The sequence below is a fragment of the Eleutherodactylus coqui genome, chromosome 13 (genome assembly GCF_035609145.1).
Source record: "Eleutherodactylus coqui strain aEleCoq1 chromosome 13, aEleCoq1.hap1, whole genome shotgun sequence".
Lineage (NCBI taxonomy): Eukaryota > Metazoa > Chordata > Amphibia > Anura > Eleutherodactylidae > Eleutherodactylus > Eleutherodactylus coqui.
In genome coordinates, this window is record NC_089849.1 from 52,568,828 (window position 1) to 52,857,185 (window position 288,358).

General features: G+C 44.6%; 3 protein-coding genes across 3 annotated transcripts; all 3 read left to right on the top strand.

The window, feature by feature from the left end:
- Positions 1-20,702: 20,702 nt before the first annotated feature.
- Positions 20,703-80,703, top strand: PPP1R16B (protein phosphatase 1 regulatory subunit 16B). Its single transcript, XM_066586514.1, has 11 exons — positions 20,703-20,821; positions 31,453-31,767; positions 56,929-56,999; positions 58,802-58,947; positions 65,510-65,613; positions 65,761-65,885; positions 70,341-70,466; positions 71,911-71,986; positions 73,490-73,619; positions 77,286-77,436; positions 79,323-80,703. Exons 2-11 carry the CDS (start codon positions 31,512-31,514, stop codon positions 79,797-79,799), a joined length of 1,662 nt encoding a protein of 553 aa, XP_066442611.1. The 5' UTR covers positions 20,703-20,821; positions 31,453-31,511; the 3' UTR covers positions 79,800-80,703.
- A 12,792-nt stretch (positions 80,704-93,495) lies between these two features.
- On the top strand, positions 93,496-105,936 carry FAM83D (family with sequence similarity 83 member D). The gene is made up of 4 exons (XM_066588186.1): positions 93,496-93,975; positions 101,245-101,412; positions 101,491-101,615; positions 101,743-105,936. Exons 1-4 carry the CDS (start codon positions 93,526-93,528, stop codon positions 102,683-102,685), a joined length of 1,686 nt encoding a protein of 561 aa, XP_066444283.1. The 5' UTR covers positions 93,496-93,525; the 3' UTR covers positions 102,686-105,936.
- An 8,872-nt stretch (positions 105,937-114,808) lies between these two features.
- On the top strand, positions 114,809-155,715 carry DHX35 (DEAH-box helicase 35). Its single transcript, XM_066587842.1, has 22 exons — positions 114,809-115,004; positions 119,195-119,322; positions 119,411-119,503; positions 121,659-121,736; positions 123,343-123,447; positions 124,761-124,822; positions 126,559-126,628; positions 128,167-128,226; positions 128,574-128,686; positions 128,830-128,926; positions 130,406-130,564; positions 130,655-130,865; positions 137,433-137,557; positions 139,172-139,226; positions 141,241-141,336; positions 141,714-141,808; positions 143,487-143,564; positions 144,240-144,369; positions 144,574-144,655; positions 145,730-145,801; positions 147,925-148,036; positions 149,845-155,715. The coding sequence occupies exons 1-22, from the start codon at positions 114,809-114,811 to the stop codon at positions 149,887-149,889; spliced, it is 2,262 nt and encodes a 753-aa protein (XP_066443939.1). The 3' UTR covers positions 149,890-155,715.
- Positions 155,716-288,358: the final 132,643 nt, after the last annotated feature.

A 288,358-nucleotide genomic window follows, 5' to 3' on the forward strand; every position in this document is an offset into this window, starting at 1 on the left:
AAATGTGAATAAGATGTCAGGCTGAAGGTTGTGTGACAGATAGAAGAAAGTAGCTAGACCAGCTATAATGACCCTATTACAACATTACTTATTGTGGTGATGTATATTGGATTCTGTGTATTCACTGAGTGGGAATACTCAGAGGAACTATACGCCTGCAACCACATGCCTGGGCCATTGCATGAGGTGGAGCCTGTGAACTTGGAGCCCTCCATTATGGAGTCAGAAGTTGTTACGGCAATGAAACAACTAGCCAAAAATAAAGCACCAGGCATAGATAACATACCGGCAGAGCTATTGCTGCCAGTACCAGTGAAAACCATCATGGCACTGTGCCAGGAAGTATGGGCATCCACATAATGGCTATAGGACTGGAAAAGATCTGTCTTCATCCCTCTGCCAAAGAAAGGCGACTCCCCGGATTGCTCCAACTACAGAACAATAGCCCTCATTCTGTATGCAAGCAAGATCCTTCTCAAAATTATACAGGAAAGACTGAGATCAGTAGTCGAAGTGGCGCTCCCTGATGTGCAGGCAGGATTCCGGTGAGGAACGCGGCACCCGCAGCCATATTGAAAATCTAGACCATAGAAAAAGCTTGAGAATACCAAAAGAATATCTACATGTGCTTCATCGACTACATCAAGGCCTTTGACTGCGTTGACCATGACAAGCTATGGCACGCCCTACAAGAGCTGGGCGTATCGGCACATCTAGTCAAACTGATAAAATCAATTTATACCAATCGGGAAGCCACTGTGAGAACACAGTATGGGGACACAGATTGGTTTGGAATTGGCAAAGCCGTCCGACAGGGCTGCATTCTCTCACCCTTCTTGTTTAGCCTATATGTGGAATTGATCATGAGGAAAATGGAGCTAGACAAATTGGAGTGAAAATAGGTGGAAGAAACATCAACAATCTCCATTATGCGGATGACAGAACTCTGCTTACAGAAACAAAAGCAGGTCTGAAGCAGCTGATATGTAAGATTATAACTGAAAGGGAAAAAATGGGCCTCTACCTGAATTTAAAGAAGATATATCACTGGAGGACAAGATGACCAAACTCAGAGTCATGTATTTTGGCCATGTAATGCGAGCAGAGTCACTAGAAAAATCTATGGATAGATCAGTCGCAAAAGCAGACCTGACCACCAAAGGACTCGATGGCTGATACTGTCAGAGCTGATACTGGCATGGATATCACACAACTGAAAGAAGCAGTGCAAAACCTGAACATCACCAAAAACATGGAGGAAGCTAACCTTTAGGGTCACCGAGGGTCATGAACGTCTAAACAGCCAACAGCAACATTAGGTTCTAAGATGTTAGTCTGGTCTGTGCCCGGAACACCTCTTAAATGTCCATACTTCCAGGCTGTCTGATAACCTCAACCGCATAACCTGCCACTCAATAAATATAAAGCAGACTATTACGTTCCTTAGATACGGAAATGTACCATTCAGTGCAGGAACAGTTATCTGGAGGTATATGGATACTGTTTATATCCCTTTGTTTGTGTCATTACTTTCGTCTTTGTTCCCACCTACGGTACGTCATGGTTTCCTTCTATAACTCAAAGCATGATTCAGTTGGGGATCCGGTGCATGGAGAACACTATGGACACTATTGAACTCATTGACTTACAGCAGATTCCATTAGAAAAATAGAACTCCCCTTTGACAGCGCATCACTCCGTCTATAGTATTGCTACATGAAGAGGAACATGCGCCAAGAGACATCCATCCGCAACCTCTGATGAAAGCCACTGCGAATGCACCAGTTCCCTCTGTGATTACATGGATCCTGGACAGCCAGGAAACTATTTTGCATGTAGTGGCTTTCATCGGAGGTTGAAGCAAACTGAATGTTTGCCCCCAGATGAAAGCAAACTTGGCCAAGACTTTCTGTCTATATACACTACACGTATCATAAGAAATTGAGTGTGCTTATGTTATTGCTACAGGATAAGTGCAGGCAATTTGAAATTGAACGCCACAGGCCTGCAGGTTATTATCGGGACGCTTCTGTCGGTGAAATGAGCATCACTTATGATAACCTCCTATTAACATGTTGCTATTCATGCATGTAACCTTTGAAGTAGTTCCAAATAGGACATACCCTCTAAGAAAACAGCAATCAAATAGTGTAATTATCTACACCCACATACATCACTGTGTAATTCAACATACTGCCAATGTTAGGCTTGGTTCAGACTGCGTTTAGGTCTCTGTTGAGCCTTTCTGTCCCAGCATGCCATTTGAATATTCTAATGAAACCCTTAACAAAGCCATTGACTTTAATGAGGCAAACAGAGACTTAAAAGGTGGAAACTTTGCAGCTGTTGATTAAAGGGGTAATCCGGTCTATTTTAAATGATGACCTATCCTCTGGATGGCTCATCAGTAGTTGATGGACGGGGGTCCGCCACTCAGGGCCACCGTCCATCGGCTGATCCCCAATGGGCTGGGTGTCGTCATCAATAAGAGAAAGCTTTACTCCCATTGAAATCAGTGGGAGCGCCACGCTGCTTCTTGACCCTATCATGGCCAGAACCTCATGTCCTGTCCTGAGCAGGGAGTATAGGGGCAGCACAGTGCTTCCATTGATCTCAATGGGAGTGAAGCAGTCGCTGCCCCTGCTTTCTCTAACTATTGATGATTAGAAAATAGATTGGACAATGCCTTGATAAAAGAAAATATCTGAAAAGTTTATATATAAGGGAATGGAACTTACCTGGTGCTCAGCGGGGTCCCTATAGGGGGTACAGCCCGCTATCACCCCAGAGTTCAGGTGTGCCTTGTACTATTGTGGTGGTTCTTTCTTTTTGACTATTCATGAGGATGCCAAGCCTACTGGAGAATGCAGCGGTGGTGGGCCTTCGTCCATCAACTACTGATGACCTATCCAGGAAATAGGTCATCTATTAAGATAGACTGGAATACCCCCTTAAGATTATATTTGCAAAGTTGCTTAATTCATTATTTTAAATGCAAAGTAATAGTAGAAAAATTGCTAGCCAAGGCATCTATAGTCTTTAAAGAGAACCTGTTACCAGATTCATGCTGTACAAACTACAGGCAGCATGCACTTGTGGTAGGCATGTACGATGCAGTACTGCAGTATTTCAGAAACAATAAAAAAACAACATACTTTGAAAATCTATTCAGAATATGGCTAAGAGTCACAAGGTGGATCGCGTTGCATTCTCCCTGCCTGGATGGCCTATAGACTGACAGGTCTCTGTGTATAGAAAGACATCAGTAATTCTAGCCAATTTGGGTAGGAGGAGGCTGGCCTCGCCCCTGTGGCTCTAAGCCCCCTTCCAAGTTGGTTTGCAAAGTATGTTCATTCTATAACACCGCAGGCTTTCAGGATAAAGCTTGTCTGCGTACTCTGCATGTATCTGTCCCAAGTTCAAGCTACCCGTGGAACCTGGTGATAGGCTCTCTTTAAAGAGGATGTCCCACCATTAAATACCATTTTCATTGTACAGATCATAAAAATTAAAGGGAATTTGCCAGCTTCAATGTGCTGTGCAATCTATAGGAAGCATGTCATTAATTCAAGGGGTTACCTATTTAAGGGTTATCTAACTCTTTAATGCCACAGGGCATAAGTGTACGTCCTGGCTGCGGGGGGCTTAATGCAACAGGATGTCCACTTACGCCCTGTGGATAGCGCAATATCAGAAGAGATCCCACAAATCTGCCGCTTGTGCTCTCGTTCAGACGGCCCTGGCCCGGTGCATATAAGCTGAGCCCAGATTGACATCGGGTGGGGGAGACAGTATAGCTCCGCTAAACTACCTCCTGTTTTCCGCCCTCTCGCCAAGGGAAGGGGGCTGGACAGGACTGGAGGTAGTGTGCTAAGCTCCCGCCCTCTCTCTGCCCCTTGTTGGCTGTTTACAACTAGCTCCTGCCCCATCTCACCCTCTCCCATTGCAAACAGCAGGCAAGGGGCGGAGAGGAGGAGAGAAGGGGGATGGAGTTTAGCAGTCACACTGCTAAACTCTCTCCCACCTCCCTTCTCCGGTAGCTGTCATTGGCTCCCATAGGAGTCTATGAAGTGGTCGACGTATTCCGGCCAGGAAGATAGTTCCAGGACTATCTTTCCTGCCTTGCATAAAACCGCCCGGACGAAATCCGCTATCTTGGCCTGCTGGGCGTTTTTACATGGCGGAAAATCACCCGTCTGATATGCTGCAATGGAATCCAATGTATTAGATGGTAGCATATATAAGCCAGCAGTAAAAATGGCATCCGATATACGCTTGGGTGAATAAGTCCTTAGACAGTGTTATACACGACTGCTGACTAGTATTGAGCAAAGTGCACTAGTAGAACCCTGTTTTGGCTAGAGGTTTGCTAAAAGCTCTGTTCAGGTTCATGCCGAACCAAACTTTTAGCAAAGTTCATCCCAAAACAGGATTCTACTCGTTCCATTCACTCTACACTAGTTGTATACAAGAAGTAATCGCTGAGTAGTGCTTCTCTCCTCTCGCTCTCTATAGTCTCTCCATATGATGAATGGTGATTAGAGATGAGCGAACACCAAAATGTTCGGGTGTTCGTTATTCGGAACGAACTTCCCGCGATGCTCGAGGGTTCGTTTCGAACAACGAACCCCATTGAAGTCAATGGGCGACCAGAGCATTTTTGTATTTCGCCGATGCTCGCTAAGGTTTTCATGTGTGAAAATCTGGGCAATTCAAGAAAGTGATGGGAATGACACAGTGACGGATAGGGCAGGCGAGGGGCTACATGTTGGGCTGCATCTCAAGTTCACAGGTCCCACTATTAAGCCACAATAGCGGCAAGAGTGCCCCCCCCCCCCCCACTGTCAGCATAAAGATCGTCCTCCTCTGGCACAGCTGTAACAGCTGTAGCAGAGAAGAACGATGTTTGCCCATTGAATTCAATGGAGCGGCAATACAGCATGTTCCACTGAATGCAATGGGCTGCCCGCGATCGCAGGATGAATGGTCGGAAAGGGGTTAAATATATAACCCCTTTCCTGCAATTCATCCAGAAATGTGTTACACTAAAAATATATACCGGCGTATAAGGCGACGGGGCGTATAAGACGACCCCCCAACTGTCACCTTATACGCCGGCAATACAGTGGAGCAAAGAATAAAAAGCATTACTTACGTTTTTAGATGATCTGCGGCGCTCCTGCAGGCTGTCACTCCCTCCTGGTCCACGGCAGAGTATTGCTTTCTCTATGAAAGGCTTTAAATCCCTGCCTCCAGAAAGACATGTGCCTTCAGCCAATCACAGCCAATGACAATGATGTCATTGAATGGCTGTGATTGGCTGTGTTTCTGGAGGCGGGGATTTCAAGCCTTGAAATCCCCGCCTCCAGAAACACAGCCAATCACAGCCATTCAATGACATCATTGTCATTGGCTGTGATTGGCTGAAGGCACGTGTCTTTCTGGAGGCAGGGATTTAAAGTCTTTCGTGGAGAAAGCAATACTCTGCCGTGGACCAGGAGGGAGTGACAGCCTGCAGGAGCGCCGCAGATCATCTAAAAACGTAAGTAATGCTTTTTATTCTTTGCTCCACTGTATTACCGGCGTATAAGGTGACAGTTGGGGGGTCGTCTTATACGCCCCGTCGCCTTATACGCCGGTATATATTTTTAGTGTAACACATTTCTGGATGAATTGCAGGGAAGGGCTTATATATTTAACCCCTTCCCGACAATTCATCCCGCGCACGCCGGCAGCCCATTGCTTTCAGTGGAACCTGCTGTATTGCCGCTCCATTGAATTCAATGGGCAAACATCGTTCTTCTCTGCTACAGCTGTTACAGCTGTGCCAGAGAAGAAGGATTTGTCTTCTATATGTTCTCAATGGGGTCAGCGCTGCTGCCGCTGGCCCCATTGAGCGCATATAGAATGCATCCATAGCGAACCGCGGGAGGGGCAGACTTTCATATCAGGCGGACACCTGATCTCCCCAGCCACTCACAGCAGGGGGGTGGTATAGGGCTTAAACGTTGCAGGGGGAAGTTGTAATGCCTTCCCTGTCTTTATATTGGCCAAAAAAAAGCGCTAACGTCTCAGGGAAGAAAGTTTAAGTAACCCGGACACCGCATGGTGTTCGTTACGGATAACGAACATACCGAACACCCTAATATTCGCACGAATATCAAGCTCGGAAGAACACGTTCGCTCATCTCTAATGGTGATACATTTCCACACATTCAGAGATTGTTCATATATTTGCACATGATCAATTCCGACAACACCATTTTTGTCCTGCAGTGTAGATTCTTTTCTTTGCACTGGGAATTCTCATTATGAAAGCTGGTAATAATTCGGATCGATGTGTATAAATCAGTAGCGCTGATTGAATAATCTGTCATCTGAATATGCATCATGTCATAGCTAATTTGCAGACACCTTAATTATATAATGTGATTAAATCTATTGTGTGCCCAGTCTGTGGGCCGACTGCATGTATTCAACTTTATGTACGCAGCCCGACATACATCTCCATAAAGCTGCAGGCTTAAGGTCCATTTACACACACAGATGATCACTCAGTTTTGAGCGAACATTTTGCATTAGCTACTAATGGATTAATCGGCCCATTCGTAGCTAACTAGTTTCGTTTGCATGTATTTAGAGAACAGTGGGTGGTCTGTTCTCTAAATATATCATTATTGTTCTCCAGTGGGACAGCAGCTGAAAGAATGTTATCAGCGCTGCCAGCGTGAACTCAGCGTGTGGTCCGTCTTATCAGGGACGATGGATTTTAAGCTGAGCTGCACTCAGCGATGGATGAAAAGTGCATGTAAATGCACGATGGGCACACATTTACAGGCAACGATTATCAGTCAAAAGATGGCTTTTAAGAGAATTTTGAGCTATAATCATTGCGTATGCAACACCCCACAAGGGTGACTCTGGGCACCTGGTTAACATGAAGAGCTGGGAGGGATAAGTGCCGACGTGTCACGGTGGCACTTACCATGCTCTGGTCCCGGAGCACACGCTGCCAAGGCCAGTGTAGATCGCCGTCCGACACTACTTTGGCTGGGAGTGCCAATAAAGGGGATGTGGGGGTTGTAGTAGATATCACTTGTGACGCCACCGTTCCCGCACACCATTAATCAATGTGGCGGAATAATAACACAGAGACTTGTGTGTAGTACCTCGGGTCCTTAGGAACGGTTAAGGCTCGGTATAACTTTACTTGAATAAAACTTTGCAGAACAGGTAAATACAGGTATAATTCACTTGTGGCAGTTACAGGCTATAGCTCAGAGTTAGGAAGGATACACAGGAACAATACGTCCCTATAGTTCACGTTAGCTATATGTCACCAGTCCTGGAATTCGGTACACTCCGGAAGAGGAAAAGGGCAGGGGTCACTCCGCAAACACTCTGGCAGACAAAATTACTCAAGAAGACAGCTTAGCCTAAATACACCACGCACATCATCAGCGTGGGTGTCACAATTATGTACCTCTGTGCGGTGATCCTAATGACGGATGGCCACACAGTAAAAATGCCTGTGTTGTGAATAGGTACCCGTTTTGGTAACAAAGTAACATAGTATGTTAGGCTGAAAGAAGAAAATGTTCATCTAGTTCAGCCTATTTCCACCCTCTAGTTGATCCAGAGGAAGGCAAAAACCCCAAGAGGCAGAAGCCAATTATCCCATTTGGGGGAAATTCCTTCCCGACTCCAATCAGAATGATCCCTGGATCAGGCTTTGATAGCTCCTACCTGACTGTAAGACCCGGAACTACAAACCCGCTGGTTACCTAATGTCTATATCCTATAATATCCTTCGAGAAAGACGTCTAGCCCCCTCTTAAACTCCTCAATGGATTTTGCCATTACCACGTCCTCAGGCGTGGGGTAGTGCGCGCTCTTTGTGGAAGGGACTCACTGTTACATCCCATGCGACTCACATGCGGTATGGGCGTCTCTCCTTCTCCTCCATATTAAACACAAGGAAACCAGAGGTGTCTCCCCATGCCCCTGCGGGTTCTCCAACGGATCGGGGAAGAGGGAAGATCCTCAACTCCTGCAAAGGGAGCCTCTCCTTCTTCTCCATTTTCGACACAAGGAAGCTAAAGGTCCTTCCCTGCATCACTATGGGTCCTCCAACAGCATGGGCAGATGATCATCAACAACCTTTCTTGCTCTCAGACACTCCCATTTATCACTTCGCTTGTACCACACGACTTAGGCTGCCTGTCCACGGGCGATTTTTCACTGCAGTTACCCCCAGTGATAATCCAGCCTTGGGGAACAAAGTGAATGCTTTCAAGAGACTACTATGGAAAGCGCAGCCCCGCTGTTCACGAGCGGACAATCATAGCGATTCTCCGCTCGCGGGTTTTAAATCGTAGCATGCTGCGATTTGCCGTGATTCTGTGCGGTGAGCCTATCTGTCAGATAGGCTCAGCGCGGAGAGCGGTCAGCTCTCCCCTGCTCCCCGGCGGCAGTTCCTGCGGCGGAGATCTGCCGCCGGATATGGCTGCACCCGCGGACAGGAGCCCATAAGAGAAAAGATACATTCAGCAGCAGAGCTGACAAGCAATGATTTTATCCGTTAACCCTTCAGACACAGCAGCTGTGCAACACACATATGGAAAATGACATGACAGCTTAGCACAGTGCATCCACATAAGACAATACATGTATGACAATTATGGTGGGGACCAGGATTTTGTTCTGGGACACTACATGTGTAAAAGGGCCTTTGGGATCTCTCATAAGAGACCACATCCAATGACACCCACAAGAAGTGTCATTGCAGTGCAGTATATTACATGAGAATCACATATTCCTCAATGATGGTGCCGCCATTGATTAGGTGTCCATATAGAGGTTACCCTGAACCCTTCCTATTTTTTCTTAAGAATTTCCAGTTTTTGAAAGGCAATTTAAGGAAGGGGATATTCTTGTGCCACAGTTCATCTCCCCTTTTGTCCTACAGTAACTACTGCAGGGGAAATGCAGTATTACATGATGACTATTCAGATGAATGACCATCCATGTAATACAAGAACATCTCAAACTCCACCAGAACAGGAGCCGCTCATACAAGGCAACTTTTTAGAGTTTTTATCCCTGCTCATAGAGGGTATATGAAGAGTTGTTTTCTTGGGACAACCCCTTTAATGCACTTATATTGTGGATTACTTGCATTGAATTCTATTTCTAGGGTATGCAGCAGTTTAGCCAATGACTACAGTATATATTAGAGAATTAGTCGAGAGCATATCTGCCGCTCCTCAAATTTGACTAGACTTTTGTAGATTTGTTATGGCATATCACTAACTATTCCACTGTGCCAACTCCTTAAGCTTCTTCCCCAAATCCTCCCCTCCGGGAACAACACCAACTATTCTTCCCGACATTTCATTAAAGAGGGAACACCATTTCTCTGTTGACTTCAACTACCTCAGTAAGTGTCATCCAAGTTCTCTTTTGCACCACTCGATCTGAACCACTGGTGGAAATGATCCCTCCTCCTTGGTTCCCTTATCTAATCCCTATCACCTATTTCTGACTCTTCTCCCATTTTCTTACTCTGTAGCCTCTGTCTACAAGCCCCATCATGACTGTTTTTCCATTTATTGGTTTGATCCTATATAGGCCGGGATATCTTTTTCAACTCCAGAAGCTCTTGCTTTTCAACTCCAGAAGCTTCTGATGTCTACGTAATTCCATAATGTCACTTGTTGATTCTGCTTTACTTATAATGACCATTTAAGATTAAGCTGCAGGATAAACAACTTAATCCTAATAATGCTGTACCAGTTCTGCTTGTTAGTAGGGCAGTAAGGTTATATGAGACTAATGCCCAGCAATCACTTACAGTTCTACAGATTTGGTAACCAGATATGTCTTCGTCTCGGCAATGTCTTTTATTATATCTGTTGTTGAGAGCACTTTATTTGTTAGAGGGGTGGCTAAACTCCAATTTCTATAATTGAATTTCAAGATATAGTAAATGTATTATGCAAGTATCTCTAAGTAATATGAATAGTACCCCCTGTGAAGCATTCTACAACTGTAAGAAAAAGTAAGTGAACCCTTTGGAATTACCTGGATTTACGCATTATTGACATATAACACGTGGTCTGATAGTTATCTAAGTTACAGTAATAAACAAACACAATCTAAAAAAGCTAACAGCACACAAATTGTTCTACCGTTCATGTCTTTTATTGAGCACAAAGTAAGTGATCCATTGAACTTAATCTACAATATAATAATTTGTAGATCCCCATTTAGCAGCAATCATCTCCACAAAACGTTTCATGCGGCTGCAAATAATATTTATACAATATCAGGGTGAAGTCACACGAACGTATATCGGCTCGGTTTTTACGCCGAGCCGATATACGTTGTCCTCCTGTGCAGGGGGGGGGGTAGGATGGAAGAGCCAGGAGTAGGAACTGAGCTCCCGCCCCCTCTCTGCCTCCTCTCCGCCCCTCTGCACTATTTGCAATGGGAAGACGCGGGGCGGGGCTAAGTTCCGGGAATTAGCCCCGCCCCCGCCCCGCCTCTCCCTATTGCAAATAGTGCAGAGGGGCGGAGAGGAGGCAGAGAGGGGGACGGGAGGTCAGTTCCTGCTCCTGGCTCTTCCAGCCTCCCCCCTCTGCACACGAGGACAACGTATATCGGCTCGGCGTGAAAACCGAGCCGATATACGTTCGTGGGAATGCACCCTCAAGGAGATATTTTGGACTATTCTTCCTGCAAATGTGTTTCAGGTCATCAATATTTCTGGGATGCTTTGCATGCTCAGCCATCTTTATGGCACAACATCTCAATAGTGTTAAGCTGAGGACTCTGGTGTTCTACTTAACCCTGGCCATTTTTCTAGCCTCTTTCCAAAAGTAGCAAGAGAAGTAAAAAGTCACACATTTCAGTGCAAAAACGGTGTTTGCTATGAATTGTGACTTTTTCATCCCATTATATTAGCACAAAATCCTTGAGAAATTCACCATTGTGTATCCTTAGCAACTTGAGGCCTGATAACATTATGCAAGACATCATGCAGCTGTATGATATAAAACAGCTACATATACAGACAATTATTTTTTGTTAACAGTTATCTGATATGTATGGCCAGCCAGGATTACTTAGAATTAAAGGGGTTGAACCTCAATTGGTCATGGCTCAGATCCCCATTTTTACATAAGTGATCACTTATACAATATAGTACAATACGTCAGTAATGCAAAATACTGTATTTTGACAGGCATTTTATTAAACCCTGCCACAAGCACGGTTTAATAGAGAGACATTCATGGCAGCCTTGGAGGCCTTTACAAGAACCTAGTCTGCCATGACACCTGAACAACCACATGTAATCTCATTGTGGATAAGCCGTTCAAGACATTTAACTGCTGCTCAGAGTTCTCAAAGACAACTGACACCCACTAAGCATGTATTGGGCTTGGCTCCTGAGCCTGCTTCATACAATAACATGGGATATGCGCCATATATGTATGGAAAGGGGTTAAGTTGGCCGTATACAATAGGTAGCTGTTGGCTGAATGATCATTTGACGAACAACTATCCTTTCCAACCCAAACACTTGGATGCTCAGCACCACACAGCGCCATTTCTTGTACTGGCAGAGTTACAGTTTATAATTCTGATATCTTCCAACCTCTATAATCTGTTATATCAGGACACATTGACATAATTAGAAGAAATACTCGTATTAATTGTTATAACGAGGGAACTAAATTGCATATCTCCACACAGAGTAAGCAGAAGATCGTAACTGTCAACTTTTAAGAAGACACATCGAGGTGAAGCCTAAGGAAAGCCTATAAAGTTTTTAAGGCTTTATGCCCCACCTATTTATTTAGGACATACCTCTAACATACGGCATTTTGAATCAAAATGGTACATATCACCCATTTGTGCATATTCCAAAGTGAATACAGACCATACAAGAGTCCCCCTAAAGAAACACAGACACATAAAAAATGCAGATGGTTTGAAAACCCTTAGATAAAAAAAAGAGAAAGCACTAGACCACCTAAAACTACAGACTGCCCAAGATAGACCACCCCTTCCACAAAAAAAAAAAAAAAGAAACCCTAAATAAATCAGACTCCATACTAACTACACAAACATTGATATATTGATTGCTGGAATCAGTGGATGCATAAGGGCACACAAGGTGACCGGGCTCAGGATGCCACTTACAGGCCACCAGTAGAGAGGAGCGTCTGATCGTCTGACAAGCACACGCAGCTCCAACTGTTTAGTTGTTCGCCATCCAGAGACAGGTGGCGCTATCATTACAGTCCTGTGTCTGTCAGAACCATTTTCAGGTGCTTGTCTGAAGGATATTTGGTCTCATGGCACCCATTATATGTACTGCCCTTGACACCGTCAAGGTGTTGTGAATAATGATGAAAGCAAACTGCTACGGAGTGGAAATGCATTTTCTTCAGCAACAAATCTAGGTTTAGTTTGGGCACTGACAACGGCGGTGTTCATGTCTATAGCCCTAAGGATGAGCACCTCAAATCTGCCTTTGTTGTGGAGTGGCACACTGCCCCCACTGCTGGTGTGATGGTCTGGAGGGACCATCACATACGACAGTCGTTCCCCCTTAGTATGAGAGCTCAGCGATATGTTTAGGACATCCTGCAGCCACATGTGTTCCTCTCATGGCGGCTTCCAAGAGGCAGCATGGTAATGCTCAGCCGCACACACAAGGGGGTCACAGGAATGTCTTCACAACATTGTCACACTTCCATGGCTGCCCAGTCACCAGATTTCTCACCAATATGACATGTTTGGCACCATCTGGGACACCAACTACAACAGCCTACGAGTGTGCAAGATCTAGAGGCTCAGTTACAGCAAATGTGGAGCAATGTGTCACAAGATACTATAGAGAATTTGTATGTCTCCATGCCTGCCCGTATCACATCTTGTATCCAAGCTAGAGGCAGTACAACAGGGTACTAGAGCCTCCATGCCCTGTTGTATCACATCTTGTATCCCAGCTAGAAGTGATATAACATGGTACTAGAGCCTACATGCCACCCCATATCACATCCTGTATCCCAGCTAGAGGTGATACAACAGGGTACTAGAGCCTGCCTACAAGTGTTCATTTATTACTTTGCAGCATTTGTTTCACACCTGCCTAAAATTTCTGCACAATATTGCATATTTTGTGATTTTTGTGATAAAATGCAATGAATGAATGATAGATCTGTCTTTACTTATGTGACCTTTTTTAAACAGAGTATCAATAAAAGTTTAGCTTTAATAGGGCTCTTTTGTTTTTGTTGTGATAATTGTTTTGGCCCTCCATAAAGTATGTGAAAGGAAGCTGGGGGGCTGACACCCTTTTCCTCCAATGTCCACCACCAGTAGTTGGTCAATCTGAATCTATCTATCTATCTATCTATCTATCTATCTATCTATCTATCTATCTATCTATCTATCTATCTATCTATCTATCTATCTATCTATCTATCTATCTATCTATCTCATATCTATCTACCTAAATGTATATGATTGTCCCCTCTGGCCGCTGTCAGCGATCATTTCCTACTTGTTTTCTTCAGGTGGTCCTGGTGTCATTCTCCGGAAGAAACACCTTCATGGCCATCAAGATGATCAACAAAAAAAGGAGCAACGCAGATATCATAATGAGAGAGCAGCGGATACTCCTGAAGGCCCAAGACTGCCTCTTCATATGTCACCTGTATGCCGCACAGCAGTCTGACGACCGGGCCTACTTCATCACGGAGTATCTGTCCGGAGGAAGCCTGGTGGCAATCATCAGGATGTGCGGCTGCTTGGACATCAGCAATGTGAGGTGAGTAAAGGACCAATTAGGAGATGGGGAGGCGGGGGGGGGGGGGTGATACGGAGGGTAACATGACAGGAATATAGAAGAATGAAGGGCGTACAGGCTGCTATAAACAGCGCCTCCTCTCTTCTGGTGGTGACAGACATTTGATCGTGACTTGATGTCAGGGAACTGATTTCATGTCATTGATACTACACTCTTCTCTCCGTCAGATTCTACACAGCGGAGACTGCATGCGGCCTTCAGTTCCTGCACCGACGCAGCATAGTCCACCGATAAGCAGAACCTTCCTTTTCATGGTGGAGGTAATGTACCCAGCTTTCCCAGAGTTCTGAATCAAGACTGGTTTTGCTGCGGTACATGATACATCTCTTATATCACTGCATCACTGAACTGATTTGCATTTCTCTTTTCCCATTGCAGAGACATAAAGCCGGACAACATCATGCTGGACAGATCTGGACACATCCGGCTGATTGACCTGGGGTTGGCCCAAGACGGTGTCTAACAAGATAAGTGGAGTGACGGCACATTTCAGTTTATGGCCCCAGAGGTGCTTCTAGGAAAGGAATACGACGCAGCAGTCAACTGGTGGAGCCTGGGGATTGTCGTATCCTGGATGGCGGCAGGACAGTCCCCTTTCTACCACGGGCCCATCAGGAGAAAGGTCATCAAAGCCATCACCAGAAAGGAGCCAAAGTTTCCATCTTGGCTCGATGCTGACGTGAAGCATCTTCTGGAGAGACTGCTGCGTAAGACTCCTGAGAAGAGGCTGGGTGTATATAAGAACATCAGAGGTCACCCTTTCTTTACCACCATAGATTGGGAGGACCTGGAACTGAAGAGAGCCGTCCGCCATTCCAGAGAATTCTGGAGAACCGAGACCTGCAGTGGCCGGAGGATGGACCACCCTTTAACCCCATGGACGGATTCTCGTTCACTTCTCCAAGCTGGACCTGGTAAGATCTTCCTCCTCTAGTGATGATGTCCTTCAGTCTGACCTTTGTGTTCCTCATCATGGTTCCTCTGGTGTCAGACAGCACAGGAGGTCATATAATAATCCACATGTCACCATGTCAGGTCTGCAGTCTTCTCCCTCCTCAGCTTTATTGTTATTGCTCCTGTAATGACTTTGTCTCTGCTTCTTCCTAGGATGATGAGAAGAATCCAATGGTGAAGGAAGCCATATTTGGGGTCAAGAAGGATTTTTCCAACTTGGGGACAATTGGCTCATACCTCAAGGAGGTTTTTGCCTTCCTCTGAATCAACTTACAGCCTTAAATAGGCTTAGGTTTTATTTATAGGGAAGTAGCCACATAAATAACATAATATAAACATGAAAAATCTTTAGCTTTGTAGTATTTCTAGCGGACATCACACATACCAGGGAGGTGAGCTGCTGCGTTTGATCCTGGGACTTGTTCTAGTCACCGTATTTGGGGTCAGGAAGGAATTCTTCCCCCTTAAAACAGCATAGTTGGCTCTTTCCTCAAGGGGGTTTTCGCCTTCCTCTGGATCAACACAGTCTATAAATAGGTTTAGCTTGATACACTTTATAGTTCACACAAACAATCAATAAATACTAATAGCAGAATTATTTATTTAGATTTATGAAAACAATCATAATACATTTTACAGTCAGATAGGTCAGATGTCGGCTTTGATCCTGGGAGTTGTTCCGATTGTCATATTTGGGGTCAGGAAGGAAATTTTTTTCCCCTTGAGGAAGGTTGGCTCAAACCTCAAGGTTTTTTTTTTGCCTTCATCTGGATCAACTATGTCTCAAAATTTCTCATCATAAAATATATAATTTCCTACACCTATAAATAAGATGTTCTTTCTCCCACATTATATCTTTGTGTCCGTGTCTTTATTTGCTTTGGTTGCCTTGTAATGCCACTGGGATTGTGTGTCCAAGTGACGTACTGATGGGTGGGGGTCCAGGTCCAAAATGTTCCCTAATAGGTCTGAGGAGACTTATAAGGCCATGCCTACTCCTCTGGGAAATTTATGCAAATGGAAAGATTGAGCAATGCCTCTACAGCGCCATCTATTAGAAGGCAGCATCCCAGCAAGTCGGACATTGACTTGTAGGAATGCTGCTTTCTAACAGGTGGTGCTATAGAAGAATTAGTTCATCCTCCCATTTAGGATAAAGAGAAACAGGAGAGTTGAGTATGTGGGGCACTCAGGAGATCTCTCCTTTTATCTGAGAATCCCGGACATACTGGGAGAGTTGAGAAGTATTAAGAAGATGACGACTGAATTCAGAGAAGTTTTCATCAAATTGTTTGGTATGCGTAACAACAGCTTTGGAAGAAACTTATCAAGGAAGAGGAAACAGATAGTCCTAGGAAATAAGAAAAAGATTGGGGTATTTATAGAGAATCTGTCGGCTCGAACGTGTTGTCAAACTACAGGCATCAGGTTATAGAGCCGGAGGAGCTGAGCTGGTTGATATATAGTTGTATGGGGAAAGATTCAGTATATTTAACCTCTGCACTTTCTGACCTGAACAGTCTGATGGGCAGTCCTATCAGTGATTACCAGCTACCATTGTATATACAGTCATACACAGATAACTGTCAATCACTGATAGCTCCGCCCATTGGACTGTTCAGTTCAGAATGTGCAGAGGTATAAATGAATGAAATACAAGTTCTGCTGAATCTTTTCCCATAAAACTATACATCAATCTGCTCAGCTCCTCCTGCTCTATAACATGGTGCTGGCAGTTTGGACAACATTTTTGAGCCGACAGATTTCATTTACTAATAACACTAGATGAAGAATACTTTCTTCCAGCAATCAGTAAGTCAGAAAACAACCCATTTTCAAAGTAGCAACTTACCAAGTGATCAGCTGATCATTGGGAGCCAATGTCGCTAATCCCCATTGAGCAGCTGCTATTGCCGGAGGAAACCTGGGGTCTCCAACTGTTTCTAAACGGCAACTTCCATGATCCCTGTACCATGTTGTGGTTTCGAAACAGCAGGAGATTCACAAAATACCTATAAGCATGTTGAAAACACCCTCTGAAATTGTTTAAAAGGAATTATAAACCAAAGTAGGCTGTGACTAGAGATGAGTGAGCATACTCGCTAAGGCAAACTACTCGAGCGAGTAGTGCCTTATTCAGGTACCTACCCGTTCGTCTCTAAAGATTCGGCTTCTGGCGGGGAGCGGCAGGGGAGAGCGGGGAGGAATGGAGGGGAGATCTCTCTCTCACTCTCTCCCCCCCCCCCCCCCCGCACTACCCCCTGCTCACTCTTGTAACTCCCCGCCCCCCGCCGGCAGCCGAATCTTTAGAGACGAGCGGGCAGGTACTCACATAAGGCACTACTCGCTCGAGTAGTTTGCCTTAGCAAGTATGCTCGCTCATCTCTAGCTGTGAACATAAAGATGTTTTATCTATAGACAGGATGTAGCTAAAAGCTGATCAAGTTCTATTCACAGCCAAATGATCATGGGAAAAGCAGCAAAATAAAAATTCCCTTCAACACAATAACTTAAACCAATTTTCCTAAAGAAAATGCACCTTGATAAATCGGTTACAAAACCTACCTGTCTTTTACTTAGTGCCCTTTTACACTGATTGATTGTTATTCAGTTTATCTCTGGATGCGGAACTAAATAATAATCATGCAGTGCTAATGCTGCCAGTTAGAGAATGACAACCAATAATTCACTTATAATTTGTCATTCAGTTTAGGCAGGCATAAAAAGCAGACATTCGTCCCGTGTAAATAAGCAGTTGTTCTTCTATGAACGACTGCCTGTATTCTGTGAATGGAGGTGGGTGGTCGGAAGCGATCTCTGGCGTGCTTCATCTTTGATCACTGAACAATTATTCCTCCTGTGTGAAAGTAAAGGAGCGATAATCATTGGAACAACTATCAGGTGCTTAAAGGGGTTGTCCCGCGGCAGCAAGTGGGTCTATACACTTCTGTATGGCCATATTAATGCACTTTGTAATGTACATTGTGCATTAATTATGAGCCATACAGAAGTTATCAAAAGTTTTATACTTACCTGCTCCGTTGCTGGCGTCCTCGTCTCCATGGTGCCGACTAATTTTCGGCCTCCGATGGCCAAATTAGCCGTGCTTGCGCAGTCCGGGTCTTCTCCTGTCTTCAATGGGGCCGCTCGTGCAGAATGCCGACTCCGTGTAGCTCCGCCCCGTCACGTGCCGATTCCAGCCAATCAGGAGGCTGGAATCGGCAATGGACCGCACAGAAGAGCTGCGGTCCATGGAGGAAGAGGATCCCGGCGGCCATCTTCACCGGTAAGTATAGAAGTCACCGGAGCGCGGGGATTAAGGTAAGCGCTGAGCGGGTTTTTTTTTACGTCCCTGCATCGGGGTTGTCTCGCGCCGAACGGGGGGGGGAGTTGAAAAAAAAAAAAACCCGTTTCGGCGCGGGACAACCCCTTTAAGCACCCAATGATTGACCTGCATATAAGGACACTTACTTGCAGATTTTCGTATGGCTTTAAAGAGAGTAAAATAATATGGAAGGTTTAACAAGAATAATTTATTCAAATGAAGTTATATCAAGCATAGAGATGACTTATTGTCCTTCTTTTATAAATTATTCATATACAAACGATAAAGGTTACAACTTACATTGCATCATTATCTATATACAGCAGATAAAGATGGCAACTTACATCATATCATTATCTATATATATCAGTTACAACTTACATCACATCACTGGGAAGGCAGCATCATCTGACTTGTATAACTGCAGCTTGGAAGCCCACTTTCAAACAGCACCAACACAGATACATTTTCTCCAGGCAATTGGATGGACAGGTAGGGCATATTGCCACCTGTTGGAAGAACATCCGCATTAGCCCTTGAAATCAGAACTTATAGACTATACTAGCACAGATACCTTCATATTAATTTCTTAATCCTCGAGACTGAAACTACCAGCATACTGCCATGAGGCAGAACAAGTAACTCATAGCCACAGTTATGTCCTACTACACAACCAAAAATGCAGATTTTCCTCTTTACAAGTCAGTAGCCAGACCACACATGGAAGATTGTGTACAGTTTTGGGTACCAGTACTCAAGAAGGATATAGCAGAACTTGAGCGAGTTAAAATATGTATATTTAAAGTACTAATGGAATGGACAGACTACAATACCCAGAGAGGTTATCATAATTGGGGTTATTTAGTTTAGAAAAAAGATGGCTGAGGGGCGACCTAATAACTATGTATAAATATATCAGGAGACAATACAGACATCTCTCCCATCAGCTATTTATACCCAGGACTGTGACTGTAATAAGGGAGCGCCCTCTACATCTAGAGGAAAGACGGTTTCTACACAGACATAGAAGGGAGTTCTTTACTGTAAGAGCAGTGAGATTATGGAACTCACTGCCTGAGGACTTGGTGATAGCAAATTCGATAAAGCATTCAATTAAATGGTATAATCACTTATAACTTCAGAATGGTTGTTGATCCAGAGATTATTCCAATTGCCAGATTGGAATCGGGAAGGAATTTCTTTCCTTAAATGGGGAAAATTGGCTTCCACTTCATTGATATTTTTTGCCTTCCTCTGGATCAACATTGTGTGTGTGTGTGGTGGGGGAAGGAGGGTGTTAACAGGGTAAACCGGATAGACATATATATTCTTTGGCCTTACATACTATGTTACTATTCTGCACAGTAAGCAGACTTCTTCATTTTGGCTCTCTGCTCGGGAAAAAAAAGTTATTTCAAAGTTCACTCAAAGTTCATAAATGGCTGGCAGAGACAAAAATGGAGTCTAAATAATCATATTCACAATCTGCATAATCCTGACATCTACATATCAAACCAAGATGGGATGAATGTCCACAAAGAACCAATTCATACATATATTATATCACTAGAATGCTAAAATAGGGCAAATAAAGGTAACAGAAATACATGGATGGGAAGCTATCTCTAATCAACTTTGTTCTGGAAGACCGTGCCCAGAAGCAGGGTAATCGACCCGATAGAGGTGGTCCATCTCAGAAACCTAGGAGGCCCAATCTAGCCCTAGATGGGGGAAAAGGAAAAGATTTAATGCAAAAGGAAAGAGCAATGTGTATTCCCAATATTAATAACCACAGGTACTTAGTTCACAGGAGCCGCTGCCTCACCAAACTCCTCAGACAGGACAATAACCAGCACCCATGTACAGGTGGGCCTGAAATAAATACACTTCCAATATGGATGATTGACTGGCTAGGAGACACACCTCCCTGTCGTCCAATCAGTCCGCACACCACATGAGATGTTGTAGCAGGATTGTGAAGAAGGGCACCTTATAAACTGATCCAACTGAGGGATTTCTGACACATGACACCTCATCAACCTTCTGCAGTGACAGGCAGAAAGGACTCATCGGAGCTCAACTCCAAATGACAGAGTGCATGTGCCAAAGGTGAAGTCATGTCCGGGGCAGAAGTTGTGATGTCATCCTGATTGCGTCCGGCGCACCACAACACCAGCAAAAGGCTGATCTTGATGACCCCATGATGCAACACTGGTCAGCTAAAGAAACTGATCCAGACTGAATGTAACAAACATGAAACAAATCCAGAAATGAATGAGATCTATTGAAGAGATATGGCGTGAAATAATGTAAAGCGAAATGCTAATCTAAATCTACGCATGGCGCGATGCACGGCAGAAGACATGCAGCTGGTGGATGGAGTAGCACTAGGTTGGGCTGTAGGTGGAGTTGCATAATGAGAAGTCTCTGCACTCTCCCCCTCCTTCTCTCTGGGTTGTGAGGCTGCAGCAGACGCCTCCTCTCTTTACCCTGCAGAGCTAGTAGCACTGTGCCTATACTGCTCTGTGCAGTGCTGTCTGCATTAATCCCTCTGTGCCGTCACTTGGATCTCAATTCCTATTTGCATTGGTCCCCAAGTGCCGTCAGCCGTGCTTAATGTTTCCAGAGCCTTAACTGCTGCTCCCTGACTGCTGATACAGGTATGTATGGATATGAATGTGCTGCTTAACAGTATGTGAAGATGATCTGTACCAGTGAGTCTTTGTATATTATATCTGCATAGCCTAAATGTATATATATTATACTCTATCTACTAGATTTAATAGAGTGATCTTGTATTTTTTTTAATATATCGCACAATGAATATGTAAATCAAAGCAAATATCATAATCCTAGTATATGTTATGCCTTATTAGAGTGGAATATTAGGAATCACACATGTGTTCATATATATAGGAACACATAGCTCCCATTACTTTGCTGCAGGTGCCTTATCATCAATGGATATGTAATAGCTGTACATCATTCTATCGGTCTGCATATCATGTGTGAGTGAACACGTGTAGTGGTCATCCAATATAACTTTATATATATATATCTTAATAGTCAACATTTGCTGCATTTATAATACATGGTCAAATTGCTGTAGGGTGAAATTGGCTCTGTTATACATTGATTGTCCATAGATTTATTACCCATTCAGGAGCTCAGTATACAGAATGTGTTCACAGTAATGCCTAAACCCAAGGGGGCTTTCAATCACATTTCCTTATCACATACGATGGCTAAGGCCAGGTTACCTTTCAGTTGGTACTTGGTTTTCTTGGGAACCAAGGTTGAAGATAGGAGATCTGCTGTACGAGGCTTCCTATTTTTGGGTCTGTTTTCCCCCAAAATTCTGTGTCATTGGGCCATCGGTTGGGGAACCCAGCCTGGACTTTATTTGGGTAATCCTTACTTATCTTTTACCTATTTTCATAGCTATAAGCACTTTATAAAAATCGAGGGACGCAGCTGTTAAGCAGGTGCATAACTGCACCCAGGTGCTCGTCCATCTGATGTAACATTCATGTTCTACTCTTCTGGTCGTAAAATGTAGACTTTGCATTTTAAATGTTCTGTTTCTATAAATATAAATGTTCAGAAAAGAAGTTCTGAATTGTAAAATCCAAATTGAAGAAATACAAAGTTCAAGGAAGTATTCAAAGTTCATTACCACAAATAAATACTAGCAAGAAGCTTTGAGAACATTGGACTGGCCGTGGACATTTGAGAAAGTTAGAAGGAAGTACTTCCTGGAAAGTCTTTGTTTTACAGAAGACTAAAGGTACCTTTACACTGGGTGATTATTGGCCCATCTTTCTCTAGAAACAAGGAATTTGGGCTCTAATTGTCCCATGTACATGCGGCTATCAACAGGGCACTAAGTGAGAAATTGCTCACCTGTCAGAGTCAGCAGAACTAAAAACTAAGTGACTATCGGGCCGTGTAAACAGGAGCCACTACTTAATGTTTGAGCGAGTCCTGCTTACTGTGAATGGAGGCGAGTGGAGGTAACGATCCTGGCTGCTCCACCTCCAGTCACAGAACGACTATTCCGGTGGTCCATAGGTGCTTCTGAGTACTTTACGGGTCAGTCCACATCACAATTCAGGTTCCATCTAGGGGTTTTGTCCTGGCTTACTTCTGAAATTCTGAAAATGGGATCAGGACAGAACCCCTTGATGGAAGCTATCTTTGCATTGCCATTGGGTCTCAACTTTTGGCAATTGACCATTTATTTTAGGCACAGAATACACAAAGACCTGTTGAAATGGAGATTCACCAGGCTATTCTTTCTGGCACAGAATGTTGGAAGCAAACAGAAACCAGCCAAAATGATCCATTGGTCTCTGTTTCAGCAGCTTTCTACATTAGCAGGCATAGTTTCCATCCAGGGATTCAGTTCCAATCCCGTTTTTGAGTTTTCAGACATAAATCAAGATACATTTTCTGGACCAAGCCTGAAATATAATGTGAACAGGCTCTAAGATAGTCTTTCCCAAGTCCATAGTACCTGGTTAGGACTCCCCAGAAATTTTTTCCCAAGGAATATCAGCTTTACAGTAGCAATGGGGCAGTGGTAAGAGTTGCCCATGAGGAAAATATTTTTGTCCTGTATTCCTCCATGCCAAAAAGATGAGAAACTATTGATGTTAGATGTAAAATATAACATCAGGAACCTAGGGGGCCTGGGCTGTCCCTAGATGGAGAATAGGAAAGATGTAAAATGCAGATAGAAAGGGCAAAGTATAAGGTAGATGTGAATAAGCTCCACACAGAATATCCACAAGTACTTAGCAGACAGGAGTCCGCTGCCTCACCTCAAGCAGGACAATAACCGGCGCCCATGTAGAGGCGGGCCTGGAATACATACACTTCGATTATGGCTGATTGGTCAACCAGGGAAAACACCTCCCTGTCCGCCAATCAGTCCGTACAACACAGGAGATGTTGTGGCATGGTTGTGCAGTGGGGCATATTATATACTGAGCCCACTAAGGGATTTCTGACAGACAACACCCCAGGGCCCTCTGTAATGACAGAAAGAAGGCAGCACAAATGTCATGTTAGCCTTCCATACAGAAAAAAGCAGTCTATGGGCAGCTTAGGGTCACATAGGTTTGGGCTGATGTCGTGACATCATCTCAGTTCCACTTTGTCATTGCAGCTGGTGCGCCGCAAAAGATATATTAAGATTAAAATACTCATTGTCTTTAATAAACAAAATTAAAAAGTAAAGAGTTAGGTAATACTCTGGTCCCATCTGTGTTCTACCTTCTGTTCATAACTGAAGCCATGATGCTCTGCGAGATCCATCATACGACGAACACCAATGACACCAAACCCAGTTGACTTACAATGCCATCCACTGGGGTTCCATTGAGGTGTCCATGTGGCAAGAAGAGCACTGCTTCTTGCAGTATTCTTGTCATCAAATGTCAGAAAATTGATGACACAACCTCCAGCATCAGTGTGATCATAGCTTTATGAGAATACACACTGTGTGGGTAAGCTGGATGGTGAACATTTGTCATAGGAACACTTCTCCACAGCTGTTTACCAGTCAGAACTAGAAATGAGTAAGATAAATGAGATTTCATCATTTCCTTGACTCATTGACTCCTGGTCCCCATATGAAGTGTGTTTCTCTAGAATTTCCTCTTCCGTTTAGGTCTTTTCAATGGTGTCTTCATAACTTCATGTACATAACTGTCACTTCTAATGAATGGGTTCTTCTCATACAATGTCAAAGTAAGCTAGTCCTTGAAGTAGGCTAGTTTTCAGTTTGTCCAAGGTAGTCCACGATACTTGATCTGATCTATCTGGTTTTCTTTTACTCACTCGTGGTCATTTAAGGGCTCACCATACAAGTTCTTCAACTCCAAATACCTGTAGATGGGTAGGTTTTCCCTCATTTGGGACACAGACGTAATTTACTACCCTAACCCTATATTTCAATACAATACACAAATCAGATTGGTCTGTTGGAGCCCCTCCTGAGACTTAGTACCTGGACACATGTCTCCCCCCCCCCCCATCCCAATTGTGCTCTTGCACTAATTAAATACCATAAAACAGCGGATAATGGGTTTCTCTCTGCTTTCCCCAACATTCAGTCAGGTGGGAGGTAAGATGTGAAAGAGTTATCATTTCTTTCCCTGCTCTTAGTGTACCGGCAACAATGGAAAAGATAGAGCTACAGATTGTACGAAAACAAGGACATGGCTGGTACTCCCCCACACACCACCCACATGAAGGAATGTTGAGTAGGTGGAAGCAGCTTGCAGCTTCACCTGATGTGCAGTCTTATTAAGTGGGTGCAATGAGTGCTGCATTCAACTACTGAAGGACATTGTTTCCCAGCATCCGTAGTTCATCTAGTGCATCTCATAATTAACCACTTTATTTATTTTCTATTTTACTTTTTTTTCCTGCTTTTCCTTTTATGACTAAAATTGAATCTAAGGGCTTATTCACACGGGCGTAGGCGTATTTACGTTCGCAAATCTGGACGTTTTCCGGCGAACACGGCCAGAGCTATTCAGTGTATTCTCACCTGTTCTTACTTTTAGAATTATCTTTTTGGCCATCGTATATGAGTCGGCGCGTATTTCGGTCATGTATGTTCTATTTTTGACGCTTTTACGCCCGTGTGAACGAATACATTGGAAACCAATGCCTTTAATGGTGGCGCATATACGGTCGGGCGTAAAAATGCGCCATATCTGCGCTCGTGTGAATAAGCCCTAAAAGAGACATCAGAATCGACACATGCATTTCATTTATTAATGACTTTGGTTAAACTCTGCCTAGAAAATACTTGTTTTCTCCAGGTATACCTGAAAGATGACCTCCCCTGTTAAGTCCCCCACCGCTCTAGCACCCCGGTGGTCCCCATCAGTCTTTGTTTACTTTGCTGCAGCAATGATGTGTCCTACATATGCAATACAACCACGAGACCGCTGCAGCCAATCAGTAGCCCCAGCAGTCTTGTGTCATACATGCAAGCATGACCGCTTAGGCCATGATTGCTGGTGGGGAGCACTGGGGTGTCGGCGCTGTGGGGTGAGGGATTTAACAAGTGAGTAATGTTTAGTTTTTTTATTTTATCACCTAAATTAAGTTATGGTGGTGTTAGGGGACGTGACAGGGAGGCGGGTGAGGTATTTTTTATACTCACCTGCTCCTGTAATATCCCCCACTGAAGTCTAAACCCGGCACGAAAATCTGCCCGTTTTCAGGATCCTGTGCACACGCTCTCCCATAGACATTTTTCGTGCCGTGCACCAACTTCAGAGAGGGACAGTACTGGATTGCGGGAGTGTGTGAGTATAAAAAGTACATGCATCGGCTCCATGTCATGTCCCATACCAACACCATAACTTAGGTAATGCTGCTGTGGGAACACGACAGGTTGACTTCAAGGGCTACTTCAGACGAACGTATTTGCACATGTATTTGCATGTGTAATACGCAGAGAATAGAACTAGAGATGAGCGAGCACGCTCGTTTAAGGCTGATGCTCGAGAGAGCATCGGTCTTTTCAAGTAACTGCTTACTGTTCTGAGCACCATGCGGCGGGGGGGAGAGAGAGATTTCTCTCACTCTCCCCCTGCCCCCGCTCCCACCCGCCGCCATCCAGCATGGTGCTCGGACGAGTAAGCAGAAAAGACCGATGCCCGATCGAGTATCAGCCTTAAACGAGCGTGCTCGCTCATCTCTAAATAGACCCCATTAATCTCAAAGGGGTTTGTTCTCAATTCTCTTTTTTTTTGTGCGCATTTTGCGCCTAGAGAAAGAACAAGGCATGCTCTATTTTTGTGTGCATTTGTGCACCTCCCATAGAAGTCTATGGGAGGTGCACAAATACGCAATACACTGCGCAATTCAGTGAAAAAAACCCAACACATTTGGACCTCATTATTTGGCTAAATAGCCTTTTAGATGACTGCAGGGGGGTCCTGCATCCATGTGAACATGCCCTGCGTGCGCAAAAAGTACAGTAAATACGCAAGCAAATGTACCTAATTTACAGCACAAATATATTGCGCTGGAGCGTGTGCAATTGTGTATACGTCCATCTGCAGGAGCTCTAACTCCCATGCAACCTCTTTGATGGGATCTTGTCATCATCTTTGATCTCCATGAACTACGTGATAGGGCTCAACGGTGATGCAACAGAGGACACCCCGTTCCAGCTCTGCGTCCCCATGAATTTGTCATGCACACACCTCGTGGCTCTTTTCAGCTGCCCCTATGTGCGCACTTTCCCATTGAGATGCATTTCAACTCATTTCATCCACACGCTGTAGAAAAATTTTTTAAATGAGGCTCATTTTTTTCTAGGGGGACCTGTAAGTTTGAATCAGAACCATTTTTGGAAACGTACGACTTTTTGATAGTTTTTTAGACAATTTTTACTAGGAAACAGAGTGACCAAAAAAAGTGCAATTCTATCATGGCATATTTTTTTCTGAGTTGATCATGCAGAATTACCAATGTGATATTTAAAAAAATTGAACCTTTACGGATGTAGGGATATCAAACTTTAGATTTTTTTTTAAGATGCGGTGACTGGGAAAAAGGTTTTTTAACTTTTAATATTTTTTGCTTTTAGATTAAAAATACTTTATTTTATCTTACTGATCTTTACTTTTATTACTAGTCCCTATAGGGGATTTGAACCTATGATCGTTTGATTACTTATACAGTATAATGCAGGGGTATTTAAAGCATTAGCAGATCTGTCTGATCACAGATGTTGCAGGCAGGTGCTGGCTGTCAAAGACAGCTGATACCTGCGGTGTGTGAAGTGGGTCAGTTTCTGAACTCGCCACGTACACAGCATGTGCTGTGGACATAAATAGTCGTCTATGTGTCACAAAAGGGTAAATGTATATCAGTATTTCATTCGTTGGACTAAAGATGTGATTTTTGCAGTATTTATGTGTTAGCTAATGTAGGAGTCATTTCTTATCACTTTTATTCCCGTAATTAGTTTTTTTTAGAATTTTTAGGCTTATTGTTTGAAAAAGTACTAAAAAAAATAACTTTTTTACATTTTAGCTAATGATATAGTGTTACTCTCAAATAGACTTTTAATTAGCGTTCATCATTGTCCAATGTACATTTTGAGGTATTACATATCCAATATAGAGTAATTGGGTCTCAGCGATTAGAGGGGAGGGTGTTTGTTTTTTACTTTTTTTTTAATGCTGTGCCCCTTTGAAGGTCAGAGAAGGCCATTGGGGAGCTTAATTTTTTTTTTCTTCTTTTCCACTATAGCAGGTCTGCGGGGCAACCCGAGTTACAAGGGGAATCAGCTCTGTTATACTTACTAATGTCACTGTTAGGCCCCATTCACACGAGCGAAGCGCTTTCATGCTGGCCGCATCGTGGCTGAAAATTGCGTGAATGAAGAATAGCCGTGATCAAATCATGGCCAAAATTTGTGTTTGCTTATCCATTCACACAAGCGGCTTCGGCGTATATACACCGAAACGCAGAAAACCCTTGGTCGGCATAAATCCTCGGAATTACTTTTAATAGTTAAATAATGGCAGCTGTAATCTTTTCGTAGTTTTTGGGACGCTGCTAAACTCCCTCCCCCTCCCTTTTTTTTGCAGCTCCTATAGAAGTCTATGGGAGCCACCAGCGTATATCAGCCGAAAGATAGACCTATCTTTTCCAGCTGCATGTACAATTGGTCGCCAGTGTCCTATTATTCACAGAGCGATGTTTTTACGCAGCTAAAAACGCCACGTCAAAAGGAATACATAAATTAGCCACGTAAAAACGCCTGTGTGAATAAGGCCTCAGGGCTATCCTGGGTCTTCCAGCTACCGGCATCTTGGTGATAAAATGATAAATCATGTGACCACCAGCACCATGCACAGTGTTTATTGAGTGCTACCTATCTCAATAGGGGACATGATCGCTCGAACAGCCAGCTAAAACAAGCACCATAATGACCAACTATAGCACGGGCTTTAAGACTTGGACTCCCGCCAGTCCTTAACCAGTTGAGTTGCCCAGTTTTTCAATACAAGGAATCATAGAATGGTAGAGTTGGAAGGGACGTCCAGGGTCATCGGGTCCAACCCCCTGCTCAGTGCAGGATTCACTAAATCATCCCAGACAGATATTTGTCCAGCCTTTGTTTGAAGACTTCCATTGAAGGAGAACTCACCACCTCCCGTGGTAACCTGTTCCACTCATTGATCACCCTCACTGTCTAATATCTAATTTGTGTCTCCTCCCTTTCAGTTTCATCCCATTGCTTCTAGTCTTTCCTTGTGCAGATGAGAATAGGGCTGATCCCTCTGCACTGTGACAGCCCTTCAGATAGCTGTAGACAGCTATTAAGTCTCCTCTCAGCCTTCTTTTTTGCAAGCTAAACACTCTCAGACCCTCATAGGACACTGATGTTCCCACCTCCACTCTCGTTGCATGGCCCTCAAGCCAATTCCCTCTTAACAATGTAGTTTCTCAGTACATGGGAGTCTTGCAAAGGATCCAAAAGCAGAAGATAGGACCAACTACGGAAAGACCCTGTCTGTACAAGGACCCCATAGCAATTGTTTAAGCTGCCACTATGGTATGAATACCCTTGGCATAGAGCTTTTAACCTGGTCCAACCAACCATCCAATACTGCCTTGTAAGACTTGCCCAATCAAAATGGGGATTCAACTACAAAGAAGAAGGCAAACCTTTCCTAAGGAAATGCTTGGAATAGCCACTTTCTCCTTTTAAGGACAATTGATACAAGGGAGAACGGGTCTCCAAAATGTAGCGTGAAAGTAAATTGATGGAAATCTACTTGAATACCTATTTTACCCAAATGTTCGAAATAAAAAGATGAATGTATATGGGCACATATATGATTTTTCTGTCTATAGTCCCTTCAGTAATAGCTTGCATTGGCTGCTTATAATCTTCTGGATACGCAATCATTTAAAGAATAACTATATATCATGGAGAATAAATTTTAGGCAAACATTTTTGGCCAACTGGTCTCCAATCAGTTGGGAAGAATTCTTTAATTGGTGTAGATATCCATTTTATCTATACAAATACTCAGTATTGATCACATCAACAATGTTATCTGTACCTCTATGACAAGACGATAGGGATAAGCTATGGGAAGAAGTCGGATTTTGTAGCAGTCATCAGTATTTTTTCATTATGCAGGTTACAGAACCGTCACCAGAATACCCAGAAGAGAAGGCTTTGCTTTCAGACCAATAAACATCCCATATCCATCTTTATTCACGAAGGAACTAATATCGACCATTTTATTGCCACTGACACTTGATAAATAGCTTCTTCTACGATTGCTTTTTGTTCTTTATCGCTGGGAGTAGGATGTTAATTTTCTTTCTATGGATTCCTCCCTTAAGATGTGTACTTAAACTGGGAAGACCTTGGCAGCTCTTCGAGACACCTGGATTTGTAGGTAGTAAATTGCAGGCAAGAAAAGGAATCCTTTTACTATAATTGAAGGAACAGTATGTCCTAAGTGGTGGAATCAAGCCCACTGCTGGTCTGTTCTTCGTATCATGATATTACATATTCTGTGCATTTTCCATTGTCTTCTAATGGCTCATGTTCTGCGTTGATCTGTGTGTCACTTTGTCACTGCAGGAAGTCACAGCGTGGTCCAGTCTGTATCTGTCTTTCCTGCTCTGGTTTCAATTGATGCGTCTGTTTCTATTACCATACAGGATGTGTCACACAGCTGAATGATCAGAGATTAAACCCCTTGCTACAAATTAGGTCATGTTTCTGTATTGTATTCTATCAGTACTATTGAATGGCACATCATGTCCTACTGGGGTACATTGGGCCAACTGCATGTCGTTATTCTGATGTTTTGACCCCGAGCTATATAGAACAAGTGTATATGTAGACTTGTAGGCCCTGCTCTACATACACATTTTATCAAGGGTTAGGTTTGAGAAGTTATTTGCAAAATAACTCCCAACAATCAGGGTTGTGTTGTTGGAGTCATGGAGAAAAATCACTTTTGTGGTTGCAGATGAATGAAAAAAATCCAAAAATGTATACCTATGTGTGACAGGATGGATCCTTCATACAGCAAATCATAAATGTCCCTTTTTCATCATTCAAAAAGTTGTGAGTTACTCAATGTTTTAAGTAGGTCCTCAGTTTATGACTTGTGTACACTCATCATTAGCCTGTTTGGTGGGTCTTTCCATTCCCGAAAGGTAGCAAACCGGTTCAGCTTCATCAACACTGATGGATCGGTCTAGATCTTAAAGCCAGCATGCACACTAGTGAAAAGATGTCTAAACCTGACGATTTTGGTGGCCTGGACATCAATCACGAGTAAGAAGCCCTTCTGACTCTCCGCAACAGATGAGTTCAGGTGAAAGGAGGATCAGACACATTGAATTTCAATGCTTAGTCCTTTTGTTCTTTTTAGAGATAAGCCACTGCCAGAGCTATCTAACGGTGGCATTCTCCAATGTCCCCATGGAAAACACATGGGCACTTGGCCGAACCAAGTGTTCATATGTATGGAGGAGTTGGGAGACATAGCTGTTGGCCGAATGAGTCTTCGGCCAACAGCTATAGAAGGTGTACAGGTACCTTTAGGCCTCATGTCGACTAGCAAAACTGAATTGCGGATTCCGCATGAGGATTCCATGGGTGAAATTTTGCCCATAGGAATATCATTGGCCATCTGCAGTCACTTAAATTGAATTTTACACCCGCAAATGGCATTTTAATCGATTTGCGTTTTTCACGTGCGAAAAAAAAAAATGCAGCATGCTCCATTTTAAGGCAGATTCCGAGCGGGTCGGCTACATTGCTACGTATAGGTGGGGATATCCGCATGCAAGAAAAAATACCATTTAAAGCAAATCTGCGCTGAATCTGCTGCAGATTGTGCGGGGATTGTATTTTTCTAGTGGACATGAGGCCTTAGTGATTTATTTAGCCTTCTCCTTGAGATGGGTGGATGGTAGGTGCCCATTCAGGGCATATCATTCAAGGTACAATGAAATGCTGTAAAGCAAGTCCATACTGCTGTAACAATAGGACAGTATGCGGAGAGAGGTCTGTATAATATGAGATCGTCTTCTGGAGCGCAGATAAAAATGACAAACAGATAAATGTTGATAACATAAAACTTGAAAGTGATGATGTCCCAGTTTGGTCTTTAAGAATGTTTTGGCTTTGGGCACTTGAGTGTTTTCACTAGACAGAAGACGAGCAGACGCCTCAATGTCAAAGTCCTGAATACTCTTCTGTATTTAACAGATATGTCACTGTATCCACATCTTGTAAGAGAGCAGCTTCTGCTATCCTGACAATGAGATATGGCCACAAAGCCAATGGATCTATTGACAGAACTTCAGCTCTTGGAGAAAGCATCCACCTTAGAGAGACTACGTGCGGCAAAGAAACGAAGGGAGCAACAACTGAAGCGGTGGGCCCAGAATGAGCGGGAAGAAGAGAACCGGAGACGGCGTCAACACAAAGCTAGAAGGAAGACCCCCACCAGGAGCAAAAGAGTGTCTTTTCCCTCCCGTATCACGCTCCATGAGGCTTGTCTGAGGAATGACCCAGAAGAAGGTAAGGACAGATAGAAAAAAAAATCAAGGAGGATTTATGAGGCTTGTGTGTAGGAAAGTCTATATGGTTGACAGTTACTGATTGATCTGATTGATCTGGACCAGCAATTTGTTCTTGTGCCAATGATCTGTGTCACTATGGTAAGAAAACGATGACAAACAATCAACTAAGAATATCCCATGTTGCAAAATAGCTGTAGATGTATATTCATGGACTACAGTTCTGATAGATGGTATAGATTGGGGGTGTACACTGCTCAAAAATTTAGGGTACACTTTGCTCAAAAAAATTAAGGCAACACTTAACTTACACATTGGTTCACGATAAATGAAAGGCATGTGCTCAGTGTGAACCTGCTCTCATCTAGGAAGAGAATAGGGCACTAGTGGAGGACCTGCCAATTTTGGTGTTCTTTGGTGAATGCCAATTAAGCTGTAGAGTGCTGGGCTGTTAGCACAGGTCCCAATACAGAATGTCGTGCCCTCATGCCACCCTCATGGAGTCTGTTTCTGACAGTTTAGTCCGAATCACGCAGACCAGTAGCCCGATGGAGGTCATTTTGTAGGGCTCTGGCAGTTTTCATAATGTTTTTCCTCGTTCAGTGGAGTAGGTACCAGCCCTGATGCTGGGTTGATGCCTTTCTATGGCCCTGTCCAGCTCTTCTTGTATAACGGCTCAGTATCTGACCCATGCACAGGCGAATTGGCAATGTATTCTGCTGGGAAAATTCCAGGTGGGCCGGTGGCTGCTTTTTTAGAGGTCCGTTAACTGCTCCCCTTTTTATAGAGGAATGGACAGTGCTTTACATTATTCATGGGGGCACCCTCTGCCAGAGAGACAGTGGTGTGATTAGCATTGTGTTGCCCTTGGCTGTACAGATGTGAGTGACGTGTGCCCCACCCATTGGTATGCTGACTTACCTACTTGCGTGTTTGGTTCACCTACTGCTGTATTGCTTTTGTCCAGTCTACCAGGGCAATGCCTTGTTTAGTTGTACATTAGGCCCACCTACTGTAAAAGCAACGCTTTTTTGTATTGTCCCCACCTACCACAAATGTTGCTACAGCTAACATGTTGCAGATCCTGCCTACTTGCGTTGGCCCTGCCATTTGCCAGTTTAGACCCATCTAAAGCATGGGGCCACTTTTAGATTTTTTTTCTAGGGCTACAAGTTCCCAATCCACCCTGGCTCCATGCTCTTGAAACTATGCTGGGGGACACAACAAAACCTTCTTGTGATGATGTGTATGGATATCCCACCCTGGAGGAGCAGGACTACCTGATTGAGCTGCCGGTAGCGCCTCATGTACCAGTAATGACAAGGACACTAGCAAAACTACAGAAGAATCAGTCAGAAAGGATAATGAGAGAGGAATTGTCTGCATCCTCTTATTGGGGGTGTCTTACTGTTATCTCTCCAATGTGCCTATTGCCACTTTTATTTGCACCTGGGCAGGTGTAATAGATGCACAATCACTTCTTCTTCCTAACCGGACTGACTGATGTCGCTGAAGTTTAAGTGACTGTGATGCTTAACTGTTCCCTTCATTGTTCTGAGGAGCGTATATTTATGTCTATCGCGGGATCAAGGAATTTGTAAGATACTTCGGCTTCATTCTTCTAGCATTCAGGTCTCTGTCTGGCCTTCTTGTCCGGGCGTTCCATCTGATAGGCTAAAAACAGCGTGCAGACAGAACTCTGGACGCTCCATTGGTTGTTAGGCTCCCAGCTTTGGTGTCCCTTTTAGCAATTTCAGTTCATTTCTTGCATTTTAGGGCTGTTTCAGACGAACGCATTTCAAAATACGATGGCTCCTGTGCAACTTTTTTGCGCAGTGAACGAGTGTACTTTGCGCGCATGTCGGCACACAATACTGTGGGTATTTGTGCAGGCACCGCTAGTTCACATGGGCGGGGAAATCATTTAAATGGCCATTAAGCCCAACGAGGTGCCGGTATTTGCAGGTATGTGCTGTGTTTTGCACATACCCATGCATACATATGTGTGCATTTGCACACCTGCCATAGACCTCCATGAACGGTTTTGGTGTGCACAACATAGGGGACTGCGCAAAAAAAAGAAGTAAGAATGAACCCATTGAAATAAATGGGTTCTATTCTACGCATTTTGCGTGCAGAATTTTTCACATTCGTCTGAATAGTGCAGTCACTTAGAGGGTTGTGTTGGGATAGTAAGGCTGGGTTCACACTGGGTAGATTTGCCGCGGAAATTCCGTGCGGAATTTCGCTGCGGCAAATCCGCCTGTGGCCGCTAATCCTTGCATTAGCCAGCCATGTGGACGAGATTTGTCAAAAATCTCATCCACACGGGACGGCCAATCCGCTGCAGCAAAGCCGGCACTGTGGCGCGGATTCCCTAGCCGCAGCATGTATATTTATTTTCCATTGCGGTCGCACTGCTCTCTATGGAAGCAGCGGCCGCAATGGAAAAGCATGCAGCCAAGCAGCTCCAAAACCTAAGTGCCGCGGGCTTTGAAGCTGCGCTTTCCTGGTGGAAATCTCGCGTTTTTTCCGCTGCGGCAAAACCGCAAGATTCCCGGCGCGATTTCGCCCTGTGAGAATCCAATCTAATAGTTTTATGCAGATCTGCAATATATAAGAGCAGATAAGATGTTTGGCTCGGAGTGTTGCTTTAACCTTCTGTAGTCTACAGCAGATCACAACTATTACCGCAACAGCTGATTTGTGTGGGATTGAGAATTACAAGTGTTTAGAAATTAGTTCTGTTAGTCATAGAAATCAGATGCTTTAAAACGATTGCAATGTGTGGGATCGTGGGCGGATGCACTCAGAGTTGTTAGTAATAAGCACCAAGGATGAAAAAAAGCTGCATTTACCAATCCTGACAGCTAAAGCATGTTACATAATATCACTGCAAAAACATTATCTTATGCCGTTCTATATTCCAATGGGGTGCAGCATCTTACACAACATTAACCCAATTAATCAGATTAGTAAAGGCTAAGGTGACAATCCACATGTCATGGTTGTCAGCTGAACCCTCGGCCGGGCGCGCATGTTTATTTCAGTTGGGCGTAAGCATCAAGCATGATGAAATCCAACATCATCTATCTGCTGTTGGAACACCAAGGGGACACCTCCATACGCATTAGGTCGTCATTGGTCAACTTTTAGTTAATTTGTTGCCAGTTTCTAACTTAATGACGAATGTAGTAGGTAACCTGCATTGGACTGCCGTGAAGGTATCTCCTGACCTTGGTAAAAGGCTCCATGTAGTGCTGACGGACATCTTCATGTTGGACTTGATTATCGATTAGTTCCTATTTAGTTTATTTACTGATATGTGTGTATATGATGCCAATGCGTAAAAGCAAAGGAAATATTTTTTTTGTCAAGGAGTTCAATATTAATTTGAGCCACCCCCAAATTTGGCACTAGAGACCAGCCAATTAGGTAATATTGAAGTCACTTAAGGCAAAAAAAAAACCTCAGCAGATATCTCCAGAGATCATTTTCAGTAGGTGGCCATTTCAAACTCAACTCCAGATGATTCTTAAAGCAACCCTCTGGTCCTGGACAAACAAAGATTGCCGAACTGCTTCTCTATTTGATGCAGACTGTGCATTAGCATGCATTGGTAGTCTAAGACACCACATGCTGCTCTTAACTGGCCAGTGCTGCTCACATAGGCAACATCGGTCAATCAAAGCAAGTTTGGTTTCCTAGACTCATGATGCATACTAATGCACAGTGTACATCAGGTAGGCCGGCTTCACATGGACGGACTGGATTCCGCATGTGGGAGGCCCACAGCGGAGTCCGGCTGTGAGCCCGGCCGATGACCCTGCATACCTGTTGTTTCTGTATTGTGTATGACCGTGGTGACTCACCGTCGGTCATGTGCAGTACAGTTTTTTTCCCATTGTTTGTATTTCCCGCAACGACTTCAATGGAGGCCGTCCACGTGGAGTTCACAGAAAAATAAAGCATGCTGCGATTTTTCCTCTGCTTGTGGAATAAGCAATTTTTATCCGTGAGTGTAAACAAAAAAGAAAATTTACATGTTTTACAATGTCCTCCATATGATTCCAAATACGGATTTCACAATTGGAATCCGTCCTTGTGAAGCTGGCCATAGTCAGATAAATGGTTTGATTATCGGTATTAGTGTAGCTTGACACCACCAGCAGAATGGGTGGAGTCAAGATACATGCCCCCCAACCAACACCCCTACCAGGATTGGCTGCCCAAGAGAATGGGTGGCCATCATCTGCCATGGCGATAATGTTGGCTGTAGGCTCCACAGAAATCCCCCTTGGCCACTGGCCATTCTTCCCTTTGCAGCCTCCTGCACTGTTCCACTGCTCAAATAATTGAAGGCCGCGGAGAAGACACTGCCGGAGCATGGAGGGGTGAAGCCACAGCCGCGGACCCACTGACAGCAGAGCCCATGGAAGTGGCGCAACAGGAGCAGCGGGACACAGCGGCGGTGAGCGTCACCAGCAGAATGGCCAGCACAGGAGTCACACAGCATCGGTGGGGAGCGTGAGGAGCGGCATCGCCATAAGCCCCAGCAGAGGAGTGAGTGAGCTGAGCTCCATCGGGCAGTCACACAGCAGTGGGAGAAATCGGCGCAGAACATCTGCTGCGGCCCCGCCGCGAGCCCCAGTGGAGGAGTTAGTGACTGGAACTCCACCAAGCAGTGACACAGCGGTGTAAGGGTGACACCGGCGCCGTCTTCCGCTTTGCTGCAGAACGAGGGCAGCGCAGCGGCAGGGACACAAAGCAGCCTGGAGCTTCGGGGTAAGCAGGTGGGGAGTAGCGAGGGACACAGTACACTGGCAGCAGCGGTATTATTGAGCCACTCGGGAGCTGGGGGTGTGACAGGGGCGTTTCTCCTGTCAAACCCATAGCTTCCGGTGGCGTCAAGATACACTAATACCTTGACTATCTTTCTTTGTCCAGATTCAGAGAGTCTCCTTAAAGAAGTTGTCCATGTCTGAACTATCCTCAGGGTAGGTCATCAATAGTTGATCGGTGGGGGTCTGCTGAGCGATTAGTGGAATAATCGGTCCATATTGGGTTCACTAATTTGACCTCCAGAAGGTCGTCCATGCAGTCAAAGCATCTAAATTGCATGGGAATACAGCCACTCATCTGGAGAACACTGTGCTCCTCCCAAAAATTGGTCAAAATAGTGTACAGTAGTGTAGGGGTCAATAGTAGCACATTGGAAGATGGAAGAGGAAACATGGCGGAAGCAAGAGGGAGTAGCAGCAGTTCCACCACCACCAGCTACAGCACCTTGAGGGCTCAGTGTGGTCTTTGATATAAATTTATGCTCAATCATATGTGAGATAAAATTGCCAGTGTGCTAACTAATCAGTGGAATCTGCTATGGGGGTGCAGAAGTCAGGTGAAAGCCATACCTGGTTTATTTCTATAAACATCAGGCGATCCACATTGTCTGTGGACAGGCAGATGCGTCTATCAGTTATCACACCCCCAGTGGTGCTGAACACCCTTTCTGATAACACACTGGCAGCAGGGCAGGCATGCACCTTTAAAGCATGTTGTACAAGCTCCAGACACTCATCCAGCTTAAGCACCCAGAAGTCAAAGGGACCAACGCCATGTTTAAGTATATCCACGCGTGAGCTGGCATGCTCTTGGACCATCATGGATAAGTGCTGCCTTTGACTGCCACTACTACTCTGTGCTTTTGCTACAGGTTGCGACAGGCTGAAAAAACTATGCCACGCCTCCGTTATATACTCTGTCTTGTGCTGAACTGTAAAATGATCACTGGTTACGCTGTGCCTATGTTATATATGAATAGGTCACGTGATACAGACATCCAATGAAACGGCTGTCCATATGCAGGATGTGAACCATCAGCAAGGCACCCTGGATGCTGAATGGCTGCACACTGACCTCTGCAGCAGGCATTATGGGAAATTAAATGTTCCTGCAATATTCACTAAAAATCAGTTTGGACTAACTAGAACGATGTTATGGCCCAGCCAATGAAGATGAGCACCACTACCCACGATCAACTGTTTGCAGGGCCGCTGTCCATATGTATAGAGCCAGAAGTGTCTGCAACACTAACCCAGACCACTGCAAAGTGTATAGAGCTGTCTGCTTCTGGCTCAGTACACACTGACAGCGGCCCAGCGAACAGCTATTCAAGGGGGTCTGATGACCTGATGATAGATCATCAATAGTTCAGATGTGGACAACACCTTTAATGCTGACATTAATGACTTAAGGTCTGGAATTGAGGAAGTCATTAAAACAGTTTCCGAGATTTTTTTAATGTGGCCAGATAAGAGTACAAATTAAATTTAAAACATGGCAATCACCTTTTAAGTGTCCCGGCGCTCCAACAGACCTCTCCACTCCTAGCTGCTTCAGTCCCAGAAACTCTATAGCGATTATATCATTTTTACTGTTCAGGTAATGGCTGCAGCCAATCACTGGCCTTGTTGGTCAGCTGATTGGCTTCGGTGGCCAGGTGAATAATAATTGGCACGTGACTGCTGAAGGAGCTTCCAGGATTGGAGCAGCTGAGAATGGAGCAGTTGGAAACAAAGTGGCTGTCCTGAAGAGCTGGAACACTAAAAAAGCGAGTAGGGATTTTTTTTCTTTATTTTGTACCCTTATCTGCTCTCTACCCAGTCTTAAAGAATCTTGGACAACCCCTTTAATGACCTGCTCAATTCCAGACAAACAATACATTTTGCAAGTAGCTATATGGCCTTCTACTGTCCACTTCTTCAGAAGTCAACTGGGATGAATGTCTATTGATTGCCATGAGCATCCTTCTCATCTTGCCAGTACCAAATGAGGTTCCTAATCTATGAGAGTTGCTCGGGGGCAAATTAGGGCGGTGATACCCGTGCAATCAACCATTGGGCTCAACCACATTAAACTATTTCTTGACATCATGGACACCTAATGATAAAGGCACACAAATCCAGAAGACTGAACACTCAATTAAATGAGTCCTTCAAGTTGAGGACTCTTTACCATCTTGTGCCATAATGAGAGTCATATATAAGTCATGGTTAAAGGGGTTGTCTCGCGGCAGCAAGTGGGGTTATACACTTCTGTATGGCCATATTAATGCACTTTGCAATATACATCGTGCATTAAATATGAGCCATACAGAAGTTATACACTTACCTGCTCCGGTGCTGGCGTCCCCGTCTCCATGGTGCCGTCTAACGCTGTCTTCTCCTTCCATTTAGACACGCTTGCGCTGTGCGGTCTTCTGCTGTTTTCAATGGAGCCGCTCCGGCGTGCTCGCGCCGGAGAGCTGCTCTGCGCATGCGCAGAAGACCTCGGCGGCGCGAGCACGCTGGAGCGGCTCCATTGAACACAGAAGACCGCACAGCGCAAGCGCGTCTAAATGGAAGGAGAAGACAGCGTTAGACGGCACCATGGAGACGGGGACGCCAGCACCGGAGCAGGTAAGTGTATAACTTCTGTATGGCTCATATTTAATGCACGATGTATATTACAAAGTGCATTAATATGGCCATACAGAAGTGTGTAACCCCACTTGCTGCCGTGAGACAACCCCTTTAATGGGATGCAGCAGGATAAAGGTTCATAACATAACACCTGATATTATAATTACTAAGCTCTGCTGACGTATACATAACTTGTGTTGATCGTGAGATTTATGCAAGGTTGAATCATTAATTTCTGAATTAATAAGAAATTGATGGGGAGTAAACATAAAGGCATCAATTACAAGGTACAAAGGTGACTGGGTGGGTCAGTAAGAGTTAAAGAAGCACAAGAACGCATGAGGATTTCTGTACCAATAGACCTTAGTGAAGCATGTTATGCAGACTTGCTAAGAACCGGAGCAGGCGGGTTTGAGAGAGTTGAGTACCAGATCTTTGTTTGAGAACACATGGCTGAGATACAGTGTGAGCTTTCTGAGATTCGGGTTATGAAACCTCAGGGTATTTGGCCTTGTAAAAAACTGAAAAACTGTCAATTTTTGAAACAGCATTCTACAGTCACTCTGAGGAGCAATGCACAAATGTAATGGATGAAGTTAATGCTGGTGAAGTCAAGGGGTTCTACCTTCTTACTTAAATATGCTAGATGCTGTACATACGTTCATCTTGCTGCAACTGAAGGGCCAAACATCCCACAAGAGCAACTTGTTGGATTGAGATGTGTAACACTATTGCAGGGTAGCCTTAGTAATATCTTTGACCATAGACTATAAAAAGTGGTGTATTTCTATAAGGTATATAGAATCTTTATTGAAATACTCCCTAATAGGATCAAATTTATGTTTGTAATTACCCTAAATTGTCATTTCAGCATCATTCTTAAGATTTTTTATTTATTCCTATGCCATGACTTTATTTTTGTATGTATAGCCTTTTCCAATGGTTATGGCCAACGCCATTGTCCTACTGATGCCTGTGCATTCTTCTATGTGATCCTGAGTTCTGCAGAGCCTGCATATCTAGAGCATGTACACTTTGTACAGTGACTTCCAGCGTTGCTCAATACGGATCAATAAGACGTCTTCCAGACATATGGAATCGACTTGGAGTCGTCTTATTCTCTTGCACTTGGCTCTTCATTCAGTCTCAAATTTCTGGTTATTTCATTATCCTCAACTCTAGCATGTATTACAGTAGGACTTCCCTATGTGTTCCTCTTCAGCAAACATAGGAACCATATTGGATGAGGAGCTGGACTTCTCATCTTGAGAAAAGATAGTGTTCCAGTGTGCCAGCTGCCAGTATTTTCTATCATTGCAGAAGGTCCCTTAGATATCGTCAGTCTGAAATACCTCAGTGTTCCTTTCTTCTTTTCCCTGTTTCAATATCCCCTGTGGTGTGTATGGACTGATTCGCTCACAGGGAGGTGTTTTTCCTTTCTGGCAAATTAGCCAGAAGGGATATGTATTTATTCTGGTCCCGCCCTTACATGGGCGCCAGTTATTCATCTGTGTGCATGCATGCTGTATGGACCATTGCCTGTTTGTCTAGATCCAGTCTTATTCATGTTTGGTCCATGTCCAGTTTTGTATACCCACTTGTTAGGTTGTCGAACACCTATGTTCTCTCTTGTTTGTTCCCCTCATCCGATGGTGGTCGGATGCCTGAGCCATGCTTTGTCTGTCCCCACTGTCTTATGAGTTGTCAGACACCTGAACCATGTCCTGTCTGAGGTTTGGCAGTGATCTCTAGCAGTTGAGCACCTGTATAGGTGCAGTTGTGTGGGGTTGTATTCACCTGTGCCTAGCTCTGTTAGTATTTCCATCTGGTATATATTCTTCCCTATTCACCACTTAGGGATGGGCTAAGCCCCTCTAAGGTCAAAACATGAGGCCATCCTTATCTGAACGATCACCATGCTTTTAAGACGGGTCCGCCATGCCAAAAGGTAGATAGGATGTGTGTCCATTGGCTGTGTTTGGTATGGCCATTCGGCCCAATCCACTTGCATAAGGGAAAATCTGCAAGACCAGTCGGGCCTATATACAGACGTGGCACCATTTCTGGAAAAAGAGCCGACACTTTATTGTAGTCCTGGGCAATCTCCCTTAAAAGAGTGTCCTGTTCCCATTGGTCTTCACTTCCTGTTCACTCCGGGCAGTGATTAGTGCAGCAGTCAGATGGCCACATGTCTCGTTGTTGGGATTTTATCGCTGTTGCAGCCAGAAATGAAGAACGGTGGCAGACTGGACACGGGTGGAATAATTGCGGCGGGTGAACAGGCGAACAGGGCATGGCCTTTTTATGGTATTTCACCACTCTGACCCTCTTTGATATCTTTTTTCTGCCAGGACAATCCCTTTATTAGCTCCTGCCTTCTTTTTCATTTGATGCACAGTATCATGCTATGCTTCTTACAGGATGTGGTAATTGTGTATCCTGTTCTCACTGGCGATCACGTGGTAGGCAATTCTCAGACTCGCTCTCATTGTAAATAGAAATGTTAAGAGTTGAAATTTCCAACCCCCCCATCCCCTCAACCCTCCTTTACTGACTTTTATTTGGTGGTTAAGTTGCTTGCAGTTTAAAGTCATTTTACCTGTGATGGAAATCATCTCCGTGTGCGCTGACTTCTCTTTCAACTTGTGTTGGGTTTGTTTTATACACAGCAGCCAATGTAAGCAAGCAAAGCTGCGATGTAAAGCATGGGGAAGAGAAAAGCTGAGCCGCTGATGACAGAGGAGGTCTTTAGACAACCTTAGAACCTTTGCCGCTTAGGCCAGGTTCACACTAGCATTATGATTGTCCATTGTTCGGGTGTACAAGAGAAATCCAGAAGTGCCGGATCTGGCATATGCTGGACACGGCCGGTGATGCGGACGCCATTGCATATAAGATGGTTTTTGGTTTTTGCGCCATTGCTAGCGGGTTACAATAAAAAGAATCCCCGTTCCCTGAAAAATAGGTCCTGCCCTATCTTTTCTTAGTTGTAGAATAACTACGTGCGAGCAAGTTAGGGCTATCTTTTCTCGTGCGTAGCATTAAAAGCGAGAATCATGCGAGTCAAAACAAATTCCGTGAACAAGAGAACACTTCTGGACCTCATTAGGCTAAATAGCCTTGTAGATAAGGGTGGGAGGTGTTGTGCGCATGAACTGGCCCCGCGTGCGCAGAAGAGTACAATTCCATGCGCAGACACACGTGAAAATCAACCTTGTCTACTGTGCAAATACATTGCACTGAGGGAGGCATATTTGTGTACAAGCTTGTCTAAAGCCGCCCTAAGGCTGGGGTTACACGGGGCGGAATTCCATCGGAATTCTCGCGGAATGGCCGCACCAAAAAAAGTGAGAATTCCTCTGGAAAAGCGCAGCTTTAAAACCTGCGGCCTTTAGCCGTGGGTTTTGTAGTGGTTTCGCCAACGGCCATCTCTCTTCATAGAGAGGCTGCTGCGGAAATGAAAAAAGAAGGGACATGCTGCGTCTTTGTTTTCCATGCCGCATGTCCGTTTCCACATGGCTTGGTCGCAGCATGTGGATGAGATTTTTCAAAATCTAGTCCACTTTGCTGGCTAATCCCTGGATTAGGAGCAGCAGGTGGAATTGCCGCACGGAAATTCCGTGGCAATTCCACCCAGTGTGTACCCAGCCTTAGGCTGCCTTCAAACGAGCGTCTATGTGCAGCTATTTACCTGTGTAAATACGCCAGCCATCAGAAAGAATGCATTGGATTCTGCTGGCTCAGCGTATTTCCGCAGGTAAATAGCCGCGTATATACGCTCGTCTGAAGCCGCCCTTACTCAGGGGTAGGAATCTTGCTTTGTGCTGCACTCTGGTCTGTTTTATAGTTAGAACATATTGCTTTCTTTATAGTTTGCCCATTGTAGCTTACTTGTTGCACTCTGCAACTTGGTTGCTAGTTATTTATTGTGTACAGGGGCGTAACTATAGAGGATGCAGGGGATGCGGTTGCACCCGGGCCCAGGAGCCTTAGGGGGCCCATAAGACCTCTCCTCTCCATATAGGGAGCTCAGTGCTATGAATAAAGCATTATAGTTGGGGGCCCTGTTGCAGATTTTGCATTGGGGCCCAGAAGCTTCAAGTTACGCCTCTGATTGTGTAGTATTGCAGATTTGAACATTTGCACATTGCAGCCACTAGTTACTTATTGCAGGAGTGCACACACTTATACAACCAGGTCATTTACCGCATAGTATTGTAGGAATGAATACACATGCTGACACTATTTGCCTGCCAGCTATATATTGCACAGTATTTCTGGATTATTTACGTACATTTCCGCCATTAAGCTGTTAGGTTTTTTTTAAATTGTATTATTGTATACATCTACTTGTAGAACCAGGTTGTTAGTTGTCTATTGCATAGTATTGTTTGACTGTTTGCATACACTTCTTCTGACCTGGGATGTGACCTCCTGTGCACCCGCATTTCAGATGACTTTTCAGAATAAGCTTTCTTGTGTGTACATGAGGAATAACATTATTTATTGCTATTATATAACTTGTGTCCTGCAGTTATCACCAGTTTTCTCTTCAGCAGATTGTATCGGTGATTTTCAGTTTTGTTTGAGCTGCTTGGAGGAACCTGGCTACTTTGCTGTGTTCTATAGACTGTGCAGAGAAAACTACAGATTCTGTTCCATAACTGTCTGTATCACACACATAATTAACAGCATCATGGAGAACAGTGTACTACAGGACCGAGTGAGAAAAATAAAAAAAAATTGTGACAACACAGACATCCATGTATAGAATGCTCAAAGACAGGATGAATTCACCTGCCTCCTCTTTTATTTATAAGTCCAGCAAAATAAAGACTTTTTCTCAATAAATACCTGGGAGGAACAAAAGTGTAGCGGGATAATGGGCTGAGTTGTGTGACCATGGCCAAGAGAAGCAGAAGGCAATTAGGAAGAGGCCTGTACTTCAAAACGTGTCTTTATTTTGGACTTATAAATAAAAGAGAAGGCAGGATAATTCACCCAGTTTTTGAGCATTCTATACATGGATGTTTGCGCCATGTACCTTTTTTTTTCACACTCAATTCCTATAATGCAAACTACCCATAGTTTGGCACAACTTCCGTTAGCAGCAGCTTCTGTAATTCACTACTCTCAATCCATCGATGATATTGAAACACTACAATAGGAGGGGGCGAGATGGGGGCGGAGCTAAATCACGCCACTTAGCTCCGCCCCCGCCCCTCCCATTGCAAATAGTGGTGAGGGGTGGGGAAGGGGCGGGAGCTCAGTTCCTGCTCCTGGCTCTTCCATCATTCTCCCCCTGCAGACAAGGACACCATATATCGGCTCGGCGTGAAAACCGAGCCGATATACGGTCGTCTGAATCTCCAGAAAAATCTATTGCACTGTTTCTCTGTTTTTTCTCTACATCTTTTACAGCAGGACTAAACAATGTAGAGATGATTCTAGTACCTGTGTGACAGTAAATCCCTCATGATTTGTGCCAGCAGCCACAGTTGTATGAATCTGCCTCCCTCTCCTTTCCATAGACTTCTATGGGCAGCATGAGTCATCACCCTCCTCCACTGCTTGTTATCTATCTTGTTATCTCTGTTACTAGAGATGAACTTCACCTAGCCCCAATCTGCAGCTGGAAGTGTAATAGGCAGCATCACTCCCATTGAAGTCAACCGATGATGTTCAGATGATCAGCAGGGATCCTGAGCAAAAGTCCCCCGCCGATAAAATATTGATGACCTATCCTAGGATAGATCATAGTAGTAAATGCTCAGAATACCCCTTTAATATCTGAGGCTGCCAGTAGCCTGGATGCCACAGGCAAAGAACTTAGGAGTCACATGTCCCAATATATGTTTTTACCAGTTTCTCAAAAGTTGTGGCCTCCATTGAAATTAGAAAAACTCTAAGAAAAGGAGTTTCCATTTCTAGCTAACAGAGCGGCATGTGAGCTCTCATAAAGTGTTCATACAGAAGTGTTAGAAGTGCCCTCCCTTTGTGTCCTAACATGAAAAGGCATATAGGGTTACTCAGAATAACAATGCTATATTAATCAATAGGGAGAAGGAAAGCGGGTAGGAAAGAGCAGGCGAGAGTCTTCATGTACTTGTATGTAGTTGGGTGCCTGTAAAAAATGACAGCTGGACCCTATAAAGGAACTAGAATAAATGCTATTATTTAGGCAGCCTTGATTGCCAATACTCAGACAAGTGCCTTATCTGCATGGTCAGCACCTCCTGTCATCCCTACAGGTCTTGGAAGAGATGGATCACTGATGATGGAGTCCTGTGGAGGTTTAGACTTCAGCCAAAGGAGGGGGGGGGGGGGTAATTTTTGGCTGGATAGCAACCTTAATAGATTGTATATGCCTTTCCGAGAACTTGTGTAATTAACTGATACTATGATTAGCACACACATGTATTCTTTAAGTAGCAGCTATAATTGATGTATACCAATCCAAACCAATTCAAGGAACATTCCAATGCAAACTCTATACTGTGTTATGCCTAGTTCAGGGATTGAAGGGGCAGAACGTGACTCAAGGTTTTAAAAAGAGAATCCTTAAATCATGCAACGTTCCCTAAATTCCTGCTGTAGACATGCTACACTGTGCAGCTCTGCCTGGACTGTTGCTTTAAAGGGTTGTCCAGGTGTAATGAAAACAATAAAAGTAGCGGTGGTTCTTACCCCTCCCCCTGGCGATCCAACCCTGCAGTGCTGCAGAACTCACAGTTTTTTGTTTAGGAACGGCTACCACCTGATGGCTGCAGCCAATCAGAGGCCACAAAAGTCAGCCTCTGATTGGCTGCAGTAGTCAGGCATCATAGCTTCCAACATCTAAGCAGTGATGCCAGTAGTAGGGCATCTTAATTGGCTGCAGCTCTTAATTGGTAGCCGTTCCTAAACAATGACTGGGAGGACTGCAGTGCTGGATCACAGGGTGAAAGGACGGGTAAGTACCACTGGTTTTAGTGTTTTAACAGATTGGCATCCAGTTTTAACCCCTAGGTGATTCGTCCTACTTTAGACCTAAGCAAGCGATCATTTGGGGGGATTTTCATTTCCACTTTTCAAAAGTTATAAACATTTTTATTTTTCCGTTGGCATAGCCAAATGAGGGCATGTTTTGTGTGTGGCTAGCTGTAGTTATGAAGGTACAATTTTTTGGGTACATATAAGGTGTTGTATAACTTTTATAAAAATTTTTGGTGGACAGAAGAGAAAGACAACATTAATTCTGTCATTGTTTTTATTATTATTTTTTTAACAGCGTTGCTCATGCAGCATAATTGACATGATCCATTTTTTTTACAGGTTAGTACGATAATAATACCAAAATTATATAGTTTTTTTTTTTGTTTTTCCACTTTTGCACAATAAAGACCCTTTGTTTTTGTAAAACATATATATTTTTTCATTACTGCATAAATTTTTTATTTTTCCATCAACGGAGTTCTGTGAGGGTTTATTTTTCTTCATGATGAGCTGTAGTGTTTATTACTCCTACTTTGGTACTCCTACTTTGGGCTTTTTGATGTTTTTGGAGAAGCAAAATAAACAAAAAAACATTTTTGCTCCGTTATTTTAAGTAGCATTTGCCGTAAATATGTGTTCAATTTATCGTACAGATCATTACGGATGCAACAGTACCAAACATATTGCTTCCATTTTTTATTAACTGAAAGAGAAATGTGTGCCAAAAAGTTCGATTTATTTTTACAATTTTTTATGTCCCCATAGGGGACTTGAACTCATGATGCTATGATCACTCTGATACTACCGTACCTCTTTACTTCAATGTATTATCGCTTATCAATAATGATGAGCAATTCGTGGAATAATCAATTTATGTAGGTATCAGGCCGATTTCATGAAAATCATCAGGAATCAGGACAGTCGATTCTGACTCCCGTTAAAGTCAATGGGAGTAAAAATTGGGTTCACTAATCAGGCCCTCAATGTAGCCATAGCCACTCAATTTGCATGGTGATGCAGCTACACCTCTGGGGAACACTATGCTCCTCCAAAAAATGGTCAAAATAGTGTACTGTGGTGAAGGGGTCAATTGTATCACAAAGGTGTCACTGAAAACAAAACAAGGCCAACATAAGGTCTCCTAGATAAAAAAAAAACTGTGCCAAGGAAGACAGCAGAATTATTATACAAGATGAAACATGTCAGATTGGAAAAACTGGTCTTGATCACATAGGCTAAAACTGGATTGGGTGTCAGGTGGTTAAAGGGATTTTTGGTTGTGAAGCGAATTTTCAAAAATTCCATACATTAAAAGCATTGTCTGCAAGGTGAAAACAACACTCGAGCACGGACTTACTCCAAGGAACAGCTGTAGAACAACCAAAAATATTACTATGCAAAACAGCAGGTGTGCTGCTTGTTTTACACGCAATGTCATAAATTGTACAAGGAGAAATTCTGCAAGGTGAAAATAACACTAAAGTACAGGCCTCCTCCAGGGAACAGCTGTAGAAATATAGCTGTTTCTCGTGCATTAGAAAATTTTCGTTTTGTGAGGAGGAGGAAACATGGTGGAAGCAAGAAGAGAGCAATAACAGTTCCACCACCAGCAGCAGCAACAGCACCTTGAGGGCAGAGTGTGGTCCTCGTGGAATCATAAGAACTTTAGCTCTGTATTTCTACATTGACATATTTTTCTTTTGGGGGGAAGTAGGAAGAGGAAACATGGTAAAAGCAGGAGAAGGAGAGCAGCAGCACCACCAGCACCTTGAGGGCACAGTGTAGTCTTTGATATAAATCCATGCTCAGTCATATGTGACTAACTAGTGGAATCTGCCATAGGATACAGACATCAGTTGAAATCCATGCCTGTTTTTTTAAATAAACATCAGGGGATACTCATTGACTGTGAACAGGCAGATGCATGTCAGTTATCATATCCCCAGCTGTGCTGAACTGCCTGTCTGATAGCACATTGGCAGTGGGGTGGCAAGCACCTCCAAAGCATGTTGCGCAAGCTCTGGCCACATGTCCGGCTTAGACACCCAGAAGTTAAAGGGGTGAACATCATCTCTGAGTACATCCAGGAGGGAGCTGACATATTGTCAGCTGGCATACTGGGACTCCACTTGCCTTGATACCTCTGGTCCATCGTAGAGATCTGTTAATGGTCACTGACAGCCCCAAGATTTTCTGGGAAGAAGTCCAGGTGGGAGTCCAAGAAGTGAAGTTCTAAGGACATGCTGCATCCCATAGCTTGGTATGATTTCACAAGATCACTCACTAGATCACAATAGTTTTCTGATTTATGATTTCCAAGAAAAGAAGAGGAGACATTCTTGACGTTAACAAATAATGCAGGAGAAACCATAGAAGATGATGGGGGGAAGGCAAATCTATTAAATAGTTTTTTTCTCAAGTGTATTCACGAATGAAAAAGAAATGTCACATGAGATGCAGGGGATAAAACAACCCAGCCTGCCCCCCCCCCCCTGCTAAATATTACCTGCCTAATCCAGGAGGCAGTGCAGAGTCAGTTAAAAAGGATTATCATCAACAAACCCCCAGGGCCAGATGGAATATATAGTTCTAAGGGAACTAAGTGACGAGATAGATAGACCGCTATTTCTTATATTTGTACCACTGGATTGGCACATTGCCAGTGTGGTTCCAATATACTAAAAAGGGTCTAGAAGAGAGCCTGATAACTACAGACCGGTAAGTCTCACTTTAATAATTGAAAAAATATTCAAGGGGTTTCTGAGAGACAGCATCCTAGAATACCTCAAGAAAAACAACGGAATAACTCCTCACCAGCATGGGTTCATGAGCGGTCGATCATGTCAGACCAATCTGATCAGCTTCTACAATGAAGTAAGCTCTAGGCTGGACCTGGGAGAGTCTATTGATCTTGTATATCTTGATTTCTCTAAAGCATTTGACACCGTGCCACATAATAGGCTGATATATAAAATAAGACAATTCGGTCTGGGTGAAAACGTGTGTATTTGGGTAAAGAACTGGATCAGAGATAGAAAGCAGAGGGTGATAAAAAATGGACCGTTCTCTGAATGGACCACCGTTGCTAGTGGGGGGCTGCAGGGTTCAGTATTGGGCCCATTCTGTTCAATATATTTATCAATGACCTGATAGACGGACTGCACAGTAATATATCAATATTTGCAGACAATACAAAATTATACAAGATAATTAATACAATGGAGGACAATGTGCGGCTACAAACGGACCTGGATAAGCTGGGGGCTTGGGTAGAAAAATGGCAAATGAAGTTCAATATTGATAAATGTAAGGTTATGCACATAAGCAGGAGAAACAGATGTCACCAATATACACTAAATGGGGCACTGCTAGGGAAAATTGATATGATAAAAGACCTGGGCATACTACCTTGTTTCCTCGAAAATAAGACACTGTCTCATATTAAATGTTTGCCTCAAAAGAGGCATAGTGTCTTATTTTCAGGGGACGGCGCCTACTCACCTCGCAGGCGCCATCCCCATCCCTCTCGCTGCTCTCCAAGTGCTGCAGCATTCTTCCTTGTCATCTTCAGTGCTGAAAGAGGATTCTCTTACTGGTAACGTGGGTTGAATACCCCGGCTCCAGCAAGAGATTGCTGTGATTGGCTCAGGACCGTGGCCCCAAAAGAAGTTCATGAGGGGTCGATCATGTCAGACCAATTTGATCAGCTTCTACAATGAAGTAAGTTCTAGGCTGGACCTGGGAGAGTCTATTGATCTTGTATATTTGGATTTTTCAGATCAATGTCAGACCAATTTCAAGATCCCCCTCCCTCCCCCTCGGAGTATTGGGGAAACACGGTAGTTGACTATAGACTTAACTGGAGCAATCAATGCCAGTCAGTTGCTGCAAAAGCAAATAAAGTCTTGGGGTGCATTAAAAGAGGTATAGGGGCGAGGGATCAGAACATTATCCTTCCATTATATAAGGCACTAGTCAGGCCTCACATGGAATACTGCGTACAGCTCTGGACACCGGTGCTCAGGAAAGATGTTGCAGTGCTTGAGGGGGTCCAAAGAAGGGCAACTAAATTAATAAACAGAATGGAAGGATTGGAATACCCAGAGAGGCTATCAAAATTGGGATTATTCACCCTGGAAAAAAGACGGTTAAGAGGCGACCAAATAACTATGTATAAATACATTAGGGGACAATACAAGGATCTCTCCCATGATCTGTTTATACCCAGGACTGCGACTGTAACAAGAGGGCATCCTCTACGTCTAGAAGAAAGCAGGTTTCATTGCCAACACAGAAAAGGGTTCTTTACTGTAAGAGCAGTGAGACTGTGGAACTCTGCCTGAGGATGTGGTGATGGCAAAATCCATAGAGGAGTTTAAGATGGGACTAGATGTCTATCTAGAGTGCTATGATATTACAAGCTATAGACATTAAATAACCAGCGGGGTTGTTGTTCCAGGTCTTACATTCAACTAAGAACTATCAAATGTTGATCCGGGGATTAGTCAGACTGTCATTATGGGGTCGGGAAGGAATTTTTTCCCCCAGATGGGCTAAACTGGTTTCTGCCTCATTGGGGTTTTTTTGCCTTCCTCTGGATCAACAAGGAAGGGGTGGAAACAGGCGGAACTGGCCCTATAAAAATTCCCTTTTTCAGTTTCACATCACTAACATTTAGAAATGTAGATTTCAAATGCATAAATGCTGCAGAACTTCTATTAATTGCTTTTACAAATTGTTTCATCAAGCCTAGGTTTATATGCAGTGGAGGCAAATACAATGAAGCGTCACAAAACACCCTGACTGATGGAGAAACAATATATTTGAATTCGGGAGGCGAAATACTACTAGAATCAGTATTAAATATTCTTCTGAAAAAAAAAAAAATCCACCGGTGTTATCATAGCGATCGCAGGCGTCTGGGTGCCATGACAACCCATCTGCCCTCGATTACATGTGGAGAGCCAATGAAGTCACAGAGGGAGCGCCCTCCCTCTGTGAACCTTTTACATGCCGCAATCATCATTGATTTTTGGCATGTAAGGGGTTAACATCACCATCCATTGAACTGTGGTGTACTCCCATTCGCGAAACCCCTTCTCACTCAGGATGTAAATCTATGCCCTGGGGGAGAGATGTTGCAAATTTTCAGCATGGCTTTTAGGCTTTGCAAGGAAAAAGATGAATTCTACAGCGAGTATACAGCACTGCCACCCCATCCATATTCCATGACCGAAAAGGCAGCCTTTTATTTGATTTTTGATTTTTTTTTTGGCATATTCTCTGCAGATTTTCCGCTGTGGAAAGTCTACAGTAGATCCTTCTCAAGTGGTCGTATCCGTTTATTTAATTAGGGGGGGAGTTCTTCATAAGTCTGAGTTTTAGGCTTCAGTCCCATTTGGAGGCCCTTCACACTCTCCCATCTGTCTATTACCTACTTAAATGAAGGGCACCAGAGGACTAAAGAGCCTTTACAGATGTTGATCAGATCAAACAACTTTTGATCTTTCTATAACTCAGCGAGAAATCAGTTAATTAAGGACGCTAACCCACCTCTGATGTCACCCAACGGTTTTCATACCTGTTTTCTGATCAAAGCTGGAATAGGCACACAAAAGACGACCAATGCATCGTAAAGAGTATCGAGCTTATATATTAGTAATCATGATTGGTTTGCGTCCTCTCAGGACACTGAAATTTGGCATCTTGTCAAACACAAAGCAGGTCTACATCATGTTCCATGTTCTACCATATATCAACAGAATACATAGCTAGAAGCCATTGTTAAAGGTTCAGGTAAATGTAATAAACGAGTTGAAAAGCCTTTAATAATTGTTATGATGACTATTAGTTTACTACTAAGTGTGCTCGAGTGGAAAGCTTACGATTCTCTTTGATTGCTTGTGGGGTGAAAGGGTTAATTGGAACTCAGTTCTGTATTAACTTTTTTTGTTCAGAAAGTTTCACACTTTACTACTAAAACAATGTGATAGAACGGAAGTCAGGTCAAGTGAAATCCAAACTTTGCAAGTTTGGACTCTGTTTACCTCATTAAAGTCAATGGTTCCATTGTAGGTTACATTTTTGCATGTTCTAATGTAACTTCTTGTTGAAAGTTCAACAGAGACCTAAATGCAGTGGGAACGTACGCTAAAACGGTCAATAGGAATAAGTTCTGTTGTGTACATGTACTAGCATTATCCTGCTGAAAGGAGCCACTGCCATTAGGGAATATGTTGCCATGAAGGGGTATACTTGGTCTGTACAATGGTTAGGTAGATGGTACACATAAATGCCAAGACTCAGGGTTTCCCAGCAGAGCACTGCCCAGAGCATCATACTAACTCCACCAGCTTGTCTTCTCCCTATAGTGCATCTTGATCTCTTCTCTAGGTAAGTGATGCATACAAACTCATACACCAACTGATCTTCCCTGTGCTATTGCAGGCTATCTATAAGCAGAGAGATTGTGAGGGAACACTTAGATAACTTAACTAATTCAAGTCTCAAGGTCCAGATAAATTACATCCTAGGATACTAAAGGAAGCAGAGGAGGTAATTGTTGAACCACTCACCATAATCTTTAAAAATTCCTGGAGAACAGGGGAAGTCCCAGAAGATTGGAAAAGGGCAAATGTTGTCCCTATCTTCAAAAAAAGGGAAGAAGGTGGATCCAGGAAACTACAGGCCTGTGAGCCTGACTTCTATACCAGAAAAGATCTTTGAACATATTATTAAACAGCATGTATGCAAGTACTTGGATGGGAATGCAGTAATTAATTTGTAGCCGGTTCACCGGTTGTCCTTCTTCGGACCACTTCTGGTAGGTCCTAACCACTGAATACCAGGAACAATATACAGTAGCTCCAGAAAGTCATCAGATCCTTTCACTTTTTTTTACATTTTGTTATGTTGTGGCTTTGTGCAAAAGAAAAAATCTGTTTTTTCCTATCAATCTGCCCTCGATACCACATAGTGACAACAAAATGGTAGAAAGGTCATAACATAATAAAATATTAAAAAGTGAAAGGGTCTGAAGCCTTTCTGGACCCCAGTATATCCAACTTCTGATAGGTGTCATTGTCACAAGATCAGCGATATTGACTTCACCTGTTAGTGGTGTAAATGTTAGGGTGAGTTTCTATGTAGCGATCAAGATGTGACCAAAAGCTACTCATACATATAATTTTACTCCAAATCAGCTCAATTTTCAATTTGTTTGTTACTACCCCCACGCCCACACAGACATATACACGATTATGTAGATAAATATCCTACCAAAAGTAATTGGACACCTGAGCAAGAATCAAATGTAGTATTTATTTTCATATGATAATACTTAGTGGGGTCTTCTTTGACCCTAATGACATTAGATACTCTCCGTGACATACTTTCTGCCAATGGATGAAATACTTCAGCTGAAATTTCCCTCAATTCATCCTGCAAATGTCTGGCGAGTCCATCTCAAAAAAGATGGACAATGTTCATAATTCTTGACCCGACATTCCAGTTTGTCCCCAAGGTATTCATTAGGGTTCAGATCGGGACTCTATACATCCCAGTCCAATGGGTGGAACATCCATATCCTTAAACCAATGTAAACCAGAACTGGATTTGTGACAAGGCGCATTCTCTTGTTGGAAGTATGGCTGACCATTCCCAGAGTATTACCACATTGTCCGCAGCACCTTATTGTCAGGGTACACCTCCCTGTTCACGATTCTTGTCCCTACAACCAACGGACTGAGACCATGCCACGTAATACATCCCCAGATCATAACAGAACCTCTGCCGTACTTAACTGTTGGCACAACACACTTAGGCAAAAGGCGTTCCCTATCATCCTCCACCCCCAGGTATGTCCATCTGATTTGAAGATGGAGCCGTGTAATCTGTCACTCCATAGAACGTTCCTCCATTACTCAACTATCTGATGACAATACTCCTTTCACCATTGTAGACAGGCTGATACATTGCGCTTCGCGATGGGCGGCTGGTGTGCAGCGGCATAACCCGTTTATCCAATAGTGTGCAGTTCCCGTCAAAAACTATGGCTGACCCCTCCAAGGTGTGCATCCTATATAGCATGGTTTAGGACACGTGACACGTTAATAAGACACAAACAATCCATTCTTCTAATAGCGGGGTCTAAGTATTTTTGGTAGCACAGTGTTTTAGCTATTCTTCGGCTCATAGGCTGTGAGGTCCTTCGTGACCTTTCCTTGCCCTGCATGTAGCTGTGCTCTTCACAATCTATCACACAGTTAAATTGAATACAGTATTAAATAAAGCACGGATCGATCAATGGGTAACTGGTGACCTGGAATTAATTGATATCTCTGCAATGGAAATTGAAGTATATAAATACATGGTCTCTGGAGTGCACAAAGTGGCTTCCAGCAAATCGTGCTGTAGATCTTAGAATTAATGTTGCAGTGACATGTTTGTCCATTATATCCACCTTTAAATCCTCTTAAATGAGTCTGCAATTTGGTAAGATACAGAGACCTATATATGGATATCAGATGCAGGGTCAGGTTGGGGCTAAAAAGCAGCCCTAGTACATGAATTCCACCAGCCCACATACATTTTTACCCCCACCCATATCACAAAAAACAGCAATGCACAGCGCACGATATGCATAATTGTTGCGTCATGCTCCCATATGCCCCTATATATCATCAGTGTATCAGTGATATATATATATACTGCACTGATGTAAAGCCTGCCTGTAATATGCTTGTGCAAACAGCAAGATAGTCCCATGGCCACACCAAAGCAGCTCAGTGAATAAATCCAGAATCAAGTTCCTGATATACATCTGGCACCAGAGCCAAGCTGCAAACATAATTCCAGCATCAGAACCAAACTTCTGACATAAACCCGACAGCAGACCTAAGTGCCGGACATAAATATGGCACCAGGACCAAGCTCCAAGATAAATCTGACACAAGAACCAACCCCATGACATAAATATGGCAACAGGACCCACACCATAACATAAATACAGCACCAGAACCATGCTCAATACATGAATACAGCACCAGAACCAACCTCAGCCTATTAATACAGCAGCAGAACCAAGCTCATAACATAAATATAGTATCAGAACTGATTAATATGGCATCAGAACAAAGCAAATAAATATGGTAATGGAAATAGATAAGCACAGCTACAAATATGGTACTAAAACTAAGGTTTAGAAAGGTAAAATTCAGGCGTCGCAAACTTGTGGATTTGCTGTGTGGATTCCTCAGTGCAAATCTGCAGTAAATTACACTGCAATACATGTGGATAAGGTTTAGAAAATGCAATCCACAAGTAGTGGAAACACTTTCCACTGCAGCATATTTTCACTGTGGAAAATCTATATGTAGCACGCGCTACAGGTATGTCTATATGTAGGTTCAGCGCTGCAGATTGTTTCATAATACTAGCAATGTGGATCAGATTTCAAGAATTCTCATGCAGTGTGCGTTTTTCTATGAATGTGACTCCGTTGTTAGAACTGGTAGCTTTTAGTGCTGTGGTCCTAGGTTCAAGTCCTGTCAAGGATGACATCTGCATGGCCTTTGAAAACTCCATCCAGATATTACCCATAGTCAGATTTGAACTAACAACTCCAGCATTGCACCTTGTCTATCTGCTCCAGAGGAAGAGAAGAACAGGAAGCATCAATGCAAAGCGAACATAAAAACACCATCCAACTGTTGCTCTTGGGCAGATTTGAGCCTAGAACTACAGCATTGCAAGGCAGAAGTGCCAGCAACTGAGCCACCATACATGGTCTTTCTTCTCTAGATCAGGGGGAGAAGACAAGAGAAACACGAAGAGAACATACAGGGTCCATGCAGGTGTTTTCCCTGGACAAATTTGAACCTAGGGCTCGGCACGATAAAGAAACAGTGCTACTGGGACACCATGCTTGTTCTTTCTTCGTCTCCTACAGTGGAGAATGAGAAGAACAAGTCAAAAAAGGACAAGGGAGGAGAAAGGGAAGAAAGAGATGAAGGAGAATAAAAAAATCTTACTTTCCTCTCCTTCTGCTCCTCCAAGGAAGAAGCAGAAGTAAGAAAGAAGAAGCTTGATGATTCCGAGGCTAACACTGTTGCTTTGTAGCACTGAGGCTCTAGATTCATGCCTGATTATGGACATCTGCATTGAGTTTGTATGTTCTCTTTGCGTTTTATTATTTTTCTTCTCCATCTTCTCCTCCTCTGGAGAAAAGAACAAAAAGAAGTGCTGGTGCAATTGTTAACACTTCAACTTTGCAGTGCTGGCGTTGTAGGTTCAAATCAGTACGAGGGCAACATGTGGATGGGTTTTTACATTCTCCTTGTGTTTAATCTTGTTGTTCTTCCCTCCTCTAAAGCTGGGCTGGGGTCTGACCAGATGCTATAGTTGTAGATATCATTACAGTATAATGACCTGTTAAACCCAACATGGAGAGCAGGGGCTCCCTATCGGGTTCATTCTTCATTGTGCTGTCCTTCTGTTATTCCTCCTGAAACACACACCTGGGTGTTACTATTCCCCATGCTACTATGTAGCAATGTGGTTTATGTATCCAAAGGGGCGATGTGACACAGTTCTAAAATATTGCAATGCATTAAATAGTAGCAGAACCTATGACGGAGAAAGGGTGCAATATAGAAACATTGTATCGTGTAGTGCACTTTGATATATGAGCCTTCACATGCTTACATGCATATTATATTATCTTGCAGTCCTTTTACTACTGCAGTCCAACGTGGACCCCAACCTGAGCAATGAAGATGGCTTGACAGCTCTACATCAGGTATGAGTATATGTATATGAGGCTATGTTATAGTATTCCGCCAATACTCACAGACAATGATCTTAATCCTAGGCCATATTCATATGACCGATATTTTATGCAAATCTGGGATGAACAGAAAATCAACCCATTCATATGATTAGGTTCATTCACATGAGAGATTTTTCACTTGGACCAAAAGACTGAGTTTGAAAAATTGCTGCATGTCCTATTTTCAAGCGAGTCTTGCACGAGGATGGGACATGTGATATGTGGTGTCCCACACATCGCATCACACATGGATGGGGTGTCCGTATTCTTTGCAATGCGAGTTGTACCCGAGAATCTCTTGCTCTCGGCCGTATGACTACGGGCTGAAGAGTTTGTAATGCAGTTTTTTTAATGACCAGTACACCGGGCTTAAAATAACAAAATCAGCCGTAATTACCCATTCTCAGTCCCGGTGATTCAGCGCTGCAGCCATATGGTTGTCCCGATCTTTGTTGGACACCACGTGAGCGCTGTACCCAATCAGAGGCCGCAGCGTCAGGTGCCAGGAATTCAGACTAGTGACCGCGTGGCTGCAGTACCGGATTGGCGGGGCTGAGGACAGGTAAATACCACTGATATTGTTATTTTAAGCCCTATGCACCTGTCCTTAAAGTTGTATTGCAACCGGACAAACCCTTTAAATACATCTCAGTATGTAGCTTTCTAGCAATTATAGGGTTAATCCAAGCCTGTACCACTTTTTACAGTGGGAAAGAACTGAAACCCTCAGCACATTCCTCGCGCCCTACATGAATCTGACTATAGGGAGGGCATTGTGTGCCACCCACTGTTTGTCTGTCTGATCTTGTATAGTCTTAATACTTCTGCATCTTCAATCATCTACTCCCAGAGTCTGGGAAATAATGGGGCTTCTTTTATGAAGGTCCAAGATGGCAAGTTTCCTTGATCTTAAAAGATGGGGGTCACTGACCAAGACATGCCTCGTTCTCAAGATAATGTTCCTTGCGTTTTATATGGCGATGCATAATTCTATGTTTGATTGTACGTTAGTACCCTGTACAGGCAAGATAACTGTGTCTAGCTGGTTTTTCTGTCACCACCAGACTTGAATGCGGAGAACTACATGCATGTGCATGAATCTTGGAATTACCTAGGTTTCTGCATTGATTACTAATAAATGTGGTCTGAAGTACCAATTATAGACAAACACAATTAAACTAAACCAATAACACACACAGTTGTACTATTCATATATTTTATTGTGCACATTGAGTAATCCCTCACAGTGCCGATAGAAAAAAAATAAGTGAACCTCTGTTAATAACTCTTAAGACGTTTCAAGGCATTAAGGAGATTAGATTGAAAGTTTAGGTTTCACAGGCGCTTTGCTCATTAAATAAAGGCACACAAAGTCTGGTTACTGAAAATTTGATCTCAAGAATGTTCTGTTCTTCTCTAATATACTATTATTATTGTTTTATAACTTTCCATTTTTATGCATTTTACTGCCGTTTTTCTTTAAATAATGTTACACTGGGTGATATTCTGAGAATCTATAGTGCCTCCTATAGACACCAATTCATTTCATGTAAAGCGAAGGAGAAGTCATATTTAATTTTTTACTCACATCCTTTTTCTATCATCCTCTTATCCAGCGCCTCCAGCATTGTGCCTGTCACTGTGATGTTGTCCTGTCGATTACAGTATCCTGTGTCTTTGTCTGTCTGTCATTGTGTCAGGAAACCTGTTTTATCTCAAACCATTGTTACATACCATGTCACCTAGTCTGTCCTGTCACTCTGTCCCCTCAGTGCTGCATTGATAACTATGAAGATCTTCTCAAGTTGCTCTTATCACATGGTGCTAATGTTAATGTCACAGACAATGAGCTATGGACGCCTCTCCACGCTGCGGCAACCTGTGGTCACACCAACCTGGTGCGGATACTGATTCAGCAGTAAGTATGTTCGCTACAAATATTCTCTATTACTGCATTCTTCATACACTCAACCATTCTATACAGGATATATATATATATATATATATATATATATATATATATATATATATATTCAGGCAGGTTCTGGGACTTTGGACACCAGTAGGAGCAACTTCTGTAAAGCCCCATTTACACCCAATGACTATCGTTCACAATTTGCTCAGACGATGTCTTTTGAGTTATAATTGTTGAATGTAAATGCTACCATTGTTTGCTTTTCGTCTAAATGCTGATTTTTAGTTGAGTTTAAAATCCAGTGTTTGGCCGAAGAGCTGATAGCAGGGACCACACGCTGTGATTTTCCACGGGAGTGCTGATAACATTGTATTCTGCTCCTGTTCCCTGGCAGAACAAAGGGGTGTATGCAGATAACAAACTACCTGCTGTTCTTTGCATGCAGCTCAGGGAGGCTCATTTACATGCAAATGAAGATAATCAGCTGCTAATGGGCATTAGTGCCCATTAGCAGCTTAAGCAAAATGATTGCTCAAACTGACAATCATCCTATGTTTTGAACGGATTTTGAGCGATCATCTTTGCGTGTAAATGGGGCTTAAGACTAACAGTTCAAGTCCTGGGAAAAGGAATCTCATTAAAGTAACCCTCTGGTCTTGGACAAACAATGCAGACTATATATTAGTATGCATCATTAGTCTAAGACAGTACAAGCCTCTTTGATTGGTCAGTGCAGCCCACATGAACCGTGATGGCCAGTCAGAGCAGCATGCAGTGTCTTAGGCTATCAATGCATAGTAATGCATAGTATGCATCAGGTAGTCAGAAGTTTTGTGGCCATCTTTGTTTGTCCGGGACCTGTGAGTCACTTTAAGGTTGGTTTTGCACAAGTGTATTGTGAGTGCACTTTTATGCATATAATACGGATGAGTGTCCTGGACTGACTGCGGGTCTACTGATTGGAACTCACAGCATCATAGATTTCTATAAATCTGTGATTTTTGGTTCAGTAGATCCGTGGTTGCCTTAGGACACTTGTCCATATTATGGCACATAAATGCACCCATAACACCCAGGTGTGAAACTAGTATTCAGAGGTTTCCTGGGATTAGACAAAAAGGTCTTTTCCCAGAAACATTGCCAGTCTTGTTCACAGGTTGTGTTTGGTAGTGCAGCTCAGCCACACTTATCTTATAAAAGCTGCATTCAACAAAATATGCAAAGAAATATTCAAAAATATGTTTCTACTGTGTTTATTTCACAAATAGACATTCAAAAGGTTATATTTTTTTCTATTTCTTCTGATATGTCAAAGAGGCATATTAGAAGATAGCATTAAAACCCTTTCCAATCCACTGTCTGACGTCAGAAGACATTATGATTTAAGGCTGTACAGCTCCGATGTTGGAAGACATCCGTTGGGGTTCTCTTACTGTATGTTGCCAGCCTCTCTGCTGTCGGAGCCTATCCAACAAGTCACCTCATGCAGTACTGGCTTTAGCCAGCAGATAGCGCCGTTGTATAATGGCAGAAAAAGAGTAAGCCCCCTAGAAAAACCAGGATACAAATTGGATTGGAAAGGATTAATGGGAGGGGGGGGGGGGGGCTAGAAATCTACTCATTGAAGTCAACAGAAATCCTGACAACATAGCACAGAGATATGGAAGCCTGGGAGATAGGATCCAAAAAGTAACAGCACCCGGACAGTGCCATGGAGACATTTTTCTAGCAATCTAGGGGCTCCAAGTGCTTAGACCCCTAATTATACTATCTTAAAGGGGTTTTCCAGGCACAAATACTATTGATGACCTATTCTCAGGATAGATAATCAATAGTTTATTGGCTGCAACCCCAGCCGATTAACTATTGATGGACATCAATAGTATTTGTGGCTGGAAAACCCCTTTGAGACACACAGTTGGGTCCAGAAGTATTTGGACAGTAACAGAAGACTGTGAAAATGGGGATAATATGGTGAAAAATGTGTGTACTTTCTAATCATTTAATGCAATATTTTTGTTAAAGGAGGTGTCCAGTTGTTAACTATTGATGATGGCCTATCCTCAGGTCATCTATAGGAAATTGTCAGGTGTCTGTTGCCTGGGATTCCTGTCAGTCTGCTGTTCTCTTAATTTTTTGCAAAAAGCAGACAGCTCTGTTCTCACTGCACTGGTCAGGCTTTGTATTGCAGGCCAAGTTCCCATTTATTTCCATGGAAACTTTGCCTGTAATACCAAGCCTGGCCACAAAAGTGGAAACGGAGCACTCTGCTTCCTGCAAAAGTCAGCTCAATGCATGAGCACATTGGCTTGAGAACAGCAGATCAATGAGTTCCATGATGATGAACCCCTGCCAACGTACAATTGATGACCGATCCGGAGGATATGCCATCCATACTTTATGTCTGGACATCACCTTTAAGTTAAAGCTGAAAGTCTATACTTCTATCACAGCTTGATGGCTTTGTTTACCTCCATTGCAGAAATGTGAAACTCTGAAAATTATGTGACTGTCCAGATACTTCTGGGCTTAATTAGATCCAGCGCCATCCTTAGATTAGATATCACCCTGTGTGAAATTTATTTTTGGCATCCTCCCCCTTCCCCTCCAAATCGTAAGAAAAGAAGATATATATTGCACTGATGGGCAATCTGCCTGTATTCTGCTTGCACAAAAAGAAGCAAGATAGCAGCAAACCACACCAGAACAGCTCAGTGAATAAATACTGTACCAGAACCAAGCTCATGACATAAATACAGCACCAGAATCAAGCTCCCAATATAAACACAGCCTCAGATTCAAGCTCATAACATAAGTACAGTAGCAGAACTAAGTGATCGTGTTTCAGGAGCGCCGATAGGCTGACAGCTGTGCCTTGGATCATCAGAAGAGAGGAGACAGAGCAAGAAGGAGAATAATTCATGTAGCTCAACAAGACGCTGCCACACGGAGGAAGAAGATCATCCAGTTGGGTGACTCTTTGCGGGGCGATCACCCCTAGCCTAAATCCGCCTGGATATATATATGAGCTGCTGTCTGAACATTTTTAACAGTATATAGATAACATACAGCACAGACCCCGACAACTCAATGCATTCTGTACATCTCCAAAGCCTGGCATGTTAATAGGGAGGGAACAGGGAATATTCTTGGTTCGTCCTCTATATGTGGAATTTTCTTAATGTCATTAAAGAACAGCCGCCAGTCCAGCTTCTCATGGGAGATATCACACATACCACATACTTGGTCCACTTAGTCATTCTGCCACCTTCTGGTTACAAGCGGTAGTTGTTTTTACTCCGAGTAACTAATTAAAAGTAGTGAGGAGGTTTACCGCCCTATTAGCCTCAACAATTACTTACGTATTATGTTTCCATGGTTAATAATCTTCTGTAATAGACGGTAATAGCTTCAGGTTTCCTGCGGTAATGTTGATTTCTAAAAATAAGCCTACATATTTGTGTGCGTATATACCGATATATATCTCTGTATGCAGGTATTTCAAGGCAATATATATAAAATGCACACATATAGAGCATTCGTAAGGAAAGAAAACACTCTTGCCAAGTTCCAAAGTGCATACCCTCTTTAAAGTGGTGGTATTATCATACAGAACCCCTTTCAGATTCCGTTCCCCGGGTCCCACTCTTGGCACACCTGGAAATAACCAATTTTGCCAAGTAGAGCCGCGACGAGCCAAACCTTTCTCCTTCAGTGGCCACTGCAGGGAATATGTAGTATTACAATATGGCTATTCAGATACATGGCCATCTGGTAATACAAGAATGGGACAAAGTCCATAAAACGGGAGCCGCTCATGCAAAGCGACTTTTGATTACGGCCATGGAGGGAGGTCCTGAGTAGGGGACCGTACTCTATGACATTCATATGCACATTTAAATCCATTTTAACATCTTGGCACAAGCCCATTTTCTAACGGCCATAATAGGGAACCCAGGGGAAGTCTATATTGTACCTCTGTATGCTGTTGTGTCTATGGTGTCTAAATCCAAAAGTGTCCTTTCTATTCTGCTAGGTGTTAATCCGGGATCTACTTATGGTATATAGCTTATGTAAAAATCAGGCTGCACAATGTTTTTTAGAGTCACAGCTAGACTTTCCTTCTTCTGGAACAAAGATTAATTTTAGATATTAGAAAAAACTTTCTGACAGTGAGGGTGATCAATGAGTGGAACAGGTTACCATGGGAGGTGGTGAGTTCTCCTTCAATGGAAGTGTTCAAACAGAGGCTGGACAGATATCAGTATGGGATGATTTAGTGATCCTGTATTGAGCAGGGAGTTGGACCTGATGACCCTGGGGGTCCCATCCAACTCTAGCGGTCTATGAATAAATCACCTTAAATCTCATTATTTGGTATGTTTGTAAATGTCAGTGAAAACAAATTAAAGTAGAATTTGATTTCGGAATCCCAGTTCCATTTATAATTTGATGATGATGAGCTTAGATACACGAACGTGTTTTTCTCCCGTTATGCGGCAGTGATAATCAGGGTCGCATAATGGGAGAAAGCAAAACCATTGATTTCAATTGATTTCAGTGGTTTTGTTTTCACTATCGGGATTCTCGCCCGTTAACTGTAAGGGTGAGAAAAGATAGAACTTGCCTAGGATATTAACTATGTGCGGAAATGATAGGGCAGGACCTCTCATGCTGCTATTTTTCTCAAACTCCTGCGCTATGGCGCGGAGTTTGAAAAGCCCGAGAAGGGGAAAAAAAGTAATTCATGCGCAACTACGCTCTGCACCGATGAGCATAGTTGTGCATACGGCTGTCTGAAACCGCCCCAACATAGGACAAGCTGCATTTTTTTTTAACTCAGTCTATCTGTCCGAATAATAAAATGCTCATGTGCATAGATCCCTTGAAATCAATGTATTCTATCTCCGTGAGAGTTAGGTCTGGTTAGAAATTGGACCATACTTGCACAGAAAAAGCACCCATGTAAATAAGCCTTAACCCTGTCTCTAAGACTTACTCATATGGGTGATTTTTTAATGTATCATCCGATTTTTAATCAAAAATCCGGAAAAAAAACGCATAAAAATTACACAAAAAATTGGTCAATTTTTCACGAATCACACTCACCTATGTGAATAAGGCCATAGGTCAACTTGCTGCCCTCCAGCTGTTGTGACACTACCACTCCCAGGTGATGGCTGTCGGGTCATGCCAGGAGTTGCAGCTCTAGTCTACAACAGCTGGAGGGTTGCAAGCTGCATTGAACATTGCTTAAAACTGGTTCCCTGGGAGCACATATATAAAGCTAGAATAACTGAGCATTAGATATGTTCTTATGTCATAATTTAGTCACACAGTATGGGAGGAGCATCCATAGACATTGGACACATACATAGAGTTCTCTGCATAGATTGGGTGCAACCCTCCAACAAGACCTTAACTCATGTATTTCCACAGGTTGCATTGATCAAACATAGAATACCATTTAAACTGAGCTATTGTCACCTATGTACAGCATTTGCCCTACTGAAATCATATAAGTCTATAGAGATGTACATGTCATAGCTGAAGAGCTATGGCAGGACACCAAGTTCAGGGGATTGGTGCTGGCAGTGGTAAAGTTTATGGAGATGTACAAATGAGAGCTAAAAGGGTCTAGAAGTCTACCAAGTTCAGAATATAAATTAGAATAGGACCCACGCACAAGACTACATAGGCATTGTACATCTCACCTGCATCTCTCTATGTGGAATTGGGAGATGTAGTGACAATAAGGTACAAAAGAACACTGAGAGATTTTGCCCTGAAGCCTGTTGAACTATAAATGCAATGTCATGTATGCCTAGGCTTGTCAGTGCAACCAAAGATGGTGAATTCTGGAGAAAAGTTCCAGGACAAACTGGTTGAAGAGCTAACAGGATTCCAAATGTCCAACTACAGGACTGCTAAAGAAAAAAGGTCATGGTAATGGCGACAGACCGGCAACTCAAGCGGAGCACCTGCCCTGAAAAGGGCAACACCGCTGCAGGAGAGAAGCCAAGTCCAAAGTCAAAGAGGAATAAGCAACTCCAAATGCAGAACACCAAACGACAGATCACTAGAGAACAAAGCACAGAATATAGTAAATGGAGCACAGAACTACTAAGCAGCTGACCAGAACATTAAAAGTATAACGAACATCCTTAGCAAAAAGGAGCTGGTTTAAATACCCTCGCGGAGAAACTGACTGGGCTGATAGATAGCCCGGCCAGCCTAATGGTGCTGGACCCGAAGGGAGATGTTACGCTCACAATGTCCATAGCTAAATGGCACTGCGCATACGCCGACCAGTGCATTACATGGTCTGGAGATGACGTTATGAGGTCACCTCGGAACGGTGCCTGTAACCACGAAGTAATGGCACCGCCGACGCTGCTAGATGTAACTCTGGACTATCATACAGGATATGAATCGGGATCAATAGAAGATAAATAATAGAAACTTTTTATGTAGGGTAATTCTATTTCTAACCGGTGTTAGGAGAGGGACGTAAACTTCAGATCTTTAAGACGAATACTAAGTTCTGATTCTTTCCTATCTCCAGTGGTGCGGATCTTCTGGCGGTCAATGCTGACGGTAACATGGTATATGACCTGTGTGAGGATGAAGCTACACTGAACGTCATAGAAAACTGCATGACCTACAAGGGTGAGAAGTAAAAGTAACCTTCCGTCTCCTTCAGACTGTGAATCGCCTCTGAGTTAATCAATATGAGAACGTATCATTGGCGTCTGTGTTCCTCGGTGACCTCAGGGCGATTGTACCTAATCATCCGCTGTCCGCCTCTCTCTCTAGGCATCACGCAAGAAATGGTTAATGAGGCTCGGCAGGCCCCGGAGCGTCACATGCTGAATGATGTGGAAACGCTGGTAGCAACCGGACAGGACCTGAACAGAACAGACAGTCAAGGAGCCACTCTGGTGAGATATACTGTATAATGTGGTCATGTTACGCCACCCAATAAGGAGTATATTTTTACATATACTAGTAGCCCTAGCCACCCATCACACTCACCCGGGTGCAGCTGTAACCACAGCACCCCCTATGGCTGTAGCCCTGTTCTCTATAAGTCTGTAGTATTAACCTATCTACACTTTGCATGCCACTATATGGTGCTTCTAGGTACTACATTCTCCCAAAAAGCAATGTACTAATGGAAAATACTTCTGTAGCACGGCTCGGGATGGAGTATACTGCAATTTTGTTTTCCAACGGATTATATGAATCTTTCGGAAAAATCCTCTTTAGGTCTCTGTATAATATTGGAGGGACGTACAGGAGGGGCCCACAACAGGCTATTGGCTCTATTATGGATCCGGAGTTTTAATTCCGTAGTGTGCATGAGGTCTTATAAATAGGGCTATTCCAATAACGCAGCCATTAATGGGATACAGAATGCCCCATAGGTCCATCATCCGGACAAAGGAGCTTTTTATGACTGTCTATGGAGTGGCAGGTACAGGCTATTGAAAATCTGGTGCCTGCTCCTGTCCTGGAAGAGAAGCTGCTGGGAATTGTGGTTGACCCATTGTCTCCAATATAGTAACATAGTATGTTAGGCTCAGGGGCGTTAATTAAAGCTCCTGGGCCCCAATGCAAAATGTGTAGCAGGGCCCCTAATTATAATGTTTTATTAATAGTACTGGGCTACCTATATGGAGAAGAGAGGCCTTATGAGCCCCCTAAAGCTCCTGGGCCCGAGTGCAATTGCATCCCCTGCAGCCACTACAGTTACGCCCCTGGTTAGGCTGAATAAAGGCAATGTCCATCTATTCAGCCTGGTTCAACCCCCCACCCCCACCATGTTGGTCCAGAGAAAGGCAAAAAAAAAAACAACAAGCCAATTTAGCTCATTTGGAGGAGAAAAAAATCCTTTCTGACTCCATAATGGAGCCAGAGTAATTCCTGGATCAAGATTTGAGATCAACAACCCCGCTGGTCACCTAATATCCATATCCTGTAATATCATAGTGCTCTAGAAATGCATCTAGTCCCCTCTTAAACTCCTCTATGGATTTTGCCATCACCACATTCTCAGTTAGAGAGTTCCACAGTCTCACTGCTCTTACAGTAAAGAACCCACTTCTGTGTTGGTTATGAAACCTGCTTTCTTCTAGATGTAGCGGATGTCCTCTTGTTACCGTCGTAGTCCTGGGTATAAACAGATCATGGGAGAGATCCTTGTATTATCCCCTCATGTATTTATACATAGTTATTTGATCACCCCTTAGCCGTCTTTTCTCCAGGGTAAATAATCCCAATTTTGATAACCCCTCTGGGTATTCCAGTCCTCCCATTCCATTTATTAATTTAGTTGCCTTTCTTTGAACTCCCTCAAGCACTACAATGTCTTTCCTGAGCACCAGAGTCCAGAACTGTATACAGTATTCCAATAATCAGTGTATATTAAGGAACTGTCTCTTATGTAACCAAAGCTGACATATGACAGCAGGAATAGCGCAGACAATATTTCACAGAGTAGGCAGAGCAAAAAGTCTCCAAATTTAACTTGAGTAGCCCTGTCACAGTGGTGACTTGAATTAAAAAATATAATTTTTATTTTGAACTTTTTAAAAATGCACATATAGGGGCACAACACATAAAACAACAAAAACAAAAAAAGTAAGTGAGGGGCGTGGTAAATACCATCCAACCACACCGTCACTAAAGATGGGCATCCAATTGTGCTGTGTGTGTGGGTGTTTGTGTGATCTGGTCACCGGCGACCACGAAGTTTTTTTGTCCTGCTTAAGGGCGAGCACCCACTGGCGTTTGCGTTCTCCGCGGGAAAAAAACGCAGCGTTTTCGCCGCGTTTCTCGCGGTTTTTCCGCGCGTTTTTCGCGGCGTTTTTCGCGGCGTTTTCGCGGCGTTTTCCGTTAATTTCCATTGACATTCATGGGTGCATTAGGAGAAAAATAGGGACACATATGCAACTGACAGTTCCTATGTTAAAAACGCAAACGCAACGCAAAAAAAACGCCAGTGGACAGGAACACATGTTATCTCTATGCCTGTGCAGGAAAAACGCAAAACGCAAAACGCAAAACGCAGGTAAAAAAACGCCAGTGGGTGCTCGCCCTAAAGCCGGTAATGTATGAGGCAGGGGTATATTGGTACTTGGGGTTTGTAAGATTATCCCCAGTTGTTTTGGTCTTTTTTATTTATAAAGCCCACACACCATAGATGGATGCAATTTTTAGTGATTTGAACGTTCGTTTCTTCACAATTCTTTTTTGCCCCCCCCCCCCTTTTTTTCAAAGGAGGGTACAGGTACCTGACCAATTCCTAAATGGATAGTCGGAATTGGCCTTGGCCGTAGGGATCATCTCCCGAGGTTGCTAGATATGTATGATGCCAACCTCCAGAGAGAGTCTCCCGGTTAGTATAGGACGGCCTCGCCTCTATAGATAAGGGTCGTAGTGTAAATACTTGACCCAAGCGTATTCGAATTTCCCTTTTTAGTATGCTGATTCTCGTATTTAATTGCTCGAGACGCGTTTCACCACTTCAATTCTCGTGGATCATCAGGAGCATTATAAATCGGGATTGAGTAGAGACAGTATAGATGATATCATGAGGTCACCAATAGACCAATTGATAAAGAAACGAATATCTTAATTTTTGGAGGGCCTGTTCATGCAGCAGGTTTCTCAAAGGATCGGGTCTAGCCTGGGTAGAAAGTTCGATACTCAAATTTCTCTTATTGACAAAAGCAATAATTTGAGATTTGCCAGAGATAGCGTATCCTAATGACCCAAATCAGCCTTGAATGCGAATGTCTGGCGTGGGGTGTTCAGGACTGATACGGGAATGTTCAAGCTGCTACTACTCACAGAAACATACCATAGGGATCCAGTATTATGCTGTGAGTAAAGTAGTATTGGAGCAATCCGTCTCTGTCCAGAGATTGGATAGCCGGTTCGTCCTATGCAATATGCATACTGGGACGCTAAGCCGGTATCGCAAGGGTTTTTGTGCCTGTGCTTATTCAGGACACATATCCCCAGGTGAGGAAAAGGAGAGAAGCACTAGCCCGAGTTTCTTTTCCCAGAGTGTCAGAATTGACAGAAGAAAAGGATGAATACAAGATGAAAATAACAAAAGTTGGTGTCCATAGCCCAGATGGTAGGCTAGGGAATTCTTCTGTCAATTCTGACACTCTGGGAAAAGAAACTCGGGCGGGTTCTGTTAGATAAGCTCCTACACGTAACAGGCTAGTAAACCACTAGTCTGTTTATGTGATAGCCAAAGAAGCAGCAGATTGGTGAACGGGGTGTTCTCTATAGAGAAGCAGGGGGCTAGTGCTTCTCTCCTTTTCCTCACCTGGGGATACGAACGTTCAAATCACTAAAAATTGCATCCATCTATGGTGTGTGGGCTTTATAAATAAAAAAGACCAAAACAACTGGGGATAATCTTACAAACCCCAAGTACCAATATACCCCTGCCTCATACATTACCGGCTTTAAGCAGGACAAAAAAACTTCGTGGTCGCCGGTGACCAGATCACACAAACACCCACACACACAGCACAATTGGATGCCCATCTTTAGTGACGGTGTGGTTGGATGGTATTTACCACGCCCCTTACTTACTTTTTTTGTTTTTGTTGTTTTATGTGTTGTGCCCCTATATGTGCATTTTTAAAAAGTTCAAAATAAAAATTATATTTTTTAATTCAAGTCACCACTGTGACAGGAATAGCGCAGCATGCAATGCTAATTCTTGCCATCAAAACATCAGAACCCTCAGACCCTTTTGTGAATTATTGGGGGTCATCAGGTATTATTGGTATCCACTGAATGGTGGATCCTGGAGAACATGAAGGCTTCGGTTATAAATGGAAGCCCTGATACAGATGTGAACAGAGTCTTACACTTTATTCAGACGGCTGTATTTTTTATCTATTTATTTCACAGACCTCAGAAGGATCCATTATAGTCAATGAGAATATTACCCTGAGCGCTTGTCAGTGTGGGTAAAAACTGATAGATTGGTGGGGGTCCAGCCGATGGAACTTCCACCGACCCAATAACAGGGGTCCCGTCTTCCCCATCCTCCTCATTTTGGGTGGCTTTTTCCACCTGCAGTGACGTCAGTGAATGTTGCACACTCTCACCGAGCGTCCCGTTCCAGCACTGTGTCCCCACTCTGTCTGTATCCACATCTCTATCAGAGTTGCATGCACAGAAAGAGTCAAGCTATTATTGCGTGCGGACTTCATGGAGACACAGCGCTGGAACGGGAAGCCACATGAATGTGACACACAGCTCCCCAGACTTCCCGTTTGATCATCTTTGAGCCCCATAACACAGTTTATGGGGTTCAAACATGATGAGAAGTTCCCTTTAACCGAGGTTTTCTCTTCCTACAGCTCCATGTTGCAGCTTCCAGGGGTTTTGCAGAAGTGGCAGAAACACTGCTTGAAAATGGGGCTTGTGTAGATCTTACAGATCCCGACATGTGGGAACCACTTCATGCTGCTGCCTTTTGGGGACAGGTAAGGACTGTAAGACTATAACATATGTTAAAGGGGTTTGGGGTGGTACATCATCGCTGCAGGAAAGCGAAGACTAGTGGGGACTGCCAGAGCAGTGGGGGATTTAACAGGTCAGTATTAGATTTTATTTTATCATATTAATGTTATTGCCTACATTTTTAAAGATCCTCGGAGAACCCCTTAAAGGCACCTCCACACCTTTAATGACAGTTGGCCGAATATTCATTTGGCTGACAGATATTTTCCCAACTTCTCCATACGCCTGAACACTTGGTTCGGTCAAACGTTCATGGGTTTTCAGTAGGCAGAGGAGTGTAAGCTGCTGCCAGGCCGCTCCGGTGGTGGCTTATCTCCATGGGGAGCAAAAAGGATCAAACGATGAAATTCAGTATGCCTGATCCTTCTTTCCCATAACATTAACAGTCAGGGAAGAGTCAGGAGACCCCCATAGACATATGATAGTTGTCAATCCCACCAAAATAGTCAGGTTTGGATAACTTTTCCCTAATGTGCGTAGTGGTCTTAAATGGAACCTGTCACCACCTATGAGCACCATAAATTAAATTATGGTTCTCATAGGGCAGGTTCTGAGGAGTTCGGGGTTGAAGTTCAGCTGGTGCCAACTTACACGAGTGACTTTGCGGAAACAGTGAGCCAGGTGAGTATAAAAAATACACCTTGGACTCTTGGAACCTGGCCTGTGAGCACCATAACTTAGTTTATGGTGCTCATACAGTAGGTGGTGGTGACAGGTTCCCTCTAAGGGTTCAATTTATTGTCTTGAATATAAATGAAAGACTTCTTGAGACCCACTTGTCCCCTTCCCATTATTCCAAATCCATGCTGTAGTGTTAGTCTGGTGGTATTCATCATTATGTTCTAGAGGTCCTCCTCGGCCATGGTGAGTGACACATTCACATCTCCAAGGAGCGTAGTGTTAGACTAATCCCTGACAAAGGAGGTCGCTCTGCTCTGAAGTGTGCAAAACTTTCTCCAACTAGTTGTACAGCTGAACCTTGTGTAGTGTGTAGACATCGCAAAGCTGGTTTATTTCTCTATTGGGCCTTCCCTTATAACTTTACACCAGACTGAGTTCACCTTCTTCAGCATGCTATGTGCTTATATAGCATGCTATGTGCATGCACCTTCACATGAACCTAAATACCTACCATAACTTGCAACCATTCAATTTAAGCAGTATTGCCCTATAAAGACAGAAAATACTAATTCCCCACAACTGGCTCTGAATCTATCAGTATGGACGCTGTTGACTATAGTCTGGAACCCGGATATTTGTTCCCTCTGTTGAGAGATGGCAAAGGCATTTCTTAAAGAAGGCAATTCCCAACATGACATACTACTGTATATTTATGGAAATGTGACATTTTTCTTTAGCATTTTCGTCCTGTGTGATTGACCTAATTCCTTCCTAATTCCTTTGCAGATCTATGTGGCTGAGATTTTAGTGTCACATGGTGCCAGTTTGAGCAGTAAGACGTCCCTCGATGAAACTCCTCTCGGTGAGTTTAGACTTGTATACATCTTGTAATTAGAGATGAGCCAGCATACTCGCTAAGGACAATTACTCGAGAGAGCATTGTCCTTAGCGAGTACCTGCTCGCTTGGAAGAAAAGATTTGGTTGCCGGCGGCGGGCGGGGAGTGGCGGGGGAGAGTGGGGAGGAACGGAGGGGAGATCTCTCTCTCCCCCCGCTTCCCCCTGCTCACTCCCGCAACTCACCGCTCACCCGTGCCGGCACCTGAATCTTTTCTTCCGAGTGGGCAGGTACTCGCTAAGGACAATACTCGCTCGAGTAGTTGTCCTTAGCGAGTATGCTCGCTCATCTCTACTTATAATGTAATCCCTTTTGAGCACTTGATCCCTTTAGAAGTGCCTTTCCTCCTTTTAGTGGACAACTGGATTTATGGACATTCTTGTATCAATCACATACGAGGAGGAAGCCAACGAAGATGGAATTCATTTATTAAGAATAATCTACTTATTTGTACATTTTCAAACTTCAGTCTCCTTCGAAGGCCTGATCATGTAACTGTGTGTGTGCTGGCGTACCGCGCACCAATATCTCAGCACACAGCAAGAACGCAAGAGGGTCACAACCCCCTGATGCTAAAGGGCGTGCATATTCGCCCTCTAGCGGTATGGAGCAGGCCTGAGAGCCAAACCCACTCCATACATGGCAGGTATTGGCTGTCTTTGACAACTGATACCTGCCTGTAAACGCTCCGATCAGCGTTCACATCCATCATGGCCATTAACCCTTTAAATGCATCTAAGAATTCTGACAGCAGCATTTAAATGCCTCGATCAGAGTTCAGAAGTCGCAAATGACCCCCACCTCAATATGAAATTGCAAGGCTCTTTTTGGTTCTCATGGTAGCTGGGGACCTACTGTAGGTTCCCAGAGCTGCCGTGTATCTCTGCCTATTAAGATGGGCCTGTGGCATGTCCTAATAGTATGCCGGAAGAAATATTATATACTGCAGTACAGATGTATAGCAGTACATGGTATAAGCAACTAAACAATCACAAGTTCAAGTGCCCTACGGGGACAAAAAAAAATTGTAAAAAAAAAAACTTTTCCTATATTTATAATTAAGAAAATTAAAACAGAAATAAAAAAAACAAGGCATATTTGTCATCCTCCATAAAAGTCTGATCTATCAATATGTGTTATTTATCCTGCATGGGGAATGTCGTCAAAAAATTAATACACAACAACAGAATTGCACTTTGTTTGATCACCCTATCTCCAAGTAGTAAAAAGTGATCAAAAAGTGTCATGTACCCCAAAATGGTACCAATAGAAACCACAGATCATCCTGCAAGAAACAAGTCCTCATACAATCCCATTGATGGAAACATAAAAAAAAGTTTTAATCCTAGTTTCAGGATGACGTGTAGAGGACTAAACATGTCCACCATTTGTGAAGGATGAACGGTTTCTGTGGTTGTGTCCCTCTTGTATTGTGTCTTAACATCAATGTCTCTATAATTGGTCCCCAGATCTGTGTGAGGACGAGGACCTCCGCTCTTTGCTCCTGGAGCTGAAGCACAAACATGACCTCATAATGAAATCTCAGCAGAAGAACAAGTCTTCTCTAAGCCGCAGGAGCTCCAGCACTGGGAGTCACGGGTCAGTAAGATAGGGGTGCTCAGTTATTAAAATGACCCTTAACAAAGATGGCCGCACCAGCTTCTCTGGCTATCTGATGCACACTGTGTATTAGTATTCAGCATTAGTCTAAGACACTACACCTGCTTTGATTGACTATTGCTGCCCATATCAGAAGCATTGGTCAGTCAGATCAGCATGTAGTGTCTTAGACTACCGATGCACATAGAGAAGCGTGGTGGCCATCTTTGTGTCTCTAGGCCAGAAATGTGACTTTAAAAATTTAAAGCCTACTTAATAAATGGCTGATTTCTTACCACCCCAAATAAACTCCATAAATTCAACTCCCTCAATACCAGCCCTCTAACAGATATTCCCAAGGGCCCATTTACATAGCCTGATGATAGGGTAAACACTTGCACTTTCCACTGCTCATTCCTAATCAATGCCCCATCAAAACATGCCTAGCCAACAAATAAGAAAGTGCTTTATGATCGTTGACTGTATGTCACTGAATGATTGCACTAACGATCACTCAGGCACATATAGTTCTGCTGATTGCTCCATGTAAATGGAGTATAACCAAGTCTGATTAATTTGAAATATCGTCATTAGGCACTCGTTACCAGCAGAAAATCCTCCATTGTAAATAGGTTATTACTCTCGCCCACCCATCAGAGCCACTACCACCTAATATATTAATGTTAACACTAGATAGCCCATTCCAGTCATGACCACCCTATGCTCCATAGACAACAAAAGCCAAATATGTCTAGAGTGCCAACATGGCTGGTTCATGGTAGGTCTGGTCCAGGATCCCACTCCATATAGGTATGTCATGTGTGAGACGATACACTTGGCTTACATGTTATTTGGCACAAATGTATTTCAAAGGCCAAGAAAGTCTACCATGATGGACATCTGGCTTTAGCAGGTGTCCATCCTACTTGTGTGGATCCCGAAAAGCTGTTAGCAGATCATCAAGAATCTCTAGAGTATGGCTGGTTTAAAGTCGTAATTTTTGGGGCACTTTCATAACTTAGTAATGATAAAGAAATAAATATAGCTACCAATTAATATAAGACACGTCTTATTTTCGGGGAAACAAGGTAGAAAAAAAGTTGTATTCTGCAACTAGTATTCTAGATATTGCAGCACTAATTCATGTGAGAAGAATATGGATCGGTGGTACATCTTATGCATCCAAGTGCTTTTTCATATTAACAGAAACTACACGTTTTGAACAGATGCTTTATTCATGAAGCAATATCTGAAAGGTGAAGGTCAGGCAGACTCCCCACGGCTCTATTCAGTCTTTTTATCCTCCGTCTACAATATATAATTAGTCGAAATAGGTGCAAAACAAATTAAAAGCAACATCCTGTTATTATAGGATGCAGCTGGTTAACCGTGCTATTCAATAGCTTATCTACATGAAACAAGAACATAGACATATAATAAAGTAACACAATTATAAATGCTGCCTCACTCCAAGATCAAAAGTAGCTGCTCAAGGAAGCGTTATATAGTAGGAGCCCTAGGAAAGCAATGATAATATTATACTGCCAGATGATGGTCACTGCTGGATTGCACCTAGGATTTAGTCTATGGCCTCAATGCAATGCAATACAATATGGGCCTCAGGCATCGAAGCTGCCGGAAAGGAAAACTTTACTTTTTAGATAACTTGAGAAATGAGGTCTCTGTTGCATACCAATGGAAACATACTGTATATCTAGCCCTAGCTTTAAAGCAAGCCCCAAGTCCTGGACAAACATAGATGGTCACACTGCTTCTCTGACTACTTGATGCACACAGTGCATTAGTAGGCATCGGTAGTCTAGGACTGTCACCGCTTCAACAGCACCATGACTTCCTGATTACTGGCGTCAGTCTGGGGTGACATCACAGTGTCAGCGCTGGAGCATGGGATGCACCTGCCAGCGCATGTGCAGTTTAGCCTGGAAGCCGAGGGATTAACTTCTCCTTTCAGTTCCAGCTCTGATAGGCTGGCTGGGATGTCTTTCAGGTCAGTCAGCCTATCAGTTGCTCTATGAGGCTATTTGAACAGGCACCTTTCTGCAAAGGATGCTGGTTATATTTCTAGTATTCCTAGTCAGCGATGAGTGGTTCTGTGTTCAGTTTTCTGTATTCCATGTCTAGTTTTCTAGTGCTCTGTGGCTTAGTGTTCAGCACTCTCAGTCGCTTCTTCCTCTTGGATTTAAGACTTGGCTTTTCTCCTGCAGCTGGGTCACCCTTTTCAGGATGGGTGCTCCTTCTCAGTGATCAGTCTGGTTTAGACAGTTTAGGCGGTACCTTGTCACCTTTACCTCAGTCCATTCTAGTCTCCTACATTTGACTTTAGATTTCCTGTTATCTGACCATGTGTTTAGCTCCAGAAGTAATCATATTCAGTTGCATTGGTAAGTCTAAACATACATGACAAAGATACTACATGCTGCTCTAACTAGCCAGCACTGCTCATTGCTCATGTAGGTGGCACTGGTCAATCAAAGCAACATGTAGTATCTTAGACTAACGATGTATATTAATACATAATGTGCATCAGGTAGTCAGAAAAGTGGTGCAGCTATCTTTGTTTGTTCAGCGCCAGAGGGTCACTTTAACGATAACCTGTTATATCGTCTTATAAGCGGGATGGGCTGCAAATCTTTACAGACACATCCCCATTGTTTCCACTGATGTTTTTATTTTTTATTTAGACCCCCCATATACTCACAATGGCACTATTTCAAAACCTGATACTAGCTCATTGTCAAGTGGGCGGTCTCCAACTACCAATGAAAATGGCTGAAATGACACTTGATTGACACTGGGTGGTGGAGATTGCCTACTGATAAAGGTTTAGTATTGGGCTCTGAAAGTAAAGGGAGACATTCCAGGCCAATGGGGAAAGCAAAAATAGAACCATCAGAGGAATCAGCCAGAATGCAGCTGTAGTATCTTAACAGCGCTGGATAGGAGCAATGGGTGTAGTAGCCTTGCAGGTCACTGAAGAGTAGTCAGGATAGCCAGGAGTCGTTATCTTGAAACCTCAGGTCACTGTACAGATGGATAAGATGGGTATTGTAGTCAGGAAGAAAGCCAGAAGTCGGTATCAGGAAGTCTCAGTATGCAGTACAGAGGTCTGAGGCAGGTAATGTAGTCAGGAGGGAAGCCAGAAGTCGATATTGGGAAGTCTTGTTGCAATAGCAGGCAGAAGAGAAGTTGGATCAAATGCTGGGGAGCAGAATAATCATGAACTGAGGGAGTGGCAGGGCCAGGCCTTTATAGAAAGTGCAATCAAGGGCACAGGCAGGGTTAGGACTAGGAGGCCAGAGCTAGATAACCAGAATTAGGGAACAAGGCTGAGAGTTATGCAGGGGAACTGTCCACAGGCTGGATAGCTCAATAAGAGGGGCTACTGCTGGGAGTGCAGGAGGTTCCTGGTTCCAGTCCTGACAGCAGGTGTGAAGGTATGTAGCCCATGATCAGCTGCTATCAAGGAAGGGAAACCACAGACAGTCACATATTTCCATTGAAGTAACAGTTAAAGGGCAAATGTGGCATGAATATATGCTGACTATTCTAATGAAGGGGTGGTATCTAATCAATCAATCTATCTATCTACAAACAGTTACAATACACATTTGATTGTAGCTCTCTGACAGTCTTCTTATCTTCCAGGAAGGTGGTACGACGTGCCAGCTTGTCAGAGAGAACGAATATGTACCGGCGGGAGTACGAGAAGGAGGCAGTGGTGTGGCAGTGCCTCGCCTCTGCAGGAGATACTGAGGGGACGCAAGATGAGGAAGAAGGCAGTCCTGACATGCAAAGGGTAAGAACTGAGTTGAAGCAAACAATGGATGAAGGGAAAATTGAAAGTCTTAATAACTTCTTTTTTCCGAAGTGCCAAAGTAGGAGGAAAATTAGCATAACCGTGTACCATAAATATGATTAAATCTTAAAGCAGATAGATTGTAACTACTTCTATGTATCAAGGAAATGATAATCACCTGGACAGGAAATTGGTTGCTTGGTAGCAATTTGAACTCACACACTTGCAGAATATATGGTACTATGGAGGAGCATCAAGGAATAGGAAAACACATCAACAAAGCAAAGGTATTTAAAGGGGTTAACCAGAATTTCATGTTATTCCCTACCCACAGGATAGAGCATAGCTTGCTGATTGGTGGTGGTCTCACCACTAATACCCCCACAATCCCAAGAATAAGAGTCCCATGTTCCCTGTCCTCCTCATTGGGGCTTGTTGCTCCCCCCACAGTGAGGAGGAGATTGAATAGAGCACCAGTCATGCAAGCACACTTCCACTCCATTCATTTTCAATAGGATTGCTGGAGATAGGCGAGCGGCAAGCATGGAGGTGTTTCCCTCAGCCCCATTGAAATGAATGGAGAAAAAATCAAGGGGAAGGATGTGACTCTGCAGACAACTCTTGTTCATGTGCAAATATGCTCCATTGTGGCAAGCGTATTTATGCATACGTTCATCTGTTAAAGCCCTAAAACCATTCCCGAACTCCAAGAAGTACACCTCTATTGACCCAAAAACACAATCACAGTCAGCTTCAGTCTCCTCCAAGCCATATAAATAAGCCACAGAAGTTTTGGGATTCAGTTCTGTACAGCAATGAACCAAAACTGGAGCTTTTTGGGCCTATGCATCAGTGGTACATCTGGAGGAGGAAGAATGAAGAATACGCTGAAAAGAACATCCTGCCTGCAGTGAAGCATGGCGGCGGCCCGGTGATGGTCTGGGGCTGCTTTGCTTCCTCTGACATTGAAAATCTGCAGTGAATGGAGAGCAAGATGGATTCAATCAGGTATCAGGAAATCCTAAGAGGAAACATCAAGCCATCTGTGACAAAGCTGAGGCCTTCTAGCAGGACAATGATCCCAAGCATACATCAAGGTCCACCGAAACTTGTTTTCAGAAGTCTTGGAAGTTTCCAGAGTGGCCGTCAGAGCTCTCTGACTTAGACCCAACAGAAAATCTTTGATGGGTTGTGAAGAAGGCCGTTGCAGCATATAAACCCAAGAATATTAGTGAACTGGAGGCCACTGTACATGAGGAAGTCGGTAAGGTTCCTCAGCAATGTTGGTGTCTGGCTATGTATCACATTTCCAGCAAGTCATAACAGAAACGTATAATCTACTAAGTACTGAGGACACTTGTCATGAAGGGATTGACTAGTTCTGAGATTGCAGTAGTCATTAAAAGTGGCAATCTGTGTTGAATTTGGAGAAACCATTTGTTATATTACCGGCACTTGTGTTGAGTTCTTAAATTGCTCTTGGTTGATTGTTTTTTTGCTGATAGTTTGTAAATTTGGAAGATATACCTAATTTTCAATGGGGTGGAGTGTGAATAATTTTGATAGCGACTGTAATATACAGAGAAGTAGCTAGAGGAGAATATGTGGCAGCAGTGATCTTCATACCTTGCTGGCTGAGAAGGAGCAAATGCTCATCTACCACATTAGAAGACACCAGTATTATAGATGGAACAGTAAAGGGGGACCTGTTACCGATTTAGCATTGAAGCTCAAGAGCTTCACGTAACGCCTCTATGAATATATATGTTGGTCATTTTTGATACAAACTCAAGTGAGTTGGAACTCAGATGAATGATTGATGAGGAGACCCAAACCCTATGTTGAGAACATCAGTCTATAATTTTCTATATCTATCTTCTTTACAGAGGGATTCTGTGGATCTTAACTCAGTCCTGTCATCTCCAGAGACCTTTCCAGAACCTCCATACCGAAATGGGTACTGCTCCCCACTACCTCCTTTCTATTGTTCCCAAACCATTACCGATTCACCAGTCCCCACCCAACTAACCAACGGTAACAGCAACCACTCCTTGACCTCGTATTCACAAAGTCCTATATGGAGTGGGATCCTGGACCAGGCACCTCTTACCCTTTCGGAGCTAAAAAGACAGAGGATGGCAGCCAAGCAGGGGCGGTATCTAGCCAGGAGTACTAGCGAGTTGCTGGGATCTGGAAGCATAGATTACTCTAGTGACCCTGGGACTCCACCATGGTGCTCTAATGGGACCCCTGTATACTACACGCCAACCAGTGGAGACCCTCCAATTTTGCGGCTAAAGTCTCCAGTTGATGATGAAGGAGAAGAAGCGGGTAGGATGTTGCGTTGTTGTCGGCTGTCCTAACTGCAGATGTACAGTATTTGCAGAGTATTGTATCTGTGTTATACGCAGAGCATGGGTTTTGTGTATACATTCAGATCTGTGTAGAAATGTATGTAAAATATCTGAACTGTACATATGTTGAGTTACATGTATGTGTACACAGAATTATGAAGATCTGTATATAATGGGCATTATAAAATGTACATAGATTGGAGTCATACCTACCTGGATAGAAAGCAGGGAGTCTACAGACAGTCACATATGTAATAAAGGGATGACATAAACGTAAAGGGTTTTTCCAGACCCCAAATATTTTTGACACTTGTTCAGGGTGGTGGAAAAAACATAAAATCACCATACACACCTTACCCGGTCCCCTGCTGCAGCAGTGATGACATACCAACGCAAGATCAAGTGACCACTGCAGCTAATCACTGGCCACTAGATGAAGTGAGTCCATGATTGGCTGCAGCAGTCACATGTCCCCAGTGTTGGTGATGTCATCGCTGTAGCAGGAAGTAAAGAGCAGTGGGGAGCCAGACACAAGCAGAACGGAACCGCTTGTGGAGAGTATTACTTTTTAGTTTCTCCTCTGCCTGGAGCAAGTTTTTTTTAAAAAAAATAGGGGTTGGAGAATTCTTTAAGGGGTTATCCACGGTTAAAGGGGTTGCTGGGTGTTAAACAAATTGAAAAAAAAATACAGCTAAATCTGTTAAAATAATGAAAGCAGCAGAACTTATGTGTCCTCACCCCCGGAAATGCAGCACTACAGCCCCGCGGTCCTCCTGGTGTTTGTTTAGGAATGGCTACCATCTGACCGCTTGGGATCGCAGTGATCAGGTACCGTTCTCCTGGCATCATGACTCCCAGTATCTGAGTGGTAATGCCAAGAGAACGGCACCTGACGCTGTGGCCTCTGGTTCGTTGCCAGGGTCAGGTGGTAGCCGTTACAAAAGAAACACTGGGAGGACCACGGGGCTGCATCACTGGATCGCTAGAGATGAGGACGGGTGAGAATTGCTGGTTTTATTATTTTAACAGATTTGGATCTATCTGAAAAAAAAATTGGGCAGCATGCGGACAACCCTTAAAAAAACATAAGAGCATCTGGCATTGGTATAAAACAAAAAAGAAACAGGTGAGTACCTCTTCTTTTCCCAACAGTTTGTTGCTTACACTCCACTATCCTCCTGGTTTTTGTGCAGGAGTGGGCAACAAGTTACCGCTGCAGCCAGTAAGTGAACGCTGCAGCCAGTGAGTGGCCACAGCAGTCACATGCCCTGCCATTACCATCATGATTGAAGTCATGATGCCAAGAGTACAGCATGTGGCTGCTGCGGCCAGCCAGTGGCCACCGTGATCAAGAGCAGTACAAAAAGTCATTGCCGCTCACTTTTAGGCAGAGAGATGGGAGGGGACGGCCAGAGCCCCAGCACTGGATCACTCTGAGTACTGCTTTTACTTGGTTTTATACCAATGACAGTTTTTAATGGTTTTGTTTGATTTTTTTTTAACTCCGTATAAAAATCTTCCTTTTCTCCTTCTTTGTCGGGTTGTTGAAAATTTGGTTACTCTTTTGTTAGACCTATTTCTGCTATAGTTGTGTGACAACCAATATTTCCGCCAACACAACTTCCACAAGAGACCCCGACTGCTGTGACCCGCACTGATCACTAGAACAAAGTAACGGTGGTACTTGGAAAGAACTGCGCCATTTCGTCTCTTGCCGGCTGTGCTCAATATTTTCGAGAGGCTGTATAGACCGCCATTGACTGTAATGTCTATGGCTGTCCACCAGGAGGATAAGTACTGCTGCCAATTAGGTGTAGTGATAAGCGAAGATTACAGCAGTCGGACCACCACTAGATGGCATATTTAACAATATGCCATTGACGTCCATAATGAGAAAACCCTTGTAATGACTGACGAAATGTAAATGTGTACAAACTAAGGAATATTTATAGAGCTACATCATTCTGTACGAGCAACAAGCTGTATATAGAAATTGTATATAGAAAAGGATGTACGTATTCGAAGACAAATCTATTTGAGCAATGGTATATGCAGAACAGAATATTACGGATGGTAAACCTTCAAGATGGCAGCGCCAATGACTGCTTGATCCTGATGATCCTATGACTGAATGCCACAAAGTACTCCTGTATGGGTGCGATCGCACGTTGCAGATCTGCAGCAGATTTTACCCCTTAAGTTCAATTGAAAGGGTGAAATCTGCTGCAGATCTGCACCATAATCAGCGATGCGTGCACATACCCTAAATGTATCTCACCCGCAGAACAGCAGGGCGGTGATCATGAGCACTAGTGGCGTATGGGGAGTTGTAGCGCTGCAGCAGGTTGTTGGTGTGCTGCAGCGCTGTGTGGACTGCAGCATGTCTCAGGACGGTGTACCGGATGAACGCTCTCATACACTTTGTACTCCCAGAATAGAAACATTTTAAAATGAAATTTAATAAACCTGCATCGTTTCCTTTTGTAATAAAGCTGCTTTTACCAAGGACATTCGTGTGTCTTCTTGAAATAGGAATGAACACTTTAATTTATGTCATAGTGATTGCTGAGGTTAGAAGGATGAACCACTGCCGAATCGTGGCCAAAAATCGCATGAACGAGAGGCAGCTGCGACCAAGTCACGGTTGCATCTCACGTTTTAATGCCCATTCATATGCTCATACGAGGGGGTGCTGATAAGTCTTTGTCATTACCCAGAAGGGAACGTGATAGGAAGATGAAACTTTACATTTATTCCACATACTCTCCACTGATTCCAACACACTTCTTATATCGGTTTTCCATGTTCTGTAAGCCTTGCAAAAAGAAGGATTTCGGTGGTGCCTCAAACCAGTCATCCGTAGCAGCCATGGCATCAGAAATGGTGTGAAATTTGGTCCCCTTGAGGTGTTTCTTCAGGTTTGGAAACAGATGATAGTTGGAGGGAGCTAGATCTGGTGAATAAGGTGGGTGGTCAACCAGCTGGAAGCCTAGCTCCACCAGTTTTGCCGTGGTTGCTTGTGCAGTGTGAGCCGAGGCGTTGTCTTGCAGGAACAAGATTCCTTTGGACAGCTTGCCGCACCTTTTGGCCTTCAGAGCTGCCTTCAATTGGTCCCAAAGTTCAATGTGATACCTTGCACTGATGGTGGAACCATTGTGAAGGTAGTCCACTAGCAGCACGCCCTCCTTATTCCAGAACACAGACACCATCACCTTAGTGGCTGAACTTCTTTGGGCGAGGAGAACCACTGGGCCTCCACTCTGTTGGCTGCTCCTTGGTTTCAGGGTCATACAAATAAATCCAGGTCTCATCCATAGTGACCAGTGGATCCAGGAAGTTCTTATCAGTCTGGAAACGCTGACAAATGGACCGGGAAGTTTTCCCTCACATGCTTTTCTGATCTGTTGTCAAACATTTGGGGACCCACTTTGCAGATAGGTCCTTCATGTTCCAATGTCCATGGATAATGACACAAACACGTTCACCAGAAATCCCCATGATGTCGGCTATTCCTTCAGCTGAAATTCGCCAATTCTCCAGTATGGGGTTGTGCGCAGCATCGACGATCTCCAGAACAACAACCTCTCTCGGTCGTCCAGGACGTTCCTCATCGTTGGTGCTGAAGTGGCCCGTTTTAAATTTGGCAGCCCAGTTCTTAACTGTAGAATATGAAGGGCATTGGTCCCCCAATGTCTGCGACATATCACCATGAATATCCTTTGCGGGCTTTCCCTGCAGAAACAAGAATTTTATCACTCCTCTGCTCTCATTGGCTGCGAATATCACCTTAGACTCCGCCATTTCGTTTTCCCGCGTGCCTAGATCACTGTTGCCATAAGCTACAAACACAACATTTTGGAAACATATATTAGACACATTTCATGTGATGTAACATTTGTTACCATAGAAACAAAAAAAGAACACAAAGCTCAAAGACTTATCAGCAGCCCCTCGTATATATGCAGCAGCCCGAAATACTGTCAGACGGGGAGAGAGAGTTTAGCTCTGCTAAACTCCCTCCCCCTCTCCACCCCTTGCCAGCTGGGGTGCAAATCCGCATGTGTGAATTCGGCCTAAATGAGAATGAAGCATTTCTCAGCAGTCCCTCTAGGTGGAGCAGCTGAATAAGAAGATCTCTGCACAACATCTCTACAGCCAGCAGAGGGCAGCATCACTCGTAGTACAAATATGTTGTGCTGAATCACGTGCAATTTCGCATATGCACTAAGGTCAGATTCACTTGAGCGTAAGTATATTTGCTCGTATTTTTGCGAAATGGGCGTTGTCTATTTGTGCATGCATCAGAGTATGTTACTGTACGGTGTGCATGCACAAAAAAGCCTGCACCTATGTGAAATGAGCAATTAGTGTAATTAGTTCAATATGTGCTGTTTTCCTGCACAGGAAAATAGAACATATTGCCTATTTTTGGCGCAAACAAAATATGCTTACGTAAATGAAGCCACTGAAATCAAAGGGTTCTATTCATTACGTATTGCGCGATCAAATTTTTTGTGTGCAAATACGCATGTATGAATTCAGCCTGAATGAGAATGAAGCATTTCTCAACAGTCCCTCTAGGTGGAGCAGCTGAATAAGAAGATCTCTGCACAACATCTCTGCAGCCAGCAGAGGGCAGCATCACTCTACACGATCCAGGAAAAAGAGCTACAGGCTGTGCTATAGTATTCATCTGAGCAAAGTATCAGCATATATTCATATAAGTCGTAAATTACATTATTCTTGGCTTTATGCCAGAACATCCTTATAGAAATATAGCCATTATGGGACCAAAGTCTGGCAAGCTTGCCGTGCGCTGCACATTGGTGTCCTTATCTTTTCAATGACTTAAAAAGGGGTAGTCCCGCGAAACAAAGTTGGGGTATACACTTCTGTATGGCCATATTAATGCACTTTGTAATGTACATTGTGCATTAAATATGAGCCATACAGAAGTTATACACTTACCTGTTCCGTTGCTGGCGTCCCCGTCGCCATGGCTCCGTCTAATCTTCAGCGTCTAATCGCCCGATTAGACGCGCTTGCGCAGTCCGGTCTTCTCCCTTCTGAATGGGGCCGCTCGTGCCAGAGAGCGGCTCCTCGTAGCTCCGCCCCGTCACGTGTGCCGATTCCAGCCAATCAGGAGGCTGGAATCGGCAATGGACCGCACAGAAGACCTGCGGTCCACCGAGGGTGAAGATCCCGGCGGCCATCTTCACAAGGTAAGTAAGAAGTCACCGGAGCGCGGGGATTCGGGTAAGTACTACCCGTTTTTTTTTTTTTATCCCTGCATCGGGTTTGTCTCACGCCGAACGGGGGGGCTATTGAAAAAAAAAAAAAACGTTTCGGCGCGGGACAACCCCTTTAACCCTTGTGTGTCTTATAGATGCGCCTCCTTAAGAAGCCCCATCAAGAATTAGCTTTATATCAGCTTTGAGAATGAAACCTTTGTAATGCAATTGCTACACCTCTAGCTGACACATGCGTTAAAGGAGTATTTGGGGACATCTTCCCCTTGTACTACTGATGACCTATCCTATCAGGACAGGTCATCAGTAGTTAATTGGCGGGGGCTCACTGCTTGGGACCCCTAACAATCAACCGATCTCAGTCTCCCGCAGCCAAGAAGGATGTTGACAGCTCTGTACTCAATGCAGCTGGAAAGGTAATAGAAGACATAGCTGCCATTGATTTCAATGGGCGTTATGCCTTCTATAACACTTTTAGCTCAAACTGCAATGTGGACAGAGCTGTCAACATCTGGCTTGGATGCAATGAGTGCGGGAGACTAAGATCAGCTGATCGTTAGTGGTCCCGAGTGGTGGACTCCCACGATCAATTATTGATGACCTATCCTGATAGGATAGGCATCAGAAGTACAAGGGGTAAAAGTTCGAGATTATCCCTTTAGAGTGAACATGTCGCGACCCCTCGGCACCATAAACTGGTGCTGTTAGGGCATGTGACAGAGATCCGGGTAATATATTTTTTGATACCCCCAGACTCCGGCGACTCAGCGGTGTCCCAAGTCGGTGCACGGCACAAAATCTGACTCTGCAGAGTCCCGTGCATGTGCTCTCCTATACAAGTCTATGGCGTTTGAAAAGTTCCTACCTGACTCCAGCTCCGCCAGTTGGAAGATCCCCGGATCAACAACCCTTCTGGTATTGTGACGGGTTCCCTTTAAGCTCCAGCAATCCAGGACTCAAGCTAAAACAAGAAGTGAGAAAAGTCATAAAATCATGCTGAATAAGAAACCACACAATACACAAAGCCCTTTTCGGGCATTTTTACCATGGCTCCACATCCCCTGAAGGCAGCAGATGTGAGAACTTGTCAAAGACATTATTGGAACAAAATCACAGAAGCTTGTGGAATTCCCCTCAAGCGGTGTCAGATATGGTCTTACTGGAGAAAGTTGTGAAAACTACCGTAGGAGGAGGAGAAGTGTAATGTCACACAAGTACAGTATACAGTCATGCTTCCTGAGCAGAGGACGTGATTGCGGGGCGCGGCGCAACTTTAGTTCAGTTGAAGATACAGCAGCGGATATTATGATAATTTCCCCAAAAATGTTGAATAGATCACTGAGTAGGGGCAGCGATATAATGTGATGTATTCAGGGCCCTCTAAATACATCACATGATATGAGGCAGGAGCAGCGCTGCATATCAGGGTACAACATCTATGGCATAACCCCCCTCCATAGATACAATAGTTATCATACTAATGCTTACCTTGACTCATTTTAAGGTATTTGGATCCACAAGCCCCAATCACCAGAGTTGAAGCACGCCCCAGCACAAATTACATGGCTCCAACCTCCTACTAAATCCTTTGCCCAATTCACAGCAGGTCTGCTGACTAACGCATTAGCCTCTAGTGGTGTATACACCTGTCTGATGGAGGCCGGCCCCACTTACGATTGCATTGAGCAGAAATTACTGCTTAAACTGATCCAGGCTGCCTTAGGTCAGAAGCGCAACTCCACCACATCGCCCTCTTGGCTCCTGGTTGCAGTCCAGATATTTTTTAGCACTGCTGCTTTCTCCGATCAGGTTCCAGGCCGCAGACACCCCAGGTTGCTTTGTGCAGCACTTCTTCAAGCAATTTCTCTGTAGATCGTTGCACCTTTTCCAGCAGCAGCTTCCCAGCTCCAGCCACTGCATTCTGGCCTCTGGTCCCTCTGGCATCTACAGCAGCAGCTCCAGCACATCACACTGACAGATTGGTAGCAGTTACAAAGCCTAAATCCACATGAAAGTTTCCCTTTAACCCCTTTTAACGTAATGACCTTTCTGAAAGATCTCCACTATGGGGGGGTAGGATTAAAACCCACTGTATGACCTTTCAGTTACTCTATTGTTGGTGTACATTATATAGTACCGCCATACCACAACTGAATAGTGCTGCCATACATTGGTGTAATAAAAGCAACATATAGTGATTGCCATCATTCAGTGACCGAGTAATACCGCCATATCATGAAAGAATTGCATCATCATATACTGCTGCAAGGAACCACATGAATTGGAGGGGGGAGTAGAACAAGATAACTTCCCACCAACAGTGGGCAGGAGGCAGAGTGACATAAGCAGATGGAATTGCTATAATAAGTACGAGGTATTAGTTTGTGGATTGGCCAAGTAACTTAAGCCCACAAACCCACTTCAAGGGTCCTCGTTGTCTCGCTAGTCCCTACTCTAACGAAAGAACTACCCAAGGAATCCTGGCTGTAAGTAGGGCGATCGTCCTGATAAGGATGGCGATGGCCCTGTACTGGAACCTAAGGACCTAACTAGCCCAGAGATGGTAAACAATCCAAACAGCACAGGACACAGTTCACACTAACACAGCATGGAAATGCATGCACAACGGAACAGGACTGTTCACACCACATGTTTGGCAACCTTCTTAGACACACAGAACGTATGGCATCTCACACCCACAGAACAACAAGCATGAATGCAAACACAAGGGGGAATGAGGAACACCAGCTCTCTCCAGCCAGAAGGCTGATTTTTATATGGAACCACCAGTGGTGATTGGCTGGCTGGAGAACACCATACCCAACCAGCTCAATTATGCCACACCTGTGGAAATGTGCTCCTGGAAACCCACAGGTCCCAGAAGCACAACCTAACATGACACATTTGTAGCCCGCTAGTGCTTCTCCCTATTATCGAGGTACCCTTTGAAAGGATTGGGATAGATCTAGTAGGGCCCATAGTCAAGTCCGCAGCAGGAAATCAGTGTATCCTAATTGTACTGGATTATGCTACGCGTTATCCAGACGCTGTTCCTTTTAAAAAATACTACCATCAAAAGCATTGCACAGGAGTTGTCCCTTATGTTTTCCAGGACCGGGATTGCTAAAGAAATCCTTACTGACTAGGGGACAAAATTCATGTCCAAGATAATAAAAGAGTTGTGCCACCTCTTTAAAATCAAGCATATATGTACCTCTGTGTTTCACCCTGAGACAGATGGATTGGTGGAGAGGTTTAATAAGACTCTAAAACAGATGTTAAAAAAGGTGGTAGAAAAAGATGACTAGGACTGTCGATTACCTGATGTTTTTCATTAGGGAGGTGCCTCAGGCTTCTACAGAGTCCTCACACTTTGAATTAGTCTATGGTCATCACTCAAGTTGGCTACTAGACATAGCCAAGGAAACATGGGAAACTGAGTAGACTCCCTACAAATGTATAATTAAGCATTTGCAACCAATGCAGATCCGCATGGCTATGGTAATGCCTATTGGTAGAGAACACCTGCGGGCAGCAGAAGAGGCCCAGAGCAGGATGTATAATCAGTCTGCCAAGGTTAGAAATTTTTACGCTGGGGACCATGTCCTGACCTTGAAGGCCACAGTCAAAAGTAAATTTCTCACTAAGTGGCAAGGTGTCTATGAGGTTGTAGAGAAGGTCAGGGAGGTAAATTATAGAGTACACCAGCCAGAAAAAAGAAAGCTTGACCAGAATTACCATGTCAATTGAATTAAGCCCTGGAAAAATAGAGAATCTTTAGGGCCTTGGGGGCTAGAAAAGTAAAGCAGCAGCCACCCGTTCCCGTGGTCAGAATAGGCGGTAAGCTCCCAGTCCGCCAACAGCAAGAGGCTAAGGAATTTCTCCAGAGAAACAAAAGCAAGTTCTCTGACCTGCTAAGTCGCACCCATGTCATAAAGCATGACATTATAACCGTACCTGGGGTAAAGGTAAATCTTAAACCGTATAGGATACCGGAAGCACGTAGAGATGCAGTTGCTACTGAGATAAAAGACATGATGAAGCTAAGGGTGACAGAGGAGTCAAAAATTGAGTGGTCAAGTCCAACTGTATTGATTCCTAAACCTAATGGCACTTGGAGATTCTGTAATGACTTCAGAAAGTTAAACAAAATTTCCAAGTTTGATGCTTACCCCATGCCAACAAGAGTCGATGAGCTGATTGAGAGACTGGGTGGTGCCAGATACATTACCGCTCTTGATCTCATAAAAGAATATTGACAAATACCTTTAACTGATAGAGCAAAAGAGAAAAATGCTTTCTCCACCTCAGACAGATGCTTTCACTACAAAAACATGCCATTTGGCTTACACGGGACACCGGCTACCTTTCAAAGGCCCATTGTGGTTATTCAGCAGCACATCTGGATAATGTGATTATGTACAGCTCAGATTGGGAAAGTCACCTTGGAAAGGTACAGGCCATCGTGGATGCCATAAGGGATGTGGGCCTAACCATAAAAAACCCTGAGAAGTGCGCAGTAGGCTTGGAGGAAGCTAAGTACCTTGGCTATGTTATTGACAGAGGTGTAATCAAGCCTCAAGTTAATAAGGTGAAGGCCATACAGAAGTGGCCTAGACCAGTGATGGCGAACCTTTTAGAGACCAAGTGCCCAAATTGCAACCCCAAACGCACTTTTTTATCACAACATATGGTTTTACCTCTGTTGTTATAAAAAGGACAGGGCTGTTCCAAAACAGACAGGGAGGAACGCCCTGTGCTTGTTTCCTAGCTGGAGCACTGGGGTAGAATTGGTGCAGATTTTGACTGGAAATTAGCCGTGTACCCGCAGCTATACTGTGCGGCGCTCCCCCTCAGCTCCTCCGAAAGCCTCCCACTGTCAGCTCTCCCAGGCTTCTGGTTCTCAGCAGCCTGTAGTGCCCTCACCTGACCAGCGGTGCGCACCTGACCAGGCCGCTGGGAACCATAATCTGGGGAGCACGCGGGAAGCCTTCAGAAATCAGCTGCGGATACACGGCTGATTTCCAGTCAAAATCTGCACCAATGATACAGATTTTGACTGTTTTTTGGATGCGGAAATGCTGCGTAATTTGTCACTGAAATTTCCGCTGTAGACATTCCGCAGCATTTCTGCCATGTGTAAACATACCCTAAGTCAACTTGAGGTATGCTGCCACATGCAGAGTGGCCTCAGTAGTAATAGTGGCCCCTACAGTGGCCCAGTAGTAATAGTGACCCCCATAGTGGCCTCAGTAGTAATAGGGACCCCATAGTGGCCCCAGTAGTAATAATGTCCCCCATAGTCACCCCAGTAGTAATAGTGAACCCACAGTGGTCTCAGTAGTAATAGTGACCCCCACAGTGGCCCTAGTAGTAATAGTGACCCCCCACAGTGACCCCAGTAGTAATAATGTCCCCTACAGTGGCCTCAGTAGTAATAGTGACCCCTATATTAGCTCCAGTAGTAATAGCGTCCCCTTATATTGTTCCCAGTAGTAATAGTGACCCCCACAGTGGCCTCAACAGTAATAGTGATCCCGACAGTGGCCTCAGTGGTAATAGTGAACCCCAAAGTGACCCCTATATTAGCCCCAGTAGTCATAGTGTCCCCTTATATTGGTCCCAGTAGTAATAGTGACACCAACAGCTATACTATTACTACTGGGGATGATACAGGGGGCACTATTACTAATAGCACCCCTCCACCTTGTCCCCCCCAACACCAATATACTTACCTCCTCCCTTGTGGACTAAGTGCCTCGCCTGCTCTTATCGTCGCTGCTGCGGGATGCACACTCTGACGTAAGTGTGTGTGCCCGGACACCTCCTTCCTTCTCCACTCCTCCAGCAGAACCATGGAAGAGAGGTCAAGGCAGTATGATCCCAGATGCACACACTGACGTCAGAGTGTGCACTCGGGATCAGTTCTGCTAGCAGCACCACGCTGAGTGATTACTGGCCAGGGAGCCACGACACCCCAGCCGGTAATCACTATCGTGGTGAGCAGTCATTGTTGAGCGTGCCAGCATAGAGGGCTCTGCATGCTCGTGCGTTGCCTTCATAGCTGCACCATTGACTGACTTGACTAAAGGTTGGAATTCAGTAATGGTGACATGGACTACTGAAGCAGGGAAGAGGGAGCAGACACTTAGGCCCAATGCCAACGTGCGGATTTTAAGTATAAAATCTGCGCATGTCTCCAGCGTGGGGAATCCGCAGCTCAGAAGCCCATAGGGATGCTGTCATTTTTGGCCTCAAGGCTGTGGGCACGGGGGAAAACCGCTGCAGGATTCCACCATGCGTGCCTGTGGACCTGAGGCCTTAGTCTGCGTGAAGTAGGGATCCAGTCCAGGACTTTCTTGTGGGGCCCAGTGAGCTCAACTGAAAACACTGAGCTCATTACTGGGACATAAAAGACTACGAGGCCACGCAGCCATGGTCAGAGCCTGGAAGTGAGAGCAACTACTGTGAGGTTCCTGGTCAGCATTTGTAGCAAGCTAGTCTTGGGTGAGAAGAACCTAAGCTATAGCTGGCGCCTTGCCGAGTTACAGATTACTTTGTGGGTTTGCAATGGCTCTTCCGATTCGTTAGTCCTCAGCAGAACATCCAGGCTGAGGACGGTGGTGTCTAGGACACTGTTGGGCTCCTTTTTAGGACCCCTTCACAAAAGTGTGACCTCATTGAACTCAATGGCTTCATTCACAATATGCAAGGAGATGCGTAATTTCGGTGGAAAAATAACACATTTGGGACTCATTAGCCATTTCAATTGGTGTTTTTGCTTGGCCTGTGTGGATGTATGTGCCTTGCGGGCACAAAATGTACACTAGACTACGCTGATGCGTGTGCAAAAAAGAAAATTCATTCTGCAAAAACGCAACACCCAGTCACACACAAATACGCATGCGCTCATATGAAGGGGGACTAATAGTCCTTTTACACGGGACTAGTTGTCGGACAAACTATGCCCAACAGCTCATCCCAGTGATGTTTATCCTGAGCTGTTACACAGGAGTGGGTATCATTGGCATCGCTCACAGCACTGCCGGCATGGAGCTGTGGCGGGCCGGGGAGCGTTCTTCCCTCGCTTGCCTCCATTCACTGTAAGACAGTCGTTCAAAAGTGAATGACTGCTGTGTACACTGACCAGCTCTCGTTCAGTCGCTGCGTGCGTTTACACGGGACAATTATCGCTCAGATTACCGTATAAAAGGGCCATCAGGCGACGGGCACCTGCAACACTAGTTGTCTCATCGTCCTAAATATTAGTGTTTTCTTTTAGCTCTGTCTTTCTATTCTCTCCGATTCTAACTGACTTTCTTACTTCCAGGTCATGTTATGTCACAGGACCTTACCGCCTATGGGATGCCTGCAGTGCCTGACAACCCTCCGCCAGGGCATGTCCCACCAGACTCATCTACCACCCAAGACACCAGCTATCAGCCATACCAATTCTTCACTTTAAGGCTAGTTTCACACGGGTGATGGCAATTTTGCCCATGATTTTTGAGTGTCAGCGCTGCTTTTTCTCACACAAACATCACTGTTACTTGTGATTTTTCTTAGGCAATTTTTTTTTGCGCAAAAGTCCATAGGACTGTCTAATGTTAAAAATGCATTGAACGAAAATTGCAAGTTTGTGCTTTGCAATGCGATAAAAAGAAGGCTCCATAGGGAAACATGGCAGATAAATAAAATGCAGAAAGATAGGACACACCACGATTTTTTTCTCTCTCGCAACATCGCATGAGTGGAAACATCACAAATGTGAAGGAAGCCATTGAAAATCATTGGTTTCATAATTCTGCGTTTTTACTCACATCGCACTATGTTATCACCTGTTTCAAAGCACCCTAAGGCCTCCCTCACACATGCATTGCTGTAAGCACGGCGCTGAACATGTATGAAACTGCATCCTTTTATTCGTGGACGCAACACGGAATTTCTTTAGCGCAGGTGCTCGCCTGTCACCTGTGGGCTCTAATGTTCAATATAGTGGAAAGGTTGCAGCTACTTTCCCTTTTTCTCCAGAACTGCTGTCTGATAACCTCTAGTTACTTGTAGCTTCATGTCCTGATAGGGAAGAACTGACGTCACATGCAAATCCCATCGGATGTGGCTACTGCAGCCCCAGCTAATGCAAAGTATCAGTGCTGCGTCCTGTTCTTACCACTGATACATGATGCTTAACCCTTCCTCTCCCACTATCATATCTGCTCTTGGATGGCATTATAACGAGGCGGGGTTCTTCCGCTCACAGCTGTCAATCGTGGATGTGGGCGTGTTCTCCTGGCACATTTACCGCATAGGGGCGTGGTTCGCCCTGTGCGGTAGGCGGAGTTGTTGTAGGGCATATCATTGGCCGGGGGGGTGTGTCTTGCGCAGCCAATCAGCAGGCACCCCGGGCTTGTTTGGATTTAAATGTCCTATATATGACAAGCTGTGTGCGGGCCGCTTAGTAGCTGGATGTCCCGGAGTGTACGGCCATGGCCAACCTGTCGCAATGTCTGGATGATTTGCCCTTGGGCTCCCGCTGGCCCGCCGCCCCACCGGACCTGTACAGTGAAGCCCATCGCCTGGCACTGGAGGAGCTGCTGTCCGGGGGTCCCGAAGCGCTGCGGGTCTTTCTGCAGCGGGAGAAGGTGCTGGGCTTCCTGTCCGAGACGGAGGTCGCGGAGATCCTGAGCTGTGCCGCCTCGGTCCAGAGCGGGGAGGACGAGGGCTCGGTGTCCGCCTCTATGGACTGCTCCTCGGTCACTTATTTCCCTGAAGTGTCGGATGTGGAGCCCCCGCAGCTGGAGCTCGGATGGCCGGCATTCAGCCACGGCTCCTACCGGGGTGTCACACGGGTGGACGTGCACTTCCAGCCCGGTTACGGGGAAGTCATCTACAGCTGCAAAGAAGCGGCCAGGTCCCTGATCAGAGGCGCCCGGGAGGTGGGTGCACGTAGTGGGCAGTAAGGATGGCACTCCTTACTGGGTGATCGGATGTTATTAGTGCCCCCTAATGGGGCTGACATGCAGTGTAGAGCCTTGGTGTGGCAGAATATACCCCTATATGGGATATATTCACATTGGCAAATTTCATGCCCAACTTCTGTAAGATGCATGTGAAAAAAAAATCGTTTTAAATGGATATATATGTAAAAAGAAAAATATCGCACTGGCATGCCATGTGACTTGTGTGCTAGTGTGCGATTTTATATTTTTCTTAATACTTGTGAAAGTTGCACATACAGCGATATGTTCTTGCAATACTCGTCACAATTGCGTGTGAAACTACTGGTTAACGAATGCGATATCAGTCTTAGTTTCTTGGACCAGTATCCCTTTTTGCCTGTATAACTAGTCTTTGGTACATTTACACAAGCAAGTACAATCTGTCCGACAGTCATCGTTCTTGGGGCTTTTTGTAGCCTATTGCCCGTACTTGCTATATGCCAACAATCCCTATACACTGTCTTGGCGCGTAGGCATGTGTAATATATGCCAAGATAGTACATGCTGTGAGATCCGTACTGCGTATTATGCGCACGTCATACGTTTGTTTGAGAGCCCTTAGGCTGGGTTCACACACGGCAGATTTGCCGTGAAAATTCCATCCGTAATTACGCCGCGGCAGATCCTTCTGTGGCCAGCTATCTGGACAAGATTTCTCAGAAATCTCGTCCACACGGTACGGTGAAAACATCACGGTAAAGCCGGCGCATATTCGCTGGCCGTAGCGTGTCCGTATTTTTTCTTTTCTGTTAGTCGCGCTCTCTTCTATGGGAGCACCGCTTGCAACAGAAAAGCTTGCGGCCGAGCCGTTCCAAAACCCGCCTCTAAGTGCCGTGGTTTTTGAAGCAGCGCTTTCCCGGTGGAATTCTCATGGTTTTTCGCTGCGGCCAAACCATGATTTCCGCCCGGAATACATCCAGTGAGAACCCAGCCTTACACCTGTGAATTTTGCATCCGACTGTGATGCGTGTGCCATGAAAAAGCATCGCTGTACTTGCGATTTCAAGTGAGAAACTACAAGTAGTAAAAAAATAAAAATCATTGCATATAATGGGTTCTTTCACATGTGATTCTGCACATCTTGCGCAGCATTGTGTGAAAATCACCTGTTTGAATACAGTCTAAGGATATGTTCCCACAGGCCAGGCGACTTTTATTTTTTGCGCGTGAATGTGAGAAAACCCATTTTCAGTGGGATTATTTACATGAGTGATTTTTCTCTTGAATGGCGAGTTCAAGGATAAAAAACAGCATGTTTTTGGGCAATTGTTCAAGAATTACTATTTATTATTGCAGCGCAAAAAAAAAAAAATCATGCAGAAGACCAGTGCTGAATATTGGCATCAGCAATGATGCATCTCCCAGTCATGTATCCGGTTTGATTGTAACCTCAATAGAATACAATGTAACAATCGGATGGTGTTGCATTCCATCATATGACAATACTCCAGTCACAATGTTATTGTGTAGGTTTTAGTAGCCTGCATGCTGCTCATTAGATGATCACATCCATGGAGGCGGCTCATCCTCTGCACAGCTTACCATTCCTTTCTTTCAAACAGACCTGACCGTACTTTATAAAGACATTATAATTATCATTCTGCTAACGCCAAGCAAAGGTCAAAAAGTCTAGCCAGCCAAGAACAACTTTATGACTTCCTGTACTATTTATACTGGCTCAGGCAAACTATTAAACCGTTCCTTGATCATGAGGCCAAACCTTCCTATCAAGCCGTAACCTGGTAACTCTGGGCTTGTGGGAATAAGTTCAATAGAAGAAATAACTTCTTTGAAACGGAGTCAATATTGGCATTGTTAAACAGAGACTGAAGTTCTTATCACACCCTACCTGTTGTTGCTCTTTATAGCTGATGTACTCAATGTCAAGCAGCAGCTGCACTAGCAAATAAGGTTTCAATGTGTATGAAAAGAGAAGCTTGTGATCTCAAAGTAATGCTACCCTTCTATAGGTCCCGAGTATGGGGCTTAGTTTTGGGCTTCACATTCTTAGAGGACAGCTGGAGAGGGTTCAAAGGTGGGCAACAATCGTTCAGTGTAAACATGGTTGACGATTTGCTCACTTTATGCAAGCATGAAAATCCTCGTTGACTCGTTCCCTAATTGTTCGGTTTAGGCTGCCTGTCCACGGGTATAGCGATATCCCGCGGCAGACTCCGCCACAGGAGCCACCGCCGGGGAGCAGGAGACAGCTGACTGTTCTCCGCATTGAGACTATCTGACAGGCTCACCGTGGAAAATCGCAGCATGCTGAGATTTGAATCCCGCGAGCAGAGAATTGCTATGATTGTCCGCTTGTGGACAGCGGGGCTGAGCTTTCCATAGCAACGCTATGGAAAGCGTTCACTGCGTTCCCCGCGGCCAGATTCTTGCTGCGGGGAACGCAGTGAAAATTCGCCCATGGACAGGAGGCCTTAAACATCGATCGTTCAGTTCTAGAGATGAGCGAACCTACTCGTTTTGAGTAATTACTCGATCGAGCACCGCGATTTTGAGTACTTCCGTACTCGGGTGAAAAGATTCGGGGGGGGGAGGCGTGGCAGAGCGGGGGGTAGCAGCGGGGAACAGGGGGGAGCCCTCTCTCCCTCCCACTCCCCGCTGCAACCCCCCACGCAGCCCCCCGAATCTTTTCGCCCGAGTACGGAAGTACTCAAATTGCGGCGCTCGGGCGAAAAAGGGGCGTGGCCAAGTAGGTTCGCTCATCTCTAGTCAGTTCTCATTCACTGGTTAAGAGAACTGAATGATCCTGCAAAAATAACTCCTCTGTGTTTACCCTGAACGCCTGAGTGAACTATTATTGCTGCATGTAAAAGTACCCTTAAGGACCATTTACACGGGACGGTTATCGCTCAAAATTACAAAAAAGTGATCGTCCTGTGTAAATACAAAAAAAGCATTTACAATTCGTTCACTATTCATTATCGCCGACTTTCAGTAGGCAGAAAAAACATTGCGGGATTCTCACTGCCTGTAAACGGTTTACCGCTCAGCACTGTTTAAACGTCCTGCACGAGTGCCAATGACCTTAGCCGTGACGTCAGTGCTTATGAAGTAGTTTAGATGACCGCTGTCCTATCTGAATGGGACTTTAGAGATCACCTAGTTTCCATGGACAAGTATGTGGTCAATACAAAGAAATGGCGCAGGGTTTATTCTTCCAAAGGATCGGGGACATTAATCACGAGCAGAGGAAAGGCAGTTAAGGCTTTATTGCTCTGTTCTGGGAGTAAGATAGCAGTCTTCTGGCCAAACTGTCTTATGATGGAATCAAACGGCTAAAAATGTAGCGTGTTGTCTAAAATGGGGCCGTTCGGTTCCTATCACCCTGTCTGGCATCTTGCCAGTTGAACGTTAAAGTCGTCAGATTATGAAATGCCCTAACAGGTAATGATTGAAGACAATGACATTGTTTATAAAAAGCCTAGATAATTATAACAATATTCTTGTTATATAAGCACTCTAAAAAGGTTGAACTACATGGACTTATTTCTGGTTTTCAACCTATGTAACTATACAGGGTGTAGTCAAAAAGACCGATCTAGTGCTGTTAGTGAGCTGCGAATCGCTGATTCAGTGCAGGTACAGAGCAAATTTTGACGAACATGTGGGTTTGACCTATACTCATTTCAGGGAGACGAAATGCAGATTAGTACCCAACTTTCCTGCAGATGACTTCCCGGACGATCTGCCACTTCGAGTATGCTCTCCTTACTTCAGTCATAGCCACGGTCCCACAGGACTTAGATGTGGAAAGTGAATTTCTGCTTCTTGCATGCTACTCTTCAACTCTCCAACATGGAAATCATGTTCTGGTGCTCCCAGGGAGCCGTGCACCATCTCATTGCATAAAGGCTAATGCCCACAGCAGGGTTTCTGTTGCATGAAACGCGTCGGAAATCCGTGGCATTATCCCGCAGCTATTACGTTCTATTGAACCTAATAGCTCAATGTTCATGCTGCGGAATTCTGTAGCGTGAAAGAAACCGCGGCATGCTTTAATTGCCATGGAAAAAAGTGTGGTCCGCTTCCATTGTAGTCAATGGAAGTTGTCCGGCACACAATACTCCCAATGTGAGCACAGCGCAAGTATAGCATGATTACACGCTGCTGCCGGCTGCGTCATCGGCCACTGCCAGCGCGTCAGACGAAATTCACGCGACCACTCTGGAGAGGTGAGTAGGGGTCGTGGGGGGGTGTCGGACTCGGCTGCGATATTCCGCTGGCTGAGTCCGACACGGCCGTGGGCATGAGGCTTTAAAGTACATTTTAGTATAGGACGCCAGTAATGGTTAAACGTGATGGACCTATACAATGTTATGATGCACTCTATCCTCGTGATCTGTATCAGGAACTATCATAAATTCCATAGTACTAAACCTCAATGGTTAATACAAAAATATTTTTCTTAAAGGTGTTACTTGAGAAAACACTAACTAGATGTTGATTCAGCATCTGATTTAACAAGGCATTTAGTGAATTGTAAGGTTGGTGCGCTTATTTCGGTGCTGGCGCCTTAACCTACATTATAATGACTGAGTTATTGGAATAGCTTGACAGGAGTCATAGTATGCCACATTTCACATATGATGGTGCAGATTAGAAGCTTTCCAATTCTTTAGGATGTTTTTTAGTCATGAAGTCCTATCGGTGCACCTATGACTTCACAAAACCAAGCTTTGTAGATACTTTTTCTTAAATGTAGCATATGGACCACATGGCTCTATCAGACTCAAGTAGTCTACATCATGGTTCATTTTGGGCCAGACTAAGGCTTAAGAGGTCGCTGTTCATCAACTTTGTACAGTAGCTCTGATGTAATCTCTTATCAAAGACTTGATGGGAAATGGTGCAGGACACTTGCCTTTGGCCCCCTGAATTGTTGTTCATTAAGAATGTTGTGGCCTTACTGAAATCCAGAGCTATTTGGCAGATTCTTTTTGTCATAGTTATTCATCTTCAAGCCTGGACTTAGTTCTAAAAAGTTTTTCTAGATTTTGTATGATGACCTAACCTCAGGATAGGTGATCAATAGTTGACTGCCAGGAGTCTGCCGCTCTGGATCCTCCCCCCATTAGCTGATCCTCTGGCCTGCTCTTAGAGCAGTGGAGCCTCATCGGTGGTCATAGCCAGAAATATAATAGAAGTTGATTTCAATGGGAACAAAGCCTTCTGTTACACATCTGTCTCTGACCATAATGAGGAGCCTGAAGTGTGTCCATTGACTTCAATGGATCAAAGACTTCTATTATGGGTCCGACTCTACCCACCAATGTGGATGCTTCACTGACCGGAAGACCCCCACCAATCAACTATTGATGACCTAAGGATAAGGCCATCAATACCAAATGCCAGAAACCCCTTTAAACTGCAATATAATATTTGAATGACTTTCACAGGACACATGCTGTGCCTGTAAATTCTGACTTTGTTTGTTGAGTTTCCTCTTGGAGGATGATTTTGTATAGTATTCTCTGCACCCAGTGCCATTATCCATTTTCAAATCCCTAATGATGCCCTTATCTGTTCAGTTTTCATTATTTTGGGCATTCTTGTCCTTACAAATAAAATGGTTTGTTAAATGTTTTTTTCCATGGCTTGCTTCACAGCTACTCTGCCCTTCCTGATTGCTGCTGGCCAGGACATGTGACTGCTGCAGCCAATCACTGGCTATAGAAGGTTACTGCTGGGGCCAGTGATTGGCTGCAGCAGTCATACCACTTGGTCAGTAACAACCAGAAAAGACAGAGGGGTTGCGAATCAATTTTAAGTCATAAGAGAAGCCCTTTAAGAGGTTGGCACACCATTCCTGTTCATTCCACGCACTCAAACTCTTGACGGTCAATGGAGTCTCCTTCACCATTACTTATGTAGGCTGCTTTTTTTTTTTTCATTTTTATGAAAATGCATAGAGCTCACAAAGATCCTCCAATTGGAGAATGCAGGAGCTGAGGGTGCTAACTGGGCTGTTTAAATACATGTTTAATTAACTTGGCATCAGTAAAACCCTTAGGCATCTGTTGATTCAGGTGGCAATCTAACTTTCTCCAAGCCCTCAATTCTTCCTGTGTCTTAATGCATTCCTCCTTCTGGCCCATCTCCTCGAATATTTTGTATGGAGCTGGAATGCTTTATAAAAGGGAAGATATTGATTATCTTGAGGTGACCCAGGCCAATACGTGATGCTGATATCTCAATGGGAAAACTGTTTTTACTGCCAGACTATAAAGTGATAGTATGAACAAGTTCAGACTTGACTTGAGTCTTTTTGTCATTAGCCAAGTTCTACTTATTGTATTGTGTATATTTGATTAATGTAAGGTTCTTGCATGGTGAAGTTACTGCTCAGGGAAACTTTTTTTTTTTTAAACTGTACTCTAGCCAAGGAATAATTAGTTTAGGTCAGTTTTTCTCAAATAATTTTTAAAGAATCACCACTACTGTGGCAGGTATGGAAGTAGTAATTATCCCTAGGGTGACAGGAAGGAAACCATCAAAATATGACCTAATGAGGTTTCTTGAGGGCTTGGTTCAATACATACAGCTGTAGGCTGGATTCACACGAACGTATATCGGCTCGGTTTTCACGCCGAGCCGATATACATTGTCCTGATCTGCAGGGGGGGGGGGGGGGGAGGATGGAAGAGCCAGGACCAGGAACTGAGCTCCCGCCCCCTCTCTGCCTCCTCTCCGCCCCTCTGCACTATTTGCAATGGGCAGAGGCAGGACGGGGGCAGGGCTAATTCATGGAAACTTAGCCCCACCGGCACCCTGCCTCTTTTCATTGCAAATAGTGCAGAGGGGCGGAGAGGGGGTGGAGAGGAAGCGGAGGGGGCGGGAGCTCAATTCCTGCTCCTGGCTCTTCTACCCCCCCCCCCCCTTGCAGATGAGGACGACCTATATCGGCTCGGCGTGCAAACCGAGCCGATATACGTTCGTGTGAATCCAGCCGTAGGGTGTAGGACAATGCTGAATGATCTTCATTTATTGATTGTGTATAGTTTGATACGTGACAAGCCGTATTTCAAGAAGTCTGAGGTATTTTGTTCTCTACTTCTTCCTTTTCGAGTAAGGTGGATAGCTCTGCAAATTCTGGTTGCTGATGACCTGTAGCCAAGATGGTCATCGTATTTATGATTTTGTGATGAAGGACTCTTATTAACCTTCATTTGTACCCATCTTATTCCACAGGTGATCGCAGTGGTCATGGATACCTTTACAGATAATGACATCTTCCGCGATATTCAAGAAGCCTGCCGAAAACGCAGGGTTGCAGCTTACATCTTGCTGGATGAATCGCAGATGCCACATTTTCTTAATATGTGCCTAAACCTTGGAATTTTCATAGAAAATGAACAGGTATAATCACGAGCTGCTCCTTACTCTTTTATCTTATAGCCTACCACTTCCTAAATGACTTCTGTTCTTTCTTCCTAGTTCATGAGGATCCGAACATTAACCGGAAATAACTATTATACCAGGTCCGGTGCCAAGATTGTTGGAAAGGCTCGTGAGAAGTTTTTGCTTGTGGATGGGGTGAAAGTTGCTACAGGAAGTTACAGGTGTGATATTGACACATAGCATAACTAGTAGTAAAGATAAACTATGACTGATCTCTTACTTTGTATTGTGGTATGTCACGTGCTCAATGGTGTTTTATCCCAAATGGTTTTTCTTCATGTCTTTTAGTTTCACTTGGATGGATGGGAAGCTCAACAGCAGTAATATGCTTGTACTAACTGGACAAGTGGTGGAGAAGTTTGACTTCCAGTTTAGGGTCCTCTATGCTCAGTCCAAACCAATCAGTTCAAAGCTTATTTCCAGCCTCCGAAACTGTCCAATACCTTTGGCCGCCAAGGTGATGTGTAACCCAGCAGCTCTGAGAAATCCCTTATTCAGCAGTCTTCTGAAAGTGGAGATGGCAAAGGTCTCGAGCACTCCAAAGAGAATGAATATAGAAGCAAAACCAATGTGGGACGCACATTTTGAACAATCTATGAATGCAAAGCCTTTTGAAGATGATTTGATGCAGAATTGCGAAATAATCTCTGGCCTTAAAGAGACAGCGAGTATAGCCACTCAGACAGAGCCTTGGCTTGGTTGGAGGTCCGTCAAGGCAATGGATGCAACCACTCAAACAAATGTCTTCACCTCAACTGCTGCAACCCAAACGACTCTTCCGGTAAGGGTGGCTTCTACCCAAACGATGGTATTCTCAAGGTCTGTAACTACACAAACCGCTAATATCCCAGAATCCTCAGCTGGTTATAGTCAAACTCCATCAAGTTTATCATCTTCCTCTTTTACATCCTTGTCTTCCTCCTCTTGTGCGTCCACCACCAGCACTAGCTCCAATACTTCAATGCTTTCTTGCGACAGCAAAAGCAATGGACTGAGTCTTTCAGATTATCGAATGCGGGACTCTTTCAAGAAACTTACTAATCAACGTCAATATCATTATACTTCTATAAGATCTAAACTAGACCACATGGTAACCATACTTTCTAGAAGAAACCGCTTGGCCAGCGCGTTCTTCAACTGTGAACCCAATGGTTATCGCTTACAAAGAAATATTATGCATAACAGTATGTTCAACCTCCGTGATGGTGCTCGATTTAATCACGATATGTAATAAGCCAAGAGGAAGCTTTACTAGAAGGTGTATATATGTCTTAACTGAGGGAGGAAGATGAAGCGTAGAAGGCTTCGGTGAGAATTGTCTCGTAGACTCCTGGACTGATGATCCTTGTGCTCGCTACTTCTTGAATATCTGTTCTGCGTTAGCACTTTAGGACTATGCAACTACTTTATAAATGCACTTCAGAGAGTACTCGAATTTAAGTAATACCAAAGCCTCTTGCCCTTGTGCCTTTTGATGTCTTCCAATGTTTTTACTAAGAAAAACTTTCTCTAAAAGTGACTTCTTATGTCAGCAGGTGTATAAACCTGAGAAAGTTGTGTCGTTCTTGTCTACAGCCATGGATGGCTTGAACTTGCCCTCCAGAGTAGATGCTTTCAAACATGAGACTCTACAGAGACACTATGTGGAACAGATTTGAACTTCTACCGATTCCAGAATGCAGTTCTCGCCTGCTTTTTAAAACCTTTTGTAAACTGCATTCCCTCTACCATGAGTCTGTTTTGATGTCTTTGTTTTTAATGTTTTCCTAACACTACTGCTAATTGCCTTTAGTACTGACTTGTGCAATGCCATGGTCTTTCAATAGGTTCAACGAGCAGCCCCGAGAGGAAGCTGTGTTACTACAATCTGATACTTCCCAAGGAAGTTTGTAGGCACCATCTACCTCTATGGGAGCACTCATTTGTTAAAAGGAAGATGTGCTAAAGGTTGGAAGTAATGTGCTTGTACTTGGAAACGTCTAGTAGGTGTAGGATACAAACAAACACGTTTTTGAGTTTTTCCCACAAAGTACTCCTATTTAGCGTGAAGTTAAAAGGCTATTGTGTAACTTCATAAACCGTTTTTTTTTTTATTCATTGGAGCACTATGTTAAGGCAGGAGCTAGGCTGTATTTACGCAATTTTTATCGCCTTGGAAGATGGAACCCATTATTTACAATGGATGTATTTAGATGTGCTATTTTTCTCTTGCTGTAAAAGGAAAATCGCAGTTTTTGCTTTTTACTTTTGGGACGAGATCGTCCGTTTATTTTATTGATGTATTTATTGTATTTATTATTTTTTTTAAATAAGAGCGCAGAGAAAGAGAGGGAAAAAATTGCATTGCCCTTAAACGGAAAAATGATTTTTATGCGAGTGCAATGTGGCTTTTTTTTCTCTTGCAATGTAGATCATGGAATTTTCCATGCACGTACAAATGGCGTGTGGCGATGCGTTTTTCTCATAAAATGCATTATAATTGCAGGAAAAACCACACATTTTATAAACGTAATATTGGTGTGAGTTTCTCAGACCAATATCATGCTCACCTATGTAAATACGCAGCAGTTATGTACACAGCTCCTACATCGACCTACATGCGTTAGGTTCTTGCCGCAGCTTCACCATAATATATATTTGGTGCCAACATCTTGCATGTATACATACGCAATCAGACATGACATGTAGTATAAAACTAATAACCCAATTGCCAATAGGATTGAGGGCCCTTCCTGCAAGAACTTACAATGTATGCGGAAAAAGGTGTGACCTATGAGGCACAAGTGCTTCTGTATGATGGTCTGCCTATCATAGCATTAGTTATATGTGAGCCAGGCTCCAACCAATGAGTCTACATATGTACATCAGTGCATTCATATGGATGGGGAGAGGGGGCTGCTCTGATCAGGTTTGGCAGGAGTGTAGAAACGGGAGAGATGTGGAAGAGTTGGAGTAGGGACTATGATAGGCCTCCCTAAAGATATGTTTTTAGTATATGTTTGAGCATGTTAACATGGTTGTCTGGGGGTAGCGCATTCCAGAGAATGGAAGTGGCTCATGAAGTCTTGGAGCTGGGAGCGAGTGGTTCAGACACCAGTAGAACTTGGGGAGCTTTACATGGGATAACTGTTGGACACAAGTGCCGGAGGGCTGTCCCAATGATGATTGCTACTATGTGTTCACACGGGAGCGATCGTCTCTCACTGAATTGAGGTGAAGCGCTCTGGAGAGCTCTTCTGGCTGCCTGCCTCCATTCAGAATTAACCGATGAACTGGCTGTTTGCACGGGTCGATAGTAGCTTTGTTTTAAACTAAGGTAGAAGCCCAACGTCTCAAATCCAGGCGCAATCTTCATTCATTTGCCCTGATGGATCCTATCTTTACACAGGACTTTGAGTGCTTTACTTGAGCAACTATTGGTCTTTGTAAGGCCACCCTTAAGGTGTGTTTTACATGGAACGATTCACGTTCAGTCTAAACTCAAGCCAACAACTGAACGTTTGTCGTGCCGTTTCAGCAGGACTAAACTCATCATTGGCTCGTTTCCTTATTCAGTGTTTCCCATAGCAAGTCTCATTAAACAAGTCAACGATGAATGTGCCAATCTAAAGGGGCTCCATGACTTGTTACTGAGGTCACCAGCTCGTTTGCCATCTAAAAGGAACATTAATCTAAGGTCATGAGCAGAAGGGAGATCACCTGTAGGGTGGTAGACGGAGATGAGTTATAGGGTGGGGACAGCACCATTGTGATGGACCACAAACAAAACTGCATTTCATCCTGTAGTCATGTACTTGCCCTCCTGCTTCTTGCTAACTGAGCATTGTAGAAGTAGCTGTGGTCCGTATTTACATGTATAGCCTATATCCTAAAAGACTGAGCCTCTGTAAAGTGAGGGGAATGGGTACAGGAGATAGTATGTTGGGAGAAGAGAGCATGGTCAACGGGAAAAGCCCACTGGGCTCAGAGCTTCCACCCTCCCAAGCATATATGTCCAGAATGCATTGGCTCTTTGCAAGTGTACAGATACATATATAAATACTTTTTATTCCAGGTGCCCATTAAGGTTTTTTTATTTTATTTTTTTAACATGCCAAATATTCACCCGTATTTTAAGTACAGGTCAGTACTTCCACTGAAGCAACAACACTAGTTCTTCATGTTAATGTTATGTGTGGCTGGATATAAAACCTGTTGAATAACTATGTTTACAGTGGCAATTATATTTGTCATGTACTTTACTTCTTGGAGTCTATTCTTTGCACTTTTTATTGAGGTTAACTTTGTTGCAAATGTATTTTATAACCACAATGGGGTAAAGGGTTGTATTAAACTTCTTGGAAATATGTATATAAAGGTGGCAGGGGACAGAATCCTACTATGCATATACTTTGGTGATGGTACGCAAAGCACGGTCGTTTTGCTGGAAGTGAATGATTGTTTCCAAACTGTAAACTATGAGAATAATAAACTTTTTTTTTTTTGTCAGTCATCTGTTGTGAGTAGATAAGAGGTATTGGGGACACTTGTTCTTGCATTCCTTATGAGTATATGTCTGAGGGTGCTTTCCTACAGGCACTTTAATCCTGAGCTTTGTGTGTTGCAAGATGCCCAATGCAATTGAAAGGAGAAGCCATTACAAAGTGCCTATATTACGTAAGTCCTTTCACAGCAATGCTGCAAGAGAGGAAAAACTGCAGTATGTGACTTTTTTTGTTTTGAAAAATGTTTTTATATTTCTTATATAATATACCCAGAGACTAGGTCATGAGTAGTTGATGGGTTACCCAACCAGCGGAGTCTCCTCTTTCCATGAGCTGATCATGCAGCCCCCTGGCCAGTGCATTGAGCTGGGTCTTGTCATCAGTGGACAGGGGTAGAAGTGCTTGTGCCAAGTTCACTCCCATTGATTTCAATATGAGTGAAGCTGCTGCCCACGCTTCCTGTACTGACAGCTAATGACAGCAGGCTTGATGTTCAGCTAATGGATGGGGGTCCAACCCACATCAGCTACTGCTAGCCTAGCCAGAGGCTGGCTTATCAGTGAAAGAGTGCAAACAACCCCCTTTAATAGTGGGATATCACACTCACTCATGTGTACATATTGCAAATGTGAAGATGCAAGAAAGATGGGGCACTCATCATGACCTTGTCCTAGCACCTTGTCATTACTAGGATCACTTATGATTAACAGGTCACACAGCCGTGACCAGTAAGCCTACTCTTCAGCTACCATGCTGGACATTGTAGACTTGTAGGAGGCAGTAGTTTTAATAAAGTCCACATTTACTGCTGTGAAGCACCTCAATAAAATTGGCATAATTAAAATGGGCACACATTGGCACTGGTACGTGTCACTGATGAGCTTACTCATATTTTTTGGCTCTTGAGATCTGACAACTGCTTTTGGTTCTGTTCTTTACAACCTCATCCCCCTCAAGAACAAAGGCCTTTGAAGAGATCTTCTCCAACATCTTAAATGAAAGTTAAGATGCAACACAGTAACCTTATATGGATTTACTGCTAAATGTTGGACTCTCCTTGGAGTGTCCATTGGCAAACTAAACTGGCAGTTAGAAGTGATGCACATGTGGTTACCACAACTCAGTTGTAGCATGTATGGCAACTTTAAAGGGGGTCTGACCAGAGTAACAAGTTCTCCTTCAGCCACATAACCTGCTGCTCCGTGGGGGGGGGGGGGGGGGGGTCTCATGGCTGAGACCCCCAGCTGATCTTGAGATCTAGACTCCTGGGTCCTGGTTTCCTGTTACTGCAGGGGTTGATCTCGGCAGTCCTATTGGAATGAATGGAGTTCTAACTGCGCAAGCTTGGTCAGGACTCCATTCAGAGTGATGGCACAGCTGGGCAAGAAGTAAACCCCACAGTGGCAGGAGCATGGGACTCAGTGGCATCTCATGGCATAGGAATCTTTCTGCAGGAACATTGGCCTATGGGGAGAGGATGGCGTATTGCAGTTGCCACAAATTAGATTGAGATACTGATGTACTCTTAGCACTTGATGGGAAGGGGTCATCGATTCATGCTGCTTACAGCAAATTCTGACCCTCCCAGCAGCATGGTGTACCAGAAATCTGGATTCATCTGCCCAGGTGATGATTTTTCCACTGCTCAGCAATATAATGGTGGTTGTTCTCCTGTGTCTCAGCAGTTAGCACAGTTGCCTTGGAGGTGGAGGGGTGGGTGGGTGGCTGAGCGTCAAATCTGACATAATTTGTATGGTCACCCTGAGGCTTAGAATCACATTTATTTAATGCGACCCTCTGCCCCTGGACAAACAAAGATGGCTCAACCACTTCTCTGACTACCTGATGCGTACTAGTATGCATTGATAGTCTGTTCTAACTGGCCAATGCTGCTCACGAGTAGAGCAGGTGTCGTATCTTGCACTGTGCATTGACATGTATCATTAGTCTAACAGCTAGTTAGAGAAGTGGTTTTGGCCATCTTTGTTTTCCAAGACTAGTGTTGCTTTAACTCCATCTAGATGTTGCCCATGGCCAGATTTGAACCAAGTCCCAGCACTGCAAGGCAACAGTGCTAACCCCCTGAGCCACCATTATTATTCATCATCCTAGATTATTATGAAGAATGAGATCAACACAACCACTGGAAGCAGAAACTCCATGCAGATGTTGCCCTTGGTTAGAGTTTCACCTAGGAGCCCCAGCACTGTAACAGTCACTTTTGCTTTCTTCGTCCTTCTCCTGCGTGTTGCTGGGCCTGATGAGTAGTCCTTGGTGCAACTATTTTACTGACATCTCAACAGGTACTGCATTATAGGTAGGCTTATATTTCAAGCCAGTCCCTGAAAATCATCGCTGTGGTGGTTGCCTGCAAACCACTGCTTTCAATAGGGCTGCAGCAGTGCCGGCCCCATTGAAAGCAATGTGATAGTATCACGGACTTCTGCATCGCTGTGACAGAGGATTCCTTTATCTCCGGGGTCCCCATAGCTGTCACAGCGGTTTCTCTGCACTGCGAGGCATTCGATCTTGCATTGCGAGAAAAAAAATATTGCTAGGATGTAGGCACTCTTAGGGAGGAGACGGTAGAGCCATGTGACAGTTATTTCTCTACCCCGCTGTCTCCTCGGCTGAGAGCCTGCTCCTCGAATGCTGCACATGCACACATCCATATAATCCCATATAAGGGTACATCTAGACGTGTGTAATCCTATACACTAGTACATATGCACATTCTTAGAATCCTATACACTGGCACAAATAGACACCTGTAGAATGCTATAACTTACATGGAACACAAAGACTCGGACAGCCTAATGAAGACCTGGCCGGCTGCAGAAGAGAGAAGAAAAAAACCATTAGTAAAGGCAGAGCACATCTGTAAAACGATGAACATGGCAGACATCGGAGTCATATATGGAAATGCCACTAACAACTTTACCCAATAACTATCGGTGAGGCCTTACGGGTGACTTCTGTACAGCTTGCTAATGCTGCCCCATAATGCAGCGCCCATTAGCTTCCATGTACATTGTGTGACCTATATCCTCTATATCAGAGGAGTATATAGAGGACGGTATAAGGTCTGTACACACATCAGTCTCTGGAGCTGAACACTAATATTAATCTCAGTGACAGCAAACAGAAATGGGAGAAAATGGCGACACATTGAAATGCAAAATATATGACAAGTTGCAGAACTTTTCATTATACAATGATTAAAAGGTCCATTTATGCATATGCCCTTTAAGAATGAGCCTGCTCCATCGCTTCTTGTGGTTCCTGGGTGGCATGATTCAGGTAACCATGGAGAATGCTCAGCACGGAAAGGACAAGGCTGTCTCCCGATACCAGCATTGAAGTGAACAAGTGCCCATCACTTATCTCTGTATTCTCTATAAGAAGAGTCCTGTGCAGTCATAAAAGCTCAGCCCAAGGAGAGAACTGAAGTAAAACACCTCTCCAAGCCCAAGATGGCCATCTTTGAAGTCCTGGAGCAAGAACATCTGGTAAGGACAACACAGAGGAAGGGTAGAACAGATATACTGTGCGGTGTATTATCACTAAGTCCTATGTATCATGCACAGGATGAAAAAGATTAAAGGGCTACAGATCATCTGCTTCCTCACTGTCCACCTTCAGGACATGGCTACCCTGAGGGTCCCAGAGCGGCTACCGCCATCATCGGTGGGGTCATTATAAAGTTCTCTCACTTATTCTATAATTAAAGGGGTTGTCCCGCGCCGAAACGGTTTTTTTTTTTCAACCCCCCCTCCCCCCGTTCGGCGCGAGACAACCCCGATGCAGGGGTTAAAAAAGAACACCGGACAGCGCTTACCTGAATCCCCGCGCTCCGGTGACTTCTTACTTACCGGTTGAAGATGGCCGCTGGGATCTTCTTCCTCGGTGGACCGCAGGGCTTCTGTGCGGTCCATTGCCGATTCCAGCCTCCTGATTGGCTGGAATCGGCACGTGACGGGGCGGAGCTACACGGAGCTCCATTGAGAAAAGAAGAAGACCCGGACTGCGCAAGCGCGTCTAATTTGGCCATTAGACGCCGAAAATTAGACGGCTCCATGGAAACGAGGACGCTAGCAACGGAGCAAGTAAGTGAAAAACTTCTTATAACTTCTGTATGGCTCATAATTAATGCACAATGTACATTACAAAGTGCATTAATATGGCCATACAGAAGTATATAGACCCACTTGCTGCCGCGGGACAACCCCTTTAAGATCTGATGTGTATGTTGGGGATGGAAGTGATGAATGACCAGAAATAAGAGAACGTTAATCCTTGGTCTTCTGGATGGTTTCCGACGCCTCCTTCATGGACTTCAGATCCTGACTTACATATTTGAAGGACTAAAGGACAAGATGCTATACGGATTTGCCATCTCCGTCTGTATCAGGCCTCATCCTCCATGGCCCTTAATATCCTCCTTGAAAGAGTGGCTCACAGCCTTTGTTGACTGTGGAATAAAGTGCTTATTATATAGTGAATAGAAGCCGTGTTATGATATGATACAATTCTGTTACGTGGAATTGTCTTAGAACTTTGTTTGTTCCAAGCACTAAATTCTAAATTAATCCTTTCTTCTCTGGTATTCAGTCACCATAACTCGGCGGTACGATGCTGGGCAGCAAAACACCTCTACAATGTCATCCTAAGGAGCAGATTGTATCTTGATAGCAAAGGCATAACTAGCAGAGCTCTACCAGCCATTGCCCTCCTTGTCACCCTGAAGCCAGGAGAGAGACCTTTATATACACCGTATACAGAAAGACTGATATTAGGGTATCCGTTATAAAACTAATGGAAATAAGGACCAACATCTTGCTGAGTGCTTCATAATGAGGGAATTTCAGCTGATTTCAGCTCTTGGTGAACGTTCCTCAGGACTTGAGAAGATGTCGGAGCTGCAATTTGTTCCTTGTTAGTTTGTAGAAACTGTGTGACAACCGTTGGGGGATCTACACTGATAACCGTACTATTGGCTGTCACCTAGAGTTTCCAAAGACAAGTGGAGCCATAAAAGTAAATCAACATCATATCAGTATCTTCAGGTCTAATTAATAAAAAATATTTTTATAGAGCTTGACAAAGTTGGTGTTTATTTGACATTGAATAATGATGATATCTTATAGGATGCACTGAAAGAAGTTCCTCCAACATCTGACTAATCACTCGAAATGACTGCCAATAGTGATGACTAGAGTTGAGTGAACGTACTCTTTCGAGCTTGATGCTCGTTCGAGTATTAGCATACTCAAAGGCACTCGCTACTCGAGCGAGCACCACGCCATGTCCGCCCCCGCCCCAGTTTTGGCCCCTCCCCACTGCATTACTCGAATAAAGCTCTCGAATTTTACAAAAAGCTCGACTCAAATAACGAGGACCCGAGCATTTTGGTGCTCGCTCATCTCTAGTGATGAAGTATGAAACACTAGAGAACTAGCCCTCCATTATCAAGTTATTACGAGGTTCCCTGCCTTCTCTGCTGAACATCTGATCAATGAGAAGACTCCGTGGTACTTTTGCAGTCCAACATTCAGCTTGGATTCTTCCGACTGGGGGAACACTGCTGCAATTGAGAGATTTTTACTTCCTTTTGGAAAGGAATTTATCGACTATTTGACTGCGATTTTTGAGAAATCTCTGAAAGCCTTTTTTGCTCAGGACAGGAAATGATCTACTGTTTGAGCACAAGTTTCAGAACTCTGCGAAGATCTTTATTGCTCTCGGAACATCCCATCAATGAAGAGAGCTCCACTGGTACATCTGCGGTTTACCATCCAGCCCGTCTTCCTCCGGCTGGGGGATTTTTTACTACTTTCTGGGCAGGAAATTGACTATCTGATTAAGATGGTCTGAAATCTCCGAAAGTTTTTACTGCTCTCTGAGCATCCCATCAATGAAGAGAGCTCTGCTGCTGGTACCTCTGTGGTTCGGCATCCAGCCCGTCTTTCTCTGGCTGCAATTGAGATTTTTTTTACTGCTTTCTGGACAGGAAATTGACTATTAGACTGCAATTTTCAGAAATCTCTGACAGTCTTTACTGCTCTTATGACTAATGACCACAGACAATCAAGTGTAACAGGATACCTGACCCATGTGTGACACTCTATATAAAAGTGCAAATAGGGAAGATGGAACAATACCTCTGCAGCGCCACCTATTGGAAGACAGCATTCCTGCAAGTCAATGCCAAACTCTTTAGACAAGCCTTATAACAATGACTGAGAATTGAACACCAAGCCAGAATACTATACCACTCTCTAAGGCCTCATGCCCACAGCCATGGCGGACTCCGCTAGCACAATATCGCAGCGGAGTCCGCCACGGCACCCTCCAAACCCCCATACTCACCTGCCGGATCCGCCACGTTATTCCCATCCCTCGAGGCGGCACGTATGCGCAGTACAGCACATGACGCGCCGGCAGTGCGGGATGATGCGGCCGGCGGTGGGCTACAACGGAAGTATAGTGTGATGGCCAGCTTCCATTGACTACAATGAAAGCCGGACGCGCATATTCCAGCGGCAAATAGATCATGCCGCGGTATCTTTCATGTTGTGGAATTCCATGATGGAATTCCGTAGCGTGAACATTGAGCTATTAGGTTCAATAGAACCTAATAGCTGTGGGATAACGTCGTGAAACGCGTCGGTAATCCGGCTGTGGGCATTAGCCCTAAGTGAACCTGGATAATTGAGGAGGCTGGCAGGCCCTTGCGGATTCTTCACAGAAGTGCATTTCTTTCTTTTTTCTTACATATCCACTCACACAACGAAAGCGCTGGATCCTTTTTAACCTGTTTTCTTCTTGTTTACTGCTCTTAGATATGAAATGATTCACTATTTCACATGAATTTCAGAAATCTCTGAACAACTTTATTGCTCTGCGACCATCAATAAAGAGAGTTCCACTGTTGGGACCTCGGTGGCTCAGCATGTCTTCCTCCGGCTGGTGGAGCAGCTGGTCCAGTCTAGGCCATTACCTAGATGAAGAGGGAATAGAAGACATCAAGCCCAAGTGTCCCCATGTAATCTTTGATTCTGGCAGGACGTACGGCAGGAAGATCCTTCTGTTTCTGGGTTATCATCCAAAATTGATGGAAATGGTGAAGAAGACCATAATAACAGAGGACCTGTCCACCATTAAGATATGACTACATAACATCATGTAGAGCATAGAACGTGGTTCGGGTACCCGGCTCAAGGTTGACTCAGCCTTCCATCCTTCCAAGGTCGGTAAAATGAGCACCCAGCTTGGTGGTGGGTAATTAATAAATTGCCTGAATGCGCTGTGGAATAAGTTGGCGCTATACAAATACCAAGATTTAGTTTTATGTCGAGCCCGTCAGCTGCTGGGATTAAAAATGGCAAAAAAATTAAATAAAGTTCTCCTTCCCCTTTTGCCTGACCAAAATGAGAAGTTTTGTCTTTTTTTTAAATACATTTGAGGTTCTGCACAGTTAATGAGCATGTAACCATTTTTACTACTGGTATTAGTTGTACACGACACAGCAGATATTATACATGATTTACATAGGAGAGACACATATGGGCTCCTATAGAAATGACAATGTTACATTTAAAACCCATATTACAATTCATGAGAACTGGCGGAGTCCCTGCGTACAGACATTCTATCATCCTGCACTGATCCTGATATACATTATACTCCAGAGCTGCACTCACTATTCTGCTACTGGAGTTACTATATACAGCAGGAAGGGAGGGTCAGACACTTTTATTTAGGGACCTGTCGATATTTTCTACTATTCTTTTGACTACTAGAAACGCTGCTATTTTCAATCGCAGTCTGCTCTATTTTCGTGCATTTTAGCGCTTTTTAGTGCACTTCATCACAATGATGGGGTGCTTTAAAAAGTGCTGTCAAACGCTGCATTATGCATTCAAAGCCACAGCGATAAAGCGTCACGGTTTCGAATGCGACGTTTTGTGAACATACAGATTCAATAGCTTTTTTTTATTCTGCAAAAGTAGCAAAAAATTTTTTTAAAAGGTCTATATATAAATTTGGTATCGCAGTAATCGGGCTGATCCACATTACAAAGTTAGGCCTCTTGTCCACGGGCGGATTTTTGCTGCGGAATCCGGAACAGATGTCCGCCTCCGGATTCCGCAGCAGTAACCCTCCATAGCATGCGATGGTAAAATGATTCTTCATGCACACGAGTGGAAACCAATCGTGGAAAAGCTGTGCGACCTTCAATTATGGACGGGCCGCGGAATTCCGCTAGAAGAGCAGGAGAGTTTAAGAAAAAAAATCTGTACTGGCCGGCACGTCCGCACATGTCCGCAGAACAGTAGAAAGAAGACACGGACAGGTACGCAGGGTCGCGGCTGCGGGCACGGGCAGATACCCGCGCAGGATTCTTCTTTCTACGGAATGGTGAACGCTGTGAAAACAAAACACAAAAACAATGTTAAAATTTCTCAGAGTTTTTTTTTTCATTTTCTCCCCCCAAAAAATTAATAACAGTTCTACAACACATTGTATGTATCTCAAAGCGAGGCCAATGAAAAATACAACTCGTCCCCCAAAAAACAAGCCCTCATACGGCCATGTCCGTGAGTCGCGGCTCTTGTAACGTGACAATCGCTTGTCCGTAAAGCGAAAACTCTGCTTGTGACGAAGGGGTTAAACCCTTATATGAGGGTTATTGTGGGCTGGCACATTGTGGGCATCTGCGAGGTGTCTCCCTACCCTACATGCCTGCACCCCTCCCCATTACATCAGCTCTGCTCCCCTCCTCCTGTCATTCGGCCGGGCACTGCCATCTTCCCCTCGCACTTCCGCCCGGCACCTCCTCCACCACCTCCTCACTCTCTGGGGTCCCCATGTCTCGCACACTGTCTGGCTTGTTACTAGGTTACTGCATTTGTGATCTCTCCAAAAAGCCGGAAGGAAACCATGGTGACCATCAATCAAGCCTGTCCAGCGCCTCTGCGCATGCTCACTTTCTGAGACGTGCTCTTGGCGAGCCCAAAACAAAAATGGCGGCGCCCGTGGGACCGGTGCGCTTCTGGAAGCCGGGTAAGAAGTGGGGACGTGTGATAGGGCGCTAGTGGGATCTATAATGTTACACCCTGGCTTTAGAACCAAACGGGGACGTGAGCTTCCGGTAACACGGGTTGTTTTGCAACCAGCAGAGCAGACAACGGTGGCCTGGCAGGCTCAGTGCGGAATAAGGGATCAGCATACCATCTGTTACATAGGGCTGATGTCTGTAACAGCCAATCAGCGTCCTGATTCTATTTCTTCAGAGCAGGTTGCATAATGTAAAACGGGATCTGATTGGTTGCTGCTGTTGTTTTGGTCTACACTAGTGTTGACTATAGGCATATCCATGGGTGCATTGCAAGCATGCCTGGAGTCGGGCATAGGGACTGGGGAGGGGTGGAATACAGCCAGCCAGGAGTGGGAGAGATACAGCAGTCTTGGTTTCTATGTCCTCCACTCCCAGTAGCCAATCAGTGTCCAGCTTTAATCCATGCAGAAGGGATCTGATTGGTTGCTATGGGCAACTGCAGCTCTTCTTGGCCTACACTAGTATTTATACTCAGGCCCAATGTATTTTAATAAGGTTCCTCAGAAAAATGGAGTTCTCATGTTATACCCCGAGTTCCATGCTGCACTGTAGTCCCGAGCTGCGTCCATGACTGCAGAATGCACTAAGGCCGCTCTCACATAGGCAGATTTTACAGCGTTTTAGCGGGCGTTTAAAACATTCGCTAAAAACGTTGCACTGAGCCTGCAGTGATTTCAATGAGGCTTCTCGGAGGAGCATTTTTAGCGCCGTGATAATCGACCGCTGACTGTTCTATTTTAGCGCTTTTTAACGCACCGCATCACCCATTGCAGTGATGTGGTATGTTAAAATAGCCGTTGACCGCGTTTGAAAACACCGCTCCAAAATGCTGTAAAACGGCGTGTTTAAAAACACATTTTTGGGACGTGTAGGGTGAATGTGCTTCCCGTAGCTGAGGGTCCCAGACGTGAGACCCCCTCCTGTTGGGCATTTATATTATATCCCATTCTTAGGGCCTGTTCACACCGTGGAAAACTGGACGCAGATTTGATGTGGAAGCCGCGTCAGATCTGTGCCCCATTGATAGGAATCCGCGCCTTCGTCTATATGGCACAATTTGTTTTTGCAAGCGAATTTGAAATCTGCTTACAGAAAAAAGAGAAGTGATCCGTCCCTTCATGTCGTGGTTTCAGCGCCAGGAAATGCGCACATGGATTTGCTCCTTGAAAAGGGCTACATCCACATTCAGATCGGCACCATACAAATACACAGCTATGGCGCAATAATGCCGCTCAGCTGGGATTTCTGCCATCTTTTCAGAGTCGGACTCTGCACGGAAAAAGTAGCATTGGTTTCGCCGTGCGGACAAACGCTAGGAGTGCAGTCACACAGCAGATTCAGAAGCTTAATTTCCAGCGCAGAATCTGCCCGTAAAACCATGTCGAAATCTGTGGGTATTCTGTCGCGGATTTTGGTGCAGATCTGCACATGGATTTGGGTGAAATCTGTGCCACAAATTACCGCCACGTCACTTCCTCACATGAATCGGCACAGAGATCTGATGGAATTGCGCAGGAGGATTGTGCGCATTGACAGGGTTAAATCCCCTGCAGAATAGGCCTTGTGAACAAACCATGAAGGTCCGTTCACATATGGCGGATTCTGGTGTGGATCCGTATCAACATCCATACCGCTTTTCACATTCTCTCTGAAAGTGGCCTTAGCATGAGTCAACAATCAATGGGGCTACAACTTCTGGGACGCGTGCTGAACAGCCAAATAAAGGGTCACGTCGCTCCAGTGAGCACTGCGGTATGGTGCTTACCCGTACATGCCAGGTACTGGCCCGTAATGTTCTCAGTACAGTTGCTCTTGGAATTTGTCCAACCCTGATCAATGCTCGTTGAAGTTGCCACCATTATATTAGTAGTTCTCGCATTAGGTGGCCACCCTTCTACTTGTATCCAGCCTAGTCAGTGATACCCACAGGTTTACACATCAGTACTTTAAAGGGGTGGTTGTGCCAGTTATCCCCTATGCACAGGATAGAGGATAGCTTGCTGATCATTGGAGGTCTTATGACTGAGACCCCTACCGATCCTGAGAACGTGGGTCCCTTGTCACCCCTGCCTGTCACTGCCGGGATGTTTCTTCTCCTGCAGTGACGTAAGAGTGAATAGAGCGCGGGCCGAATGTTCGTGGATGGCGCTCCATTCATTTTAATGGAGCTGACGGAAATACCCGAGCGCTTCCTGCTTTGTGGTCCATTCTGGGGTGATGACGGGTGTTGGGTTGTCGTGATCGCACAATTCACGGTCTCATTCGTGTGATACTGGCTGCAGCGTGAGTAGGAGCGTCTAATCATAAAGTAACTGTTAGAAATATGTCCCAGTGTTGAAACTTCTGAAACCTACATTGTTTCATGTTTCCTTCACTCCTTCCCATCACTTGGCTCTGTCATAGGAGCAGAACAACGGAAATGATGGTGTGCTGGATCTCTTATATGACGGCCATGAATGATGCCCAATGGACCCCATTGATTATAATAGTTTTTCTGTCATTTTATTGGCAAAGCCCACTTTAATATATTTTCTGGTTAGCTAGATCTGTGACGGAGGCTCCGAAGGGAACCGACAATGCAGAAGTGTCACAAATATACAGCCACAAATAATTAGTGTCTCGTGCAACATATTCCTCATTTCATACAAGTGTCGCACACGCATTACTTATAGGGGTTGTACCGAAATCAACTTTTATCATTTATCCGCAAGATAGGTGATAGAAGTCTGATCGATGGCCGTCCTACGACTGAAACCCCCATTGATTCTGAGAATGGGAGTCCCGTGTTCCCCTCTTCCTCGCTCACTACATCCTCCGCAATGAGGAGCAGCAGTCACACACATGCGGTGCAGCACCATTCATCTTCTATGGGGCTGACGGAGACAGCGGAGTACAAGCGCTCGGCCATCTCTGGCAGTCTGTGGCACCTCGACTGCACGACCACAGCTCTGTTCAGCCTCCTCCTCACTCGGTGGGGTGCAGAGAGCCTACAGTGAAGGGGGTGAACACGGGCCCCCTGTTCTCAGGATTGGTAGGGGTCTCAATGATCAGATCGTGTGAATAGGTGATATAAATTAGATTTTGGTAGGACCCCCTGAGGCTGGGCTCACACGGGGCGGAATTGCCATGGAATTTCCGTGCGTAAAGTCCGTACGGCAATTCCACCCACGGCTCCTATTCCTGGGATTAGCCAGCAAAGTGGACAAGATTTAGCAAAAATCTCGTCCACACGTTGCGGCCAAGCCGCATGAAAACTGACATGCGGCGCAGAATTCAATTCTGCAGCATATCAATTCTTTTCTCTTTACCGCAGCGGCTTCTCTCCTCTCTATGGGGAGAGAAAGCCACAACTGAATGCCGACAGCGAAACCGCTCCATAGGCCGCAGGTTTTGAAGCTGCGCTTTTCTAGTGGCAATCTTGCGATTTTACGGTGTGGCTATTCGGCCAGAATTCCGCCCCATGTCACTCCAGCCTTAATCATACATGGCCCCCAACTGCTACTGAAGCTAGGGTAGGCCCTTCACCCCATCAGCACTATCTCTCTAGTAGGCCTGTGTCGCACAGACATATTTGCATACCAATATTTTGAGCGCGCAATACACAGAAAATAAAGCCCATTGATTTCAAAGGGTTCGTTCACAAATGCGTATTTTGCGTGCATATTATGGTTGCGCAAAAAACGCAGCATACTCTATTTTCCTGCACATTTGTGCAGAAAAAGAAAACTTTTTGAACCTGTTAAACTAATTGGCCGATTCAACGGCTGAGAGCATCAGTGTGTTTTTTGTTTTTTTGTTTTGTGCAAAAAGTACGGTAGAAAAAACACTGTGACTCGTTCCCTGTACCACAGGACAGGTGTGGAGCAATTCGCTGCAAGTCCGTAACAGTACATAGTGAAGTCCGTGCAGCCGGGGAACCAACGGGGTAGATGTTCTTGACATCTGGGTATAGTAAGGTGCATTGGGTCTGACTTCTGAAGGTCCCTGCAGGGAAAATGTACTATTGCATATGGTACTAGCCATGGCCGACTATGTAATACATGGATGGGTCTACCGGAGTGTGGGAGGTCCGAGATATTAGAGGAGGATCTGACTGATGGCCATTCCCTGACGTCTAATCATTTGTGTCTTGTAGGAACTGAAGGCCCAGGAGCTAGCCTTGCGGAGGAGCGGCAGAGCAATGCCGAGGTGTCCTCCGTCATCTACAACCCACACACTTCTCTGTCCATCGAACAGCAGAGGCAGAAACTACCAGTATTTAAGGTAAGTCGGAGACCTGGGATGGTTACTGTCACCGCTTATTACATCCATATCGTTATATGATATCGTATTCTTCTCTTTACCATCACAGCTCAGAAATCACATCCTATACCTGGTGGAAAATTACCAAACCGTGGTGATTATCGGAGAAACCGGATGTGGGAAAAGCACACAGATACCACAGGTAATTAGGGAAAGGGTGGGCCAACATAGTGACACTGGTTTGGGATTCTTAAGAGATCTCGAGGTTTAATATTGGCTGGACCTGCGTACAGAGGTGTTCTAATTCCCCCATGTGGCAGATCTCAACAAGCCTGATGCTTTACTCTCAAGTGGTCTGGTAATGGCTTACCCCCCTCTCCCTATCAAGAACACATGCACATTTGACTGAGTTGAGTGGGTTGGGGAGGGTCGGAGGAAATAGCTGTCGGCCGAGCGATCATTTAGCTGTCTAAAGTTGACGGCCAGTTTAAGTTCTGGTGAAGCAGCATCTAGGGACATCCTGTAGATCAAAAATTGCTATACACGCTAATATCTACATCCTAGGGCTCATTCACATTATCAGTGCTTACTGCGTGCTGACAAATCTCCATACCTATCTTGGCATGTATGCAAGCGTAAAACATGCCAATATAGTGAATGCAAGACGCACAGATCTCACACGAGTATGAACCCCATTGTTTTGAAAGGGGTCATATACATGAGCGCTCTTTTGTCTTTTCTTTTCCCCGCATCGCGGAAAAAAACACTGCATGCCTTATCTTTGGGTGTTTGTTTTCATAGGGGTCAGAAAACACATCGCATGGTATGTGATGCACATGTGAGTGCGGTATGAGGTATCCCATTAAAAACAATGGGAAACACTTGTCAATCCTCCGCCGCGGCTGTACTGGAACGATGGGAGGTGTTTCTGACACAACAACCCCTGTCATCCACGTGGACATCACACGGGCTCAAGCGCACTATCAGGTCGAGATTCCCAGCCTGATATTGCGCTCGCCCATCAGAAATCAGCCTTAGGGTCCTTTTACTTAAAACGATTGTCGAGCGCTTACCTGCCTGACAGTTGTCCCAACAATTATTGTTCCTGTGCTTTCACACAGGATTCGCTCACTGAATGGAGGCGGAGAGCGCCGGAGATCTCTTCTGGCTGCCCGCATTCATTCAGAGTAAGCAGGAAGTAGTTCATGGATGAACGGCTGCCTGTTTACATGGACCAGGTTTTCATAAACTAAATGACAAACAATAAGCGAATATCATTCATCATTCAATCATTAGCAGTGTTGCCGCTAAACGTTTATTGTTCAGTTATACACGATTAGAGATGAGCGAGCGTACTCGGGAAAGCACTACTCGCTCGAGTAATTTGCTTTATCCGAGTATCGCTGTGCTCGTCCCTGAAGATTCGGGTGCCGTCACGGAGCGGGGAGCTGCAGGGGAGAGCGGGGAGGAACGGAGGTAAGATCTTTCTCTCCCTCTCGCCCGCTCTCCCCTGCTCCCCGCTGCGACTCACCTGTCAGCCGCAGCGGCACCCGAATCTTCAGGGACGAGCACAGCGATACTCGGATAAAGCACATTACTCGAGCGAGTAGTGCTTATCCGAGTGCGCTCGCTCATCTCTATACACGATCTATCATTACCTGAGTGATAATTGACATTGACTTGAATTCAGAATATATACTTCTGATAGTACTGAACTGACAGACGCAGAGGGGTTCTTTACTGTAAGAGCAGTGAGACTGTGGAACTCTCTGCCTGAGGATGTGGTGATGACAAAATCAATAGAGGAATTTAAGAGGAAACTAGATGTCTTTTTGGAGCGCTGCAACATTGCAGCAGGATATAGACATTAAATAACTAGCGGGGTTGTTGATCTGGGTCTTGGAGTCAGGAAGGAACTTTCAAACGGTGATTCGGGGATTATTCTGACTGCCATTATGGCGTCAGGAAGCAATTTCTTCCCCCAAAAATGGGCATTGTTTTTTTTTTTGCCTTCCTCTGTATCAACAGAGAGGGGGTCGATAATGGGCTGAACTGGATGGACATTCTTTTTTCAGCCTAGCATACTATGTTCCAATGACTCAAGGATACAAATGTTGGTCATCGGGTGTTATTAGTCCTCCTATTTCAGTCAATGACCTCTTGTATCTGTAATGTACGGTGAATGTGCTCTTTATATGATAGGTACATGTGACAGGCCGTGACATGACAATTCAGTTGTTGCTTTTATAGGAGCAATACATAAACTGTAGAAAACCCGCTCAACGGTTACACTTTATATTACGGGTCTCAAATGAGTAAATCCTCTTGTCTTTTCATGTATTTGTTCTGTAATGTAGTACCTAATAGAGGCGGGATGGACCGCAGAAGGGAGAGTGGTTGGCGTGACTCAGCCTCGCAGAGTAGCAGCAGTCTCGGTAAGTTCCAAAAAACTAACTTTATATGTGCGCGTTGCACTGTGGCCGTATTACTTCTACCAAGCGGCCCTGAGAATTTGGATGACCCACTTTTGACACAACCATGACCAGTGCATGAGCCGTAATACTGTACAGCTGTAACATTTGGGATTTGGTGACTAATAACATTTTCTGCTGTACTGTAAAGTTTTTCCTCCTATTAGCATACTTCTACATTCTTTATGTCGAATTCTTTGTGCAGTTTAGGGTGTATTTACAGGAGGCGGGTTTTACTGCATCCGGATTTCCCCGGGTGAATACACCCTTAGGCCATTTTCAGATTAGCGTATTGTCACACTACAGATGACTTTGCAACCAACCGTATGTCAGCAGGATATGCTTTCATTGGTTTTATTTTCTACTGGGCAAATACTAATCTGTATACAAAATCACACCAATGAATGCAAGCCTGGGCAAAAGTAGGTCATGCTGCTTATTTCAAACCCACCCAAGAAAAAAAACACCCATGTGAACAGCCCCATAGACTTTTATTAGCTCTGTATTGCGCTCCGCAAAACACGGACCAAATATGAAGGTAAAATGCACTTGTCTGAATGCGGCCTAAGGGTGCGTTCATATATGGTGGGTTTGCTGCGGATTTGGGGAGGTTAAAAAATCCACAGTATACACCGCATCAAAATCTGCACCAAGTGGTGAGGATTTTGATGTAGATCCACAGCAGGAAAATACTAGGGCAGGTATAGACACTCCCTCCCCCATCCCCCTCTACCCTCTCCATTAATGCATACTAATACACAGTGTACATCAGGTAGTCAGAGAAGCTGATTCGCCCATCTTAGTGTGTCCAGCCCAAAGGGTTGCTTTAAAGGGGTTTTGCAGTGAAATGATATTGATGACCTATCCGATGACCTGCTGATCAGCCGAGCGGGCACATGCTGTCAGCACCACAATAACAGAGGTCAGAGCGGAAGTCTTTGCGCCTGTAACTGCAGGTATGGCTCCCATTGACTGAGGTCAGCGCAGAGGCTTTCACTCTGACCTCTGTGTATTTGGAGCGGACCTCCCATGAAGTGGCCGGCGCTTGTAACTACAGGCATGGCTCTCATTGAAATCAATTAGAGCCGTGCCTGCAGTTACAAGCAGCAGCCACTACCCAGAGGTCGGCGCAAAGGCTTCTGCTCCAACCTCTGTGTTATTGTGGCGTGACAACAAGGGCCCACTCAGCTGGTCGGTCATCAATAGTATTTCACCAGAAACCCCCCTTTAATGCAGGACTTGGTATTTTACCTAAATAAAGCAATGTACCTGATGCTGGATGCATCCAGTGCCATCGCTCCCTGCAGAAGTGATCACAGACTGCTCCTGCAGAGCATACAGTCATCTCTGGGAGCTCCTCCTGCATCGGCTTCTGTTAGCAGGGACCATGCAAGAAGATACATAAAGTAGTCTGTGCTAGATATTGTCCTGGGTAATGATCGGGTCTGAAATTCCCGTTGGTAGGACCCGGCAGATTCGTTACCTCCTGGCAGTCATTGTGCATTGTACTATGGCAGAATGGGATTGAAGATCTTTTGTACAACTTTACATGAGCTTCTGCTATTTCTAGGTGGCGGGGAGAGTGGCGGAGGAACGTGGAGCCTTATTGGGACATGAGGTCGGCTACTGTATACGATTTGATGACTGTACTGACCCACAGGCCACACGTATCAAGGTAAGACCAGGTGTGCTTCATAGAAGGGACCTAACAATGTGATTGGTGTCATGGAGGCAACCTACTTTCATGAGCCAGGGGTCGGACTTGGAGAACCACTGGCGATCATTTTTTATGTCTGGGGTAGCCGCTACTACAATTACAACAAATATGATGCTGCGCCTTTAGTGTGAGTAATCATGAAAATGGGAAACCTCCAGAACATGATGCACTCTGGTAAGTAGAGGGTATCCATACCCTATGTATGGCATCAACATACCCTCAAAGTGTATAGAGACTAGGATTGATAACCCTTTTAATTCTGTATTAAAGGGAGCTTGTCACCAGGTTCATGCTGCCTGAGCTATAGAATGCGAATAAAAAAATTTGGGGGGGGAGGGCTCAAAGCCCACTACGGTTAACTTGTAACCAATCCCACCACAGCCTTTGCCATTAGCTGAAACCCCCAGTTGGGTCCCCTTAAAAAAATAACCTTTATTGATATGTAGTAAAATATAGTAGCAATAAACTAAAAAAAAGAGTCTCAATAATGTGTGAATTTTTACTACATACTAATAAAGGTTACTTTTCAAGGGGACCCAACTGTGGGTTTCAGCTTATGCCATAGGCTGTGGTGAGATGAGCTACAGAATGCACATTGTGTCCGTGTATGACTTATTCGAACATACCTTAAAGTTTGACTTGTAACAGAACTTTGAGTCACAGGGGCGAGCAGTGCCAGCCTTTCGCTGCCGCGTACCAGAATAAAACATACATGGGCACAGTGTACATACCTGTCCTAGGTTCATGCTGCCTGTGGTTCGGGCAGCATGAACCTGGTGACCAGTTCCCTTATAGGCCTGAATGTACACGGCATGCGCGGATTCCGTATGGGGAATCCTGCACAGAATCTGCCGGCAACCCTGCATACCTTTCTTCTGTACTGCGGCTGTGTGCGGACATCGCGCAGGCGCATATGTGCAGTACAGATTAAAAATATATATATATCCTGCTCTTCCCGCAGAATCCGCAGCCCATTAACAGTGTCAACTGCAGACCGTCTGCGGGTCAGACGGCTGCTTTTTTTTTTTTCATTCGGGAGTGGAAGCCGCAATTGGTTTCCGTTCGTTTGCATGAAGATTAATTGTTCCATAGCATGCTATGGAGGGTTATTGGTGCAGAATCCGGAGGAGGATGCCTGCTCTGGGTTCCGCAGCAAAAATCCGCCCGTGTGCATGAGGCCTTAATGTCAAATATGATGATTTCTCAAGACTTGCCTATGTCCCTTGATAAGCCTTTGTATGACTGTGATTGCTGTGTGCTTACCCCGACAGTTTCTGACTGATGGTATGCTTGTCCGAGAAATGATGTCCGATCCGTTGCTCACCAGATACAGGTAGGTTCGCTCATCATGTAAAGACCACTAATCAATCATATGAAAGGGGTTATCCAACCAAAGAAAATATTTTGAAAACGGCTCACCATGCTTTAAAGGGATTCTGACATCGGGTTCATTCGTCCCGTCAGCTGGCGGCATAAACCCAGGACAGGTACGCATGTTGCCGCCAATGTGGTTTTATTCTGAAACACTGCAGTGTTTCAGAGTGGAACCTCCATGGTGGCAGTGTGCGTAGCCGCCCCGGGTTCATGCCTGTTGTTGGTGACGTCACCGCTGCAGTGGGGGGCCAGGCACTCAAATGTTTCAAACAGACAGTAATGCACTTTACTGAAACCCTTCAGGACCAGATTTTTTTGTTGTTCTCCCCACCTTCCAAGAGTCCTTTTTTTTTTCCATTCCAAAAATTCAATTGCGCCACTTTTGGTGCCTTTAATTTTTCACTGTGTTCCGTAAAGTAAAAATGACAAATGAACTTTGTTCTGTGGGTCTGTACAATTATTGTGACACCAAATTTATGTAGTCTGTTAATGTTTTTCTACTTTAAAAGTAAATTAAATTGTTTTTCTTAAACAAAAATCGCCTTCTGTCATCTTATGCTTTAGGCCGCCTGCACACGGGTGGAAATCCCGCGGCGGGATTTTCCGCGCGATTTCCGCCACTGAAAGCCTGCATAGGAGTGCATTACAATACGCACTCCTATGCAGACGGCCGCGGTTTGGCCACGCGAAATCTTGCGCGGCAAACAAACCGCGGCATGTCCTATTTCTGTGCGGGGCTCGCAGAGCCTCGCACAGAAACGTCACTCACCCGGCCGCCGGCTCCGGTCTGCGCATGCGCCGGCTGCTCGGCAGCCGGAACATGAAAGAGCCAGGGCCGCCAAGCGCCGGTGAGTACGCGCTCGTCCCTGCAGGCGCTCGGGTCGGGTCCTGCGGCGAGAATTCTCGCCGCCGGATCCGACCCGCCCGTCTGCAGGCGGCCTTAGACTATTTTTTTGGTTAATTGTTTTGTTTTCTTTGTTTTTTGCTGAGAGGGCTGCAGTTTTTATTAGTACCATATCATGGTATTTTAATAGTTGTGACTATTACGTACACAGCAATACCAAATATGAGTTTTTTGTGTTTTTAATTGTTTAGATTTTTCTTTCTTTAATATTTCTTAGTTACATTTTTTTCTTACTGTTAAACCTTATTAAAGCTTTTTTTTACACTTATGTTTAGTTTCCACAAGGAAGTGAACTTGTGATTATTTGATTGCTTGCACCATATATTGCAATACTTCAGTATTGCAGTATATAACGTTTTTTTAATGTTGCCTCTGAAGCCCCACCACAGGCAGGGCTTAATAGGTATCTATGCTTGGTAGCCACGGGAACCTTCAGGAAGCTCTGGGCTGCCATGCTAACCAATCAGCAACCCCCAATCATGTTGGAAGGGGTCCTCCTTTCCCACTGACTGTTTAGACGTTTGGTCAGCTTTGACCTTGGCATCTAAACTACCGAAATCAGAGCTAATTCTGATTGCAGCAGCTGTCAAAATAGCTGATAGCCGCGGGGTATGGAGCAGACGTGACTCCCCAGCCTGCTCCATACAGCCTTCACAACCGCATGACATATACTTACGTTATCCTGCTATGACTAGCCATTGTAAAAGGGTAAAAGATGAGGATCTTCCAATCCTTATTCCTCAGACTTTCTTGTCTCAGCAGGAGCAGCATAACCCTATCTTCTCTTGCAGTGTACTGATGTTGGATGAGGCTCACGAGCGGACACTGTACACTGACATCGCTATTGGCCTTCTGAAAAAGGTAGGCAGACAGTCATATCCTAGTGGGATTTGTCCCATGTAGTATGTTGCATTCCGATTTGTATACATTCATTCCACGGTCAACCCCAATCCACTGTAGGGCACTGCTGAATGCCATTATTTGGTGGCACCATGGTAACTAGGAGTGCGGCAAAGGGGTTTCCTATTGAGCATTGGAGAAAGAACCTTTCATTGGGCGAAAATAGATGTAAGCTGTAATGTATACCTGGAAAGAGCTGCTGTTGGTCATTTAAAGCGCTTTTCCAGGATTTTTCCATGTTTTTTTCTATTACTGACCGACAGGGACCCGCTGATTAGATTCCCACCGAAGAGCCTATTCTTGGGGACGCTGTCACTGTGGTCAGCGCAGAAAGCAGAAATTGCCCTTTAAAGACGACCCTAAACATTCTTCTCAGGGAGCTGGGGATGAAATGGGTATTCTTACCACGTCTGATAAGTGCAGGTCCCAGAGGTGGGATCTGCATCTATCTTCTGAATCTATGAACGCGGCATAAGGGTAGCTATTCCCATCTCGGCCACGATTGACTATTTAAAGGAGCTGCTGCCTTTACAGCAATCCTCCAATCCTGGGATTTAAAGGGAAGTAATATTACCTATCATCCTCTCTTTGTGCTGATGTGATGCGGAACTGCCGGTTCATTGGGCCCTTTTCAGTCTTCGAAGGTGGCTGCAGCGCTTCTTTTACTGTGAATGGGTAGTGTATCAGTAGTTTTTGATACTACATGCTGCTCAAGTGAACAGCTTTGGCCAATCCGATAGCAGTTTAAATCAGCATGCACTATTTGGGTGTGTGTGCGCACGTAATACGCGCCAAAATAGAGCTGCAGCTTTTCTTGCGTGAGTATTTCGCACAATTTACGCAGGAATGTGGCCACTTATGGCAGATTGAAACAATGTATTTCGCACAGAATGCGCTGTAACAATGTGTTCGTGTGAGCCCGGACATAGGCCAAGGATGCACAGTGAGCAATGGTAGTGAGGGGAGAGCTGCAGCCTTCTTGAAAGACCAAAGAAGGGGGTCTCAAGATCCGTCAGGTCCACAGCACACCGGCACAAACTGAGGGCGGAGGTTAATACAAGCCTCCACCCTTCTATCTTGGGACAATTTTTGTCCCTGGCACTCTAGGGCCACTGTAAGAAGCACCGTAGCCCCTTCATTATAAGGATTGGTGGTGTTCGTGACAGTCAGATCCAATCAAACTAGAAGTGATAATACATTCTAACATCATTACTTTTATATTAGGAAAGCCCCTTTAAATATCTCTATACCTTTCATTGAGACATGTCAGATGCAGCCTTGGTGTTCCACAAGCTGGGACCTTCACCGATGCCTGTCTGGGACCAAAATAATGTTGATGGGTTTCTCACTGAAATCTGTATTACTGCAGTGCACATTATCCTAACGATTGGTAGTCTCAGTTTACGGCTCTGCAGTACTTGTAGATGAACCATTCCTTGAAACTCTTTCTTATCGAATATTAGTTCTAAATGTTATTATTTATTCTCATATATTTTCAGATTCAGAAGAAGAGGGGAGACCTGAGACTGATCGTTGCCTCAGCTACACTGGATGCGGAGGTAGATCTTAAAGCAACCCTCTGGTCCCAGACAAACCAAGCTGGCTACACTACTTCTCTGAATACCTGATGCACACCGAACACTGGTGGTACATTGGTAGTCTAAGACCCTACACGCTGCTTGATTGGCCAGTGCTGCTCATGTGATCTGCATTGGCCAATCAGAGCAGTGTTTAGTGTCTTGCACACTGTGCAATGGTAATGCATCGGTAGTTGCAGAGAAGCTGGGCAGCCTTCTTAGCTTGTCTGGGACTGGAGGGTCGCTTTAAGGCCTGCTTGACCGTCTCGCGGAAGAATATATTAACTCCTATCTTGTTTATTTCCATATGTAACTCCTCTGACTTCAAGAAATTCAAGACTTTCTTCAACCAGAATGACACTAATGACCCTACTAGAGACACGTGCGCTATTTTAACAGTGGAGGGGAGGACATTCCCAGTAGATATTTTCTATACCCAGAGGTGAGATGGCGATTTGTAATAGACACTGATCTTTTTGCGTTGATTACATTGTATTTCTCCATTTTACGTCACGTTCTCTAGCTATTTTCTGTATATTTCTTGTGGATCCGCCATGTCTTTGGGGTATGCTTCTTCTCTTCCAGCCCTGTTCCAGATTACTTGAAGTCCACAGTACAGACAGTCATGAAGATCCACCAGAGTGATATGGAGGGGGACGTTCTTGCTTTCCTTACAGGCCAGGTACTAATGAACAAGTAAACAAAAACTGTAAAGTACTACTTCATTAAAGAGGTTTTATTTGCAGTCCAAATGGTTTCCTCAAGTACAGGCGACTTGTAGGAGATGTTAACACCACAAGTGGAGGAGCACCAGATTGCCTATAGCTTGTGTTACAATATCCCAAATAGTTTTCACATCTTTTTTTCCAGGGGGTATGCCATAAATGTCCGATTAGAGGAAGGTTCCAACTCTAGGTCCTCTAAGCCCTCTCAGACAGATGGAGCAGTGGCCAGATTCAGATGAAGAGCGGTAATAGAGGTGGCCGGCTATATGTGCAGCTGTTGGCATCCAGGTCTTAGAGAGTCATGGAACAGCCACTTATTTTGTGCTTTGAAGTGATTTCGCTGGCCATTTTTGCATTCGTGAAAAAAACGCTGTTAATATGTCCACAAAAAATGCAAGCAAGCCCAGATAATAGGGAAATATGCTGTGTGTTCATGGACCGAAAATTGCATGTACCTTATGGTGTATCCCATGATAGGGTTCCGAATCCGCTCTTTTCTCACCATAGACACGCTAAAACGCTTACTGTTGCCCTCATCCACTCTCGGCTCAATTATTGCAACTCGTTGCTGATTGGCCTCCCCTGCACCAGACTCTCCCCTCTCCAATCCATCCTGAATGCGGCAGCCAGGCTCATCTTCCTGTCCAGCCGCTACTCGGACGCCTCTGCCCTGTGCCGGTCACTGCACTGGCTGCCTGTTAAATACAGAATTCAATTCATCCACAAAGCCCTCCACAGCGCAGCGCCACCCTACATTGTATCCCTCATCTCAATCCATCACCCAGCCCGGGCTCTCCACTCTGCTAACTTAACTAGACTCCACGCCCCTCTAATTCAAACTTCTCACTCCCGCCTCCAAGACTTCTCCAGAGCAGCACCGGTCCTCTGGAACGCACTACCAAAGGCTACCCGAGCAATCCAGGACTCACAGAACTTCAGGCGTGCTCTAAAAATGCACCTCTTCAGGGAGGCATACCGCATTCCCTAAACAAACCCCTCTGTACTCCGCCTGATAACATGCTCCCTGACCTACTGACTGCAATCCCTGCTAGCCATCATAAACCGCTCCTGCAGTCATACTGTTTCTGCCGTCACACGGCTTAATGTCTGACCATTCATTGTCTGTATATAGCATCCCTCACTCTCCACCTCGCCATACCGTGCACATCTCCAGCCCCTTTACCTTCTGTATCACCCCATTACTTGTAGTATGTAAGCTCGTTGGAGCAGGACCCTCACCCCTATTGTTTCCATCAACTGATTACTATGTAACCGTGGTTCTGTAATTTTTGTACTTTTGTCTTTCTGTATTCCCCTGTCTATGTAAGCGCTGCGGAATATGATGGCGCTATACAAATAAAGATTATTATTATTAAGGTTAACCTCTCTAATTGTAAAGATCTCTTATCTAATGCTTTCTGACGTCCTATTACTAGGAAGAGGTGGAAAGTGTGGTGTCCATGTTGGTGGAGCAGGCCCGTATTCTTGCTCGCTCGGGCCTGAAGAAGCACCTACGTGTCCTCCCCATGTATGCTGGACTCCCTGCTTCAGAACAGATGAAGGTGTTTGAGAGAGCCCCCAATAATGTCCGTAAGGTACGGCTGCTGAGATTTACCCCGGGAAGCCTTGTGTACCGATGTCAGATTCCTGCTTTATCTTACATATAAGCCTTTTTTTTCTCTTAGGTAGTCGTTGCCACAAACATTGCAGAGACGTCCATCACCATAAATGGGATCACCTTCGTTATAGACTGCGGTTTCGTTAAGCTGCGAGCGTATGACTCTAAGCGTGCTGTGGAGTCGCTGGTTTTGGTTCCTGTTTCACAGGCATCAGCCAATCAAAGAGCAGGACGCAGCGGGAGGAACCGATCTGGACAGTGCTATAGGCTATATACGGGTAATCTATATATTTTATCTATGCCGTTGCCGTTACATACCTTGCCCATTTTTCTTATAGCAGGAGTTATACCTATATATCAAAATGTATGGCCACCATCATCTGAATGTGGGTGAGGCATACTATGGGTTAATCATCTGTATGCTCCCAACTGTATCGTTAACCACTTCACGACTGGAGTAAATTTAGCATTTTTTTTTTTTCTTTCTGAGAGACGTAAGTTTTTTTTTTTTAAATTTATTTATTTATTTTTTTTATTTTGCCATTGATGTAGCCATATAGGGCCTTGTGTGTTACGGGATGAGGGTCTATTTACATAGGCGTATATCGGTCAGGTTTTCACGCCCGGCCAATATACACTTCCATCTAAGCAGTTCCCCCACCCCCTTCCCTCCCACTCACTACTGCTCTGCCTCTGTCCTCCCCTCCGAGGGTTTGGAATGGGAGGGAGCAGTACGGGGGGGGGGGGCAGAGCTAAGCTCCGCCCCCTCCTCGCCTCTTGTCCATAGCCAGCAATAGGAGTGGGCGGGATGAAGCAGAACTTAGCTCCACCCCATCACCTCCCATCGCAAACGCCATACTGGAGGAGAGGGGCAGAGGGTTCTCCACCTTGGGCAATCCATACTTGTTTGAAGTTGCCCTTGACAGTAAGCTGATCAAACATCTCCCCCTGCTGGAACCCCCAGGAAATAGCTGCAATCTGTTGGAGAAGCTGGTAGGAAGTGTATAATTCCCCCGGTGCACCGCAGGGAAGATAAAGCATTACACAATGCACATCCACATCAACGGGCTGTCCATGTAGTATGTGACTGGTGGTCTAGAGACGCTCGTTATAACTCTTCTCCACTCTTGGATCATTTGCAATCAATTTAAGGCTTTATTTTAACCCTATTACAGGTAGTCTTGACATATTGCAAGGGGGATCAAAGAGGATAGGTGCTAAGTGTTAGATCGCTAGAGGTCCAACTCCTGGGATTAAGAGAACGATGCACCCCAAATGCCGTAGGATAGCGGAGTGGCGTGCAAGACCAACATGCTGATTCCTTCTATGGCACTGATAGTTATAGCCGAGCGCATCGCTCCACTATCTCCATAGACTGTGAATGGAGCAGTGGTCACACATGCATGCTACTAGCCCATTCACTAGGGGGCCTTGCAGACAGTCGTTCTTGTGATCCTTGAGTGACTCAGCAGTTGGACCCACAACGTACAAATAAAAGTGATAAAGCGCAAAAATGCTCAGTACTGTGCACAGACTTGCGCAAATCAACCTAGTTCACTGTGCAAATACATAGAGGTGAGCGTATTTGCGCATACGCACGGCTGAAGGAGCTCTATCTGCAGTTCTGGCCCCGCACCTCCCATTTTGGGCTAAATTTACACAAACCTTGCTCTCTTTGCGGTAGTTTCTTGCTTACGTTACTAATCTGATTGATGCCGCCCTTTCTCAGAGATCCGGCATTCAGACCACGTACTGTAATCTATGGCGTACACACATGGTTCCATCTGCCAAGTTTCCTTGGCACCGTGTAGGGATATGCGTTCAGATCCCAACCAAGGTGACACGCTCATAACATTTTTATAGCCACTCGCTTGGGTTTCCCCGAGCTCAGCAGTTTCCTGCACGATCCCAAAAACCTACTGTTTCTGGTCTACATAGATGAATTAGATGCCGATGTGCTGAGGCAGGTGCGGCTGCAAATGAACACCTTCTCTGCAATACACTACAACGAATATATGGGATAATGTGTTCCCTTGCCTAAGAGTATTATATAAAGTATGTTATTCCTTACAATACTTTAGCTGCTGCAGAACCTCTTTTGGAGGACCAAGGAAAAGCTTCCTCTCCACCATTAATTTGTTATGAAACTCATTCTTACTTTTCACAAAGAAGTTCTGCAGCGCCTGAGGTGTTATGATGTTCTGCAGCGGCTGCTGCACAGGACTGTATCTAACCCACTGCAACACCACATGTCAGTTAAAGCGACCTTCCAGATTTGGGACAAAAGTTTCTCCTGTAATGGGAGGAAAAGGGGGTATTTTACCTGCAGTTGTTCTTCTCTGTCGCCCCTTTGATCTGCAAGTTCCAGTACCCGTTTTTGGTGTCGGAGATGGGCGCAGCAGTTTTCTAACTACCTAATGCATGCTGTGCATTGCTCTCTGATCACGTGAGCAGCTGTGGCCAATCGGAGAGCAGGTATAGTGCATTGGTAGCCTAACATTCCCAATGCCCTGTGGGGATTAGGTAGTCTGAAGATTGCTGGGCCATCTTGGACACCAAAAACAAGACCCAGAGCCAGCAGATTGGAGGAACGACAGAGAAGAACAACTGCCGGTAACACACCCCCTCCTCCTCTGGTCCCAGAACGAATTTTGACCTGAAGCTGGAGGGTCACTTTAAGGAGTGGTTGGCCCAGGATAAGCAACTTCCTGCGATCACTGATGGACACCTTCTATAGGAAGAGATGATCAGCAGCTACTTAGCACCACTTATCTGTGTATAATTGTCAGCTTCTGACTTTTATACCTGTATTATGGCCATTTTTTTACTGCCTTATAGAGAATATTAATTCTAATTCTGCATCTTAAAAAGGACAAATGAAAACATGCAGACAGCCTTAACGCCCGCCCCAGCACGTCACCCGCCAGCACACAAACAATATGCCATGTAGCCCACATTTGTCTTGTAATCCCATCAGTATTTCCATTCCTCTCCCAGAGCCTCAGGCTGCGTAGTACAGTTGTCTTTGGAGTTGCATCCTGTGTATACGTTGCACATGCTGGGTCATGTCGCTCGCACCCCTCACACTCCTAGGTGTGGCGCTCACCGACTTTTTTTAAAAGTAATCTAATCAACTGTCTCTCCCGCCTAACGATTCAAGTAATAACATCTCGGCGCTCGTGACTTTGTCAGTTTTACTCTGGTGTCTGGACTACGTCTAGCAGGAATGATTTACTAGTGAAGTTATAAAGTGAGAGAAGCTAGAGAGGCGCACGTATTCAGGGCAAAGCTTCACTCTTGTGTAATCCATGCAGCTATATTCACTTGTATAGGCAGGAGTACTAATTGTACAGAGAAAGATCTATCTATCTCATATCAATCGTGTTTCCCTGAAAATAAGACCCTGTCTTATATTTTTTTGGCCCAAAAGAGGCACTAGGTCTTCTTTTCAGGTGATGTCTTATTATACTTACCTAGCAGGGTCGGTCCAGGTCACTCCCGCCGCTCTCTGGAGCTCCGACGCTCTTCTTACAGTCCTCGGCCGCCACAGAAGATCACTTCCTGGTAACAGGATTCATAAATCCTGCCTCCAGGAAGTGATGGCTCTAATTGGCTGAGTAGCGCTCGAGAATCAATCAATGCAGTACTCGATAATCCAATCTGATGGCTGTGATTGGTTCATCAAACGCTGCATTGATTGGTTCTTGGACCGCTACTCAGACAATCGCAGCCATCGCGTTGTGGAGGTGGGTTTCTTGAATTGGCCAATCAATGCAATGGCTCAGTCAATTCATACATTCCGTCTCTACAACGCGATGGATGTGATTGGTTCTTTGACCGCTGCTCAACCAAACAATGCAGCGCTCGATGAATCAATCACAGCCATCACTTCATGGAGGTGGGATGTGTGAATCCCGTAACTAGGAAGTGAGCTGCTGTTGGCGACCGAGGACTGCAAAAAGAGCATCAGAGCCTTAGAGAGCAGCGGGAGGGTTCTGAACAGAGCCTGCTAGGTAATGTATTCCTTTTTTTATGTAATGCAACTACGGCTTATTTTCGGGGGTAGGGCTTATATTTAGTTCGCTTGAAACCGGTAGTTCGGCAGAAGAGCTGATAAAATGGACCGCACGCTGTGCTCTGCCGAGGGGACTGCGGATTACAGCTGATTGCATTGTCTCCGCTGTCAGCCCCGACTCAGAACAAAAGGAATTTATTCAGAGAACAGGCAGTCATCTGAATAAATTCAGCTCCAGGCGGCTCACACGCTCCTAATTGGTACTAATAGGCATTAGTACCAATTAGCAGATTATGCAAAATGATTGTTCAAAAGCCATCTTTTGAGCGATCATCTGTGTGTCTAAACGGGCCTTTCTCGCTCGTGTCATTGGTGAGCACAGCAAAACCATGGCTATATCTCATGGTTTTTGCTGTGTCCCCCAATGACGAGACGAGAAACAGATTTTACGGTGATTACACAAAAATCTCCCTTTAGTTATATCTTTCTGTCTGAAACTCCTGGCCTCTATTTCCTCAGATGGTCATGTGATCTCAATTCTGATCTGCTAAGCTCAGATTTTCTTAGGGTTATGCATTCGTTTTCTAGTCAATTTCTCAGTCTGTGCCATGCTGTTAAAGGCATCCTACCACAGAAACTGCCTGGAAGAGGACACAGACACTCCTATTGCGGTTATTGATGATGATCACACGTCTCCTGTCACACAGTTATAGTAGAGGAGATCACAGCTCATCCTTCTGACTGCATACTTATGGTCTGTAGCTTATAGAATATAGGAGCTAATGATAGCTGCCCCCCACCCATGCAGAAAAAAAGGTATAATTGAATTGATGCATCATGGGATGGATGTGAATGTGTAACCAAAATCTTTCAGCAGAAGAGCTCACCGGAGCATCACAGCCTCTTCAAAAACTTGATAATTAGGGGTGTCCTAAGTCAGCCACCATCTGATATTGTTTACCCAACTCCCTGAAAACCCCTTTTAATGGCACGTTCACACACAGTGGATTTGGTGCGGATTTTTACGCGGATTTGCTGCAGACTACAGACTTCACACCTTCCATTAAAGTTGTGGAATCTACTGCAGATCCACGTCAAGATCTATACCTTCTGGTGCAGATTTTTTCCCTAGAAAAAATCTGCAACAAATCCACTGCATGTGAACGCACCCTTAGGCCTCCTTCACACGGGCGACATGGCATCGCCGCGAGAAAATCGCAGGGATATCACATTGCTGGTCCGCGTGATCTGCTGCATCTTCTCGCGGCAATACCGCAATATCGTAGCATCACATGCGAGGATTTTCGGGGTGGAGGGGGCTAGAAATAGAAGCCTTACCCAAAAAAAAGGTGTAGCTGAAGAAAAGGAAAAAAAAGTATACATCACCTCTGCCGCACTGTCCGGGGCGACGCCGCATCTTCTCCCCGGGTCCCTGCACTTTTTCTCTTCTTCATCTTCTGGCCAGGGATTAAAAAATCCCCGCCTCCTGGAAGCGCTGGCTGTGATTGGCTGATGCTTAACCAATCACAGCCAGTGCTCGATGAATGGCTGTAATTAGTTCAATCACAGCCTTTCATCAAGCCCTGGCTGTGATTTGGCTAAGCATCAGCCAATCACAGCCAGCGCTTACGGGAGTCAGGGATTAAACAAGATCATCAGTGCCGGGACCCGGGGAGAAGCTGCGGCCGGGCTGACAGCGCGTCTAACATGATGTATGTGTGTTTTTGTTTTTTTTTCTGCAGTTAAAGCTTAGATTATAGCTTTGACAGTAGCATCACATCGCACGAAAACGCAGTAGCAAATGTAACAGAGGAAGGCTCTATAGGGAAACATGGGCTACAAAACCACACGAGTCACGTGTATATCACCGGACCTGCAATGTTTTTGTGTCAAGTTGTTGCATGCTACAAAACATTGCATGTGTGAAGGAACCCATAGGAAAACATGGCTTCTCATACATGCGATTTGTAGCAACACTACAAAATCGCGTGACTTTGTCACCCGTGTGAACGAGGACCTAAGCAAATTCATCAGCTGTCTTGCCCATAAAAAAACGGCTTACTGCTCTACATAGGGGTCGGAGAGCAAGGAGCCATAATGCCTTTAGTAAAGCTGTCAGCTGCATCAGTTGCTATTTCAACTTTTCTGATACATTCACACATAAAACTGCATCAAAATTTGTGCAATTGAAAGGGGGAAATCGGCTGCAGATCTGCGCCAAACTAGGTGTCTAAAAATGCTGCGGTTTTTGACACAGAAATTATATGGATTTTCTGCACCACTTTCCACTACTCGTGAATGTACCCTTAATCCCTACTGAAAGTCCTCTGCAGGTGGGACTTCCTCCTCTGGTGTTCTCCCTCTCTGTCCAATAAGCTGTTTCAGAGCTCTGATTGACGGCTGTAGCGGTTTTCTCATTGGACAAGAGGGGAGAACACTGCAGGAAGAAGTCCCGCCCACAGAGAACTTCCCTGCTGCTCTATTCCTACCATGACTTACTCAGAGAGCTTAAACCCCTTTGGTACCGCTCCGGATTTGCATATCTGAAAATCTTCCTCCACTTTCTATTGCTGAACAGCCCTTTACTTACAATGTTGTGTCAGATTTGGGTCTGAATATTTTATAAAGCTCTTTAATTGTGGAAATTAGCGGTGGTCCTGGATTCGATGCTAGCAGTGTTGTCTATTAACATGTCATGGAGACTTGTGAGAACATCATTTTGACTGATTTCCATTTTAACTAATGAGGCTATGAGAAAAAGCAATGATGGTTATGAGTGAACACTCCATAGGTTTATGCTCCTGATTTCTCTTCTTTTTGTCATTACTAGAGGAAGATTTCCAAAAGCTTCCTCCTTCTACAGTCCCAGAAATGCAGAGGAGTAACCTGGCACCTGTCATCCTACAACTGAAAGCCCTTGGGATTGACAACGTCCTGCGCTTCCACTTCTTGTCAGTGAGTGAAGTGACTATTTAAACTGGCTGAGCTTCATAGGCTTTATAATACACTGCTGTACTGAAGTATAGCAGTGCATTATAAGAATGATCATAGATGGTGATATTTAAGTCCCCCAGCGGGAAAAAAATTCTCTTAAAAAGGTTAAAAAAAAAAAAGTTAATTAAAATAAAAATAACACCAAAACCCCACTTTTCCCATTTACTATGTACAAGAAAAAAAAACCTGAAATCTAGTATTGCCGCATTTGTAATAATGTAGACAAAGTTAGCACATTATTTAAAGTTAGCATAATTTTTAACCCGCATGGTGCACGCCATAACTAAAAATATAAAAAATACACCAAAAATAGCTATTTTTGCCTTTTTCGCCTTACGAGAAACTAAATAAAAAGCGATCAAAACATAGTATAAATCAACAAATGGCACCATTATAAAATACAACTCATCCTATATAAAGGACCCCCATTCACAGCACCGCTGACAAAAAAAGACAAATATTAGATGTCTTTGAATACACCAATAAAAAAGCTGCATTAAAGAAAGAAACCTTTCTAAATCCTGTATTGGTTTAGTCCTACTGGCCTGCAGAGTTAATGTAATATTATTCATACTGCACGGAAATAATAAAAAACATGCCAGAATTACAGATTTTGTTGTCTCTAGAAAAAAATGGAATAAAGATGTCATAGATTCCCAGAAAATTGGATGAATGAGGACTAGGGTTCACCCTACAGAAAAACATGTACCCAAAAATGAAGTCATTAAGAATACAAGTTGTCCCGCAAAAAACAAGCCGCCTTACAGCCATGTCCTACAAACCCCTGAACACGCAGCACGTAAATTTATGTCTTGTGTTGTTAAAGGGTTAAAAGAATTGCACCGCTGTAAAGAAAACAAACTTTTAGCAGCTGGCCCTGGCATAAAATACAGAGAGACTATACACACGGGATACAGCTGAGTGGCTCCCGCGGCCCCAGCACAGGCTCACGGAATGTACATCCAGCAGAAGTCAGGTGACTGCTGTGACCAATCAGAGGCCTCAGCATCACCGTCTGAACTCCTGGCATCAGCGCTCACATCCTGGGAGCCATCATGTTAGGAGTTCGAGACGGTGACCCTGTGGCTTCCGATTGGCCACAGCAGTCACTTGACTTCCACCAGACTTACAAATGGGAGCAGGTGCTGGGGCTGATGGCACCGCTCAGCTGTATCGGGGAAGAATGGGCAAAGAGAGGTAGGTATAGTTTTGCTTTTTTTTTTTAAGGGGGGGAGGGGTTGTTGTTTTTATGCCTGGCCCGGCTGTTAGAAGTTTCTTTTATAGTGGGGCAACCCATTTAAAAAAATAAATAAACCTAATATAACAGAGTGAGCATGCACAAACTGGCGAATGATTGTCCGCGTTTGCCTGATCACGTCACACACTTGTACTTTCAGCTCACCCCACCCAACCTAACAGATCCCATTCATGGCGGACAGTAGCCTGCCTCCGGCCATCGTGAACAATCCGTCTGATGTTTCCCTTATGTATTATGGACGGGCAGCTAACGCTTCTATATAATCACATTTCCTTGTGATTTAGTATGCTTTTCATTACCTCTTCTTCTCTTCTCAGCCGCCCCCGGCACAGTCCATGGTTCAGGCCCTGGAGCTGCTCTATGCGCTAGGAGGTGAGCAATGTGTGTGACGTATAATATAATCCTGCCTGAACGTGTGATGCAACCACAACTACAGTCATGTATACCGCTGTGCAGTGTTGGTTATCAGCACTGGATACAGTGGATTACATGTTGCATCTGTAGAGTTTAGTTTGGTATTGAAGGGGTTATTCGGCAGAAACAAAGGAAAATCTGCAGCGCCTGCTGTAAAAACATAAAGGAAGGTACAGTCACTTTAGCGGATCGGCGATGATGAATTCAATTGCGGACTGGCCGCAGATCAGATGGCATCCATTGACTTCAATAGAAGCTGTCCGTGCGGAAACTGCACTGAAATGGAGCATACTGCGGTTTGTTTTCTGCACCAAAAGGTCCGCAAATCAAATGTGCATGCTTTAATTTAGCTGCAGACGCCCATGCTTCCCTATGAGCGGCTTGAACTGCAGATTCCGCAATTCATGTCTGCCCGTGGACATTGGGCCTAAAGAAGGATAAGGGCAGAGTTTGTCTGTGACCACCACCTGCAAAAACCTTCCCTTTTTGGGGGTTAACAGATCGATCTCCCTGAAGATTAAAGGGGTTGTCCCGTGCCGAAACGTTTTTTTTTTTTATTCAAAAGGCCACCCGTTCGGCGCGAGACAAACCCAATGCATGTGTTAAAAAAATAAACCGTTTAGTACTTACCCGAATCCCCGCGCTGCGGCGACTTCTTCCTTACCTTACTAAGATGGCCGCCGGGATCTTCACCCACGATGCACCGCGGGTCTTCTCCCATGGTGCACCGTGGGCTCTGTGCGGTCCATTGCCGATTCCAGCCTCCTGATTGGCTGGAATCAGCACACGTGACGGGGTGGATCTACGAGGACCAGCTCTCCGGCACGAGTGGCCCCATTCACCAGGGAGAAGACCGGACTGCGCAAGCGCGTCTAATCGGGCGATTAGAAGCTGAAATTAGACGGCACCATGGAGACGGGGACGCTAGCAACGGAGCAGGTAAGTGAATAACTTCTGTATGGCTCATAATTAATGCACGATGTATATTACAAAGTGCATTAATATGGCCATACAGAAGTGTATAACCCCACTTGCTTTCGCGGGACAACCCCTTTAAGGGTGCCTTTACACAGCAGGGTTTCTCCCTGGCAAGATGTATGTGGATAAACACTGATTGCGGCCGGCACCTGGGCTCATCATGGCGATTGAACTGACAGCTCTGGGTGCCGACCGTACTCAGCGGAGCTCTGCCTGTTCTTTGCAAGAAAGAAATGCTCCAGGTAATGAAACCCTAAGTGACTTGGGGTTATAATGTGATGCTTAAGTGTTCCTTTAATTGTTTTGCGCAGTGTATTATAATGATATCGTAGTTCGAGGGATTGTACCAAAACAGAATTTTATCACCTATCCATATCTAAAGTTTGATCAGTGGGGTCTCGCTATTAAGAACTCCACAGATCCAGAGAATGAGGTTCATGTGTCTCAATCTATTTAATGTGGGGTCCCTGCACCCTCTGCAGCGCACAGGAGATTTAAGGTTGCACATGCACTGCACTGCGCCATTCATTATCATCGGGACTGCCAGAGATTGAAATGAATGGAGCGACACCACGCATGTGTGACATTAAATCTGAAGTTACTTCAGGTTGGTGTAGCGAGCGCACAATGACCAGAAGAGGAGGTAGCAGAACCCCGTTCTCAGATCGGTGGGGGCCTCGGTCTTTGAAGGGAATTTTATTAGTCTCTGTTCCTAACCCTTTGGGATTTATGCTTGAGTCCACGTGAAGACTGTCTCACATTATAGAGGGCTAGTGTACAGTCATAGGTACTAGGGCCTATACAACAGGGTTGCCATCCGCCGTCATCACGGGTGGTATATACCGTACATTTGTGTATCCACCTTTTAAATGGTTCTAATAAATTCCTGTAATCAGACGTTTTGGGTGTCCGTGGGTTTACCAGATTATTGGAATGTTCTAGTAGATTACCTAATGATTCATTATTCCATATTGAATTCTTCCCCCTCCTGCAGGCTTGGATAAGCACTGTCGTTTGACTGAGCCCCTTGGTGTAAGAATGGCAGAATTCCCACTTAACCCAATGTTTGCCAAGATGCTGCTAGAGTCTGGTAAGTTTTCGGTGGACACCTATGGCTATATGAAGATACTAGTGACAAAATATAGATTGTCTAGGCCGGAGAACGTTCCTACCATGAACTAAAATGACAATGGACCTAGTGAGCGGCAGTAACCCTTGCATATCCAATATTCAGAGAAGTATTTCCTACAACACTACTGTTCTGTCAGAACCAAGAGTCCCTTATAGTGTGCCGGTTTGGAGGAGGATGGCAGCATGACGTGCTCACCATATCCTCTATACATCCGTCCAGGCAGACTCGCAGTCAGGGTTATATGTACAGACTGGAATACATTTGACATGACCGCTGCTTGCAGATTGCTTTTGTCGTCGGCCTAAACATAGATGCCTTGTTTTCTGATCACACAGGGAATTTTGGTTGTTCTGCTGAAGTTTTAAGCATTGCGGCAATGATGCAGATTCAGAATGTGTTCGTTGTTCCTCCCAACCAGAAAGCTCAAGCGGTAAGTGTCCAACATGTCTGAGCATTAAGGCCCATTTAGACACAATGATTGTTGCTCAAAATTCGCTCAGAAGCCATCTTTTGAGCGATAATCGTTGTGTCTAAACGCACTGCCATTGTGCACTGCTAGAAATCGCCCATGACTCTTGTCAGCGCTGCACGCTGATTTTCTCAGCAGGCGGCGCTGATAGCATTCTTTCAGCTGGTATCCCGCTGGGAAGTTCTGGTAACAGCTGAAAGTTCTGAGAACTGCTATTTCTCAGAGCTATCCTCTCAGCGGGACACCGCTGATAACTGCAAGAACAAAGCAGCTGTTTGCCTATACAAAACAGCTGCTTTGTTCCTGAGTTATCAGCGATGTCCCGCTCCGCCTGCATTTAACTCTTTAAGTAGTTAATTAGCTACTTAAGAGTTATGCAAAGATGATCGCTCAAAACTGGCACTCAAACTGCAGTCTGAGCGATTCTTGAGTGATCATCTTTCAATCTAAATGAACCCTTACTGATGAATGTGCCTGTCGTGTGCACTTATAAACCAAGAATGGCACCAGTTAGTGTAAGTCTGAGCCCCTCCTCTATTCACCTCCGAAGGTGGCCTAGACTTTTTTTCTTATTCGTTACTATGGGTAACTTTACACGGGTTCATTATCAGCCGAGAAATCACTAAAAAAAACGATTTCCAGTGATGGTTGTCCCATATAAAAGTGGGAACCGACAGGGCACAGGGTGAGAAATCGCTCATTAACCGCTGATTGCTTTGTCGCAGCTCAATGCAAAGAAGCAACTAATGAGCGACTTCTCACTCAGTATAAACAGGCAGTTGTTGATCTACGAGCGACTGCCTGTTCACTGTGAGTGGAGGTGGACGATTGGAAGAGATCCCCAGCCCGCTCTGCCTCCATTCACCGGACGACTATTGCTCCTGTGTGAAAGCACAGGAGCCATGATAGGTGTAACGGCTGTCAGGGACTTAAACACCCCGCAGTCGATCCGTGTAAAAGTACCTTTTGTCTGTATTAAAAGCCGCCTATAAACTGAACCGCACTCCCGTGTACAGTAAGGGCTCACTCACGAGCGGATTTAGCCTCTGTATTACACGGTGCTAAAAGCTCAATAATTTATGTTGGGCCATTCAGACCTGCGTTTTTCATGCGCACAAAAAAAAACAAACCGCTGCATGCCCTATTTTGGTGCGTATCGCGCACCATTACCACGCTTTGGTGCATAAAATCCGCAGTACATATGCATGTTATATGCACAGTTGCTGTGTACTACCTAATATGCAAGGTGAATACGCTCGTCTAGGTGAGCCCTAAGGCCGTATTTACACAGGTGGTTTTCATTGTGCGAGTTTTGTGCATTGAACCCATTATTTGTATTGGATCTATTTAAACGTGCGCCTTTTCTCTCGCAGTGGGGTTGCCTTTACACGCATGTCCTCTTTTTCTATGATTTCGCTGAAAACTCACCCATTGTACAAGCAAGTTTCATGCAAGTCCGAAGTAATTTAGAAATGTTCCTATTGAAATGACATACGATATTCATGCGCGTGAGAATAGTACGTACCATGATGCGTTTTTCTTGCAAAATGCATTGAACTCGCATAGAAAATCGCAGCTTTGCACGCGCGCTCTTGGAAATGCCCCCCCTACCATGTATTTACGGTTTCTTTGCTCATAGACAAGAGAACATCGAAAGTTTGCAGTGGAGGAGGGCGATCACCTGACCCTGTTAAATGTATTTGAGGCTTTTATCAAGGTAAGAGAGCAATGTCCTTCCTGGGGACACTTCTTTCTTGATTGACAAGGTATATATTGTTTTAACCCCTTAACGACCAGTTCCTAAAAAAAAAAATTGAATATAAAGTGATCAAAAAGTTGTATGCACCCCAAAGTGGAACCAATAAAAGTTATGTCACCCCGCAAAAAAAAAAACAAAAAACCCACAGCTTCATCAATGAAAAAAGAAGGCTGGCTTCACAAATAATGTAACGGGACGCTCGATTTTCTGCAACGTTGCAAAACCATAGTGGCCAAATTTGCTCCTAAGTGGGACAAAGTTTTTCTTGTGGATCAGCTGTGGGATTTAACCCTTGGATTTGTAAGGGTTTAATTTAGTATACTGTTGGTCCAGTGAAAAGCAAGCCCTCTTCAAAAGCTGGGATGAAAAAGCAAATTTTGAAATATTGCTGAGTTTATTTATAGAGTTAGTCTCACAATTACAACCCCTTTAAAAAAAATGACCCCTTTAAGGATCGGGCACTTTTCAGGGATTTTTCCCATGAGGTGGTTTTACTGTCCTATTTTTTTTTTTTTTCCTCAGCTACCATAATGATTTCCCCCTAGTTCCCCCTTCTGGCCGTGGTGGGGACTGCGGTCCAGACTTCGTTATATATTGCATTATATGTCATTCTATATCTCCTGCTTCTTGCAGTTTAACAAGAGCTCACAGTGGTGTCAGCAGCACTTTCTCAACTACAAGGGGCTGATGAGAGCGGTCACCGTGCGGGAACAGCTGAAGAAACTGCTCAGCAAGTTCAAAGTACCCAAGATCTCTAGTGAAGGTGAGCCGGGTACGGTGAATGGGCATTGTGTGCCAGCACTGACATGCTGAGGGACCACAGGACTGTTGTTTGGGCCTTTCCTTGTGTCATGTAGTACTTCCATGTTTATGATCAGCCTTTCAGTAGGGTTTGTATTTAACCCTGTTCATCTTCTTATCCATATTCTAACTCTACTTGATGACACGTTATTTTCTGCTCCCGTAGGAGATCCAGATCCTATTTTACGTTGTATAGTGGCTGGATTCTTTGCCAATGCCGCCAAGCTTCATTCAACAGGCGTCTACAGGTAATCGGAGAGTGGAATTGACCACCAACTTGTGTTTCAGCCTATTTTGAGAGTGCTACATGGTTGAATACATAGCTGCCATTAAAACCTAATTGCACATGGACCATCTCCCAGAAATCTTAAAGGGTTGTTGCCATCTTGGGCATTTAAGGCATATCCAGGCTACTGACTGGCTGCATAGTTCTTTCTGTGATCGGGTATTGTAGTTCAGAAACGCTCAATAAGAGGAACGTTCAGGGAGACTTTCCTTGATCAGGTAGTTTCTTGTTTTTTGTTTTTTTTAACTAAGACATAAAGTAAAAAATGAGTCCCACCTTGCTTGTAGATCGTCAGCTCTCCAAAGTTCCATTCATGCAGGTATCTCCACAAGTTCTTGCTGTGCAATCCGGTCACAGTGGCTCTCTATATATGCTAAATCCAGCAATCGAAAAACAAATACTTGTGTAGAAAACTCCTGTTTATTACAAAAACGTGCTCGATCACAGGGACATATAGAGAACGCGTTTCAGTTCAAGAAGAACTGAAACGCGTTCTCTGTATGACCCTGTGATCGAGCACATTTTTGTAATAAACAGGAGTTTTCTACACAAGTACTTTTGTTTCCGATCGTTAGTTGTTTTTTTTACGCTGTGCCGCAGTAAGATCCTTCACCACTAAGGGACTTGATCGCTGATATAATATACTGCAATACTTCTGTATTGCAGTGTATTACATCTATCATCGAAACATCGAGAGGCATCTTATTATGCCCTGCCAGAGGATTAACAAGATGATAGGCCTGGTTGCCATAGCAGTCCATTACATTAGCACCTTGCGATTCTGGAACATGGTGGAGGCAATGAGTGGGTAGTGAGAACCCCCACCCTATGTTAGGCAATTAGATGACACAATCACAGTTGACCACAACATGGAACTGGTTGAATGGCTGTGATTGTAGTTATCAGCGATCAGTCAGTCACAGCCAGTAAGGATATTTCATTCCAAATAGTCCAATGATATTCGTCAAGGATCATGGTGTTCAGGTTGTCTTGTATTGTTCCCTTGGGCAATTTCTTTTTGTTTCTTCCTCCTAAGGACAGTAAGAGACGGTCATGAATTACATATACACCCATCATCCGTACTATATGCAGAGAAGCCTCCGAACTGGTGAGTGTGTCCATGTAGATCACCTGTACAATGGCTCATGGTTTGCAACAGTAGAAACATTACAAATTGCATATTGGTTGTACATTGGTTGCGATATGTTGTTGCACCGTATGAACACTCTGCCAGTTATCCCTCAGCGCCGCACGCACCAGTTTCGCCAACCAGGCGCGCACCTTGTTCATGAATCTATAGTTGGCTAAAAACCGCAGTAATTCTCACCCACTGCTGTTTAGTAACACCTTTCTTAGTACAGCACTGTCAGATATCTTTCAAGGAACAAGCGGTTTTTCTGTTTGTTCACATTCTGAAAGTCATAATTTTTTTTCTTTTTTTACATTTTTTACATTTTTCCTTTGACGCAGTCATATGAGAGCTTATGACGAGTATTTTTCAGTGGCACCGTTTTGGGTACATGTAACTTTATAAACTTTTTTGGGGGGGGATGGGAGAAAATAACAGAAATTCCGCCATTGTTTTTTCCGCAATAAATTTAGCATCTTTCACCATGTGGCATCAATAACAGTTTATCTTTATTCTCAGTGTCCATACGATTACGTCAATATCAAATATGTATAGTTTTTTTTTGTATGTGTTACTACTCTTCTGCAATAAAAACACCTAATTTTTGTGTCCCCATATGCTTTTAAAATGTATCCTGCCACGGAGCTGTGAGGGCTTGTTATTTGCGCGAAGTGATGTTTTCATTGATACCATTTTGGGATATATATATTACTTTTTTATCACGGTTTTAATTTTGTTGAGGCAGGATGATTAAAAAGCAGCAATTTTGGCATTGTTTTTTTAGTATTTTTATGATATTCACTGTGCATATTAAATAATGTGCTAATTTAATAGTTTTGGGTCATTAGAGATGTGGCAATACCAATTACTGTATGTGTACTGTTTTTTTTTTTTTTGTAGGCTCTCTCCCATTGAAGAGAATGGGAGGCAGCCTGCAGTACCATTCCAGGCCACTGCATAATGTACAGAGCTGTGCTAGTTCCAGTGTGCAGTCACTTCAGTTAATAACTGATCAGTAAGGGTTTTGGGTGTCCTAAGAAGAGGTCATTAATTAAAAAAAGTTAAAAAAAAAATATTTTAACAGGGAAGTACTTTTGATGACCTATCCTGATCATCCAGGATCTGCTGCTTGGCACCCAGTCTCTGCTGATTAGATGCCCACTGTCAGCACCTCTACATACAGTGGGGAAAAAAAGTATTGTCAGATACCAATTGTACAAGTTCTCCCACTTAAAAAGATGAGAGGCCTGTAATTGACATCATAAGTAGACCTCAACTATGAGAGACAACATGAGAAAACACATCCAGAAAATCACATTGTCTGATTTTTAACAAATTTATTTGCAAATTATGGCGGAAAATACGTATTTGGTCAATAACAAAAGTTCATCTCAATACTTTGTTATATATCCTTTATTGGCAATGACAGAGGTCAAACGTTTTCTGTAAGTCCTCACAAGGTTGGCACACACTGTTGCTGGTATGTTGGCCCATTCCTCCATGCAGATCTCCTCAAGAGCAGTGATGATTGGGGGCTGTCACTGGGCAACACGGACTTTCAACTCCCTCCAAAGGTTTTCTATAGGGTTGAGATCTGGAGACTGGCTAGGCCACTCCAGGACCTTGAAATGCTTCTTACGAAGCCACTCCTTTGTTGTGATTTTTCTGGATGTGTTTTCTCATGTTGTCTCTCATAGTTGAGGTCTACCTATGATGTCTTTTTAAGTGGGAGAACTTGTACAATTGGTATCTGACAATACTTTTTTTCCCCACTGTACATTCAAATTAATGGGAGCTTCACCTGCAATTACAAGCACTGGCCACTACACAGGTGAGAGCAGCAGCTTCCATGCCGTACTCCATGTGTAGAAGCACTGACAGCAGGCGTCCAATCAGCTGATTGGCCGGGATCCTGAGCAACGGACCCCAGCCGATCAACCATTGATTTCCTGGAAAACCCATTTAAGATGACTGAGGCATCGGGATGGAAGCCCTACAGTTCCAGTTCAGACATTGATGTATAAGAATAGGAATTAATTTGTTAGTTACGGTGTCTGTACATTAGAATATGAAGGAATACATCTCCTGTTTTTACCCTGTAGGGTGCTGTTTAGTGAGGTGATCCAGACCAACAAGTACTACATGCGGGATGTGACTGCTGTCGAGTCGGCATGGCTGCTGGAGCTGGCCCCCCACTTTTATCAACAGGGAACGGTATGACCCTTTCATCAAATGACACTTTGTGCATAGGAAGCAAACTGCATGTCCCAGCAAGCTGAAAATGTGTGGAGTATTGGCTGGAGTCAACAGTCAATGGAAATCCTTCTCCTAGTTGTCAGTAGTTCCCGAAATAAGGATCCATCAGCAAACAAAGCACTTCCCATAAACTGGCCTCGCTCATTCCCGTTGGGGGGCTTTAGTTAAAAGAGGATCCTTATTTTTGTGTGTGCTGACAGGGAGCAGACACAATGCTGTGTGTAACTAAGCTGAATGGCCATTTCTTTCCAGACACCCATCTGGTAGTGAGTTGGATGTCCTTTGGTTTTAACAGTAATTTGTTGTGGCATCGATTCCACTAGATGTTGGAAGCCTTCTCCAGGAATAGTGGCCCTTGCGGACAGGAAGCTTCTTGCAGTTTCTGCAAATTAGTTGAAGCATGCTCTGAGCAGCCGACGGGAAGGGCTGACACTGAGGGTGATGAATGAGTGGAACAGGTTACCACAGGAGGTGGTGAGTTCTCCTTCAATGGAAGTGTTCAAACAGAGGCTGGGCAAACATCTGTCTGGGATGATTTAGTGATCCTGCACTGAGTTGAGTAGGGAGTTGGACCTGACGACCCTGGAGGTCCCTTCCAACTCTACCAGTCTATGAGTCTATGGCTTATGCATTGGTGCTGCTTGTGTCAAATTTTGACCCTGCTATCAGCATGTTGGGTTCATCTGACCAGGCACTGTTTTTCCACTACTCAGTGATCCAATTTTTGTGCTTTTGCCCACCAGAATTTCGCCTTTTCGTTTCTCTTGGGCTACCTACACACAGGCGAGCACGATGTCCGCCGCAGAAACTCGGCCCAAAATTGCCCTCGCCAACGTGCGTATTCACTGAGGCGTTCTTCTGGCAAGAACTCCTCCCATCACTTCTGTGAAGTAGCGATCCTCCAGCATGGCCATCAGGCGTGTTAGACGATCGGCAAATGTGTTTCCCATGGTTTTCAATGGGAAACATCGCATTGCACTCGTGCACATCACATGGCATGCAATATATTTTACTGTCCCATTGAAAACCATGGGCGATGTGTTACGATCTTTTTGCTTCCCCACGTTGCGGGAAAACACTCGTGTATGTGGCTCTATTCAAAAGAATGGAGTTTATATTTACGCGAGTCTCACAAAACGCCAAACTCGTGCGAGGTTCTTGGTTGCATAAAACAGGCTTGGACAGCAATGGCAGTGGAACCATTCGTCTGCTGTTATAGCCCATCCGTGCTAAGGAACGGCCGTTTGTGCATTTGGACATATTAGTTGGAGCACCAGCCTTGTAGTCTGCTGTAATTTGCGTAACTGTGCACTGCCTATCAGAAGGATTCTTAACATCCTCCTCTGATCCCTTTTGTTGATGAGGTTTTTACATCCACAGGATCCTTTTTCTCTGGATGTTTCCCCTCGATCACACGATTTGTATACTCTTTTTAATGCCATTGTACAAGAAAGCCCCATAGAAGACGTAAATAAGACTGCTCACTGCCTGTCTAGCACTGATGATCATGCTTCATTCAGAGTCTCTCCCATTCTCATATGGATCCACAGAAAACTTGCTTACCTGATTTTATGTGCTCTGCGGCGTCACGGGTTTTAATTTCCATACAGAAATCTTCAATCCTGAAAGGGCCGGGGTCTCTAATTAAAGTGGCCATCCAGTGTACGCCTTTGTATTGTATTTACTGTCTCTGCTCCGTATTTAAAGGTACGGCGCTGCATGTTCTGCAGATAAGAAGTTTCATTTTGTTTCCTTCATTCCCGCAGCATCTGTCTCGAACCACTAAAAGGGCCAAGCTGGACAATTTGTAAGCCCCCTGCATTTCTATGTAACCACAAGAGAGAAAATCAACTCCACTCTCGCCAACATTTCTATGTCTGACCTCAACTCCCATGGAGATCTGCCTGCCTGCCTTCCTCCGAGGATGGAGTTCAGAAGCCCTCACCGATCAGTGGGACGGCTTCTTAGCCCCCAGCATCTTCATGTACACGTATTCTGAGCTCCAGATTGTGTTTGGCTGTGCCATTCCACACGTCTTCCTTTAGGCACATAGTATATATATTTATAGGTATATATATGTATGTATAACAAAAAAAAAGCACTTTTATTTTTTTAAGTTGTAAATGATGGAAAGGAAATGAATAGAATCAGATGCCAGGAAACAAACGAGTCTACACGGGTGGAGAGTAGCACCGGTGCCGGTTTTTACAATTGCTACCATCTTTCTTACATATGCTTAATTTTATCACGCACATCCACTTATTAGAAAGTTTGTGAAGCTCTAGAAGATTCCTAGGCATATTAACCCCTTAGTGACCACGTACCACCTCTGTTGTTGTGCTGGACCTTGGGAAAACAGGGGCAAAGTTCTATAGGTCATATATTCAGTGTACAGGTACAGTCATGTGTCCGAAAGCCAAGATCACTAAAGAAAAATCTGGGTTATGATCCACTGAGTGATATGTTAAAACCCCACTGCCCACAGACAGATTATTGCGGCCAGACGCCCACCGCGAATTCCGCAGCAATGTCCATCCATAGACATGCCATGTTAAAAAATTCTTCCCTGCCCACAAGCTGAAATCAACTGTGATTTTTTTTTTCCGCTCGCGGAGAAGAATCGCAAACACGCTATATTTTGTGCGGAAAATCGCACGGACGGCTTCCATTGCAGTCAATGGAAGTCGTCCAATCCGCGGCGATTCCAAAATGTCATGCCTTGCATTGCGCATGCGGATCCGGACAGGTGAGTATAGGATCTCTGGCCGGCACCGGGTCTGATTCTGCTGTGAGATTTCGCAGTCTGAATCCATCCCGGCCGTGGGCATGAGGCCAAAGCGGTTGCATTACGATTACCACTCCTTTTTAAAAAAAATAAGCCGGTGTGGCGATCAGTTGATCGTTGTGGGTCTAGCTTGTCTAACCGCTAGTGATCTGTTGTTGAGGCGAGCCAAGTCTAAGCATACATCTCCTCTTCATCTTGCCGCCATTCAAATTAATGGGTCTCCTTGTAATGTAAGAAAGCATCAAGTCCGTTAGATGTGAACATAGCCTACTGGTGGTCCCACATGTATCTCCATCACCCCAGGTTTTTCGGGGGTCCGCTTGGCTTTCATCGTGATCTTCACTTTTAAAGAGGACTTGGCACTTCTAACATGTCTGATTTAAAGAAGCACTCTGGGAAACATTGTAGTTATTTTTCTTACATATATTTCTACCTCACAAGCGATATTCTAACAAGTGTCATTTGTTTCATCCCTGCTCATTTGCATCCATACATTCTGAACGCTTTCATCATGTGCAGTTGTGTTACCTGAGCTGCAGTCTGACTACCAGGTCAGACATTGCTCTTCTGTGTAGACATGTTGTCGGCCTCCTTTGTGTGGATGGCTTTTTGTGAACTATAACATTAAAGGGGTTGTCTCGCGGCAGCAAGTGGGGTTATACACTTCTGTATGGCCATATTAATGCACTTTGTAATGTACATCGTGCATTAAATATGAGCCATACAGAAGTTATTCACTTACCTGCTCCGTTGCTGGCGTCCCCGTCTCCATGGCTCCGTCTAATTTCGCTGTCTTCTTGCTTTTTTTAGACGCGCTTGCGCTATGCGGTCTTCCCTTCTGCTCGGTCCGGGCACGAGCGGCGTTCTGGCTCCGCCCCCTTCTACGCGTCATCGCGTAGCTCCGCCCCGTCACGTGTGCCGATTCCAGCCAATCAGGAGGCTGGAATCGGCAATGGAACGCACAGAGCCCACGGTGCACCATGGGAGAAGACCCGCGGTGCACCATGGGAGAAAACCGCAATGCATCCGTGGGAAAGGACCGGCGGCCATCTTAGGGAGAAGATTTTTTAAAGTCCTTATTTCGTCGGATCGGTAAGTAGCAAGCGGCTTAAAAACCGCTTTAATTTGCTATTTTATGCCAGGGGGGTGACAGGGGGAAAGGGGTAAGGTAAAATTTTGAGGTTTGCCGCGAGACAACCCCTTTAAGTTAGCATCTATCAGATCACTCAACCCATTATGCTCCACCCTCCTTCTTCCGTATGTCTGTAGGGACCCGCAGGGCAGGTAGATTAAGTGACAGTGCAGTAAACTATAACAGTCTTTACTTGGCAGCAGAATTAGCGGTACAGTCTCTTTTGGGCCTTTGTAACTGTTTCTTTAGTTGGCAATGCTGACTTTAGAACGTGGCAACTCTGTCTGCTCACTTCAGCCCCTATGGGATCAAGTTACGGTCCCTTTAGCTACTCATCAGGCCTTGCGTTCCTCTGTGGACACACAACATCTGGTAGTGGTATGTGCTCCCAGCCTCTATGGTGGAATTCCTTCCATTTGCACCAAACACAAGCATCATCCTGTGGGTTGAGACATGTCCTAACCATTGGTCCATCAGATGCACATGTCCCAACCAGCAGGGTGACAGGTAATGTAAACCAGTAATGGCCACCATGACTGGGATCATGTCTACTCGTACTATGTCCACCGGGGCCACAGCAGTATCCATTACAGTAGATTGACTGCGCGATTACCCATTATTCTCAGTAGTTATACATTACCCGCCAGTCACTATAACATTTTTCCTAATAAACATCATCCTGTGTCATATCTCCCAAATAAGTATTAACAATTGTAGTTTTCTCCTAACATTTTCATCCCCCTTACACATCCTCCTTGTTAAACACAGAAACTTTTGCTAGAACAAAGTCCTTGTTTTACTCTGACTTGGGCTCAACCTCTTAGGGTTTGCCTTTTGAGCAGGAGCAATGCTCCTGTAAGGCTTCTCGTTGAGTGATGGCCCCAACACCAACAACTTGATGTAAGGCGGTATCCATTTTGTAATGGCAGGTGGGGTGTGGCGAGTTCTGTTCCTGGCTTCGCTCTCTACAGGGAGCCCCGTAGATCTTTCAGCTGGAATTTTCGAATTTTCATCATCTTGACTTTGTGAATGCGGACCCTCTAGAGTGGATGAAATAGACTGGCCAGTTGTTTTCAATGTTCTCGCCAGTGCTGTTTGGAATTAGTTCGTTGACAGCTTTCTCCAAATTGTTAGTCTGCACTTCACAGGCCATAATTGTCAATTATGATGACTCGTATCCAACATAGAAGAGATGAAGAAGGTAGTCCTCTGTCATTTTTACATTCACCTGTGCTTCGATCATGCTCTACCTTTTCTTGACCATTCATTATGCACTGCTTGGAGTAAAGGTTTCTTTAGCTGCTCCACAGGTCTGGTGTGGTTCCATGAACGCGCACGACAGCTCACACAATCATTTGGTCTCTAATGGTGGGCTCTCTTTCTGTAATACAACAGGTCAATGACCAGAGCTCCACAAGATTGATGGTCCGCACTGACTGGACTCTCTCAGCTCCAATAGAGAGCTTCCAGGGCTGCTTCTTGACTTCTCTTGCAGCTCATGACTCAAGACGCACCCAATCTTGCACAGACCTTTTGTACTTGTTTGTGCACTGCACTACCGCAGCCAACACAAGAGCAATTTGTATGCCACACCATTTGTACCAAACACGGGTACCACGAGACTTGTTAGCCGTTCACGACCCTAAAAGGCTCCCTCCCTCTGTTTTTCGGTTTTGCACTGCTTCTTTCAGTTGTGTGATATCCATTCCAGTATCAGGCATTGTGTCCTTGGCTGCCAGGTCTTCTTTTGCCACAAGACATGCCCTACTAAGACACATGCACCGCCCAGCACTGTGACCGGTTATGCAAACTTTCATAATGGCCACCATAACGGAGACCAAGACCACTCACATAATATCCAATGGGGCCGTAATAGTGTCCGTTGTAATCGACAAACTACACATAATCATCAGTAGTTGTACAATAACTATCAGTCGCTCAGTAAACATCAGCAACCTAACAGTTATAGTGTCTTCCTAAGTTCACAAAGCTAACATGTTCACCCCACTTATATATTGCCCCATATATAGACTAATAATGCTCTAATGCTAAAATTTCATATCTGCCTCCCCTAAGAGACCAGAGGAGCAGTGATCTAGTAGGCGAGGCGATACAACGAGTAGCTGCAGTTATAAAACTCCCTTGATTCACTCTGCTGTACTATCTATGTGTGCTGGGGATGGTATGCAATGCGGCCTCCCCCTGCTCTGCCTGTACTGCTTAAAAGAGCCGACGGGGAGGAAGAATTGGGACAGAGCTGCTCTATGGAGGATTGGCGTTAGGCTCTTATCCTTATATATAAATCTGCTATTTCCTGTTACAGGAGAATAATTACAAGATTTTTGTGCTAATAACGTCAAGGTTGCGGGGTCGTTCCCCGTACGGGCCACTCTATTTAAGGCCTCGTGTGGTGCAGAGTGTTAGGGCAGCAGTATGCTGTCCTAAGCTCTCACTCACAACCTGAAAGTTGCAGGTTCAATCCCCACTTGGTTCAGGTAGCCGGCTCAAGGTTGACTCGGCTATCCTTCAGAGGTCGGTAAAATGAGTATGGTATGCCTGGGGAAGGCAATGACAAACCACCCCGCAAAAACAGTCTGCCAAGAAAACATCACCCTAGGAGTCGGTCACGACTCTGTGCTTGCACCAGGGGACTTTACCTTTTTACCTAATTACAAGATTCTCTCCAGGTGGTATAAAACTTCGGCCTTGCTCAATTCCTTCTGCCCCAAGCTTTTTCATATATGCTGGCGGTGTAGCACGGCTAGCAGTATGCATACACACATCTAGTGGGGTTGCGAATAAATTGACCATTCTGGTCCGCCATCAGTGCCTTGTACACTAAGGTGTGGTGTTCTAACTAAACTGGTCCCCGGTGTTGGCCTTAGGGTACTTTTACATGCTTGGACCCCTTGGCTTTTGTTCAGTGAATCACATGAGCTACCTACTTGGCTCTGCTGCCTTTAAAATATTGTACGGAACGCGCCACCTTCCGATTTTTTTTGCATGGAATTCACCATTTCTTTTCTTCTGTTCTTGTATGGTTCCAATCTGCTTCCCTTTCACGGGACATGTTGCGCTCGCTTTCTGCTTATGAAGGCAATTTTATATTTTGGTGGAAGAGCAGAGTGAGGCTTTCTCAGTAGGACTCTCTAGAGGGAATTAGGGGACAGCAGTTCTTTCTATTACCTGGTGCCCTTAGATAGTGCAAGTGCCGTATGATGACTCTACCTCCTCTTTCCCTGATGAGCCACAGGCATAGTGAGAAGTGTAGGCTGCATTAGGGGAGCCATATAAGAGGGGGGAAAAGAGTGCAAAGATAGCAGACAACCCATAAATGAATTAAAACAGGAATACAGAAGAACCTCTGCAGTATTCTCTAATAACGGCCTATGGACAAAAAAATGCTGGAGCGCTTCTTTAAATACTTTGTGTTCCCATAATATTAACCCGGAGCATCTTTTCGTAGAACGTTGTGTTGCGCTGTTCCTGTATTGTTCATGTATATGTATGATAAAATAGACGACAGAACTACGGCATTCCCGTTACCGGTAGGGTGTGTTCATATACCATCAGCACTAGAGATGAGCGAGCATGCTCGGGTAAAGCAGTTACTCAAGCGAGCATCGCTCTTCTCGAGTAACTGCTTACTGGTGTGAGCAGGCTCGGGGGGTAGCGGGGTGGAGAGAGATCTCTCTCACTCTCTCCCACGCTACCCCCCCCCCCCCCCTGCTCACACCAGTAAGCAGTTACTCGAGAAGAGCGATGCTCGCTCGAGTAACTGCTTTACCCGAGCGTGCTTGCTCATCTCTAATCAGCACTCATTGGACAGTCTTGTACAGGCATGCCCATTGATAGAGGGAATAGTAAAGGCCCATTTAGACACCGATTATTGCTCAAAATTTGTCTTTTGAGCGAATTTTAAACAACCATCTTTGCGTGTAAATGGGGCTTAAATCTCACTTATCAATTGATACATTTCCAGGAGGAATCACAGAGGATTGAAACAACAATCCTAAGAAACGATTGCTCCAGATATGTTACAGAACTGCACGGTTGTCGTCACAGTCTTTTCCCGTTAGGCAGTTTTAGTAAACGAGGTGAAGTTTGTGGGAAAATATTTTTTTTAATGAAATTAAAAGTTTTCCTTTCTCGCCCCTTTTGGGTCTTCGTCACAGGTGCTATGTAAGAACGGCAGAAAATAATTAGCATTACGCTAGGTTCTGGTCATTAAGGGGTTAATGATAGGTAAATGTGCATATTTAGTCCAACTCCACAGGTGGCATGGAAGCATACAACACATAGAATACAAAAATGTTCAACGTCTCTGTATGTGTCCTGGATCCACCACAGCCTTTTGCCTGTAAATATCTGTACATCATCACAATAAACCAGAAGGTACCTCACTGTGTGATGTGATGTGATTAGCGATACCGCGGGCAGCCGGAAAGCATCGCCGCACTGACTGACGATATTGGCGTTGTCCCTCTGGAATCGGAAGGCCCCATGCACACTGCTGTGTTATGGAGCAGGGTATAATGAAAACAAAGGTTTGGTCCGGTGTTAGCCAGTAGAGCAAAATGTGGTTGTTCCCAGCAAGAGAAACCAAGTAATCTTGTAGATATGATACCTTTTAATGGCTAACAAAAATACATGATGTTACAGCAAGCTTCCGAACCAACGCAGGGTTCTTCTTCAGGCTTATGGATTGGATCTGAAGAGGCATGCATATTTATACACACTTATAACATACATACTTATGACAAGGCACAGATATGGATGTGATTGGTTCGCACTTAAAAGGAATTCTGCAACAGCAAATTGGAGAAACTGAAAGCCAGGATGAGATCTCATCGCCACACGATTAAACACAGAAAGAGAGAATTACCTGTGGCCGAGCACTTCTCTAACCATGGACATGACATAGGAGATATGAGAGTTTTGATATTGAACGGTGGTTTCAAGTCACAAAACCACAGAAGAATTTGGGAATATAAATTGATAACAACCTTTGACACGCTGAATACGGGGTTAAATTATTCCCCAGGATTTATGCGTGAATGGGAAGTGTGAGACATTTATTATACAGATAAGACCCCCATCAACAGTAATTCAGGGACCATAAACTTTCTCTCCCTTATCAGTGTTTAGCTAAAAATGTTTGTGTATCTCTTGTAGCATTTCTAGCCTGACGACCCCCCCCCCCCAACAGTAATTTAGGGACCATAAAACTTTCACTCCGCTATCAGTGCCTAGACCAAAAAGTTTGTTTGCTGTTGCAGAATTCCTTTTAAGTGCGAACCAATCCCATCCATATCTGTGCCTTGTCATAAGTATGTATGTTATAAGTGTGTATAAATATGCATGCCTCTTCAGATCCAATCCATTTAAGCCGGAAGAAGTACCCTGCGTTGGTACGAAAGCTCGCTATTATTACATCATGTATTTTTGTTAGCCATTAAAAGGTATCATATCTACAAGATTACGTCGTTTCTCTTGCTGGGAACAACCACATGGAGCAGGGTTACGCGCATTTTTAATATGGCTCTCTGGATGCACCCACTTACATAATATCTCAATATTTGCTTCAAAATTGGTTTCATTGATTTGTTAACTAAATACAGAATAATTCTTAAAGGGAACTAACCTGCAGCTCATGAATACTGTGGTCCCTCAACATACCATACTAATTGGTTTCAGGATTACCATTGCACACTATGCTACCAAAACTAACTGGACCCCTGAGCAAGAATCAAAAGTAGTATTTATTTCCAGATGTTAATACTTAGTGGGGCTCCTTTGCCCTAATGACATTGGATACTCTCTGTGGTATGCTTTCTACAAACATCTGATACATTTCAGCTGTCTTTTCCCTCCATTCATCTTGCAAACGTCTGGAGAATTATCTCAAAGAAGATGGAAGCTGTTCATATTTCCTGACCCAACATTCCACTTTGTTCCAAAGATGTTTATTAGGGTTCATGTCGGGACTTTGTGCAGTCAGTCCAATCATGGAACATCCATATCCTCAAACCAGCGTAAAACAGCATTAATTTGTGACGAGGCGCGTTGTGTTGTTAGAAGTATTGCTGACAATTCCCAGAGTATTGTCACATTGTCTTGATGTCTTTCTGGAGAGGAAGGATATTATAGGCTATAAATCTAAGATTATTTGTTAATCCGGGTATATAGGCAGATAGGAACTATTAGGGGTTGATCCAGGGAACAGTCTGATTGCCATTAGGGAGTCGGGAAGGAATTTTTTTCCCCAAAAGGGCTAATTGGCTTCTGCTCTTGGGTTTTTTTTTGCCTTCCTCTGGATCAACAACACAGGAGGATAAACAGGCTGGACTAGATGGACATTGTCTTCATTCGGCCTTACGAACTATGTTACTATGTTGTCAGCAGCACGTTATTATCTAGAAAGTCAGGGTACACCTCTGTGTTCAGGGTACTTGCCACTACAACCAACAAACTGAAACCATGCCACGTAAAACATCCCCAGATCATAACGGAACCTCCTGTCATAGCACACTCAGGCGTCGTCCACACCCAGGTATGTCTGTCTGATTTTGAAGATAGAGTAGTGTGATTCATCACTCCATAGAACATTCTTCCATTGCTCAACTGTCCAATGATGATGCTACTTGCATCATTATAGACAGGCCAAAGCATCTTCTTTGGGAGAACGTACCAGTCATTTGCAGGATGAATGGTGGGAAATGCCACCTGAAATGTATCAGACGTTAGTAGAAAGCATACCACAGAGAGTATCTGATGTCATTGGCGCCAAAGGAGCCCCACTAAGTGTTATCATATATAAATAAATACTACTTTTGATTCTGGCTCAGGTGATCAGTTACTTCTGGTAGGATAGTGTATATATAGTGCAAATATTGTCTGTTGAAAGCGTAACCCTATGGAAAACTATGTAATTGGTTCTGAAGACCCTAAAATGTCACACAAAAGTAATACAAAACGAAACATGAATGAGTGAAGCAGATAACTAATGCAAGCGATGCACATTGTTACATATAACAGCTGCTGGAAGATGTAAATCACTTTCTGTGGGAGGACAGCAGCTTCCTCAGGGTCTGTAATGTACACAGAGTGCATTAGAAAATAGCCGCTCATCCTGGCACAGGTAGAGGGCAGTACAGAACATGTAATATCACACTGTACTGCTGAGAGGCGCTACTAGACAGCCAATCAGTGCTTGCAATTCAGCAATGCAGGGGTTTTACTAGTGAAATGCCCGTGCTGATTGGCTGGGAGTTCATGAAAGTGCACAAGCTGCAGATCCGGACTATCTGTGACATTGTATATCATTATTACATAAGTCTGGGAAAACAATTGTTTGTTGAAAATCTTGTACCCTGAGGTCATTGGAACTTAAGGGATCAATGTTTTGAAGATTAGTTCATGTACTACTCGATGTGTGCGCCGCTACTGATGAAATGTAGATTGCTGACAAACTGCTTCGCAGATGCAGAGAGATGTATGGCTGCAATCAGTGTGCCGGTCGCTACCTCCCTCCTCCGAGCATAAAGGGGCTGACCAATTCCCTTTAATAGCAATTGAGAAAATATTTAGCGTAATACCCTCTTTCTACCACTAGGTGGCACAATAACACCACATCATGTTCTGTAGCACTTTAAATCCGTGGGATTTTATTGGCAATTCTAGAAAAGAAAATTTAAATTAATTTTGGAATCCTTAGCAGTAATAAAAATATATCTTCGTTATGGTAACTTAAGATGCAAAAATAAATACTATTTTTTTCTTTAAAGTCCAGATATAGTGGTATTATCACAGTTTTGCCATGATTTAAAAAAAAACAAACTTTGCAACAAAAAGCAATGTGTAGCCTTAAGCTGCTTTCACATTTGCGACGCGGTTCTGGTTTTGGGAAGTAGGAAAGGGGAATCCCCTGGCGGAATGGATCCATCTTATGATAGAACCGAACAGCTCCCATTGACTATAATGGGGTCCGTTCGGTTTCTGCTCAGCTGCCCAACATTTTACCGGAAGAAAAAGCGCTATGTCTTCCATTATTTTGTGACGGATTTGCGACGGAACCCTAGAACATAGGCGCTAGCGCAGATGTGAACCCGACCTTATTCTTATGTTCCAGGACTGGAAAGTGTTTGTTTGTGAATCATTCCAGATTGAGCAGAGTTGAGTTTGTCACTTGAGTGTTGTGTTTCCTCTGTGATTTCCCCTCAGGACTGCACATACAATTGGTCATGCAGTATATTAGTAAATCAGAAGTTAGAGCAGTAACTAAACTTTTATTCTCTTTGATTAACTTAGTATATTTTTGCAACAGTGACAATGGGATGCACGCCATGTTGGTTGTCATTTTTGTTTGAACATCTTGGTGACTGATGACAAACTTAGGTTACTTAGTGAATTCTATGGCAAAATGAGTTGTCCGTATTGGAGAAGCTAATTCAAAGGTGACAACCAATATGGCTGCTGTTCTTGCATGTGCAAGCCGTGTGCAAAAAATATGCACCTATGCTCCTCCCAAGGTAAAAAAAAAAGGAAATATGCAAGGCCTTCCCGGAAAGTTAAGTTGTCTGGATGGACCATATGTTGTTCTAAATCCTCTATATACTGCTCAGCATTGATAGTTCCTTACAAGATGTGTAAGCTGCCCATGTCATCGGCCCTAGTGCAACCCCGTACCATCAGAGATGCAGGCTTTTTAACTGTGCGCCGATAACAAGCTGGATGGTCCTTCTCCTCTTGAGTCCGCAGGACACGGCATCTGTGGTATCAAAAAATAATTTCACATTTTGATTCCTCTGACCACAGAACAGTTTTCCATTTTGCCTCAGTCCATTTTAAATGACCTTTTGCCCAGGGAAGTCACTAGAGTTTCTGGATTGTGTTGATATATGGCGTCTTCTTTGCATGTACAGCTATAGCTCACATTTGTGGATTGCATTGCAGCATCCTAGCGGCCCCCTAGACACGAGGCCCACACTGAGGAGCTGGCGGGGTAGAGTTGGCATTTGTCACGGTGGCTCTACCTGACTCCTCTTCGGAGGGACGCACGGAACCTCAGCCCAAGTACCGCTAGGCCTCTTCTAGGCTACGCTGGGACAGCAGTTACCTGTATATGTGTGGTGGATTGTAGATTTGTCACGCATGACGTCACCGTTCCTTGTCACTGTAGCTTGTATCCGGCGGTTAAATGAAGAGAGTCCACACACATGGTTGAAACTTGATAACTCGGTCACTGGGAACAGGTAATGACCGGTGAACTTTACTGGAAGCTTGTCAGAGTATAACTTTACACACGAGGGCAGGCAAAACAGAGAATGTGAGTTCAGGGAGAAGACACAGGATGACGCCAATCCTATAGGCCAAGTTATCTGTAAGGTACCGCTCCTGGAAGGGGAACACTCCGGAGGAGGATGGTGGTAAGAGCACTCCACAGATACTGACTCACTATTTGCAAGCAGCTCTGCACGGCGGGCTCTTGGGTTTAGTCACTCCTTAGAGGTGCTACCTGGAATAGCAGGCCTCAGGATACCTCTCCTCTTCTTCCATCTCTTCACCACATGAGGGTTGAAGGTACCCCCGTGTGGCCGGCACTCCACTCTACACTCAACCGTAGAAGATGACAGAAGACCCTTACCCGCTCTCAGACACTCACATTTATAGGGTCTAACATACCACGTGACAGGACATAAATTGATACTTTTCCAGACATATCCCAGCCACTTTAACACATTAACCTCTCACATGCGGCAGCTGTGCAATACACATTACAGCAGACAAGACACTTTGCACTGTGCATCTACAGACATGACATGTATGACACTTTTGGAGGGGCCGGAAATTTAGATTTTGGGCTACTACAGCATGGTGAACAGACAATGATTTCTGGAAGTATTCCTGAGCCCATGTAGTGATTTGCATTACAGAATCACGCCTGTTTTTAAAGCAGTGACACCCAATGACTCCTAGATCTTGAGCATGCAATGTTGACCGTCAGCCTTGTCCCTTGTGCACATGAACTTCTCCAGATTCTCTGAATTTTTTGATATTATGTTCTGCAGATGGTGGGACATTCAAAGTCTTCACAATTTTCTGGTGAAGAACATTTTTCTGAAATTATTCCACAGTTTTTAGACACAGTTTTTGCCAGATTGGTGAACCTCTGACCATCTTTGCTCCTATGAGACTCTGCCTCTCCTAACATGGTCTTTTTATAAGCAGTCATGTGAGCTGAAAATTGATCCTCCCGCTGTTTTTCATTAATGCCACTTACGTTTCCAGCCTTTTGTTAACCCTGTTCCAACTTTTGTGCAATGTGTTGCTGCTAGAGATGAGCGAACGTACTCTTTTCGAGTAATTACTCGATCGACCACTGCGATTTTCGAGTACTTCAGTACTTGGGTGAAAAGATTCGGGGGGCGCTTAGGGGAGGGGGGAGGCTTGGCGGAGCGGGGGGTAGCAGCGGGGAACAGGGGGGAGCCCTCTCTCTCCCCCTCTCCCCCCCACTCCCCGCTGCCAACCCCCACTCACCCACGGCGCCCCCCGAATCTTTTTCGCCCGAGTATGGAAGTACTCGAAAATCGCGGTGCCCGGGCGAAAAAGGGGCGTGGCCGAGTAGGTTCACTCATCTCTAGTTGCTGCCATCAATTTCTAAACAAATCAAAATGAGATGAAAAATGTCTCCCTTTCACCTTCTAATATGTGTTCTATGTTCTAGTGTGAATAAAATATGGTTAGATGAGATTTCCAAATAATTGTATTCTTTTCTTTTTCTGTACATTTATATTGCACGCAGGGCCCCAACTTTTTGGAATTTGGTTTGTGTGTGTATATAATTAATAAAAAAAATTAAAATATAAAAACACACATATATATGAATGTCTGTCTGTCTGTCTGTCTGTCTGTCCTTTATGCATTACTACAGTATTCATCCAATTGCCATGAGACTTTGGGAAGTTGCTGAGTACACTCCTGGGAAGATTACTGGCATAGTACAACTATCCTACGATAGGTGGCGCGCGTGCGAGCGTCGTCGACAGTTATGCCCCCCAGACAAAGATCGTTTGATTTCCATCTCAAGCACGAAAGAAAAAGGCATTACGAGCAACGGGATGTGTGTTCAACTACAAAATGATGCATCCGCCGAACGTTTCGCAAGACAATTGCTGGATATTGAGAATGCTGAGGTAAAATGAAAGCTGTGCTGTGATTGGTTGCTATTTCTTATACTGCTGAGGTAACATGAAAGCTGTGCTGTGATTGGTTGCTATTTCTTATACTGCCGAGGTAACATGAAAGCTGTGCTGTGATTGGTTGCTATTTCTTATACTGCTGAGGTAACATGAAAGCTGTGCTTTGATTGGTTGTTAGTTCTTATACTGCTGAGGTAACATGAAAGCTTCGCTGTGATTGGTTGTTATAACTAAAAATATTGTGTATCCACAAGCACTCGAATGAATAAATAGAATTAAAATGACACTTTGAAATTTTTTATATGAAACTGAATAAGTTTAAATAAAAATGACACAATGTAAATTCAATTTTATCATAACGAATTTCCTTGAATTTCCTTTCTTCTGAGATCGCAGCAGTGCGCGACGGGTACGCTAATATATATATATATATATATATATATATGATTATAATTTCATATGGATCACTCCTGAAGGTCCGGGATACTGCCATGATGTGGACCAGATTATACTGGGGTGAAGAAGTGTGTGTATGTGTATGTATGTGTATGTATGTATGTGTGTGTGTGTATATATATATATATATATAATCATCTGGTCCACATCGTGGCTGCATCCCGGACCTTCAGGAGTGATCCATATGAAATTACAACCATATATGGATTTCTCCTCAGGGTTCTTCTCCCGGTTTTGGGTGATAGAATCTCCTGCCTTATAATGCAGTTTAGTTTCCTGTGTTAAAGGGGTTTTCCTACAAACTTTATATTACTTCATGGTGACTCTGTACATCCTGGTTGCCAGGATCAGTGACTGCTGCAGCCAATCATTGGCCACAGCAGTGACCTTCTATAGCCAGTGATTGGCTGCAGCAGCCAGGAAGTGTAGAATGACTGTGACTATTTTTTTTTAGTAGTGAGAAAATGCCTTTAAACTGGCAGATGTGTAAATCGGCTGATTTTTGACGAATGTGACCAGGTCACTGGGAAGAATGGATTTTTTGTAGGCCTCTAGTGACAGGTATGTCACATGGGTCCTACAATCCCATAACATATTAGCAGTAAGTTTATTTAAAGGGAACTTGTCGCCTCTATAAGCATCATAAACTAGATTATGGTTCTTCTAGTATAGAACCTGCTGAGTCCAGGGGTGTCATTTCTACTTAGTTTATGGTGACAGGTTCCCTTTAAATTAGTGTCTGGCACATTGAGAAGTACTATCTGACTCCCTAGTGGTGTCGGACTGCTGCATTCTCCACTCTCCCTCTCTATTATGGCATCATTGTTATGCTGTTTTGTCTTGTCTTGACCTCTTTATTAGAAGGAGGGGTAAGTTGCTTACTTTCTGAGTGCACTAGTAGTTGGTAATTCTGGAATAGTCCCAGCCTATGGCCGAGCTGCTATGGGATGTTTTAAATTTTAATGTTTTAAAAGTTTATCGGCTCCTTATTTATTGATCTTTAATAAAGATGGTTGTGGCCAATTTAATCGCCCCTCTAAATCCAGTGCCCATGTGCCCTTTTCTTACCTGGAGTAGTCTTAGATGTTTGGGTAAGTGGGGTGAATTGGGACAGTATGTTTTATAATCTCATGTAATCAGACTGATAACCTCCTATACAGACCATGCAAGAGCATGAACGGCCCACTTGGTTTATTGTGGGAAGAGTCATCCCTATAGTAGCAAGATTTGGGAGACATCTCGGAGTCTGTTGTAGACTATATGGTAGTGGGCCAAAAAGTATTTCTGCCCCCATCATTTGTAGGCATGAAATGCTCTTCATTGTGTCTTTAGAACTAATGTCTTACGTTGTTTTCCTGAAGAATACACATTCATGTCTCATCATTCAATGAATGAAAGGGCCTGCTGGCATGAGATCATAGATTGTAATTTATTCCATATCCTTGGGCACCATTGCAACCGTCAGGGAGAGGGGGAAGGGACGGTGCCGCTTAGTTATTGTTTTGAAGTGGGTTAGAAGATCCTGTATAACGTCGTGACGCCACCGTTCCTACACACTGTTATTCTATGCGGCGGAGTAATAAACACAGAGACTTCTGTATCGTAACTCGGGTCCTGAGGAACAGTTGAGGCTTGGTAAAACTTTACGTGAAATAAACTTGAAATAACAGGCAGTTACAGGTATCATTCACTTGCATAAAGTTACAGGCAGAAGCTCCGAGGTTGGGAGGAAAAACAGGAACAATGCGGCCCTATAGTCCACGTTATCTATATGTCACCTGTCCTGGAAATTGGGTATACTCCGGAGGAGGTAAATGGTAGGGGTCTCTCCACATACAGTCTGGTGAGCTATTACTGAAGAAAAGGCTTAGTCTAGATGCACCCTGCACAACATTCACGTGGGTGTCATAATTATGTACCTCTGTGTGGTGATCCTAATGGCGGATGGCCACACAGGAAAAATAATGCCTGTAGTGTGAATGGGTACCTGTTTTAGTGAATCGGGGAAACATGCTGTCTCTCTGGTAGGGACTCACATCTATTTCATCCACTCTCCAGATGCTATGGGTAGTCGTTCCTCTTCCTCCATCTTCACTAACATGGTAGCTAAATGTGCCTCCATGTGGCTCTGTGTTAGCTCCGAGCAGCAGGTAAGATGGAACCCTACTCTAACACAGATTGAAGAACCCTCTTCCTGTTCTCAGACACTCACTTTTATCATCTCACTTGTACCCCATGACACAGTAAGATAGATACATTCAGCAGCAGAGCTGATAGGCAATGATTTTAGGGGAGTTAACCCTTCAGATGCTGCAGCTGTGCAACACACATACAGAAAATTGACATGACAGTTTTGCACAGCACATCCACATAAGACAACACATGTATGACAATTATGGAAGGGACCAGGATGATATTCTGGGACACTACACCATAACTTCTTTTTTTCTGACTATTGGACTGTGTGAGGGCTTGTTTTTTGTCAGATAAGCTGTAGTTTTCATCGCTACTGTATTGGGGGTACATACGGCTTTTTAATCACTTTTTATTAATCCTGGCAGTGTTCACTGGGCAGGATAAATTATGCAATATTTAAATAGTTCAGATGTTTATAGGACTAGCAATATCAATTACGTTTATTCTATTTTTTTACTTCTTTTTTTGTGCCACTTGGAGACGTCACCTTGCGATAACTTGTACAATATACTGCAATACTTCTGTATTTCAGTATATTATAATTTTTGATGTTAGTCTATTACATTACACTATTATACTAATACATTGCACCCCTGCTGTTCTAACTAGGTCATTGACATCCTGTGATCCCATCAAAGGGGAGACCCTCTGTGTAATGGCTAAAGCCCTATTTAGACACAACGATCATCGCTCAAATCTTTTGAGCGATAATCTTTGCGTACATTTACACTGCAAGAAGATCGCTCAAAATTCGCTCAAACGGCAGTATGAAAGACAGTTGTGAGCGTTCACTTTGCATAAGTGTGTAAATGAAGGCTCACACTGTATGCAGAAGACAAGCAGGATCGCTATCTTCTACATACAGGTGTTGTCTTCTCAGAGCTCTCAGATGGTATACATCTGAGCGCTAAAACCTGGGTATACAAAAGACAGCTGGACTACTTGTCTTCTTTATACTTCTGCTGTGTTCCCGGAACGCTCAGCTGGTATTCCACTAACTGTTCCGAGTGGGGTATGCAGGACACAGCTGGAGTGCTATCTTCTGTATACAGCTGCTGTGTTCTCTGAGTACTCAGCTGGTATACAGCTGAACGCTCCGAGCGCGGTATACAGAAGCCAGCTGAAGCACTGTCTTCTGCATGCTCCTGCTGTGTTCTCCGAGCGGGATATCAGCTGAAACAATAGTATCAGTGGTATCCCGCTGAGAACTCAGCACGCGGCATTGATAAGACTCATCGTTGTCTTTCAGCTTGCTGAAAGACAACGATGAGCGAATCGGTAATGAAAACTGCGTGATGTCCGTGTGTTTAGACCCAATGATTCTTGCTCAAAAGATGGCTTTGAGCTAATTTTGAGCGAGAATCGTTGGGTGTAAATGAGCCTTTAGATGCCTGGGTCATTATTGGGCATTAAAGTGGTGAAACACAATCATTGAGGGTGGGTGTCAGCTGTTTCATACAGTCAGCATCTGCTTAGTATGAAGCTGGCTTAGCCCCCAAGTACATGTGCATCAGCATGAGTACAAAATGGACATCATAGAAGCTTTAGGGTCCTTTTACACAGAGCGAGTATTTATTGGAACAAGGGAATGTTGTCAGATTGTTTTGCTTTATAATGTGTGAGTTCAGATGCAGAGAAAATAGTATCCGTTTTTTCGTCATTCATTCACTCAGTTGTTGGTCTTCAAGGAACTGTGTTAGGGAATGGAAATGACTGAACAATCATTTTAGTTTCAAAAGTATTTATTAAATGAAATTACATATACGACACCAAAGAATGGCAGCAGCACGTGAACGCAGCTCAGCATGAGGGGAGGTATATTCTGGGTGAATGGAAGATAGATCTGGATCCATGACCCATATATTCCAACACAGTCCTTTGTATATTAGAGCCTCATCAGGGATATTAACAGCACAATACTCACATAAATGAGTGCTCCATCTTTATTGAATGTGCGTAAGTAGACAACGTTTGGACTGTCTAGCAGTCTTTATCCAGTCTATACCAACAATGAATACCCATGCCATTTAAATACATACAAGTTCAAATTTAAACCAATCACCAGCACAAATTAATTAAAAACAATTAAAAGCCCGCCCATCGGGTCGGGACCATCCCCAATTGAACCATTACCTCAGGTGCAGGTGTGCAGACATCTCAATATAATGCCAAATTCAGCAGATCCCCAGCTGTCAGCTACACTATGTGATCCTGGCGTCTCTTCTGTCTAACTGCGCATGCGCGGGATTCATATAGATGTCTGCGATAGCAGACGCCTGCCCTTCAATGACATGGATGTCAGTGTTAGAAAAACTATAGTGCGCGGTATCATGTGGGCTCCCGCGATACTAGGCTTCTGCCAGTCAGTGAAATGGACGCCGATAGTATTGGCAGTGCTACAGCGCTTGCGCAAAATACAACAAATTAGTATATGTGAAGAGGAGCACTCCCACAATTGAGGTCCTGCCTTCAAAACGCCACCTAAGATAATAATCATATAGAAAAAAGGTGGCAAACCATGGACCAATTAGCCAATACATACAATGTCAAAAAATCTTTTCACTAATTAGATGTATTATAAATAGAGATGAGCGAGCACGCTCGTTAAGGTTAGTTACTCGGGCAAGCTTCGCTCATCTCGAGTAACTGCCTTCTCGTCTGAGCGTGCTCGGGAGGGGAAGGGGAGCGGGGGGGAGAGTGAGAGAGATTTCTCTCTCCCCCACTCCCCTCTGCTCACCCCCGCCGCCCACCACCACCCAAGAAGGCAATTACTCGAGATGAGCGAGGCTCGCTCGAGTAACTGACCTTACCGAACGTGCTCGCTCATCGCTGATCTCCGGAGGTGCAAGCGTCACTTGTCGACCCGTGAACACATACATTTTCAACATCACTTCCTGCATCTGTGGGTCTGGAACTAGGGTCTACTTGCGCACATTCAATAAAGATGGAGCACTCATTTATCTAACCTCTTAGTGACCAGCCTACTTAGTGCCTCAAGGGCCAATCCATTTTCATTGTCGCATTGCAAGAGCTGTATGAGGGCTTCTTTTTTGGGGGGACAAGTTGTATTTGTAACGGCACCACCCTGGTTTACACACAATGTGTTGTATAACTTTTCGTACATTTTTTGGGGAGAAGGATGAAAAAAAGTTTTTGAAATTCCACCATTGTTTTTGGGGTTTGTTCTTATAGCGTTCACTATTCAGTAAGAATTACATGATAACTTTGTCATGTGGAGCAGCACGATTACTGCCATACAAAGTTTGTATATAGATTAAAAAAAAAAAAAAAAAGTTGTGTTCATTTTGCACAATAAAAACATGTTTTTAAAGAAAAACTACTGAATCTTAATACCCGCATTCTAAGATCCATAGTATTTTTATTTTTCTGGCAACAGAGTTCTGTGAGGTCTTGTTTTTTGCGGGTAGCGTTGCAGTTTTTATTGGCACCAGTTTGATGGACATAGGACTTTTGGATTGCTTTTTATTACTTTTTGGGGGATACAAACAGCAGAAAAATAACAATTTCAGCATTACATTTTACATTTTTGTTTACGGTGTTACAGGTCATTGCCACCGCTGCGATGCCTACTATGTGTTGATTTTTTAAAGCATTTTTTGGCATTTTATCAACGTAAAACAGGTTATTGTGGGGAAAAATGTCTATTTTTTTATGGATTTTTTTTTCTTTAAGCTTTAATAAACTTACGCTATTTTTTAATCCCTCCAAGAGACTTGACGATATAGTCCATAGATTGCTAGGATAGTACACTGCATTACATATGTAGTGCATTCTACTAAGCCTATGACAGCAGCCTATTAGACTGTGCAGCAGGTGGGGCCTAACAGGCTAAGTTACATGGCAGACATAGAGGACTTTGTCAGGTCTCCAGCTACCATGGGAGCCCATTGATACCTTGCAGTTGCATTGCTGAATGCCTATGGGTGACAGAAAGAGCACCCTCCCCTTGTCTTCTGCTTAAATGCTTCAGTTGCTATTGATTGTAGCATGTAAGGGGTAAAACTGCCAGAATCTGAGGATTCCCCACTACTGGCTATTAAAGCAGGAGTCTGGCTGTTAGTAATCAGCCAAGCCACCGCCTTAAAAAGTTGTATGTGTAGATTTAACCCTTTGCAATCCAATTTTGGATTCAGGGTTTCCTAGGGGGCTTTCTCTTTCTGCCATTTTACAATGGCACCATCTGCTGACTAGAGCCAGTACTGCAGTATGTGACATGCCAGAGAGGCCCCCGACAACAGAGCAGCCAGTAATATACAGTAAGAATACTCTGCCAGACGTCTTCCGACATCGGAGCTGTACAGCCTTCAATCAGAATGTTGGAAGATGTCAGACAGTGGATTGGAAAGGGTTAAGGCCCGTTAGTGAGGTTAGTAAAAAAGCATATTGGCTGTCTATAAGGAGTTAAACAAAACAGTAATTATAGTAGTTAGAGATTATGTAGAGCTATTGTAGTAGCTACACCAGTACCCGGACATATATAGAAGGCAATGAAATACAATTTTATTTACATTTTTCAATACGGTACTGGGCCGCATTTGGCCTCAATGACTGCAGTAACCCCCCTGGGGCATGCTTTCTACTAAATTCTGGTAGATGTGTGGAGGGATTTGCCTCCATTCTTCAAGTCGAACTTCAGATAGTCATGCGGGGGATGTTGAGCGTGCACAGGATACTGCATTCTAGTTCGTCCCAAAGATGCACGATGGAATTGAGATTCAGACTTTGAACTGGCCAGTGAAGTTTGTAGATGTTCTGCTTTTCAAACCAAGTCTCAACACTGTGTGCTCTATGACACGGTGCTCGGTCATGTTGGTAGAGACCCGGAGCTGTGCTGAACAACATTGTCCAGTATGGTGTTGAGCATGGGCTTCACTATAACCAGTGTCCATAGTCCTTCCAAGCAGTAACACCCCAACACATAACAGAATATCCTCCAAACTTCACCATTGGGAAAATGCAGTCGCATAGATCCTGTTTTCTAGGCAACCGCCACACCCAATTGTGGTCATCCGATCGTAGGATGGTGTACTGCGATTCAGCTTTCCAAAACACTTGCTAGCTCTCATTTACAGCCCAAGAACGACGCTCCAACCACCATCACTTGGCCTCTATGCATTCACTCCTGTGATAATGGGCTTCTTTGCAGCCGCTCATCCAAGTAACCCTTCGCATGCAGCTCCCTACAAATCATTCTGGTGCTAATGGATGCTCCAATGGCCTGTGAGACCTCCTGAGTGAGTGTTTTGGCAGACGATGTGCAGGACGCTTTCACAGCTTGTATAAGGCTTGATTGTCCACGTTCTGTCAGTTTACAAGGTCTCCCAAGACATTTTCCATTTCCGAATAACATTGCCAAAAGTGGACTTTGGAAGGTCCAAAAGCATTGCGATGTCCCATACTGATTGGTTGCTCAGGCAACATCCCACCACCAGACCCCACTGGAATTCTGTCATCTCTACACCTCTTGGCATTCTGATGGTTTCTATCCTGGGATACGCCTGTGTGATACGCTCCTTTCTACCTAATGCTCACATATCTGATTTGTATATCCCCTTTGTGTGACAGCACAGGATTGGTGGGTGTCCCAATACTTTTATCAACATGCTTAGTATTCAACAATCAGTAGTTCCATCCAGGCAAAATATAGACCGCCAACCAAAGAAGAAACATAGGAACATGAAGATACTTACTACGTACACATGGATTAAAGTGACAGATAGGTAAAAATTGTCGACTGTACAGTATATATCCAAGGAAGCCATAACTTAGCCAAGAGGTCTCTGCTATCCGTTACGATGGCTGAGATTTTTGAACATAACATAATTGGATTCACACAATGTATGACTGCTAAATAACATATGGAGGAAGATTTCCATTTCTGAGCAATGTGGATGTGAGTGGCCATTAAAATAAATGGTAGCAGTTTATATTGCACATTTCTAAGACCCCAGTGTTTCTCACCAAGAAGGTGGACTGCAGGGATGTTAGGGATGGTCAATCCCAAGACTTTGGACTTTACTAATAAGTCCACTGATGTCTCTCTATCAACGCCGAACTGTTTGATGGGACCACCAAATATAGAGTGGTTCCCAGCACTCCACTGTGTCGAAAACAATCACTTTTTAACTGTAACGACTAGCAACTGACTAAAAGATGATATTTATGTCTGCATAACGTCCAACAATAAGCAAATAAATTCTAGTTCGTCATTGGCCGTATTTACACAATGATTATTCTTCATTTTTGCACAATTTTTTGAACAATAAATCATTCTGTGTAAAAGGGCCGTAAGGGGTTAATAGGCTATCCTTATGATGGGTCATCAAGGTGTGATTGGCGAGGATTGGAATTGTTCTATAATACGGTAAACCTTTGTTCTAGACTGAATTTAAAGATGATTTTTAATGATCGTCCTATAATTTAGATCTTCCAATTGTATCTGGCTTTAATGCCCAATTCTTTCCCTACAGATCCGGAGATTTACTGGCACAGTTAACAATAAAACACTAGATTATCAGGGGACAATAAGTAGCAGTTAAAAGACTGTTTTGGAACAGGAGATAAACGCTGATCCGTGTGGCCGTTTATCAGAAAGAACAGAGAGGCACTTAAAGCAAGAGATATAGGGGACCCCAGCGCTGTATCGATCTTCCACAGAGCTGTTCAAGGCCAAAACTACTTATAAAGAGAGAGGGAGAGGGGCCATGTGCTGAATTATCACTACAGTTAGCGGGAGGGAGCGGGAGGGGAAGATTAGCTGCACAGGCATGATTGGTGTAAGGCGGCATTTCATTCTTTTTGTGGTTACCTTTTTTGCTGTGCATTATTAATGCACTACCGTCATGGACACTAATTGTATAACATGGCACTGATTGGAGTATTAGAACAATGATGGTCTATTATAGGATAATTCTGTCCAAGGATGCCAATGCTCCTGTACCTCGCAAGAAGACCAATGGCCACCGTAGAGATAAGATGGCATATGATGAATGTTTCACAATAACTTACAACTACTTTACACAACTATTATCTCAAATACTTGTATACAGCATGAAATAATTGTTGCCACATTATTGCCTAGTGGTTCTTGAAACTACAACCAACAAACTGAGATCATACCATGTTAACCATCGACAGACCATAATGGAACCTCCACCATATTCAATTGTTGCAACCATCCACTCGGTGTTCCCCAGGCATCCTCCACATCCAGGTACCTCCATCTGAAGTTGAAGATGGAGAGAAGTATGATTTATCCCTTTATAGAACGGTCTTTCATTGCTCGACTCTCCAATGATGACGCTCCTTGCACCACTGTAGATGGTCCAATGCATTGTACTACTTGATGGAAGGCTTGCGTGCAGAGGGATAACCCATATATCTATTAGAGTGCAGTTTCCGTCACCAACTGCCATCTCCAAGGGTCTGCATCTTATGCAGCATGGTTTAGGACACGTGACATGCTAATAAGGCACAATTAATTCTATTGATAGCAGGGTCCAAATACTTTTGATAGGATAGTGTAGGTGCAGTTGGTAGGCAGAGGGAAAGGGGGAAATGTGGGGGAAAGGTATTATAATACCTTCCCAACGGCTGGACAGCCTTTTTGTCAGAGCTTAAAAGTCTATAAACTTAACTAAAGCAACCAGTGTCAGGCAGCTGCTGCAAAAGCAAATAGAATCATGGGGTGCACCAAAAGAGGTCTAGGGGCACGTGACAAGAGCATTGTTCTTTCTCTTTGCAAATCGCTGGTTAGACCACACATGGAATATTGTGAACAGTTTTGGGCACCGGTACTCAAGACGGACATATCAGAGCTTGATCGGGTACAAAGGCGAGCAAATAAAGTAATAAATGGAATGGGTGGACTACAATACCCAGAGAGGTTATCAAAATTTGGATTATTTAGTTTAGAAAAAAGACAGCTGAGGAGCGACCTGATAAATATATTAGGGGACAATGCAGAAATATCTCCCATAATCAAACTACCAACAACCACTTGTCCATCCGTGCGTGAATGAGTTACATGCTCCACCCCTGATCACATGACTGTGACGTCATCAAAGGTCCTTCATCCCGAGTCAGTGCGTTACATGCTCTCCCTCTGATCACATCATGGTGACATCATCACAGGTTGTATTCCAATGCAACTGAGGCAGCAGGGGGTTGTAGGGGATGCATAACTCGCTCACTCAGGATGACCCCCAGATGAAGGACCCGTGATGATGTTACAGTCATGTAATTAGAGGTGGAGCATGTAACTCACTCACTCCAAATGATCAGCTGCGGAGCAAGAGTGAGTCAGTTACATACTCCGCCCCTGATCACAAGACAATGACATCATCAAAGGTCCTTTATCTTCATCCCAAGTGAGTGAGTTACATGATCCGCCCCCACTCACATGAAGGTGACATCATCACAGCTCCTGTAAGCACGCGGCTGCTGTCCGGCTAGATGTTCGTTAATATTCCATAGCAGCTGAGGCCGCAGGCATTTGTAGGGGATGGAATACTAATGAACACCTTCAGCTGCTGTGTGCTTACAGGACCTGTGATGATGTCACCATCATGTGATCAGTCACTAGTGTGGGAGCAGTCTGGGTTCAGATGACCAGGGGGTGATCAGTGAGTGCAGGACTCAACTGTGCTGCTTTTCATCCCTGTTGTATGAAGAATGTATGTAGCAGAGCTGTATGTGATGTACATGTAGTAGAGCTGTGTGTGTGTGACGTGCATGCAGCAAAGCTGTGTGGCACACTGTGCCACCAGAAACACTGGTACTATATAATTTCCTAATAATTACTAGTTGTAAAAATAGTTTTTGAAAATATCAATTTTTTAATTCAAGATTAAGTATACAATATAGCAGGTGGGTGAAAGTGCACAGAACAGGCCATTTTGCATACGAACACACTTCCTCTGGGCTTGCACCTGAGGATATTCTCATTTATTTAGTTTTATTTCCCATAACTTACAGAGCACCAATGTATTCTGCTGCACAATTAAAAGATTGTCATCACTTGTCTTAGTCCCCGTCCACAGTGGGGCTCACACAATCTAATTTCTTCTATCTCACTTACAAACACACTATGGCCAATTTCATTTCAAGCAAGTAAATCACTATGATTTCTCAGTATCCTAATAAACTTAATTTGCTTAAAAGGATAATTGGGCACCTTAACCTTCTTCGTCTGGATTGGTTATCAGTAGTTGATTGGCGGTGGATCTGCTGCTTGGTATCACCACTGGTCAGATGATCCTCCGACTGGCCCACTTGCTAATGCAGTTGGGCTGCACTGACAGCAGGATGGAGCATCAACTGATCGCCAGGGATCCCAAACAGAGGACCCCCACCAATCAACTACTGATGACCTATCTTGAGAATAAGTCATCTATAGTAAAAGTTCTGGAATACCCCTTTATTAAACCTTGATCTAATCACAAACATGAACCTAAACCATCTAAAAGGAGATGAAATTCATCAGGTAAGACAAAGGTGGTTCATGTCCTTAACAAAACAAGACGTATGCTGTCATGTGTAGAGCAAACCCGAAGACTGAACTTTGGGTATAACTGTCCTTACATAGATGTCTTATGTGTGGGAGACATAAACCAGGCCATGATATACTGCATCTGGACATGTAAGATACACTATGTACATTGATCTTGAAAGTATATACAGAGACTCCCATGTCAACATTGTACCCCTTTTTTTACTCAAGATCAGCTTTTGGGGCAGATTTACTGCTTCTCTACTAGAATTTTATCGCCATCGCTTCCTATGATGATCTAAGCTTGGTTCACTAGATCTACAAGGTTCCGGGTCTTGTGGCTGTGTTATGGCTAATTGAAATAAGAGAGTTTACTGTATATTGCAAAAGTAGAAAATACCACGTTATCCTATTTTTTATAATATAGAATTTCTGAGACGAACATCTAATATACTTAATATGTGTTTCTGAAGCAAAGCATGTTTCTTGTGCAGCGTCCCATTGGGTGGCTCCAGGCACAGGGCATACGTTGAGGAGCTGGCAGGGTAAGGTGGACGTTTGTCACGGTGGCACTCACCAGGCTACCTTCCAGAGGGACACATGTAGCCTCGACACCCTTAGGAGAGGGATGGCCAACAAACATAGGAGCAGGAGATAACGTTGTCACGGGTGATGCCACCATTCCATTACCCACCAGAATGACCCTCGGTAGTAAATATAGGAGCCGCAGACTGTGTAACGTACCTCAGGTCCCTGGGAATGGTCAGGGCCTGGCAAAACTTTACTTGATAAATGTGATACAAGGCACAAAAGCAAAAGACAGCTGTGCAAGCAAAACAGCAGATTTGAGGTCAGAGAGGAAACACAGGATGACACCGGTCCTGCAGTCTCAGTTATCTTACAGCAACCGCTCCTTGCAGGGCAACTCTCCAGAGGAGCATAGGGGTAGGGTCACCCCACAGACACTCACATAGGTCAGTACCTCTGCATGGGGATCTCGGGCCTCTTCTGGACACGCTCAATGTCAAACTCTCTCTCTCTTACCTCTCTTGCTCTCTATTGGCTCCTGGCATTAGGGTCCTCAGGATACCTTTCTTCTTCTTCTATTCTTCACCACATGAGTGTTGAAGGTAACCCCATGTGGCTGGCACTCTCAGGAACCCAGAAGAACAGTCCTCACTCATACTTATAATCTCTCACATACCACTTGACGGGACATAAATTGATTGATTTGCAGGCATCTCCCAGTCTCATGCAAACATTAACCTCTCGCTCGCTGCAGCTGTGCAATACACATACCAAGATGACTAGACAACATTACACAGCACATCTACTAAAGACATGACATGTATGACCTTTATGGAGGGGCCAGGAAATATACATCCTGGGCCACTACAGTTGTCATATGTACCTATATTGCTTTTTTATACCGTTGTTATAATGTCCCAGTAGAGAACATTTACATTTGCGTATCATATTCAATTCTATAAGCAACAGGGACATCCTGGTGAATGTATGCAAACTAGAGGTAAATATACTATCAGATAAAACTAACGGTTTCCTTGGTTTGACTTCTGGAGTTGTACAATGTATTTGCACTTCGATTGTGTTTTATTGGACTTTGAGAATAAGGACGACATTGATATTTTAGGGGCGATTTCCTCAAAATACTGCAAAGTGATATAACAATATGGGAGCTCCCATGATATTACAACACACGACTATCTCCAGTAGTTCCATTTAAATGAATAAAGCAGAAGCGCACATGTTTAACTGCCCCTCATTTCATATGGGGGGACAAGGGACCCCTGTTCTCGTATATTAATGGGGATCCCACTGATTGAACCCTGTGGATAGAGGATAAGTTTAAAGCTTGACATTATCCCTTTAAAGTGAACCTGTCAGCTCTTACATGCAGGCAGCAGGTTATAGGGCAGGAGGAGCTGAGCATGTTGATATATAGATTTATGGGGAAATATTCAGTAGAACTTGTATTTTATATATTTATATTTCTGAAATTTCTGAACTGAACAGTCCAATGGGCGGTCCTATCAGTGATTGACAGTTACCCTTGTATGTACAGTCATACACTCTTTCCTCTTAGAACTATTGGTCCATCTGCTCAGCTTCTCCAACTCTATAACCTGCTGGTCTTCTCCCTCCTGTCCGGATCTTCTTTCCTCTGCACTGTACTGCGTAGTACACTTTTTTAAAATTCCTGCTTTCCCATGGATCCGCGGCATGTCCACAGTGTCAGCTGCGGGTGTGCTGGGGATCGGACCGCTTCCATTGACTTCAACGGATGCAGTCTCAGTCCCCACAGAAATGGAGCATGCTGTGACTTGTTTTCTGGACAAGAAGCTCCGCATATCAAATCCACATGCTTTAATTAATTTGCGGATGCCCATGCATCCCTATGGGCGGCTTGACTTGCGGATCTCCCACACGGGTGCCTGTGCGGATTCCGCAAATCAAATCTGCCCGTGGGCATGAGGCCTTAGGGATAGACAATGTATGTGGCCATAGAAAGCAGCCAGGTAAATCCAAGGTACAGCCTAAACTTCCACAAACATTAGTTGAAAACAGCTCCAAAACATAGTTGCTAGTAACAAATTTATTGTCGCCTTGGCTATCAAGTTCCTAGAATGATCCAGCCCTGCTATAGATTCATATGAGATTACATCAATGAGGTCTATGAGCTTGAACCAGGGGCATAACTATAGGGGATGCAGGGGATGTGGTTGCTCCTGAGCCCAGTAGCCTTAGGAGGTCCATAAGGCCTCTCTTCTCCAAGCCTAGTAGTATGAATAAAGCGTTATAGTTGGGGCCCTGTTACAGGTTTTGCATCGGTGCCCAGAAGTTTCAAGTTATGCCTCTGGCTTGAACTGTCACCAATTTCCAGCTCTACACATCATCCAAACTGCTTTGAAACCTCTCACACATTTCAGTTCTTAGACCCGAAGACTTGAATCAATCTTTGTTTAGGACGTCCATACCGCTTGGCATGGAAGCCTAGTGACAACTGTCTACTTCTTAACCAAAAACTGCCGTTCCTCACCCATTTGTATAAATGGTCTCCTGGCAGTAAGGAGAGTGGCAACTTCTTATAGTACTTGGCCACCATATGTGATTGTCTCGTATATGGTGGTATCATCTCAGTACTGAATAGTATTATATGTACAGTAATCCTCTCCTGGCAATTAGGCAAGAAACAGCCATATTGATAATTACCTGCTCTCTGTAACACAAGTTTGCTACAATAGTTGCCACCCTTTCTTGCCTTGGGTCAAGTTCATGGAAAGACAAGGGTTAATGATGCACTTTCTTTGTTATCTGGATGTCAGTTTTATATCGCTGTGAATGACTTGCACCATTTTCCTAGTAACTCTCACAGCCGGATGGTTCCAGCCATTCATCACCGGCGGCTAATCTTTTGCTCTTCGCCAGCGCTTGAGGAAGTTCTGGGGTTTTATAGCTGGTAAGAGAAATCTGACCCAAGAGCATCTATTGTTGAGTAAATCAATCGGCTATGACTTTTCAAGGATCCTGGGAGCCCAACGTGAGAGTGTCGCTTGTAAACTGGCAAGCGTGTGACATAGAGAAGTTTGTAAAAAGGAAAATAGATCAAGGCTTGTAGCGCGGCACGAGTGATCGTCTCTGGGGGGAATAAAAATGGATTTTTACTTAGGAAGAATACAGCTACTTGTGAGAGGTTTTCCGGCTGGTTAAACAGAAACAGAACAGATTTTTTATGGTCTAGCTATGGATCAGCTGATGACAGATACAAAATGGAGTTATGGGGCATGAAGTGACCACCTCCTATCTACCGTGTGACAAGCAGAGTAACTACGGCACATTCGCAGTAGAGCTCCATTCAGATAGGAGCTGTTGAGCGTATTCCCGGTACTCTATGTGCCGGTGTTATCATCTCAGTTATTCCAGGATTTAGTCCAACTGGGTTGTAATTGAAGATTTGTCTTCTTATATTAGATAGATTTATCTAGCAGATTTAATTAATTATTTCCTCCATTGTGGACTGCAGTTCGTACCTTATAAGGGTTGTATGAGATTAGAAAATTAACGCCAGCTAAACTGCCATAAATTTAAGGGGTTGTATCACCATACCCACAGGATAAGATATAAACGAGCGGGATCCCCACTGCTCTTGCGAATGGGGGTCACTTGTCCCCCTCTCTTCCTCACTGCAGGTTCGCTGAACCCCCTGTGGTGAGGAGAAGAGTGAATAGAGCAGTAGTTATGCATGCTCAGTGCTGCTCCATTCATGACAAAGAGAGGGGGGCACCGAATTTCTATTCTCAGTGATCTCAACGGTTAGATAGGCACCCATCAATCACCTACCGTATTAACTTTGTCTACAGTCCTCAACGTTGCCCTTTTGTGCTCCTTCAAAATAGCTTGAACAGCACATTATAAAACCCCAGTCTGTTTTGAAATCTTTGCCTGAAACAGACCTTGTTGATGCAGTATAATACCTTGTGTTTTGTTGCTGTACTCAGTCTTGCCATGGTGTATGACCTGTGACACGAAACTGTCTTTCACAACCTCACCTCTGTAACCAAGTTTGGCTGTTGCTCACCCAGTTTTAAGTTTCCTGCACAGCTCTTTCTGTTAATGACTGTTTCAATCTACATATGGAAATTATGATTTCACCTGTTTAGTATAATTGGTTCATCACAATTTACCTGATTTATAATCCTAAAAAATCTCTGACTTTGTGCAAGAGTATCTAGAAGAACTGATGCGGTTTTGAAGACAACGGGCGGCCACACCAAATATTGAATTGATTTAGATTTCTCTTTTGTTCATTCACTTTGCGTTTTGGTAATTGACAAAAATAAACAACTTTTGTCTTTTTAAGTATTCTTAATTTGCAGCAGTGGTTGCATACCTGCCTGATACTTTTACACAGTACTATGTATATATACATATATATATATATATATATATATATATATATATATATATATATATATATATAAAGTAAATTGCATGCAGTAATTACAGAAGTTTGAGCCTCGTGCAGGTTTACACCAAGGAAGGAAGCATTGGTTCAGATGGGCGCTGCTGTATCCATGAACCCAGGGAAATCTCTTATTGTTTTCTCAGTGTTCATTTCAGCTACAGTGTGTAGTGGTGCAGTTAATGCACTTACATCTGATCCCTTTATTCATGAAATATCCAGTACAGTCCCTCTGATAACCCACATGACCCCTATTCTGTAGCCGAATCCTACATTTCCTTGTACAGCTAAGCCTATGACACACATTTTACATTTTGTTATAAAGTTGTACCTATACCTGGGCCACCCCATAAGGGTGAGGACGTCAGTTGTCTGTGTACTACACTAAGGCTGGTTACACATGGCCAAGAATCTCGTGCAAGATTTCTGCGTTACACAAATATGAACCCCATTTTTTTGAATGGGGTCACAAACATGAGGGATGTCTTCCTGCATTGCATCGCGGTACAATGAGATTCAGGAAAAAAATCCTGCCATGTCCTATCTTTGGGCATACTCTCAGATTGCATGGCACATTGCTTCCACTGGGGCTGGCGGCAGCTTTGCACTACGTGCTAGGTCCGGCAATGCGAGGTTTCCCACTGAAAACATTGCTACTTTCCCAAAGTGATGCAAGGCAGCTTTGATACAAAAGCTCCTTGCATCCCTGGCAAAATTTCATGTTGGCGAGTGCGATATCAAGCCGAGTTTCATGGCCCGAAATCACACTCATCCTCTCCCAGTACACCCCAACAGCCTACATACAAGGGCCCCTTCACACGAGTGTATGCGCAGAAATGCACATTTGCGCCATGAACAGTGCTTTTGTGTACATTTTTGCACATATTACTGTACCTTTTGTGCTCAGAGGTCCAGTTCATATGGCTTAATCAGTTCCAGATCTGTTCTTTCTCCCATGCAATTGTGCAGCGTATTGCATATTTGGTGTACATTTGCGCACCCCACCCATAGACTTCTAGGATGAGCTGCCAGTGGTCTTTCTTGTATTCAAAAAATAGTACTAAGAATGAATCCATTGAAATAAAGACACGGACACAAAGATATAAGCGGGAGGAAGAACATTTTGTTTATAGTTATAAGCATCGGTAGATTTTATGATGGGGAATTTTGAGGCTGAGCTAATCCAGTGGAAGACAAAAAAAACCTTGATTTCTGAGCCAATCGTCCTCAGAGCTATATTCACACGTAGAAACATCCCTGGAAAAAAATGCAGCATTTCTGCATCAGAAAACTGCAGATTTTGACTCGGTTTCATCTGCTGCTGATTTCTGTCTGCAATGCCTCCCTTCTTAGGCCGCCTGCACACGGACGGAAATCCCGCCGCGGGATTTCCGCCGCTCAAAGCCTGCATAGGATTGCGTTAACAAACGCAATCCTATGCAGACGGCCGCGGTTTGGCCATGCGAAATCTCGCGCGGCAAACAAACCACGGCATGTCCTATTTTTGTGCGGGGCTCGCAGAGCCTCGCACAGAAACGTCACCCACGCAGCCGCTGGCTCCGGTCTGCGCATGCGCCGGCTGCCCAGCAGCCGGCACATGAAAGAGCAGGGGCCGACGGGCGCGGGTGAGTACGCGCTCGTCCCTGCAGGCGCTCAGGTCGGGTCCCGCGGCGAGAATTCTCACCGCCGGATCAGACCCGCTTGTCTGCAGGCGGCCTTAGAGTGGACACCCACTGGCGTTTTTTTCTGCACTGCAATGCGAGACTAAAGTTGAAGATTCACATCGCAGTGCGAGAAAAAAATCAGCATGACGCCGGGATATCGGCATCACGCCGACATATCGCCAGTCTTTTCAATTGGGCCAGCGGCAGCAGCGCTAGCCCCATTGAAAAGAGATGGAGAATGCCAGGGATTTCTGCCACAGCTGTCACAGCTGTGGCAGAACTCCCCGGAATTCTATTCCATTGCTTTCAATGGGATGGGCACTGCTGCCGTTCCCATTGAAAGCAATGGTTTCAGCCAAGCCCCGCAGAATGATTATTGGGGAAGGGCTTGAAATATAAGCCCTTCCCCGATAATCTGCCAAAAGTGTGTAAAAAAATGATTACTCACCTCTCCTGCGCTCAGCCGCGTCCTCCGGCTGGCTCCCCTGCACTGCTATTAAGCTCTTTCAGCAGTCGGGGATTTAAAAATCCCCGCCTTCTGAAAGGGTTCTGCAGATTGGCTGAGGGCTCAGCCGATAGCAGCTAGTTCTTAGCTATTGGCTGAGCACTCAGCCAATCACACATAGCCCTTAGCTATTCATTCATGAATAGCTATATCTTAGCTATTCCAGAAGGAAGCTGTGGCAGAAGTCCGCGGCATTCTCCCTATGCTTTCAATGGGGCTAGCGCTGCTGTCGCTGGCCCCATTGAAACCACTTGCGATATGCCGGTTCTATACCGGCCTCTTGCTTGCGCTGCGAGGCGAGAGTTTTCTCGTGCTCTCACAGCGCAAGAGAGAAAATATCGCAACTGTGCATCCACCCTTACTTTGGAATACTGAGCCCTCACTGTGGAGCACGATCCTCACTAAGAAACAGCTACTGAGCGGTGATGTGGAAGTGGGCACATCACCTGACCAGCGGCGGCGGTGTGACAGGCTTAGTAGCGGTGAAGGATGTGCACTGAGGTGAGAGGGGCGACTTAAATCAGCTGCAGGTCTGATGCGGAAATGCTGCCGATGTTTCCACTGCAGAAAATCCACAGCATTTCTGCTACCGGCACGTGTCAACATACCCAAGGGGGCAAAAAACTCCTTCCTGACCCCAAATATGGGGATCAGAACAAGTCCCAGGATCAAAGCTGATATTTAACCTACCTGACTTTTTAAACTATATTGTTTTTTTATTCATAAATCTGAATATATAATCTCTTATTACCATTTACTACTTGTTTGTGTGAACTATAAAGTGTATCAAGCTAAACCTATTTATAGACTGTGTTGATCCAGAGGAAGGCGAAAATCCCCTTGAGGAAAGAGCCAATTATCCTGTTTTAAGGGGGGAAAAATTCCTTCCTGACCCCAAATATGGCGACCAGAATAAATCTCAGGATCAAACGCAGCAGCTCACCTCCCTGGTATGTGTGATGTCCGCTAGAAATACTACAAAGCTAAAGATTTTTCTTATTTTTTATATTTTTTAATTAGGTTATTTATGTGGCTAAATAAACCTAACCTTATTTAAGGCTGTAAGTTGATCCAGAGGAAGGCAAAAACCTCCTTGAGGTATGAGCCGATTGTCCCCAAGTAGGAAAAATTCCTTCCTGACCCCAAATATGGCGATCGGAACAAGTCTCAGGATCAAAGCCCAAATCTATACCTATCTGTGTGTGTAAAATGTATTATTATTAGAGATGAGCGAACGTACTCGTCCGAGCTTGATATTCGTGCGAATATTAGGGTGTTCGGGAGCTCGTTACTCGTAACGAGTACCACGCGGTGTTCCGGTTACTTTCAGTTTCCTCTCTGAGACGTTAGCGCGCTTTTCTGGCCAATTGAAAGACAGGGAAGGCATTACCACGTCCCCCTGTGACGTTCAAGCCCTATACCACCCCCCTGCTGTGAGTGGCTGGGGCGATCAGATGTCACCCGAGTATAAAAATCGGCCCCTCCCGCGGCTCGGCTCAGATGTCTTGTGAGTTAGCTGAGGGACAGTGGTATCGTGCTGGAGCTGCTGTAGGGAGAGCGTTAGGAGTGAGTGTAGGCTTCAAGAACCCCAACGGTCCTTCTCAGGGCCACATCTACTAGTGTGCAGTACTGTGTTAGCACTGTATATTTTTTTTTTTTTTCAAAATTGGATCTGCAGAGCATTGCGCTCTGCAATAGGGACAGAAGTGGTGGTTAGGCAGGGAGAGTGTTAGCAGTGAGTGTAGGCTTCAAGAACCCCAACGGTCCTTTCTAGGGCCACATCTATCCGTGTGCAGTACTGTCCAGGCTGCTGTTAGCAGTGTTGCATATTTTTTTTTTTTCTCAAAACCGGCTGTGCAGACCATTGCACCCGGCATTAATACTACAGGGATAGAATTGTGTAGGCAGGGCCAGAAGACATACATTATTCATTGAATAGACGCAGTGTGGCTTGTCCTTTGAAAAACAATAGAAAAAATTCTATTTCGCCTGCCTCTGACAGTCCTCAGGGCTCTGGGTACGTGTGTGCTGCATGCAGAACGTAGAAAAAAATCAGCCGCAGCCAGCTACGTTTTACTGCAGGCTTGCGCCAATTTTTTTCCTGCATGGGAAATCCCTGATCTGCTGGAGCCAATAACTTTGCATCACTGCACTGCTGTGACACATTTTCAGGGCCACAACACAGTTATTAAACTTACTAGTATTCATTGAATACACGCAGTGTGGCTTGTCCTTTGAAAAACAAGGGAAAAAATTCTATTTTGGCTGCAGGCTTGCGCCAATTTCTTTCCTGCATGGGAAATCCCTGATCTGCTGGAGCCAATAACTTTGCATCACTGCAGTTCTCTGACACATTTGCAGGGCCACAACACAGTTATTAAACTAAGTAGTATTCATTGAATACACGCAGTGTGGCTTGTCCTTTGAAAAACAAGGGAAAAAATTCTATTTTGGCTGCAGGCTTGCGCCAATTTCTTTCCTGCATGGGAAATCCCTGATCTGCTGTAGCGAATAACTTTGCATCACTGCAGTTCTCTGACACATTTGCAGGGCCACAACACAGTTATTAAACTTAGTAGTATTCATTGAATACACGCAGTGTGGCTTGTCCTTTGAAAAACAAGGGAAAAAATTCTATTTTGGCTGCAGGCTTGCGCCAATTTCTTTCCTGGCTTGGAAATCACTGGTAATACAGCATGCTGAGGGGTAGGGGTAGGCCGAGAGGACGTGGACGCGGCCGAGGACGCGTAGGCACAAGTGAGGGTGTGGGCACAGGCCGAGCTCCTGATCCAGGTGTGTCGCAGCCGACTGCTGCGCGATTAGGAGAGAGGCACGTTTCTGGCGTCCCCACATTCATCGCCCAATTAATGGGTCCACGCGGGAGACCTTTATTAGAAAATGAGCAGTGTGAGCAGGTCCTGTCGTGGATGGCAGAAAGTGCTTCGAGCAAGCTATCATCCACCCAGAGTTCTGCGCCGTCCAGTGCTGCAAATCCGAATCCTCTGTCTGCTGCTCCTCCTTCCTCCCAGCCTCCTCACTCCACTACAATGACACATGCTCAGGAGCGGGAAGACTCCCAGGAACTGTTCTCGGGCCCCTGCTCAGATTGGGCAGCAGTGGTTCCTCTCCCACCAGATGAGTTTATCGTCACTGATGCACAACCATTGGAAAGTTCCCGGGGTCCGGGGGATGAGGCTGGGGACTTCCGGCAACTGTCTCAAGACCTTTCAGTGGGTGAGGAGGACGATGACGATGAGACACAGTTGTCTTGCAGTGAGGTAGTAGTAAGGGCAGTAAGTCCAAGGGAGGAGCGCACAGAGGATTCGGAGGAAGAGCAGCAGGACGATGAGGTGACTGACCCCACCTGGTGTGCAACGCCTACACAGGACAGGTCTTCAGAGGGGGAGGCACGGGCAGCAGCAGGGCAGGTTGCAAGAGGCAGTACGGTGTCCAGGGGTAGAGGCAGGGCCAGACCAAATAATCCACCAACTGTTTCCCAAAGCACACCCTCGCGCCATGCCACCCTGCAGAGGCCGAGGTGCTCTAAGGTCTGGCAGTTTTTCACCGAGACGCCTGACGACCGACGAACAGTAGTGTGCAACCTTTGTTGCGCCAAGATCAGCCGGGGAGCCACCACCAACAGCCTCACCACCACCAGCATGCGCAGACATATGATGGCCAAGCACCCCACAAGGTGGGACGAAGGCCGTTCACCGCCTCCGGTTTGCACCGCTGCCTCTCCCCTTGTGCCCCAACCTGCCACTGAGATCCAACCCCCCTCTCAGGACACAGGCACTACCGTCTCATGGCCTGCACCCACACCCTCACCTCCGCTGTCCTCGGCCCCATCCACCAATATCTCGCACCGCACAGTCCAGCCGTCGCTAGCGCAAGTGTTGGAGCGCAAGCGCAAGTACGCCGCGACGCACCCGCATGCTCAATCGTTAACCGTCCACATAGCCAAATTTATCAGCCTTGAGATGCTGCCGTATAGGGTTGTGGAAACGGAGGCTTTCAAAGCTATGATGGCGGCGGCGGCCCCGCGCTACTCAGTTCCCAGTCGCCACTACTTTTCCCGATGTGCCGTCCCAGCCCTGCACGACCACGTCTCCCGCAACATTGTACGCGCCCTCACCAATGCGGTTAGTGGCAAGGTCCACTTAACTACGGACACGTGGACAAGCACAGGCGGGCAGGGCCACTACATCTCCCTGACGGCACATTGGGTGAATTTAGTGGAGGCTGGGACAGAGTCAGAGCCTGGGACCGCTCACGTCCTACCCACCCCCAGAACTGCGGGCCCCAGCTCGGTGGTGGTATGTTCGGCGGTGTATGCTTCTTCCACTAAAGCACCCTCCTCCTCCTCCTCCTCAACCTCTGTCTCGCAATCTAGATGTGTCAGCAGCAGCAGGACGTCGCCAGCAGTCGGTGTCGCGCGGCGTGGCAGCACAGCGGTGGGCAAGCGTCAGCAGGCCGTGCTGAAACTACTCAGCTTAGGAGATAGGAGGCACACGGCCCACGAACTGCTGCAGGGTCTGACAGAGCAGACCGACCGTTGGCTTGCGCCGCTGAGCCTCCAACCGGGCATGGTCGTGTGTGACAACGGCCGTAACCTGGTGGCGGCTCTGCAGCTCGGCAGCCTCACGCACGTGCCATGCCTGGCCCACATCTTTAATTTGGTGGTTCAGCGCTTTCTGAAAAGCTACCCACGCTTGTCAGACCTGCTCGTAAAGGTGCGCCGGCTCTGCGCACATTTCCGCAAGTCCCACACGGACGCTGCCACCCTGCGCACCCTGCAACATCGGTTTAATCTGCCAGTGCACCGACTGCTGTGCGACATGCCCACACGGTGGAACTCTACGCTCCACATGTTGGCTAGGCTCTATGAGCAGCGTAGAGCTATAGTGGAATACCAACTCCAACATGGGCGGCGCAGTGGGAGTCAGCCTCCTCAATTCTTTTCAGAAGAGTGGGCCTGGTTGGCAGACATCTTCCAGATCCTTCGAAACTTTGAGCAGTCTACCCAGGTGGTGAGCGGCGATGCTGCAATCATTAGCGTCACCATTCCTCTGCTATGCATCTTGAGAAGTTCCCTGCAAACCATAAAGGCAGCCGCTTTGCGCTTGGTAACAGAGCCGGGGGAAGACAGTATGTCGCTGGATTGTCAGAGCACCCTCCTGTCTATATCTCAGCGCGTTCAGGAGGAGGAGGAGGAGCATGAGGAGGATGAGGAGGAGGGGGAAGAGACAGCTTGGCCCACTGCTGACGGTACCCATGCTGCTTGCCTGTCATCCTTTCAGCGTGTATGGCCTGAGGAGGAGGAGGATCCTGAAAGTGATCTTCCTAGTGCGGACAGCCATGTGTTGCGTACAGGTACCCTGGCACACATGGCTGACTTCATGTTAGGATGCCTTTCTCGTGACCCTCGCGTTACACGCATTCTGGCCACTACGGATTACTGGGTGTACACACTGCTCGACCCACGCTATAAGGAGAACCTTCCCACTCTCATTCCCGAAGAGGAAAGGGGTTCGAGAGTGTTGCTATACCACAGGACCCTGGCGGACAAGCTGATGGTAAAATTCCCATCCGACAGCGCTAGTGGCAGAAGGCGCAGTACCGAGGGCAAGGTAGCAGGGGAGGTGCGGAGATCGAGCAGCATGTACAGCCCAGGCAGTGCAACAGTCTTTAAGGGCCTGGACAGCTTTATGGCTCCCCAGCAAGACTGTTTCACCGCTCCCCAGTCAAGGCTGAGTCGGCGGGAGCACTGTAAAAGGATGGTGAGGGAGTACGTAGCCGATCGCACGACCGTCCTCCGTGACGCCTCTGCCACCTACAACTACTGGGTGTCGAAGCTGGACACGTGGCCTGAACTAGCGCTGTATGCCCTGGAGGTGCTTGCTTGTCCTGCGGCTAGCGTCTTGTCGGAGAGGGTGTTTAGTGCGGCTGGGGGAATCATCACAGATAAGCGTACCCACCTGTCAACCGACAGTGCCGACAGGCTTACACTCATCAAGATGAACAAAGCCTGGATTTCCCCAGACTTCTCTTCTCCACCAGCGGACAGCAGCGATACGTAAGCAATATGTAGGCTGCACCCGCGGATGGAAGCTACATTCTCTCTCACCATCCAAAACGGTGACATTTCTGCTTCATCAATCTGTGTCTAATATTCCTCCTCCTCCTCCTGCTCCTCCTCCTGAAACCTCACGTAATCACGCTGAACGGGCAATTTTTCTTAGGGCCACAAGGCTCACTCATATAATTTTTCTAAAAATTTTTTATACGTTTCAATGCTCTTAAAAGCGTTGGAACTTTAACTTGAACCAATTTTTCGTTAAACTGGGCTGCCTCCAGGCCTAGTTACCACTTAAGCCACATTAACCAAAGCGATTAATGGGTTTCACCTGCCATCTTGGTTGGGCATGGCCAATTTTTACTGAGGTACATTAGTACTGTTGGTACACCAATGTTTTGGGGCCCTCACCTACAGTGTAATCATAGCAATTTGTATGTTCTTCGCCTGCACTCATGGTACAGAAGTGTGTGTGGGGTTGGCCTACACTTTAGCTACAGAAATGTAACTTGGGCCTTTGCTATACTGCAGCTACTGAAATGGAACTAAGACTGCACTCCCACTATACTGCTGCTTCGGAATTGTTCCTGGGGCCTGTGTAGGCTGCTACTATTACTGAAATGGAACGAAGACTGCGCTCCCACTATACTGCTGCTTCGGAATTGTTACTGGGGCCTGTGTAGGCTGCTACTACTACTGAAATGGAACTAAGACTGTGCTCCCCCTATAATGCTGCTAGTGATATGTTAGTGGGGCCTGTCGCTAATGCTACGGCTGAAATGTTACTAATTCTGGGCTCTGCCTATACCGCTGCTAATGGTATGTCTCTGGGGTGTGGAAACAGAGGCTTACCAAAGACATGATGGCGGCGAGGCCATTTCCCACCAACGCTGTTACTGTTAAGGTGCATATAACCACGGACACGTGGAGAGGACACGTAGTGCCTCCAAAACATCCCCCGCCACGGCCCACTTAATCCTGGCCACATTCAGAAAACCAACAAAATAAAACCACGCTACTAGGTCCGCAGTCACCACCACATTACCACCAACGCGGTTACTGTTAAGGTACATATTACCAGTCTGACTGGGGCATGCAGTGTTGGCCGGAGCCCACCTGCATTAAGCACGACATTACTACCTCAGCTGTGTTGGGCAATGCAATGGGATATTTCTATGTACCGCCGGTGGCTTCCTGGCACCCACCCATGCTGTGGGTCCACAGGGAATTATAAATGCATCTGTTTCCACTTGTAAAGAACCCCAGTCAGACTGGGGCATGCAGTGTGGGCCGAAGCCCACCTGCATTAAGCACGACATTACTACCTCAGCTGTGTTGGGCAATGCAATGGGATATTTTTGTGTATCGCCGGTGGGTTCCAGGGAGCCACCCATGCTGTAGGTGCACACGGAGTTTAACCTACATGTGTCCACTTGTAAAGAACCCCAGTCTGACTGGGGCATGCAGTGTGGGCCGAAGCCCACCTGCATTAAGCACGACATTACTACCTCAGCTGTGTTGGGCAATGCAATGGGATATTTTTGTGTATCGCCGGTGGGTTCCAGGGAGCCACCCATGCTGTCGGTCGACAGGGACTTCACAATAGGGAGTTGTACCTGCCTGTGTCTATGAATTAAAAAGCCCGGTCTGACTGGGGCATGCAGAGACACCTTGACAGAATGAATAGTGTGTGGCACATAGGTTCCCCATTGCTATGCCCACGTGTGCAGCTCCTGATGGCGGTGGCACTGGATTCTATTTCTCATTGCTTCTGTACAGCATTGTGGGCTATCGCCCCGCCCCTTTTAAAGAGGGTCGCTGCCTAGCCGTGCCAACCCTCTGCAGTGTGTGCCTATGGTTCCTCCTCATGGCAGACGCACTTCTAAATAGACATGAGGGTGGTGTGGCATGAGGGCAGCTGAAGGCTGCGCAGGGACACTTTGGTGTGCGCTGTGGGGGGGAGGGGGGGGGCAGTTGGGCAGCATGTAACCCAGGAGAAGTGGCAGCAGAGTGTCATGCAGGCAGTGATTGTGCTTTGTTGGAGGTAGTGTGGTGCTTAGCAAAGGTATGCCATGCTAATGAGGGCTTTTCAGAAGTAAAAGTTGTTGGGAGGGGGGGGGGGGCCCACTCTTGCCGCTATTGTGGCTTAATAGTGGGACCTGGGAACTTGAGATGCAGCCCAACATGTAGCCCCTCGCCTGCCCTATCCGTTGCTGTGTCGTTCCCATCACTTTCTTGAATTGCCCAGATTTTCACACAAGGAAACCTTAGCGAGCATCGGCGATATACAAAAATGCTCGGGTCGCCCATTGACTTCAATGGGGTTCGTTACTCGAAACGAACCCTCGAGCATCGCGAAAAGTTCGTCCCGAGTAACGAGCACCCGAGCATTTTGGTGCTCGCTCATCTCTAATTATTATTATTTTCCTAAATCTAAGTATATGAACATGTTATTACTATTGATTGTTTGTGTGAAATATAAAGTGTATCAAGGTAAACCTATTTATAGACTGTGTTGATCCAGAGGAAGGCGAAAACCCCCTTGAGGAAAGAGCCAATTATCCTTTTTTAAGGGGGAAAAATTCCTTCCTGACCCCAAATATGGTGACCAGAATAAATCTCAGGATCAAACGCAGCAGCTCACCTCCCTGGTATGTGTGATGTCCGCTAGAAATACTACAAAGCTAAAGATTTTTCATAATGTTTATATTATGTTATTTATGTGGCTACTTCCCTATAAATAAACCTAACCCTATTTAAGGCTGTAAATTGATCCAAAGGAAGGCAAAAACCTCCTTGAGGTATGAGCCAATTGTCCCCAAGTTGGAAAAATTCCTTCCTGACCCCAACTATGGTGATCAGACCAAGTCCCAGGATCAAAGCCGACATCTACACCTATCTGTGTGTATACTTGTGTCTGTGTATGTGTTTGTGTCTATATTTGTGTCTAACCTTCATGTATGTGGTGTGTGCTACTTACCCGGCCTGTGCTGAGGTCTTACTAGTAACCAGGAGTTCAGGGATAATAGTCACTCGGGCTACTCTTCCTGAATTTACCAGTTACCAATCAAGCACCGGCCGCTCCTGGGGGGGTGTAGATGGCCTTCAGGAGAGGATGGTGTCTGATGTCAGCCGGAGGATGTCAGGGTTCAGGGTAGCATGATGGTCATACGCAGCATACAGATGGTGGAGAGAGGATAATGTTGGTAAGCCGAGCTCTTCTACAGCTGCAGAGTCGCGGGTTCTGAAGGCAGTTGGTGCGGGCCGAGCCTACAAGACATAAGAGAGAATTGTCTGTTTTACCAGCTGTGAATACAAACAAGTGAACTTCTGTAACATGACGACTGGTATCAGGGTCATATTTAAACCTGATATAAAAAGGAGTGAGTTCCTGCAACTGTGTCTGTATTATGAGTTGCTAATATTAAGTTTTTCAATTGTGGGATCCATAATGGAGGCCATATTCTTCGTCAACCAGATTTACCAAAAACTTAGAAGGGAATGCACAAAGGTGAAAATGTACCAAGCATTTTATGCCAGATTATGTAATTTAAAACACTTTTTATGTTGAATTCATTATATAAACTAACTAAAAAAAAAGTTTTTAACAAAAGTGGTAAAATTTAGGCCAATATAAAAAATTCAAAAGTAATGATCCTATTTGCGCCTTTCTGTCTGCTGCGTCAACTCAAGCCTCTTTCCCCAAAAAAGTGGCTTGTCAGGAAGGAGTGTCGTCGTCCCGGACAACACATTTATATATATTTTATGCCAGAAGCTTGCGTAAATTGTGCTAGAAATGTGGGCCAGATTACAGATTATACCTGGCATACATTTCTCTGTAGGCAAATGGAAGAGCTGAGATGCGCCTAATATATAAAGCAGTGTGCTTCTTCAAATATAAGGAGCATCTAGCAGCGGTGCTAATAATAAGACCGGAGTTTGAAATGCCAGTCTTGATATTTTCCCCATTTTAGAAGAAATGTCCTGTATAGAAACTTTCTAAGATATGTGAAGTTTTGTTACAATGTATGGATATAATGGTAGGTGTCCTGTGTGTGTAGGTGTACAGATATGTGTGTGTGTATAGCGGGTACTTACCAGATGATTGTGGCTTCCTTCCCCATCGGATTCTTCTCGTCATCCTAGGAAGAAGCAAAGACATAGTAATTACAAGGGCAATAACAATAAAGCTGAGGAGGGAGAAGACTGCGGATCAGACATGGGGACATGTGGATTATTATATGACCTCCTGAGGTCAGAATGAAGAACATCATCCCTAGAGGAGGAAGATTTTACAGAGTCCAGCTTGGAGAAGTGAACTAGAATCCGTCCATGGGGTGAAAGGGTGGTCCATCCTCCGGCCACTGCAGGTCTCGATTCTCCAGAACTCTCTGGAACGGCTGGAATGGTGGCCACGCTCTCTTCAGTTCCAGGTCCTCCCAATCTATGGTGGTAAAGAAAGTGTGACCTCTGATGTTCTTATACATCTTCTCCAGAAGATGCTTCACGTCAGCATCCAGCCAAGATGGAAACTTTGGCTCCTTTCTGGTGATGGCTTTGATGACCTTTCTCCTGTTGGCCCATGATAGAAAGGGGACTGTCCTGCCGCCATCCAGGATACGACAATCCCCAGGCTCCACCAGTCGACTGCTGCATCGTACTCCTTTCCTAGAAGCACCTCTGGGGCCATAAACTGAAATGTGCCGTCACTCCACTTATCTTGTTAGACTTGGTGACGCCGTCTTGGGCCAGCCCCAGGTCAATCAGCCGGATGTGTCCAGCATGATGTTGTCCGGCTTTATGTCTCTGCAATGGGAAAAAGAAAAGAGAAATGCAAATCAGTTCAGTGTTGCAGTGATATTAGATACATAGGATGTAGTACAGCAAAACCAGTCCTAATTCAGGACTCTGGGAACGCTGGGTACATTACCTCCACCATGATAAGGAAGGTTGCGCTTACCGGTGGACGATGCTGCGCCGGTGCAGGAACTGGAGGCCGCATGCAATCTCCGCTGTGTAGAATCTGACGGAGAGAAGAGTGTAGTATCAATGACATGAAATTAGTTCCCTGACATCATGTCATCAGCGTGTCTGTCATCACCAGAAGAGAGGAGGCGCTGTTTATGGCAGCCTGTACACCCTTCTTCTATATACCTGTCACGTCACCCTTATCTTCCCCCCCCCCCGCCATCTCCTGATTGGTCATTTACTCACCTCACATTGCTGATGTCCAAGCAGCCGCACATCCTGATGATTGCCGCCTGGCTTCCTCCGGACAGATACTCCGTGATGAAGTAGGCCCGGTCGTCAGACTGCTGTGCGGCGTACAGGTGACATATGAAGGGGCAGTCTTGGGCCTTCAGGAGTATCCACCGCTCTCTCATTATGATGTCTGCGTTGCTTCTTCTTTTGTTGATCATCTTGATGGCCACGAAGTTATTTCTTTCAGGGAATGACACCAGGACCACCTGAAGAAAACAAATAGGAAATGATCGCTGACAGCGGCCAGAGGAGACCATCATATACATTTATTACATGGGCGATTTATCTTTTTTGCATGTAGTATTAACTAGGGTAGAGCCTATTTTTTTTTTTGCATGCAGTATTGATGTGCCAGAATTCCAATAATGGAAACAAAAGCATTGGAATCAATGATTTTGCTTCGTCCCGTTAGGCAGCCATGAAAATCACAGCCGCATATTGAGACTGAAACACGCATCTGTTTAAGTCCTCACTTGGGGGCTGAATCAGTGATACATTCATTGGACCCCACGCACAGTTGTAGAACGTTGCAACACAGTTTCAAATATTTTAAACTTGGATGAGGCATAAATGCTTTTAACCCCTTAAGGACGTGGCCTATTGGGGCTTAAGGACACAACGATTTTTGTGGGATTTTCATATCCACTTTTCAAAAGCCATAACTTTTTTATTTTTCCATGGCTGTATGAGGGCTTGTTTTTTGCGTGGCGAACTGTATTTTTTATTGGTACCATTGTTGTAATACATAGACTATATTGTAAAACTTTTATTATTTTTTTTTATGATAGCAGGGAGAGAAAACATCAATTCTGCCATGTTTTTTTACAACGTCAATTATGCAGTAAATGGCGCAATACATTTTTTTGCATATCCGCACGATTACAACAATACCAAAATTCTTATTTTTTTTTTAGGTTTTTCCACTTTTCCGCAATAAAAACCCTTTTTTGGGAAATTATTTGTTTTTTCTAAATTGCTGCATTCAAAGTCCTATAACTTTATTTTTCCATGGACGGAGCTCTGTGGGGGCTTATTTTTTGCGTGACGAGCTGTTGTTTTTATGGGTACAATTTTGGGGTATATACGGCTTTTTTTAATCACTTTTAGGGCTTATTTGCACAACGTATATTGGTCAGGTTTTTTACGCCCGGCCGATATACGCTTCCATCAAAGCAGTTCCCCCCTCCACTCCCCCTCAACGGCGCTCTGCCTCTCTCCTCCACTCCGGCACTTGAAATAGAAGGGGGCGGGATGAGGCGGAGCTAAGTTCCTCTCTGTCTTGCTCGCTCCCATTGCTTGCTATAGACAAAGGTTGGGAGCTCAGCTAAAGATAAAAACTGTGTTCAATTTGTTGTACGAGTTGTTATGGATACGACAATACCAAATATGTGGGATTTTACATTTTTTTTTGAATTTTTTTTTATACTAATAGGGGAAAAAGCACAAAACAAAGGGTGTTTAATAAACTTTTTTTCTTTTTACATTTTTCTTTTTTTTTTACACTATTTTTAACTTCTTTTTACACTTTTCATATCTCTGTTGGGGATTTGTACCATAGCTGCCATGATCGCTATGATAAAGCATTGATGTACTGTCCTACAATGCCTTATCGCTTGTATTAGCGTTCATAGACAATAGCAAAGCAGGACGCCTGTATCTGGCATCCTGTTGGCATATTAACTTTTTCCACAACACTTCTGCCCTATTCAGCAATTCCAGCAACCTGATTGGTTGTTTGGGTTGGCTAATTCACCAATCAGGTTGCTGGAATTGCTGAATAGGGCAGAAGTGTTGTGGAAAAGGGTAATATGCTTCCTGTTGCCATGGCAACCCATCGGCCCTCTGCGATTTCATCGCGAGAGTCCGATGACGTCACAGAGGGAGTATGCTCCCTCTGTGAACCCTTTAATGCTGCGATCTACATAGATCGCAGCTTGTAAGCAGTTAATAGCGGGGGTCGCTGTCCTGATGCACCCCTACTGTTGCAGCGGGATGCTGGCTATCGGTAACAGCTGGCTCCCACTGCTGGATAGAACAGCAGGATCTCTTTTGCTCTTGTACTATCCCCAGGGTGTAAGTTTGTGTCCTGTTGTGTTAAGTACCCCGCATGTGATACGTACATTTACGTCCTGTGGCGTTTAGGGGTGAAAGTGCCCTTAGGCCGGCTTCATACAAGCCTGTGCATATTATCACGCGTATGAGCGGCGAATATATGCGGAACGAGCGTTGCCTTTTTTGTGCATGCATGAGTGTATGTTTTTCTGTTTTTTGCATGTGCAAAAAAATATGCTGATGCCCCCAGTGATTGGATGGCTAATTATTCTAATGAGTTCACGATGTGTTCTTTTCTTGCATAGTTGTATCACGCATCTTCTTGCATATTGCGCGCACATTTGCACATCCCCATTGGGGACTTTTGGCGCGCCGGAAAAGAGAGCATGCTGGGTTTTTTTTTGGACAAACGAAATATGCAGGAAAAATATGTACATGTGAACGAACCCAATAAAATCAAAGGGTTCTATTCACTGCATGTTGCGTCTGCACCTAGTATAGCGTTTGAAAAAGTTTGGTTATGGAAGCTTGTTGAGGGCTGTTTTTGTGTATTGGCATTTTTATGGATTGTAATTGCTTGGGCACAGCTATGTGGTTCAGCCATGTATCACTGTCCGTAACAAAGGGTCAGACGTTTAGCTGCACCCACAGAACAGCGATGCAAAACAGGACGGGTCAGCTATGTGGTACAGGGTGGGCCATGGAGAAGTAGGCCGACACCACACTCTCATGAAAGCAGTCTGAAAGAAGATCTACCTCTGTTGCCCATAGCAACCAATCACAAAACAGCTTTTGTTTCTTATAGCGCTGAGGTAAAATAAGGTAAAATGAAAGCAGCGCTGTGATTGGTTGTTAGTTCTTATACTGCTGAGGTAAAATAAGGGAAAATGAAAGCTGCACTGTGATTGGTTGTTAGTTCATATACAGCTGAGGCAAAATATAAGCTGTGCTGTGATTTGTTGTTAGTTCTTATACTGCTCAGGTAAAATAAGGGAAAATGAAAGCAGCGCTGTGATTGGTTGTTAGTTCATATACAGCTGAGATAAAATATAAGCTGCGCTGTGATTTGTTGCTAGTTCTTCTACTGCTGAGGTAAAATGAGGTAAAATGAAAGCTGCACTGTAATTGGTTGTTAGTTCTTATACTGCTGGGATAAAATATAAGCTGCACTGTCATTGGTGGTTAGTTCTTATACTGCTGAGGTAAAATGAAAGCTGTGTTGTGATTGGTTGTTAGTTATACTGCTGAGGTAAAATATAGGCTGCACTGTGATTTGTGGTTAGTTCTTATACCATTGGGGTAAAATGAAAGCTGCGCTGTGATTGGTCGTTAGTCCCTCTACAGCTGAGCTATAATGAAAGCTGCGCTGTGATTGGTTGTTAGTCCCTCTACAGCTGAGGTAAAATGATAGCTGCGCTGTGATTGGTTGTTAGTTCCTTTACAGCTGAGGTAAAATGATAGCTGCACTGTGATTGGTTGTTAGTTCTTACACTGCTCCAGTAAAATCCAAGCTGCACTGTGATTGGTTGCTATGGGCAACAAAGACAGATTTTCTTGTAGACTGCTCTCATCGGATTGTGGTGCCAGCCTATTTCTCCGTGGTTCATCCTGTGGTACTCAATATTGTGCCCGCAATGTACAGTGTCCAAACAACAGGCACATAATGCTTATACAACAGATGCAGTTATACTGAGGCAGCTGTAGAACAGAACCAGCCATATAGCAGTGCCCATGCCAATACCAAAGTGCCTGACATCCAGCTGTGCCGCACAGAGGCGCCGGCTACATATTACTGGTACTATCATTTCAGGCTGCTATTAGATGACATTTGTGGCCCTCACAGGCTGCAGGAGGATGAACCTCTGCAGCCTCTCTGACACATGAGATATAAGGCTGTGGACTACTTACACCGCGTCGCTGCGTGGACGCACCTGTGTTTGCAGCGTTGGCTCCATGATTTTCTCATATCCAGCATTACTTTTCCAATATACTATTGCAGAAGAAGAAGCAGCAGAAGCCGGCCCTGCTCCCCAAATACTGACAGCGATGCCAGAACTCGGATGTTTATTAACAGAACATAGCAAACACACTACACGCTTCAACCTTGGAACAGGATCTTCCTCAGGTAAGGAGAATGTAATAAAATGACCATCATTTCTATGCCTTGAGGGACCCCTGGAGACAGAAAGCGGTGAAGTTCCCACTTGGCCTATTGCGGCATAGCAGCAAATTAAATCAACAGCCCATCCGCTGCCACAAATAGCCCATAGTATGCCAATATGAGCTAAAGGGGTTGTACCGGGAATACAAGTTATATCCTAACCACAGGAGAGAGGATAACGTGCTGCTCGGTGGGGGTCTCAATGCTGTGATCTATGACAATCTCAAAAACGGGGGTACCGTGACACCGTTTGCCTGTCACTGCGGGGGTCACTTCTCCTCCCTTCTTGTGATCCTAATACAACCCATTTAACCCTTTCCAATCCACTGTCTGACCTCTGAAGACATTATGATTTAAGGCTGTACAGCTCCGATGGTGGGAGACATCCGTCGGGGTTCTCTTACTGTATATTGCCAGCCTCTCAGCTGTCTGAGCCTATCCAATGTGTCACCTCATGCAGTACTGGCTTTAGCCAGCAGATAGTGCCATTGTATAATGGCAGAAAAAGAGTAAGCCCCCTAGGAAAACCAGAATACAAGTTGGATTGGAAAGGGTTAAGACATAAACAACCCATTTATACATAGACTCCAACAATCAAAATAGGTTATAGTACATAGAATAAGTTCATAAATAAATAGACTCTGATTTGTAAATATACATAGTTTAATGTATAAACATGCAAATGACTGATAATACAGCATATAATATAACATTCATTTTCAATGGGGCTGAGATAGCCAAGAATAAAGCACTCGGCTATTATTGTCATCCCCATTGAAATAGGTGGAGTGAAAGCAGTGGGCCAGCGGTCTGTTCCTGTGATGTTATAGCGATAGGTAGAAGCAACACTATATTGAAAAGTGGTGGCATATGGATCCCCCATTCTCAGGATTGCTGGGGGCCCCAGCAGTCACACCCCCACCGATCTGGTAGGTTTCATCCGTCTAGCAAATGGGTGAAAACTTGAAAATCTTTAACTCTTTGGAATACCCCTTCTAGATCTGATGCTGCAGCCGCTGCTCATAATTACAGGTAACTGATTTACTCTATAATAGTGCCAGGCAGTTGCAGCATCAGCTGGTGTTTTAAATTGTTGGGCTGCCCCCCCCCCCCCTCGGTTCTGACTGCACCCAGGGCACATGCCCACCTGCCCCCTCTTAGTCCTGGCTGTGCCCATAGCACATGCCCATATTATGTTAACTAATGCCATCATGTCATCATAGCATACATAAAAAAACAGTACTATCCATTGCGTAAATAATACCACAATACATTTTTCAAACAATACTATTATAACACTCAAAGACTATCATCATACTATACATTGATGAAATAATACCACAGCCAAATGGTAATGTCATTCTATAACCTCATAAGGCTGATTTCAGATCACATTTGGGAGATCCACTTTCAAATACTTTTTAAAAAAAAGGTCAACTTAGAATGGACAAGGAAGATAGGAAAAGCAAAAATGATATTGAATTGGCCAAAAACACCATAATGAGCCAAAATCATGGACACATGAATACATACTACTACATACACTGAATAATACTGTCATACTACACCTAAAGACAGCATAAAGCACTGGCACTATATGTTAATGGCATGCTTTACCAAATTTTATATATATATATATATATATATATATATATATATATATATGTGTGTGTGTGTGTTTAAACAGGCAGTTGTCCATCTATTAACGACTACCTGTTTACTCTGAATGTATAGTTGCACAGTGAATGGAAGTAGGAATTCGTGTCCCTGTCCCTTTACCAGAAAATAAGTAGTAAAACTTACCTTGCTGAAGCTTCCTCTGCCCAAGATCTGAAGGCTGGTGAAGCGACTGATGTCAAAGCTGCAGTCTGATGGTACGATGTCCTGGCTGCTGTCTGGTCTTGGCTCCTCATCCTCAGCTTCATCCTCTCCGCTTCTCTTCTTCTTTATCTTCATGGGTCCACTCTCGCTCTCCTCTTCCCTCTTCCGCTTCTCTCCATCTCCTTTGTGTTCATTGGACACCATTTTTCGCAATTCTGTAGTAATCAATCCAAGCGCTGCCGTCGACAGTTGGAAAGGAAATGGCAGTTGGCCGAGTAGAGGTCAAAGGCTATTGAAGCTGATGTTGGCATGTGCCTGCCAGTGCCCTGCTCTGCCATATACACAGTGATATGGGCATCATGACTAATGGTCTAGTGCCCATAGAAATTGAGAAATTCATGGCTGGTTCTTCTAGTGCCACATTATTAGTAGTTGGGGCAGGGATGGCACTTCATGTCTGGGTTGGCAGCGGTGCCCATAGTTCATCAGAAACTTCTGGGGTTTAGAGAAAACTTGCAGTTGTTTTGAAATTGAAATGAACCCGGTGGAGGAATAACCCATAACTTGTACTGATGGCAGAATAATAAAGCCCGTGAGGGTCATTTTCTGCTCTGTTCTATAAGTCTTCATCATCCAGATACATGATGTGTATTTCCATAGGTTACAATGGGCAGCGCCCTCGCCAATGTGGATCTGGGTGTACCGGGCAGAGATGCTTCTATGGAGGTCACAGAGGGCTTCATCCACAATGATGGATTCTTCTGAGGTGGGAAATGTTGCAAGTGTTAGGAGGGTCTTATAAATAAGCGCTCATGGTGTGAGTTATTGGAGGCTGTGAATTGGCGCAGTAATGTATATATACAGCATTAAGAGGCCTGAGAAGCACTAAGATATTTTATGCAGACTGAGCCCATAAATACTTTTTTATCACACGTTTGTGAACGTCCAATCTGAAGTCGGGGGGATGAGAGTTTGTGTATAAGACATAACCAGGTTGGATTTTTCAGGGTTCCATTAACCATATGGCAAACTACAGTGGGTCACTGGTATCCATGCTCCAGAGGAGTAACTTGTAGCTGCTGGACCCCAATGCAAAACCTGTAACACTGTCTTCTAACTAGAATACTTCATTTATAGTACTGGACTCCTCATATTGAGAAGAGACACCTCATGCCTCCCTTATGCTCTTTGCAAACGCATTCTCTGCACCCCCTCTAGTTATGCCCCTGGTCGAGAGGCATCCAGCAGGCCGTGGAGAAGTGACCACACAGTTCATAACAAAGTATGCCAGCCCCTATCCATATGCGCTATTGGGTCATATAGACATTTGTGTATGCATGGTAACTGGAAACGGTTCTTGCTGTAAGACGGGTTTCTGTCTGCACCCTACAAATGTAGTATAATCACCACATATATATCTGTGATGACACATTACATTAGTGAATGGATCATGTCTGTGTCAGCAGCAAATAAAGCAGGGTTAAAATCTGGTGGTCTTTACATCCGTACACTTGATTAAAGAAATAGTGTGTGAACCTCCTCTCGCTCGGGGCGACACGAATCTCTTCTGTAGAGTCGCCCGTCCGGTATGAAATGTATTTACCACGGCTCCAGGAAATTAATGGGGCATTGTGCCTTTCTATAACGACAGGTAATGGGGCGCTTCTGGGGGGAGAGAGGAACAGATATTCAAAAAGGAGCTAATTTTTTTGTTATTTACTGAAAAACGCTACATTGGTCATAAGAGAAATGGCTTCTTATTAACTCCATTAATGCTGCGGCTGCGTTCTCTCCGTGAATTACTTACGCATATATGTTGATTGAATCCCTTGCTTGTTTTACCAAGCATAGAAGGCGGCTCTGTATGATAATGAAGCTGACATATCTTAGGCTTCCTCGCTAATATAAGGCTAAGAAGTAATCATCACCACTATTACGGTTATTTATATGATATCCCTTAGTTTCTGTTCACATCTGCATCGGAGGCTCCGTCATATTTAAAGAAAAAAAAATTGCGCTGCCCGCTGGGCTACTTTTTAATCACAACAACATACGCTTTGGCGCAATATGACAAAATCCATGATAGATCTATAGGGTCTGTTGGATGTTACTGGCATTCATTAGGCCACACATCCGGCAGCGTTATGGTTTTCGTTATCAATGGAAGCTGCAGTGTAGATAAAAAATAAATCTTGTTATTTGTATAGTGCTAACTAATTCTGCAGAGCTTTCAAGTAATTTATTTATTACCCCCCACAGCAAGCTGGGTTCTCATTTTACGGACCTTGGAAGGATGTAAGGCTGCATCAACTTTGAAATGGCTGCCTGAACCAAGCATGGATTGAACTCACAACCTTCAGGTTGTGAGAACTTGGGACTGCATTTCTGCTGCCTTAACACTCTGCACTACATGAGGCTCTGATAACATGTTTTATTCAGACCTCAGACCAGACCCCCGAATAGATTGAGACCCCAGATGAGACATATAAATCAATTCAAACCAAAAGATGCCCTCTGTCTTACAAACACTGATCCTCATGATACATCTCCTCACAGACTGGTCTACATGCCCCCTTCATTCACACACTGCTCACCAAACCCACTCTCACGAACTGCTCCCCATGGCCCCCTCTCATAGACTGCTAGCTACGGCCCTTTCTCATAAACTGCTTTCCATAGTCCCCTTTCATAGACCACTCTCAATGGCCTTCTCTCATAGACTGCACACTGTGGCCTCCTCCCATAGACTGCTCGTCATGGCCTTCTCTCATAGACTGCACACTGTGGCCTCCTCCCATAGACTGCTCGTCATGGCCTTCTCTCATAGACTGCTCCCCATGGACCCTTTCACAGACTGCTCCACATAGCCTTCTATTACAGACAGCTTCTCGTGGTCTCCTCTCATAGACAACTCTCCATGGCCCCCTTTCATAGACTTCTCTCCATCACCACATCTCATAAACCACGCTACATGGCCAATTTTCATAGACTACTGCCCATGGCCTTCTCTCATAGACTGCTCCCCATGGACCCTTTCACAGACTGCTCCACATAGCCTTCTATTATAGACAGCTTCTCATGGTCTCCTCTCATAGACTTCTCTCCGTGGCCACATCTCATAAACCACTCCACATGGCCAATTTTCATAGACTGCAGCCCATGACTCCCTTTCATAGACTGCTCCTCATTGACTGCATACTTCCGATTCTCACTGGTGGCATCTCTTATCAAGGCCTAGAATTAGTGTTGTGGCTACAGAATAACATAACCCTACTAGAGGGGCACAATTCAGTATACCTGTATTATTGTGTCCATCATGGGGGGTAATTACGCCATGAGGCTCTGTTCCTCCCATTATATTTTTATTAATTTTTAGCTGCTCTATCACATCACATAGAAACAAATAGATCCACATAGGAGCTGTAGACACAAACCAGTAATTTGCCTAATGAACATTGTTTGTAGAGGGGCTTCCTTATTTATGCGTTGGAGTAATAAAACTACAACTGTCTCCATCATCGGATCTTAGACTCTAGTTGGCTGTAATAGTATGTAGGTAAATGTAAGTGAATCTGATATGCATATATTGGTAAATTCCTTGCATTCCACTAATCATTTGCAAAGGGTAGTAGATCATGATGTCCAGGACAATTAGCTAAATGCTCTTTTGCCCGTAGGTGTGAGGCTTCTTCACTGCAGTAATTCTCAAGTCCCCCAACAGGTCATAATTGGAAGATTTCCTATAGAGAGAACACCTGTGGCAATGTCTGACAATAATTCCATTCACGGTTCTGGTGCACAACCCCTTCCAACCAAGCTGCATAGGTAAAGACTAACTACAGCAAGCGGCAATGTGAGCAAACCTTCATATGGAGATTTATACCTAAATGTCATTGCATGGAGAGCAATTCTAGGTTATGTATTCATGCATATGACAGACATCCAAGACTGCTTCGCTCTGCTAGTTGCTCCATGCCCAGGTTGCTGATTGGATGCTGTGAATGACAGCGGCATATGGAGGGAGGCTGGTGACAGGTGACACAATGACATTCTCTCTGACTAATCTCTCTTTTATCACTTACTTTCTTATGGAATTATCATGTCCTTCTTCTTCTTCAATCTGTACTGAACAAGTCTGGCATTCATTCCACATCTGCCTGTCACTCACAGGTCTCTGCATCTCCCCTCCTTCATGTTTCTATCAACTTGTACATAGTTTTTTGGATAATCTCATTTCCCGTGATATATCATAGGCTGTATCCACCCCCCCCCCCCCAAGAAAGTACCAACCATGTAATGCCAAGCTGCCAATACCAGACTGGGGTCTGACTTGATATGTTGGGAGAGTCATCAGATTCTACAAGTGATTCAGACAATGCTGAATTTTGTTACATCTTGGCCCCAAACACCTAAATATGCCCTCCACTGTTGGTCCCGTCCTCCAAGTCCCGGGCTTCATAAAGGGCTATTTCACCCCAAAACGTTGTATATTTGGAGCACAATGAAACTATTTTGCACAACTGTGCATTTGAAACACTCAAGTGTGCTGCTGTCCTCATTGTATATTTCAAAACAGTCAGGGTTAATTTGATTTATATATAATTTCAAGCTTATACAATATATTTAGAGTATCCTATTATAGGAGTTGCCCAGTTATAAGCTACTGATGTTATATCCTTTGGATAGGCCATCAATAGCAGATCAGGGGCTGCCCACTACTTGAGCCCCCCATGTTTGCTGGACTGCCGCACTCATGCACTGAGCTGATTCATGCAGACAGCTCCGTTCTCATTGCAGTGGCCAGGCTTGGTATCACAGGTCATTCATTTCAATGGGAAATTGGCCTGCAATACCAAGCTTGTCATTGCATTGGGAATGGAGCCGCCTGCTTCCCGCAGAAATCAGCTCCATGTCTGAATGCAGCAGTTCAGAGAACAACTGATTAGTGGGGGCACTTCAGTGGCAGACACCACTATTGATGGCCTTTTCTAAGCATAGGCTATCAATAGCTCATAACTGGAAATCCTCTTTAAATGGGACCCCTTTATTTGATATGCAGTAACTGGTAGTTGGCAAATGCCAATTGAGAAGAGCGAGAAGGTTCCATTTTTTTTGAAGGACTCATTTGCCCAACTTGCTCAAGCGAACGAACCCATTCAAATCAATAGGTTCTATTCTCTATGTTTTGTGAGCCATGATTTTAAAGTCTATTTAGCCTAATGAGTTCCAGATGTGTTCTTCATCCCGCAGAATTGTGCAGTGTAAAAATCCATGCACATGCTGCGGAATCCGCATTCCCATGTGTCAAAGATATTTGGAACAAAACGTGAATTTACAGTTCAGACATCCAGGAAATAGAACCTTGAATTCAGCTCTAGGGCTAATTCCCACTGCCGTAGGCACAACTATGCTCGCCACTACTGAGTATAGTTACGCCTGAACGAGAGGAAGCCCTTCTCCTTCGCTGGCTTTTCAAACTCATGGCCGGGAAGAGAGATAGTGAGAATGAAACTACAAAAAATTCCATAGAGATCAGTGGTTTGATTTTGTCCCGTTATATGGCTGTGATTATCATGGCTGTATATGGGGACAAAACTACGCTCATCTGAATCCGCCCTTAGGGCTCCTTCAGATGAGCGTATTCGCAAATACAGATATTTCAGCGCAACATATTTGCGCAGTGAATGAGATTGATTTGCGCACATGTCTGCTTATAACGTAGTACTATACTGTTTTGTGCATGCAGGGCCTGTTTATATGTGCGCGACACCCCACCCCTGATTTAAATGGCTATTTAGCCTAATAGGGTCCTTTTCCCCACGGTTTTGTGCAGCGTATTGTGCAATCTCCTTGCGTATTGAGCGTGTATTCTTGCACCTCTCATAGACTTCTTTGGGGACCTTTGCTGCGCAAATACACAGAAAGATAGAAGAGGTCCATTTTTTTGCGCGCACAAGAAAATTGATAATGGGAAAGAACCCAGTGACATCAATGTGTTCTATTCTTCATGTATAGCGTGCGTATATTTTGCGCAGGCAAAAGCGTATGCAAATATGTCCTTCTGAGGAACCCTTAATCCTGTCTATGGATACATGTAATGATGGCATAATTTTTATTTCTGCATACAATATTTCTAGTAATCAATGATGAAATGGGCAGATAACCCGGCTGTAAGTGTCAGCTCTGCAGCCCGCTGCTCTCTTAGGGCAGCTGGAGGTACCTGCGTGCAGAAGATGCAGATCCAGGCTTTATTTAAGGCTTGTATTAGTATGTTTATATTTATTTATTCTCCTTGAAGGGGGGAGTGTGGGGCCGGTGATTAATCTCCGCTGTCACTGCTCACAGATGTGTAATTCACACCGCAGCAAATGTGAAGTCAGCAGGAGCGTCCCATGGACTGGAAGAGACGAGGGATGGAGAGAGAGGGGATGGGGAGTGGAGGAGTGAATGTAGCGCTGGAAACACAGAAGATTCCACAAGTAAAAAATACCACTTATGTGAAAAATGGAAAGAAAACAGAAAGAGAATAAAATGGACTGAGACAAAGAAAAATTAAGAGACGGCAGAAATTGTAATTAAAGTTTGTGAACCCGCCTAACTTCAAAACATGAGCCCACCAGCTCCCTCCAAATGTGCCTCACTGAAACATGTCTCTTACTGGGTCAACAGTCCTTTCTCCTTGGTGTGTGTCCATGCTGTCTAGTCCGCTCGCTGGTCCTCGGACTGTTATCTCCCATCCCTACAGAAGGAATGTTTCTGTCCCTTTACATGTCATTGTGTAACTATAGAGAAGGAATGTATGAAATCTGTTAACTACATCCTTCAGTGTCTCTTAAGCTTATCAGAACTGCTATGGAAATTTCTGCAGAAATTCTGCGAGAACGCACAGAAAAATCTGTAATAGCAAATGTGCACCAGCAGATTTATTTGCAGATTTCACTTCTAAAAACAGTCAAGCACCAACAGCAGAAAAAAATCCTCATAAATTATATTACCAAAAGTATTTCAACACCTTCATTAGCAGAATGGATTATGTCTTATTAGCATGTCACGTGTCCTAAACCATGTACATAAGATGCAAACCAAGGAGGTGTCAGCTATAGTTTGTGACGGGAACTGCATGTTAAAAAATATGCGGGTTATACCGCTGCACACGAGCCGTTCATCAAGAAGTACATTGCATCGGTCCATCTACAATGGAGCAAGGAGCGTCATCATTGGACAGTTGGGCAGTGGTCTCAGTCCATCGGTTGTAGTGGCAAGAACCATGAACACGGAGGTGTACCCTGATATTCTTGACAATAATGTGCTGCCGACAATGTGGTAATACTCTGGGAATGGTCAGCCATACTTCCAACAAGATAATGAACAGCGTCTATCTTCTTAGAAAGAACTTACCAGGGAATTACCAGCTGAAGTGTGTCAAATTTTAGTAGAAAGTATGCAATGGGCAGTGTCTGATGTCATTAGGGCAAAGGAAGCCCCACTTGTCAGGGTGTGCATGCTAAGACCTGTTGTTCTACAGGTTTCCAGCAGCACACCTTCACAGGGGTGGAATAATTGTGTTGGCTGGATGTGTATGTCTCCAGCCAGCGAATCTCCACTAGTCTGCTGCATATATATACCAGTTCCTCTGCTTAAGGAAGCTGGTATCCCTTCACTCAGAACTAGGTGTTATACATGTTGGTCTCAAGTGTTTCTCTATCTTTCCCTGAGGACGGTCTGGACACCTGTAGTCCCCATCTGCATCTTATGCAGAACCCTTCTTCCTTCCCCTTTCACAGGTACAGCCTCCAGATGTCTGATGTTTCGTATGGTCAGATGCGTGATTCCTGACATTGTTCCCTGTATGTCAGCATGGTGGGTGACTCTCTTTCCCCTTGGTGTGAGGACACATGGACTAGCTATGGTTTGATAGTGGTATGCATCAGAGTTCTGAGTGGAGTCCGATTCGGTGGTGTGAACAGTGATGTGTTCTGTGTTTGTGCAGGTTGCCGGACATGTGGTGTGAACTGTCCTGTACTGGGTTGCATGCAATTCCTGGTGTGTTGGTGTGAACTATGTCATGTCCTGCTGTGGATTGTTTACCATCTCTGGGCAAGTTAGGTCTTTAGGTTCCAGTGTAGGGTTGTCCTTATTAGGACAATCGGCCTGCTTGCAGGCAGGTTTCTTGGGGTTAGTTGTCTTGTTAGAGTAGGGACCCGCAAGACAATGAGGTCCCTTGAAGTGGGCTTGCAAGCTTAAGTGACTTGGCCAATCCAAGAACTAATACCTCGTACCTGCATGCGGGTATGAGGGGCTCATTTTTTGAGCAAGGAAGGAAGGTTGGACCTATAACCACTAAGTATTGGAAATGCATATTATTTTGATTCTTTGATTCAGGTGTCTAATTACTTTTGCTTGGAGAGTGTAGTCATTTTCCTTAATACTTCCATAGCTGGCATCTCTGGCCCCCATAGAGCTCTGTATACCCAGTCAACCTGCAATGATGTTTTGTCCCATGTGGCCACTGCAGCCTGTGATTAGCAGCAGTGGTCACATGTGATGTTATTGCAGGAGACTAGGTGTACTGATACCTGCAGGTAAGGGAGCCTTGGAAGTGCTATGGGAGGTTATTATTATAGTGTTTTGTTTTTATCCAGGACTTGCAGAATTTTTTGTAGATCTACAAGTATACAAGTAAACTGCAGCAGAATCTGCGGTTTGTTGCAGATTTTGACTTCGTCCATAGAGCTCAATGTGGAAAATCTGCAACAAACCCAGAACTATTCTTCAATATGAATTGCCATGCTGTGGACTTTTAAATCTGCATGGCAGGTCAAATTACTCATGAAATTTTCCACAGCATGCAGATGAGATTTGTTAAAATCTCATTCACTTTGCCTCTGCTGTATTCCACTGTGGATCATGATGGAGCATACCCTACCGGTGACCATAGCCTTAGTGAGCCTGGCTGTCTGCAGGAGCAAGCAATAATGTCCTAGGAATGGCATACTGTCTAGGGTGCTGATTCTTCTTCAGAATCCATATATTACTTCACAAATACAATTTTTTTTCAGACGTAAACATGTTATACGCTGAATGATCACTGCATTAGGAACAGCTGGCACGTGACATCTTGTGATCAGTAATGTGGTGCCACGTGATGGCCGTATCATGATCTGCTCTCATATAATGTGCTGAATTCTCCTCTGTGCAACAGAAGGCAACATTTGGCAGTCACTGGTAAACATGGTGACTTGAGTGACTTTGACCGAAGTTGTGGTGCCAGTATTTCTGAAACATTTGCACTTGTTAGCTGTTACTGAACCACAATATCAAGAGTGTACCAAGACTGGTTGAGCTATAGACAGACATCTGACAGAAGATCACATAGTATCAGGCCATGTCTGGTTGATCCTGGAGGTGAGCGTTAGATAGCATGTCTGGTATCTCAGCAACTATGTGGACCAACTGACCCAGCAGAACAACACTGGTTAAGTTAGATAAATTTTCATTATGACCATGTAGTATACCTTGCATCGACTGGTGTTCAATAGCCAAAGACCAACAAGGATTCCCCTGATGACCCCATGTCATCACCAACAACCTCTTGCATGGGCCAAGGAAAGACTTCAATTGACCTTGGATGCATGGCAGAAGGTTGTCTGGTGGGATGAAACCCGTTTTTTGCTGAACCACATGGTTGGCAGGGTCTGCATGACTTCATATCTCATCTGTGTACCACTGGGGTTCAAAAAGCCATTGGTGGTGTTGTCATGGTCTGGGGAGTGTTATCTTGGCATGGCCTAGGCCCATTGGCCATCATACTACAATCCTTGAATGGTAAACGCTACAGGGACCTGGTAGCTGTCCATCTGTATCCATATCTTAAGGAAGACTTTACAATAGTGCTATCTTTCAGCAGGACAACACTTTGTGTCATCGAGCTCGGATTATTAGAGAGTGGTTGGAGGAACGCAACAAATAATGCTCCACACTTGGCCTCCAAACTCACAGGACTGTAGTCCCATTGAAGATGTTTGGGATATGCTGGAGAGGGCTGTGAGATCTTATACCAGATATCTTGAAGATGTGCACCAACTGACGGAGCTGCTGCAGCGGGCATGGGTCAAGTTGAGTATGGAGGATGTTCACCACCTTGTGGAATCTGTTTCTCGAAGTCTGAAAGCCATGATCACCCAAAAGGGTGGACCAACAGTTATTGAGTAGGGGGTTCCTAATGCTGTGATCTTCAACGAATAAGTGCAAACACAACGAGGCTAGCTTAAAATTGAATATTGTTGTGAGAACGAGTCTATTAATTTGATATTCCAGTAAATTGTGTCTTACAAGTGGTGAGATTCTTGGAACACTACACTAGATAAGTATGGGTTTCTGACACCATCTCATAGTGGTTTCACATGTTCACCAGTATTCTGTGCCAAATTAAGCTTACTGATCATTTTGGAAATAAGATTACAAATGGCACGCGTCTTTCATCAATACGATACATGGGACTTGTGCCAACTTTTGTTGTTCTGTGGTTCATTTTAAACGTATCTAAATAAGTATCACTAACTTTTGAAGTGAATGGGACAAGCCTGTAGTACTCAGAATGGCCTCTATAAATAGTATGGCGTTCTGAGCACTAATTGTACCGTGCTCAGATGTAAACATTGAGGATGTTGTAGTGTTCACACAAGCACTGCAGCCCCTTCAATCAGCTGGCAGGGGGGTCCCGGGTGGCACTGCCTTACTAATCAGATACTGATATGGCTTATCCTAGGAATAAGCATCAATTTTTAAGGCACATCCCTTTAACATGTCAAAATTGAGTCAAAAAGTTTATAAAATGACATTATGTTCCTTCTTGCTTGACTGTTCATCTGATCCTTGGAGAGGTTGTGTTAGTTATGTATCAGCCATAGACTTTCCAATAGCCTATACGTAGCTCTGCTTTCTTCCAGCGATTGGAGGAGTCTTAAAGTGACATGTCAGAAGTTTGTTGAAATTGTAACACACAGAGGCACTGCTCAAGGTGTCCTGGTCAAGACTGAAAGGAATTGTGGAAATTTGTGCACATGGAGGGGCAACTCTCATGAAATTGTATTCAAGTAGGTAGTTTTACCCGGCAGGTGTTTGAGGAATGTACATTATAACTTCTATAGGAGCTGTCAATACATGAGGGGACAATACAAGGATCTCTCCCATGATCTGTTTATACCCAGGACTGCGTCAGTAACAAGAGGGCATTCGCTATGTCTAGAAGAAAGCAGGTTTCATCACCAACATAGAAGGGGATTATTTACTGTAAGAGCAGTGAGACTGTGGAACTCTTTGCCTGAGGCTGTGGTGATGGCAAAATGCATAGAGGAGTTTAAGAGGGGACTAGACGTTTTTCTAGAGCGCTGTGATATTACAGGAGATAGGCATTAAATTACCAGCGGGGTTGTTGATCCGCGTAGACAGACAGGTAGGAACTATTGGAGGTTGATCCAGGGATTATTCTGACTGCCATTATGGAGTCGGGAAGGAATTTTCCCCCCAAAAGGTTTGATTGTATTCTGCCTCTTGGGGTTTTTACCTTCCTCTGGATCAGAGGTGTAACTTGAAGCTCATGGGCCCCAATGCAAAACCTCTAACGGGGCCCCCAACTGTAATGCTTTACTCATAGTACTGGGCTCCCTTTATGGAGAAGAGAGGCCTTATGGGCCCCCAAAGGCTCCTGGGCCCGGGTGCAACCGCATCCCCTACATCCTCTATAGATACGCCCCTGCTCTGGATCAACAAGGAGGTTGAAACAGACTGAACTAGATGGAGATTGTCTTCATTCAGCCTAACATACTATGTTACTATGTCAGAGAATCTATCTCTTATCTATGTATGTATCTCATATCTATCTATCTATCTATCTATCTATCTATCTATCTATCTATCTATCTATCTATCTGTCTAATATCTATCTATTTATCTCATATCTATCTATCTATACATCTATCTATCTATACATCTATCTATCTATCTATCTATCTATCTATCTATCTATCTCATATCTATCTATCTATACATCTATCTATCTATACATCTATCTATCTATCTATCTATCTATCTATCTATCTATCTATCTCATATCTATCTATCTATCTATCTATCTATCTATCTATCTATCTATCTAATGTCTATCTATTTATCTCATATCTATCTATCTATACATCTATCTATCTATCTATACATCTATCTATCTATCTAGCTATCTCTCTCATATCTATCTATCTATCTCTCTCATATCTATCTATCACTCTATCTATCTTTTTCATATCTATCTATACATCTATCTATCTATCTATCTATCTATCTATCTATCTATCTATCTATCTATCTATCTCATATCTATCTATCTATCTATCTATCTATCTATCTATCTATCTATCTATCTATCTCCCAATCTATTTTTCTCATATCTATCTATCTATCTATCTATCTATCTATCTATCTATCTATCTATCTATCTATCTATCTATCTATCTATCTCCTATCTATCTATCTATCTCATATCTCTCTATCTATCTATCTATCTATCTCATATCTATCTATCTATCTATCTATCTATCTATCTGTCTATCTCCCTATCTATTTTTCTCATATCTATCTATCTATCTATCTATCTATCTATCTATCTATCTATCTATCTATCTGTTTTTAGACAGGTAGGGAATCCATTATTGTAGATAAATCCTAATCTGTACATAAACTCTTTGCTGCAGATATTTTCTGTACATTTGATCCCAAATAAACTATAAAACAAGAAGCTCTTTCCCGCGCCCTCCATTTGCCAACATAAGTGTGAATAATTCAAGCATAATGTGGCGGTACAGCATTAATAATCTTCAAAAACATGTACTGCTAAAATGAAAAAAAATCCAAACTCCAACAATCCAGCATACATGACGGAGGGAATATTTGCAGATATTAAAGCGGGTGGGTGTTCAGGACTTGGCTGGGCTCCCGCCTGCTCCCAGCTTTGTAATAAAAGCCACTGTTTCTGCACTTATTTTCAAATGCATAATTTAGAGTTTGTTGGAAGGTAAGGTCAGACGGAGGGGGAAATCAGCATTTTTATAAACATCACCCCTTGCTTGCCAGAATATAGAATTCAATATATGAGCGTACGGCAGCCCTGAGTAATTGCCTGGCTCTGCAGCGCTGCCTTCAGTCATTGCAGGCTATTGTAACCATTGCTCTGAGCTGCGGCTATGTGACGCTATTGTGCTGCTTATGTGTCTCTAAAGTTCTGAAGGGTTTTTTTGGCTTTTTGGCTTCTTCAGACTTCTGTATGTATGTGTGTTTGATCTCAATGGGTTCATTCTCAGTCTCATTCGCATTTTTTTTGCACAGTAATTCAGTTTTGCTCTCAGTTTGAAAGAAAAAAAACTGACACATTAAAAGGAAAGCAAAACGCTGACATGAATGACCGTTAGTTAGTTTACAGGGAAGACTTGGACTGTATTTACACAGGGAGTAGGATTTTGGTCTGACCGTTTTTCATGTTATTTTCTTGTGTGTTTTTTACCTGTGAAAAATGCACATTTTTATCTCGTGTTTTCATCAAACATTTGTTGTGGCCCCCATAGTAGGTAAAGGTAAAGTCCCCTGGTGCAAGCACCGAGTCATCACTGACTCTTTGGCAGTTTTCTTGGCAGACTGTTTTTGCAGGGTGGTTTGCTATTGCCTTCCCAGGTCATCTTTTTACCCCCCACCAAGCTGGGTACTCATTTTACCAACCTCAGAAGGATGGAAGGCTGAGTCAACCTTGGGCCGCCTACCTGAACCACGTGGGGATTGAACCTGCAACCTGCATTCCTGCTGCCTTAATACTCTGTGTCGCACCCATTAAAATGGGGATAAAACCAACCTAAAATTGGCACCTCAAGGCTCATGCCCCCAATAGTAACCTATGTTAAAAACACATTCTACTCTCATGAAAATCACATGGAATGTGACTGAGATGCATTTTTTTCAAACTTCCATAGAAAATAATGGACCAAAATACGAATAGGATAGGTCTCAGAGGTAGGTAGATCAAAACAGTAAAAGGTGCAAAGAAAAAAAACACAGAAAAGACTTACCTGATGCCAGCAGGGAGGCACCCCAAATTGAGGAAAGCCCACCTGCCAGCACCTCCAGTCCTAGTTAGCAGCAGTACATCCTCTATTGTTTTAAAAGGGGCCAGAAAACACATTGCACGGCGTGCGAGATGCACACAAGTGTGATGCGATGTTTCCCGGAGGATCCCTACTTCCCTAAGGGTCTGTATAGATGTTCAGGCCTTGGATGTCAACAAGAAATTTTCCAGTAGCAACAAAAAATTTTTTGCAACTGGCGAGGAACTGAAATACAAAGTTTATTAGCAAGTTTTTATTACAAAATGATTAAAGGATCTATCCAATATTTCATGTCTGAGATGTGGGTGGGGGCAGGAGAGAAGCAGAAAAGGGAATATTAATTTTCTAATACACACCGCCCACCAATGTCCTTGGCATTGTGAAAGCAGCATGAAGTGTCTCAGGCTACCAATGCAAAATGTGTATCAAATTATGAGAGAATTGCTACAGAGGGGCCTGGTCCCCAACTGATCCGTAGAAATCAGGCTAGAAAAGAGAGTTCCAGGTATAATACTCCCTCCATCTAGGCTCCCACTGCACTCTTCTTCTGCCTCCAGTGATAATATCCCATTACAAGGTCATGTGACCATTGCAGCCAATTACCAGGTGATCCTGAGTTACATACAGCCACTAACCGACTACAGCAGTCACATGTTCCTTATGAAGCCAGACGAAGAGTGCAGCAGGTGACTGCGAACCATCTGAACGGGAGCTGCAGGGGATCAGGTGAGGTACGTATGACTTTTTAATGTTTTCATGCAGTGCTGAACAGATTTCATTTTAACCCCCTACAGTTTATGACGAGCTGTGTTCGTTCTATTGGAAAAGGACACTGCAGTTTTTAACGAGCAGAACTCATTAAACTTTTGTAGCTGTAGCTCCAGCTCTATTAGTGCTACCGCCATGCTTTTGTTCTTCATCTTTAAGCCAAGAGTCTGCTCTTTTAAATGACATCAGAGGACAGCAGAAAAGCAGGTAACAGAGAAGATCTGTGATTCTCCTGCCTCTCCACCAGATCTCCAGAGCAGAAAACATAGAAGGATCATTTTTTTTATCAGAAAGAAGTGAGATTAGCACTTGCTCATCTAATCTCTTCTTTATTCTGTTCACCCCACAGATGCTGTAGTCTTGCTGACCATGGCATCTAAACATTTTTTGCAAATAAAAATTTTAATCCTATACAAATACAATGCTTTAAGTATTGAAAAAAAAAACTACATAAAATTGGTGCCATAAAATATTACGTTATTTCTCTAACATGGTAAATTCTGCAAAAAAAAGAAAATGCTAAAATAGCAATTTTCATGCCATGTCGTGTCCCCAAAACTGAAATAAAAAGTAATCAAAAAGTCATATAATTCTCAAAATGGTAGCAATAAAAACTACAAGTTGTCCTACGAAAAACAAGCCCTCTTACAACTCTGCCAACAGAAAAATAACAAAAAAACAAAACAAAAATAACAATGCTCTGGTCTTGGAATGTGGTGACACACAAACAGTCTTTGTAAAAAAAAGGGTTTATATTGTGCAAAAGTAGTAAAGCGTATAAAAACTCTATAAATTTGGTGTTGTCAGAATAGTAGTGAGCTGCACAATAAAGTCAACATAATATTTATACTACATGGGGAATGTCTTAAAAGTAAATCCCAAGAAACAATGCTGAAATGGCTTTATATCCCCTTTGCTCCACAGTGATAAAATTAATAAAACTTATTCTATACATTATATGTACCCGGGATCGGTTCCTATAAAATCTAGAACTTGTTTTGCAAAATACAGCTACATTGACAAAAAAATGAAGAAGTTATGACCCCTGCAACACAAAAGCAGAAACAATTTTCTGGTTCTTAAGGCTAAAAGTAGTTATCTGACTAAGGGCTTATTCACAGGAGTGTATATCGCCCGCCGTTTTCACGGCCGGCCGATATACACTACCATCTGAGCTGTCTTCCCTCCCCCTCACCGTCTCTCTGCCTCTCTCCTCCCCTCCGGCTGTTTTTAATGGGGTGGGGCGGGGCAGAGCTAAGCTCCACCCTATTTCACCCCTCCCATTGCTGGCTGTTGACAAGGGGCGGGACAGGGCTGGAGCTTAGCTCCACCCCATCTTCTTCCATTGCAAACAGCTGGAGGGGAGGAGAGAGGCAGAGAGCTGGTGAGGGGGAGGGAAGGGGGAAGACAGTTCAGACGGTAGCGTATATCGGCCGGCCGTGAAAACGGCGGCTGATATACACTCTTTTGAATAAGCCCTAAGGGGTTGAAAATGGCTTTAAGGTGACTGAGCTATGTGCTTGCTAACATGAGACAAATTCATAATCTACAATAAAAAGGGACATTTTTGGGAGGCTTTTTTTCAATTTTAATGTGAGTGTTAGGTTACAATATAACAGAAGTATAGTATTAGAAGACATGATATACATTTCCCTATAGTCATACAGTATATGTCCATATGTTTCCCCATCTCTAATACAATATTAATAAACCCAAAGTATGGGTTATGCATCTAACACGGGCGATCAGCTATAGAATATTTAATTAGAGCATGTTATGCAGTATCGCCTTTATATATTTAGTAAACTGTACTATTATATTCAGTTAGACTAGATGGAAGGGACTTGTGATGTTATTCTGCTCGGAGCCTTCTTGCACATCTACTACATGGGAGTGAATGGGTTGATTGGCTATATTGTGATGATGACTATTGTTTGGCTGGACGGTGGGCGAGATTTAGCATGTACAGCAAGAGAGGGGCTCTCCCATTAATCACTGCTCTTTAATTAACAGCTCTGAGCTTGCAGGGAACCTGGTGTCGGGGCATCTGAGGGGTCTGAACTCCGCCACGGCTGGCAGGGCAAGCAGCACGGCAGGGCAGAGGGGAGCAGAGCAGACACAGCAGATGGCGTGACTGCAGATTAAGAAAAAATGAGGAATATCTGACCGATAGATACTGTGAGACAATTACCTGCACCTCACTGTTAAACCAACTAGCCAAGTCTAATAAGCGCAGAGATATATATTACCGCACGTAGTCATCTTTATTTATAGCATCACGTTTATGTTCAAGCCTTTAGATTAAAAAGGGCCCCACTTTATGTAGAAGAGGATCTGATGACATATCCGCCTTTTATTCTGCACTATACACATACAGTAGGACATTAACAGTGTTATATATCTGTGTTCGTAGTTTACCTGCCGTATCCCATTATAGAACATCTAAAAAACAAGACAGAAATGATATTATTTTACTATACGGAAGATTATTCGACAATTAAGGAAATACACTATCCGACAAAAGTAAGTGGACACCTTAGCAAGAATCAAAAGTAGTATTTATTTAAATATGTTAATACTTAGTGGGGCTCCTTTGGCCCTAATGATATCAGATACTCTCCGTAGCATACCTTCTAATAATGTCTGATACATTTCAGGTGGTATTTCCCTCCATTCATCCTGCAAATGTCTGGTAAGTTCTCTTAAAGAAGATGCATAGGCCCGATGACAGTGGTGCAAGGAGCGTCGTCATTGGACAGTTGAGCAATGGAAGAACATTCTATGGAGTGATAAATCACGTTACTACATATTCAAATTAGATGGGCGTACCTGGGTGTGGAAGATGTCTGGGAAAGCCTTTTGTCTTAGTGTGGTGTGCCAGCAGTTAGATTCCGTTATGGTCTGGGGATGTTTTATGTGGCATGGTCTTGGTCCGTTGGTTTTAGAGAACCATGAACACGGAGGTATGACTTAACATTCTAGACAATAATGTGCTGCCGACAATGTGGCAATACTCTGGGAATGGTCAGCCATACTTCCAACAAGACAACGAACCTTGTCTCAAATCCAAGGCTGTTATATGTTGGTTTGAGGATATGGATGTTCCACAATTGGGCTGACCTCCACAGAGTCCCGACCTCAACCCTACTAGAAAGTCGGGTCAGGAAATATAAACAGCGTTCATCTTGAGAGAATTTACCAGATGTTTGCAGGATGACTGAAGGGAAATATCAGCTGAAGTGTATCAGACATTAGTAGAAAGTGTACCATGGAGAGTATCCGATGACTTTAGGGCTTAAGGAGACTTATTCTTGCTCAGCTATCCAATTACTTTTTGTAGTATAGTATATTTTAGTAGCTATGTTGTGGGTGGTGGTGGCACAACAGGTTCATGATGGCGCAGCAGCTGACAGACGGAGACGGAGGCCAGATTTTTATTATCAAAAATAAACTTTACTAAACAGCAAGCAGACGAATATTTCCGCTTATAGGAGGGCGCGGTACTTGAGTGTTACATAAACTTAAACAGACTTTCTCATTACAGTATGTCTCTCAATATCGGACCGGCAAGGCACTTCAGTCTCCCATGGATTTGTCCATCTTCTTCTGCAGGACTTCATACTTAATTTCTGGAGGTCCATTTTAGTTCGGCCCCAGTCATTTGGCCCATTGGCGTCCTTAGCATCTGCCCTCTGATCACCAGGGCTATTCAGTGACCTCCCCCTATGCTGCCTCCCCAGCCGGGGGAAGGAAGAAGTACTGCCAGAAGGAAGAAAACTGTCTCATTACTGCTGCCTATGGAGGCTTAAGCTGTCTCTCCAGTGCCACGTATCGATGGCTCAAATCTGGTGGCACTAGAGAGACAATCTAGCTCTTTAACATGCATGTTGCATACTCCGCTTACTCTTGCCAATCTATACATGTGCTTCTACTGGCTTATGTAATAAGCCCACTTAGGTTGGGTCTAACAGGTTGTGCAGCTCTGCCAAGTGGTAACAGCAATGTATTTAATGTTATTGTGTTACATGCGGATTTTGCTGCAAATTCTACTTCGGATTTAATGCATATTTCACCCATAGCCGTTAACCCCTTCACACATCAGGGCATACAGTTACATTCTGTGCGTGCAGGGTTTGAATGGAGCCAATGCCACACTATACATGGTGGGTGACGGCTGTTTTTGACAGCTGAGATCCACCTGCAACAGCCGTGATCAGTGTGAATGCTGGTCGTGGTTATTAACTCTTTAAATGCTGCTGTTAGTTGCGACTTTAAATGCCCCGATCGGCGTTTCGGGGGTGGCATATGGCTCCCTTGCAATAAGGTCACAAGCAGTCATTTGGTTATCATGGCAGCCTGAAACCTTCTGAAGGCCCCCAGGACTGCCACGACTAAGAATGCGGTGAGTCCTCTATGGGGGTTAAAAACAAAAAGAAAAAATTATTTAAAAAAATGTATTCATTATTAGAAAAAATAAAAGGTAATAAAGCTTTGAAAAAGCTTTTCCCATATTTATAATTAAACACAAAGGAAATATATAGGATATATGGTATCGCTGCATCCGTAGAATTCCAATCTATCAAAATTATGCATTAATTATCCTGAATGTTGAATCTTGTCAGAAAAAGAAACAACACCAGAATTGCACTTTTTTGGTCACCCCGTATTTAATAAAAAGCAATCAAAAAGTCATGTGAGCTCCATAATTGTACCAGTAGAAACTACAGAATGTCCCCCAACTATATTGATGGAAAAACAGAAAAAAGTTATGGCTGTCAGAAGATGGCAGCAGAACATAGTTTTATTTATTTTTTCCAAAGATGTTTTATTTTTTAAGAGTAGTACAGCAAAACAAAAAAAACTATGTAAATTTGGTATCATAGTAATCGTACTGACCCATAGAATAAAGTTATCAGGTCCTTTTTGCTGCAGTGTGCATGCTATAAAAACAAGACCCCCTCAAATTGAATTGAATTTTTTTTTCAATTTCCCTTCACTTTTTCAGTACATTATATGATACATTAAATAGCACCATTGAAAAATACAACTCGGCCCACAAAAAAGCAAGCCCTCTGACAGCTATGTCAATGGATGAATAAAAGAGTTATGATTTTTTGAAAGTGAATAAGAAAAACCAAAAATGAGCAAAAAAAAAAGATCCACATTATTAAGGAGTTAAAGGGGTGAAATCTGTTTTGAAAATCCATGGCAGTTGTACAACAGAATGAGCATGCTTATTTTTCCTAATAGAAATTTTCCACTACATGTGGATGGTGGTTTCAAAACCTCATTCACATGTACTGAACTGTAATTTACTGTCGATTAATCCACAATGTCTGAATGCTCCCTTAAGGCCCCTTTACACGAAACGATTATCACTTGAAATTCGTTCAAACAGACAAAAATGAGTGATAATGTTACACGTAACCGCAGTCATGCACTATTCATTCAATTGTCATTTAGCGCTGTTTTTTAGCTGGCATAAAAACCATCGCTCGATCGCTCAAAATTCGTTTCATTTGAATGGAATTTGTCAGTCTTTTGAGCGGCTGCAAAATGGGTTTTGTTAGCCTTGCATGCATAATGACTACACTGTTTATGGAACACAAACAAATATCAGGAGAAGACAATGCAAACTGTGGGCCAGATTGAACTCGCATAAACACACACCCAGATGAGCAAACAACTCGCGGAGAAAATGCAGATGATTAAAAGTCATTATCTGTACGTGTCATTTTATTTAAAAATGTTGTGAGTTCATTCAGTCGTGCAGTTGTTTTAGCTATAATCGTTGCGTGTTAAAGGGCCTTTAGACGTCGACTAAATGTGTATAGAGGCAGCAGTGTTACACATAGAAGTGACTGTCATATGTCATATAAACAGTTTTTAGTGTAGGTATTATATTGTTACCAACAGCAATATACACTTGGAGGGTAGTTCTAGTGAAGATATAGTGGATGGGATTCCCGTTCTGTGAAGACTGCACTCAATAGCTGCTCCATAAACAAGCACAGATAAGAAGGTCTCATCATTATGTACATGTGAAATTTCATATAAACAGTATCTATCTATCTCATATCTATCTCTTGTATCTATCTATCTATTCCACTATCTATCTAATATCTATTTATCTAATATCTATCTATCTCATATCTATCCATCTCATATCTATCTATCTCATATCTATCTATCTATCTATCTATCTATCTATCTATCTATCTATCTCATATCTATCTATCTATCTATCTATCTAATAACTATCTATCTATCTATCTATCTATCTATCTATCTATCTATCTATCTATCTATCCCATATCTATCTATCTATCCCATATCTATCTATCTATCTATCTATCTATCTATCTATCTATCTATCTATCTATCTATCTATCTATCTATCTCATATCTATCTATCTCATATCTATCTATCTATCTCATATCTATCTATCTATCTATCTATCTATCTCATATCTATCTATCTATCTATCTATCTATCTCATATCTATCTATCTATCTATCTATCTATCTATCTATCTATCTATCTATCTATCTATCTATCTATCTATCTATCTATCTATCTATCTATCTATCTATCTATCTATCTATCTATCCTTTTGTACAGATGCTATGGATTTGGAAGATCCAGCACTCATTAACTCTCCATTGTATGCAGTTAGCTTTTCCATTTCCTTCTATGGAAAACAAGATGGTCTTAAAATTAATGTGTAAAGCAGCAATTAGTAAATTAGGTTAGCAGAGTGTTGCTGCGGAAGTCAGTCTTGCCAGGTGCATGAGAATCTGTGGCAGGATATATATTATTTGCTGTCATTAAAGTGACATTTTGATAAATGGTTTGGAGTGGTTAGGAACAAGGACCAACTACTTCCCCCGACCAGAGACATGGAACATGCTATATTTCAGTTAGGAGCCAAGTCGAGGCAGCTCAGAGCCTACAAACCCCTCCTGAAAACGTCTATGGAAGCAAGCAGCCAAATGTGTGCGCTTAATTAATCCCAATTACTCTAAATAAAGGGAAAGCAGTCACCCCTCAACCAATTGGAAAAATAATATTTCAATCTTGTGGAGCACAGCCAGTGTACATAGAAGCCTTCAATTTGTGTAGACGTTGTCTGTGCCATTGAAGTACAAATCATGGTGTGGCGTTGTAATACATGACTTTTCTGTAGTTTAGCATGATGTGGTAAATACTACTAGTTTTACATATTCCCTGAAATCTTTGGTGACCTCCTAATATTCTCACAGTTGGGCTTACATGGTGATACTTTGGCACTGAGAAGTTAGTCAATGTAGTTTGATTTCAAGTATCAGCAGGTAGTTGCAATGGCCACTAACCATCGCTTTGTGGCTTAATTGCATTACATCCCTTAAGTCAACACAGTGTATTGACTGTAGTCAGCATTTTATCTATGTGTCACCCCTTCCTCTATATATACTGCGGGGTCCGAGGAGCAGGCCCCAGCTTAAGAGACAGCGAGGTAGAGTTTGGGCCTTGTCACGGGGCTCTACCGTCTCCTACCCCGAGGGTAACTAGGGACACATCCAAGGGGCCGAGGACAGGCTATTAAATAGGGGTAACCCAACTGCAGTTTACCTTAGTCTTTTGTCACGGGTGATGCCACCGTTTCTTCCTCTGCGGTGAATTCTAGACAATGTAATAAAGAGTCCCCGCACACAGAGTTGATCTTTAAAGGCTAAACCGGGAACAGGTGGTAGAGCCGTTTACTTGCAAAATAATTTGAATAAACTTGGAAAACTGTTCATACAATTTACATACCCCAGCAAGGCAGTGGTGCAGGAGGACTCGTGGTGGGACAGGGAGGAATCACTGAAGGACAGAGGGATTTCACAGGCCCAGTTATCTGTGTATCTCTGTTTCCTGCTACTCTTCTTCTCGCACTCTCCAACTCTCTACCAGTTCACACTCACAGGGTAGAACATACACTCAGGGCTGCACAGTGGGGTCTCACAGGCTTATGGCGCCTCTCTCACTTTTTAGAGACAGGGTTTAGGTAGAAGGGACCCAAAACACACATATGCCATCCTCTCAGCCTCCTCCATCTTCACTACACACAAACTAAAGGTGTCTGTGTACAGACAGGCTCCTGACTTGAATATCCCAAGCAGAAGTCTGATGGAAAAGACCTCACTTATGCACCTTGCAACCACATATATAAAAGAAGGTCACATGACATACAAACGATACATTTCCAGACATAACCCAGACAGTGCTGCAGCTATGCAATACACATCAAATTCACTCACATAGAAGACACTGACAATACATAGGCGCAAGACATACACAGATCATTCAGAAACGTCTAGAAAGTTCTGTACATTGACTTCTGTACACTAAAAATCCCCCCTACTTAAAGGGGTTGTCCCGCGCCGAAACGGGTTTTTTTTTTTTCAACCCCCCCCCCCCGGTCGGCGCGAGACAACCCCGATGCAGGGAGGTAAAGAAAGCTTACCGGAGCGCTTACCTTAATCCCCGCGCTCCGGTGACTTCAATACTTACCGCTGAAGATGGCCGCTGGGATCCTCTGTCTCCGTGGACCGCAGCTCTTCTGTGCGGTCCATTGCCGATTCCAGCCTCCTGATTGGCTGGAATCGGCACGTGACGGGGCGGAGCTACACGGAGCCGGCATCCTGCACGAAAGGCTCCATAGAAGAAAGCAGAAGACCCGGACTGCGCAAGCGCGGCTAATTTGGCCATCGGAGGGCGAAAATTAGTCGGCACCATGGAGACGAGGACGCCAGCAACGGAGCAGGTAAGTATAAAACTTTTTATAACTTCTGTATGGCTCATAATTAATGCACAATGTATATTACAAAGTGCATTATTATGGCCATACAGAAGTGTATAGACCCACTTGCTGCCGCGGGACAACCCCTTTAAGAATAAGCCGACCTCGGTGACTGTTAAAAACAGAGTATATGCTTTAGAGTGGAAATTCCCCAGTGTTCTAGCTATTAACATTTTGAGACATCTACACAATCACGGAGTGTGCAAGGTGAAACCTGTAAACACAAACTCCCCCTTTTGGTTGCTACTCAGAGCTTTACCCATTTAGGTGTACTCAGACTATCTAAGACTTCACTTTCTATATGCAGTGTAATACATGACAGCATGTATGAATAAAGTGCTATGGCCATATCTATTTGAGAAAAGTGTTGTTAGGCTGGACAGAATCCAGATGCACTAACATGAGCTATGGGGCCCTTACATAATTCTTCTCCCCAAAGACAAAAGAAAGGACTACATCACTGTGACTACACATAAAATAGAGAAAGGGTGATTGGTAGGTAAGAAAAATGATGGGTAAGAGGAATGACCATCACTTCCTAGAGATCTCGTGCAGGGTTGTAACTATATCCCCATCCGAGCTGACTAAAGAGAAAAATGATAACAAGGCTGCGTTCTCTGAAACACTACACACCACTGTCATAAATGGTGTTTTAATTACAGTACAACACATATACACTGAATGGCCACTTTATTAAAGAGTCCAACGCCTCCACGGTTGAAGCTTCTCCATATGGAAATTACACACGTGACCGCGGAGTAGAGCATAAAATCAAGTACATTTTTTGTGGATCTGTTTCAGTGTGAATCCACATTAGAATGGGAAAATCAAGCAATCTGATCCGCTTTTAATGAGCTCTGCTCATCTTGCTAAAGTAGCTAGGGCCAGGATTTTAAAAACTGCCAACCTTGTAGGGTTTTTCTCATTCAGTGGTGTGGAGAGTATATGGAGAATGGTGTAATTGAGTGAAAACTTCCAGTGGACGTAAATTACTATCGATGAAAGGAGTCAGAGGAGGATGTTAAGAATTGTTCTGATGAACAGGTGGTGCACAGTCAAGAAAACTGCAGCCAAATACAATACTGGTGCTCCAACTAATATGTCTGAATACACAACTCCTCATTCCTTAGAACAGATTGGCTATGACAGCGGGTTACCAGTTACAGCGCCATTGCTGTCTAAGAGAAACCGGAAGGCAGAACCCCAGTGGGCAAAAAAGCACAAAAACTGGAAAAATATTGCCTGGTCAGATGAATCCAGATTTCTGGTGCACCATGCTGATAGAAAGTTGGAGGTTGGGGCAAGCGTCATGAATTGATGAACCCTTCTTGTCAACTGTTCAGAGCATGTCAGCAACTCAATCTAATGACTGCAAACAACTATCCTGTCCACAGTTTCAACACCTAGTAGAATCTATACCACAACAATTCAATTCTGAAGCCAAAGGAGATCCAATGGGCTACTATATAGGTGCTTCCAAAAACATTGCTCATTCAGAGTATGTTAGTGGTCTCCAGCCCGAGGCTCTCTAGCTCTTCCAAACTAAAACCCCCCAGCATATTCTGTTGCAGTTAGGACATGCTGGGACTCATAGTTGTCTGATAGAACCATAGGCTGGAGACTAATATATCATTTAATGTAGATAAAAGACCTTTTATGACAGTGACCATGAGAGCATCAGTGGCACATGTAGAGACCATATCCCTATGCAGATAAAATAAAAATCAAATACATTTTGTTATTTGTAAAGCGCCAACGTACTCCGCAGCGCTTTCAGGTAATTTATTTATTACCTCCCACCAAGCTGGGTACTCATTTTACCGACCTCGGAAGGATGAGTCAACCTTGAGCCGGCTACCTGAACCATGCAGGGATTGAACTTGCAACCTTCAGGTCGTGAGCAACAGTTTAGGACTGCATTTCTGCTGCCTTAACACTCTGCAACATACCCATTAAAATGGGGGTAAGACCAACCTAAAATTGGCACCTCACTGCAGAAGCCCCATAGCAGCTGCTACTATGAAACATATGCTATTGATTTGTGATATTAAATGCTTGTATAAGGATTTATGAAATGCTCATACTATAATCTCTATTGCCTATAATAAAAGTAGGTATTTACGGTAGAAGAATTATACCATGAGACAGTTCTTCAAATACCGCCGATGCAGTTACAACAATGACCGTATTGCACGGCAGTTATCTATTAGGTATAACAGAGGTTACGTTGCTTGCTTTTCTAGATAGACTCTTTAGTACATTGCTTGTATAGTTTCCATCTACTACTATTATATCAGTCCATTCGATAACATATCTGCAGCAAAATACAACAGTGAAAATTCAAAGTTGTTGAAAAAATCAAAATTCTCATCTGATGTCATCTAAAGATTGTTTGCAGCAGCCTGTACTCTGCGGATTCCCCTTTTTTTTAGGATTACTTTTCTTTTACATTTCTAATTATCTCAAGAAATTCGTTCCTTTATGAGCCAATTGTAGCCATGTCTGGTGTCTGCGTGCAGCAAGGAGGGCATATATTTGTGTCTTCTGTCCTGTGGATAAATCATGGGCCATGCCAGAAGATTGTCTCTGTAGCAGGCAGCTCTCCACAACAATCCGGCTACAAGAGCCTAATTACTATTTCCGCAGACGAGCTGCACAGCAGTTCTCTCCTGCCAAATTCACATTCTGGGCTCCTGACTGGTTTCCAGAAGCACCTGCTTTGTCCCACAGCATCCTAGCAGGAAGACCCGGACAGAAGCTGTAATATATCTTGTGCCAGAAGTGTCCATGAAGGGCTAATAGCTAAAAAACACATAAATGTATTCTAGTATTTCTGGATTAAAAAGGCTATTTGAAAGTAGAAGATGTACCTACATAGTGTGAGCTTACATGGTCCCTGCCTTTACTTATTAGACCCCCTTCAAACAAGCGTCATATTTGCAGAATGTGCAATGCTTTTTTACAAGCATAACGGTGTACTTTACTTTTTGCACCCGCAAGGCATGTGAGCAGCGGCAAAAAAATACGCATAAGGGCTCATTCACATGGGTTATTGTCATCTTGTGTTTCGTTCTTCCAGGCACACCTGCGTGTGGGCACTGCGTATCGATACGCAGGAGAAATAAATTGCAGCATGCTCTATTTCTCTATGTATCATATGCAGCCCTTGTATGGGCGGCGTATGATACGCAGTCCATATGCAATACGTTGCGTATGGGCAGCATTTCCCTACACATCCCTGCTCGGAACTGAAGAAAAAAATCATACTGTGCATGTCTGTGATTATGTCATTCGTGGGAATGCACAGCCCATATGTGGGCTCTGCATTACAGCGTACGGGCTATAATGTGTAGGGGTCTCCTGCAGCGTTCTACACATATGGCCATGTGAATGAGCCCTTAGTCTAAAGATTTACTGATGCGTTCTTTTTGCACAATTCCACATCTCTTAGTGTATTTTGCGCGCATTTGCACATCCCCATTGACTTCTAAACCAATGGGGGTGTGCAATCTATACCAACTTTCACAAATGTGCAGGAAGATAGAACATGTTTTTTTTTTGCACAACCAAAATGCTCAGGGAAAATAAGTGCATGTGAGTCAACCGATTGAAAAGAATTAGTTCTATTCTCTGTATATTGTGCGCACAAATACGCCAGTGTGAAAGGGTCTTAAGGAACATCTGGAGCTCATTATACTAATTAGTTATTGCAATTGGTGCGTCTTTGTTTGCCGCACGCTAACTGACTTGCGAGCACAAAAAGTACAGTAAAATATGTTGATGTACACACAAAAACAAAAACATCATTCAGTCCACAAACACGCTGTGCTCAGGCGTGCCAATACGCATACGCTTGTGTTAAGGGGGCCTAGGAGTCTATGAAATTAGACCTTAAAGGGAACAGGAACTGTTTTTCATTTTCACTGGGTCCCTCATTCCAACACTGTTTCTATAATACCCCAGAGTTGGGGTCCCACACCATCACTACTATCTAATGTAAATGTATATGTTTATATATGTGTGTAATTATGTGTAAATGCCTTTAAATGGGCCTAAAAGTGTTAATGTCTGGCGTTCTTACTACCTAGCACTGTATGACTGTGCATAGTATACTCTAACCTGCTATCACACCTGTCAGTCACCCCTAGCTAGTCTGGGACTAGGTAGTTAGTTTTCCCCTAGCTAAGGATTGGTAGACAAGGAAAGTATAAAAGGTAGAGAGTGGGCGGGGTTAGCCAGTCTAGTCCAGGCCTGGAGAGAGTCTAGTCCAGAGGAACCTGAGATAGAGACCAGGTAGGAAGTATGAGACCATCTACTCTAGCCAGTGCAGTGGGAAGAATTACATCCCATGTGAGTACTAACACACAAAGATTATTGAGAGAATAGAGGAGAAAGGAAAAGAAATCAAGTTTATTTTGGAGACTTATTAAGTGAGAGAGAGATAGAAATTAAAGCAAGTCAGCAGTTAATCCTTTCCAGTCACAGCCCACTAACTAAAGCGATAGTGAATGATGCACGTGGAGTCTGTAATCTAAAAGCTGACAATGTAATGAAAGTCTATGACTTACCTAAAGTGAATATAATGCAAGTGATGTAACTACTGCAAAACCAAGTACCCTCTCTCCCTGCATTAATGTGTTCAAATTGTTTTCATCTAAAGTCTGCTTCCTGGAGTGCTTCCCACCACCTATGACAAACTACACTGAGACACCAGACGATACAACAGGAGAGTAAGGACTACTGTTACCATTTTTATTTCGTTTTCGACTTTTTGTATTTTTGGGTTTTGCCTGGAACAGGTTCTACCCGTATCCAGGCTGGCGTCATGACAAAGTAACATCTTACCCTACCCGACTCCACGGATAGCAGGCTACAACAACTGCCTATATTATTTACTGTTCATGTTATTTTAGCTATTTTTACCACTGGTGCAAGTGGCTCACCGGCACAGATCACGCATACCTCACAGAGCCACCGTTGACAACTATCTTATTCCCCACTGCTTTATCCCTGCTGTTGGTTTGCGCTTGGTCTGGGTCACTGCCTGTCTAGGTGAAGATGATGCGCGCACACAGCGTGGCTCTTTTCAGATGGCTGTGTGCGCGTTCTCCCAATCATCTGTATGGCAGAGTGTGGGCTGAAAAGAGTCATGCTGTATGCGTGTGGCACCTTCATCTGGACACAGTGCTGGAATGAGGGACCCGATGAGTATCAAACTCTCTTATGTTTGATCCTCGTAACATAGTTTATGGGGTTCAAATGTGATAACAAGTTCCTTTTAAGGCTAGGGCTACATGGTGACTTTGAGTGTGACAGATTTTGTGCAACCAAAGATCCCTGTATAGCAGTGCAGCCTTTTGCACTGCCATTGAAGTCAACAGAGTCACGGTACGAGTTGCACTTACTGTAGCCACAACTGTGACGTGTACGTTGCAAAAAATTCAACCTTGTTGGAGTTTTTAGGCTCTACAAGTCACGGTAACTCCATTGCCTTCAGTGGCTGTGCAAGGTGCAGGGCTATACAGCGATCTTTGGTTGTGCAAACCCCCCTCTTGTTCAAAGTCATCATGTAGCCCTAGCCTGAAGGAAATATTAATTTAATAGATTTTAATCCCCCCTTCAGCTACGTTAGAGAACCTGTCACATCTGTGGACTCCACACTCAACCCATTGATTTCAATGAAAAGTATAATGCTTCATTTGTCCTGCAGTGGTGCTGGTGCAAAATTGAATACTTACTGTGAAGTTCCTCCATAGAATATGGCTGATTGTTGTGGGTACTATTAGTGGGAACCCTATGATCAGCTTATTGTCAGGAAACCTTTATTTTAAAAAGTGATTGCCAAAAAATGGACAACTTCTTTAAAAGCCAATAAAATCCTATATCGATAACCAAACTTTAATGAAGAAGTAGCAGAATATCTTGGTTTCACAAGATATGCCATAAATGTTTAATATGTGGGGTTTCCACCTCTAGAAAATCAGGGTTCCCTAAAGGGTGTTATCCATTCCTAACATTCCTTTTCAGGGGGTTGGAAAAACATAAAAAAGTCATACCTCCCCTGTTGCCCCATCACTCCTGTTCCACTGGTGCCCAGTCTCCCCCTGCTCTTCACTTACTGTGGCAGCAATGACTTCCCAACACAGGGACATGTGACCGCTGAAGCAAACTGCCGATTGACTGCAGCGGTCGCATGTTCCTGGTGCCGATGATGTCACTGCTGCAGCAGGAAGAAGGGCAGCAGTAGACTGGGCACCAGCAGAATGGATGGTGGGGCTTGGGTGAGGGGAGTATGACTTTTTGTTTTCTTATCACCGTGAGCAAATTTAAACATTTTGGGGGCTGGATAATCAATTTAACCTCTGAATGGAGGCAATGCCAAACATGTCCATTGAAAACAGCTGGACAATCTTGTGTAGCCACCTCAGCACCCAGTTGTTGGCTGCCTCTGGTCACCTTGACTTGCAGAACAAGGTTAAATGGACCTCTGGTCTCCTGATAGATGGAGTTCCATAATTGGAACTTCCATATATCAGCTGTTTATATCTAAAGAGAAAAAAATCATGGGACGGCTTCCGTTGGCTGCAATGGGAGCCGTCCGTGTGGGAAAACCGCATACAAATAGAGCATGCTGCAGTTGCTTCCCCGCATGGGTGATCTGCACGCCGGGGAAAAATGACATCCTCAGGCATTTAATTACCTGTGGATGCCCAATGATTCCCTATCAGTGAGGATCGCATGCGCGGGACATGAGGCCTTATACATTACCTATTTTGTTGGTTTGTTGACTGGGTTTAACAAAGCACTTCAGGCAATACTTATACTTTCTGTAATGTGTATTGTAGCACCTTATGGGGGCATTGAATGCCACTGGGAAGGAACAAGAAGGTATCACTGTGTTGTGCGGCACCCTTCCGGTCTATTCTTCTGTAGGCAAATGCGTTCTGTTTCTTACTCTTGGTTTACCTGGGGCTCATTGCAACTTTTTATCCTCATCCACAGTTTGATAATAGATTTTTGCTTTTATTGTAAGTAAAATCACTGCCAAACATACAGCATATGGCGATGACCATAGCATTTACAGTTAATTTGAAGTGTGAAGTCTAATATATATATATATATATATATATATATATATATATATATATATATATAGTCAACAGCAATTCCAAAACACTTTTTGATTCATGTCCTGAATTATGATATATCATTTTTCGTACTGAAAGGTGTACATGATAAATATAAATATACATAAATAGTAATCTTGTCCCCTCTCAGTGGCTCTAATAGTATTAGTGCCCCTCTCACTGGCTCTATAGTAATTGTGCCCTCTCTCAGTGGCTCCAGTAGTAATAATGGCCCCCAGTGGTCTCAATGTTAATAGTGCCCATGTATTAATAGTGCCTCCGAAGTAAAAGTGTCCCCAATATGAATAGTGACCCCCCGGTGGTCCAAATATTAATAGTGCCCTCTGTAGTATGTGTCCCAAATAGTAATAGTGCCCCCTGTACCTCCAGCCAGGCAGCAACCCCACCAGGAAGTACTTTACCCTCACTCCATAGCTCCAGTCTGGCTGATCATCAGAGACTCTTACCCCTGACCTTTTTCCCTGGCTTCTGATTTTCTGCACGTACTGTACACACAGCGCAAACACAGGGGAAGGGTCAGAGGTCACAATCTGGCTGAACTGGAGCTATGGAGTGAAGGTAAAGTACTTCCTGGTGGGATTGGTGGTACTGATGATCAGTTACAATGCTGTGCCTGATCATTATGGAAGTGGCCTCAGAGGGGTCTGACATCGGACCAAAAGATCCACACTTTTGCTAGATTTTTTATTGCCAAAATGTGCATATTTTAGTCAGATAAATACGGTAAATATTTAAAACATTCTAGATGCACTTTTATTCTACACTAGCTTACCCGTCGCGCGTTGCTGCGAAGACAGACAGACATACATTCATTTTTATATATCTAGATAACAACCAATCACAGTGCAGCTTTCATGTTACCTCAGTGGTGTAATATATAACAACCAATCACAGCGCAGCTTTCATGTTACCTTAGCAGTATAAAATATAACAACCAATCACAGCGCAGCTTTCATGTTACCTCAGCAGTAAGAGAAATAACAACCAATCACAGCGCAACTTTTATTCTGCCTCAGCAATATAAAAAATAGCAACCAATCACAGCGCAGCTTTCATGTTACCTCTGCGGTATTATATATAGCAACCAATCACAGCGCAGCTTTCATGTTACCTCAGTGGTATAATATATAACAACGAATCACAGCACAGCTTTCATGCAACCTCAGTAGTATAAGAAGTAGCCACCAATCACAGCACAGCTTTCATGTTACCTCAGCAGTATAATATATAGCAACCAATCACAGCACAGCTTTCATTTTACCTCAGCATTCTCAATATCCAGCAATTGTCTTGTGAAACGTTCGGTGGATGCATCATTTTCTGGTTGAACACTCATCCCGTTGCTCGTAATGCCTTTTGCTTTTGTGCTTGAGATGGAAATCAAACGATCTTTGTCTTGGGGGCATAACTGTCGACGATGCTCACACGCACGCCACCTATCGTAGGATAGTTGTACTATGCCAGTAATCTTCCCAGGAGTGTACTCAACAACTTCCCAAAGTCTCATGGCAATTGGATGAATGGTGTAGTAATGCATAAAGGACAGACAGACAGACATACATTCATTTATATATATCAGGAAGTGAGAGAATTAGATTCCGTACGTAAAATTTGGACGCTAATTGTTTTGCGCTTAGAATTGAATAATCGAGTTGGGACCCATTAGCGTTTCCTATTTATGACATATTCAATGCCCGTGCCAAATTTCAAGTTTCTATGTGAGAAAATTACATTCCGTACGTAAAATTTGGACGCTAATTCTTTGGTGCTTAGAATTGAATAATCGGGTTGGGACCCATTAGCTTTTCCTATTTATGACATAATCAATGCTCGTGCCAAATTTCAAGTTTCTATGACATTGGGAAGCGAGAAAATTAGATTCCGCACGTAAAATTTGGATGCTAATTCTTTGGCGCTTAGAATTGAATAATCGAGTTGGGACCCATTACCTTTTCCTATTTATGACATAATCAATGCTCGTGCCAAATTTCATGTTTCTACAACATCGGGAAGTGAGAGAATTAGTGGCAATGATGGAAATCGAAGATCTAGGTGGGGGGGGGGGGGTAACTGCCGACGACGCTCGCGCGCGCGCCATTTATCATAGCTTAAATGTACTATGCCTATAATCTTCACAGGAGTGTACTCAACAACTTCCCAAAGTTTCATGGCGATCGGATGAATGGTGTAGTAGCGCATAAAGGACAAACAGACAGACACACACGCATACATTCAATTGTATATATATAGACTAGCTTACCCGTCGCGTGTTGCTGCGAAGACAGACATACATACATACATTCGTTTTTATATATCTAGATAACAACCAATCACAGCACAGCTTTCAAGTTACCTCAGCGGTATAATATATAACAACCAATCACAGTGCAGCTTTCGGTGGATGCATCATTTTGTAGTTGAACACGCTTGCTCGTAATGCCTTTTGCTTTCGTGCTTGAGATGGAAATCAAACGATCTTTGTCTGAGGGGCATAACTGTCGACGATGCTCGCACGCGCGCCACCTATCGTAGGATAGATGTAATATGCCAGTAATCTTCCCAGGAGTGTACTCAGCAACTTCCCAAAGTTTCATGGTGATTGGATGAATGGTGTAGTAATGCATAAAGAACAGACAGACAGTCATTCATTTATATATATATAGATGACATTGGGAAGTGAGAAAATTAGATTCCGTACGTAAAATTTGGACACTAATTGTTTGGCGCTTAGAATTGAATAATCGAGTTGGGACCCATTAGCTTTTCCTATTTAGGCATAATGAATGCTCATGCCAAATTTCAAGTTTCTATGACATTGGGAAGTGAGAGAATAAGATTTCGTACGTAAAATTTGGACGCTAATTGTTTTGCGCTTAGAATTGAATAATCGAGTTGCGACCCTTTAACTTTTCCTATTTATGACATAATCAATGCTCGTGCCAAATTACATCGGGAAGTGAGAGAATTCGATTCCATACGTAAAATTCGGACGCTAATTCTTTGGCGCTTAGAATTGAATAATCGAGTTAGGACCAATTAACTTTTCCTGTTTTTGACATAATCAATGCTCATGCCAAATTTCAAGTTTCTATGACATTGGGAAGCGAGAAAATTAGATTCCGTACGTAAAATTTGGACGCTAATTCTTTGGCGCTTAGAATTGAATAATCGAGTTAGGATCCATTAACTTTTCCTATTTTTGATATAATCAATGCTCATGGCAAATTTCAAGTTTCTATGACATTGGGAAGTGAGAAAATTAGATTCCGTATGTAAAATTTGGACGCTAATTCTTTGGCGCTTAGAATTGAATAATCGAGTTGGGACCCATTAACTTTTCCTATTTATGACATAATGCTCGTGCCAAATTTCAAGTTTCTAAGACATTGGGAAGCGAGAAAATTAGATTCCGTACGTAAAATTTGGACGCTAATTCTTTGGCGCTTAGAATTGAATAATCGAGTTAGGATCCATTAACTTTTCCTATTTTTGACATAATCAATGCTCATGCCAAATTTCAAGTTTCTATGACATTGGGAAGCGAGAAAATTAGATTCCATACGTAAAATTTGGACGCTAATTCTTTGCCGCTTAGAATTGAATAATTGAGTTGGGACCCATTAAAGGGGTTGTCTCGCGAAATCAAGTGGGGTTATACACTTCTGTATGGCCATATTAATGCACTTTGTAATATACATTGTGCAATAAATATGAGCCATACAGAAGTTATTCACTTACCTGCTCCGTTGCTAGCGTCCTCGTCTCCATGGTTCCGTCTAATTTTGCTGGCGGCTTGCTTTTTTAGATGCGCTTGCGCAGTCCGGTCTTCTGCTCTGAGCACGAGCCGCTTCAGTGTGCTCGCCGCTACAGCTCTTCTGCGCATGCGCAGACGAGCTGTAGCTTCTCGGGAGCGCGCTGGAGCTGCCATTCTGCTACCATCCTCTCTTAGAGGAAGGTGCAGAAACTTGAGCCACCCAGCCGCCCAGCAGAGCCGCCCAGCAGAGCCGCCCAGCCCAGCCCAGCCGTGCCGCCCAGCCGCCCAGGTAAGTGATGGGTGACGGACTGACGGGGGTGACGAGTGACGGACTGCCGCTGTGGCCCCGGAGCCTACCGCTGGGCCCCGGGGCCTACCGCTGTGGCCCCGGAGCCTACCGCTGGGCCCCGGAGCCTACCGCTGTGGCCCCGGAGCCTACTGCTGGGCCCCGGGGCCTAGCGCTGGGGAGCCGGGGCCTAGCGCTGGGGAGCCGGGGCCTAGCGCGGGGGAGCCGGGGCCTAGCGCGGGGGAGCCGGGGCCTAGCGCCGGTTACCTGCTGCCTGACGGTGGGTGACTGTGGCCCAAGAGCGTGTGCCGTGGTCGGCGGCCACGGTGGGTCCGGTCGGCGGCTGCGGGGCGTCTGGTTATCAGGGAGACACAGCTGGTAGGGTCTCGGGAGCGCGCACGTCGGGCTACAGCAAGCGACGGGAAAAGAGCCGGCGGCCATCTTGGGGAAACTTTTTATAAGTTGCTGAAACGCTGGAACTGTAAGTAGAAACCGGCTAGAAAAGTCATTTACATGGGTGATTAGTAATGTATGCTTAATAGAGATGAGCGAACACCAAAATGTTCGGGTGTTCGTTATTCGGAACGAACTTCCCGAGATGCTCGAGGGTTCGTTTCGAACAACGAACCCCATTGAAGTCAATGGGCGACCAGAGCATTTTTGTATTTCGCCGATGCTCGCTAAGGTTTTCATGTGTGAAAATCTGGGCAATTCAACAAAGTGATGGGAACGACACAGAAACGGATAGGGCAGGCGAGGGGCTACATGTTGGGCTGCATCTCAAGTTCACAGGTCCCACTATTAAGCCACAATACCGGCAAGAGTGGGCCCCCCCCCCCTCCCAACAACTTTTACTTCTGAAAAGCCCTCATTAGCATGGCATACCTTTGCTAAGCACCACACTACCTCCAACAAAGCACAATCACTGCCTGCATGACACTCCACTGACACTTCTCCTGGGTTACATGCTGCCCAACCGCCCCCCCTCCCCCCCCACAGCGCACACCAAAGTGTCCCTGGGCAGCCTTCAGCTGCCCTCATGCCACACCACGCTCATGTCTATTTAGAATTGCGTCTGCCATGACGAGGGACCGCAGGCACACACTGCAGAGGTTGGCACGGCTAGGCAGCGACCCTCTTTAAAAGTGGCGGAGCGATAGCCCACAATGCTGTACAGAAGCAATGAGAAATAGAATCCTGTGCCACCGCCATCAGGAGCTGCACACGTGGGCATAGCAATGGGGAACCTATGTGCCACACACTATTCATTCTGTCAAGGTGTCTGCATGCCCCAGTCAGACCGGGCTTTTTAATTCATAGACACAGGCAGGTACAACTCCCTATTGTGAAGTCCCTGTCGACCCACAGCATGGGTGGCTCCCTGGAACCTACCGGCGATACACAAAAATATCCCATTGCATTGCCCAACACAGCTGAGGTAGTAATGTCGTGCTTAATGCAGGTGGGCTTCGGCCCACACTGCATGCCCCAGTCTGACTGGGGTTCTTTATAAGTGTACAGATGTAGTAAAAACTCCGTGTGCACCTACAGCATGGGTGGGTGCCAGGAAGCCACCGGCGGTACATAGAAATATCCCATTGCATTGCCCAACACAGCTGAGGTAGTAATGTTGTGCTTAACCCTTTCCAATCCAATTTGTATATGGTTTTCCTAGGGGGCTTACTCTTTTTCTGCTGTTATACAACGGCGCTATATGCTGGCTAAAGCCAGTACTGCATGAGCTGACACGTAGGATAGGCTCCGACAGCAGAGAGGCTGGCAATATACAGTAAGAGAACCCCGACGGACGTCTACCAACAACGGAGCTGTACAGCCTTAAACCCTAATGTCTTCACAGGTCACACAGTGGACTGGAAAGGGTTAATGCAGGTGGGTTTCGGCCCACACTGCATGCCCCAGTCAGACTGGGGTTCTTTACAAGTGGACACATGTAGGTTAAACTCCCTGTGGACCCACTGCCTGGGTGGGTGCCAGGAAGCCACCGGCGGTACATAGAAATATCCCATTGCATTGCCCAACACAGCTGAGGTAGTAATGTCGTGCGTAATACAGGTGGGCTTCGGCCCACACTGCATGCCCCAGTCAGACGGGTTCTTTAGAAGTGTACAGATGTATTAAAAACTCAGTGTGCACCTACAGCATGGGTGGCTCCCTGGAACCCACCGGCGGTACATAAAAATATCCCATTGCATTGCCCAACATAGCTGAGGTAACGTCAGCTGTAATGCAGGTGGGCTAAAAATTAATTTGATTACACTGTAGGCGAGGGCCCACAAAAATTGCTGTATCAACAGTACTAATGTACATCCCAAAAATTGGCCATGGCCAGCCAAGAGGGCAGGTGAAACCCATTAATCGCTTTGGTTAATGTGGCTTAAGTGGTAACTAGGCCTGGAGGCAGCCCAGTGTAACGAAAAATTGGTTCAAGTTAAAGTTCCAACGCTTTTAAGCGCATTGAAACTTATAAAAATTGTTCAGAAAAATTATTTGAGTGAGCCTTGTGGCCCTAAGAAAAATTGCCCGTTCAGCGTGATTACGTGAGGTTTCAGGAGGAGGAGCAGGAGGAGGAGGAATATTAGACACAGATTGATGAAGCAGAAATGTCCCCGTTTTGGATGGTGAGAGAGAACGTAGCTTCCATCCGCGGGTGCAGCCTACGTATTGCTTACGTATCGCTGCTGTCCGCTGGTGGAGAACAGAAGTCTGGGGAAATCCAGCCTTTGTTCATCTTGATGAGTGTTAGCCTGTCGGCACTGTCGGTTGACAAGCGGCTACGCTTATCTGTGATGATTCCCCCAGCCGCACTAAACACCCTCTCCGACAAGACGCTAGCCGCAGGACAAGCAAGCACCTCCAGGGCATACAGCGCTAGTTCAGGCCACATGTCCAGCTTCGACACCCAGTAGTTGTAGGGGGCAGAGGCGTCACCAAGGATGGCCGTGCGATCCGCTACGTACTCCCTCACCATCCTTTTACAGTGCTCCCGCCGACTCAGCCGTGACTGGGGAGCAGTGACACAGTCTTGGTGGGGAGCCATAAAGCTGGCCAGGCCCTTAAAGACTGTTGCACTGCCTGGGATGTACATGCTGCTCGATCTACGCACATCCCCTGCTACCTTGCCCTCGGTACTGCGCCTTCTGCCACTAGCGCTGTCGGCTGGGAATTTTACCATCAGCTTGTCCGCAAGGGTCCTGTGGTATAGCAACACTCTCGAACCCCTTTCCTCTTCGGGAATCAGAGTGGGCAGGTTCTCCTTATACCGTGGATCGAGCAGTGTGTACACCCAGTAATCCGTCGTGGCCAGAATGCGTGCAACGCGAGGGTCACGAGAAAGGCATCCTAACATGAAGTCAGCCATGTGTGCCAGGGTACCTGTACGCAACACATGGCTGTCTTCACTAGGAAGATCACTTTCAGGATCCTCCTCCTCCTCCTCCTCCTCAGGCCATACACGCTGAAAGGATGACAGGCAATCAGCCGGTGTACCGTCAGCAGCGGGCCAAGCTGTCTCTTCCCCCTCCTCCTCATCCTCCTCATGCTCCTCCTCCTCCTCCTGTACGCGCTGAGAAATAGACAGGAGGGTGCCCTGACTATCCAGCGGCATACTGTCTTCCCCCGCCCCCGTTTCCGAGCGCAAAGCAGCTGCCTTTATGGTTTGCAGGGAATTTCTCAAGATGCATAGCAGAGGAATGGTGACGCTAATGATTGTAGCATCGCCGCTCACCACCTGGGTAGACTCCTCAAAATTACCAAGGACATGGCAGATGTCTGCCAACCAGGCCCACTCTTCTGAAAGGAATTGAGGAGGCTGACTCCCACTGCGCCGCCCATGTTGGAGTTGGTATTCGACTATAGCTCTACGTTGTTCATAGAGCCTGGCCAACATGTGGAGCGTAGAGTTCCACCGTGTGGGCACGTCGCACAGCAGTCGGTGCACTGGCAGCTTAAAGTGATGTTGCAGGGTGCGCAGGGTGGCAGCGTCCGTGTGGGACTTGCGGAAATGTGCGCAGAGCCGGCGCGCCTTTACGAGCAGGTCTGACAAGCGTGGGTAGCTTTTCAGAAAGCGCTGAACCACCAAATTAAAGACGTGGGCCAGGCATGGCACGTGCGTGAGGCTGCCGAGCTGCAGAACCGCCACCAGGTTACGCCCGTTGTCACACACGACCATGCCCGGTTGGAGGCTCAGCGGCGCAAGCCAGCGGTCGGTCTGCTCTGTCAGACCCTGCAGCAGTTCGTGGGCCGTGTGCCTCTTATCGCCTAAGCTGAGTAGTTTCAGCACGGCCTGCTGACGCTTGCCCACCGCTGTGCTGCCACACCGCGCGACACCGACTGCTGGCGACATGCTGCTGCTAACACATCTTGATTGCGAGACAGAGGTTGCATTGGAGGAGGAGGAGGAGGAGGAGGAGGGTGCTTTAGTGGAGGAAGCATACACCTCCGCAGATACCAGCACCGAGCTGGGGCCCGCAATTCTGGGGGTGGGTAGGACGTGAGCGGTCCCAGGCTCTGACTCTGTCCCAGCCTCCACTAAATTCACCCAATGTGCCGTCAGGGAGATGTAGTGGCCCTGCCCGCCTGTGCTTGTCCACGTGTCCGTAGTTAAGTGGACCGTGGCAGTAACCGCGTTGGTGAGGGCGCGCACAATGTTGCGGGAGACGTGGTCGTGCAGGGCTGGGACGGCACATCGGGAAAAGTAGTGGCGACTGGGAACTGAGTAGCGCGGGGCCGCCGCCTCCATGATACTTTTGAAGGACTCAGTTTCCACAACCCTATACGGCAGCATCTCAAGGCTGATGAATTTTGCTATGCGGACGGTTAACGTTTGAGCGTGCGGGTGCGTGGCGGCGTACTTGCGCTTGCGCTCGAACACTTGCGCAAGCGACGGCTGAACGGTGCGCTGAACTACACTGCTGGATGGGGCCGAGGACAGCGGAGATGAGGGTGTGGGTGCAGGCCATGAGGCGGTAGTGCCTGTGTCCTGAGAGGGGGGTTGCATCTCAGTGGCAGGTTGGGGCACAGGGGGAGAGGCAGGGGTGCAAACCGGAGGCGGTGAACGGCCTTCGTCCCACCTTGTGGGGTGCTTGGCCATCATATGTCTGCGCATGGTGGTGGTGGTGAGGCTGTTGGTGTTGGCTCCCCGGCTGAGCTTTGCGCAACAAAGGTTGCACACCACTGTTCGTCGGTCGTCAGGCGTCTCTGTGAAAAACTGCCAGACCTTAGAGCACCTCGGCCTCTGCAGGGTGGCATGGCGCGAGGGGGCGCTTTGGGAAACACTTGGTGGATTATTCGGTCTGGCCCTGCCTCTACCCCTGGCCACCGCACTGCCTCTTGCAACCTGCCCTGCTGATGCCCTTGACTCCCCCTCTGAAGACCTGTCCTCCTGAGTAAGCGTTGCACACCAGGTGGGGTCAGTCACCTCATCGTCCTGCTGCTCTTCCTCCGAATCCTCTGTGCGCTCCTCCCTCGGACTTACTGCCCTTACTACTACCTCACTGCAAGACAACTGTGTCTGATCGTCATCGTCCTCCTCACCCACAGAAAGTTGTTGAGACAGTTGGCGGAAGTCCCCAGCCTCTTCCCCCGGACCCCGGGAACTTTCGAATGGTTGGGCATCAGTGACGATAAACTCCTCTGGTGGGAGAGGAACCGCTGCTGCCCAATCTAAGCAGGGGCCCGAGAACAGTTCCTGGGAGTGTTCCCGCTCCTGAGCAGGTGTTATTGTAGTGGAGTGAGGAGGCTGGGAGGAAGGAGGAGCAGCAGACAGAGGATTCGGATTGGCAGCAGTGGACGGCGCAGAACTGCGGGTAGACGATAGGTTGCTCGAAGCACTTTCTGCCATCCAGGACAGGACCTGCTCACACTGCTCATTTTCTAATAACCGTCTCCTGCGTGGACCCATTAATTGGGCGATGAATGTGGGGACGCCAGAAACGTGCCTCTCTCCTAATCGCGCAGCAGTCGGCTGCGACACACCGGGATCAGGAGCTCGGGCTGTGCCCACACCCTGACTTGGCCCTCCGCGTCCTCGGCCGCGTCCACGTCCTCTAGGCCTACCCCTACCCCTCAGCATGCTGTATTACCAGTGATTTGATTTCACAGGCAGGAAATAAATTGGCGCAAGACTGCAGGCCAAATATAATTTTTGCCCTTTTTGGAAAACGAAAGGCCCCACTGCCTCTAGTGAATGAATTATCTAAGTTTAATAACTGTGCTGTGTCCCTGCTAATGTGTCACAGAACGTGAAGGTAGCAGAGTTATTATAACTCTTGGAGAGCAGGTATTTTTTTCCCAATTAAGGAAAGCAAATGGCGAAGCCAGCAGTAAAGCGTAGCTGGGTGCGTCTGATTTAGCAATGTTGTTCACGCAGCTCACACGTGTCCACAGCCCTTAGGACGGACAGAGGCTGGACAAATAGATTTGTTTTCAGTTTTTTGGCACCAAAAGGCAGCACTGCGTATATTTAATGAATAACAACTGTGTTGTCGCCCTGCCTATACAATTCTTTCCCTGCAGTATCAATGGAGGGTGCAATGGTCTGCAGAGGCGATTTTGAGAAGCAAAAAAAAATGCAGCACAGCTAACAGCAGCCTGGACAGTACTGCACACGGATAAATATGGCCCTAGAAAGGACCGTTGAGGTTCTTGAAGGCTACACTCACTCCTAACACTCTCCCTGCCTATGCAGCACTTCTGTCCCTAATGCCAGGTGCAACGGTCTGCAGAGGCGATTTTGAGAAAAAAAAATTTGCCACTGCTAACAGCAGCCAACACACAGCTATCAGTGGCCCTAATAAGGACCTTTGGGGGGTCTTGAAGCCTACACTAACTACCAATTCTTTCCCTACAGCAGCTCCGGTACAAACAGCACTGTCCCTCATCTAACTCACACCGCATCTGAGGCGAACCGCGGGAGGGGCCGACTTTTATGTTCGGGTGACACCTGATCTTCCCAGCCACTCACAGCAGGGGGGTGGTATAGGGCTTGAACGTCACAGGGGGAAGTTGTAATGCCTTCCCTGTCTTTCAATTGGCCAGAAAAGCGCGCTAACGTCTCAGGGAAGGAAGTGAAAATAACCAGAACACCGCATGGTGTTCGTTACGAATAACGAACATCCCGAACACCCTAATATTCGCACGAATATCAAGCTCGGAAGAACACGTTCGCTCATCTCTAATGCTTAATAAGGGGGACTGGGCAAAAAAAAAAAATTGACTGCTTCCTCGAGACAACCCCTTTAACTTTTCCTATTTATGACATAATCAATGCTCATGCCAATTTTTCAAGTTTCTATGACATTGGGAAGCGAGAAAATTAGATTCCGTTCGTAAAATTTGGATGCTAATTCTTTGGTGCTTAGAATTGAATAATCGAGTTGGGACCCATTAACTTTTCCTATTTATGACATAATCAATGCTCGTGCCAAATTTCATGTTTCTACGACATTGGGAAGCGAGAAAATTAGATTCCGTACGTAAAATTTGGACGCTAATTCTTTTGCGCATAGAATTGAATAATCGAGTCGGGACCCATTAATTTTTCCTATTTATGACATAATCCATTCTCGTGCCAAATTTCATGTTTCTACGACATCGGGAAGTGAGAGAATTAGTGGCAATGATGGAAATCGAACGATCTACGTGGGGGGGGGGGGCGTAACTGTCGATGACGCTCGCACGCGCGCCACTTATCATAGCATAAATATACTATGCCTATAATCTTCCCTGGAGTGTACTCAACAACTTCGCAAAGTTTCATGGCGATCGGATGAATGATGTAGTAATGCATAAAGGACAAACAGACAGACAGACACGCAGACATACATTCAATTGTATATATATAGATTTAAGGAAATGCGCCAGCAAGATTGGGGGTAGCCTTTGAAGAAGGTACAAACTTTGATGCAGCACCATACCTGTGCCTCAATGTGGAGGGGTATTTTATGGCTCCTTTTGAAACACTTTGTGGTCACTTTGACAATCCTCTTCCCTCTCTTGAAGATACACTTAAAGGCAATATGTCACATTAAGCATGGTGTCTGATCTGTAGGTATCATGTTATAGAGTAGGACAAGCTGAGCAGATTGATACATAGTTTCATGGGGAAGACCCTGCAGTCATATTATGCCTGAACTTCTTGTTTACCTAGCTTACCTCTCCTACTTACCACAGTTATCAAGAATGTATAGAAACCTGAAACGTTTGGAGGAATATAAAATTATACCTGACTACTACTACTTTATGCAGTCTGATCTGTGGGCATCATGTTACAGAGCAGGAGGATGGGAGCAGATTGATACATAGTTTAATGGGGAAAGATTCAGTATAACTTGTATTTTAATCATCTATATCCCTGTTCTTTCTATGGTTAGGAATACAATTCCCATTCTTATCAGTGATTGTCAACCTTTCCTGTATGACTGTGCCAGCGAAAATAGCTGACAATCACTGATAGGACAGCCCACTGGACTCCTGAATGTAGAAAGAGCATATTAGGTCTGTATGACGTGGGCTTCGCTCTCGGAATCTGTGATTGCCTTTTTCCAGCACATCCATGGTTAAATTGGTTCTGCCTCTCCCACCCAGCTGCAGATTGTGATCTTTTCACCACTATATAGATGCCTCAGACCTGACAGCCTGTGCTGCAGTGTTATTGTATGAGTTCTTTCATGAAGACATGTGTCGCAGTCGCTCCTGTTGTTTCTGTGTTTCCAGTTGGTGCTTCGTCTTCTGTTTGCTCGGTACTTCCAGATTAAACCTGAACTTCACCGCTCACTTCTTGATTCTTGAGACGGCTTGGTGTTATCCAGTTCCTGGCTTCCTGGTGATCAGTCCTGACAGAGTTAAACAGTGCCCAGATTACTGCGCAGGGCCGCCCTTGTCAGGGCGCATTCTCTGCTGTTTATAGGCAGGGAATTTCCACCACCTGCTACCAGCATAGGGCTAGATTCCCTGTTCACCTTCGCATTCCAAGTCACATCTTCAGCTGTGATTATCTGGGTTTCCAGAGTCAGCTGTCAACCCTGCCGGTCTGATCTACCTACTGGTTGGGTAACACAGTGGATCCACATCTGCTTACATAACAGGGCAGTGATATAAATGACATATATTGAATTTTTTCCCATAAAACGATATATTAATCTGCTTAGCTCCTCCTGCTCTATAACATGATGCCGGCAGACTGAACAACTGAAACTGAAAGGGAGGAGACACAAATTAGATATCAGAACAAACTTTCTGACAGTGAGGGTGATCAATGAGTGGAACACGTTAACATGGGAGGTGGTGAGTTCTCCTGCAATGGAAGTGTTCAAACAAAAGCTGGACAAATATCTGACCTGGATGATTTAGGGATCCTGCACTGAGCAGGGGGTTGGACCTGATGACCCTGGAGGTCCCTTCCGACTCTACCATTCTATGATTCAATAACAACATGTCCAACATGACAGGTTCTTTTTAAATTTTTTTGTAGTAGAATGTATAAGGTTTCTATTAGAGATGAGCGAACGTACTCGTCCAAGCTTGATACTCGTTCGAGTATTAGCGTGTTCGGGATGCTCGTTACTCGTAACGAGTACCACGCGATGTTCGGGTTACTTTCACTTTCATCTCTGAGACGTTAGCGCGCTTTTCTGGCCAATTGAAAGACAGGGAAGGCGTTACAACTTCCCCCTGTGACGTTCAAGCCCTATACCACCCCCCTGCAGTGAGTGGCTGCGGAGATCAGGTGTCACCCGAGTATAAAAATCGGCCCCTTCCGCGGCTCGCCTCAGATGCATTGTGACATAGCTGAGGGACAGTGGTATCGTGTTGGAGCTGCTATAGGGAGAGTGTTAGGAGTTAGTGTAGGCTTCAAGAACCCCAACGGTCCTTCTTAGGGCCACATCTAACCGTGTGCAGTAGTGTGGAGGCTGCTTTTAGCAGTGTTGCACATTTTTTTTTTTGGTATATCGGCCATGCAGAGCATTGCGCCCTGCAGTAATAGTCCAGGGACAGAAGTGTGAAGGCAGGGAGAGCGTTAGGACTAATTGTAGGCTTCAAGAACCCCAACGGTCCTTCTTAGGGCCACATCTAACCGTGTGCAGTAGTGTGGAGGCTGCTTTTAGCAGTGTTGCACATTTTTTTTTTTGGTATATCGGCTGTGCAGAGCATTGCGCCCTGCAGTAATACTCCAGGGACAGAATTGTGTAGGCAGGGCCAGAAGACATATATTATTGATTGAATATACGCAGTGGTCCTTTTCCAAAAAATATTGGCAAAAAATCTATTTGGCCTGCCTGTCACTGTGCTCAGTGTTCTGGGTCCGTGTCTGCTGGGGGTAGTAGTTCTCCAAAATCATACGCAGCCAGCTAAGTGTTACAGCAGGCTTGCGCCAAATTATTTCCTGGCTCTGAAATCACCGCTCTGTTGCAGTTAATAACAGTGCAACACTGCAGTTCCGTGACACACTCCAGGGACAGAATTGTGTAGGCAGGGCCAGAAGACATATATTATAGATTGAATATACGCAGTGGTCCTTTTCCAAAAAATATTGGCAAAAAATCTATTTGGCCTGCCTGTCACTGTGCTCAGTGTTCTGGGTCCGTGTCTGCTGGGGGTAGTAGTTCTCCAAAATCATATGCAGCCAGCTAAGTGTTACAGCAGGCTTGCGTCAAATTATTTCCTGGCGTTCCGTAAGCGAACTCAGCCTCCAACCACAGGCCAATAAGCGGCACATTTAATTACAGCGTTGTGTTTCTGCATTCCTGGTAATACAGCATGTTGAGGGGTAGGGGTAGGCCTAGAGGACGTGGGCGCGGCCGAGGACGCGGAGGCCCTAGTCCGGGTGTGGGCACAGGCCGAGCTCCTGATCCAGGTGTATCGCAGCCGACTGCTGCGGGATTAGGAGAGAGGCACGTTTCTGGCGTCCCCACATTCATAGCACATTTAATGGGTCCACGCGGTAGACCTTTATTAGAAAATTAGCAGTGTGAGCAGGTCCTGTCGTGGATGGCAGAAAGTGCTTCCAGCAACCTATCGTCCACCCAGAGTTCTGCGCCGTCCACTGCTGCAACTCAGAATCCTCTGGCTGCTGCTCCTCCTTCCTCCCAGCCTCCTCACTCCATGAAAATGAGACATTCTGAGGAGCGGGCAGACTCCCAGGAACTGTTCTCGGGCCCCTGCTCAGATTGGGCAGCAGTGGTTCCTCTCCCACCAGAGGAGTTTATCGTGACTGATGCCCAACCATGGCAAAGTTCCCGGGGTCCGGGGGATGAGGCTGGGGACTTCCGGCAACTGTCTCAAGACCTTTCAGTGGGTGAGGAGGCCGATGACGATGAGACACAATTGTCTATCAGTGAGGTAGTAGTAAGGGCATTAAGTCCGAGGGAGGAGCGCACCGAGGATTCTGAGGAAGAGCAGCAGGACAATGAGGTGACTGACCCCACCTGGTTTGCTACGCCTACTGAGGACAGGTCTTCAGAGGGGGAGGCAAGGGCAGCAGCAGGGCAGTGCAGTGGCCAGGGGTAGAGGCAGGGCCAGACCGAATAATCCACCAACTGTTTCCCAAAGCGCCCCCTCGCGCCATGCCACCCTGCAGAGGCCGAGGTGCTCAAAGGTCTGGCAGTTTTTCACTGAGAGTGCAGACGACCGACGAACAGTGGTGTGCAACCTTTGTCGCACCAAGATCAGCCAGGGAGCCACCACCACCAGCCTCACCACCACCAGCATGCGCAGACATATGATGGCCAAGCACCCCACAAGGTGGGACGAAGGCCGTTCACCGCCTCCGGTTTGCACCGCTGCCTCTCCCCCTGTGCCCCAACCTGCCACTGAGATCCAACCCCGCTCTGAGGACACAGGCACTACCGTCTCCTGGCCTGCACCCACACCCTCACCTCCGCTGTCCTCGGCCCCATCCACCAATGTCTCTCAGCGCACCGTCCAGCCGTTGCTAGCGCAAGTGTTTGAGCGCAAGCGCAAGTACGCCGCCACGCACCCGCACGCTCAAGCGTTAAACATGCACGTAGCCAAATTTATCAGCCTGGAGATGCTGCCGTATAGGGTTGTGGAAACGGAGTCCTTCAAAAGTATCATGGAGGCGGCGGCCCCGCGCTACTCAGTTCCCAGTCGCCACTACTTTTCCCGATGTGCCGTCCCAGCCCTGCACGACCACGTCTCCCGCAACATTGTACGCGCCCTCACCAACGCGGTTACTGGCAAGGTCCACTTAACAACGGACACGTGGACAAGCACAGGCGGGCAGGGCCACTATATCTCCCTGACGGCACATTGGGTGAATTTAGTGGAGGCTGGGACAGAGTCAGAGCCTGGGACCGCTCACGTCCTACCCACCCCCCGAATTGCGGGCCACAGCTCGGTGGTGGTATCTGCGGCGGTGTATGCTTCCTCCACTAAACCACCCTCCTCCTCCTCCAACGCAACCTCTGTCTCGCAATCAAGATGTGTCAGCAGCAGCAGCACGTCGCCAGCAGTCGGTGTCACGCGGCGTGGCAGCACAGCGGTGGGCAAGCGTCAGCAGGCCGTGCTGAAACTACTCAGCTTAGGAGAGAAGAGGCACACGGCCCACGAACTGCTGCAGGGTCTGACAGAGCAGACCGACCGCTGGCTTGCGCCGTTGAGCCTCCAACCGGGCATGGTCGTGTGTGACAACGGCCGTAACCTGGTGGCGGCTCTGCAGCTCGGCAGCCTCACGCACGTGCCATGCCTGGCCCACGTCTTTAATTTGGTGGTTCAGCGCTTTCTGAAAAGCTACCCACGCTTGTCAGACCTGCTCGGAAAGGTGCGCCGGCTCTGCGCACATTTCCGCAAGTCCCACACGGACGCTGCCACCCTGCACACCCTGCAACATCGGTTTAATCTGCCAGTGCACCGACTACTGTGCGACGTGCCCACACGGTGGAACTCTACGCTCCACATGTTGGCCAGGCTCTTTGAGCAGCGTAGAGCTATAGTGGAATACCAACCCCAACATGGGCGGCGCAGTGGGAGTCAGCCTCCTCAATTCTTTTCAGAAGAGTGGGCCTGGTTGGCAGACATCTGCCAGGTCCTTGGAAAGTTTGAGGAGTCTACCCAGGTGGTGAGCAGCGATGCTGCAATCATTAGCGTCACCATTCCTCTGCTATGCCTCTTGAGAAGTTCCCTGCAAAGCATAAAGGCAGACGCTTTGCACTCGGAAACAGAGCTGGGGGAAGACAGTATGTCGCTGGATAGTCAGAGCACCCTCCTGTCTATATCTCAGCGCGGTGAGGAGGAGGAGGAGGAAGATGAGGAGGAGGGGGAAGAGACAGCTTGGCCCACTGGTGAGGGTACACATGCTGATTGCCTGTCATCCTTTCAGCGTGTATGGCCTGAGGAGGAGGAGGAGGAGGATCCTGAAAGTGATCTTCCTAGTGAGGACAGCCATGTGTTGCGTACAGGTACCCTGGCACACATGGCTGACTTCATGTTAGGATGCCTTTCTCGTGACCCTCGTGTTACACGCATTCTGGCCACTACGGATTACTGGGTGTACACACTGCTCGACCCACGGTATAAGGAGAACCTTTCCACTGTCATACCCGAAGAGGAAAGGGGTTCAAGAGTGTTGCTATACCACAGGACCCTGGCGGACAAACTGATGGTAAAATTCCCATACGACAGCGCTAGTGGCCGAAGGCGCAGTTCCGAGGGCCAGGTAGCAGGGGAGGCGCGGAGATCAGGCAGCATGTACAGCACAGGCAGGGCAACACTCTTTAAGGCCCTTGACTGCTTTATGGCTCCCCAGCAAGACTGTGTCACCGCTCCCCAGTCACGGCTGAGTCGGCGGGAGCACTGTAAAAGGATGGTGAGGGAGTACGTAGCCGATCGCACGACCGTCCTCCGTGACGCCTCTGCCCTCTACAACTACTGGGTGTCGAAGCTGGACACGTGGCCTGAACTCGTTCTCTATGCCCTGGAGGTGCTTGCTTGTCCTGCGGCTAGCGTCTTGTCAGAGAGGGTGTTTAGTGCGGCTGGGGGAATCATCACAGATAGGCGTACCCGCCTGTCAACCGCCAGTGCCGACAGGCTTACACTCATCAAGATGAACAAAGCCTGGATTTCCCCAGACTTCTCTTCTCCACCAGCGGACAGCAGCGATACCTAAGCAATACGTAGGCTGCACCCGCGGATGGAAGCATCGTTCTGTATCCCCATCAAAAACGGGGACCTTTTCGCTTCATCAATCTGTGTATAATATTCCTCCTCCTCCTCCTGCTCCTCCTCCTGAAACCTCACATAATCACGCCGAACGGGCAATTTTTCTTAGGCCCACAAGGCTCAGTCATATAATTTTTCTAAACAATTTTTATATGTTTCAATGCTCATTAAAGCGTTGAAACCTTCACCTCAACCAATTTTTATTTTAACTGGGCTGCCTCCTGGCCTAGTTACCAATTAAGCCACATTAACCAAAGCGATTAATGGGTTTCACCTGCCCTCTTGGTTGGCCATGGGCAATTTTTCTGATGTACATTAGTACTGTTGATACAGCAATTTTTGTGGGCCCTCGCCTACAGTGTAATCAAATTAATTTTTAGCCCACCTGCATTACAGCTGACGTTAGATCAGCTGTGTTGGGCACTGCAATGGGATATTTTTATGTACCGCCAGTGGCTTCCTGGCACCCACCCATGCTGTGGGTCCACAGGGAGTTGTAAATGCATCTGTGTCCACTACTAAAGAACCACAGTCTGACTGGGCATGCAGTGTGGGCCGAAGCCCACCTGCATTAAACATGACATTACTACCTCAGCTGTGATGGGCAATGCAATGGGATATTTTTATGTACAGCCGGTGGGTTCCAGGGAGCCACCCATGCCTTGGGTCCACAGGGAGTTGTAAATGCATCTGTTTCCACTTCTAAAGAACCCCAGTCTGACTGGGGCATGCAGTGTGGGCCGAAGCCCACCTGCATTAAACATGACATTACTACCTCAGCTGTGATGGGCAATGCAATGGGATATTGTTATGTACCGCCGGTGGCTTCCTGGCACCCACCCATGCTGTGGGTCCACAGGGAGTTGTAAATGCATCTGTGTCCACTTCTAAAGAACCACAGTCTGACTGGGCATGCAGTGTGGGCCGAAGCCCACCTGCATTAAACATGACATTACTACCTCAGCTGTGATGGGCAATGCAATGGGATATTGTTATGTACCGCCGGTGGCTTCCTGGCACCCACCCATGCTGTGGGTCCACAGGGAGTTGTAAATGCATCTGTGTCCACTTCTAAAGAACCCCAGTCTGACTGGGGCATGCAGTGTGGGCCGAAGCCCACCTGCATTTCATCTGACGTTAGCTCTGCTGTCCAGGGCACTGCAATGGGATACATTTATGTACAGCCGGTCGGTTCCAGGGAGCCACCCATGCTGTGGGTGCACACGGAATTCCCATTGCGGAGTTGTACCTGCCTGTGACTATTAATAAAAAACAGCGGTCTGACTGGGGCATGCAGACACCTTGACAGAATGAATAGTGTGTGGCACATAGGTTCCCCATTGCTATGCCCACGTGTGCAGCTCCAGATGGAGATGGCACAGGATTGGATTTCTCATTGCTTCTGTACAGCATTGTGGACTATCGCCCCGCCCCTTTTAAAGAGGGTCGCTGCCTAGCCGTGCCAACCCTCTGCAGTGTGTGCCTGCGGTTCCTCTGGCAGAAGCACTTATAAATAGACATGAGTGTGGCGTGGCATGAGGGCAGCTGAAGGCTGCGCAGGGACAATTTGGTGTGCACTGTGGACACTGGGTCGTGCGGGGGGGGTTGGGCAGCATGTAACCCAGGAGAAGTGGCAGTGGAGTGTCATGCAGGCAGTGATTGTGCTTTGTTGGAGGTAGTGTGGTGCTTAGCTAAGGTATCCATTGCTAATGAGGGCTTTTCAGAAGTAAAATTTGTTGGGGGGGGGGGCACTCTTGCCGCTATTGTGGCTTAATAGTGGGACCTGTGAACTTGAGATGCAGCCCAACATGTAGCCCCTCGCCTGCCCTATCCGTTGCTGTGTCGTTCCCATCACTTTCTTGAATTGCCCAGATTTTCACAAATGAAAACCTTAGCGAGCATCGGCGATATACAAAAATGCTCGGGTCGCCCATTGACTTCAATGGGGTTCGTTACTCGAAACGAACCCTCGAGCATCGCGAAAAGTTTGTCTCGAGTAACGAGCACCCGAGCATTTTGGTGCTCGCTCATCTCTAGTTTCTATATATCTTCATAATTGTGGTAAGTGGGGGAGGTAAGCAAGAAGTACATATATATATATATATATATATATATATATATATATATATATATAATCTGGGATTAGGACTGACTACACAGGATTGGTTTGTAGTTTCAACCATGGAGAAACAAAAGTCTACGTAACTGCTAAATACCCCAAACAGTAGTAGATTTTCAATGTAGATTATAGTCTTCATTTTTTTATTCTGGACACACTGGAGAAATAATAAGATGGTTCTGTAGGTCACAACCTGTATAAAAAGAGCAGCGCATAGAAAATGTATAATGCAATAACCAATAATTAAGCTTTCATGGTTGCACCTGTTACCTGATACAATGCAGCCTTTTACTGAGGCCATCTACTTGCTTGGCATTTGTTATAGACATAACATAATTTACTACGGGGTCACCAGATTTTTTTTTTTTGCTTTTATACCACATTTATTTAGAAGACGAAAGAAGATGCGCTCTATATATATATGCACGTGTCTAATATATACGCGTATATGAAAGTACGCTGTGCTCCTCAGTTTTTCCTCATCATAAATCAACTACCAAATCTAAACCCATAGCCCCTCGGGCGTCTGTATCATCTCATAACAACTTCCAGAGGGACCCAGCTCCATCACCCCACACGTCAGAGGGTCTCTATGTATGATTAATATTTACCCTCTCACCCTCCTTCTTTATCATCCATCCATCTTCATTGTAGGGGCTGAGAGCTTCTGACAAGAAGAGGGGAGGGATTTGGGAATAGTAGATGTTTAATCCCCCTCCAGCTGCACACAAACACTTTATTATCAGTTATCACTATATATATCATTTTGCATTAGAAACTTCTATACTATAAACAAAAACTACGTACCCACCCCTCCCCGAGGATAATGTTTACATCTACGTAGTCAAAAAGACCGATCCAGCGCTATATCTCATTACTAGTGTGCTATATTAAAATAACAATAGTGTATGTGAATAGGAAGGCATGGAGGTACTACACATTAGTATGGTGCATGGGCGCACAGGGGCTTCCAGAACATGGATTTTAATTATGTGTTGTAGCCCCTGTAAGAGATAAAGACTTAAACCCAATTGCAAAGTTGAAGAATTGCATGTGAGAAGCAAAAATCTGCTTTCTGCGTCTCTCCAAGTCCCCATGGGACCGCGGCTATGACTGTAGTAAGGCTCAATGAGGGTTGGTATCTGAATCTCCTGCAGATGGCGGTGGATGACTTCCTGGATGATCTGCCCCTATTGCATATTTGGTATTTCAGCCGCACTTCAGTAGCGGTGAGCGATTCCAGCGACCTGATTGGTTGTTGGGTACACACTCCCCCTTTGGAGATGTGCACCAGTGGCCGGCCTGTTAAATAAGCAGCAGCAGGGCCGTAGGAGGGTCGGCAACTAACCCCAACCCTAAACCCTAACCCTAAACCCAAACCCTAACCCTAAACCTAACCCTAAACCCTAACCCTAAACCTAACCCTAAACCTAACCCTAAACTTAACCCTAAACCTAACCCTAAACCTAACTCTAACCCTAACCCTAAACCTAACTCTAAACCCTAACCCCCTGCGAGTCTCGTGAAGTAGCACTCGTGCACATCTCCAAAGGGGGGTGTGTACCCAACAACCAATGAGGTCGCTGGAATCGCTCACCGCTACTGAAGTGCGGCTGAAATACTATATATGTGTCCCTATTGTAACAGTAGGAGGCCACTTCCAGTACACTTTCCTTACTTCAGTCATAGCAGTGGTCCTATGGGACTCAGATAGATGTGGAAGGTGGATTTTTACTTCTCACATGCTACTGTTTAACTTTGCAATTGAGTTTTACTGTCTATCTCTTACAGGGGCTACAACACAAAATTGAAATCCATGTTCTGGGGCTCCTATGGGCCCATGTGTTATACCATTGTGTAGCGCATCTGCAGTGTGCAGAAGTTAGTGTACATAACTTTCTAGATGGCTCTGAATGATCCATGTATGTCTTGTTCCTATGTATTGTCAGTGTCTTCTATGTGAGTAAATTTGATGAGTATTGCATAGCTGCAGCACTGAATGGGTTACTGTCTGGGTTATGTCTGGAAATGTATCTTTTTGTAGGTCATGTGACCTTGTTTTATATATGTGGTTGCAAGGTGCATGAATGAGGGTCTTTCTGTCAGTCTTCTACTTGGAGTGATCCAGATAGGGGCCTGTCTGGAGACAGACACCTTTAGTCTGTGTGTAGGGAAGATGAAAGAGAAAGAGAGAATCACATTTGTGTGTTGTGGGCTCCATCTACCTAGACCTCTATGCTAAAGACCAGGAGAAACTGCAAGTCTACAAGAGCCCACCGTGCAGCGCTGAGTGCTTTTCATAATGTGTGAGTGTGTACCGGAAGAGAGTTTGAGAAGGAGAGAAGAAGAGTGGCCGGTAACAGAAAACCCACAGATAACTTGACCTGTGGAACTCCTCTGATTCCAACCTGTCATACCACAAGTCCTACTGCACCAGTGTTCTGATGGTGGATGTAAATTGTGTAGGACTGTTTCCAAGTTGTTCAAGTTTATTCCTCAAGTAAACAGCTTTACCAACCGTTACTGGTTCTCCCTTTAAAAGTCAACTCTGTGTGTGTGGACTCTTTATTACATCTTCTGGAATTCACTGCAGAAGACGGAACAGTGGCGTCACCCGTGACAAAGACTGAAGGTAAACCAGAGTTGGGTTACCCCATTTAATAGCCTGCTCTTTGACAACCACTGTCACTTCCGTTTGCAGTGGTGTCATGAATGACGAAACTGAACGCTAAGGAGTGATCCGAGTTGCTTTCAGTGACAAATCCAGGTTTAGTTTGGGCACAGACGACGACCGTGTTCATGTCTGGAGACCCAGGGGTGACCTCCTAAATCCTGCCTGTTGAGCGGCACACAGCCCTCAATTGCATATGACAGTCGGTCACCCCTAGTAGTGGTACGAGGGGCAATGACAGCTGAGCGATATGTTCAGGACGTCCTGCAGCCACATGTGTTCCTCTCATGATGGCTTCCAAGAGGCATTTCCTAGCAGGATAATGCTCAGCCGTACGTACAAGGGGGTCACAGGAATGTCCCCACAACATTGTCACCCTTCCATGGACTGCCTGGTCCATAGATTTATTGCTAATAGAACATGTATGACTCCATCTGGGATGCCAACCTCGACAGCCCACGATCTAGAGTCTGTTACAGCAAATGTGAAGTTATATGCCGCAGGATACCGTGCAAAACCTGTATGCCTCAATGTCCGACCATATCATATCTTGTATCCAAGCTAGAGGTGGTACAACAGGGTACTAGAGCCCTCATGCCCACCCGTATCACATCTTGTATCCAAGCTAGAGGCGGTACAACAGGGTACTAGAGCCTCCATGCCAGCCTGTTTCACATGTTGTATCCAAGGTAGAGGCGGTACAACAAGGTACTAGAGCCTCCATGCCCACCCGTAATATATCTTGTATCCAAGCTAGAGGCGGCCCACCAGGTTACTAGAGCCTCCATGCTCCCCGTATTACATCTTGTATCCAAGCTAGAGGCAGTACAACAGGGTACTAGAGCCTCCATGCTCCCCGTATTACATCTTGTATCCAAGGTAGAGGCAGTACAACAGGGTACTAGAGCCTCTATGCCCACTCGTACCACATCTTGTATCCAAGCTAGAGGCAGTACAACAGGGTACTAGAGCCTCCATGCCCACCCGTATTACATCTTGTATCTAAGCTAGAGGCGGTAGAACAGGGTACTAGAGCCTCCATGCCCATCCGTACCACATCTTGTATCCAAGCTAGAGGCAGTACAACAGGGTACTAGAGCCTCCATGCCCATCCGTACCACATCTTGTATCCAAGCTAGAGGCGGTACAACAGGGTACTAGAGCCTCCATGCCCACCCGTACCACATCTTGTATCCAAGCTAGAGGCGGTACAACAGGGTACTAGAGCCTCCATGCTCCCCGTATTACATCTTGTATCCAAGGTAGAGGCGGTACAACAGGGTACTAGAGCCTCTCTTCAAGGGGTAAGTTTTCTGCAATAAATTCTCCTTTTGCTCTGATATTGTGATCACTTCCTTATAACAATGTTATACTCACACAGAGAAAGTTACATTCGATTCTGCCAACTTCTAGGGGAGGGATTTTTTAAAATATAAAAATAATAGTACAAAGTTACCATAAAAAGGAAAGCAAAGTATAAGGGCTCCTGCCCACTTGCGTTTTTTTTTCATGCGTTATAGCTTGCTTTTTTTTCATGCCATATCACTGCTTTTTTTCACGCGATTGTCAATGGGACTTTCTAATGTTAAAAACGCACTGACTTGCAAAGCGATTTTAACATTAGAAAGTCCCATTGACAATCGCTTGAAAAAAGAGCAGTGATATGGCATGAAAAAAAAGCAAGCTATAACGCGTGAAAAAAAAACGCAAGTGGGCAGGAGCCCTAATTGATATAGCCCAAATAATTACACCTTTTTTCTAGCATAAGTCTTCCAGTCTGTGTGACTAAGTTATAAATGTTCATGAGGCTTTTCCGAACACGAGCCGCTTGTTCCTCCCTTACAGGTGTCTCAGAACTTCTCCCTTTGCATAATCAACCAGTCTTCTGAAATGTCTCGCTCCACAGACGCTCATGTGGTGCTGATGTCACAAAAAGCTGCAGTCGTAAAAACTTTCATCCCAGCCTAAAACTACTAGGCCTCTTGCATGTTTATCTTATTAATGATTTTAGTTCTATGTAACGTTGTGTCTATTTCTTTTATAGCAACCCTGCATATACTATTGCCATGAAATCCCATCGATCTGGCATCTGATGATCCAGAACATCTGATAATGCAGCACAGAACTACAATAAAATCACGGATTTCCCAAGACAAGAAGCAAAAAACTGCAAAGATCAGCTATAGTAGTAAGACATTTCTCCAATTAGAAGACAACATTATAAATGCACAATCATTATTGGAAACTTGTAATTTTGGGGATTATTCCTGACAATTCTTACACTTTCAAATGAGTTGCATATTCTCTTCTGATAATCCAGAATATTTGATAATCTGGTACCTATTACGTCCCAATGGTGCCATTATGATGGGATTTTACTGTATAATGTACCCTTTGTATTGCTATAATTGCATACAGTTTATACTCTGTATCCAGAATGGTAATGGTTTAGGTACACCGTATGTGAGGACTTCCAATAGTTTCCAGTAGAGGGCACTCTAATTCTGCGTTCTAGGGTAGGAGAATATTTTTGATGATGATATGTTGTAAGTTTTTAGAAACAAGGAACACTTGCTGTATTGACATTCCGCTCCATAGGCTGATGTTGGATTGAGATGAAGAACACTCAGGTAATACAAAGAGTTTGGAAATACCCCTCTGGTCCGATTATTACTATGTATATTATGGGATCCCTAATTATTCAATTCACCAGTGTGTTCTAGGAGGGTTACAGAAATAAACTTACACCTTGATGATGCATTCACACATAGAGTGCGATGTCAGTCCATCAACCAATATCGCACTTGCAAACAGCGACTTTCTATGTGACAAACAAGCATCGCAGTACATGCAATTTTCACGTGCACCGAAATCACATGTATTTTAATAGTAAAAATAAAAAAATCACACTTACATGAAACTTGCATTTAAACATGAGTGCGACGCATTTTGTTTTGCGTGATTGGCGTTTGAACGGAATCGCCAAAAAACAGGAAACGCTGCGATTTTTGTATCTTATAGCATCACAGCGAGATAAAAACTGCCCATGCAGCACACAGAAATTGCGCACTTTTGAACGCACCCTAAGGCCAGCTTCACATGGGTGTAAGCATATTTGCACTGCGTTTCTGCGTGATGGTTGTTGCATTTTTACATACGTGTGAAATACGCAGTGCAAATATGCCTATGTGAATAAGCCCTGAGGTTGTATTTAAACGAGCAAGTTCGATATCAGTCCAAAAAAAAAAACACGGACCGATATCGTTCTTGTAAACTGCGAATTTCCCTGCGATCCGTGATACATTTTGCGAGAAAATCGCATCTTATTTCATTAAAAAAATGTATAAATCACATCGCTCTTGCATGAAAATCGTATCTGCATGTGAGTGGGATGCAATTTTTTTGTGCTCCCTCCCATAGAAAATAATGGGCGATATCACCCAAAAAATGGGGCATGCAGCCATTCTTCTATAGAAAAGTCACGCAGGTAAGTACACCTATTGCAAATAATGGGTTCTATTTCTATGCAAGTTTTGTGACTCTTGCACAATACAACCGCCCATTTACATACGGCCAAAAGGGTTGTAGGGTCAGATATACAATTCTGGGGGTGCGATCCAAACCAATGCCAAGAACTAGGTGGGTCCTGTTCTGTTTTCCGCTTTCATACATTCATGAACATTCCAAAAAGTTGGAAATAAAGTCTGTATTATATCATTAGTAAATGATCAGGATTCGACCAGACAGCGGGTGATCGGGGTGATGGCATTAATCAGCGCTGACGCGTTTGCTGCGCTGGGCGCCATCTACCATGTGCGAAGCCTGTGCAGTTATATTTAGAACGTCTTCTCCATCACATCACATCCTGGAATGTCTCAATGTCATATCCATAAAGTGGCCATTTGAATTGATGTGCGGTATACGGCTCTACACATAGTTCAACCCTTACTAGCCGGCGCTCGGCTCGTGTCATTAGCCTGTAAGCGGCTCCCTAGGAGTTGGCTTGCTGCAGACGCAGGACGCCCCCTCCTGCCCCCTCTTCCAGGGACTGTCACCTCTGGAAGTGCTTCTAATTTATAACTAATTGTGCAATTAGGTTTTGATGTAGTGTTCCTAATAAAGAAGCTGAAGAGCTTTTATCAAGTCATGGTCTTAAGAGAAAATAATTACTTTATTCAAGCGTTATTGACTAAATTGGAGAGCTGCTGATGCATCAGAAGTAGTGGAGTGAGGAGAGCCGCGGACGCCGGCGTGTGATTCAGAGGTTTCATGGGGAAACTTGATGGAATATTCTCCTATCTGTGGATTATCAAGTCAGCCATTAGTTGGAGGATTAGTTCCCGGACTGTCAGCGATAGGTATTTCCTTTAACCCCTTAGGAACGTGGAGAAAATTGGTCTTCAGGATGCAAAAACTTTTTTTTCTTTTTGTCTTGCTATAGCTCAAAAGTTAATTTTTTAATGTTGCATTGTGGGGTTTTTTTGCATTTCATATAGTATAAAGTGCTCGACCCCCTTTGTCTTGGAAAGTTGTGATTTATCGGGATATATCTGGTGACCGATTCCCTTTTATTGGCACAGATTTACTTATTTCGAAATCAAGAGTGGAGTAAAAACTTTCTCACTGCACCCAGGATCATTTCTATTAGGAAATTCCACCTTAAGTAAGAACATATGTAAAAATGTAAGGGCTACCTAACACGAGCGCATGCGCTTTTACATTCGCTCGGACGCGCCGTTAAATCGCATGACTGGACGATTTTTAGTGATCAAGTCTCGAGCTTAATTAGCGTTTTCTCGCTTAGGGTGCATTCAGACCACCGTATATCAGCTGGGTTTTCACGCCCAGCCGATATACAGTGTCTCTCTCTGCAGGGGGAGGCCCCTCTCTACCTCCTCTCCACCCCCTGCACTATTTTCAATGAGGAGAGGCGGGATGGAGGCGGAGCTAATTCCCAGAACTTAGCGCCACCCCACCCTGCCTCCTCTTATTGCAAATAGTGCAGGGGGGTGGAGAGGAGGCAGAGAGGGGGCGGGAGCTCAGTGCACTGCTCCCGGCTCTTTCAGCCTCCTCCCCCTGCAGAGAGAGACGCCATATATCGGCTGGGCGTGCAATCCCAGCCGATATACGGTCGTCTGAATGCACCCTTATTCACACAATTGGGTGCAATGCTTTAGCAAAAAAATACGCCACAGCCTGGAAATCCCTCGCTCAGCATAAATTCTCAGAATGACTTCTTATGCCTAAATAGAAGCACCTGTAAGCTTTTCCCTGCATTGGACGCTGCTAAACTGCCTCCCCCTCCCTTTTTTTCCAGCTCCCATAGGAGTCTATGGGAGCCACCAGCGTATATCAGTCAAAAGATAGAACAAGTACTATCTTTCCCGTCCATGCGTACAAGCGCCCGCCGATTTCAGTTGCTTATGTTCTATTTTTTTCAGTGCAACGTTTTTACGTGCTGCAAATTCGCCCATGTACACGAGTGCATTGCAATCCAATGCCTGAGATGGTCGCGTTTTTCGGCCATGCGTGAAAACGCTCGTGTGAATAAAGCCTCATACTGTACATGTTCTACGATTGAATTAAAGTCATAAGAGCTGTCTCACAGATTTTTCTGCGCAAGTTCTATCCGATGCCAAGTTGTGCAGAACTCGCACGGGACAATAGCCCATTTAGTTGAATGGGTTAAATGACACAAGCAATTTTTCTCTCGGACCGATAGTCTGAGTTAGAAAAATCACTGCATGGCCCATTATTTTGTTTGTGAGCATGAAAAAAAATGCAGTTGAATTGAATGCAAATTGCATGCGATTTTCATGTAAATGTGATGCATGTTTAACGCAGATTATTAGGGGGACCACATGAGAAAAAAGAACCAGGAACTACAGAGCAGAGAAAAACACACCATAAAAATGCATGGAAAATAATCTTTCTCTGACCAAAAATGAAGCAAAGGTCAATGGCAGAACTGGAGATTGCTGAGTAGAAGTGCATGCCAATCTCTGGTGCTGTCATTGTAATGAATGCAGTGGTGGTGCACATGCGCAATCTCTGCTTCATTCATACGGAGACTATTGGGACTCCTGTTCTCGGAATCTCGGGTCAGACCCCACCGATCATATTGTAACCCTCTATCCTGTGATAGTAAATAACTTTAGATCTTGGCACAAAGGGTTTACCTCCTCTGTCGAGGTTTCTTTTTGGGTCGTATGAGCATCATAAAACAAGGTCTCCCATTTGGGACCCTCCCTGATGAGCCAGAAAAGAGAGCTGCTCTGTAAGGAAGGCCGCCATATAATGCTACCTCTGCCGGGAAATATGTCTCCTGATGCAGCTTATTCTAGTAACAACAGCTGATCTCCAGAGGTTGGAAAAGACAGAGATGCAGCGATTCTCTGATCACTGGTTCCTATTTATAAAGGAGATGTTGCCGTGACACAACCCCTTTAAATCAAGAAAGAGAGGATGCCTTGCTTTATGCTATAATGTTAAATGTTGTACTTCAATAGAGTTTCACCTTAACCTCCCTATTAAATAAAGTAGAATTGGTAAATCTTATCACGAAAACATACATCGTGCCGCACATTCGTCGCCATTTGAAGGTATACGAGATATTTATATTCCATCATCTATTTATAGTCTTCTATTTTAAATGCAAAAATCAGCTGTTAGGAGCCGTCGTCAGGACATTTGTACATGGATTGGTCAGCCAAGAGTTCTGGAAGCTTTTATGTTGTCACCCAGTTTCCCAGGAAGGGAACAAAAAAAATTTTTTAGCAGGCAGCTCCAGGAGTAATGATGAGCAAAGTTTTTCGAAAAGTTTGGTTCGGCCTGCACCAGAAATTCACCAAAACCCCTAAAACTGATGCATAACTGATGTCTAAGAACCGTAAAAGCTCTGGAGAATACTTTTCTACAGGGCTGTTATGGCTCTTAGACAGTGTTATACACAGGTGTTCAGGACCAGTGTTGAGCAAAGTGAACCATTAGAACCTCGTTTTGGGTAAAACCTTGCTAAAAGCTTAGTTCAGGTTCATGCCGAACCGAACTTTTAGCAAAGTTTATTCCGAAACAGGGTTCTACTGGTTCGTTTCGCTCAACACTATCAAGGAGGTAAAGGTGTAACTTTTACCTAATTTGCCCAATTCAAATTCTAAAACAAGTCCCCACCTGGGTGTGCCATCTATAATACTTCTTATGTGTCTTCTTGTGTGGTAGAGGGACCTTAGTGCCCCGTCAGGCACCAGGACTTGTGTGCAACTGCTACCTCTACACATCTGCAAGGAAGAATATTTACTAATAGGTTTTGTTTTTTAAAGTGACCCTCCAGTTTCAGGATAAATTCTGTCCTGGGAAGGAGGAGGGTATATTCATTACCTTAGTTGATTGTGTTGGCCATCGTTAAGTTCTGCCGGTTCCCAGTGCCATTTTTGGACTGCCAGGATGACTTCCATCACTTTGTAATTACACTATTTACTGCTCTGTGATTTGCCCGTTGATCACGTAAGCAGCACTGGCCAATCACAGAGCAGTTATAGTACATAGGTAGTCCTAACACTATCAGAGCACTATGGACTATTAGGTAGTCTAAAGATAGTGTGGGCATCTTGGCGGGCCAAAAATGGGACCCGGAACTGGCAGAAACAAACAACGGTCAACAAAATTAACTACAGCTGATGTACCGCCCTCCAGTCCCGAGACGTCATTTTGTCCTAAAACTAAAGGGTTAAACAGGTGTTCTCATCATGTTTGACCGAGAAGGACTGTCTATGAGCCCATATACTGTTCTGCTTAGCTCTCTCAGGAGACCTGAAAGCGTTTTTCAGAGCCAAACCGGCACAACGCTCTGCCAATCACTTTGGCACCTTCATTCAGCCCACAGACCTCCACCTAACTTTTGAAAATGCTCTTTATATATACAGTTTGTAGAAAATTTAAATACGGGTCTTATATTTTCCCACATGAGGCCTGGCTGGCATTTTTAATTCTATATAGTAATTATACAAGGACACAATTAGCATTTACATCTAACTACAGCACCACAGGCGATTTCAATGAGAATTCAGGCTTTTACCCAGCACTGCCTTCTCCTCCCAGTAGATGTCATACACAGCAGTCTATTGGAGGAATGGCTTCACTATGTGCAAGGGACATAGTAGCAGAACTTCTTGTTTCGAAGTTTTAAAGGTACAGTAACATTCTGTTTATTTGGGCTCATCATCCTCCTGTCCGCCTACCTGGAGCAGAGGTCATACAATATGTTGACCATCTTATACATTTCTACATTTAGGCCGGCTTCACACGGCCAAGAAAATCTTGCACAAATATGAACCCCATTCTTTTGAACAGGGTCATACATATGAGCGATGTTTTTGTGCATAGCACTGCAATGTTTTGCGGGAAACAAATCGCAACAAATCTATCCAGCTGCGTGATCTTGCATCGCAGCCCCATTGTTTGCAATGAGGCCGGTGGCCGCAGCGCTGACCCCATTGAAGGCAATGGTAGAAATTCTGCAATCCTCTACTGCAGCTGTGACAGCTAAAAATTATCATAACCTGATGGCGTATACTATATATATATATATATATATATATATATATATATATATATATATATATATATATATATACCTCCATGGCTACAAACTAAAAGAAAAAAGTTTGGTACGGTGTTAGCTAGTAGAGCCAAATGTGATTGTAAGAGGAACATGATTACAAACTAAAAACAAACTTCATATATAATCGGATTCTGCAGTCACAATCTAATAATCTGGCATCTAATATACAGTGTGAACAATAAAGAATACATAAGAAGTAGAAAGAAACAACATCATGTACAAAAATACCATAAATGTGGTTACGAATGGAGAAACTGCATTACTAACGTATTATTAATGGATACCTTTTTCAGGCAGGAGGGGGGAGGATTTTTCTTTTCACTTAAATGTATGTATTCTGGGCTGGCAATCATTTTTTACAACAGGGTTTTGCTAAACATTTTGCACCATTTCTCTTCTGCAGCTTCTACCTATCACGGTATGTAGACACTGCAGTCGAAGTCTCAATAGGAGATCTGTCAGTAAATCTGGACTGCAGACTTAGCCCTCCGCACCGCTCTCTCCTCTGCTGTACATTCTTATCAGCTACCTTATGAACAAAACAAAGGGCAGAAAACCAAGCAGTCAGCCATCCAGCCTCACTGACTGATCTCCTATTGAGACTCAGGCCCCTTCGCAGGACCGTATGCGTTTTTACGTTCGCCCTTATGCTCCATGAAGTGACAATTCATGAAGAATTGCCACGATCAAGTCCTGATCTTAATTAGCGTATTTTCGGCCATTCACACAGGCGGCTGCTGTGTATCGGCAAAGAAATACGCTGCAGCGCGGAAATCCCTCAATCGACAGAAGTCCTCGGAATGACTACTAATACATAAATAGAGCTAGTTGCCTTCTTTTCTCAGCTAGACACAGCTTAACTCCCTCCCCTCCCTTTTTTTCCCGCTTCCTTAGAGGTCTATGGGAACATCTTGCGTATTTCGGTAAAAGATAGGGCAAGACCTATCTAATAATGCGCCGTACAAAAATGGTTGCCGTTTTCGGTCACCGATATATTATTTTTCTCCGCGTGATTTTATTTTTTTTTGCGCCTAAAAATTGCTTATCTGAATGAATCCATTGTTTCAGATGGTTGCGATTTTTTGACGCAGCTGTATTAGCCGCTTATATTTGCTCGTGTGAAGACGGCCTTAGACTGAAGTGTTTACAGTAATATGTAGAAGCTGAAAAAAACAAAGGGTGCAACATTTTTAATTAAACCCTATGGCAAAAATGATTGTCAGACCAAAATACATGCAAGTATAGGGGTTGTACCAGAATTACAAGTTATCCCTTATCCGAAGGATTGGGGATAACTTGATGATCAGTGGGAGTCTCACCTCTGAGACCCCCACCGATCCCAAGAATAGGGGTGCAGTGTCCCAGTCCTCCACACTGTGGGCTTACTGCACCCACTGAATGAGGAAGAGAATGAATGAAGTGACAGTTGTGCAAGTATACTGATGCTCCATTCATTTTCTATGGCACTGTGGAGATAGCCGAGCGTCAAGCACTTAGGTATTTCCGTCAGCTCCATTGAAATGAATGGAGCGCTGACCATGCATACTTGGCCAGCGGTGAATTCAGGGCTCCAACCCACTAGCAATAGGTTTTCTTGCGATGCAAGAGTGAGTAAAAAACGCATGATTATGAAATCAATGATTTTCAATGGTTTTATACTCATTTGCGTTGTCTGCACTCAGGCCTCGCAAAGGGAATTCAGTGAAAGGCTGAGTGCTGCCTGTAATTGGCTGAGCGTTGTGACCAATCACAGGCAGCGCTCAGCTGTCATTCAATGACGGCTGGACGCTGCCTCTGATTGGTCACACTGCTGAGCCAATCATAGGCAGCGCATTCTGGAGGTGTCAATATTTCAAATCTGTGGCCTCCAGAAAACAGAAGACGACTACCAGGGCCGGAGAGAAGAGCCGGACAGCTCTTCTAGGTAAGTAAATTTTTTTTTTTACTGTTTCTTACAGCTAGCCATTATTTTTAGGGAAGAGCTTATATTTCAAGCCCTTCTCCGAAGATCATCGCTGCGGGGTTGCCTGTCACCCATTGCTTTCAATGGAGCAGCAGCAGTGCCGGCCCATTGAAAGCAATGGGACAGCATCGCGGACCTCTGCCACAGCTGTGATAGCTGTGGCAGGGAATTTCTTCATCCCCACGGTCCCCGCGGGGATGAAGGAATTCCCTGCCATAGCTGTCACAGCTGTGTCAGGGGAGCATGATGTACTCCCTATGTTTTCAATGGGGCAGAGCTGAAAACAATGGGCAATAGCACAGGTTTTTCTTAGTGCTGCAAGGCTTGAGTGCACACAATGCAAATGAGTATGAAACCATTGAAAATCATTGGTTTCATAATCATGCGTTTTCACTCACTCTTGCATCGCAAGAAAGCGTATTGCTAGTGGGTAAGAGCCCTCGTTGGGATATCACTGAGGGTGGGGAAAGCATGTCTGCAGTGATGAGGAGAAGGAGACACTGGACCCTCATTCTCAGGATTGGTGGGGGTCTCAGTGGTGAACAGCAAGTTATCTCCTATCCTCTGCCATCAATCAGTGACTTTAGGTACTCTAGGGTCACTAGTCCTGGGGCACTTGTGCACTTTGCACTTTCACACTACGATCCATGTGTTGCAGATCACCTATGGAGGGCAGCACTTCGGAATTGCTGGCATACACCAAGCACTTACAACCTACCACTGTGTCCATTTTCACAAAGGATCCCTGATAATGACAGACACTACACTTGATCTTAGCCCAAAGGGCAAGAAGCAATCTGCAACCCTTGCTGTTCTTCAGTAATTCCACATGAGCACCATTGGTTTCACGTCATGTACGGTCTACAAGCCTCAGATATACCGTATTACTTACAATGGGCTGTAATAAGAGAAGCCGGTGTGTTAGGCTCATAATGGGGAGGCATTGCCGGCATGTATATCGCTGCTTTCCTGAATAACACAAAGCTCCGAGCTCCAGGTCACCGTAAAGGAAAAGGCTGGTTGGAAACCTCACAGACCCATTATCCTGTCCTTGTCACATGCTGGCAGATTTATAGTGCTGGGGATTACTGGAGCCAAATCTATGTTTATCCTGAAATCTGGGGGAGCATAGTTCTCAGGACTAAATGCTCCAGTCATTGCCCCCCTCTTAAAGGGAACTGCATGTCCAACAAGTCCGTTATTAGGGAATGTGGAGTATGGGCTCCTTCACACACACTATTTTACAGCCTTTGCAAACACTTTAAAAAAATTCCATGAATTTCGATCTGTTTTTCTTAGCATTTTTTACAATTATTTTTGGTGGTGTTTTTTATTTTGTAACATGCGTTTCCTTTTCTGGCATTTTGTGAAGCCCCGTAGAGAAGCCAACGGGAAGAACTCCAGGAGAAACAGCTTACCCAGAGCATGCTGTGTTTTGAAAAAATGACATAAACCCCAAAATAAAAATGCTTTGTATGTAGACTTTTCAATAATTTAATCTAAAAAAAAAGACTATTAAAAATGTCAATGAAAAAGCCATGAAGCAAAATGCTGCGTGTGAATCCAGCCTAAGGGCATGTTCACACAGAGGATCTTTACCAGATGCACCACAGCATTTCCATGGCACAAATCCAAAGCTGAGACTCGGAGTTCTGTCGTTTGCATGTGGATCTGCATGCAGACTTAAGCCCCATTTACACGCATTGCTCAAAAGATAGTTTGAGCAATCATTTAGCATAACTACTAATGGGCATTAATGCCCATTAGTAGATTATTAGCTTCATTTGCATTTAAATGAAGCTCCTTTTGCTGTATGCAGATAACAGCGGGTGGTCTGCTATCTGCATACAGCCCCTATGTTCTGCCACAGGACTGCAGCTGAAAACAATGTTATCAGCGCTCCCGCGGCGAATCACAGCGTGTGGTCCCTGCTTTCAGCTGGCCGGCCAAACCATGGTTTTTATGCTGAACTAAAAATCAATATTCGGCTGAAAAGCTAATGATGGTAGCATTTACACACAATGATTATTACTCAAGAGACATCGTTTGAACGCATTTTGAGCGATATTCGTTGTGTGTAAATGGGCCTTTAGCTCCAGTCAATGGAGCAAATGCACGTGCAGGTACATGGTTTTCCCAAGTGGAAACCCTGTCAAGAATTGATATTTCGATTATTTTTTTTCTGCAATGTGGATTTCAAAATTCGCCCATAAAAAATCTCTTCTATTTGTGAGAATTTCCATAGCATTGTACTGATTGCTAAAATTGTAGCTATTCCTATATGGATTGCAGCAAGGAATCTGGGCCAAAAAGAAGCTGTGTCAATAGGACCAAAGGCCACGTTCTCATATAGTTTTTTTCATTGGTTCAGGTTCTAATACAGATTTTTATTCAAAATGTGTGTTGGAATCCATGGCATTTTTACATCACATTGTACTTGATGAACGGCCATTGAGCTCCAATATGGACTACAGCATGCGGATTTTAAAATTGAATGTGAATCCACATGCAAATCCGTGGCAGAACTCTAAGGTTCAGTCGTGTATTTCTGCCATAGATTATTTTGGAAAATCTGCTGCAGATCAATTATATTTAACTTTGTGTGAACATGCCTTAAGGATTAATTGTGTAACACCATAAAGCCCATGAGGATTAGTTGGTCCTGGTGCCTTTTTTATGCCATTGCTGTGAGCACCTACCCATCAGATGAGTGGAGCAGCAGAGTCAGTCAGAAGACTGTGTCTGGGAAGTGCGCCTGTAATAGCTAAAGGGGACAAATTGTTGTGACCCTGACCAGGCAACATGTCTAAGACATTTATGAGCACAAATAGGTCACCAATTGAGTACCAAGTAGAGATGAGCGAGCATACTTGCTAAGGGCAATTGCTCGAGCGAGCATTGCCCTTAGCGAGTACCTGCCCACTCGACAGAAAAGGTTCGGGTGCCAGCACGGGGGAGCGGTGAGTTGCGGCAGTCAGCAGGGGGGAGCGAGGGGGAGAGAGGGAGAGATCTCCCCTCTGTTCCTCCCCGCTCTCCTCCGCAGCTCACTGCCCACTGCCGGCACCCGAACCCTGTCTCTCGAGCGGGCAGGTACTCGCTAAGGGCAATGCTCGCTCGAGCAATTGCCCTCAGTGAGTATGCTCGCTCATCACTAGTACCAAGTGTATGAAAAGAGTTGATGTGGAGGGTGATGCCTGCCATAATGGCTGTTGCAGGTTTGCGCAGCTACAAGCCTGGGGAATTTAAAGTATAATGTAGTGTTGTTATGTGAAGTAGTAATATATGATCTTTGGGTACCTTCTTGTAGGCATAATTGTTTTTGCTTGTCATTTCTATTATTATTCTCATAGTTACATAAAGGAATTCCCATTGGCTGTAGGGCCTCATGTGGAACCTCTGGAGGACAGAGGCACCATAGAGATCTGCACTGGCTCCTGATGTGGTGCACTACACACCAGAAGAGAGATGAGAAGCATTGGCTGCCTGCTGGGTGCTGAATCAGACCCACAGGCATAGCCACATTGAAGAAACGAAGACTCGCTGTTCAGATGATGGAGTCTTCTCACACTAGCAAGCACAGTGAGAACTTTAACATTGTGAAGGCTACTGTATCAGTCCCGCAGGTTTAGCCACGATTGGACAAGATTTACAACCCAAAGAGAGATTAGAGACTACAAGCTCCTGTGCCGACGACAATCGGCTTCAATTCAGACGTTTGAGACCCCCAGATGTTTCCTTGCAGCTAAGGCAGCGGAAATGCAGTCCTAAGCTCTCGCTCACGAACCTGAAGGTTGCGAGTTCAATCCCTGCATGATTCAGGTAGCCGGCTTAAGGTTGACTCAGCTTCCATCCTTCCGAGGTCAGTAAAATGAGTACCCAAACGTTGAATGTTTATTTGTTCATCTGTAGTGTAATAAATCATTTGAAGCATCAGTGAACTATGTTTCGGCATAGGCCACTGAGGTAAGACCCCTATCCCCCAAATATATGAAAGGCCCTAACAGCACCTCAGCCCCCTGTTTTACCTAAGTGGCTGAACCAGGCAATCGATTCCATTCCAAAGTTGGGCATTTTGTTTTGTTGAGTAAAAACGTTGAGACTTTTTTTTCCTCTTGCGCTTTATTAGTTGCTACTATCCAGGGAGGTCCCGGTTCCTTGCTGTGTCACCTGCACCTTATAGATACACGGCTCTGCAATTTACTACAGTGCTATTATATATTTGGTCATTCTTGAGTAAATAATGGCACCCAGTTGGAAAGTGAATTTTGTGATAACTACTCTCTGCATAAAGGACATCATAGTTGTTCTCGAACTTCATAGTCCCCAGAGGGATTTTCTTGATTAATATTGGGCATGTTTATTAACACTGGTAGCAGTATGGGAGAAAATGGGGGGTTAGTCTATACTGACAGGAAGCAAGAATTATTCATTCCGCACACAGCTTGGATGCAGCATATTTGTATAGGGGTATCCCATTTATGGTATCTACTATATTGAAATTGGTTAGTGGTGATCCAACGCAGGCTGATCTAATTTCATTATCTGGGTTATAGTACCTATATTTCCTAAAAAGTATGAGGTACATTGAAGGGAGGGGGCTGAATAAGACAGATGGCAACATCGTCCAGTCCACAGAACCCACAAGACAGCGGCTAGACTTTAGAAGTGTTTTCAATATTTAAAATGCAACATTCACTTTCCAATAATAGCGTATAATCATCTGTTCTCTTCACTTGCATAGAATGACATCCATTGATATTCATCACCAGTTGAGTGAGACATACAGTGAAGGTATCATGGATGTGAAGTACATGCGTTTGTGAGTTCGACAGCTCAAGGAAGGCTGAACGTCCTGTGAGACCGAACCAAAGGAACCTTGGCCTTGCTGATCCAACAACAAGATTGCACGAGTGAAGCATGTAGTTATGGAGGACTGCCAATTACCTATGGAAGAAATTGTCTGCAAACTCAGCATTTCCATAGGATCTGTGCATACAATCCTGCGTGAAGACCTGTAGATTTAGAAGGTTTCCTCCAGGTGGCTGTCGTGAATGTTTATTGGCAATCACAAGGCTGCACGCATAGCAATGTATCAGGTGATCTTGACATAGAGTTTTCATTCTATCAATTGTCACAACGGATGAGACGTGGATGCCATTTTTCAGAAGAATGCCATCGGTAGTCGCATATTTTCCAGTTGTGCTCCTCTTACATGAGTGATTCTCCAGTGGGCGGAATAACCCCTAAAGAAGCATTAATAGCAACTATGAAATCATGACATTATTATAGAATCATAGAATGGTAGAGTTGGAGGGGACCTCCAGGGTCATCGGGTCCAACCCCCTGCTCAGTGCAGGATCACTAAATCATCCCAGACAGATATTTGTCCAGCCTTTGTTTGAACACTTCCATTGAAGGAGAACTCACCACCTCCCATGGTAACCTGTTACGCTCATTGATCACCCTCACTGTCAGAAAGTGTTTTGCATTACCATTATGAAGAATGTTTACATCAAAAGAAAGATCATGTGGAGAAGTGACAATACTTTCAGCTTTCTGAGGTGAGTAATAAAAAAAAACATTAGGAGACCGTAAAATGTGACCGCACCTTGTATAAGGGGATGAGACGAAAATACATGGGCAGTTCCTGCTCTAGGTTGGGTTTGGTGAGACATTGTGGTGAAGTGGGGATTCATTTTGAGTTTTTTTATTTTCCCTTTTACATTATATATGTCCCTGACTTAACCAAACTAGTCATATGGCATAGATCATAGATTTTCCCCTTCACCAGTGTGCAATAGGTTTCTGGCTTGGCTAGTGAGAGGCCTGTGATGTGGGTTGGGAAGGGTATCTCACTCACCTAGGTGCTCATACACCTTCTAGGGGCTCTCCTTATGTACTGTCGCTTAAAGAGAGTTTAATTCAAGTTATTACGTAAAGTTAAAGTACTATGCATAATAATGTTTTTACCACTAATGTTAAGTAAAGTTATTTAGTAAAAATGTGTCCCCTCTACCTCCATTTGTCTTTAACGCGTCATCATGCATCCTGCAACACCGGGCATTACCACCCGCCCATTGCATAGAAAGCAGTGGGGGACCAGGCATTCAAGGAACAGGAGCAGCAGGGGATCAGGCAGGAGCGTAACTATAGGGGATGCAGGCGATGCGGTTGCACCCGGGCCCAGAAGCCTTAGGGAGCCCATAAGGCCTCTTTTCTCCATATTGGGAACCCAGTACTATGAGTAAAGCATTATAGTTGGGGGCCCTGTTACAGATTTTGCATTGGGGCCCAGAAGCTTCAAGTTACACATCTGGGATCAGGTGAGGTTATTATACCTTCTCTTATGTTTGTAAAGCATGCTGAACACTTTTCCTTTTTTTTTTCCTTCGGATAACCCCTTTAAAGCAATTGTCTCATGAACACGGCCTCTCTTTAAATGATAGCCTCACCAGCAATCAGCTGATTGCCATGGATCCAGCTTCAGAGACCTCCAGTTACCAGCTTTCTCCATTAAGCATATAGACAAAGGTTATTACTTCATGAAAAAACCTCTTTAATGACAGGCTGGGGCTCAAACGAGAACAAAGGGCCCTGAAGACCCGGGGGCCCAAAAGGATGAAGTGTCATGAAGTGTAATTATGGCTCCATGGTTAAAGCATGGCCTTGCAAAAAGGGTTAATGGCTAGGTGGTATTAATGTCATAAGTGTATGATGCTATGTAAAGTGTTCGTGATGGAGTGTTTATGTATATAACGTGTCTATCATGCGATCCTATCATGATAGGCCGTGTAATGGCGCATAAGGCACACATGACAAGGCTTCATCTAACTTTCATTAACTTTGTTCTTTTATTTTTTCTCTTGGCACAAACTTCAATAAAACTCTGTACCCCCCCCCCTTAAAGGTTAATGATGATTTAGAAGGGTCCTTTTTACTATAATAACTGAAGGTGTACCATTGCCCACATACCCTATTCCTGCCTGTCGCTCTGTAGTCGGTTAATTTCACGTTACACTTGTTAGTTTGATAACATCCTAATTCCTGCTTATTTACTGGTGATTGCCGTGTAATGTTCCCTGGTAGGGGGTAAATTTCTCTCCAATTTCTACATTGGCTCCACACTGAGTCCCGTCTCGTTGATGAGCTACTGAGATGGGATCTCCTGCCGTGAGGTGTAAATCAGTCGCATTAGGAGATTAAAAGGTAGAAATACAGTATATACATGCTTGTAGTCTGCTATTGTGGAAGGAGTCCGAACCCTAAATATTGGTGCTTCGTATCCTCAAAAATACCGTGAAGCGACCTCATCCGTAATGTAATATAAGAGCTGGCCCTCCGGTTTAACTATTTATACGTTTCCACCAACCATCATGATGCATGGCACTTAGTGAATGGCTCGATGGCACTGGAGAGCTGGGAAATCAAACTAGTAAGTATAGCGCCTTTTTTATTTTATCACTTTTCCTACCAAGCGAGAAAAAAGAAAATGGCTCTGACATGAAGGTGCTGGTGATCAATCTGACTGTTGTTCTTGTACTTTTACACGGAGCGCTTGTTGTTCACTTATTGTTCAATTTCGTGAGCGCTGGATGAATTGTTGGGAGCATTTACACAGGATGAAATATTAGTCGTCGACTAGTTAAGGGGTGAGAGGTTTTTTGGCGGGTGTGTATTTAAAATGTTGCTTTCTTCCTAAAGCACGCTGATTGGTTTCCGAGTCCACAGAACACACGCAAATAAGTGCAAGGGGTCTACAAATGAACACTTGCTGCTGTGGGGGTTCCAGCAATCAGCATTGATATTTCACCGGTAAAACTGCTGCATTACTGATGTCTTTCTACAGTACAGTGCAGTACTACCTGTTCTGCACTGCCCTTTACCTGTGCCAACATGAGTTGTTCCTTTGGATACCAGGTAAAGGCAGCTACGTTTATTTTTCTGGTATGTATAGACCTTGAAGAAGCTGCTGTCCTAACCATAGGAAGCGATTTACAGTTTCCAGCAGCTCTTTCTGACTGCTATATGTAAGGACTTGCTTTATCTGTATCAGTTATCTGCTTCAATGAGGGCGATCAATGAGTGGAACTGGTTGCCATGGGAGGTGGTGAGTTCTTCTTCAATGGAAGTCTTCAATCAGAGACTGGACAGATATCTGTCTGGGATGATTTAGTGAATCCTGCATTTACCAGGGGGTTGAACCTGATGACACTGGAGGTCCCTTCCAACTCATTTACCTTAATCTCCATTTTGCATTACCTTTATTTTATATTTTGGGCACTGGGGAATCAGTTACCAGTTTTCCATAGAGCTATATTTTCAGCATACAATATTTTCAACTTACAAAGGGCATACTGGGACCAATTAATGCCGTATATTGAGGGTCCGCTGTATATAACTGCCAGGATAGTAGACACAGCAGCTGATGGGGATGCCTCCTTGTATTCACTGATACTTAATATGAGGTAGAGTAGATCACTTGAAAATGGAAGAAAGAAGGAAGTGACACATAGGAGGGATCTCGAAATAATCATAACTTGTCCTGATCTTAAAGGTAAAGGTGCAAGCACCGAGTCGTGACCAACTCCTAGGGTGACATCACATAGTGACGTTTTCTTGGCAGACTGTTTTTGCAGGGTCGTTGGCCATTGCCTTCCCCAATCCTGATCTTACTAGCTGCCAATGGTGGACATAGTGAAGTGTGTCCCAATTCCAAATTTTGCTATGTGGCCCTTTGGCTGATTTTTAAACAGCTTGGTCTTGGAACGTAATGGGTGTGAGTTCCTGCCTGGTGCTTAGTTACTATTAGCACCCAATCTCATCATAGATCCGTTTTTCTTCTTTCCTAGCTTGGGACCATGAAGGTATTAATATTAAATTCTGTATAGATTGCGGATAATATATGGACATAGTTTCCCTCTGTTGTGTGTTATAAGGACATATGTTTATTTCTATTGACTTCCCTGAAGAAAGCAGCGAGCTATTAGAGAGCTGCAGTAAAACACATACTTCTTCTTTCCCAGTCATGATAATATTCCTTTCACTAACATGAAACGAGTGAATTTTTCAGATTTTCAGACTTGGATCCGTGATGAACGGCACTGAGATCCCCATGAATCATAATCACATAAGTCACATTTGTTAAAGCTGCTCACAACCCGGGTAAAATATTATTGCCAACGTATTTACAATGTCCGAGTGGTTTGATGTATCAGACAAGGAGAGTATTAATGGGCAGCGTTTATCAATTATTCTATGTTACTACCACTAGTCCGTCAGATAAATGGATGGGTCTAAATTATGTATAGAAAATTCCCTCAATGCATTCCAGTCTCGCCTAGTGGAGCAGAGAATGTAGCGGTGTGAAATGAGGTAGCCGGCTTTTTTTTTGGAGAAAAGTTAAAGAAAGTTAAAAAGGCAAAAAATGAGCATTGATTCAATGTTGTATTCGAACTTATGGAAAAGCGAAAACTGCATACGGACATGCGTAGCGTGACTCTTTTTTTTTCTAACTTCCCAGCTCTGTTGGAAGGGTTGCGCATGTACAGCATTTGCATGCGCTGCCTATACCAGTGTATAGGGCTCATGCTGCATGGTAGACAGAGAAATAGAGCATGCTGCCATCTATTTCTCGTGCGTATCAATACGCAGTGCCCACACACTCATGCATGGATCAATGAATGTCCATTCATTTTCATTGACTCCATGCACTGCGTATCAATTGGTGGTGCAATGGACATATAATACGTGTTGAAAACACGGTCACGGACATGAGCCCTTAGTCACATTTAAAATGGTTGTGTTTGTGGTATTGGAACGGGCCATTGATTGGGAATGAACATTTGTCAAAAGGTTTCTTCACTCAATCAATGTCCCGCGTGAAGGTGCTGGTGATCAGTCAACCAATTAGCTTATTTTGTGGGTGATCACATCTTTTATGAGGTATCAAAATTCCCAGTTTTAGGGCGCCCACCCACTGGCGTTTTTTTTCACTGCGAAATTCGCAGGTTTTTTTTTTCTGCAGGGGGTCTATGGGACTTGTAATGTAAAAATCGCGATCGCGCAAAATCGCGATTTACCGCGATATCGCGATTTTGCGCAATCGCGATTTTAGCTTTGCATGTCCCATAGCCCAAAGACCCCTGCAGAAAAAAAAACCGCTGCGAATTTCGCAGTAAAAAAACGCTAGTGGGTGGGCACCCTTAGGCAGGACATCTTCCGTGTAAATAGGGGATGTGCTAGTGACAGTGTATTGCTTCCATAACCCCTACCCTGGCCAGGGATTTAACAAAACGCAGCCCCAGGTGAATAAGTGCAGTCATGCAAATGCTGCTTTGAATCCATGATGCTGTCGTCCACTTCATACTCCAAGTCAGGGCTTGCTAGTCTGGTGGCATCATCTTTTTCTGAGGGTGCGGGCAGACGAGCGCATAAACGGCGCGTTTTTGCGACCAAACGTATATACGTGACCATCTGAGGCAATGGTTTCGAATGTATTCGTTCACATGGGCGATTTTACGGCGCGTAAAAACGGCAATTCGAAAAAAAAGGAACATATGCGACCGAAATACGCGCCAACACATATTCGATCGCCGAAAAGACCGTTTGCAAAGTAGGAACAAACGAAAATACGCTTTCTAGCTCTGGTCGTGATCGGTGAAAAACGATCGCTCGGGCGATTATACGTTGCGCTCGTGCGAACGTAAATACGCCTACGCTCGTCTGCCCGCACCCTCAGGGTCATCGGGGCTTAGTGGTATGGTCTCTCAGGGCCCAGGGGCCCTGTAGCTTAGGCCCTCTCCTGGCAGCTCCCCAGCATGGGGAAACTACCCGCTGCATTCGCCTGAAGTAGGCCTCCGCCACTTTAAAAATTCTTGCTGGTGGCTACTACTTGGGCTCTGCTCTGGCTGACTGCCAATGAGCTGTGATTAAAGGGGTTGTCTCACGCCAAAACGTTTTTTTTTTTATTCAGTAGGCCCCCCGTTCGGCGCGAGACAAACCCAAGGGATGGGTTAAAAAAAAAAAAAGTTTATTACTTACCCGAATCCCCGCGCTGCGGCGACTTCTTTCTTCCTTTACCAAGATGGCCGCCGGGATCTTCACCCACAATGCACCACGGGTCTTCTCCCATGGTGCACCGTGGGCTCTGTGCGGTCCATTGCCGATTCCAGCCTCCTGATTGGCTGGAATCGGCACACATGACGGGGCGGAGCTACGAGGACCAGCTCTCCGGCACGAGCGGCCCCATTCACCAGGGAGAAGACCGGACTGCGCAAGCGCGTCTAAAAATGCCAGAAGACAGCGAATTTAGACGGATCCATGGCGACGGGGACGCCAGCAACGGAGCAGGTAAGTGAATAACTTCTGTATGGCTCATAATTAATGCACGATGTATATTACAAAATGCATTAATATGGCCATACAGAAGTGTATAACCCCACTTGGTTTCATGAGACAACCCCTTTAAGTTCCTTTCCTTATACAGCAGGAGCTTGGGAATATTCCTGATGATTCTGGAAGGTGAGTCCTCCTTCACACCCCTACTCTCTGGCTATAATGCAGGAACGGAGTCAAAGATCCTTTCAATCCACAGCCACAAAGTCAAAAAGTGAATAAAGTCATGTGACCTTTCTCTCTGAAAGTCCTCAAATATATACAAGTCCGCCTGTATACGGACAGGCATATCAAAGGGGTTTTAGCCCCTTTACTGTATAGAAATATTACTTCCACAAAGAATTAAAAGGGTGGCCCCATCAGACACAGCCTCTTTCAGAATTTGGAGCCCGGGGTGGTCAGCTGAAGTTCCATTGAAGGCCACAGCCAGCAGTGGCTGCTGGAAATAAATGGCTTTCCTTTCTAATACAAGGGCAACTCAAGTTCACTAGAGTTTACAGAGTGACTCTTTATTAAAGAATGAGGGTCCGTAGCGGGAGACCCCGGTCTACGAAGTTCATATGTTCTAATAAGGCTTAGGAATATGGATTGTTATGTACAATGTGCATCAGGTAGTCAGAAAAGTGGTTTGGCCATCTTTCTGTGACCAGGCTTAGAGGGTCGTAACTTTTTAGAAATATTAAAAATATCTCAGAAAAAAAATCCTCTCTTCAATATTTTTAGGGAAAATTAAAAAAAAAAAAATGCAAAGCCCTGAAAACATGATTGATATTGCTGCACCCATAAAAGTCTAAACTATTCTCTCTCCTGCACGGTGATTGTTGTAAAAAAAATTGTACAATGCCCCTCCCCCCTTCAAAAAATAAAAAATAAAAAGTGATGAAAAAGTTATATATAACCAAAAATAGTACCTACAGCCATCTCCCTTCAGTGGCATCAATGGAGAAATTTTAAACTTACGCAAATAAGTTTTTCCATTTTGTAGTAGCAGTAACCCCCATCAAACAGGTGATATTATTTGGGAAAGTTGCAGCCAGACAGAAATGTGAAATTACATGTTGACCATTCAGGGACTATTGAAGAGGCTGTCTGGGACTTTTACTATTGATGACTTTGGAATAGGTCATGAGCAGCTTATCGGCAGGGGTCCAGCGCTCAGGATCCCCACCAATCAGCTGATTGCTGAGCCTGCTATCAGTGCAGTGACCCGTTTTGGTACTACTGCAATCTCCCATTGAATGACTCTCTGTCCTGGCACATAGAGTGGGGTCCCAAGTAGGGGGCTTCTATATCCTCTAATAGGGCATATGGTTAGTAGTCTTCTTCATGAGAAAACCTCTTTAGGAGTTCCCTTACCAGTAGTACATAGGCCGCCATAAGTGACACCTGTATTCTGTTGATGGCTGCAAGCAGAGGCAGCAGCAGGGAATTAGGTTTCTTATATCCCTGCAGGCGTTCTATCACCATCATACATTATATACAATCTCTCAATATAATCTTTAAAATGGCTCCAGACTCCAGTTTAACCTAATCCTTGCACAGCGCATCAGGTGCGGACACATGTCAAGGGGAATCAAGACTCCCTTTAAATAAAATTCCATCATTACTCCGCCACACAAAACATAATCCATTGAATTAAGGAAGTCATTTTTTTAAGGAAAAAAATCTTGATTTTCGGTCAGCGACTAGAGACAGTTTCGTATCCAGTTAAAAGGGATGAGGGCGCCGTAGGTTATAGATAATGTGGTTAGATGAAGCTTGTAAGCCGTGGCGTGAGGAAAGGACAGAACCCAAAGGACATGGAGCTTTCACTATAGTAGTTTAATGGCTGACGCTTTGACTGATGGGTTATCAGCCCCACTAGAACAGAAAGCGCTATATTAAACTCCTGCTGACATGTTTACAAGTCTGAACTTTCCAGTGCTGTCACTAGAGGGACAGATCCACCACCGTCCTGCCCCAGGACATGCACCTCCCTCCAAGGGCGCATTACTTGGTAATTAGGGCCTTAAACTTCCAATTTTCCCCAAAATGCTAAATCCGCTTTGTGATTTTTTTTTTTTTTCTTACTTAAAACTTTTTCTCCTGACTTTAGCCCAAGTTCTGGGATTGTGATAGATTTATCCTTGTAGACCTCATGTACAAGTTGCTACCTAAACCAGACCATATGCACACAGCAGAATGATCCTTAAAATATAGCCTCGTCTTTACCCTCCTCAACCGCATTGCTCTAGAGGTACAGCTGCCTCCTAAATCTCTCAGCCCAAGATATTTGTTCTCTGTACATCTAAACAAGCAGTGGGATTTCGTGGTAATTTATTGGTTGGAGCAGAGACCAAGGCCTGTGTGTCTGTCCCCTGCTGGGCTAATTACTTTCTCCTGCATTTATAATGTGGACTACAGACCATTAATTGCCAGGAAGGTTGCTTTGTCAGTGTTGGAGGATTTACCTTTATGTCTTGTGTTTTTTTTTTTTTTTTAGCAATTTAAATTCAAATACTCCTTAGGTATCTAGATTATTAACCCCGCAAGTGCTCACGGGGATCAAAGGTATAGCAGAGGCTAAAGAAATTAAGATGTCTCACCAATTAGCGTTACCAGTCTACTTTGTAACATTGGGCATAGGGCTCAAAGAGTAAAGTTAGTAGGTTAAGGCCCTTGGATCGGCTAAATGTGTGCTTGTTCCTGATCATTGCTCAGTGTAAATATGCCCAGTGACTGAATGGCATTCACTAAAATGGCCACTTATCATTCATTCATTGCAACTTTTGGTTGGGCATAAAAGTTATTGTTTGTGGGCATAAAAGTTATTGTTTGTTGGCAGTACATTCCCACAGGGAACTACCGCTGACAATAGTGTAATAGGGCCTTGTGTGGTGCAGAGGGTTAAGGCAGCAGAAATGCAGTCCTAAGCTCTCACTCATGACCTGAAGGTTGTGAGTTTAATCCTTGCGTGGTTCAGGTAGCTAGCTCAGGGTTGACTCAGCCTTTTGAGGTCGCAGTTAGCAGTTGTTTAAGCTGACTTTTCTTAAACAACCTCATTAGCACTTGCTAACACGAGTGCTAATGACCTGGAATGACTGTCAGCTCATGTAAAAGGGGCCTTGTTATTTGTATAGCACCCACTTATTCCACAGCTCTTTCACGTAAGCTGGGTACTCATTTACTTGAGTCCTAACGAAAAGTCATCTTGAAAAACCACTAACGACAAGTGAGCAATAGTTTTTGCTTTCACACTAAATGCTTTTCTCTCACTTTCGCTTGTTTGAACGAATTTTGAGCGATAATCGTTGCGTGTAAAAGGGCTTCAAGGATGCTTTAAGACCATTCAGCGAAAAGAAAGTGAACGATAATCGTTCAGTCTTAACCCGAGCCAACGCCGAACGAGAATCGTGCGCTTCTTGCTCGTTGTTCATTTTATGCAGGCATAAGAATCATCCTTGGCTCGTTCACTTCCCCTTTAACACTAGCGAATGTGGAATACTGAACGATTCTCGTTGAATAAGTCAACGATGTATCTGCCTGTCTAAACAGACTGCACAAGAGCGAACAGGCTAGCGATGGCGTCAATGGCTTGTTCACTTGTGCAAATGGGAATCGTCTGGTCTAAAAGCACCCCAATCCATAGTTAACTCAAAGGACAGTGGGAAAAATGTGTAAATGTGATCAATATAAAAAGGTTAGGACTCACCTGGTGTAACAGGAATGCCAGAAGGTACTCCATCACAACATCAATCCCTGGAGGCCTGAAAATCATCAGTAGTGGCTTTCTCAATCGTTCCTCCCATTCCGGGTTGACATTCATACAGCGGAGTACCCTAGTCTTATCCCAGAGATCCAATAGATCCACGTTTAGGACTCACAGCATATAAAGGAAAGAAAATATATACACCAGCGCTCATGGGTATAGCCAATCATAATTATGGTCAAAAGGCCAAGGAGAGTAAATTCACACTAACAATTTCTATGCGATCTTCCTTGGATAACGGCATGATTGTTCACCTGTAATGACACAACTTACCAACTTTTGCCCTTGCTTAACTCCTAAATAATAAAAGAAAGGGCAAAACTGACACTTCTGAGTAAATTCTAGCCAAGATTGATATATCACATGACTTCCCATTAGAAAAACCCGAGCTGAATTCAATATGGCGGATTTCAAAATGGCTACCAAAAACATCTCCTTCACCAAAAATGCAGCCTACCTCCCAAATAATGCTTTCACATATTGGAGGTCAATTTTCTTCTAATTAGACCAGTTAAACAAGTGTGTCTATGCTCTTGCTTCACCCTGTATTTGCAAATCTTATGACCTTGGATAATAGTGTGAAAATAAACACAATGATGCCCCCCCAACACCAAACTACAATCTGGTTTGTATAGCCGTATCATTGCATTACCTGCCCTTCTAGGCACACCTGTCCTACTGAAGGGACTATTATTTTGGCTTCAATGTTGAGGAAAGCTAGAGTATGTCTTAGATATGAGCATGCATGACATGCAATATGCATATCTTACATACAGATATGTCCTGTATAGAGGTTCTCTTCCACAATAACGTGTCGAGTACAATGACAGTGATTAAAGCAGCTTGCATTTTCCTGCACTCCAGTTTTCCTGTTTTCCCTGTGTATGAGAGGCCGGGGTAATCCAGTTCTATTGTTCCACTCCTTATTGCAAAGCAATTAACCCACTGATGAACCCACAGAAATTCCTCTACAGAATGAAGCTAACCGCAGCCTAATCTGTGAATGATGTGATTTATTGATTGTGTGAGAGCCGAGCATTGGGGAGCATGTCTGTGCTATACACCAGGCAGTAGGAGCTTCTATTACACATGTAGAGCACACTGTAGATCAGTATTAGGGCTAGCAGATGGGGATTTATTTCTGCTGTATTACAGTGTTATTGGGGAATTTGCACAGGTATCACTGCACAGGTATCGAGACAGATCCATGCGGTGCGGTATGGGGTCTTACAGGCAATGTAGATGGGTGGGTAGCATACAGAGAAGACTCTAAGTTGGCTAAAATCCCTGATTATATATGAAGGCTCTTCTATAGATCAGACATTGACTTACATGGAAAATACCTTCAGTATGTGACACTAGAAAAACTGCTTACTTTCTGCTGGAGGGCAGCTAATTTGCATAATTTTTTCCCATGGAGCATGCCTGTACATCTCTGGACTAGCTGGGTCTCTTCAATGAGAACCAGTGCCTCTAGTGAACTTCCAGAAATAGGTGAAAGGGGATTCCAGTCTGGACAAATCCTTTCCTAGAATGAAACTGCCTCAAGGAGCAGAGATTAATTTGACTGATCAAATAAATAGTGATTTTCTTTCTCGCTGCCCATGTGGTGGAATCCCCACTGTGCCCCAATAGAAGATACAGAAAGGTACAGATGGAATAATCAGCTTGAGATAACACCATAGTTATACCTGTAGTTCTGTATAAAACTATGGATTGCAAACTTTGATGCCATAGTTGTGACAGATGACCATCTGTAACACTGAGAAGGTTGTCCCACTATGGCAACTTATCACTTATTGACAGCTAGTAAGTGTCTGATTGGTGGAGTTCTGATTGCTGGTACCCCCCCCCCCACCCCCACAGAGTATGAAAATGGAGTTCCCAAGTCTCCCTGTATGAATGAAGTGGCAATCACACATAAATGCACTGTCGCCCCAATCATCCCCATTGGAGTACGGAGCTTGGCATTCTCAACAGTCCCATAGAAATGAATGGAGAGGTAGTATGCATACCTGACCACCACTCCATTCATATGCGGGGACACATGGCCCTTGTTCTTATGATCAATGGGGGCTTAAGTGATTGGACCTCCACTAATCAGACACAACCTATCCTGTGGACTGGTGATCATTTGTTACGGCTGTCTTGACACTTATTTTGTGGGGTGCGCTCTAGTTTTTATAGGAACTAATCTCATGTAAACATAATATATTGAATAGCTTTTATAAAAAAAACTTTAGAGGTTTCGACAATGGAAAAAAAAGTAATTCTGCAATTTTTGGAGGATTTATTTCTACCGCATTCACCATGCGCTATAAATGTCACGTTAAGGGCTCCCACACACTTGTGTTTGCATTTTTTGTTAACGCGATTGTCAATGGGACTTTCTTATGTTAAAAACGCAATGCAACACAACTTGCATTATTGGTGTGATGCGTTTTTAACATTAGAAAGTCCCATTGACAATCGCATTAATAAAAAACGCAAACGCAAGTGTGTGGGAGCCCTTACTTCACTCTCCGGGTTATTATGATTATGACAAGATACAATTTATAGAGGTTTAATTGTGTTTTACTACTTTTGCAAAACAGAAACCCTTTTCTATATATATAAAATTGAATGTATGCGTGTCTGTGTGTCTGTCTGTCTGTTTGTCCTTTATGCGCTACTACACCATTCATCCGATCGACATGAAACTTTGGGAAGTTGTTGAGTACACTCTTGGGAAGATTATAGGCATAGTACAACTATCCTATGATAAATTGCGCGCGTGTGAGCGTCGTCGACAGTTACGCCCCCCCTCCCACGTAGATCGTTCGATTTCCATCATTGCCACTAATTCTCTCACTTCCCGATGTCGTAGAAACATGAAATTTGGCACGAGCATTGATTATGTCATAAATAGGAAAGTTAATGGGTCCTAACTCGATTATTCAATTCTAAGCGCCAAAGAACTAGCGTCCAAATTTTACGTACGGAATCTAATTCTCTCACTTTCCAATGTCATAGAAACTTGAAATTTGGCACGAGCATTGATTATGTCAGAAATAGGAAAAGTTCAAGGGTCCCAACTCGATTATTCAATTCTTAGCGCCAAAGAATTAGCATCCACATTTTTACGTACGGAATCTAATTCTCTCACTTCGCAATGTCATAGAAACTTGAAATTTAGCACGAGCATTGATTATGTCATGAATAGGAAAAGCTAATGGGTCCTAACTCGATTATTTAATTCTATGTGCAAAAGAATTTGCGTCCAAATTTTACGTACGGAATCTAATTTCCTTACTTCTTGATGTCATAGAAACTTGAAATTTGGCACGAGCATTGAATATGTCATAAATAGGAAAAGCTAATGGGTCCCAACTCGATTATTCAATTCTAAGCGCCAAAGAATTAGCGTCTAAATTTTACGTACGGAATCTAATTCTCTCACTTCCCAATGTCATTAAAACTTGAAATTTGGCACGAGCATTGATTATGTCATAAATAGGAAAAGCGAATGGGTCCCAACTCAATTATTCAATTCTAAGCACAAAAGAATTAGCGTCCAAATTTTACATACGTAATCTAATTCTCTCACTTCCTGATATATATAAATGAATGTATGTCTGTCTGTCTGTCCCTTATGCATTACTACACCATTCATCCAATTGCCATGAGACTTTGGGAAGTTGCTGAGTACACTCCTGGGAAGATTATAGGCATAGTACAACTATCCTACGATAGGTGGCGCGCGTGCGAGCATCGTCGACAGTTATGCCCCCCAGACAAAGATCATTTGATTTCCATTACAAGCTCGAAAGCAAAAGGCATTACGAGCAACGGGATGCATGTTCAACTACAAAATGATGCATCCGCCGAACGTTTCACAAGACAATTGCTGGATATTGAGAATACTGAGGTGAAATGAAAGCTGTGCTGTGATTGGTTGCTATATATTATACTGCTGAGGCAACATGAAAGCTGTGCTGTGATTGGTTGATACTTCTTATACTACTCAGGTTACATGAAAGCTGTTCTGTGATTGGTTGCTACTTCTTATACTACTGAGGTTACATGAAAGCTGTGCTGTGCTTGGTTGCTATATATTATACCGCTGAGGTAAAATGAATGCTGCGCTGTGATTTGTTGTTATTTCTCTTTCTGCTGAGGTAACATGAAAGCTGCGCTGCGATTGGTTGTTATATATTATAAAGCTGAGGTAACATGAAAGCTGCGCTGTGATTGGTTGTTATATATTATAAAGCTGAGGTAACATGTGAGCTGCGCTGCGATTAGTTGTTATTTATTATACCACTGAGGTAACATGAAAGCTGCGCTGTGATTGGTTGTTATATATTATAAAGCTGAGGTAACATGTGAGCTGCGCTGCGATTAGTTGTTATTTATTATACCACTGAGGTAACATAAAAGCTGCGCTGTCGGACTTCCGCCTGGGACACAGAGGCAGCAGGACGTGTCTGACAGAGCTCCTGCCATCACCACCTCCCAGAGACACCGGGACCCTCTAAAACCCCAAAAAAGGCAGCTGCAGGGGATAGGCATCTCCCCTGCTTGCTAGGTGGAAGCCCCCCACACCACAGAAGAGACACCCGGGGAACCACCCGAAAACATCCCGACGCGGCCCGCGGCAAAAGGGCGCTGACACGAGGAGGAGGAAAAGGGGCATAGAGGCCACACCACATCGAGACCTTACCTCCCTCAGGGACCTCCGGTAAGCGCTGTCGAGCCACCGACTCCCGCCCGGGCCACACCGAGGACGTCCGGAGCGCCGCGGCCTAGTCAACACCCGAGGCCGCGGCCTAGATTTCCGGCCGCGAAGACCGCCGCAACCCCCGACCAGAACCGCGGAGAAGTAGAAGGCCCCGGGAAGCCCCAAGAAGACCCAAGAGACCCTCGGAGGGCCGCAGGTCCACCGGGGAGAAGCAGCAGCACTGTGGCCGAGCGGCAGCCAGGGCCGCGATCCAGACCCCCGGCCGCGACACCCTCCATCTGAGGTCGCGGGGAAAGAGGGGGGCCCCGGGGGACTTCCGGACAATCCGAGGAGACCCCGCCAAGGCTGAAACCCCTCCGGGAGGCCACCGGAGTACCGCGGCCTAGAACCGCCAGAAGCCGCGGCCTAAATTTACGGCCGCGACATCCGCGGCGAGCCCCGCCCACCACCACAGGCGGGGGGAGAAGCCGGAGGCTGCGAGGAGAACTGCTGGGGCACCCGGGTCGAACGGCAGCGGGGGTCGCTTCAGGGCGCCGCGACTTGAGCCGCGCACGGAGCCGCGGCCCCGAACTTCCGGTCGCGAGGCCGCGACCGACCCCGGCCGGGACTGAGAGGGGAAAGAAGACCTGGGGGCACCGCAGAGGGACGCAGGAGGCCCCTCGAACGTGGCGAGCACACCGGAGGACTACCGGAGAGCCCAGGCTGAACGGCAGCGGGAGTCGCGCCATAACCCACCAGCCGCAACAGGCCCTATCTGAGGCTGCAGGAGGTGAGAGATCCCTGGGGGCGCCCGGACAGCTTGAGGGACCCCCCGAACCGGCGATAACCCCCAAAAACCGACCGGGACATTGCGGCCTAGCGGCGCTATAAGCCGCGGCCTAAATTTTCGGCCGAGAGACCAGCGGCGAACCCCGCCCACGACAAGCCCCGCCCACAACAAATATCACCCACCGCAACAGACAGGGGGAAGAGCAGAGAGACACCCACAGAGTGTGGAGAAGTCTCCCTACCACAAGAGCATAACAGGGGCACAGCAGAGCCACAAGAGGCCCAGAAACTCTGCACAAAAAGCCCCAAACGTAGAATTGTGAGAAACCATCACCTCACAAGCTCCACCCCCAAGTATAATAAAAGCAACAAAAAAAAAATTAAGACCATAGGAGAAAGAGGGGAAGAGAAAACCGAGACAACAAAAATACAAACCGCAAACGGAACAAAAAACGCCAGACAAACAGAAATGAAAACATAGATACCAGACGAAAAGCCACATCCACACCAAAAACAAACCGCAACAAAACTAGAACAATCTGAGAAACAGGGAAAAATCCTCTAAAACAAACAACCCGCATAACTATCTGACTTTGAAAAGTCAAAACATGGACAAATATCTAAACGAAAGAAACGCGGGCACCTCAACGCGAGCAACACGTCAGCCAGACACAGACAAAACAACCACAGGAGGGAAACAAAAGGCTAAAACCCCCAAAAACACCAAAGAAAAAGAGAGCAAGACCACGCACCAACCCGTATCCCCCTTGAAGAGCACCCCACCGCATACTACGGCCTCACCAAACTCCGATCAAGAGGCAATGGACGCCTCCCCCACGCAAATGAACGAGCAAACAAAGAACAACAACATGGACATGGCACAGGCGACGTTAGTGGCACAAGAGGTCTCAAAACTGCTTCTTCCCCTATTTGATAATAGACTGGAAACACTACATAAATCTATAAACTCAGCACTGTCTCAAATTACGGACAACACCCAAAGATTGACAGAACTAGAAACCAAAACCCAGAACACGGAACAAATCATAGCAACCTTAGAAGCCTCAATACAAAGAAGCCAGTCAGAAACCGAATTGCTGCGGGAAAAAATCGATGACTTAGAGAATAGACACCGCCGCAATAACCTTCGCTTTGTGGGAATACCCGAGACAGTAACCAATAGCCAGCTCCTAACCTATCTAACCACCGAGCTACCGCAAGCACTTCAACTTGACATACCCAACGATCCCCTAACGATAGAAAGAGCCCACAGAATCGGCCCACCAGGAGATGGACGTAATAACAGAAATAGACCTCGCCCAGTGATAGCAAAGTACATGCACTGGGCAACAAAAGAAACAGTCTTACAAGCCTATAGACGACAAGGAGGACTAACAATACAAGGATCGAAAATTCTGCTATTCCAAGATTTCTCGGTGGCAGTATCACAAAAACGCAAACTATTTACCCCAATCTGCCAAGCTCTACACGAGCGAAACACGCGTTTCCAACTGCTCTACCCAGCAAAACTAAAGATCCAAGATGGCAACAAATCTTTATTATTCAATACCCCGGAGGAAGCAAGAAGACACCTACAGATGGAAGAGAACGGAGAACAAGGCTGAGAAAGAATGGAGAAAAGAACTGTATTGTTGCTCTTTATTACAACCCTGTTCCAAATACAGTGGATGTGGCGAGCGCCACGCGAAAAGAAAAGGCTAAATAGATGTTTAAAGCTTACATGTTCATTACTACTATGTTTCTCATATTTTTTGTGTTTTCTTTTTTCTTTTTGACCCATCTGACCTTTAAAAAACGGACCACTAGGAGGATCAGGAGGCCCTGCAGGCACGGCACGATCAACATCCAGTTGCACCCGCGGCTCGCTGGGACCGAGGGATGCGACAAAAAAAAAGAGGCAAAAGCTACGGTAATTATAACCAAACCACACCTACCAACATGCCTAGAGACTTAGAAACAACAGAATACCAAACACCCACCACAATACAAATACTATCATGGAACGTAGATGGACTTAACACACCCATTAAAAGGAAAAAAGTACTGACACATCTGAAACGATACAAGCCAGATATAATATTCTTGCAGGAAACACACTGGAAGAAGGAGGGGAGGGGAGAACTTAGAGCACCACGGATAGACGCATGTTACACGGCCTCACATACATCAGCATCACGAGGGGTAGCTATTCTGATCAAAAAAAACATGTCACACACAATACTGCAAAGCATAGCGGACCCAGAGGGAAGATACCTAATAGTGAGAATCAAAATGGAAGAACAGACGTACGCCTTGGTGAACGTCTATGCCCCCAACACTGACCAATCAACATTTTATGTCACACTAATAGAAAAAATACAACCATATCTAAGCGACAGAATAATCCTGGGAGGCGATTTTAATAGCATACAAGACGAAACACTAGACAGAACGGGACCATCTACCCAAGCAACCTCAACCACACATGCACTACTAACACTTAAAGAACAACTCAGCGTATGTGACCCATGGCGACTCCTGAACCCCACTAGCAAAGAATACACATGCTGCTCCAACGCCTACCACTCATTCTCACGCATAGACTTCTTCTTAATATCAAACAGCATTTTTGAGTACCACCACCAATCGGAAATTCACCCAATATCCCTTAGCGACCACGCACCGATAGTAATGAGACTACAACTGAGAACCCCGCAAAGGCTAACTAAAATATGGCGCTTTCCCTCATTCCTATGGGAATCAGAGGATTTTAGAGCATACCTGAAAATCCATTGGAACAACTATGCGGACGACAATAGTGCGCATATTGACAACACAAACCTATTCTGGCAGGCATCAAAAGCAGTGATGAGGGGCCACATCATAAGCTACTTGTCCCATAGGAGGAAAAAATTCCAAACGGAGTTCGAGGCACTACACCACTCCCTCCTAGAAGCACAAAAAGAGCACACGAACTCCCACAACGACAACTCATACCAAACCCTTATCACAGCAAAACACCTACTAAATACGTTTGTACACACCCACGCACATTGGCAAAACCAATTAACAAAAAACAAATTTTACAGGTGGGGTAATAAGACGGGACGTTTGCTAGCCAATTTGGCCAAACAAAGACAACCACACAAGCCAATATTGACCTTAAGACATATTAATGGGGATAGTCTTACAACAAAACAAGAAGAGGTGGCTCAAATACTGCACGAATATTTCGAAAATCTATATAGGGCAGAACCAACAAACGTACAAGACATAAACAACTTCTTAGAATCCGTGAATCTACCAAAACTAACAGAAGAACAAAAATCCCTACTAGACGCCGACATACACGA

Coding starts and splice junctions, on each gene's coding strand:
- PPP1R16B (XM_066586514.1), top strand. CDS start 31,512: ATGGCCACAAAGCCAATGGATCTATTGACAGAACTTCAGCTCTTGGAG. Junction 65,886..70,340: donor ACAGTCAAGGAGCCACTCTG/GTGAGATATACT, acceptor CTCTTCCTACAG/CTCCATGTTGCAGCTTCCAG. Junction 70,467..71,910: donor CTGCTGCCTTTTGGGGACAG/GTAAGGACTGTA, acceptor ATTCCTTTGCAG/ATCTATGTGGCTGAGATTTT.
- FAM83D (XM_066588186.1), top strand. CDS start 93,526: ATGGCCAACCTGTCGCAATGTCTGGATGATTTGCCCTTGGGCTCCCGC. Junction 93,976..101,244: donor TGATCAGAGGCGCCCGGGAG/GTGGGTGCACGT, acceptor CTTATTCCACAG/GTGATCGCAGTGGTCATGGA. Junction 101,616..101,742: donor GTTGCTACAGGAAGTTACAG/GTGTGATATTGA, acceptor CATGTCTTTTAG/TTTCACTTGGATGGATGGGA.
- DHX35 (XM_066587842.1), top strand. CDS start 114,809: ATGTCTCGCACACTGTCTGGCTTGTTACTAGGTTACTGCATTTGTGAT. Junction 121,737..123,342: donor GCAGAGTAGCAGCAGTCTCG/GTAAGTTCCAAA, acceptor TGCTATTTCTAG/GTGGCGGGGAGAGTGGCGGA. Junction 124,823..126,558: donor CCGTTGCTCACCAGATACAG/GTAGGTTCGCTC, acceptor CTTCTCTTGCAG/TGTACTGATGTTGGATGAGG.